Source organism: Ailuropoda melanoleuca, chromosome 3 (assembly GCF_002007445.2).
Source record: "Ailuropoda melanoleuca isolate Jingjing chromosome 3, ASM200744v2, whole genome shotgun sequence".
In the NCBI taxonomy this organism is placed as follows: domain Eukaryota; kingdom Metazoa; phylum Chordata; class Mammalia; order Carnivora; family Ursidae; genus Ailuropoda; species Ailuropoda melanoleuca.
In genome coordinates, this window is record NC_048220.1 from 96,385,846 (window position 1) to 96,630,259 (window position 244,414).

The 244,414-nt window shown below is 36.5% G+C and overlaps 1 protein-coding gene across 5 annotated transcripts; it reads left to right on the top strand.

The window, feature by feature from the left end:
• The first annotated feature begins 5,438 nt into the window (after positions 1 to 5,438).
• GABRB2 (gamma-aminobutyric acid type A receptor subunit beta2) lies at positions 5,439 to 242,816 on the top strand. 5 transcript variants are annotated; one of them, XM_034656770.1, is made up of 11 exons: positions 5,439 to 5,943; positions 7,034 to 7,266; positions 7,423 to 7,514; positions 8,525 to 8,592; positions 89,317 to 89,537; positions 121,292 to 121,374; positions 196,448 to 196,585; positions 198,330 to 198,482; positions 201,788 to 202,032; positions 206,594 to 206,707; positions 236,813 to 237,160. In XM_034656770.1, the coding sequence occupies exons 2-11, from the start codon at positions 7,190 to 7,192 to the stop codon at positions 237,158 to 237,160; spliced, it is 1,539 nt and encodes a 512-aa protein (XP_034512661.1). In that variant the 5' UTR covers positions 5,439 to 5,943; positions 7,034 to 7,189. The 5 variants fall into 5 exon arrangements, with proteins under 5 accessions (XP_034512661.1, XP_034512662.1, XP_034512663.1 ...); XM_034656771.1 differs by lacking the exon at positions 5,439 to 5,943 and adding an exon at positions 6,334 to 6,388; XM_034656772.1 differs by lacking the exon at positions 5,439 to 5,943 and adding an exon at positions 6,836 to 6,946.
• Positions 242,817 to 244,414: the final 1,598 nt, after the last annotated feature.

The following is a 244,414-nucleotide window of genomic DNA, read 5'->3' on the forward strand; positions in this document are numbered from 1 at the left end:
GGCACACTTTTTCTGTACTCTTGAAGGTCAATTAATTTGAGGTGGTGCTAAAAGGTATAAAGGACTAAAGAATATTAAAGATAAAAGGACTTTCAAAAAGTATCCAGTAACTCAAACCCAAAATTTCCTATTGGTCATTTGATTGTTAAATCAAATCTCCTTTAGATGCAGGGATCCTTCATTTAGGCTAAGATTTTATTTCTGTTATATTAACTCACTAGATGAGACAAGCTGAGAACTAACTGGAAAGCAGACAAATCCACAGAAGTTTTATTTATAAAGTCACATAGTTATTAGGAAGGTCTGAGTCCTTCAATATTTTCTTATAATCTGTATAATCTTATAGCACTTAATTTTTGCTTCTATTTCCTCATATAAGAAAAGTTTATAATAATATAGGCATATTATAAGGATTATTATTACATGTAGAGCATTCGAAACAGTATTTGATGCATTATTATTATTAAATGTTAATTTTTAGTTAAATAATTTAAATTGATTTTTATGTCATCAGGCTTACTATGGCCAAGAATTATATAGAAACCAGGTTTAATGTTAGTGTTAAACTGCTGAAGGAGAAACAGACAGGACTCAGTGAACACAGAATTTACATTTCTAATTCTTCAGAATAAGACAACAGTGAGCCATAAGCCCATAATTTGGAATTTAGGAGAAATTTTATTTTCCAGTGTCTATGAAAGCAAGGGTTGCCAGATAAATAAATAAAGGGCATTTTTGACTAGCATGAGGGAAAAAAAATTGATAAAATTTAAACCCTTCTAGGATCTTTTAACATATAAAAATAAATAAAGGTGTATTAATGTGTAAGACATATGGAGAGGTTATCTAAAAATGGTTCTTATTTGTATATTACAGTAGGTCCAGGAAGCCATATGCTTGGCAACATGTTATTAGTAATTGGGTGAATTTGTGCTGTTGTCTGTACTGAAAGTAATAAATGTATATTTTCTTCCTACATAGTATTTCTGACTTTCTCCTTACTCTTCAGCATTACTGAAATTTCTAAATATTATTTTAAAAGACCTCAATATTTAAGGCTAAGAGGTCCATTATTCATTTAAAAAAAAAATAACAGATTCAAATATTTAAATGATTTGGCAAAACAGGTAACCCATGTTCCATAAGACTTTCCCCAAAATCATCATCACTGATGCTCTGCCACCAGCAGCAGGTCAGTGAAAATGACCTGGCACCTGTGGGCAGATTTCATACGTGTTCATCATCAGATAAAAGGCTATGACATAGAATATCACATTATCACCTACCAACTGAATTGTGTTAGTTTGTAGGGAAGGAATCAGGGTGGCAGAAGGACAGAGTGAATTCCCTTTTGAATTTTATACCATAGGCACATAAAGTCTATTCCAAAATTAATAAAGAATTTAATACAGTTGAGCAGTCCTTCTTTATCAGAATATTCTCTTTCCTTGGCTTTTATCACCACAGTAGTTTTCCTCTTACCTTTTGGACCAGTCCTAATTTGACTCTTCTGATGACTGTAATAATCCTTCGCCAGAAAATTATCTTCTAGATCTTCTAGTCTTCTCATTCTGTTCATCTTCTTTTTTTTTTTTTTTTAAAGATTTTATTTATTTATTCGACAGAGATAGAGAGAGCCAGTGAGAGAGGGAACACAAGCAGGGAGTGGGAGAGGAAGAAGCAGGCTCACAGCGGAGGAGCCTTGATGTGGGGCTCGATCCCATAACGCCGGGATCACGCCCTGAGCCGAAGGCAGATGCTTAACCGCTGTGCCACCCAGATGCCCCTGTTCATCTTCTTGAGAAAAGTCTCATATGCTCCTATGATTTAAGTTATTTACACCCTCAGGATCTTCACATATACACTCATTCATTAAAACATGTATTAAGTGTCTACTACGGGCACGAGGTACTGCAATACAGTGGTGAATAAAGCAGACAAAAATCTCTGGGTTTTTTGAACTTTTATTCAATGCAGTAAGATAGAAATAAAATGGGTAATATATAATATGATAGTAATGTGTTCTGAAGAGACAAATCAAAGCAGAAAAGAGAAATAAAAGTATTAGAATGGAACATGGAAATTTTATCTTGGTCTACCTCACCCCTCACTTCTGAGCTGAAGCTGAAGCTCAGAAGTGCATGGATCGAAACATCCAGTGCACCTTGGATGGCTAGCAGGTATCTTAAACTTATCATGACCCAAACTGAGTATACTATCGCCAGCAACTGTCCTCTACCACCACTACTGAATTGCTCAAACAAGAAATGTATGAGTTATCTTTGGATACTTCTCTCTCATTCCCCATATTCTACCTGTCACAAAGTTCAGTCAGTTCTATCACGTAACTCTGGTCACTCCTTTCCATCTTCACTGTCACTATTCTAATTCAGGTCAACATCAACTCACATCTGGATTCCTGCAATAATAGATCTCCCTATAGCTACTACCATCTTCCTCCAGTGTCATTAAAACTCATCTTGTCTCTCCTTTACCTCCACAGATCAATGGTCCCAAACTGCTACTGTGAAGCTCTCCAACTGCATCACTCTGTGGGACACTTTTACTCTTCTCCCCTAGTCTTAATTTCTTTTTAAGATTTTATTTCTTTGAGAGAGAGAGAGAGAGAGAGTGAAAGAGAGAGTACAAGAAGGGGGAGGGTCAGAGGAGAGGCAGACTCCCCACTGAGCGGGGAGCCCAACTGTCAGGGCTTGATCCCAGGACTCCAGAATTATGACCTGAGCTGAAGGCAGAAGCTTAACTGACCAGAGCCACCCAGGCACCCCTCTTTTCCTCTAGTCTTACAGTTCTTCCTTCATTCTTCATTTATGCCATCCTTTCTTGCCCCAGGATATTTACACATACTATTCCTTCTTCCTGGAACACTCTTCCCCCAACTCTTCATCAGGCTAACCCATCTTTCAAATCTCAATTGAAGCATTAATTTATCTAGCGAATTTTATCCAAAACCTCAAGCTGATTATTACTTCTATAATGGCTCTACCCACACTGGAGTGTAAGCTCCAAAAGGATAAGGACCTCGTTTGTCTTTTCAACACATCATCACCAGTGTCTGTCAAATAATGTTTAACATAGAGTAGATGCCTAATACATATTTACTGAATAATGAAGGAATATTATAATAAAGACTAAGGAAGGGCAGATGGTTGGTGACTGGTTTTATCTGGAATTTATGTAATTCATACTCAGAGAAGATTTTGAATCATGATCTCTTAATAATACTTACATTTTTGCCTTCCAGTACATTTGGGATCATGGCAGATTCTCTCCAGCAACTGATACCTCTCCAGATTTCAGCAGTGCCCTCCCTTGCACATTATTGTTCCAATTTTCACATGCCCAGGCAGTGTTATCATTCTTCCAGAGAGAAGTTCTAGTGTTGATTCTGCTGTTCAATAAGACTCATTTTAGATATAAGTTGATCTCAGGTGTTATAAGTAGTAGAAATATCTCTTTGATTATGTTAGTAATATCTATTGGTAAGAGATATCCCTGCGATGTTACCACATAAAGAAAATATTCTTTTATCATTTCTTTTTGATTGCCTTTAATACATTGCTTCTTAACCTTATCTTAATTCCCTCCTCTCTTCTCAAGTCAGTCTGTGATAATTGCATTAAATTTATGTCCAGTCTTTATACATTAGCGTTATTAAACCTTGTTTTCCTGTCCACTCATTATGCTTTATTCATTAAAAATTGTTAGTATTTGTTAATTTCATACCAAATGGTACACATATATTTATATCATTCTATAATCAAATGGAGAAGGTACAAGTACCATTCTCATTTTTACAGGAGAGTGAGCTGCGGCTTAGACTTGTTTACTGAACTATCCAAGTTACAAAGATACTAAGTATTCAATATGGAATTTGAACCCAAAGTTCTGCCTCCAGTTCCTTTGAAACTCACAGTTTGCACTGTGCTATTGTTTTACTTGCTGAGATGCAAGTTACCTTTATTTTAACTCTTTGCCCTCCTCGCCCTTAATTTTCTGTATAAGGCAAGGCTTCCACAAGTACTTGTTTGACTGTTCACTGGGTTATTTTTATTACCGCTGGATGACAGTATTTGTGGTATCGTTCTGTTTACTGAATACTTTTCTTTCAACCCAAACTGAAGGTAGTCTTATGTAGGAGAGGCTAGCAGTGCAAAAAGTGCAACATGGATAACTAATGGTCAAAAGGAAAATGCTCTTTTAGGTTGTTTTCAAGAAAAAGACAAGTTTCCTGGGTTTTCACCAGTTAGTTAGCTGGGGTTCAAACTGATTAAGGAATCCCTATGGATATAATGCTAGTAACCTAAACTTTGTTTTCCCTTCAATATGTTAGCTTGTGTAAAGAATTCCCACTGTATATAAGTGTAAAAAGAGAGAAAAACTGGCAGTTTTCCTCTGCCATGGATCTATATTTTATCTTTGGAACTCTCAACCGGAATACTTACAGATGGGAGAGTTACGGATATCATCTTTCTCCTTCTCTCTCCTCGTCCGTCTGTCTCTCAACGGACTCCTACGAGCCCCGCAGAACGCCAGGCTGTAGAACTGCATGGTTTATGGCGTTGTTTTACCTGTCTCAAATTCAGAAACTCCCCTAGTGAAGGCACACAGCTCTCCCTTCCCGCTCGCGTTCCCTCCTAGGGGAGCTGACGGATTCCCGCCTCGAAGCCCTCCCGCCTCCACCCTCCCCTAGGAGTCATTTCCCGAGCCGCCCCAGGATGACCCTCTGACCCACTCGGGGTGAGGGGGAGGGAGGGAGGTGGTCAAGAGGTAAATGGGTCAGGAGCTTGGCTGGGACCAGGACCCTGAGGAGTCCCGGGTGCTGCGGAGGCTGCTAGCCTGCGGAGCACCGCCGGCCCACTGCAGCTGCTGCGCGCGGCGGGCGCCTCTCCTCCGTTCAGACTCGGGCCAGGCAAGCGTGGGACCGCGCGCTCCCGCTCCTCCCGCAGCCGCCGAGGGCTCCGCGGGCCCGGGGAGCTCTGCTGCAGTTGAGGGCCAGCAACCGTTATGGTCACGGACTTGGGGGCCAAGGGTGTCTAGTCTAATGGTTAGGGACACTGGCTTTGGAGTCCCATTCGGGTTCCACCTCTAGCCTCCTAGGTGACCTTGGGCAAGTTCCTTCGCTTCAGTGCGCCTGTTTCTAAATCCATGAAGGAACTGAGGTGATGGCTAAATCCTAGGACTGTTGTAAGAATTAATAAATAAAGCACTCCTAGCAAGTAGTAGGCGCTCAGTTAATGGTTAACAATGATCAGCGATAGGAGTTAGAAGCGAAAACTGCTCTCGGTCCAGAATGTAGGTTTGGGCTTTGCTTTTCCCGTTCTTCACCAAGGAGTGGGGGAAGGGGCAGCGGGAGCACCTGCCCTACACCCCCTCCTCCTTCCTCCCCCGCTCCAAAATAACTCGGGAGTACCGGGAGAGTCATTGGTCCTGGCCTCGGGCTCGGGCTCCTTCACACACCCAGACTCCCCAGCCTTGAAGCAGCTCCCGGCACCCGTGGCACGTCTCTTTCCCTCGAGCTGAGGAAACATTTCGGGCGTGAATTAAGTATCTCCCTCCCTCTCCAACCGCCGAGCTCACTCGCTGCCTTCTCCGGGGCTCGGCGGCCGTGGGGAGCCGGGCAAAGCCTCAGGCGGGAGGGAAGAGGCAGCCTCGGGGTCTGAGTGTCTCTCTGCCCTGGGAAGGGGAGCGAGGTCGAGGTGGAGCGGAGACAGAAGGAGAACGCCGGGCCCCCAGACGCCCCTAGGCCCCTTCCTCATTTTCCCACCTTCTGGGGACCGCTCCGGTTTTTCCCATCCCGAGCCACACTCAATCCCTGAACAGCCAGGTGTCCCTACCCGCCACTCGCCCTCTCCAGCTGGGACAGAGCTCCGGGGGCCCGGCTCCGCCCGCGGCAAGAGTGGGCGGCGAGCGCAGGCCCGGGAGGTAAGGAGCGGCGGGAGGCGGATTGGGAGAGTGCCTGCACGTGCGCGCGCTTGTGCGCGTGCTCCGAGGGTGTGTGTGTGGGGGGTGTCCGCCTGGGGCGCCCCCCCAGGGCCACCTGTCCCTGCTGCACCGTACCGCCGCTCCAACCCTCTTGCCCCCGGCACCCGGGGTCAGGCGCTAGCCACCCGCGTTCCCCAGGCTCGCATGTCCCATCACCCGCCTCATCCAAACCCCACCCTCCCCACTAATAATTTCCCAATGCAGAATCAGACAGAAACCTGGAGAGACAGCGTTGCCTTTCTGCTCCCCTCGCCCCCCCTCCACCTTCTATAAATAATCAGGACTAGCGGGTCAGGCACGTCACACGGCAAGAAACCGGGACCCCGAGGTTTTCTTCTCTGGGAATAGGGGGCAAAGGGTGAGGAGGAGGAGAAAGGAATCGCTCGTGAGTAGTGAAGAAAAGCTTGCTCCTTGACTCCTAGAAGAGACCAGGGATCATTTTATTCTTCCTTTCTTTTTCTTTCTTTTTTTATTTTTCCGTTTCTTTTTTATTCTTTACTCCCCTACACACCCCCCGCCCCAAATCCGACGGATTGCTCAGCACTTCTCCCATTGGTTTCTTTCTTCCCTCCCCCTTTGACTACTGCACCCACCGTCCCTTCCCCCATCCCCCACCGCACAACCCCCATCTCCAGCACACATCTCGCCCCACGTAGGGGGGAATGCTATTCGCCAGGAAATAAAGTTCAAACTCCTCTCCTCCTAGGCTTGCTGATACCAGAAGTGGGCTCCCAGCCACCCCTTTTCCACTAGCACTCCACACCTGGTATCTTTTAAATTCCCTATCTGGTTTTGCGTATTTAAGAGGAAACACACATACACGCCCCAAAAACCCGTGAGGTGCAAAACTGCCTCCCGGAACTACCAAAACTTACCAGACGCTCTAGTTGTTTTTGTCTTAACGAAAGGAAAACAAAGATTTTACTCTGGGTTCACCTGTGGGGTAACTTTCCTATATTATTCGAATATGTATATGTTATACATATATATGTTTTTCCTTTTTCCCCTTTAATTTTTTTTTTTTCCTTAGCGAGAAAATCTGCTCGGTCCCAGGCAGCCGCCGCTGCCCCTTTGATGTTTTGGTACACCGTGCGCATGCGCCTCACATTAGAATTACTGCACTGGGCAGACTAAGTTGGATCTCCTCTCTTCAGTGAAACCCTCAATCCCATCAAAAACTAAAGGGATGTGGAGAGTCCGGAAAAAGGGCTACTGTGGGATTTGGTCATTCCCCTTAATAATCGCCGCTGTCTGTGCGCAGAGGTAAGTGTGCCCAGCATTTCTCGTTTTCATTTCACTTTGAAGGGCTCTGTCTGCATACCTCTGTGATCAGGGATCTGTAGTGAGGATCAGATAGATGCTGAAGACGCTGTGCCTGCTGCCTTATTGATGCCTGTTTATTGTCTTTTCTTTCCTTAGTGTCAATGACCCTAGTAATATGTCGCTGGTTAAAGAGACAGTGGATAGACTCTTGAAAGGCTATGACATTCGTCTGAGACCAGATTTTGGAGGTAATGGGGTTGCCTTGGAAATAAGAAACAGCCCAGCTATAGCCTAAGCTGCCTTGTGAGCTTTGTGCGCGCCGTGTCTTCCCTTTCCCTCATTGTTGGCTGCACGTAGTATATCGAATGTGTCTCTGTGTTACCATATTGAGCAAGTGATCCAAACTTAAGCCGATTTGTTGCTATCCAGCACTTAGAGGGTCTTTCAATGAGACCCTCTTAGAGTGTATAGGTGACTGCTGTTCTTTAGCTCCACTGCTGAAATCCTTGGCTTCACTGTCTTTGATTCATTGAGATACAAACCTCTTAAGTTTAGTTAATGGTGTGCCCAGAGAACCTGGCTTTCTGGAGGCCATCGTGAACATTTTTGAGAACAAAATGTGCAGGCAATTGGTTGAAAAGTGACATTAATCCCCTGTGCCCGCCTACTTTGGAAGAGTTCTGGCAATGGTTTAAAGTGGCTGGTATCTGGATGTTTTCCAGTCCTGAAAGCCCCACTGCTTGGGGCGGTGGGAGGGAAGGGGTTGGGGAGGGCTAGAAGGTGGGGAGGGTGAGTGGGAGAAGGGCTAGGGACCTCTTGCTGCAGCCTTAGATACACTGACGTGCCCATTTAATTTTGGTTTAGACTCTTAGGAAGCTCAAAGAGTTAAAACCTGCTTTACGGAAGGGGGGTGGAAAGAAGGAGGAGGGGGTTTTAGTGCAATATATAAAAATTCCCTCGGGCTAGACTGGGCTTGTCGGGGCTTCTGTGAGTTGTGTGTTTCCGCATACTGAGACATCTACATATGTAGATAGAATTGGAATTCCTCTTCCACGAGGGCACGTGTGTACACGTTCCATAGAGCATTTCCTAGAGGAGTGCCAGGCACTCCTTTTAAAAAGGAGCAGAGAAGTGAAGAATGTAAGGGTGAGCAGCGGGGGAGGGATTTGAGGCAGAATACCCCATGCCCTGGGGACAACTCTTGCTGAGAATGAATGAAGTTCTGAGAAATCACGTGGCTGGCTATCTTGGTTCTCAGGTCCCCCTGTGGCCGTGGGAATGAACATTGACATCGCCAGCATTGATATGGTTTCCGAAGTCAATATGGTGAGTACTGAGATTTATAGTTGTGTCTCCTCAGACCTTCATTTGGGGACAGGAAGTAGAAAGGAGCCGGTTCGTGGGGGTGGTGTATGCATAAGTATGTGTATGAAGTGGGGCTGAGGGCTGGGATTTTGCTTTGGAGCCCCCTGTGTTTGAGGTTTCAAAGCCTTTGCTTTTGGTCCCTAACGATTTTTCCGACCTGGTTTGGATACTTGGGAATTGGCACAGAGAAAGTAAAATGCATCATAATTCACGTGCAAAACACAGCAACATGCAGAAGATCCCCTGCAGAAGCCACATGTCTTAAGGCTTAGTGGGAAACCAGATTCATCAAGCATTTTCTGAGTTTGGGGTGGGGTCAGGAAAAGAGGGAAACGTTTTGATTTGATATTTCACAGGGAATATAACTACAAACTAAACTGTCAAAGAAGCTGAATAAATGACCCTGGGATACTGATGTCCACTTGTTGCTTTCAGAGATGGCCTCTTTACAGCTGATGGCAATCACCTCCTCCCACAATTGTTCACCAGCTCTTTTAACGTGGGCTGCCCACCAAAATAAATAACAAAACTTGGTCACCCTATTTTCTAAAGGCAAGCTCAGACCATGCGCCCTAGCCAGTCACTTCTGCAGTGTTATTCACCTCATATTCTAAGCTTGTACAGTTTATGGACAACAGCACTCCTTATTGGCTACCTTGTTGGACTGGGGCAAATGCTAAGAGAAAAAGCCTCGGTGTTCCCGACCAGGAACACTTGTGGGGGGTTTGCTTCATGCAGGAGCGCCCCCTGCTGCCCTTGTTGGGGCACTGCAGACATACAAAACATTAAGTGTCCCAGATACCCCTCATTACTTGGGCTGCTTACCTGTTTCTCCAGTGACTTTTCTACTCTGTTTTTGAAGTTTTCTCCTTTGGAAAAGTCTCTCTAGAAAGGCCACCTTTGAATGTAAGTGTTACTTTCAATCCTGAAAGCACACAACACATTTCAGAAGATCGTGTCGTGGCATAGTTCTTCCTAGAAATGAAATGAACTATTTAAATAAGAGGATGTCCTGTGTGAAGTTTTATACAAAACACTTCTAAGCCAGCCATGGGGACTTGAAAGTTAGGACACTTATTAAGTAACTTAAGAGAGTCAAAGTACTAGGTAGTGGATATGCTCTCAACATTATGCAAATTTTCATATTCTCGGAATTCAAATAGAGACCAAGCTCAAGACCAGCCTTCTCCCTATACGCTCTCCAAAGACAGTTGATAATCCTGAGGCATCACAAGGTTATAAAACATCTCACGACTACTCCAGGGAATATTCAACAGTTTCAGCAATGTTTTAATGCCATGTGTATCTTCTTATATTCTAATTATTGGGGAGGTTTTCGATATATAGGATACACAGAATGAGACAATATTAGGTGATTCAGAACCACAGATTTCCCACATATTATGAAAATCCCCCGTAGTCTAGAGAATACGTCTTCCTTGGGAAACTAATTTCTCAGATACACAAATATTCACTTTTGTGGGATTATGGAGGTCTTTCATCAATTTAAATTTGGAATTTTACCATAACAATTTAAAAATGTCCTAATGTGGGTATCTCCCAAGTCCCAAACATATGAATCTAAATTGTGTTGCTAGAAACAAAGTTGTATAGAAATCAGGTGTGGTTCTGTGTGTCCTACGTGTGGTTAAATTAGATTCTCTTGCCTTTTGATTTATTTATGTTGCTTTTACATAACAACATCACAAAATGGTATTCTATAGAACAATTAGGAAATAGAGTCCAAACAGATGATGAGAGGGTTAGAAGTTGCTGTGAGAGGTCAGCTAAGAACTTAGATGTGTTATATCCCCCAGTTGTTTAGAGTAGTGTTTTTTTTTTTCCCCTGAAATGCATGCAGCATTTTGGGGAGGCACCTGAGCTGGACACAATGCCAAGACCTGCTAGTCAAAATATAGACACCAGCTAAGGCGAGGTGTCATGTCTTAAAGCTGTTTACTGTTGCTGAAAAATCATGGGATGTTGAAAGTGCAAAAACAAATGTCAGGTTGTAAATAGGCCAGTACTGTAGCATTAATGATTAGAACCAAGTGTTAAAAATCCCATGCCAGCTTCCTTTCTTAGCCTACTGCTAACACATGTGGACTTGTCCAGACACATTTTTACTTGTTGAAAAATTAACACTTATTTCAGCTAACGGAGTGACTTTAAATTAATCCTTCAAAGAAAAATTTTGCAATGTATGTTATTTTTAAGTATGCTTATTTGATTTGAAGCAACAGATGGGAAATTTCATCACTGGTGTGTGTAAAAAAAAAAAAAGGTGTTCATGGCATATTGCCCCCTGTATACAGGTCTAAAAGTGTTAGTATCTTTTGATTATTTTTAGTTCTGAAAGAATGATTGATTATTTAAATGAAACCTCAAAATTAATTAACATACATGTTTTTGTCTCATTATCTTTTGTGACCAGTGACCTCTGGTAATTGTAACTTTCTTTTACTATAGCAAATCTTCCTTTAAGGGATGGTAGACATCAGCCCATTTAGATTGTCAGTGACTCATTTGTACTGAAGGAAGAGACCTTTGTCAATTTGATGCTCCTGGTAAATGACAATAATAGAAATATCTAAACCAAGTCAAGAGTCTTGAATACTAGTTCTGCTTCTCGGTCATCCTGAGGGAATTCACAGACAGATGAGGCTCAGTATCCTCACCTGTTAAAGGGCAGGCACAGTCTCTTTTTACCTATCTCATGTGACTACTAGAATTAATAAAACAATAAATGTGAAACTATTGATATTCCATGAACATAGCTTATGTGGAAGACTGAGTAAAGGCTATCAGTCAAGAGACTCTATCTACGCCAGCTGTGCCCTAAATGTACTTGGGTCAGTAGTTGATATTACCAGGTCTCAGGGTATTTTTATGTTTGAAATGAGAGGGGACATGTTAAATTGATTTCCAACTCAGTTATATGTGTTGCTGGTTTGGTTCATTACAGTAGCTCTGTTGAGTACAAAGAAGTTCCGGGAAAACTTGGAAATCCAGCATAAATGTCAGGAAAATGCAGAATTCCTAAGTATCCTGTAGTCGTGAGTGTGATTCAGGAGGGTGAGGATGGTAGCTCATTCAGGTGACCACTGGCCCAATGCTAGAGATTTGCAAGAATGTGATTTCAATTAGAACGCTCCTGAGCGGAAAGCTTGGCTTTAGAATGAAATATTTTTAGATGTCTTGGTTACATTGGCAGGAATCTTTTTGTTAAGACTCTTTGATGAAAAGTGCATTTTAAGATCCAAAATTGGCTCTGAGAATTATGGACCGAAATAGCTTTCTCTTCATTTAAATCAGATACTTCTCCATCTTGAAACAACACATTTGCCAACCAAAGAGGGAAGCAATATTTCACTTTTGAGGAAATAGTTCTAGTAAACACACACACAAATTACCTTTTTATGGAATGGCGAAAGAGAAAAAGTGCTGCTTTTCTTTCTTTTTTTTTTTTAACAGATGTTTTCTTGCATCACCAGATGCAAAGTTTAAAATTCAATTCAACACAAATGCGTACTTAACAGCTACTATGATCCAGCCATGTTGTTAGGCCTTAGAGACAGAGCAATGAACAAGATTGATTTGTCTCCTGACCTGATGAAACTCAGCGTGTAGGTGTTCACTATTCTTAATTCTTCTGTAGTCTCTTACTATACTTATACTTCTCTTTTCTCTAAAACTTTTTTTATGAGCAGCCAATTGAGTACCTAGTGGTCTATATCTCCCATGGGTTCCTTTGTCACTTGTTGGTTTCACCATTCATTTGGTATTTGCCGCTTCAAATTGCTATATATGTTACATATTCATTCTAGCTTCCTGATTCCTGTTTATAAACTGCATGTAGGCAGAATTATAGTATATCCCCCCATGTGATTTTGCTCTATACGCAATGATTGGCTGGATGTTTGACTCCTTGTGAATGCTGCAAATATTGGGTGAACTGTTTGTTTTCATAGCAGCAGTTTGTTGTTATTCACTAGATACTGTACCATAAACGGGGAGAAACAGAGCATAGACTCATAGGCCTCAAATTCAAGGCATTCACTGTTTAACCAATGTAGAAAGAATCACAATGCAGGTTTATAAGTGCTTTGAAGGAGGAAATAAACAGGGTATATTGGGAATACAGAATACTGAGATATTACATAGAAATTACTAGGTGAAGATGGGGTTAGAGGGCTATGGATAGATGTTCCAAGCAGAAATAATGGCAAATAGAAGAAAAAAACCAGGAAAGATAAATGGGGTTAAGGATTTGCAAGTAGCATTAAATGGCTGGGGTTGGGAGTGGGAGTAAGGAGGTGGTAAGAGCTGGTATTGAGATCATAAGCAGTGATTAACCTATAAAGATCATTTTTGCAGCTTGCTGAAGAGTTTAAATTTTGTTTTGAAGACTGTAGAGACCCATGAAAGGATGTGACTAGGAGAATTGCATGAACAGATTCACACTTCAGGAAGATGCTTCTGAAATACAGAGTTAAGCAAAATCTAAAGGTGGGAGATAAGATGAAAACTCATTGCAAAAATCCAGGAAGAGTGATAAATTGAGGCAGGGATGTAAAAGAAAAGATGTAAAACAGGGGCATTTACAAGGTAGAAATACAAGGACTTGGTGAATCCCAGATTTCTGATGGCACCATTTATTGACATGGAGGACACAAAAAGGGCAGCCAAGTTGGAGGCGGGGTGGGGGATTAGGCATATGGACAGACAGTGAGCTCAGTTTGGGTATGTTGACTTTTCTAAAGACATGAAATCTCCCACTGGAGATTTGAAAATACAGGACTAGAGCTACGTAAAAAGTCGTGACTAGAGAGATGAACTTGGACATTGTCAGCATGTAAGTAGTACTTACAACAGTATGAATGGGTACAATTGAATAGGGAAAGTGACAAGACAGCTACAAATGGAGATCTGGTGAGCACTGTAATTTAAGCGGAGGAATATTGAAAAGGAGTCACAAAGATTAATAAATAGCTAAGTAGCAGAGGGTTAGAAAGAGAGCCTGAAGATTAGAATGTTTTGGAAGCTGAGGTACAAGAGAGTTTCAAAAAGAAGAAAGTGGAGGAGCGCCTGGGTGGTTCAGCCATTAAGCGTATGCCTTCGACTTAGGTCATGATCCAAGGGTGCTGGGATTGAGCCCCGCATCTGGCTCCCTGCCCAGGGGGAAGCCTGCTTCTCCCTCTCCCACTCCCCTTGCTTGTGTTTCCTCTCTTGCTGTCTCTCTCTGTCAAATAAATAAGTAAAATCTTAAAAAAAAAACAAAAACAAACCCTTTAAGAAAAAAAAGAAAGTGGAACACCTGGGAGGCTCAGTCAGTTAAGCCTCTGACTCTTGGTTTCGGCTCAGGTCATGTTCTCAGGGTTGTGGGATAGGACCACCTCATTTGCTTGTTTGGGAGTCTGCTTGAGATTCTCTCTCTCCTCCCTCTGCGCCTCCCCCTGCTCATGCTCCCTTTCTGTCTTTCTCTCACAAAAATAAATAAATCTTAAAAAAAAAAAAAAAAAGAGGAAGAAGAGAGTGGTTAGCAGTGTCGCATGCCACAATGATCAATTGAAATAAGCTCTCAGACTTAGCTCCCAAGTATAGTAGTAACAGGAGCTCTCCGGTAAACTTAGAGTGGTCTAGTAGTTCGAAACTATACTTTTGAAAAATTTGAATCTGAAGGGCAGTAGGGAAAGAGTAATTGCTAAAAGGGATGATATATAATTTGGAGAAATTTCCTTTAAAAGGGAGGAGGTTGCAGATACAATGCAAGGGATAGGTAGGGTGGCAGGACAGGAAGCTAAAGGCTTGCTTGATGGAAGACCTCTCTATTCTCTCTGACATGGGAGACCCTTTCTGTCGAAAGTAGAGGAGGTTAAAATTGGCTTCTGTGGAGAATGGGTAAGTGAGGTTACCTGGGACACTTAGAAGGATGGCTAGGAAGCATGAGGCATAGTGAAGGGTATGGGAACACTCACTGGCCACAGGCACACTTAATTCTAAATAAATTATGCTTAGAAGGAGGCCTCCTACCCAACTTTTAGCAAGCTGTCATATTCTCTCCTTTTTCTTCTTCTCCTTCCCACTCTCTTACCCCTTTCCCTCTCTTGTACGGTACCCAACATTTTTCATTGTCATCATAACACTAATGTAATAAAATAATTGCAGTTAATGCTTATTGAATTTTTAACTCATGTAAGTATCCTGTTGATTTACATTATCTCATCAAATCTTCCTATAAAAACAGTGAGATGGCTAGTATCAACCTACTTGCAAAAGAGGAACCTGAACCCCAGAGAGGTTAAGTGACTTGCTCAAGGTCACACAGCTAGCAAATGACTGATTTCACACCCCTTAATCTTAGCCATATGATTATACTGCAGTTTTAAACGTAGCAAGGCCTCATTTAAAAAAGAAAAATCATTTTCATCCCTTGAGGACCCCGTTTTGTTGTAGTGTTTGTTTTTATTCTATTTATTTGAAATAGTGGATAGACCAGAAAAACTAATCCTTCATAAGATGATATTCCTCACTCTTTACACCTTAAAAAAAATCTTAATTCATTAAAGTGATTCCAGGTAGCTACTTTATTCAGTGTATATTAAATGTAAGAAATGGTCCCCATCCTTGAGAAACTAATATGTTAAATTACATCTATTGAGCATAATTTAAACCATGTAATAAAGGAAGATTTACATAAGACCTTGACGAATTCAGGATATTTCTTGTGTCATAATTTCTTTCATTATGAATGGGTACTGAGAATAATTTTCTTGTTGCTCCAGAAGAATCTGTCAGATAACCATTAAGGCCAATAATTGTCAGAAAATACTGGCTGGTATATGTTTAAGAACCATAAACTCAGTGGTTATGGGCTGTGGGTGGACACTATGTTAAAAGACCACACCTTTTCCTTACTTTTTTTTATTATGAAGGCCGTTTTCAGTTGAACTTCTTTCCATTGAGAACACATTTTTCTGATTTCTGATAAATTGCTCTTGCAAATAATTCTCTTAAAGGTGGTTGAATTTTTTTTCTTTTCTTCCTGGATCTTTCCTTCCTCCATCCCACGTAGTGTAAATGAGACTCATTATAAAGATTACATGTCTAGAAGACTTACCTACTCTTTTTTTTTTTTTTTAAAGATTTTATTTATTTATTTGACAGAGATAGAGACAGCCAGCGAGAGAGGGAACACAAGCAGGGTGAGTGGGAGAGGAAGAAGCAGGCTCATAGCAGAGGAGCCTGATGTGGGGCTCGATCCCATAACGCCGGAATCACGCCCTGAGCCGAAGGCAGACGCTTAACCGCTGTGCCACCCAGGCGCCCCAAGACTTACCTACTCTTAAACATCTATGCCATTTGATATTACAGTTTATAAATCTATTTTTTTCTTGGTTAACTCTTAGAACAATTTTTTTTGCTGTTTCTTTATGGGTACCCTGAACAATGCTCTTGCTTAACTATGGCGTGAAATAAATACATGACTATGGGCTTACTCTGCAAGAGAAAGGAGGTTAAGGAAATATCTCAGGTTTCATATTGTAGCGTATCATGGGTACTTCTGTGCACTCCTCTCAACCCACTCAAATAATTAAATGGTTGTGGGAATTCCTTTAAGAATGGAAGTCAGATAAAGTGTTTTCCTTAGCTGTATGGGAGGGGCATGTGTATATGTTAATTTTTCGGGAAGGGCACTGATTTGTTTTCTGATCATTCTATAGCAAGATTTCTTACGCTCAGCATTATCGTCACTTTGGACCAGAAACTTCTTTGTTGTAAGGGGGCTGTCATGTGTGTTGTAAGATGTTTAACAGCATCCTCGCCTGTACCGACTAGCTGCCAGAAGTACTCCTGCTGTTGTGAAGATCAAAAATGTCTCCAGAAATTGTTAAATGTGTCATGTAGGGTAAGGGGATTGTCCTTGGTTGAGAACCGTTGGTGTAAAGAATGGTGTTGTGGTTTTATCTCCAACCAAAAAGAAAAGAGGAGATTTGTTGTTGAGACTTTTCTCAATAATCTTTTGCATAATCACGATTTTCATTTATGTTTGGTGGTACTTTGTGACAAAACCAATTTTAAAAATGCCAACAAACATCGAAAGCAAAAATTATCCACACCCCCATCACTTCATTAAAACTGTACTTTAATTGGTCTATATTACCTTCTAGTTCTCATCTATTTGTTTATTCATATTTGACACATTGCACTTATTTTGTAGAGAGAATTTTATAGTCTACATTTTCACTTAATGCACCATGAATATTTTTACAGAATTATGCTTTTTTTAAAAAAAAATACGCATCTCTACCTCCACTAATGTGAACCGATGTGTGTTTTTCTCTGATCTTACAAACATACACATGAGTATACCGACATTTTATTTTTTATTCACTCTGTATTTTTTCAAAAACAATTTAAAAATACATTTTATAGATTACTAGTCTTAATTCTAGCTATCAATTATTTGAACATAAACATATTTACTTTTACTTATGCATCATTAACAATAATATACAAATCATATACAAAATAGAGAACTGGATTTAAATAGCATATAAATGGAAATTTAAAAAAATTATAAATCAACTTGACTTATGTTTACACAGCTACTCTTTACTCTGTTTCTATTCTGATATTACTCAGTTTTTCCAAAATGAACTTACATTTTTCAGATGACAAAAATACTTAGAAACAGTTAAATGAGGAATAAGAGGAAGGATGGTTATGAGTTTTTAAAGGACACAAACACAAGATTTTATTTTAGTATTTATTTATTTTTGTGAGAGAGAAAGAGAGAGAGAGAAAGAACGAGCATATACAAGGGAGCAGAGGGAGAGGGAGAAGCAGGCTCCCTGATGAGCAAGGAGTCCAATGTGGGACCCGATCCCAGGACCACAGGATCATGACCCAAGCTGAAGGCAGAGGCTTAAACAACTGAGCCACCCAGGTGCCCACAAACGCAAGGTTTATATGTTGCTTCCAGTTGTACATTTTATTTGCAAAATGCATATTTTATTAAACAAGGAGGGAAATGGGTTTATATTATCCTGTCCCTATTTATATGGAAAAATATAGAAATGTCTTTAGTCCATTGGCTCTTGCTGGTGCTCGTTTTGTTAGCATTCTATCTGCATTTTTATGCCAAGTCTCATTTTTCCTTGTTGTATAATTTGGCACTTACTGCCCACTTACTTGCCAAGAGGTCTTAACTTAGAAGTAATTGGCAATTGAAGATAAAATAACTTCTCTCCTAACACAATAGCAACAATTAATGAAGTTTTAAAGGTGAATCTACATATATCTGAGAAAAGTGATACAGAAAAGTAAGTGATAGGAGAAGATCAGAGATGCATGGACAGTACCTACCACAATGCCTGACAATTAATAGGTGCTCGACAGGTATGGAATGGATGAATTTGTTGAATGGGTAGTTGAAGGACTCCAGGACATCAAGCTACAAGGAAATATTTATCAAGTGCTAACTTAAGCAGCACTATGCCAATTAAGCTAGATTGTGGAAGGATGTGAAATGGTTCTTACACAGGGGCTGAGTCTAGAATCAAGAAAGCTTAATCTTACTGCTGAAGAGGGAGGTGAGGGTAGATGGAGAGAAGAATATTTCAGATAGTGGGAGAGGTGAGTGGTGTGTCTTTCAGGTAGAAAAATCAAAATAAAAAATTGAGAACCAAATTTTTACAGTGATTCTCAGACTTCCCCTTACAGTAGAACCACCTGAGTCTAGTCTTAATATTCATATTTTAAGGTCCATATCCAGAGTCCAACTCAGTAGGTCTGGAATTGGGTTCAGGAATCTGCATGTTTAAAAGCTTTCTGCATGACTGACACGGGCACTATCTGAAGGCCACTGTTTGAGGAACAGTAATTATATAGTGAAGTTGGAAGCTAATACAATCACTAATAAAGGAATTTTACAGCAACTGACTGGCCTCTAGGTAAAATGTGGATTTTTGCAACAATAACAAGCTAAGTGGTCAGAGTGGGTGGATTTGTAGAAGACTTCATGAAAGAGAGTTGAGCCGAACAAACAGGACCAGTGCGATTTGAATAGGTGGGAAATAGCAGTTCTGTGGGAAAGGGCAGTGTGTAGACAACATGAAGAAAATCATTACATGTTAGCAATAATAATATTGCAAAAATATAAATTTATGGTGTGTATATCTCACTTAATATTCACAAAAACCCTATGAACTAGATAATAGTATTATCACTTTCTTTTACAAATGCAGCAACTAAGAACTAGACGGATTATATAATTTCTAAGATTTTACAGCTAATGTGAGTGTATTGGAATGGTAGGGTGCCTATGTAGGGTATGAATATGCAGGGTATGAATACGTAGCGTGAGCTTAATTGCACAGGACCTTGACAGTTGTGCAGAAGAGACTTTGGAGGGGCGCCTGGGTGTCTCAGTCATTAAATGTCTGCTTTCGGCTCAGGGCGTGATCCTGAGGTTCTGGGATTGAGCCCCACATCAGGCTCTTCCCCTGGGAGCCCGCTTCTTTCTCTCCCATTCCTCCTGCTTGTGTTCCCTCTCTCACTGGCTGTCTCTCTCTCTCTGTCAAATGAATAAATAAAATCTAAAAAAAAAAAAGTTATAAAAAAAAAAAAGAAGAGACTTTGGAAATTCTTGAGTGGATGCTCTGACATGATGAGGGGACCTGAAGCATCTTCACAGAGAGTAGAAGGCAGGTGACATTAGAGGAAGTATGAGGAAGTTGAAAAACATTTTCCAGCTCTGATTTTTATTTTTATAAAATGTGCTTTGGCGTCTCCACACCAATTTTATTGACACAGATGATGAAAATATTTAGAAAGAACAAAAGTTGAAACAGACTGTGAAATGGGGGAGGAATGAGCACCTAGCACAGTGTTTGATACTATGGATAAATTAATAATAGCCAAATCAATTATTTAGTTTTAAGTTGTCAGAAAAAAATCAGAAATACTGATATTTTAATATACATTTCAGGGTAATATGATTTGGCTATTCCTTATTTAGAAAGGTAGCTATTTGGTGGTTAGTAATAATAGTATCACACATTTACATATAGAGACAATGCCACTGAATAGCTTCCTATAAATTATTTATGGCTGCCTGATTATAATTCTGGAAGTATATGCTTAAACGTAAGGCCTCAGTGATTAAGCATCTTAAGATTGCTCCTCTAAAGATCAATAATTCAGTGCCTAATTGGTACAAGACCATCGAATCAAAAACATTTTTTAAAATGTTTATCTACAGACTTTTCCATGAAGTTTTTAAAAATTAAATAGGTAGTTTTTAAAAGCCATGCTTCATTCAGCTATTTTATTTTTTATTTTAGATAGAAATGGTAGTTGCATCATGAGAATTTAATCCATCTACTTGATTTGCTCAATTGATGTGTATTTATCTATGCACTAATATATAACGTACATTATCAAACATACTTGAAATATTTATTTATTTATTTATTTATTTATTTATTTATTTATTTTAGAGGGGGAGCAAAGGGGAAGGGAGAGGGAAGGGGAAGGAATCTCAAGCAGACTCTGTGCTGAGCACGGAAAGCCCGAAGCAGAACTCCATCCTCCCACCACCTAGAGATCATAACCTGAGCCGAAACCACAGAGTTGGACGCTTAACCCACTTAGCCACACATGCTCCTCAAAATAGAGATTTAAAGAGGATTTGATATATTTTTATCTCATGCTCATCTAACACTGGGTTAGGTTTTGCATTTCCCATGAAAATAGAGTGAATAATAATGGAAATTAAGGGCTGTTTTATTCTGCATTATTGTTCTGCTAAAGGAAAATACTGGATAGTATGGCTTGTAATATAGGTAATTCAAAGGTGACTGTTTTCTGTGGAAACAGTCCCATTTACTCCTACCTTCCAATTTCTAAAGCATCAACATCAGACATGTAGTATTTTAGAGAATGTGCTGTTCATCCCTTCCAAGATGGAGCCTTTGTTTTCAAACAATTATTGAATCTTCCTGTTTCTTATAAGTTGGATTTCACAAAGGACAGTATAGTAACATAGCCAGCTTTTAAACAATTCTGCAAGGGTAATCTTTAAAAATTGTCTGGTTTTGTGAGGGTGTTAACATTTCATCAACTGTAGATTTCTCAAGAAATACTTTTAACATTAATCTTTAAAGAAGTGATTTGTAGGCCATTTAAGGAATATCTCAAAATAAGCAGAGATGTCAAGAGTTTTAAATACAAGTGAGTAGGTGCCAATTATTGGGTTGTAAAGTCTAATCGCCAATCTGTAAACTTGACCACTGTTGAACATATTGTGCTCCAAAAAATAAAATTTAAGTACTTTTTCTGTATGCTTTCTTTGACCTACAGAGAAACTTCAAGGCTTATTTTGTAAATACATATTTCTATTTCTTTTTCCAAGTGAATGTTTGAGTTAATAGACTGAAGATCTCTCGAAGCATTCTCCCACCAGTCAGTTGTGTAAACCATTGCTCTTTCAAGCACTGTTAAGCCAACACTCTCTTTTGACACTGGTGGGGCTCATCTGCTAGGCTGTGTAAATTTGCATCTGGCTTATGTGTTGGAAGAATGCTTTTAAGTGTTTACTTGAATCACATTAGCATGCCTGTATGGCAAACCATTTTCCTAACTGAATTCATTAGCGAATGATACCTTTGTTCCTCTAAAAATCATAATACTTTAAGTACTTGCCAAATTTACAGGTGAAATATCTGTAGAATTACAGAGCATATGAAAAACACAACTTTCCTCATTTCCTTCAGATTTTTTGGATGCTTTATGTTAAACTTTAGGTGTTGGAGGCAAAGTTCTGTTCTATAACAAATCTGAATAAAAGCATTTTGCCAATTGCTTTTTTTTAACACTAAAAAGGTAGTATTTCCTGACAAATATATTATTTTCTGATTACTCAGAAAGATCAGCTCTCATTTTCATATCTTAATTGCATATTTTCTAACAGACCAGAAAATTCTTCCTATCCATTTAATGAACCAGCTTTGAGAGCCACATATTAAAATGCTTTATCTTATTAATTTACCGAACTGACGCTGATCGTCATCATCACCACTTAGGTGGAAATTTGTTTTTAATGGAACTTTCTTTACTTAGGTTACTTGAGTCCAAGTGGCAATGCTATAGATGTGTCCTAGTTTTAAAATTCCCAGGTTTGGACAAAATACCTCTTAATTAAAAAATAGCCACAATCCCGGAGCTCTGGGTTTCCCATTTTGTTGTTGCTGTTGTTGTGCCTACTGCAATTGTGGCAGGAATAAAACCTGATTAAATCAAATGCTACTTAGGTCTTTGAGCTTTAAAGAGAGAGAGGGAGAGACAAAGAGAGACCCAGAGAGGGAAAGAGAAAAAGGGAGAGATACATGTGCTTCCCTTCTTGAGGAATGTGTAATGTGTTTCAGTGGTTGAGAAATAGCACATGGCCTTTCTTACATAGTTGCTGGGTCCTATTTAGTATAAATGAATATTTATGTATGTAAAGTATGCAGCAAAGATTTACCATGTAAGAATGTATGTATAACTAAGGACTGTCTTTTTGAATTTACGCGATATGAAATCAACGATATCAAAGTGCATGTGGATTCTCTGTTCTTTTAAGCATTTGATAGCTAATAAATATTTTTAAAAAGGTCAATGAAAAATGGGAGTTGAAAAATTGCAGTATACCTTTGACGTATAACTGGGTCATATTTATTTTGATTAATGACACTGAAAGTCACTACCATTTTTTGAGAAACCTTAATTTTCAAAATTTCTATGAAATAAGAAGTATAATCACATTTTACAGATGGATAAACTGTGGGTTAGAAGATTTTTGTGAGTTAGAACCTATTAGAACTAAGACAATACAGCCCTCCTTATGTTATAGCTGGAAAACGCTGGAACTGGAATTTGAGCCTGATTTGTTCCCTATCCCATTTATTTTGTGTTTTTCTGAAGTTAAAGGAAAAGGAACTTGAAAAAATTGAGTGGACCTGCATCTATCATAATCTCCCAGGGTGATCATTAATAGTCCACATTCCAGATTCCCAGGTGACTTTTGGGAAACCTACAAAAATAAAATAAATAGAACAGAAGGAATAAAATCTGTAGTACACAAAAGTAGGCAGTCTAATTCATTGAGAGATCAATTAAATTAGTAATTTTCACTGTGTCAGCATCATTAGAGTTTGTGGGTAAATTGAAGATTATTATTTACTTTTTTCTTGGCTATTATAAATCATCTTTCATCACAGGAGAATAAATTCAATTCTTGCTTGAAACAAATCTACTCTGGAAAAAGGATATGGTACTCCTGAGAATTAAGAACAAAATATGATTTTGATTAAATTTTATGACTTTTAGAAACAAGAAAATATCAGCCCTTCATATCTTACTTGTTATTTTAACGATGTGGTACCTATCTCAGTATCTGAGCATCTCAGAATATTCAGTAAAATGATGATTAACATTTGTGTGAAATAATAATTGTGATGTATTTCAAGGTCAATCTAAAAGACTTCAGTTTGAATACATGTGCTCTTCAAGGCTGAGAAAAACATGTGGCTTAAAATGTTTCTAATTTCTTTTTTTCTACTTTATCAAATATACACCTAGTTTGATAAAAAATTAAGAATAAAATTAGAGTACATATATTTTATATATCTAATTTTATACACATATACATATATATGTAATTATTAAGTTCTAGATTTCTTTTGAATGTAAGCAATTCTTGGGCTAAAGTATGCTATTGCATTTTTTTTTAAGAAATTATTTCTATAGTTATTGTGAAAAACTCAGTACTTATATCAAAAGCAGGGACTGGGAAGTTCTGGATTTGTCCTGAATTTGTCACTGATGATAAAACCTCCTACAGAATTCTTGTTCAGAGTTTTCTATATTTGGAAATCAAGGAAATTAAATGAAAGATATAAGGTAACTTCCAGCTATTTTGTTTTTATTTTATTTTGTAAAGTGGGTTAATTTATGTTAAATAATTTTCTTAATATTCTCCCATTTTAAAAACTTCCATTTTTTAACTTGGATTGTTTTTGTTACTTGTTTCTGTCCATTATAGAACAATTAGTAAACTATAATTAAAAGTGAAGATGCCTATTAATGTCATCACCCAGATATAAATACTGTTAGCAAATTGTTAGTAAACCTCCAGACTTCTTGAGATGTATATGAAATAGAATCAGGTAGTATCAGACATCATGTTTTATGATTTCTGCTCTTAATATTTTGTGAACATCTTTTGATGACATCTAAAATTTTTCTACCACATAGTACCCAAGGGTTGCAGAGTTTCATTGATTTTATTAAATCAATCCTGTTGATAGACATTATGATTATTTTGGGGGTTTTTACTATCATAAATGAAACTGTATTAAACCATCATGTGTGGTCATATTTGATGCAATTGTAAAAGTATCTCCCTGGTAAATTCTTAGAAATGAGATCACTGGAAGCCAGAGCATGTGGATATTAGGTATTGATACATAAAACAAACCTGTGCTTCCTTTGGGTGCTAATTTATGTTCACACCACCAATGTATGAAGAGTTCCATGTGCACATACTTAGACCATTCCTGGGTCTCTCCCTCAGTGTGTTCATTCTTTCTACCTTTGCCAACCCAATAGGTGACATTGGTAATTTCCTCGATTGATTAAACTTTTTTATTGCAAGATAACTATCTCAAATACTGTTTTTGTTCATAGGACATTTGTATTTCTTCTCTCTGAATTGGCTTTTCCTGTCATTTATTGATATCTTTTTTTCTATTTAGAGAATTCATTTTTTCATATTGATTTGTTGGAACTTCTTATGTATTAAGGGTATTAACCCTTTAATATACATTAAAGACATATTTCCTCATGTAATAACTTTGTGAATAATATATTTTAGTATCCAGAAGATTTATATTTGTATTTACTAAGTATGTTATGGTTTTTTTCTTGGTTTTCAGACTTTGAAAAGTCTTGTTTACCCCAAGATTTGAAAATAATGTTCAAATGATCTTTCAGTATTTTGTGTGATCTTTCACTTCAATATTTTATGAAAATATTGACTACATTAGAAATGTGTTTTCGGGTAAGTTCTGAAATGGTACTATCCATAGGATAAATAGGTAGATAGCTGGATACATAGTTGTGACAGTAAGATTTAATGAAATAATCTGTTCTTGCCCTATAATTTGAAATGTCTTTATCATATATCACGTGTCCTTAGGTCTATGTTTTTACTTGGTAATTTGCCTCATTAATATTTTCCTCTATTTTTGTGCCAGCATTATGTGGTTTTCATTATTCTAATCTTAAATATCAAGGCAAATCTCCCCTAATTGTATTTCTGTTTATTTATACTTAAACACCGAGATAGTTATACTTTCATACAATCTTTATATTTTGGCAAGTTAAAAAAAATGCAACTAGTATTTTGGTTGTAATTGCTTTGCAATTTGGAAGAAAATTTACTTCTCAACAATATTGGTTCTTTCTATTGAAAAACATACTGTTTCACCATTTATACATATTCTATTTTGTCCTTCAGTAAAGTTTTACAGTTTTCTACATGTAAGTCTTGAACATTTCTTGTTAAATTTATTTCCATAGGCCTTACATAATTCTTGTTAAATTAATTCTTCAATACTTTACAGTTTTTATGGTTATTGTGAATAGGATTTTTATATCCAATGATTATTTTTGATCCTTGGCCAAAGGAATAAATGCCATATAACCATCTGAGAAGGATGTATTTTAGCTTTACAACTCAGAGTACCATTTCTATTTCAATTTATGCATGAGGTGCCTTAAGTGTCACTACCCTGTTTGAAATATATGTATATATTTCATATATATATGGGGGGGAGGGAGTAGGAGGGGGAAGGAGAGAGAAACATTATGCACTTTTTTTGCTGTCTATTATTCCTAACCAACTTAAACACTTAAAATGATTGTTTTATTTCAATTTCAATCTCCAACATAGGATTCACTTACTTGGCACCATAAAACCAAGATGAATTACCACTGAAGGCATAGTCTTAAAGATTCCTTCTATTCCTTTAACCTTATTGAGTAAAATTTCGATTTAAAGTAGAATATTCTGCTTAATATATCACATTTTTTCTTGCACATTATGAACCATATGGAAGTAAGAAAGCTTTTTTTGATGTAGTAAGCCAAATCATCATCACATGCTACATTTAAACTCTGGTATCCATCACTTGAAGTATGGATGATTTAATTACAAATAGTTGAAGAGGGTATATTTTATAACCAGAACAGTTACAACCAGAGAACAAAACAATGTAATTGACGCAGTATGTGAATATTGCTACAAATACCTGTTTCAGAGTGAAGACTTGTCTGGATTTAATACTAATCCTAATCATGACCTTTATCCACAGACTTGATCACCAAAAATTGGGAACCATAAAGGCTCCCCCATTATGGTAGTCTAAATTCATAAGTTATTTGACCAGTTTAAATACATTGACTTGTGAATGTATTTACTGAGTAGTTTACTGAACAGTTTTAGTTTTCATGATGAATCCTTCAGCTAAGAATGGTTTAGTTTTGCATGAAGTTTGAGATTTCTAGAAAATATCCCAATAGATGTTACAAAAGTTTAGGGAAAGCATAGCATACCATATACATTTTAGGGGATTTTAGTGAGTCCTTAGTTGAATTGTAACTTTTGTTTTGGCTAAGTCAGAAGTGCCTTAAAAACAAAAGCTCAGATGTAGGAGAAAAGGCTTTCTATAAACTAGTCCAGCATTGTCAGTAGCATATAGTATTTGGCCATCACACACAGACACACACACACACACACACACACACACACACACACACACACACATATATTTGAGTATAATTATATATATATATTTGAGTATAAATTCTTTTTCAAGGTAAAAACTTACTACTTTCTTGATGAATTATTTAATATTGGTAAACTTAAATTAGATGCATTAGTAGATGGGGATATATTATGAAATAATAATGCCACATGCATAAGGTGGAAAAGACGGTATATCCTTGGACAGGAAAATGTGTTTCTTGTAATTAAATAGCGGACTGAGAGTGGAATCCCATGCTGTTTTGCATGAGTTTAAATATATATTTTTACTTGCAAAATGTCTATACTGGATGAATGTTTTTTAATATTAAAGTATTAATGTGCTACACAATGAATTTATTTATTTTTCTTTATTTTATTTTTTAATGATTTTTTTATTATGTTAGTCACCATACAGTACATCCCCGGATTCCAATGTAAAGTTCGATGCTTCATTAGTTGCGTATAACACCCAGTGCACCATGCAATACGTGCCCTCCTTACTACCCATCACCAGTCTATCCTATTCCCCCAACCCCCTCCCCTCTGAAGTCTTCACTTTGTTTCTCATAGTCCATAGTTTCTCATGTTTCATTCCCCCTTCTGATTACCCCTCCTTTCTTTATCCCTTACTTCCCCTACCGATCATCCTAGTTCTTATGTTCCATAGATGAGACAAATCATATGATAATTGTCTTTCTTTGCTTGACTTATTTCACTTAGCATTATCTCCTCCAGCCGTCCATGTTGCAGCAAATGTTGAGAATTCGTTCTTTCTGATAGCTGAGTAATATTCCATTGTATATATGGACCACAGCTTCTTAATCCAGTCATCTGTTGAAGGGCATCTCGGCTCCTTCCATGATTTGGCTATTGTGGACAATGCAGCTATGAACATTGGGGTGCATATGGCCCTTCTCTTTACTACGTCTGTATCTTTGGGGTAAACACCCAGTAGTGCAATGGCTGGGTCATAGGGTAGTTCAATTTTTAACTTTTTAAGGGACCTCCACACTGTTTTCCAGAGTGGCTGTACCAACTTGCATTCCCACCAACAATGTAGGAGGGATCCCCTTTCTCCACATCCTCTCCAACAATTGTTGTTTCTTGCCTTGTCTATCTTTGCCATTCTAACTGGCGTAAGGTGGTATCTCAGTGTGGTTTTGATTTGAATTTCCCTGATGGCTAATGATTTTGAACATTTTTTCATGTGTCTGTTAGCCATTTGTATGTCTTCATTGGAAAAGTGTCTGTTCATATCTTCTGCCCATTTTATGATTTGTTTATTTGTTTCTCGTGTATTGAGTTTGAGAAGTTCTTTGTAGATCTTGGATACCAGTCCTTTATCTGTGGTGTCCTTTGCAAATATATTCTCCCATTCCGTGGGCTGTCTCTTAGTTTTTTTGACTGTTTCCTTGGCTGTGCAGAAGCTCTTTATCCTGATAAAGTCCCATAAGTTCATTTTATCTTTTATTTCTCTTGCCTTTGGAGATGTGTCGTGAAAAAGGTTGCTCTGGCCGATGTCATAGAAGTTGTTGCCTATGTTCTCCTCTAGAATTTTGATGGATTCCTGTCTCACATTGAGGTCTTTCATCCATTTGGAGTTTATTTTTGTGTATGGTGTGAGAGAGTGGTCAAGTTTCATTCTTTTGCATGTAGCTGTCCAATTTTCCCAGCACCATTTATTGAAGAGACTGTCTTTTTTCCACCGGATGTTTTTTCCTGCTTTATCAAAGATTAGTTGCCCAAAGAGCCGAGGGTCCATTTCTGGGTTCTCTATTCTGTTCCATTGGTCGATGTGTCTGTTTTTGTGCCAGTACCATGCTGTCTTTGTGATCACAGCTTTGTAGTACAGCTCGAAATCCGGCATTGTGATGCCCCCAGCTTTGTTTTTCCTTTTCAACAGTTCCTTGGAGATTCGGGGCCTTTTCTGGTTCCATACAAATTTAAGGACTATTTGTTCCAGTTCTTTGAAAAATGTCCTCGGTATTTTGATCGGGATAGCATTGAAAGTGTAGATTGCTCTGGGTAGTATGGACATTTTAACTATGTTAATTCTTCCAATCCATGAGCATGGAATATTTTTCCATCTTTTTATGTCTTCCTCAATATCTTTCAAAAGTGATCTATAGTTTCTAGGATATAGGTCCTTTACGTCTCTGGTTAAGTTAATTCCAAGGTAACGCATGGTTTTTGGTGTTATTGTAAATGGGATGGATTCCCTAATTTCTCTTTCTTCAGTCTCGTTATTCGTGTATAGAAATGCAACTGATTTCTGGGCATTGATTTTGTATCCTGCCACCTTACTGAATTGTTCTATAACTTCTAATAGTTTGGGAGTGGATTCCTTTGGGTTTTCCATATAGAGTATCATGTCATCTGCAAAGAGAGACAGTTTGACTTCTTCTTTGCCGATTTGGATACCTTTGATCCCTTTTTGTTGCCTGATTGCTGTTGCAAGGAACTTCTAGTACTATGTTGAATAATAGTGGCGAGAGTGGGCATCCTTGTCGTGTTCCTGATCTTAAGGGAAAGGCTTACACAATGAATTTAGACTTCTGACTGATGTATCAAGGAAGGCTTGATCTTTTGACAATTTGTTTTGGTTCTGTTTATTTTCATAAAAAATACAGTTACAGTACTATCATAAATAGAATCCTAACACAAAAGGAATTTGAAAAAAAGGGAATTTGATTCTTAATCTCTATAGATTTATCCTCCCTTCTAAAAGATAATTACAAAATTTATTTTCAAAGATATATTGTAGAATATTTTATTTTTTTACTGGATTTTAGTGAGACGTGGTTTTGACAGTCATGCTCATCTTTATTCAGCTAGTGTTGGCCAAAAGATTGTTGATATTTTAGAGCAAGGGTCAACCAAATATGGCCAATATTTGCCTATTATTATAAGTAAACTTTTATTGGAATGCACTGGAGTCCATTTGGTTACATATTATCCATATCTGTTTTTGCACTTCAAAGATAGAATTGAGCACTTACAATAAAGACCATATAGCCTACAAATTACAAAATATTTACTCTGTGGTCATTACAGAAGAAAGGTTTCTGACCTGTGTTTTAGAGCATTAAGTATGGAATGAATATAAAGTACTTGGATATATAAACCAATAGAAGAGGAAGCATGTGAAATTGCATATCATTGTTCTTCTTTATATATCTGCTTGGACTTCACTTGAATGAGAGGTGGTTCAAATTAAATAAGAATGTATTGAAAATGTGATTTCATGCAGAAGAACATTTTTGTTAATTAAAATTATGGAAAGCATAAAAAGGAAAATATCTTTAGTATTAAAGTTGGGAGAATTATAGAAAATAATGTGAAGCTCTTTGTCTCATATTAATTATTCTTAGATTTGCTCCGTAATTTCATAGATAGTTTTTAAAAAAGATAGTAACTTACATTCAGGTTTGCTCTATAGTAATTGTGAATTTATGTAACCTAAAATGTATGGATGCTTCTTTGAAGATTAACATATTAATATAAGAATTAGAATCAAGATCTTTACTCATAGTCCTTAACAGTTTCTCTCTACTGAGAAATAATCCCATAGCCCATTAAACTATGCTTCATGAAGTCGAGACCATTTCTGGTTTTTTGTTGTTTTTTTTTTTTACTATTTTAACTACTGCCAGATCTAGCTCAAAACCATCTGACTCATGGAAATTACGTAAGAAGTGAGTTAAATTGGTGGTAGAATAACATATAATCCCTTTTATTAGTGCTTCTTGATCTTAAGAGGTTATAGCACAACAAAATCTTAGTTTTGTTCAGAAGTTTTTATCATTGCTCACTTTCAATTTGCAATTTTTATTCAAGGATGTTTTGGTTGATTTTCAGAATTTGTTCTGGAAGTCATTGTACAGAGCTATCACAGTACTCCTACAGTTATGTAAGGATCTGCATATCAATGATGGTGACAGTAGAAGCCACAGAATTCAAATGGTTCCCAGCTTGACATCTTTAGGCAGTTCCATTCCTTTCTGAAGTTTGTGTACTAGAATTATGGATAGGATTAAAACTAAACCTAAGAGCAGAGCTAAACAGGAGTACCAGATTGTACATAAAAAGAGGTATAATTGTTGTGACTTAACAACTAATAAATATGCCATCATATTTCAGATGTAAGAAGAGCAGGGATTTCAACAATGAACTAATTTAGCCTACCATATAAATAATGCTTTAATCTCAGTCCTTGAAACTGTTTATTAATGCTGAATGTCTTTGAAATTGGTTGAAATGTATTTAAAGAACAGAATTAAGCAATCTGCTTTTTATTGCTTGATTAGAAACTCTTCTTACTAGCTGTGTAATGTCCAAATAACCTAATTTCATAAATCATCACTTTTCTCATCTATAGAATAGGAATAATGGTATCCAGCCTCAAAAGATAGTTCGAAAAATTAAATGATTTAATATACCTAGAGGGCTTAGTAATGTTCTTTGCACATAATAAATCTCAATAAATTATATCTATTAATAACATTACACACATACAAAATTAACTTTGTATGGTGTTACAAGACTTCTGACACATTCACGATCTCAGTTTATGCAGAATGGACACCAGATCAACGGTAATGATATATTGAAAAGAACATGATCATGTGATGGTCAAAGAAGCTTTGTGCTGGAAAAGAATCTTAGGACATCAGGCTAGTATTCAGGAGACCTAAATTCTAACTCCAATTCACTTACACACTAGCGTGTGATCTCAAGTATGTCATTTTTCCCCCCTCTCTGTACCATAGTTACATTTCTGTGTGTGGTATGGGGATAGGAGTGGGGATGAGGGCAGTGACTGGATTGATACAATCTTCTAGTTCTGAAATCCTGAAAATCTTTGAGTTAAAAAAGTAGCAATTTTTAAAAATTTTTTTCTAAATTGTTAAATTTGCAATCAAAGTTGGAAAGAACTAGGAAAAAATTAAAAAAGACAGTGTTGCTTATTAGGCCAGGAAAAAAGCTGGCAAATGGTAGTTGTGTTGTTTATCAGAAAGCGTGCTTCTTTCCAATGGAATATTTTGCAGCTCTTTTGCAGAATAAGCACTTTGCTAATTCTTTAGAGCTTTAGGGGTATAATCCTCTCAAGGTGTTCTGTCTGCAGGAGTCTGCTATGAAGTTGTTAGATGCTAATACTTCTGGATGCTAATATCTGTTCATATTTCTGAAAAGAATTTTATTGAGAAGCTAAAATGCAAGTAAGACACAACTCTACTCTCTTTCCAAAGGTAGTTTTCTTTCTGAGTCAAATGTGTCTAATCTTAAATGTGTGATAACAACTAGGGGGCTATTAATTGTATGAATGTAACAAGAGCTTTATGTTCAATGGAAAAAGATTCAAGGTTCATATGTAGAAAATGACACCCTTCTTATTGGATATAGCATGGGATTTCACCTTGGGAAATGCAGATGCCCTTCACCTTGGCTTTATAGGTACTATTTGCCTTCTGTGATGGAAGAAAATAAAGAAATGATTGTACAGTTTAGTAATGCTAGAAAGACAACTCTGTCTTCTCTGATTCATTTGGAAGTCATTGCCAGAGTCATTCTCAGAGAGTGAAAAGTCTTAAAATAAAATACAGATGTTCAGAATATAAGTCCCTTCCTACCTGCAAAGTTTGATTTACCTGCTTTGCCAAGACAGAAAACTGTGATTTGTCATCACACACTTGCTCAAATCGCAACCTCCATAGTTTGGTTTAGATATGGTCTTTCAACAGTGCATCATGGCCCATTATTTTTTTGAATTTTATTATGTGCTACCAAGGCTATTTCCTAGTTGAGTGTGAATACTTACAACAATGATAATACCAATACTAACATTTTTATCATATTTTAGGATTGTGGTTTAGTATAATCTACTTCATTTGATCTTGCCACCATTCCTGGGAGATAAATATAAGTTGTTTGCATTTTTTTCCTCTCTTCTTGCCTCCCTTCCTCCCTTCTTGTCTTCCTCTCTTCTTCCCTGCCTTCCCTCCTCTTCTCTGTCTTTTTCAAAAATAAAATTCAGCAACATTAAGTGACTTATTAATATCAGTCATATTATTAACTAAGTAGTAGAATTTGAACTAGAATCCTGGTTTTACAAATTCAAATCTGGTTCTGTTTACTAATTCAGGAAGCAAGTTATTGGAAGTATGATCGAGGAAGAGATTGTTAAAAATCTTAAGAAAGTGTGATAGAGGTTTTAGTGACCATGGATAAAGTACTTGAACAAGCACCAAATACATTCCTTTAAAGAGTCAATAAACCTAATAGTTAATCCAAAAGGAGCAGCTTGGATTTGCTAAGCATCATTTCATTTTAATGCCTTGGGTAATCTCAAACCACTAAAACCAATGTTCCTTCAGCTTGCCTGTCCCCGTGAGATTTGTCTACATTTGAAGGATTGGCACACTTAATCAAGCATCATAAATTATAGATGTTCCAAGTCACAGCCAACAAAGTAGACCTCCTGCAGAAAACCTCCCCAAATCAGTAAATATGATTTGTAATACCTGGTTTCTGAGGCGGTGTATTGTGGCAGCAATTGATTGTTTGGAAAGTTTTACTGATCATTGAGATCTAATGTGGCAGGCTGTGATGGGAAGTTTAGCCATGCTCCTTTTTTGTTCATTTTAGAAAGGCAAATATGCTTTTCTGTGGGCCTATGGCCCATACCAAAGCAACAGAGCTTCTCCTCTGGATGTCCAGGGTACCAACTGTTACAGGGTATATACTCTTGTGAACAGGTTTCACAGTACATGGTCTGGACACAGACAGACTGCATTAACATCTCAAGCATGTATGAATTAGGCAGGTTACTGAATTTCTAAGCCTCAATTTCTTCATCTGCCCAATGAAGTAAATCTCTTAGAGTTTATTGAAGATTAAATATGATACTTTCTTTAATGTTTTTAGGATACTTCCTGTGCAAAGAAAGCATTCATTAGAAATCAGCTTTGAGGGGTGCCTGAGTGGTGTAGCTGGTTAAGCGTCCAACTCTTGATTTTGGCTCAGGTCCTGATCTCAGTGTCATAAGATCAAGCCCCACATCAGGCTCCATGCTCAGCATGGAGTCCACTTGAGATTCTCTCTCCCTTTCCCTCTGCCCCTCCCACTAATGCTCTCTTTCTAATAAAGAAACAAATCTTTAAAAAAGAATCAGCTTTGTTGCATATGAATGTTGGCTATCACATTATGTATAATGGGATATTATTCCCAAAGAAGCTATGTAAGAGTTGAAATAGTTGGCAGCTGGGAACTGAATACTAAGAATTTTACGAGGTTAAAATAATAAAAGAATTTTTTCATTTTGTAACCATATAGTTTCATGGAGATTTGTTCTTTGATAAAGTCTAAAAATAAAAATTAGCAAGGCAGAAAGACATTTTGCAACTCATCAAATCCAAATCTATTTTATGATGAAAGAGCTGAGTATCAGGTCAGTATTCAAGGTTATAGATGACTTAAGATGACCATTCTGACATCTAGCTTTTATTTTAATTTTTATTTATTTTTAAAGATTTTATTTATTTATTTGAGAGAAAGAGAATAAGAGAGAGAGAGAGAGCATGAGCGGGGGGAGAGTCACAGGGAGAAGCAGACTCCCTGCTGAGCAGAGAGCCCAATGTGGGACTCCATCCTGGGACTCTAGGATCGTGACCTGAGCTGAAGGCAGTTGCTTAACCAACTGAGCCACCCAGGTACCCACCATCTAGCTTTTATAAGCCACTCCTCCCTACATACTAGAGGCAGCCACAGAAATATTTCCTAATTATACAACTCACATAACCTCATGGCCAGGTTATTTTTTAAAAAGTTGCTAAGAACTTTTACCTTTAATGCTCTCATAATTCACTTGGTGGTAAATTATCCTAAAAGCAAGTAGCTATGGTTCATTTTATGCTCCATTTTAATGCAAAATCTAATATCAACATTGGCTAAAGAGGGAAAAACAATATTGGAAATGAGAGCTATTAAAGAAAATATGATCATGGTGTTAGATGCCGTTTAAATAATCAAATGTATTTTCTATTATACCTTGACCTTGCTTTGCTTATTGAAAAGATTTCTTAGACATAACTTTTATATCCCAAGATTTATAGATTTTAAAACAAAAACTGCAGAATGACTTGCAGAATTTCATATTTCTTCACCTTCGTTCACTTTAAATTATTATTTTTTGTCTCATAAAATTGGGATATTATTTTTTATTTTAGTTTCTTTCTGCATTTTCTTAAGTAATTTCAAACCTTCTCTTGATAGTCTTTTGTTTTATTTCATTAACACCTCAATCTTTGATGAGACTTGCATGTCAAAGAGTCTTTAAAAATAGTCAATTTCTCTAACATGAAAACGTTTTTATTGTAACTACATTTGTTGAATCCTTAAGGTTTCATCATGAGGGTTCATTGATTTTTCCCTTCATCAGTGTAGATTGAGTGGCCACCTTTAGTGGTAGAATGATTCTCAAAAGGGTAGGTATCTAGAGGAGAGCTCCATAAGCCTCCTGTATAAATTAATGAGTGTGTTTCTGGAAAAACTACTCCTGTTCAAACAAGGGGTGATGCCTTAGTGTAGGCGAAATACAATCACTGTATCTGAAGCAAAACAGTTTTGAATTGCAAGATAATTGAAATGAACATATGGTGAGCCCGCTCTGAGTCTATATGTGTGCATGGATCAATTTCTAGTCTCTTTTCGAAATGTTACCAGTTCTGCTGTGGCTCATGGTCTCCAGAAGGGAACCTCTGACCTGCCTATTCATCTCTTTTCTGGTATGTGTTAAAGGGCATAGTGGTTTTCAAAATAACTTAACATCCAAACTTAACCTTTCTTTAGAGACTCTGAATGGCCGTCTGAACATGTTCATTATGACTTCATAAATTCTGCCCTGAAGCTACATACAGTTCTTTGTTAACCTTATAAAATTCAGAGGTAGTTGTTTTTAGGTTGGTGCCTAAGAAACTGCCACTACTGCTTTCCACAGTGATTTGTTTCAAGAGTTAGTAAATTCCTTTACAAACTAAAATCTGATCATGGAATTTAGGTCAAGAGCTTGTGTTATAGGTTGTACAAAGAATTCTGATTTCATTTACAAATTGTAGTTTGTAATATGTCTTTTTTTTTTACATTTGAAAATAATGTGTATGCTTTAAGATGTCTTCTGAAAATACCCCGTGACTTTATCTGTGTCCTTTTTATCAATACTTTGTATTAATCAGAGTATCTCTCTGTTATGTGGATATATTTCGAGCAAGTTTTAGAAATCTCTGGCTTCTGTGGGATGCAATGTTTATGAATGTTGTGCTCTCGATAGTCTAGAAGAATTTTATAGTCAAGTAGCATCTCATGGACTGTCTTATGGTGGGATCATAGATAGTATTAAATATATTTTCACTGTTTATAATCAAATGTACTTTTTACTATAAACTATTGCAAAAGTTAGGGAACCCCATGGGACTTTAACTGACCATTAAAGATATTTGTACTCTATTCCGACTACCTGTCCTTTGGCTAAGTTACAGTAATGGGATGGTAATGTCTACAGCTGCAGATGTCTGTATGAGATCCCCTTTCTAGAACAGATTAAGACTTGGTCTTGATTTTCCTTTTAGCTCATTGTTTACATCATTGGAATTTTTCTAGATCAAGAACTTGTTTTTTCAAAGGAATTCTTTCTGTTCATACTTTTTTATTTTGTATGGTATAGTTAGAAAATAATAAGCCTTTCCCATGTGGTGCAGAGGGGACGGTTGGCTAAACTCTTTACTTCAAATGTACCTCACTGTTCTCTCATGAACAAATCAGAACCTTTCAGTTTTATTTTATCATCTGTGGGTTATTTCTTTAATGACCTCACCATTTGCTGCACAAATTTATTCTCAGAAACTCAAATCTGAGTTAATCCCAGACACAAGGATCCAGTGTTATATATCCTGTTAGATTCAGGTCTTTGTGTTGCCTTTGGCAGACATGACCATATTTCTTCTCCCAGAATGATGTGAGATCTCTCGTCAGGGTCAATAATCTAACCCCAGGAGTGATGGAAGAAGGAAACTTTTATTCCTCTCAAGTACACTATAATGATAACTGCATATACCTGATACTGTTTATCTTGTCCAAATTCCACCTACATCCCAGCTGTCTTTGTGAAAAGTTTGGGCACGAACATCTAATAACATTTCATGTAATATCCCCCAACATGCCAGTTTCTGTCCTGTTAATTTATATATTTGTATCAGGAATTGTCCAACCCCTCAAATTCAGTTACAGAGCAGAAAAGAGCCTAGCAAGATATCTGAAAAAAAAAATGGTGCTGCTTTATACATAAAAAAGGTGAGACAAAAGTCTAAGTGAGATGAAGTGAAATGTTCCCTGAAGTCAAGTGTACCTTATTGCTAGAAAAAAAGAGTAGAGACATGTCAAAGACTGGGAACTAACAGCTGAGTGAAATGTTTCTCAGTTCTTTGGGTCAGAGCTTCATTTTTATTTTTGTTACCTCGGTTATTGGTGGCAGTCCATTGTACCTTTTTGTTTTGATTGTTTGAACATGATTAAACAAAAACAATTTTTAGAAGTTTGTAATTTCTTAGTAAGAATATTCCATAAAATGTGCTGGACATTATATAAAATCCATTGTGCTCAAATCTTCCTCAAAGACAAGAATCAAGTTTTCTCTTACTTTGCAAATCCTGAAGCACATATAATAGAAGACTGTGGTATATCAGAAACATCATTGCTCTTAAATAGAAATGAAATAGCTGAGTTCAGGTTTAGTTGGTCCCATATTAATTATATGTATGCATGGGGAGGCTTCATTGTATTTCTTCACTTTCCTCTTCCATAATATGGACACAGAAATGATTACCTCTGGTTGCTATGATGAAATCATGTATATCTTTCACAGAAACCATGGTATCCATAGTGGTTAAATGGGGGGCTTTGGAAGTTATGCAAAGCAAGGATAATAATATTTACTTCACAACGTTGTGAGGATTAAATGAAAGACTATATAAAGCCCTTAATACAGTTTCAGGCATATACTAAACACTCAATAAATATTAGCTAAAGTATTAAGCAATGGCAAAAGGAGATAAGATTAGTCAACAACAATAAAAGCTTTCTTTTTTTTTAATTTAAGTCTCATTATACACAAGTAATGCTAATAAGTACTTTTTTGCAGATGAGGAAAGTAAGAATGAAAGATAAAATACAACACACTCAACTAGCAAATGCTAGCATGGAGAGTCAAAGTCTTGCAAATGACATTCCATAGTCTGTGCTTGTTTTCTATAGCAGCTGCCTCTTGACAAACCATGAAGTAGCAGGCAGAAAAGTTACCATAGTATTGGGCCAATGCCAGGTTAGTTATACAGCTGACTTATACCTTTCCAGTGTGGCATGCTGTTTGTACTTATGTTCTATCTAAATTATAATGTCTGTTTTTGATACCTGTTGATTAGTCCATAAACTGAAGCTAAACGTGTTTTCTTGCCTATAAAACAAATATGCTGATGGGTTGTCCGAAGTTAATTGAAAATTACATTTTTAGTATATTGGAAATAATCTTAAAGAATTACAGCTACAGAGTAGGAATTCACAATTTTGTTGTTATTGTTATTAACAAGAAAGGGGGAAATTCTTTTATCAGCTCTCTAGCATGTGCTTCTAACCTTTAACTCTAAGAAGCTTAGTTAATGCATTTGCATGGTAATTAAAAATCAGTGACGTTTAAAGGAACTTAAACCTAGTGTGGAATTAATGGGATAGGCGAAGCATACCAGAACTTAAATATTTTGTTTGGGTAATTAAACTGCTTAAAAAAATAAAAAAGGAAACTCTCTAGTAAAATTGAGTTTCTCACAGCTATACTTGTATGCAGTTCATTCATTTTCCAAATTAAAAGATTTGTTTTGCAAATTGTCTCCTGGGTAGAGCGGTACATATTTTCCAATAATAGACTCATATTGCTGAAAACAAAAATTTCTTTTACTTTTTATTCTTTTTTGCATTTTAATTTCCTTTCCATTTACATTTAGTCAAAATGTTAAATACAGTTTCAGAGAAATGTTGAAGATTTTAGTGTAGAACTGATTATAGGGATTTTTTTTATAGGGATATTTTTAATGAAAAGAAATGATGACACTCAAAGAAGAGGTTGACTTTATAGACTAAGTTTATTTTGCCTAACATGGTCCTTTTCCTTATCTAAACCGTATGTCAAGTGAACTCAGTAGCTGTTAAAATTAACTGATCTGAATGAATAGACTATTATTACATACAGCAGCATCAACAAATAAGGATCAATAATATTGTAATGGTTAATTTTATGTGTCAACTTGACCCTAATACAGGTATTATAACTACTCCTTAATGAGCACTTGCTCTGGTAAGGCTTTTGGTTAACATATATTTTCTTAATAAAAGGTAATTAATGATTATGAGACTAAGGTATATTTAATGTGAAGCAAGTAGAGATTAGAAAGAATAAGCAATCTTCTAAACTCACACATATCATAAATGAAGAAACCCAGTTTGACTCAAAATTCAAGCTAAGGTTTGAGATGACTGGAATGCAGAGCGGTACGTGGACGTCAGTCTTGGCTGGGGAATCTGGGAGACCTTAGCACTATAGGATTGTCCCAAGGGCCATTATCCTACTGTGACTGGATCCACTGTGCATAACGTTCATAATCAGTGCACATCATTTCTCATGCCCACTGAGGACCATTTTGGGGCAGTTATAGCTTATACGAATGACTCGATTAAAAATGTATATACTTTATGGGGCACCTGCTGGCTCAGTCTGTTAGGTGTCTGCCTTCAGCTCAGATCATGATCTCAGGGTCCTGGGATCGAGCCCCTCCTCTGCCCGACTCCTTGCTCAGCAGAGAGTCTGCTTCTCCCTCTTCCTCTGTCCCTCATTCCCACTTGTGCATGCTCTCTCCCTCTCTCTCAAATAAATAAATAAAATCTAAAAAGATGTATATACTTAATGATAAAGAGAAGGCAAGAGAATTTACTTTCTTGTTTTCATTTATTCAACAAATATTCATTAAGTATTCACTGTAGGATAGACACTCTTCTATATGTTTCATATTAAGGAGATAAAAAGATGAATGAAACAGACCAGATCTTTCATCTGATGTGCTTCTTCTACAAGAGACAAACAATAATCAAGTGAACATGAATATAAGAATATTACACATTCTGTGCAGGAAATAAACAGAATATGGAAATGAAGGGTATGATGAGAGAGTAGCTTAGGGGTAGAAGGACTGTTTTAGAATAAGTGGTTGGATTTTTAAAAGAGGTTGCATTTAAGCTTGTGATGAAGGATGAGAGGAAGCCACCCTTGGGAAGAGTATCCAAAACTCTGGTTGGATAATCAGCAAACACATTTGCAACTGTTTAAGCAGAAGTGTCAGGTGATGAGCACATCACTGTGCTGTGGGGAGCTGTGATTATAAAGTTCTGGAATGAAATCACACTTGGCTAATATTTTTGGCATGGGAAGAGTATAACTATATGAAAAATATTTGCTTTCTTGCTCCAGATGAAGCGGAGCCAAAATTTTGTGACTTTAAAATGAATTTGTCTTTAAAAAAGCTATCAAATGATGGAGAAACCAGAATTTGGTAATGTATATAGGTCATCTCCAGCTTCATTGTAGTTAGGATTTCCAGTGTGATTTTTTTGTAGCAATTTCTTTCCATTGATAGTTTTAGTTGGGATCTATGGATACATGTTACAGATGAGTGTAGTAGAGATTTATCTAAACCCTAGTATGTTACTATAAAATCCTGCTTGAAATTTAATTTGTTTGGTTTGGTGATATTAATCATCAGTTTTTCAAAATAAGTATGTAAAAAACTTATGCTAAAATAGTGTTTGGGTGTATTTCTTATGCTAAAATATTACTATTTTGCATTTGTCCCTTTGTTTGAATCTCTCACTTTTTTTTTTTTAACTGAAGTGACAGCGAATTTGTTTGTTTTAATTAGTAACTTAGTAAGAATAGCTTGTGTAATATGTACCTGGGTAGTGAGCATTTCTATGAATGTTTCAATTTTGTATATTTCTCCCTATTTTTAAAGTTTTTTTCCAAAGACTGTGTATTCTACAGTCTGAAAAGGATATACTTTGGGATGTAAAATAAAATCGTTTCATACAATATATAATTCTTTTTGCATAAAAAAAGAGCAAGATTTTCCAAATGTATTGATTTGTCTTTCTAAGTTCTCTATACCGTCGGTTTTGAGATAGATTAGTACAGGAACCTCTGCCGTCAGACCAACTCTATTCAGGAGAAATAGCTCTATAATCACGTATTTAGTATGTATGTAAGGTTGCTACTTTCTCAGTCATTGTGGACTGGCCCTTTTGTCTTACTATGAAACTAACTATGGCATGGTAAAATAACATAGTCAAAATACTGATAGCATCATGATTGTTACCTTAACCTGATTATCATTATCCTGACTACGGCGGCGTGGAAAGAAAATGTGAGCTTCTAGCAGTTGTGGCTATGTCCTTAAAAGACCAAAGAAGTATAATAGAAGATGAAAAAAAAAAAAAAAACTTGGATATGTTCAAATCACCATAAAAAATGTATTTTTCTTCCTCCTTGCCTTCTTTCCATAATGTTTTTTTTCTTTTTCTTTTCTTTTTTAATGAAGTCTAAGTGGTAGACTTAACATGGGGTTATTTGGTACATTGACAGATATGCAAGAAAAAAAAACCCACGTTATCCCGTAGACTAGAGTAGAAATCTAGGCTTAAATAATTAAAATTCACAAATACTATGTGACAAAATAACTTTTTAAAGAGTTTAGTGAGAGAATTTTATTCTTTTCATTTAAGTTAAAAAAGAATTTTCTGAGGTGAAAGTTAAGCTAGATCTTAAGGAGTAAAAATAAATTAGCTTTATAAAAAAGATCATGCTGGTCAAAATGTGAAGGGAGGATTACAGGGAATGAAACTAGAGGCTGGAAGGTCTTTAGGAAGTAATGCAGAAGGCCAAGCAGAGGTGATGGCGGTCTTCTTTAGGACAGTGGCAGTGGGGTATAGAGGAAGGGTTTACATTCACCCACCAGAGCTGTTCTGGTTGAGTAATGTCAGTATTTGTTCTGATTGCTTAGCTTACATACCATACTGGGTATAATATCTTAACTGTGATGCGTGGGTGGAGGTGATATGAAGTGAGGATTGAGAAAGAGGAGTCAGTGTGAAAAGGATAGACATGTAAGCAAATAATGCAATTCAGTGCTATGAGAGCAGTAACTGACAAGGGTATATATAAGATGGAGCTGATTCTAAGGAGAGAGTGATTCACTCTCTGAGGATGTCAGAGAATACTTTAGAGAATGTGATGCTGAGCTGATTTCCTCATGCAAAAGAATGGGATAAAGGCTTTTCAGGCAAAAGAAACAGCATATGCCAAATTTTCAAAGTTGTAAAACTGAATATGATATTCAGGGACATATACATGGATTGATATTGCTAGACTGTAGTACACAAAATGAGAAGGCATGGTAGAAATATTACTGGAAAGCTATTTTATCCTGCAAGACATTGGAATGGATGGAAATCATTGAAGTTCACTCAGCAAGTCATATTTAATATATGCTTTGTATCTGATATTGTACTGGTTTTGGGGTCACTTTAATCAAAGAGTGAATTGTCCATGCTATGTTTTACATCTATTATTTTGAGACTAATGCAAAGCAAAGCAAATAGAGATCTAGTACCTCATTTATGTAGTGTTGCCTCATTTTGTTATATAGCTATCTGTAATGGAGTTAAGTATTTGCTAGTTCGAAAAGAAACCACAAAATCCTCTCCAAAGAGAATAGCTTAGAGGAAATTAGGTTGTTCTGGCAAATTAATTCTACCTTACTTACACAATGGTGGTTTACAGATATCCATGCCTTATTTTTATGATATTAGCAGAAAACGTGATGATACAGTAGTCAGGTACAAAGATGATCATAAATATGATGTGTGAAGCCAATTAAGAGTAAGAGATAGAATAATTTAGCCTACACTATCAGAAATCAGTGTCAGGGCAAGATATTGTGCACTTACCATTTTACCTACTAAGTACATCCTTCGGGTTTCTGCATAATTGCCTCCTTGTAGAAACCATAGTTCTAGTCTTATTTTCTCTTTAGAAACCTGGGCAGTCTATTTTCCTTATTATAAATTTAATTAAACATTACCTATCATAGTTCGTTTTAATGTCCCTCTGCTTGCTAAAGTGACAACAACTTGGAAGGAGGGGCGATGTCTTAAGAAACAGGGAGTATGGTGTGTTATTTGGTATGATAGTGTAGTAGTCAGGGAGTCTGCATTTTGGGTCAGAGAAATTGGATTCAGATCCCAGCCACCATCTCTCAAGCCTCATCTGTAAAGTGGGAACAATATTCTTACCCATCTTAATACAGTCTTTAATTATCAACTGTCTCCCCCTTGTAGAGTGTAAGCTTTAAGAGAACGAAGAACTTGAGGTGCCTGAGTGGCTCAGCCAGTTGAGTGACCGATTCTTGGTTTTGGCTCAGGTCATGATCTCGGGGTTGTGTGATCAAACCCTGTGTGGGGCTCCGCACTCAGCGGGGAGTCTTCTTGAGGTTCTGTCCCTCTCCCTTTGCCCCTCCCCCTGTTTGCATGCTCTCTCTCTCTCACTCTCTAAAAATAAGTAAATCTTTAAAAAAAAAATAAAAGAACAAAGTTTGTATGTCTCCAATGCCTAGAACATTGCTTTGTACAATATAGATTCTTAATGAATGTTTGTGGAATAATATGTATTAATAGACAACATATGTGGCTATAAAAGGTTTTTGTGAAGGTTACATAAGTTTGAATCTATAAAGTTTTTAGCATAGTACCTGTCACAGAATAGGCACTTAGAACATATATATATATTTTTTTTACTTAATAGCAAATATTAAAACAGTGCTTATCTTAAAACAGTATTTGAGGGGCGCCTGGGTGGCACAGCGGTTAAGCGTCTGCCTTCGGCTCAGGGCGTGATCCTGGCGTTATGGGATTGAGCCACATCAGGCTCTTCAGCTATGAGCCTGCTTCTTCCTCTCCCACTCCCCCTTGCTTGTGTTCCCTCTCTTGCTGGCTGTCTCTATCTCTGTCAAATAAATAAATAAATAAAATCTTTAAAAAAAAACAAAAACAGGGGCGCCTGGGTGGCACAGCGGTTGAGCGTCTGCCTTCGGCTCAGGGCGTGATCCCGGCATTCTGGGATCGAGCCCCACATCAGGCTCTTCTGCTATGAGCCTGCTTCTTCCTCTCCCACTCCCCCTGCTTGTGTTCCCTCTCTCGCTGGCTGTCTCTATCTCTGTCAAATAAATAAAAAAACTTAAAAAAAACACAGTATTTGAACATTGTTGTTCAAATCTTTTTGTATATGTGTGTTTCCATTTTTCTTGTATAAATACCCAATACTAAGTGGGATTAGTGGGATTAGGAAACTGCCCAACTCTTTTCCAAAGTGGTTATTTTATTTTGCACTTCCACCATCAGTGTACGAAAATTTGGGTTGCTCTAAATCCTTGCCAGTCGTTGGTGTTGTTCTTTATAAATTTAGCCATTCTAGTGGGGGTGTAGTGGTATCTAATTTGCATTTTCTCTGATGCCGTTGAGCAATTTTTCATAGGCTTATTGGCCAGTTTGCATATCTTCTTTTGTAAAATGTCTGTTTTAGTCTTGTTCATTTTTAGTTCGGTTGTTTGTCATTTTATTATTGAATTGTAGCACTTGTGTACACATTCTGGGTACAGTCCCTTACAAGATTATCTCTATCTCTGTCTCTATCTCTATCTCTATCCCTATCTCTATCTCTGCCTATCTCTCTATATATAGTTTTTCCTCCTGGCCTGTGGTTTGCCTATTCATTTTCATAACAACCTTTTTTTTTTCCCCTCAGTAATTTTATTTCAAAATAATTTTAGATTTACAGAGGAGTTGCAAAGATAGTACAGAGAGTTCCCAAATACCCTCCCCCTAGCTTTCTCTATTGTTAACATCTTATATAACATTTATCAAAACTAAGAAATTAACATTGGTAAGATACTATTAAATAACCTACAGACAACAGATTTTCCTAGTTTTTCCACTAATGTCCTTTTTCTGGTTCAGAATCCAATTCAGGATACCATATACATTTAGTTTTCATTTCTCCTCCAATCTGGACAGTTTTGTGGACTGGTCCTGTCTTTATGACCTTGAAAATCTTGAAAAGTCCAGTCATTTATTTTTTAGAATATGCCTCAGTTTGGGTTTAACAGTTTTTTGATGAGCAGAATGTTTAAAATTTTCTATGGCGTTGAGTATGTATCAATGTTTTCTTACCTAATTTATGCTTTCTTTATCCTATTCAAAAAATCTGAGTATCCAAGTTTACAAAGATATTCTATGTTTTCTTAGAAGTTTTATAGTTGTTGCTTTTGTGTTTTTGTTTTGTTTTGTTTTTGTTATTTAATTCAAAATATTTAAATATTCCTTATGATTGCTTAAGTCATTCATGAGTTACTTAAAATTATTTTGTTTAATTTCTAAACAACATTTCATCCAACTTAGTTTTTCTCTACGGATTGAAATCAAAGTTCATTTTTTTAATGAATAATTAATTAGTTTTTCAACATTGCCTATTTAAAAGTTTGACCCTTTTTCATTGTATTACTTTGATGCCATTGTCAAAAGTTAAAATATGCAGGTATGGTTCTATTGCTGGATTCTAGTCTGTTTCATTGCTCTGTTTGTCTCTTATGCCAATACTGTAGCTTTAGATCAGGGGCAGATAAACTTTTCCTTAAAGGGGCAAGTAGTGTTTTAGATTTGCAGGGCATAATTAATATCTCTCTTAAAATTACTCAGTTCTGTTGTAGCTTAGATAACATGCAAATAAATTGCTGTGGCTATGTTTCACTAAAATTTTATTTATAAAAAGAAGCCAGCCTGTGGTCAGTAGTTTGTTGATCCCTATTTCAGAGTAAGGCTCGAAATCAGGCAATGTAAGTCCTTCCAACTTGGTTTTTCTGTCCCTTAATTGTTGTGGTCATTCTGGACCCTTGTAGGTTTATGTAAATTGTGAAATAAGCAATTAATTTTGAAAACATTACCTGCTGAAGTACTTATTTTGATTACATTGAGTTTATAGATCAATTTAGGCAGAATTGATTTCTTTTTTAAAATTTATTTGAGAGCGAGAGCACCAGGTTGGTGGGGGGGGGGGTGTAGAAGGAGAGGGAGAAGTAGCCATGCAGGACTCCATCCCAGGACGCTGGGATCGTGAACTGAACTGAAGGCAGATGTTTAACTGACTGAGCCAGCCAGGCACCCTGAGAAGTGGCATCTTAACAATATTTTGTCTTCTAGTTCATGAGCATGACATATTTTTTTTCATTTATTTGGGTCTTCTCTAATTCATCTCATAAATGTTTGTGTAGAGATATTGTACGTGATTTGTTAAAATGTTTCCTAAGTATTTTGTGGTTTTGATGTTTTTATAAATGGTATGAATTAATTTATTTTGCAGTTTCACTATTGTTAACCTTGCATTCTGTGAGCTTCCTAAATTCCTTAGTAATCCTAGTACTTTTGTTTGTAGTTTCCTTAAAATTTTCTATGTACATAATCATCTCATCTGTGGATAAACACAATTATATGTCTTCCTTTCTAGTCTTTATGATTCTATTTACTTTACTTATTTATTATAGTGGCTTTGGTTTCCAATAAATTATTGAATGGAGGTAGACATGATGATACCAGAGAATCTAGCTTTGATTCTGATCTTAGGAGGAAATAAGTTTCTCAATATTAAGTATGATATTATTTGCAAATTCTTCAGAGACATCTTTTATTGGAGTAGGATGTTCCCTTCTGTTTCTAATTGCTGTGGGCTTTTAAAAAATCACGTGTGGGTATTGAATTTTGTCATACACTTTTTCTGAACCTAATAATATGATCAAATTATTTTTCTTTTATATTATGTCAATGAATAGGAGAAATATATTGATTTATTTAAAAATATTAACACATAGTTGACATGCCTAAGATAAACTCCACTTGATCATTCTGTATTATCTTTTTAATTTATTACAAGGTTTATTTGCTTTTTTTTTTTTAAGGATTTTGGTGTCTGTTCATGTGGAGTAGAAAATAGGTATATAATTTTCTTTTCTCATAATATCCTTTTGTTTAGGATCAAGGTTATGTTGGCTTCAGGACAAGACTTGGGAATATTGATCTTATCATTTTTTTAGTTGTTTGTGTAAAATTAGTGACATTTCTTCTTTAAATTTGATAGTACTCACTAGGGAAGCCATCAGGGGTTATAGGGCTTTTTCATATGCAAAAAATTTCATTATGAATTGTTTTTATTTTATAGTTACTGGGCAATTTATAGTTACTATTTCTTCTTGTGTCATTTTTGTGAATTGTCTCCATTAATGAATTTGCAATCTAATTTGGATAACGTGTGCACAGAAAGTTGTTCATCATATTTCATTTTTTTTTTCTTTTTAATGCCTTGAGGCTGTGTACTGATATTCCCTTTTGTATTTTATATATTGGTTTGTGTTCTCTTTGTATCTTTTTTTTCTCTCTCTCCCCCTCATTAATGTGGCTAAAAGTTTATCAATTCAATTGATGTTTTCAAAGAATCTGCTTTTGGTCTAATTACTTTTTCTGTTGTATTTATGAATTCTTTCCTTCTATTTTGTGCTTGATTCATACTTGTTTTTATAATTCCTTATAGTAAACCTTGCATTATTAAATTTAACTTTTCTTCTTTTTAAATATAAGCATATAAAGAGCTATGGCTTTCTCTATAAACACTATTTTGGCTACATCACACAAATTTTGAAATGCTTTGTTTTTGTTATTTAATTCAAAATATTTAAATATTCCTTATGATTGCTTAAGTCATTCATGAGTTACTTAAAATTATTTTAATTTCTAAATATTGTGTGGTTTCCATGGTTTTCTTTGTTGTGATTGTTACTGAAATCTAGATTGATTCTAGTGTTGTCAGAGAACATACTATACATATGACCTCGGTCCTTATAAATTTTTACCTATTGACTGTCCTGGCATATGATTTATCTTAGTGAACATTCCCCGTACTCTAGAAAATTATGTGTATTCTTCTGTCTGGATGTAGTGTTCTATAAATATTAACCGGGTTATTTGGTATGTAGAGTCAGTCACATCTTCAATGTCCTTCTTGATTTCTTGGTCTACTTTATCCATCAACTTGCGTAAGAGGGTTATTAAAATTTCCAACCATAGTTGTGGATTTAGTCTGTTTCTTTTTTTTTTTTTTTAAGATTTTATTTATTTATTTTGACAGAGAGACAGCCAGCGAGAGAGGGAATAGCCAGCGAGAGAGGGATAGTCTGTTTCTCCCATTAGGTCTGTCTGTTTTTGCTTCATGTTTTCAAAGCTCTGTAATGAGATGTATGTGCATTTTGTGTTATGTCTTTTGATGAATTTATGCTTTTATTATGACATTCCCTCTTGATAGTCATGCTCCTTGTCTAGAAGTCTTGTCTGTTTTTAGTGTTTCCACTCTAGTTTTCATATGATTAAGTTTATATGATTAAGTGTCTACTCCATTTATATCTTCATTTTATATACCTATTGAAATATTTGGGAGGTTAAATAAACCATATTGCTATTTCCATTCCATTTGTCTTATTTGTTTTTTTTTTGTTGTTGTTGTTGTTGTTGATTTTTTTCATTCTTTCCTGCCACATTTTGGATTTATTGAAGATTTTTTAGTTAAATTTTTTTTCTTCTCTTTTTCAATTCTAGGATCTTTATTTGATTTTTAAAAAAATAACTTCTATACCTCTGCTGACATTTCCTATGTTTCCTTATTGTAGACAGCTTTTCCTTTGAATCCATGAAAATATTTATAAAAGTTTATTTTTAATGTCCCTGTCTAAGAAAACCAAAACACTCCCCCCCACAAACAAACAAACAATAACAAATAAAAACAACCCTTGCTCTTCTTTTATTGACTATTTTCTCTCTTGTTTATTAGTCACATTTTCTTTTTTCTTTTAGTTTAGTAATTTTTGAACGTATGGTGAACTTTTTTTTTTTAATGCCACATTATCAAGTTTATTGTTTTCTTTGTTTAAAATTTGTTGAGTGTTGTGATGGGTAGTTAATTTACTAGTGGGTTAATTTGATCTTGTTAAGACTTGCTTTTAGGGGGCTCCTGAGTGGCTCAATCAGTTAAGTGTCTGCCTTCAGCTCAGGTCATGATCCTGGAGTCCTGGAATGGAGCCATGCATTGGGCTCCCTTCTCAGTGGAGAGCCTGCTTCTCCCTCTCCCACTGCCCCCCCACTACCCCTGCTCATGCTGTCTCTCCCAAATCAATAAATAAAATCTTAAAAAAAAAAAAAAAGACTTACTTTTAGGCTTTTTTCCCCCTTGGTACAGTAGCCTGACTCCTAAGAAATGGCCTTTTTGAGTCTCAACTGAATAACTGGAGTGTTTCTCTGAAGTCTTTGTTCTCTCGCTTGTTGGAAGTCCAGTGTCTGCAATCACTGTATGACCTGTAAAATTCCCAGATTCCCAGCTCACAGATCCCCATAAATTATTTTCTTCAGGGCCTTACAGAGTTTTGCCCTATTCTTACACTGCTTAGCATTTGGCCAACTCTCACTGGAAAACTCCTGTGGAGATTGCTCTAGTTTCTTCTCTGTGTAACTCTCTCCTCTCCAGTACTCTGCTTAGTACTTTGCCCCACAAATTCCAGCTGCTTTACCAGCCCCAAATCTTGATACCCATTTCTTCTACTTACCAGACTATTGCTCCCTATTTAAGATATACATCCTTCTGCTGTGCTTTGAACAGTGCTTCCAGGCAGGAGGTTGTGGTGCTTGTGAACCCCACTACCTGCGTTTCCTTTCTTCCAAGGGTCACAGCCCTCTGCTGTATTATGTTCAGTATTTGAACACAGTTGACATGGTTGATTTATATATTTTATCTGGTTTTAGAATTATTTACAGAAGGCTCTAAAGGGAGGAAGGACAAGAGTTATGGAAATGTAAGTCTAATATCCATCAGTCTTCATAGCTAGAACCAAAAGTTAGAAATAGGTTTTATTTTTTTATTTATTGTTTTTAATAATTTTTTTTATTATATTATGTCACCATACAGTACATCCCTAGTTTTTGATGTAAAGTTCCATGATTCATTACTTGCGTATAACACCCAGTGCACCATGCAATACCTGCCCTCCTTAATGCCCATCACCAACCTATCCCATTTCCCCACCCCACCTCCCCTCTGAAGCCCTCAGTTTATTTTCCAGAGTCCATAGTCTCTCATGGTTCATTCCCCCTTCTGATCTTATGTTGCTTATCAAGATAGTTTTTGATTTTTAGATTGTTTGGTTCATTCATTTGGATATACATGTATGCATTTCATGTCTATTCTAATAAACAACTTGTCTCTTTCATGATGACTTTATTAAGTAATGAAAATACTGATATTTTAAACAATCTAAATACTTTTGTTTATCATCATTTGCATTGGAATATATATATATATCTATAGTGTAGTAAAGTTTATTATACCAAAAATACTTTATTTTTTAGTCTGTTTTATATTCTTATTTAGATCATATTTTCTGCATCAGTATAATGAAATTATACTGAGGTTTCCATAACACAATGGAAATATAAATAATATTGCACATTATATAAAATATATTTTATTAAGTATGCAGACATATTTATGTATAAGAATAAAATAATAAAATATAAATATAAAATAACTAATTGTGATTATTTATATATAATCATTTATTATATATTGTAGACGTATTTTATGCACGTATATAAAATAAGTTTAACAATAGTATATTTAATTAAGGTGTTTTATATATGTTAATTATTTAACATGTCACTCCAGCTTTCTTTTTCTTCTTTTTTTAAAAATTTATTTATTTGAGAGAAAGCTTGAGCACAAATGGAGGAGGGGCAGAGAGCAAGAGAATAACCAAAGACACTCCTGCTGAGCACGGAGTCCCATATGGGGCTGGCTCTCACAACTGTTGAGATCAGGACCTAAGCTGAAACCAAGAGTCGGACACTTAACCAGGGACTGAGCCACTCACGCGCCACACTCCAGCATTTTTTTTAGTTGTAAAGAAGAAGAAACAGATAAATATCCAGATTTGAATACAGATATGTGCATAGACCATCTACAAGAAAATCAGGATCAATATCAAATAAATAAACTAGATTATTCTTGGAAAATACACTAGATATTGTAATATTGGAAAACTATAGCAGTAACTTAACACTAAATTCTTCAGTTTGGTATGTCTCTAAAACTGAGCTATTAACATTGAAAAATAAAATTATAATTAGGTCACTATCTTTTAAACTGTCAAAAGGGAAAGTGGAATGAACATTTTCTAAAATAAAGCACTCTAAAGCTACTGTGATTTAAAATGGATAATGGAAAAACCTGTCCATTTAAAGTTTTGTGGTTGAAAGGTATTTAATTCCACCTTGCTAGAGGCACATTATTTTCTCATTCTTTTACTACCACTCATGGCAATTTTATTCTTTTTCTTTTCTTTTTTTCTCTCTTTCTTTCTTTTTTTCTCTTTCTTTCTTTCTTTTTGTGACAAAGACTTGGCACAAAAAAGATTTTTTATAAGAAGTTTAGATTTCTTTGGGAGAGTAAATTTCATACACATGCATAGCTTTTTGTGTTTCCTTCTTGATTTCAAGATAGTTTTATAATTTTTGTCAATGAGCTTTCAATATATATTTTTTTCACAGGATCACTTATTCAAGAACTTTTAAGGGGTTTCACCAAGCACTGAAAATTCATTTATTATTTAAAACATTCCATGTACTGGATGATACATGCTCATTTTAAAATAAATATATCAGGAAAATTTTTATTAAACAATAATTTTAGATGAAAAGATTTGGAAAAATTATATTACCTTGCTTGATATGTTTGGAAACATTTTTAAATGACATAAAGCCTGAAGTAGAAATCACTGATTAATAATTTCCTTTGAATTAAATCAGATTTTTACTTTCACAAGATGAGTCTATAATTATTGAAGGCTTAAAGGAGATCCATGCTAATAGTTTGATATATCATTCAAAAGAGTTATGAAGTCAGAGAAGGGAAGGAAAAACAAATCAAGGACAACAATAGCAACAAAAAAAACAAGCAAAGCAAAAAGCCCATTCACCATCTGCCAATTAAGGATTACCCCAAATTATAGGCACTTTATATACATTTATCAGTTAATCCCCACAATAGTCCTAATATATCCATTTTACAAATGGAGTTCCATTTACCAGATCCCTATACCCATGTTCTTTCCATTACTTCACACTGACTTCAAGGTCATCTATTCCAGCCCCTTTGTTTTATATATGGAGGGGGAAAAAAAGGAAACAACCAACCAAACAGACAGACAACAGAAACTGAGTCCCCGAAAGATACTTAGTTTACTTAATTAAAGACAGACAGCAAGTAGTAGCATGGATATTCAGTCCCAAACCTTCCCAGTGCTTGTGTCTGTAGCCGATTCAACAATATTACCCTCAGAGTGATAAAACGCATCTTAGGAAGTGACTCCTAGGAGAACCTATATATTTAAATTTTTAAAAATCTGCCATTTTGCATCCACAAGATTCCCGTCTTTCAGTTTGTGGATTTGCACCACTTGCCTTGTTATATTGTTTGGAATGACTTATTTTTTTCATTGCTGTCCTAGCTAGAAGGCTTAGGATTTGAACCATGAAATCAATTTTCCTCATCATAGAGTATGAAGAACTACAGGACATAGTACTTTATTAAAAAATGTTTAATAGAGATAAGCAAAGCCATTTAGTAAGCTTTCATGTTCATTACGGTTTGTACTCCTTCCCTCTCTCCCACCCCAGAAGGAAGATAAAATACTTGGTCTGTTCATGCTTCTCTTTTATCCCACCTATCCAGTGGTCATTGTGGTAAAAAGATTGAAAATATCCCCCAGATAGTTCTCATATTAGTAAAAAAAAATATTTTTGTTATATTTCATATTTACCTAGTTGATTATTTTCAAAATGCTATGCAGTCATCAAAAGACATGGTATTGGCAATGCCTGAAGAGGGGCTGATAATTTCATTATTTAGAGATAGTTGCAATCTGTTTATTTTACTAATTTCAACTACCCAGTGAAATCATGAACTCTTAAATATTTGGAAGGAAGGCGATGAAGTTTCAAAGCTTATAAGGGCCCATACAAGATTAAGTAATTAATTTATTCCCCTTATATTACAGATGAAGAAATGCTGCATACTTTGAGGGCTCCTAACATAATTCAATTTCAGTAAGAAAAAAATTAATTTTTTAAATATTTTAATATGAGGTTCTGTTCTCCTCATGTTTGGCCACCTTTTATTGCTGGTAAAGTGGGCTTCAAGAAGTGGTACATGCTTTCTCTCTCAAATAAGAGAACTGATACTTCTTATTTTTGAAATTATTTTTGAATATCATTTTTGAATAATTTGAATAATTTTTGAATAATAGTAGAATTATTTTTGAAATATAGTGATTGATAGGGTATTACTGGAGAAAGATTAATGCATAAACTTTGAAAAAGGGTACCTGCAAGAAGAATCTGATAGATTACGGTCCTTGATTTGGTGAATGGAATTTAATAATTTTTTAACCAAAATTCAAGGTTACTGTAGCTCCAGAGTCAGATCGGATAGAAATACAGGAACATGATATTTTTGGTTCTTTATTTTTATTTTAATTCAGTGGCATTGGTGCTATTTAAGTATGATTAAGAGAAATGATGTAAAACTAAATAATTTTAACCTGTCCTCTAACTCTTTATGAAAGGAAGAACAGTGATTCCTCAAAGATCCCAAGGAGAGTCCCTGATACCAAGGAGAGTTAACTTAATATGCTTATGTAATGCACAGACTTTGCTATGTGAATACTTAAGAGGATCAATTATGATGTATTTTAAGGCATCCATTTCAGTCAGACTTCTATATTTGTATCCTTTGGGTCTGACTCATGGTGAAAACATGCTCAAAGATCCATGCAAAGCATTCTAAATTTCATAGTTAAATTAGTATTCCCCATATGCAATAAAGTAGTATTTTCATGACTGCACTACTTTGCAGTAGCTTTTCAAAGAAAATTAGGGGTGAAGCTATGTTTACCCTCTTTATTTCCAAAAGTTGATTATTATTTCCAAATGTTTCTCTAAGAAACATCTCTAAACATCCCCAAAATAAACATCCCAATATCTCATATTGCAAATAGGGAATCTTTAAATAATCTTGAATTTGACCAAGAGACCCACGTAAAGGAAATTTTCTCCCAAAGTGATATAGGCAGGGGATAGCTACACTCCAGGACAGAGGCAGAATCATTGGGGGCTTCCTGACTCAGGATCAGTGTGAGGACAGGCTAGCAGTTCAGCTGGAGAGGGAATAAAATACGTGATCTTTGTCAAGTAACTTGAAAGGTAGTTAGTTACAAAAGTCAGCTTGTGTGATGTGTAGAAGAAATTGAGCTGTCAGGGAACAAAGAGGTTTTGTAGAGAATGCTGTGCTGTATTATTGTCGTGATTATGGTATTGCATACTGCAGGCTTCCCAGGTCCTCTTCCCCATCACAGCCTGGCTGTCTTCCACCCAGGTTCACTGGGAAATTCTAGTTATTGTTCAAAATAGAAGAAGGCAGTAATTTAAACTTGACTTCCTATGAGATCACATGATTATGTGCTGCTGAGTTCAGATTAGTTTCTGCCTTTTAGATATAACACTTCAGCAATCTTAATGCCTCAGGACTCAGTGGTGCTTTCTACCTGGGCAATGCCAGTCACCATCACCTCACCTGGGGCTGTGTCCTTAGGTTTAGTCCTCTAGAAAGACTCAAGATCAAGGATTGGGAGAGGTTTGCCAGATGCTAAGTGAATTATTGCTAAGATTCTCTGTTGCCTTCTGTTTTTAAAGAAGTAATCATATTGAAAATCATTTTTGAGCTTGAAGCAATTTTTTTTATCTAAAGCATAATCAGAGGCTCATTGAATTAGAACTCATCTTGAGAGTTTCAATAACTTTGAGCTCGGTTTCTAAGCATTCCATATATAAGATTACTAACTTCTCTCTGAGGGGTATGTCCCCTCGAATGTTGGACATTATTGGGTTATTTACTTTTTGAATGGCAAAGGGCCTAAAGGCAACCCAAGAAGGTGTGTGTCTTATGGAGAATACAGCATTTATTATGTACTAGTTATATCAAATAATAATTAATAATAATAATAATAGATATGAACTATTTCCTAAAAAGATATTTTGCCAAGTGTATAAAACGAAATATTTAAGAGTACTCCTTACAAATTTATCAATTTCAGTAGGAAAAATGTACAGATTAAAAAACCCACATGAATCAATAAGAGAGTGTTGGTGGTATCTAAAATTGAGGAGACTTCTCTGAAGACGTTGAAGTGATGATATAGAAGATATCTAAGAGAGAGAGAGAGTTAGATAGATGATACTTGAAAGCGAGTAACAAAATAGCATCTATAATATGGTCATTTAAGTTTATATTTATATTTGTTTTCTGGAAGTTTATATGACAGTCTTAACAGTGGTTATTTTTAGTTGGTAGGTTATGCTTGATTATTTTCTCCTTTATTCCTTATTGTGACTTCTATTTTTTCTACAATTACTATAGATTGTTTTTATAAGAAAAAACAAATCTCTTCCCAGTTTGAGGAAAATAATCTTATCTGGATACAAAATAAATTGAAAAATTAATATGTAATGAGTAGTTAACTACATACTTTCTACTTCTTCGGGAATTTTAAATGATTATTTAATCCTTCCATAAATCCTCTACTAGAGGTATTACGGTCACTACTTTATAGGCAGGAAAAAAGAATCAGAGAAGTTACATAACTTGTCCAATGTCAAATTCCGTAGCTAGTAAGGAATAGAATCAGGGATCTTTACCAGGTTTCTCTAAATCTTTCTGCTGTGCCCACGTTGCTGTACTAACGGCGGTTTGGTGTCATGTTGTCAAAGACCTATCAATTTTGGAAAGGGAAAGGGAAGAGTGGTATGTGTTTGTCATCACTGCTAATAGTCCAACTTATCACCTCTGCTTTCCGGTGTGGGTTGTAGCAACATTTACAGTATTCAGTTAGGAATGGAAATCTGAAGAGCTGTTTGGTTACAGAAAGTCTAATGCGAAGATTTATAGTAGTAGATCAAAGGAGGCACACACAATTTATCTGCTTCAGCTTAATTTTTCCAACTTATTGCAGAAGACATAGGGGATAGACCTATGAAATCCCTTTCTCATGTGCTCCCTACTCATGAGGAGGTCTCACTCTGTCCTCTGTTTCAGAGAGGCATATTTCCTTGTGGAGTGTGTCCCTAACTTTATTTCTGGTTCAGCTAATAGCATGGTTGAAACCCTACTAATAATAGCAGGGAAATCTTCCATTTATGGCCACAACGTTAATCATTGAGCCTTGAATACCATTCCGCCTCTGGAGTATAGAATCCACTATTTTGAGATGTTGACATTTAATTTCTCAAGGGTACCTTGATAGAGTGGAAATTCAGGGTGATTCAGGGAAACCATCTTCAGATTTTTCTACAGGAGAATAAACTGAAAAAAAATTCTTTGAAATGAATGAAACAGAAACTCAAAAGGAAAAAAAGTCTGATGGCATTAAAGTACTTATTTGTTTTAAATGATTTTGTATGAATCAACTTGCCCTTATCCTATAGTATTTTGTTATGGATAATAATTTATATTTCTTTCCATATTATTTTGATTTTTTTTAAAGATTTTATTTATTTATTTGACGGAGATAGAGACAGCCAGTGAGAGAGGGAACACGAGCAGGGGGAGTGGGAGAGGAAGAAGCAGGCTCATAGCAGAGGAGCCTGATGTGGGGCTCGATCCCATAATGCTAGGATCATGCCCTGAGCTGAAGGCAGACGCTTAACGGCTGCGCCACCTAGGNAGTGGGAGAGGAAGAAGCAGGCTCATAGCAGAGGAGCCTGATGTGGGGCTCGATCCCATAATGCTAGGATCATGCCCTGAGCTGAAGGCAGACGCTTAACGGCTGCGCCACCTAGGCANCCAGACGCTTAACGGCTGCGCCACCCAGGCGCCCCATATTATTTTGATTTTTAATCAAACTTGTAGGAGTCAAACAACTATGAGTATCATTTGTAATAGATAACTGTCAGGAGCATATAAGGAAGAGTTTATTTAAGCAAATTTTCTCTATAATAACAGTGTTTAATCAATTTAACACTTAATCACACAAAACAGAGTAATACTTGTGAATTCAATTTTAAAGTATTCAAAACATGAGGATTATAACTTTAGGATTGGGGATATTAATTTATGACTTAATATGTGATTTTGGGCTTTACTGTAAAAAACAATAACAGTAATAACAACAACAACCACTTTAAACAGGGTATATTTTGTAAGCCAATTAAGATTGTAAAGGTCAAACTACTGGGAATGATAGAGTTAGGAAGCTAGAATCTATAAGGACTTTGTATAGACTAGTTGTCTAAATTTCTACTATTCGTATACATATAGGGTTGCTGAGTAATGAAATATACTCTATGAGAAAGCATTATGATAAATAACAGATTTTTGTTTACTGATTTGAATTTTTATTTAAATAGGATTTTAAAAGAAACCAAGACACCAGGGGTCATTTCAGATTTGAAAATGCACAATATTCCAGTAACTGGACATTATATGTTATCTGGAGAAATACCAAGTAGATTATGGGGTGCAAAATTTGGCTTTACATTTAATGCTTCTCCACACAGAAAAGTAAACTTACTCTATATATTTCAGGAGATACTGGAAAATGCTTTCAGTCTTCAATCATCCTGTATACACATTTACACACACATATACACAAGCACACACATACACAAACAAACATACATATCAATAAATATATCCCCACCCTTTTTGGATTGTTAAGGTGAATTTGTATGTCTAGTGATGGGTCAATTCATTTGGATAATATATTGTAAGACACCATAATTTGCATTCCATATTGGAACTAGGGAAGAAGAGGAGAAAGTAAATCAACTCTCACAATCTCTCCTCATCTATTATGTAATCCAGTAGGCAATTCCCAAATTCTTATTTTTTCATCATCAAACGTGGACAGTCTTAGCGTAGCATGTAACAATCTGGTGATTTATATAATTTTTTATTATGTGTTGATGATTAGATTATAAGCTCCTAGAGGGAAGAGATCATGTTTTATTCAATTCTGTCACCACCATAGTATCTAAAGTGATGTTTTATACACATAATAAACCAGTGGTCAATATATGGTTACTGAATGAATGAAAAACAGAGAACAGATAACTTTAGCACAAAAGAACACATACCAAGAGATACTGTTATCACTTATTTATTAATTCATTTTTTTAATTTGAAAGACATGTAATAAATGTGTGGGTTTTTTAAGCACAACATATCTATTTTTAGTTCATAACAGCCTAATTCTTTGCTAGTTTACACCACCTGCTGGGCTCTTACAGTCATTTGAGTTTGAGATCTTATTAGAGAGCATTACTTGTTGTAACTATAGATATATATTCAACAATATGTTTACAGAAGTATTTACCATATTAAGTAGTACTTGATGACACAAGAATCCTTCAACATTAACAAATATATTGGTGTAATAAACTATATTAATATATTATCATCTCCATGGAGGCTAAGATGGTCAGATACCATATAAATATACAAAAACTGGTGATTTTCCTTTCTTTCAGCAATCATCCATTAAAATGTGATGGAAATACATGTTGAAATATGCATAGTTGTTTATAAAAGGAAGAACAAACCTGAATTTGAATAATTTTACAAACACACATATTCAGTGTTATAAAAACCTCAGTTTTCTGAAATTGATCTGAAAATGCAATAGAATTTTCATCAAAATCTCAATTTTTTAAAGAGAGAATGGGAGTCTTTCATCTCAAAGAGTAAATTTGTGGATTAAATAAATTAATGGAAGTTAGTATATGAAAAGGTGACATTCTAAATCAGTGAGAAAAGGGTGAAATACCTAGAATGATTAATGGCTATGTGATAAAATATGGCATTATAAAATAGGAGATTTTTTTTCTCTACCCTTTTTGAGAATCAAGAGAGGATAAACCACTTAGGACAAAGTGTTATTATCTATAATATATAAGCATCTCATTTATATCAATAAGAAGCAAAAAATAGAAAAACGAGAAGAGACATTAATGACAGATTGCTATGTAAACTATTTCTCAGCTTCAGTAATAATTGAAAAAATGACAAAGTAATAAAGAGATACCACTTTATTTTTGACAGATGCTAAAATATTATTAGTACTCTCAACCATTCAAGACATTGTTGCTGGCTATTTAACAATATCTATCAAAATTAAAAATGCAGCTTGAAGCAACTTTCTTTTACTTGGTATATGTTACTGGATGTAGCTTTCTTTTAAGAATCTATAATTGAGAAATATTTGCATTAGTTGAAAAATATATGTTTGCAGTCATATTTATTTCAGCACTTTTGTAACAGAAAAAACAAACATTGAAAGCAACATAAAAGTATCTGAATGAGGAAATGAATGTATCAATTTTTATAAACCTCTACAACAAAGCACTAGATAGAAATAAAAATATTAAAGTAAGTTCATTTATACTTATTTGAAAAATGGGATGTATCATGAAGTACAAATACCTGTTGGAGATAAACATGTCTTGTGTGAACTCATTAGACCTATACCAAGCTATTTGCAGTGGCTACCTTTAGGATGTGGGTGTAAAATGATGAAAGAACATTTACTTTTCACATTTGTATTTTGTTTGAATGTATACACGTGTCTGTTACTTTTTAATTTAAAAATGAACAAACTCTAAAATAGGAAAAAGAAAGGAAATAAGTGTGAAATTATAGATCCTGGTAGCCGTGTGGAACATGCATGAATTGCAGGGAAATGGGATGAGTAGTAGGAATACCTTTTAGTTGCTCCTTGAATTAATCCAAGGAGTGGACAGACATTTAGGGATAGAGACTAAAATGAAGAGAGGAAACTGGGTTCTGTAGACATTTACAAGGTAGGATCAACATGATTGGTTACAGAGAGGAAGAGAGAAAGAAATGCAAACAGTAACATCTAATGATAACACCTTGACGCTAATGTTTTTAATTAATAAATTAAGACCCTTTGCCTGGATTATAGGTATGATGAAAGATATTTGTGGAGTCTAGCTACCTGATGTTAAAATTAAGAATAATCAAATTTCTCTTTTTTAAAGTTCTAAAATACTAGCGACTTGTATTTTCTGAGGTCTTGTACTGAAGACATAGGTTGTTAATAAGCAAGATTGAAATATGGGCCTGTAATCAGATACGTTTTTTCCTCTTGAGAACATAAATTTCATTTAATCTGTTTTCGTATCTAGGTTACAGGGAGTCACCCTCCCTAACATACCACTTTTTTTATTGGCCTTTTCACATGATGCTACTACATCATCAAAACTTGGTATGTCACTGCTTCGTGATACTCCTGGTTCTGTTGATGATGCTGAACGTATACCAAATGGTCAAACAGCTGCTCTATATTAGAAGAAATGCAATATGTATGCAATCAGAATGTCAATTTACTTAATTTGCTCCAAGACGTAATCTCATTCACATGTGGAATTTAAGAAATAAAAGAGAGGATCATAGGAGAAGGGAAGGAAAAAGAAAATAAGACAAATTTAAATTAAAAAATAAATTAAAAAAAAGACAATCTTCAGTAATATATGGAATAGATTCATCAAGTCAAGAATTTTCTAGGCAAACATCTTTTACCTTTAAAATGAACTTCTGGAGGACTAATCACTTTCCTTGGTTTTGAAGATTTTAAAAGGGATGCTGCCCACTACACCTTTGGGCAAAAAAGATGTCTTTCTTCTCATCTGGAACCAGAACTAATCTTATCAGAAGATCATAGGAATAATTGCTTTTATTTAATTACTTCAGTAGTCTCATTCACATAGTTCCTGTGAATTACATTTGCATCCAACAAGTTTTGCATTGAGGACATGATTTGTAAATAAAATCATTCATTTTTGAAGGAACACTAATTAATGACAAGTCATGAGTCATTGACTTAAATTTCATGGGAAAGAATTTTAGTGTTCCAACTATTATTCATTTTTCATTTTTATTGTACGTAGTAACAATTTTCTACTTGTAAATAATTTGCTGGGATAATCATACTTGAGAAACTTTTTCTCCTCATTTTCTTTATAACTATTACTACCACTACTACATTATTATTTTCCTGACCTTTTTCTGTGAATTACAAGGCCAGCAATTTTATCTTTTTTAAAATTGATTTTGTTATCATGAGTAATTTTAGTATGTATTACTTTCATTTTGTACTACTGGCTTTACCCCAGTAAAAGATTTCTCTTTTTTGAAAAAAAGATTTACTAATGGGGAAGGAGTTCGTGGCTTGTGATAGCATTAAGAACCCTCTCAAAACTGCAATGAAATTCTAGCTTATGGGGGAAAAGTTCTAAATCAGTTATTCTCGCTGCTATTTGGAGACAGACCTAGAAGAAATGATGTTTTAGAAATAACTTAGAAACCAGGATGCCTGGGTGGCTCAGTTGGTTGAATGACCCACTGTTGATTTCAGCTCAGGTCATGATCTCAGGGTCCTGGGATTGAGCCCTCATCTCGGGCTTCATGCTCCGCAGGGAGTCTGCTTGGAGATTCTCGATTTCCCTCTCCCTCTTCTCCTCCCCGCCCCGGGACATTCTCTCTTCATCTCTCTCTCTCTCTCTCTCTAAATAAATTTAAAAAAATAACTTAAGAACCATAAACATGTGAGAAAGGATGGTTTCTCTTGCCTCTAGAGGCATAGTATGAGAATATGTTAAAGAAAAAGTAATGTACTGGGAGGCAAATGTGTGCTTTAGGTTTTATTAGCTATTTATCAAAATTTGTTGTGAACTTATTATGTGAGAAATTCAGTATAAGGCCATGGTATCTCTATCAGTTTACTCATTAATTTTAGACTCATGTTGCCTCTTCTGTAAAGCTGAGATAAATTTTAATAGCCCAAAGCTTGGGGATTAGGCAGACAGTAATAATTTCTAGATGCTTATTGAACACTTACTGTGTGCTGAGTAATATCTTGAAAGCTTAATAAATAATATGTTGGGTAAGCCTCACAGTGGTTCTACAGGTAGAATTGATCATCCCCATCTTATAATCCATTGAAAGGGTTTAGGAGGTACTCATATAACTTATCCAAGTTCACATTATTAATAAACTGTAAGCCACTTTTGCGAGCCATGTTTGTCTCTAAACCAGAATTCTCAACCACTACACCAAAATGTTTCCACAGATGATTTCTCTAGACTTTTTATTTTGAAGATCTGTGTCTAATCTGTCTCCCAAAATGCTTAGCTTAGTGCTGAATGCACATACTGTTTATACTTTTTACAATTGCTTTCATCCATGGCATGTAGAATCCAAGACAATCTTAGAAAATTTATTTGTGAGATAGAAAGACTCCTATCCAGAGAGAGTAAGCATAGGTAAGTGGCCTAAATGGTTATACAAGTGAACATATTGCAACTTAGACAATCATATCCCTCCCCCCAAAACCACTGAAAGCATTTATTTGTGGTGAATTTTTTTTCCCTGAAGTCTAGCAATCACCTTTCATACTTAACGCACAAACATTGGATTTTCTGACCTCCTATGAAGACATGTTCTTGTCACTGCCCCATGATCCATGATTTGAGACCCATAGAATGCTTAAGGGAAATATTTGATTGAGTTTAAAATTTAAATCTATAAAAACGGTTCAATGTCATAAGGAGAAGGTGCTTGCAGTCTTACAGTCATAATGTAAAGAGCTTTTAATAAGCTTCAGGTGAAACATTTTGGGATAGTATTATATTTTTACTATTATTATTATTATTAGCTTTTCAAAAGGCTGCTCCTTGATTACATAAATCCTTCAGTACAGCTGGTCTAACTTGGTATGAAGAAAAAAACCTTGTATGGAAACTTCAGTATTTCCCAATCATATGGCCTGATATATTTTTCTCAGTGTTGTTTCTGTCAGCAGTTTCACTAAGATGCTGTATTGGTGAAAACTTCAGCTCAGTATTCAGACTGCCTGGATTTGAGTTCAGGTTCCCTCATTGACTATGTGTGACGGTGACACATTTACTTACCCTGTCCCCTCTTGGGTTTCCTCATACGTAAGAATGAGGATGGGGTAATACCTACCTCATAGGGTTGTTGTTTAATTAACTGAGGTAACTATGCAAATTGGCTGGCCCGTGATTTGTGCTTCGTGTTACCTGTTGTTATCTGCCTCATTTATGTTGTCTTTTCAACGGGTTTCTAAAAAATATTTGTACATAATTTTGAGGATCATTCTATCTTCTACTGTATTAATATTCTGAGATATAGCTTACTATAAAACTAGGCTGACCGTTTCTGCAGGGAAGAAACAGATTAGAAAGCCTATTTTCAACCTTGTTACTCATCAGCCATCTACCTTCAACACCAGTCATCTGTTCATTTGAAGAATGATGGTTGTTTCATTAGAGTCCAGGGTTCCAGCTAGCAAGTGATGATTAGTCTGAATTTCAGTATGTCTTGCATTTCTTTACAAGGCATATCTGCTCTGTAATCATACGTTAACCTCTTGACACATAATCGAAGTATAGGCACTTAACAAAATGTAAAACATAATTATCCTTTGCAACACAACCATGAACAGATTTCTGATTCATGAGTTTGCTAAGTGCTTTTTCCTAGCTGGGAATAATATCTGTGGCTTACTGTACAGCCATGATATCAATCTATACCCTTTGTAAATATTTTCTTCTGAAGAGAAACTGCAAAATTTGTAACAAAGCAACAGGTAAGCATGTTTTGCCTTAGGCCAGAGAAAAGCTTTTTTGGTGCCATGGGTACTGAATGGATTAAACAAGAATTTAGAAGAGAAATTAATTTCATCACTTGGGGATAATAAAAAGATAACTGCAATGTGAAAAAACCAGCTATTTTAACAACAAAGATTTCCTTAAAACATTCTGTAATCAAAAGCCAATAACCATAAAATAGTAAAAGGCAATAACTTTTTTCCCCACCTAAGGGTTTCATAAATATTTCTCTAGCCATAAAACCATATTTATACAGTCATTTCTCACCAAAACTGCATAAAGTAAGATAATGAGCCCTAAGTAAAGAAGAATAAAGACCAGAATAAGAAAAGGAGTACATGCTTCCTCAAGAGACGCTGAGAGACAAAACTCTCTGGCCCTAAAATCTTGTCCTATGACTGAACATCAGTCAGCATGTGACTTGAAGAGCATCTTGAAACTATTGGAATCTTAAAGTCTTAAAGTCTTCAGAAAAAAACCAGAAAAAAAAATCTAAGCCATTTGTGCTGAGCCAGTTTTTTCTGTTTCACTCTCTCAGGGCTCTCCACTTTTCATCCAAACCATATTGACCCTTGAACCATTATTTATATTAATAGAAAAAACCGTGGAGGAGGAACAATGATTAATTTGTTCCTCCTACTAAACCACTCAATTATTCTTGTGCATGAAGGTATATGGAAAATATTTCATACGCATTTTAATGGAGGTGGGCATACTCTGTGCTCTTCTAGTTCTTTTTTTTTCCGTGTTTTTACTTTTTTTTTTCCTTCTAGTTCCTAAGGATTTTTAATCCCATGCCACTAGATCATCTGGTTTCAGCCAATAGTTTTATAGGGTTAGGTGTAGTCAAACTTTCCTTTCAAATTTTGGGTATTAAAAACAACAAAACACAGGAATCTAATTAGTAGTAAAACCGTGAGAAAATTCTCTTTACTTATTTGTAATTCCCATCACTATAGCTACCATTTATTCAGTGCTTGCTATATAGCAGGCACTAGTTTACGTGTTTTTCACATGTTATTTTGTTTAGCCTTTGTGGCCACTCTGAATTGGGCATTCATCTTACAGGTAAGGAAACTGACAAAAGGATAGATGACCAGCCAAATTCACACAGCTGAGAAGGAGCAGAGCCAGGCCTGAGTTTCAAACACATGGATGTGCTGTATCTCTTGCTATGGCGCTTTCAACAATGGCCTATGGTCAACGGATAGAAGCATTTTCCTTGCATTTAAGGTCTTTTTCAAATCTTTCGCTTTGTCCCCATAAGCCAAAAATTTATTTGGAATTTTTCCTCTTTAAGTCCAAATTTTTGAATTCAAAAATTCAAGTCTAACAGCTTTCAACCCAAATAGTAATGCATTTACAATTTCACATGCATGGCTTTTTTTTTTTTTTTTAAACTGAGACTCTCTCCACAGATCTCACACATTACCAGCCTAAGTGTAATTTTTATCATTTTCTACCACTTTTGGGGAAAAATATATGGGAGAGCTCTGTGATTACTTATCTGGGAAAGCAACATTATTTTTCTATAATGAGTTAAAAACACCAAACCTTGAATTAATTGTTCATATTAGCTTGTCACTTAGAAGAAAACCATGGGCAAAGTGGTAATGGTTTTCACCAGGAAAATTGGGGGAGGAACATTTTCAGAATCTGTGTTGCTACTGAGTCAGGCAGACCTGGAAAAAATCTCAATCCCCTGGCTTTTAGGCAGCATGAGAACAGCTATAGAATGAGGTACTTGTAATCTTGAATTAGTCAAAAACTAAATTTATTCTTTCTTCTTGGTATATTTGGCAAAGATTCCTTGTCTATGGGTAACCAAAGCATATAGAAAAGCTAGGGTTCATGGATTATGTTCCATGATGTCCAAAGTTATTTATATGAGGCAGCTCATCACAGTGATCTCTCCAGCCTCTGGAAGACAGTAGATGGCCAGTGTTCAGCTGATGCCTTTCTGAAATGAATATTTATTATCTCCAGCTGCGGAGGAGGAGACTTAGAAAGATAAGACTGCATGGGAGGAAAAAGCTTATCAGTCTTTTTCAGGGTGGCATAAAGAAAGCCACCAAGTTAATATATAAATTTATATGTTACACAGCTGACTTAACATGTCACGAACTAATGAACTTAAAATTTATGCACCGTCCTTCCAGCCTAAGCAGTTGTGTGCTCAGCTTGAGACATCATGGTGTGCCCACATAAACCAGGCTGCAGCAAATCAGAGATGGATCAAAATCTTTCAGGGATATGTGAAGGAGATTATAATGTTATCCATCACTGTTGACAAAGTGTCTTCATGTCTGCATTTTACTGGAAGTTAGACTCAGTGGGCAATGTATTTAGTTCTGGAGATTATTTAGTTGAGGTAGATGAAACGTACAGACCAAACTCTGAGAACCTCGAGGGCAAGAACAGTGCCTTATTAGTTTTATAATTCCTGTTTCTAAGCAGGTGGTCTGGTACAGGGTGGCCATTTGATAATTATTTGTGTAACTAAAGAGGAAGACCTTTCCTCTTCTCTTTTCTTCAAAGAACTTCCTCAAAGTTCAGTGTGAACCCATTTGTCTGTAATTACCCTAACCATGAGTAGGTGTACCATATATTAGGTATGGTTCACTTAAATGGCCAATGACAGAGACAAAGCACAGACAGGCTTAAACAAAGAGGGAATGTATTATCTCCATAATAACAATGATGAGGGATCGTTCTAGTTTTAGACATGGCTGAGTCTAGGTGCTCATATAATATGATCAGGAAGTAACCTTTTTCCATCTCTTGGTTGTACTTTTCTTTATTCCCAAGCAAGTGCTTTCCAAATGGTGACCATCAAAGTTCCAGGGCACAAAGACAAATAGCTTCTTTTTTTCAAATTGCTGAAACAGAAGTCATGGATTGAGTCTCACTGATTCAGCTGTAGTCCCATGACCATCTATGAACCAACAGAATGAAATAATTTAGCCAGGTGTATCTCATCTCAAGAGTGGGAAGTCAATTTTATCCAAATTACATGGACACAGTGGGGAGAGGATTTTTTTCCTCGAAGAAGATGTTTAGGTTGCTATAACCAGAAGTTGAAGAAATGGAATTTGGGCAGGCAGAGGCAACAAATGGCAACTACTCTCATTTTAAACCCCAGTATTGGGCATTCTAGTCTCTGGACTTTAGGTTGTAGTTATGGTGGCTCTGGAAATAGATAGTCCTGAGTTTGAATCTTGCTCTGTCATCTAACTGTATTCCTTAAATAAGTAACTATATTCTCAATTTCCTAATTTTTAAAAAAATGAGAATGATACTTTAAAGTTACTGTGAAGATTATAAGAAATTTACGTAAAACATAAAACAGTGTGTTTTGCACGTATTAGGCCCTTAATACTGAGTGGTGCTGGTAGCAGTAGTAGTACTGGTAATAGTAGTAGTATAGTAGTAGTGATTCCTCACTCTTACTGTAATTATAATGAGCTATCTATTTAAAGTCTTCATCTGATATTTCTGTCTTCTCTACATCATTGATATCTACAATGACCCTCTGACAAGTGATTTTTTAAAATCTTACGTCTGCATTGTACTCACGCATGGCAAGCTATTCCTTTTGTTTCATAGCAGACATATATATCTTGATAGCTGTAATTTTTAGATAATTATATCTTTTGTAAAGTCTCCTTAAATTTCTACCTATCAGCCATGATTTCTAGCTCCAGAGTTATACATAAGTGGTCTCTTTTCCTTCTAGGTAATGGCTTTGTTATCATATGACCAAGTGAAGCCATGTGAACATTACTCCCTTTCCCCCAGGTATCTTCAACTATCTCCTTTAACTTGTTGTATTTGGAAGTGCTTTATCCATCCATCCATCCATGCGTTCAACAAATGTTTTTGAATTCCTCCTCTGTGCTAGTCATCAGTAGTGCTAAGGCTATAAAAATAAGTATAATGACCAGGACAGTGACAAGTTCAGGGTTTTATGTGTACAGGGATAGAGGACTGCAGTAGAGGTGGAGAATAAATCATTAGAAAAGAAATGGTATATATTTTAGGACCTGAAGGATTCATGGGAATTGCTCAAATGAAGAGGAAATGGCTAGGTAGGAGGGAAAAGGAAAAGTAATATAGGCAGAAGAAACAGCTTATACAAAGGTCTGGCTGTTGGGTAGCCTAGCAGATCCAGGACATTAAATAAGTTCAACGTTCTGAAGAATAACTTCTGAGCTTGGACATTACTGGAGATGAGGCTGGAAAAAAATGCAGGTCCTTATATGCTACATTGAGAAGTCTGAACTGTATATTGAGGACTATAGATCACTACTGAAAAAACTATAAGCAGGGTAATGACAAGATCAGAATTGCACTTTCAGAAGCTCTCTCTAGCAAAATGTGGAGAACACAAGTTAGAAGGAATGAGATTGGATGCAGAGAGACTAGTTTTAATAAAAAGTTGGGACAGTGGTAGCTTAAATATAGTCGGGAGTTGTGGGATGGAGATAAGTGGATACATTATGTACACTGTGTTTACATAAACTCCTCGCTATGGAATTTGGATTTTTTAAAAAATGTATTTGAGAGAGAGAGTGAGAGCACGAGCTCGGGAGAGGGGCAAAGGGAGAAGGAGAAAGAGACTTCCCACTGAGCAGGGAACCTGACACAGGGCTTGATCCCAGGACCCTGAGATCATGACCTGAGCTCAAGGCAGACGCTTAACTGACTGAGCTACTCAGGTGCCCCCGGATGTTTTTTTTAGGTATTTAGTTTTATACATAGCATAGTGTTTTGTAACATGAACAATAGAAACAGTGAGCATTACTTTTGGTTTCCTTTGGGTAGAAATGGGGTGGAAGAGGGAATTCATGGACCAGGAGCTGATTTGTTTGGAGGTCCTTCTTCCCAGGCTGACACTTTTTTTCTGTGTGATTGCCTCATCTCTGCTTCTCTGTTGTACTTTGAGAAATGAACCACTTATCAGTGGAGAAGTGTCCAGTTAATCACATGGTGGGAGAGGTAGGGCATACAGGGGTAGAGGAGTGCATAGATGTGGAGAATCAATCATTAGAAAAGAAATTGTGTATATTTTAGGGCCTAAAGAGTTCATAGGAATTGCTCAAATGAAGAGGAAATGGCTAGGTAGGAAGGAAAAGGAAGAATAACATAAGCAGAAGAAATAGCATAGTACATCTCTTACTGTGTAGGGCATAGTAAGAGAGTTCATGAAAAAGAAGAACTGAACACAAGTTGATGACTTCTTTTTACTCAAGAGTGGATGGTCACTACATGAGGATGTCTCTGGGAAATAAATATATCTCTCTAGACATGTTGGGCTGATGTTTTCAATCCAGGAATAGTTGTAAAGAACCATCTATTCAGGGGTGCCTGAGTAGCACAGTTGGTTAAGCTTCTGACTTGATTTTGGCTCAGGTTATGATCTCAGTGCTGTGAGATCAAGCTCTGTGTTGGCTCTGCACTCAGCGCAGAGTCTGCTTAAGACTCTTTCTTCCTGGGGCACCTGAGTGGCTCAGTTGGTTAAGTGTCTTCCTTTCGCTTTGGTCATGATTCCAGGCTCCGCCTTTTCAGCAGGGAGCCTGCTTCTCCCTCTCCCTCTGCTGTTCCCCCTGCTGTGTTCTCTGGCTCTCTCTCTGTGTCAAATAAATAAATAAAATCTTAAAAAAAAAGTCTCTTTCTTTCTTTCTGCTCCTCCCCCACTTGCTCATGCATGTTCTCTCTCTCACTCTCAAATAAATAAATGAATCTTAAAAGAAAAAGAAACCATCCATGCAAAAAATTGAAGACTGAATCAAATAAGATGGGCACAGTGATAACCAAGTGAATATGGAACATGCTTAAATGAAATAAAACTATGCTTTTTTTTTTTTTTTTGGTCATTCTCTCTGTCTTTTAGCCATAGTTTATGACCATTTCTCAAGCTATGTATCAGTTACATTTTTAAAGATAGAATCAGTTTTAGTATACTCTATGGGTGAAAGTCATAGGGAAGCACATTTCTTATAATTGTCATCATCTAAGAGTGCAATACCAGCCTTGCCAGGTAGATTTTTGTTACTGGACATATCCAAGCAGAATTTGGGTTACCATCTGTCAGGGATTTGGGAGAATGGATTCTTTCATTAAAGAGGAAGGTTGGAATCAGATAATAAAATCACAATAATCCCACCACTTTTAACACCTTACTGTATTTTCATCTAGATTTCTTTAGTCTAAATCATAAATATATACATTTATACTATTTTATGCCACATTTTGTAATAGCAACAACTTCTACCTTTCTATTTTAATATGTTTGCTTCTATAACATACTGTATTGATTTTTTCTCATGTTTTCCCTCTCAGTGAGCTTTTCTGAAGCAGAATTCTGAATCCAGGATTACAACATGTATCTGAGAGTTATTCATCTTAAATCTGTTTTAATCCACTTCAATCCCATTTTTTTAAACAGTACTGATTCAATAATGAGATGAGATAATAGTTTTGTAGAATACTTATCTGTTTTTTGTTTTTGTTTTCTTGGTTGTATCCAATTTTTATATAATGGAACCCTTCCACCCGTTCATTCAGAATTATTTTTGAGACATAACCATGTGTTTGATTCTATATTCATCCCTGGAATACAGCAGTAAACAAGATATAGGGTAACTTTTTCTTGGTATGGCTTACAGGCTAAGAAAGAAAGAAAAGTCAAGATGTCCTTCCTAAATAGCACAGAAATATCACATGTAAATGGGAATTCTGCTAGTTCCTATTTACTACATGGTCAATGAGTTTGAGAAATTCTGTAATGAATTAGGATAATAAGTTTCTTTACTATAGAACTTCTCAATAACAAGCAAATCCCTAAGAAAAAAATAGAATGCATGTAGTTTTCCTAACACAATTGACCATAGCACACTTCCCTTGAGAAACATCTTACTGGAATTATTGTTGTGTAGATCACATTTTGACCAGACTGATGATGTATATGAAAATTCATAGCACAACCAAGTAGGAAATACAATGAAATCTAGAGATTCTGAAGTCAAAAAGACTACTTGTCTACCTTTCAAAATTCTTCATAGGTGGCAATTAAAACATGGAACAAAATCTTCAACTCAAAATAATCTTCTCAAACTTCTGTGTTTAATAAGACACATTGGATCAATGGACTTTTATGCCAAAGAGGTATCTTTGAATATTTGTCACTGATCTACAAAGTATATTGTGAAGGAATTGATATGATCATGCTCATGCCTCTGAGGTACCACTTTTTAAAAAATTGAAATATAATTAACATCCAGTGCTATATTAGTTTCAGGCGTACGACACATTGATAAAAACAATTCTATACATTACTCAGTTCTCACCACATTGATAAAAACAATTTTGTACATTACTCAGTTCTTACCACAACAACATCTGTCACCAGACTACTTTGTTATAGTATTATTTACTATATTCTCTTTGGTGTACTTCTCATCTTGATGGGGTACCACCTTTTTAAGACTGGGATTGTAGGTTCCACATTATGTAGGGAAAGTTACTGTGCTATAAATAGATTTGACAGTGGCTCAAAGATCAGCTTAACTAGTATAGAGAAGGCAGTATCAGTATTAATGCACATTAAAGATGCCCCTTTCTGCCATGAGACAGCGTCTGAGAAAGTCTTGAGATTCTTGGGATTCTTAAGGAGCATTAAAGTGAGAAGGAATGATGCACTGTGCTGTGCCAAGTCCTTTCTGTCTATTAACATTAATTCTTCCTATGATTCTGCCAGTAGGCTTCTTCACCTGTATGGCCATATTTAATATGTGATTTTGTTCACCCAGTTGCCTTTAATTTGTTTTCAGGGAAAAACTAGGTTTAGTATATAAACTACCGTACTTGAAAACTGGACCTGTATATTACACTTGGCATTGTACTTAATACATGATGGGTAACCAAATATTTGGTTAAATGCATTTGTTGCTTAACTAGATGCATATTTATGTTAATATGTGTAAACCATTTAATGTTTGCTTTTCATCTCTTTAATATTTGTTTTTCATGCCTTATATCTCCTGGTGGGCAAGAATAGAAGTATACCTTTACTGTTGAAAACCCAAATTGATAATCCTTTAATTTAGTTGATAGAATGTTTTTTTCATCATCTTAAGTATGCTAAAATGAGAAGCATTATTATATTCATCATCAAACTGTAAACTTTCATGCATTTCTTAATGGATGAAAATAGCACTTTTTGTATTTTATAAAGTGCCCCAAAAGCCCTAAGTTGACCAAGTTTATACTTGAGTATATCTGATTTGCTTCAACACTGGTTCCTGACAAACATGTTGGTCCTCTCAAATCTTCTTAAGAAGTACATATGTTACAATATACAAAATGATAAAGAAATGACAAAAAACCCAATAGCTATCCTATTAAGAACAGTTATTATTTGTTTGATTTGCTTTCTTCAATAATCACTGCCAATACAGACCACTTACTTTGCACCAGGCACAGAAACACATGTACTCTTCAGTTCTTCCAAGAATCTTGCAAGATAGGCGCCATTCTCTCTAATATGCAGAGGAGACTGAAGGACTTCTCTTATTGGAGGCTGAATAGAAAGTAGGTAATCTAGTCACTGAAACTTCAGTTCTGTCATGATCCATGAACTTAATAGATGAACATCTATGCTCTCTGCAGCATTAGGCTAAAACCAGGTTTTGTAGCTAACTTAACATAATAGAAGTTTATTTCTCACTCATTGAACAGATGAGTGCAAGTGTTCCTTTTTTGAACAGGCAGCTTTCCTTTTTGCCGTGAACCAGGCACTCTGGTTCTTTCCATCTGGGGGCTCTGTCATTCCCCAGGGTCATGGAGGGATGAAAAAGGGACACTATGTTCAGGAAATGACACATTGTACAGGCTTGCATATGATAGCCTCAAAAAGACAATGAGGAGAGAGGAGGTGGGAGGACTGGGAAAAATAGTCCCAGGCTTAGCTTGATAAATTGTAAGGACTGTGAAGTGTGTGTGTGTGTGTGTGTGTGTGTGTGTGTGTGTGTGTATAGGATAAGACCATAAATTTGTAATACTTGGAGGACTGCATTGAGAAAATTACCTGAAGAAAAAGTCTGATGTGTTTGTGGTTACTCTGGATAGTGGTATTTTGAGCTGTTTAAATTCTTTTCATCCTAATATTTGCATAGTATTCGAATCTTCTATAATAAGGTTTATGATAAAAAAAAACCAATAAGCTATTTTTTAAAAAATCTGAGAAACATGCTTGTACAACATGCAGGGCCAGGACTAGAGTGGGGTGTTAGGATGCACACTTTAAAAAGAATTGTCAAGTTCTGACTCTATACTTGCAGAAGGCACATACGTAGGGGGTAGTCACACTCACAAGAAAGAAGGGGATGCCACTTCGACTTCAGAAATCCTGGGCTGTTGATGCACTCAGTGGCTATTAAGACTATCTGATGCAGACAGGGCAGTGGCAAAGTTCTGTGCTTAATGCCACTTTCATCTCAAAAAAATTTTTTAAAAAATTGGCTTTGCCTCCAAAAGTGATCGTATGCGTTTCTGTTTCATCTTAGCACATCAGGTATTCTCTTGGAAGCATTGACTAAGCATATTCTCTTTGTTCCATCCTGGGTCTGCAGACTGGCCTTCTCCGCTTCTACAAGCTTGTTAAAAGTATGAAAGCAGTGATGTGTACTTATTTTAAAATGTCTTTTCTCTTTAATACTGTCAGATCTCTTCAGAGGCTACTGCTTCAGAAAGAATGAGCTTATCTCATGCCTAGCAGAACAAAAATAAGCATCTAAAATATTGAAAAGGGTCTACATAGCACTTCTGTCTCTGTCATTTCCTTAGAGTTTTCTCTTTTCCTATAAAATCAACTGCTTAGAATGAAGGAAAAACTAAAATAGCCAAGTAAGACACGGTGAACTCTACCCATTGCAAGGATGCGTAAATAAGGTAAGACAAATGTATTTGAAAGGACACATAATATGATGTTGTATACATAATAGTCAGTCATGACAAATGCCCTTGGAAATCTGTGTGGGGTATTTGCTTGCCTAGTCCCTTCTCCCTAAAATCTCTTGCAAAGTTATTCTTTTGTAACTGACAGATTAATGCACCATGGTAGGAAACTCCACAGGAGATCAAAAAACACTGGAACTTGTAAATAATTTCATTTTGATGTACTTAATACTAATATGCACCACTGGCCAGTGTGCTGTAGGCTGAAAATGAACTCTTAAAACTTGATGAATTCAAAGATCACTTTTGAGACCAACCTTCAGATGTATCATATCTGGTGAAAGTAGTAATTTACATCAATGAGAGCTCAATGAATTTGATTTGAAAAAAGAATGACAATATGTATGTAACTTCTGTTAGTCAAGGTGAGTTTTAAAAAAATAACTTATGAATGTCATGTCAAGTAGCCATAAATGCAATTTTCCTTGGAGATTTTAAATATATCTATATATCCCAAGTAAAATTTTTCTTATCAACTTGATCAAACCAATCTTTCTGTATCCTATAGCAACAAAGACTTTGTAACATTACTTTTTTACTCAATGCATTTGTGCAAAAGGAGGGAGAAAGAATAGTCCTAGCTTTTCTTATATTTTTTACAAAATAATCATGTAAAAAGTAGAAGGTTTACTAAATAACTATATAAATCCAAAATTATAAAGCAAGTGATTGCTTTATAAAATGATTCTTTATTTTTCACACATGATAACTTAGCTGGTAAGTGTCCCTAATATATTTTGGGTAAGTGACCAGTTCAGCAGCATTAAGTATATTTATATTGTTGTGTCACCGGTCTCCAGAACTCTTCCCATCTTGCAAAACTAAAACTATACCATTAAACAACTCTACCTTTCTTTCTCCTCCGAGTGCCTGGAAAATACCATTATATTTTCTGTTTCTGTAAATTTGACCACTTTAGATATCTCGTAAGAACAGAGCCGTATATATTATCTGTCTCTTTGTGACTGCCTTGTTTCACTCAGCATAATATCTTCGTTTCATCCATTTTGTAGCATGTGACAGAATTTTCCTCCTTTGAAAGGTGGAAAAAATAATCTATTGTATATGCTACATTTTGTTTAACTATTCATCCATTAACGGATATTTGCGTTGCTTTCACCTCTTGGAGATTGTGAATAATGCTGCTATGAACATGCGTGTGCAAATATCTCTTTAAGATCCTGCTTTCAATTCTTTTTGGATATATACCCAGAAGTGGGATTGCTGAATCATACAGTAATTCTATTTTTAATATTTTGAAGAACTACCATACTGTTTTCTACAACACCTGTATCACTTTACATCTCCGCCAAGAGTGTACAAGGGTTCCTATTCTCCGCATCCTTGACAGTACTTACTATTTTCCCTCCCTTTCTTCCTTTCTTATCTAAGCTGAGCATGCTTTAGTTTGCTGAAAATAGTTTTCCAATTGAATTATTTGTGAGTAAGTGCATTACTACAGGTAGTACCCTACAGTCCCTCTGATTACCTTGGGCTTCTCAGTAGTAAGGTATACACTCTGCCAAAACCAAAGCTATTTTAATCATTCTGCATGGTCAAAGGGAGTTGATGCAATCATATGTGGTGTAAAATTGAGTCTCCATATGTTTATTCAGGGAGACGTGCATATATATACAACTTTAGTATTCAAATCCCAGAGAATTCTCAGGGATCAACATTTACCTTTTCCTCTCGAGAAATAACTTATGTATGCCCATGATTGTTCTAGTTTCTTTGTTCTTCTATGTAACTTTGTAGCTAGCTAGCTAGATAGATAGAAATATAATTTCCTCCCTCACTTTTTGGAGGGGGTGGAGTAGAACAGAAGCAGTGTTGGGAAGTGATGACTCAAAATCAAAACTGGCAGTAAGATCAGTGTTCTAGAGGCAGCTCATTATAGTACTAAAAAACATGGGCTCCATGGTCAGAGATTTCCCTAACCAAATCATAACTTAGAAAATTATTGACTGAGCGGCATTGGAAAAGTGACTCACATCTCCATGTTTCATTTTGTCTTTTCTAAGATTTTAAAATTATTTATTAGAGTGAGAGAGTGCATGAGCTGGGGAGAGGGGAGAACCAGAGTCCCCGCTGAGCAGGGAGCCCAATGCGGGGCTCCATCCTAGGACCCTGGGATCATGACCTAGGCCGAGAGCAGACACTTAACCAACCGACTGAGCCACCCAGGCACTCCTCACATCTCCATGTTTCAGATGTGTCACCTGGAAAATGGAGATAATGAAAACAATGATGATAACAGCAAACGTTTATAGAACACATAATCTGAGCCAGGCATTCTACTAATCACTTTCCTTGGGTGAACTTATTTGCTAATAGTGACTGTGATTTACTTTGTTTTACAGAGCATGATGTCTCAAGGAAGTTAGGTAGCGTGCCCAAAATCTCACAGCAGCTAATAAATAGTGAATCCATCCAATACATAACTTATAGGGCTGTTATGATGATTAATGAGATAATGCATGTAAAAAAATGTTAGCCTGGGGTCAATGTTCGGTATTAAAACGGGGGAAAGAATTTAAAGCAATTTGAGATAAACTTACTGGGTAAGAAAAAAGCACCAAATGATAGGGAACAAATCATACATACAAAGTGTAATTTTGACATTGATTATCTCAGGGTGAACTGAGTCCCCTGCTGAGAGTGCATTATATATTAAGAAAGGGACAGAGATAACCAGTTATACTGGCTCAGTTTTTTAGCCATCCTTGGAATTAGTCCCATCATCACTGCAAAGGTTAGTCTGTAATAAAATGCAAAGTGAACTAAGCAAAATAGTGCAAAAGCTCATTGTCTTTTTTTTAAATTTTATTTTATTATATTATGTTAATCACCATAGAGTACATCCCCAGATTCCGATGTAAAGTTTGATGTCATTAGTTGCGTATAACACCCAGTGCACCATGCAATACGTGCCCTCCTTACTACCCATCACCAGTCTATCCCATTCCCCCACCCCCTCCCCTCTGAAGTCTTCAGTTTGTTTCTCATAGTCCATAGTCTCTCATGTTTCATTCCCCCTTCTGATTACCCCCCTTTTCTTTATCCCTTTCTTCCCCTACCGATCATCCTAGTTCTTATGTTCCATAGATGAGAGAAATCATATGATAATTGTCTTTCTCTGCTTGACTTATTTCACTTAGCATTATCTCCTCCAGTGCCGTCCATGTTGCAGCAAATGTTGAGAATTCGTTCTTTCTGATAGCTGAGTAATATTCCATTGTATATATGGACCACAGCTTCTTAATCCAGTCATCTGTTGAAGGGCATCTCGGCTCCTTCCATGATTTGGCTATTGTGGACAATGCAGCTATGAACATTGGGGTGCATATGGCCCTTCTCTTTACTACGTCTGTATCTTTGGGGTAAACACCCAGTAGTGCAATGGCTGGGTCATAGGGTAGTTCAATTTTTAACTTTTTAAGGGACCTCCACACTGTTTTCCAGAGTGGCTGTACCAACTTGCATTCCCACCAACAATGTAGGAGGGATCCCCTTTCTCCACATCCTCTCCAACAATTGTTGTTTCTTGCCTTGTCTATCTTTGCCATTCTAACTGGCGTAAGGTGGTATCTCAGTGTGGTTTTGATTTGAATTTCCCTGATGGCTAATGATTTTGAACATTTTTTCATGTGTCTGTTAGCCATTTGTATGTCTTCATTGGAAAAGTGTCTGTTCATATCTTCTGCCCATTTTATGATTTGTTTATTTGTTTCTCGTGTATTGAGTTTGAGAAGTTCTTTGTAGATCTTGGATACCAGTCCTTTATCTGTGGTGTCCTTTGCAAATATATTCTCCCATTCCGTGGGCTGTCTCTTAGTTTTTTTGACTGTTTCCTTGGCTGTGCAGAAGCTCTTTATCCTGATAAAGTCCCATAAGTTCATTTTATCTTTTATTTCTCTTGCCTTTGGCGATGTGTCGTGAAAAAGGTTGCTCTGGCCGATGTCATAGAAGTTGTTGCCTATGTTCTCCTCTAGAATTTTGATGGATTCCTGTCTCACATTGAGGTCTTTCATCCATTTGGAGTTTATTTTTGTGTATGGTGTGAGAGAGTGGTCAAGTTTCATTCTTTTGCATGTAGCTGTCCAATTTTCCCAGCACCATTTATTGAAGAGACTGTCTTTTTTCCACCGGATGTTTTTTCCTGCTTTATCAAAGATTAGTTGCCCAAAGAGCCGAGGGTCCATTTCTGGGTTCTCTATTCTGTTCCATTGGTCGATGTGTCTGTTTTTGTGCCAGTACCATGCTGTCTTTGTGATCACAGCTTTGTAGTACAGCTCGAAATCCGGCATTGTGATGCCCCCAGCTTTGTTTTTCCTTTTCAACAGTTCCTTGGAGATTCGGGGCCTTTTCTGGTTCCATACAAATTTAAGGACTATTTGTTCCAGTTCTTTGAAAAATGTCCTCGGTATTTTGATCGGGATAGCATTGAAAGTGTAGATTGCTCTGGGTAGTATGGACATTTTAACTATGTTAATTCTTCCAATCCATGAGCATGGAATATTTTTCCATCTTTTTATGTCTTCCTCAATATCTTTCAAAAGTGATCTATAGTTTCTAGGATATAGGTCCTTTACGTCTCTGGTTAAGTTAATTCCAAGGTAACGTATGGTTTTTGGTGTTATTGTAAATGGGATGGATTCCCTAATTTCTCTTTCTTCAGTCTCGTTATTCGTGTATAGAAATGCAACTGATTTCTGGGCATTGATTTTGTATCCTGCCACCTTACTGAATTGTTCTATAACTTCTAATAGTTTGGGAGTGGATTCCTTTGGGTTTTCCATATAGAGTATCATGTCATCTGCAAAGAGAGACAGTTTGACTTCTTCTTTGCCGATTTGGATACCTTTGATCCCTTTTTGTCTTCTGATTGCTGTTGCAAGGACTTCTAGTACTATGTTGAATAATAGTGGCGAGAGTGGGCATCCTTGTCGTGTTCCTGATCTTAAGGGAAAGGCTTCCAGCTTTTCCCCATTGAGAATAATGCTTGCAGTAGGCTTTTCATAGATGGCTTTTATGAGATTGAGAAATGTACCCTCTATTCCTACACTCTGAAGGGTTTTAATCAGGAAAGGATGCTGTATTTTGTCAAATGCTTTTTCTGCATCAATTGAGAGGATCATATGGTTCTTGAGTCTTTTCTTGTTGATATGATGTATCACATTGATTGATTTGCGAGTGTTGAACCATGCTTGCATCCCAGGTATGAATCCCACTTGGTCATGATGGATAATCCTTTTAATGTACTGTTGGATTCTATTAGCAAGGATCTTGTTGAGGATTTTGGCATCCATATTCATTAGAGAAATCGGTCTGTAATTCTCCTTTTTGAGGGGGTCTTTGCCTGGTTTGGGGATCAAGGTAATATTAGCCTCATAGAATGAGTTTGGTAGCTTTCCTTCTGTTTCTATTTTTTGAAATAGCTTTAGGAGAATAGGTATTATTTCTTCTTTGAATGTTTGGTAGAATTCCCCAGGAAAACCGTCTGGGCCTGGAGTTTTATTATTTGGAAGGTTGTTTATCACTGACTCAATTTCTTCATAGTTAATTGGCCTATTTAAGAAATCTATTTCTTCCTGTTTCAGTCTTGGTAGTTTATAGGTTTCCAGGAAGGCCTCCATCTCTTCCAGATTGTTTAGTTTTTTGGCATATAGCTGTTGATAAAAGTTTCTAATAATCCTTGCAATTTCAATGGTGCTGGTCGTGACCTCTCCCTTTTCAGTCATAATTTTAATAATCTCAGTCCTTTCTCTTTGTTTTTGGACAAGTTTTGCCAGTGGTCTATCAATTTTATGGATTCTCTCAAAGAACCAGCTTCTAGTCCTGTTGATCTGCTCTACTGTGCTTCTGGTTTCTAATTCATTGATTTCTGCTCTAATCTTGGTCAACTCCTTCCTTGTCAGTGGGTTAGGCCTGTCCCTCTGTTGCTGTTCCAGTTTCTTGAGGTGAGAATATAGAAACTGCATTTTAGATTTTTCTATTCTTTTGAGTGAGGCTTGGATGGCTATGTATTTCCCCCTTAGGACTGCCTTTGCAGTATCCCATAGGTTTTGGACCGTTGTGTATTCATTCTCGTTGGTCTCCATAAATTGTTTAATTTGTTTTTTGATTTCCTGGTTTATCGAGTCATTCTTGAGCAGGATGGTTCTTAGCCTCCAAGTGTTTGAGTTTCTTCCAGGTTTTTCCTTGTGGTTGAGTTCCAATTTCAGAGCGTTGTGGTCTGAGAATATGCAGGGGATAATTTCAATCTTTTGGTATTGGCTGAGACCTGTTTTGTGTCCCAGAGCATGATCTATTCTTGAGAATGTTCCATGGGCATTTGAATAGAATGAGTATTCTTTGGTTCTGGGGTGTAGTGTTCTATATATATCTATGAGGTCCAACTCGTCGAGTATGGCATTCAAAGCCTTTGATTCTTTGCTTAGTTTTTGCCAGGGTGTTCTGTCTATTTCTGATAGTGGGGTGTTGAGGTCCCCTACTATTACTGTGTTCTTATCTATATGTCTCTTTATTTTGGTTAAGAGTTGGCTTGTGTATCTTGCTGCTCCCCTGTTGGGGGCATATATATTAATAATTGTCATATCCACTTGTTGAATACTTCCTTTAAGAATAATATAGTGCCCTTCTGTATCTCTCTCTATGGCCTCTAGTTTAAAATCCAGTCTATCTGATATGAGAATTGCTACTCCAGCTTTCTTTTGAGGTCCATTTGCGTGGAAGATGGTACTCCATCCCCTTACTCTAAGTCTGAATGCATCTTTGGGTTCAAAATGAGTCTCTTGTAGACAGCAAATGGATGGGTCATGTCTTTTTATCCAATCTGCAACCCTGTGGCGTTTTATGGGAGAGTTTAAGCCATTTAGATTGATAGAGATTATTGACAGATATGATTTTAATGATGCCATTTCTCTTTAAAGTCTTTGTATCGGTTGTGACTTGCTGCTCTGTATCACTCTTGGGGCCTTTTTACCTTTATAGAGCCCCCCTTAATATCTCCTGTAGGGCTGGTTTCGTGGTTACGAAATTGGTTAATGATTGGCGATTTTGGAACGTCTTTATTTCTCCATCAATTCTGAATGACAGCTTTGCTGGATAAAGGATCCTTGGCTGCATGTTTTTCTCTGAAAGAGCTTTAAAAATGCCCCCCCAAGCCTTTCTCTCATTCCAGGTCTCTGTAGACAGGTCTGACGTAATCCTGATACCTTTGCCTTGGTACGTGAGAAATTTCTTTGCCCTGGCCGAAAAGCTCATTGTCTTGTCCACGTGCATTTTAGTTTCACATACAAGAAGATAATCAGTCACCTCTGAACTTAGATTTCCCTTATGGGTGATCTTAGGTGCGGCTCTCATGTCCCCACTGTGTCTCTAGCAATTAGTCAGAGCTGCAGCCATGTGCTTCTTCTGAAATGCTGCAATGGAACATCTGGTGTGATGGCTTCTATTAAGTGGGGGCTGAGTTTTACTCCATTACATTCTAGTTTAGGAGGCTGCGAATATGGAAATATTGCCATGACCTATAATTGGATCACCAATTTGTGGGCTCAGATGTGGAAGACAGAGAGCATTTTAAAGAGCTAGGAATGCGGAAAAGGCTTTGTGGGAATTTTTGTACTTCTCTCTGAGTTCTTTCTGCTTTGGGTAGATAATTGTGTCCTTCAGAAATCCTCATTCTCAGCCCTGGGGACTTTGCTAGTAGAATTAGAGGAGCTATAAAAAACTTAAAAAAAAAACAAACCAGTAGCTCTAAGGGTATTGGAGACATGTGGGAAAGGAATAGAATGAAAACTCACTCTCGAATGCTAGTGGGTGGGAAGAACAAATTCCTTAGTGGGTTTAGGAGTAATGATTAGTAAGGGGGGGTTAAAGAATCAAAATTTGAAACCCATTAGGACAAGTGAAGAAGTGAGAACAAGCTTTATTTTAATGTGTCCATGGATAAATATTTATAAGGCATCAATTATGTGAAAGACAAGATGCTCAGGCACTGAAGAACACAGGGCAGTTTAGCTGGGGAGGTTACCCCTCTCCTCTAATTAACATCACATTAGGTACCAGTTCAATTCAAGGATGCTTAGGAGGCTACAAACCACTGCATTAAAGGATTCCGAGGATGAACATGGATGGTGACAGAGGGAGAAGAGGGAGAGTCCTCATAAATGCTTAGAGAATGGGTCGGTTTGCGGAAGGCAGACAAAGAAGTGTATGGGGAATAGAATAACAAAGTGGAAGGTAAAGATGGATTGGGGAGGTAGAAAAGTTTAGTTGAAACAAAAAATTTAGGAGAAGGATTAGTTGAAGAAAAATGGAGTGACACAGAATCCTAGAACATCTGAAACTCAAACTCTGAAAACCCTGAAGCTCTTAATTTCTGTTCATTCACTTTGGATGAGGAAACAGATTCAGAGAGATGAAGCGAGTAGAGCAGACTTTAAAGAAGAGTGGAATTTACAAACAATGGAGTCTCTCTGAAAGCTTTTTGGAAGAATCCATTGGCTCAAACTCCCATTGCAATATAGAGGGTGGTGTGGTGTGGGTGCGTGTGTGTGTGTGTGTGTGTGTGTGTGTGTGTGTGTTCATTTCCTCTGAGTATTAAACAAGGAACAGATATGAAGCCTTTACATTAGTAATAAAATGAAGTTTCCTAATGGTTACTATGAGGAAGATTGAAGTTAGTGTCAGAGGAAGAGTCTGGGATCTCCTCTTTTGATATTTAGGAGGAAAATTATGGATGTATTTTCACTTCTCAATAATGGCTTAACTGTGAATTTCCCTGGGATGGAAAAATGGTTTACCACTTAAAGGTCTTACTTCTTGTGTGATTTTAGATAAAATCCTTTGATCAATACAAAGGAGATGTGTGTTTTGTTAACAAGCCAAAAGGCTGAGAATTTTTCATTTATTACTATATTTCCTTTTCCTTTATGCTGAGCTCTAAAATATGCAAAAAGTAAAGACATTTTTAATATTAGATTCTATTTTTATAATTTAATTTGACAAGGAATTATTTATATAGTTTTTGTTGTAGGTATTATATACATAGGTATATATATAATATAATGTATATATATTGGTATATATATAATGATATATATATATATCATAGGTTACAAAAAGATTTAAAAATCTCCTGTCATCTCACCATACAGAGATACCACTGTTTATATTTTCTTTTAGACATTTTTTGCCAATATATATTTATATAACTCAAAACAGAATCATATTGTGCATATTGATTTGTAGTATTCTTTAAAAAACAATAATATATAACAATATGTTGAGAACATCTCTTCATGTCAGTAAATATCTTTACAATGTTATTTTTAATTCCAGCCTGTATTCCATTATGTATTTGTACTGTATTGTATTTACTCAGTTCCACACTGATGGTCTTTATTAATTTTTTTTTCCGCTAATATAGCAATAAGTATTTGGGGGAGATGAATGTCTGTGCATTGTCTTTCATTCAGATGGCAGAGTAAACACATGTGAAACCAGGACCCTACCCCACTATCTGTTCCCCCAAACAAAAAACTAAGAAAAAGGACATAAAGGGATGGACAATGATGTAATTACATTTATAATTTTTCTCACATACATAGCCATGCTCTGAAAGAAGAAAGGGAAAGCTCCATTGATTAGAAAGGGTGAGGTCTGCAGGGAACAAAAAAGCATATGGAAAACAGTGGAGATAAATGAGATAGAGAGAAGGCTGAAGGTTTGTGGTTGAGCAGCAAATCGGGCTCATGTATGAATATGGACCACAAAGTGCAATCTGCAGGCTTGAGATAGGATAAGATGCTGCGCCATACATCCAGAGGGAAGGTCTATAGCTGAGAGCAGGATCCACTCATTTGTGAAAGGAGGAGGTAGACAGAATGCTCCTCAAAAAGATAGTTCTCATTATTTAATAATAAAACACACGAAATGGCTTATGTTTGTATTTACTTCTTTTGGTTTGTCTTATTAATAGTTAAGCATTGTCAATGGATTGAATACATCAATTCAGGTTGAGGTGAATGAAGAGAAATAGAAATTTGGAAAGCATGCAAATGATTATAGTGATATTAGAAGTCAGCCTAATAATCTTACTGCTTTCACAGTTCTAAAGTGTCAACTCCAAGATATTTATTTATTACAAAGGAAAACATTAACTTCCCAGCGAAGAAGCCTGGCAGATACAACCTTAATCAACTGTTCAAGATTAATATTCGTGTACCCCTTATATAATGCTTCTTTGGTGATATTCTTGCCCAAACTGTATGAACAGTCTGATCAGACAAACTCAAACTGAGAGACATTCAACAAAATAAATGACCAGTATTCTTCGAAAGCATAAACATCATCAAAGAGAAACTGCCACAGATTGAAGGAGGCTAAGGAGCATAAAAACTAAGTGCAAGGTGATATCTTGGATTGGATCCTGCAACAGTAAAAGGACCTTAGTGAACAAATGGGTGGTGTTCTAATAATGTCTATAGTGTAGTTAATAGTGTCGCATTAATGTTACTATCCTGGTTTGATATTGTTCTGTGGTTTTGCAAAATGTTAATTTTAGAGGAAGCTGTGTGCAACTCTGTACTAATGTGTTCAAAATATAAGGTTAAGATAAATATAAAAAGAAATTTATAAGAAAATAGCAAAGTAAGAACGTTTTATCTGTATCTATGCCTGTATCATTTACCTATATTATATCTATATCTATCTATCTTGAAATACCCAATAGCAGGTGGTAAACACTCAAGCAGAAAAATGTTCAAAGAGCATGAATTAGGCAATTTGCAAAGTAATAAACTTAAAACAGTTAAGAAATACACACAGAAATTATTTCATAGTATACATTTTCTAGAAGACTAAGCCAAAGAAACAGGAAAAGTTTGAATCTTGGTATTAGAAAACAAATTACAAAGATAGCAAAAAACAAATATAAGAAATATTTTAGACATTTAGAAGATTTTAAAGTGACAACATGCATTTGAACACAAAGTCAGTAAAACGTTTCTTAGAATGGAATTATTTTATTCCTAGAAGCAGCCTTAAGGGCTGCCTATTTCAGCTGCCTCATCGTACCAATGAGGAATTGTGAAGTTATTACTGTTGAGTGGGAGTCTTTTCAGCCCATCCTGATGGGGCTGTTTGTCCCCCAGTATGCACAGAAGAGACTCATTTTATAGCATCAGTCTGCTTTTTCCCCCACAGATGTCAAAGCAGTTTTGTTTACCCCCAATTTCTAAGTTAATTAACTTTAGTTGTTCTTCTGAGTTGAAAACAAGTGCAGAAATATGAGAGGATTCACCCAAGGTCACAACAGAGGAACGTGAAAAGTTCTAGGATATGAACCTGGGTGTGTCTGACCCTATGGACTATGTTTTTTTTAAGCAGTTTTAAATTTTATTTTTTCTTTAAATTCAGTTATATAAAAGTGCATTCATTCTGGTATACCGTTCCATGAGTTTTGACAAATGCCTAGTCATGTAACAGCCACTGCAATTAGGATTCAGGACAATTTGTTTACCCCAAATCATTCCCTTATGCTGATCTTTTGTAGTCAGCCTTTTCCCTATCTTGAATCCCAGGGAACTACTAACCCTATAGTTTAACCTTTTGCAGAATGTGGTATAAATGGAGTCATATAATATGTATCCTTTTGAATCTGGCTTCTTTCACTTAATATTCTGTATTTGAAAAACATTGATGATGTTGCATATATTACGGTTTTGTTCTATCTTGTTGCTGAGTAGTATTCTGTTTCATGGATGTACCCGTTTGTTATCTCTTCATCTGCTGAAGATCACTCATCCAGATGGCTTCCTGCTTTGGCAATTAATAGAGAGCTGCTGTAAATATTTGCACACTGGAGTAAGATTACTGGGTCATTTGTCAGATGTATGTTAACTTTATAAGAAACCGTCCAACTCTTTTCTAAATGGCTAATAATTTATATTCTTACCTGCAACAGATAAGATTTTCAGTTGCTCTGCAGCCTCACCAGCACTTGGAATTGTCATTTGTTTTTAGAGGTTTTTGTTTGTTTGTTTGTTTGTTTTTTAGGAGAGGGAGGAGGTAAAGGGAGAAGGAAAAAGAGAATCTTAAGCGGGCTCTATGCCCAGGGCAGAGACCGATGCCAGGCTCAATTCACAGCCCTGAGATCATGACCTGAGCTGAAATCAAGAGTTGGATGCTTAACTGACTGAGCCACCCAGGCACCCCTTATTTTAGCTTTTCTAATGGGTGTGTAGTAGCATCTCATTTTAGTTTTTAATTTGATTCTCCATGATGAGTAATGATGTTTTGCATCGCTTCCTGTGCTTATTTATCATTTGTGTTTCTTCATTGGTTTAATTTTCATATAATTTGCCCATTTTTTATGGGGTTGTGTGTTGAGTTTTGAGAATTCTTTATACATTTATATATTCTGGATACCTGTCCATTGTCAGATACATGATTTGCAAATATTTTCTCACGGTCTGTGGTTTGTCTTTTTACTCTCCTCATAGTGTTTTTCATGGAGCAGAAGTTTTAAATTTTGTTGAGGTCCAATTTATCAGTATTTTGTTTTATTGCTTGTGCTTGTGGGCTTTTTTCAAAGTCTTTGCCTAACTCAAAGTCACAATTTCTCTTATGTTTTCTTCTCATAGTTTTATAGCTTTACGTTTAAGTCTGTGTAATTGAGTTAATTTTTTGTGTAAGGTATAAAGTATGGGTGAGGTTCTTATTTATTTATGGGTGTTCCTGTTGATCCAGACTCTTTGTTTAAAAGATTGTGCTTTCTCCAATCTATTGCCTTTGTATCCTTGTGAGAAATCATTGAGCATATTTGTGTGGGTTTGTTTTTAGATTCTTCTATTGATCTGTGTTTCTATCAGTACCACAGTACCACCCTGTCTTAGGTGTAGCTTAATAGTAAGTCTTGAAATCAGATAGTGAGTCCTCCAACTTTGCTCTTTCCTTTCAAAGTTGTTTGGTCTATTCTCTTTTTTTTTTTTTTCTTTTTGCTTTCTATATAAATTTTAGAATCAGCTTGTGCATATCTATAAAAAGTCCTGCTTGTGTATTGATTGGGATTGAATTTTATCTATAGATCAGTTTGGGGAAATTGACATCTTAACAATACTTTTCAAGGCCATGAACATGGTATAGCTCTCCATTTATTTGCTTTGGGCTTTGTGTGTGTTTGTGTTTAATGAGATTAAAAGAGGGAGAAAAAATAAACAATAAATTCACCCATGGAATGGTCTTTCTTCACATTTTGATTCCCTCTCCAATCTACATACTGTTCTTGCTTTGCATAGTCCTTAGGTAGGGTTTTTTTTCCTTTTTTTTTTTTTTAAATTATTTCCAGGATATTTAGTTGTAATTAGTGAGAGAGACAGCCTGTAGTGGGCTTACTGCATCTTAAACACCATTCAAAGTCAATTGGTTTTAGTTATGATTATCTAAGTTCTTGCATGGTGATGCCATGGATTGAGAAGCAGCCAGAAGTGGTTTACTTGGTTTTGTTGTTGTTGTTGTTGTTGTTGTTGTTGTTGTTTTCAGTTTGAATAAACCAATTGTGAGACAACTTCCAAAAGGTGGGGTTGTTAAAAGTAAAGGATATACTTTTTTATGTGAATGTTCAAGGGATTTATCTTGGGTGGATAGAGGCTTGGGAGAGAGGTTGGAACACAGAACCACTCTTTCTTCTTAAGTCCAATAACATTTATTTAGATTCAGGACTTTCTTCTACTCTCGACTGTGTCATTTCATGTATCATTTAAAAATAAATGAAATGAAAATTGATGTGACAGCAGCCTGACGAGGGTCTGTCTGGGTGCATTTCTTAGCAGGCTTTGCCTTGCTGACAAATAACAGGAAATAGCATATGGCACTGGTTATCACAGTGGTGCCATTTATTTAGCTCCGAAGAGAATACAGTTTCTGTGTTCAAACACATCTCAGCGGGCTGATAAACTCCAGCACCTTCCAAGCAGTATTATCTCCCCTAAATCTTAACAGGGCTTATGATCAAAGAAGCATAAATAGCTTTATCTTCTAATAGAGATAATAATCAAATTTTCAGTTTTATCTCCAAGAATTAGAAATTACAAAATGTATTCTCTTAAGTACCATATAAATTGCCTCTTTTGTTTATGTCTTACTTTTTAGGCTATAACATAGACACGTGTAAAAAATGTATCTGGTCCTTTTCCTGTTTTCTAGTTATGTAATTCATAAGTCTACAAGGTTGTTTTTACTATAAATCAAGATGCTACTCTAGAGATCCTCATCCTGTTTTTTTTATGAAAGCTGAGTATTGCAGAGCACTTCAGAACACTGACTAAACTGATCCACTAAAGGAAATTTCACCTACAATTATTTGATATAACTTGAGGATATTAATGAATCTTTTGTTAGAATAGAACTGTGATTCTATACTTCTCATTCAGAAGTCAGCCCTACCCTGACTTCTGAATGAGATCAAAATTTGCATATTTATGAAACAAGTGAAAATATTTGATTTTTTTGCAGAGGGATTTTATTTTTCCTATTAAAACTATTCAATGTTTTTAGCAGGTAATATATTATAAGTTACATTTTAAAATTATATAACCAAATTAGGATGTATAAATCTCAATAAGGGTTGGAAAAACTTAAGGACTTCACAGAGATTGAGTTGTGTATCTTATCTACAAAAGTATGCCAATATGTGCAGAAATCCAGTAGGTGTACCTTATTGGATATTCATTCATTCATTCATTCATTCACTGTTTGTGCCCTAGGACTATGCTGGCTCTCAGGTTGCAGAGGTGATTAATATATGATTCCAGTTTTTTCAAAAGCCCTTAAGTAGAACATTGTGAATTGATTTTAAAATAAAATGGTAATTATCTTTTGAAATGAATATTTGGTCTTTCATTAAGTTACTCAAATGCAGGTGAGAGAGCAATTGCATTGTACCCATAGGCCTCTAATGGATAAAACATGTCACAGTATATATGTAAATGCTTATTTATAGTATATAGCTTTTTGTAGTTTACAAATTGCATTTGAGTTATACATTTGTTATAACAATCTTCTGCTTAGATCAGGTACATATTGAAAGTCCCATTTATAGTTAATGGAACTTAAACAAAAGAAGTTTTATAAAATACATGCCATAAACAATTGAGAAATGCTGGATCTGGGACTCCAAGTTCAGTGCTCGCTTTATAACAACCCATTGTTTCTCAAAAGCTAAGAGAATCCTGAGATTAAAATTCTCATGAAATACTGACTGAGCTAATATTGTTTAGCCAAGAAGCTACGTTAAGTCTCAGTGTAAATGTCATCTCTCTTGGGAAATCCACCTTGATTAGATTGTTTAGGATTCTCATTGACAAACTCTTAAAATTACTACTGTAACAAATTAACCGCTTTTTTGCAATTGTATTTGTACCCCATCTAAAACACTTTTATGTACCCCACTTTGGGAAGGACGAGTTAATTCACTAATTATTCCTTACCATCTTTCTTCCTGGGTAACACATAATAAATTTCACCAGAATATGCTCTTCTCATTTCCATATTTACAGTGCCTGCCATGGTGCCTGACAGACACATAGTGGGTGTTCAGCAAGAAAGGGTTTAATAAATTAATATTTGCCTATATGTGAATAGTATGCGTTTCTAGTGTGTGGTCGTATATATTTTCTTTTCTTATGAATACTAAAGTGTTTGCCTATCTCCCAAGTCTGTTTGGGTACAAAATAACCATTTTTTTTTCACATTCACAGGATTATACCTTGACAATGTACTTCCAGCAAGCCTGGAGAGATAAGAGACTGTCCTATAATGTAATACCTTTAAACTTGACTCTGGACAACAGAGTGGCAGACCAGCTCTGGGTGCCTGATACCTACTTCCTGAATGATAAGAAGTCATTTGTACACGGAGTGACCGTCAAGAACCGCATGATCCGCCTGCATCCAGATGGGACGGTTCTTTACGGCCTCAGGTTTGTAGTGTCCATTTCAAAATTGAACTTTTCCTGAACGAAATAGTTATTGATTTTTATTGGAGGGGAGTATTTTGCTGTTTTCCTTATTCCTTCTTCAATTCTGTCAAAAGCAGTTAAATCCCCTATACAGTAGATATCTGAGAGCTTAGGGGAGCATGTTTACCAAGGGACTTAGCCCTAGCTAAGAATAAGTTTTTCTGAATTATCTTCTAATATCAGCTGCTGATCCTAAAGCTGCTTTCTTTAAGGAGTAAGGATAAACAATCAAAATAGCTGAGATATAGGGCTTCCTTAAAATGGAAAAAAATTTTGAATGCTGGATACTTGTTTGAGCATGGCAGATGCTTGGTTTCATAAATTGCTCCTAAGCTGCATGAATTGGGTCTGGTCCTCTGACTACAGGAAGGCTTTTTGTGCCTTCTTATCCTCCAAGGAGCAATCAGACTTGCAAATAAATAAAGTTGTTATCCCACGTTTATTTCTAATAAATTTACACTATTCAATGTACTTTTATGTCGGAAAGTAATTGTGATACTCTGCTGTTAAGGTGAGGATGAATTGTAAAATAAGACTGTTTCTTCTTTTAAAGTTTATATTGTATTAGAAGCAATAGATGGTTTCCTGAAAGAAAATGGAGAAAAAAAGATATCTATCTTCCTCTGAAAAATTACATTATTACAATATAAAGGATTCCTCTGTGTTATTGGGAAGAAACTCTAAATTCTGAAACATTCAAATGTCTCTGATCAATTCTGTTTTACACACGTGTGGTTACCTTATCATAATAATTATGGTAGTAACAATAGTATTATTCGTTTATTATGGGGTCAGATATTGCGTTTTTAACTCAATGCTTTCCATGCATTGTTATAATTAATCCTTACAACAACTTCATATGTTAGAAACTGTTATGATCTTTATTTTCAAATGAGGAAACTGAGGCTGACATCTAAAATCACAAAGCATGTTAGCAGCAAAGATGAGATTTGAACTCAGATCCAAGTTTAGAGCCACAGCTCTTAACCACTACGCTAGGATGCTTCCCACTACCACATTTTTTCTTATCTGTCATGTCTTGTTTTCATTATCTGATATAGTCAGTGTGTCTGACTGGCACATTGTCTTAGTGCTTATGAACCAGCTTCTTTGTTAATGGTATTTTCAGAGAGAGTGGCGTTTGGCTGCCAAGGGAGAGTGGGTGAGGGTGAGGCACGGAAAAAGCATGTGTGTCCTGTCAGCTACCGGAGGTGAGGAGATGGCTTGGATATGGGCAGGGCTCACATCCTTAGATGTCTTAGATGTCTTAGAAAATAGAGAAACAGCAGAGAGAGAAATTGACAATGTTGGCAAAGATTCCACCAAAGGTGTGGACTTTGAAGCACTAATGGAAAGAATTGTGTTAATGGATACATTGTGCTAAATTTACCACCTGGAATGAAACATTTAGAATCACAAAGACCTTGATGAGAGTGTGACCATGCAGGCTGTGGGGGAGACCAGGGCCGGGGTTCAAAGGAGACTGTAGTTCACACTTTTGAAGAGTTAAGCACAGAGAGTGGTCAGAATCCTGAAGAAGGCAGAAGGAAGCATGGAAATAACACCTACTTGGTGGTGAATGAGGGGGAGGACTGGCAAGTGGCAAGGTTTGGCTAAACACCAGACCCAGTGCTGGAGGCATTTGCTTAGCAAATCACTTAATCTGCACAGCAGTCATGCAGAAATTACCCTGAGCTCTTCCCATTTCTGTGGAACACCCACCTTGGAAACAGAGAACAAGTTGTATTCTCCTTGGTATACCCAGCAATGACAAAGCATCTACACCATAAATACGCTCAACAAAGTTTGTCGGTTCTGAATTTATATATGCAAAGTTGAATGGATGGGAAAATCAATGATCAGGATGTCTTTGGAATTGAGAAGGAAAAGAGAGGACCAATATAGATGACAAATATAGCTTGTTTTATCATTATATAATCAGACGAAAACATCAATGGCTGCTGCTTCTTATCATTAAGACCCACTATATGACACTGCTGTAACTCATACAACAATGAGAAATCATCACTCTCCCATCCCCTCTTTCAACAAAGGGTTTGAACACATCTGACATGTAGGAAATTAACACTACTAGACAGAGAAGGCACATGAATTATAATCATACTATCAGTTGTATTGTTAATTCTGACTTTGATAACAAAGTTTTACAGGAAATTTATAAGTATCTTATTCTAGTTTTTTACTGATAAACCGTAGAGTGATTTGTTTCATGGCTAGAAATTGAATACAGACCACATACTCTCTTATCAATTACAGAAGGTTCATTTGTAATGTGTAAGTAAAAGGAATTCAATTAAAATTACCATTGCTAGGATTTATTCCACATAATTTCTTTCCCTACTTACCCTTCAACTCCTCTCCCATTGAGATCCACACACATTGGCAGGGACAAGGGGGACAGAGAAGAGAACATTCAGAGGATCTAAGTAAGCTTCTTTTGTAGGGTTTACCTTAGTGAAATGTTCAGGTATTAAAGGAGAGGGAGAAAGTCGTATGCAAAATATTAATGCCTATTTAATTTTTCTTTTTGTTTTAGAAAGGCAGGAGGGGGGGATGGGCAGAGCAAGAGGGAGAGAGAGAATCTTAAGCAGGCTCTACACCCAGTGCAGAGCCCAACGCAGGGCTCGATCTCACAACTTTGAGATCATGACCTGAGATGAAAGCAAGAGTCAGACCCTTAACCTACTGAGCCACCCAGGCACCCCAATGCTTGTTTAATTTTGTCATTGGTATATAGGTATTCATGTACTTTTCTTTCAATTTGTCTGTAAGTTTGAAAATTTTTATGATAAAATTTAGAAAAGGAAAACTGTTATGTTTCAGAGACCTAGGAATATCTGATTTTATTATCCTGGAAATATCACTCAGGATTTAAAAGTCTGTAGCCAAGAAATGATATTTCTAATCTCTTGGAGGTAGAGAATCTTCTATACATAACATCTCCTTTCAGGAGCTGTGTCTGAAAAAGATATCACCTCATCTCAAAGGATGTGTGGCTTAGAGGGTGGGATCCATGACCATAGACCACCAGGCTAAGCCATAACCCAGGAAGGAGTGGTCAAAGCCCTTCAGTTAAAACCTTGATAACTTCCTTATGAAATCAGTTGTCCTCCTGCATGAGTAGCCCTATGTGTCTGATTGTACACAGCAGGAGCTCTGAGTACACTCATGCTGATATATTGTGTGGATAGCAGGAGTTTTGAGGATAGCAGAACAACCACTCAGCAAGCTTGCATTAAGGTACAGTGGCTTTGAGGAGCTCAGAAAATGGAGGTTGGAGATTGACATTCAGATATATGGAAAATATTTTAGGTGTTATGTCATAGGCTACGTTTCACCGGTTTTCATTCAGATTGGATTTATGTTTCCCCATCACGAAAAGCACAGATTAGCAGCTCACTCTCTGTTATCCCAGTGTTCTTCTGGTTGATAATTATATTAGAGGTTCAGAGAACAAAGTTTTAATGTTGTTCAGATACATAAATGGACACAAGTAGGCAATGCAACCAACTTCCTTAACAAAGCATAATGATAATGAAACTCAGGTTTTAGTTTGGACTTTTGTAACCTTGAGTGTCTTATCCAGGTTTTTAATTTCCTCGTTTATAAAACAGAGGAGTAAATTAGATGATACCAATGTTTTTACAACCCAGTCATCCTCTGGATCAATAATTAATGAATCTAAAAGAATATGTAATCTAACATCAGACTAGAAAATGAAATTATATATTTGGAGTAGCATAGTAATTGGTAGATAACAAGTGTTCAGTGTGTTCAGTGTTACTATTTAATGAATGAATGAATGTGGGGATATTTGAAGTCTGGCAAAGGGAAAGCTTCACATATCAAGGTAGCCATTTTATATTGCAGAATTTTACTTCAGTTATCTTTTCACAATTCAGCCAAGTAAGACACTGGGTCCATTGTGTAGAAACAGAAGCATGAGCAAGTGGATTGAAGAGAATGGGAAACGTCTAGCCCAGGCATATCTAGAGTGAAAAAAGGGAACCACTAAAAAAACGTATACTGGAGTCAGTTAACTCTAGCCACTGCATTTGGCAGCACACAATCTGGAGCAAGGAAAATGAATGCCTGGCTTCAGACCCAAGTGGCATGACCGCCTGTAAAAGCTGCCCTGTAGCCCAGCCCAGGGCCTCGCTTGTAGTATGCATGAAGTAATTATTTAATCCAGTATTGTGCAATTTCTTAAAAAGGCTTTCCATTTCCTCATCATGTTTCATCGTGTACCTAGTTTCTCAACTTATTCATAAGATCTATGGGATACAGGGGTGCCTGGGTGGCTCAGTCAGTTAAGTGTCTGCAGTTGGTTCAGATCCCAGGGTCCTGGAATTGAGCTCCACATTGGGAGGGAGACTGCTTCTCCCTCAAGCTGCCGCTGCCCCTGCTTATACTCTCACTCGCTCCCTGCTCTCTCTCGCTCTCTCTCTGGCAAATAAATAAATAAAATCTTTTAAAAAATCTATGGGATACAGGAATAACTAACCAAAGTTATGAATAATAACTTTTTGAAACTTAAATTTATAGTTTATGGCTAAAGAATAATGAAATCTTTGAATATAGATTCTCACCTTCATTGTTGACTGGTTGATAGCTCAATTACACCAGTTTGATCATAAAATCAAATATCTCTTGTCTTTAACAGTGCTATTTAGGGATTTCTGTCAGGAGCTATATCTGGAGGAGGAAGAATATTTTCTCAGGAGTAACCCAGATGGATAATTGGTGACAAAAGACTTTCCAGGTGACGAGGCAAGAAGAATTCCTAGCAATTTACAAAGGAAATATTTCAAACAGATTAACTATATATTATTCACAAATAAGATAGGCCCAGTCAAATCATGTTCAGAACACTTCAAGGGAAAATGATATGGAAAATGTATGATTTTTGTTAATGAATCGTGCTAAAACCCTAGCAGGTAAAAATCAGGTTTAATCTGATATTGACATTATAAAGAATGTTACATAGAATTTAGACTGTTATTTACTTTAAATAGGAGACACTTGTTAGATTTCAAAAGTAAATTAATAATTACAGTCGGCAGAAAATTAAAAGACCTTGTCTTACAATTAATAAGTCATATAATTACTCATTTAAGTGATTTCTAAATTTTTTTCTCTCTCGCCAAATCCCATAGTCCTATTATTTTGCTTATGTATGGCACATGTGTTTTTAAGCATATATACTCCCATCTCATTATGCATACAGCAGTATTTAACATGATATTTCAGTTATTTAGCAATTGTATTTATCTCCTTGAAAAAATCTGATTAAGAAAAGAAAAACAAAATCATTACATTTTGGTATACAAGAAAACCTGAATTATCAAATGATGACATCTTTTTTGAATATAACAATGTACATTCTGTTAACATTTAGAATCTGAATCCAAGTTGGACTGCATATTATTTATATCATAAGCATTTTATCACATATTAAAAACTCTTCAACAGACATCATTAAGACAAAAAACTTTTCCTATCAGGAGGTGATACACATTTATTTTTAAAAATTTAGAAAATGTAGTTATGAAAATAAAATTACTCTTAATTCTACTACCCAGAGATAACTACTACCTGTACCTTGCTTTATAGTCTTTCAGATACTTTTCTCATAAAAAAGCATATTGGAAGTTTTTTTATAAAAATAGATTTTCATTATAAATGCTATCTTGTGATTTGAATTTTTTTCTATAACAATGGATATATCATAAACATGTTTGCATGTCAACAAAACCCTCCTCCCCATCATTCTTTGGCCATTATGGGACATATTGGGGATATATTTCTTTATGCAATATAGGATGTGGTTTATAGTTTTGATATAAGGTGAGAAATATGTGGTTGTTGCTATCAAATACAGGACTACCATTTAAAATTTACTTAATATTTTAGTGACAGGCAAAGCTATTTGTGGCACAATTGATAACCTTATGGTTGTGCTGTTGTAATTTGGAGTCTCATTGTTTAAATAAATGGCTCTGGAGATGTACTGGTGCTGGTTTTATTAGGCTAGTTCTTATGGAAAGAATGGCTTAGTCTTTCCATAATAGCTGACCCATCTAAAAATAGCTGTTTGTCTTTTGATGTGAGGGGGAGGCCTTGACTTTATATGCCCATACACCTCCCATATGTAACATTAGATTAGAAACATGTCACTTCTGATTAAGGGTTCACATTCTTAAAGAAAAATTCAGCAGGAAGCAGAAGGCAATTCAGCCACCTCCTGCTATGTATGTTCTGTCATTGGGAAAATGGCAAAGGATAATGTTAGCTTCTAATGAATTTAGACAGGAAGGGTTTTATTAATTTTGCCGCCTTCTTCTGTTCCTAATGTTTTACCACAAGATATTAAACAAGTAAATAATCAAGTAACTATCCCTCACTGAAATGTAGTCTATCAAATAATAAAATATCAATTTTTACTCAGATTTCCTAATTGATTTACTCCATTTTCATAGATAGTGATTGCATTTTGTCAAGCAGAAAAACAGAAATTTTATTAACAATATCAGTCGTCATGGCCAGAGTATGAGACCCTGCTCTCTAGATTTTCTCAGTCTTCTAAGAAGGAAAATCACCTTCATCTACCTCTGTTGTGGGGCAAAAAATGCATACAATGATACTGTTTTATAGAATATATCCTCTCTAAAGAGCTGTAAATAATTTTTAAATAAATTTCTTGGGGCACCTCAGTCAGTTAAGCATCTGCCTTTGGCTCAGGTCATGATCCCAGAGTACTGAGATCAAGTCCCACATCAGGCTCCCTGCTCAGGAGGGAGTCTGCTTCTCCCTCTGCCCGTTCCCCCACTCATGCGCACGTGAGCACTCTCTCTCTCTCAAATAAATAAATAAAATCTTTAAAAAAATTTCTTGCTCATTATTTTTCCCCATTAGAGAAAATTATTTAGATTAAAAATATTTAGAAATAATTTCTGACACCTCCAAGTTTACCTCTTTTTTTAATGGATGAGAAGAGGGAGGCTCAGAGAAGAAAGAGATTGTGTCTAACATCACACAGTTAACAGTAAAGCACGGAGTAGAACCCCAAACTCCTAACTGCTAATCCAGGGCTTGCTATTGCTGCTGCTGCTGCTGCTGCTGCTGCAGCGATTCGGTTATTTGGAAATCATTGTCTGAATGACATCAGCAAGTAAGTCAAATCCAAATGTAAAACAGTAGAATTAGGATCACGCCATTCTTTGGACTTGAGAAATGGAGGCAATGTGTATTTAGCAGCCCTAGGAAATAATCCAAGGCTCTTTCTGTTGCCAGGTTTTGCTGAACTTTTAGATGAAAAACATATTTTTTAATATTCATCTATTTATTTGAGGAGAGAAAAAGAGAGCACGGGGTGGGGCAAAAGGAGAGGGAGAGAATCCTCAAGCAGACTCCACTGAGCACGGAGCTTGTTGAGGGGCTCCATCCCCGGACCCTGAAGTTATGACCTGAGCCAAAACCAAGTCCGACACTCAACTGACTGAGCCACCCACGTACCCCTAGATGAAAAACATTTAAAGAGGAGAAAGAAAGTCTGACCAACTTCTTTTTCTTAACCATTACTGACTCATAATGTTCCACTAGTCAGTGAGTTTCTTTCCATGCCAGCTAGATGGGTTCCTAGTTGTCCTCATGTTCTTTGATTTCAGTCAAATGATAGCTGGATGTGGCCGAACTGAAACCAAAGATGTCAACGGACTGCTGGGGAAAAGATGAATGGTCAGAGGCTCCAGGCGTTTCAAAGCAGGGAAGAAACCAGCTCTACTCCTAGTAAAGACATGGGTCTTGTATCGCAGGCCCCAAGAATGAGTACAATGGTGCCTTTGAATTGGGCCTTGTCTGCCAAGGGAAGAAGCATTAAAACTCACTGAAGACACATTATTCGTGGGCTCATGAGCGTAGCTATGTACAGCATTGTTATACGTAGCACATCTGGAGGTGCCACTTGTGTATTCCTGACTCCATTGGGAGTGAACTCTCTGGGTCAAGAATACTGTCATCGTGGAAAGAAGCCAGATCTTCACTTTTTAATTAATTTAAATTAAGTTATCCTATTTTATTTTATTTTAAGCGAAGTATTTCCTAGTGGATAATTAAAATTGTAGCTGTTGCATATATGTTTGTATATAGGTGTATATCTCCATTTATAGGTATAAATATGCATATGTATCAGTTTAGAGGTATATATATGTGTGTGTACGTATATGTATATGTGTATATATTTGGACATACATATTTCAGCAACATTTTTTTCTTCTGTTTGTCTTATGTTAAAACTAAAGAAAACAGAAGGGACTTCCATACATCTAACCTTCAAACAGTGCAGATTGTCCTCAGCATTAATTTAAAGATAAAGTTTTTTTCTAATTACATTTGGAGTAACTTTTGTAATGTTCCAATTTCATGAAATCAGTGAATTTTTTTTGCCAGCTTTTGCTGATAACTTGTTTGGCAAATAGGCAAAACGCAGTTTGGTTAGATAGTCTTTGTAAGGAGTTAACTCATGGCAGAGTTTTAATTAAACACCGACCTTTTCAAAGCAAATATAAATGAGCAGTTGTTTAATTGAGAGAGTTGTAGTATGGTAGCAGTAAGAGTAGTAGTATGTATCGAGTACTTTCTATACATCACATCCTGAATTACCTGGATTCAATAACCCTGTGAAGCAAGCTACTGTTATTTCCATTTTATAATTGAGAATACTGACGCTTTGGGGAAGTAGATAACTTGCTAGTTGGTTTTGGGCTCGAAGTTGAACTCAAAGCCCATGATCTCAGTCACCTCTCCAGAGTCTGAGGAAATGCAGTGTCCGCCCAGGTAGATGGGTGTAGAAGACGTTAGGGAAAGCACGTACTGGAAATCTAGATGGAAGAAGAATGGAGAGCCCAAATTTCCAAGGCTCCTGAAAGGAACTTCGAATAGTCATTTCTTTCCCCCTAGAGAAACTGTCATGGTCGCTGTTCATAAGTAAATGAGTATGACTTTCTCAGTCTTAAACAGGCTCCACAATGGGGATTTCTGCTCTGTTTTTGGCTAGCCTGTAGACGTTTCTATACATACAGCACATGTAATGCATCCTTCAGGTTTAAATTAATATCATCACCTCTATGTTCATTTATCCTTCAAGGATTTCCTACTTTACAATTTAGATGCCGAAAGTTGTTTTTGTTTCATGTTTTTGAAACCCCAATTTCAAGGAAAAGCAATATGCACTATAGTTTATAATTTGGGGTATAGGGATTTTTAAATTCTCTTCTTTTTCAGGATTATATAGCCATATTGTGGAGTTTGGTTGCAGACTAGGAAAAAAAAAACAACCACTGTAAGATTAGATTGTCAGTTAGCCAAAGATGTAATACCTTAATGGAAGTGAGGAGGCCACCTAGCTTCTATGGTTCCCAGAGACTGAAAGCCACCCTAGACTTACTCTGCCCATAGGCTTTTCTGCTGGATTGAAGAAGCTGAATTCTTCATGATCTGGGAAATGATTACCCCAGTAACCTGTACACTTTCATGTCAAGGATTCACAGGTATTCTTTCACTAAGATCCTTTACCCTAACTCTACCATTAACATTCATCCTGAAAGGGAAAACAGAGAAAGTACTGAGCCATTAGTTGTACCTCTGACTCTCAGATGATTAGAAAGTACCTTTGTCTATAAGACTGCTAGGGAAGATCCAGAGTACACTGAAGAAAATCTGTTATTTGTTTTGTGGCATAAGTTAAAAGAAAAAATTATTTCACTAAGGTATTTTTCAGCCTTATTCCCCATGGAGAGAAAAAAAAATAATAAAGGAGATAAAAAGTTATCCAATCTAAGGATATCAAATTTTTTTATTAAAGGACTTTTGGTAAAAGTTTTAATGCCTTGATTTGCTAAATGGTTAGTAAGAGAGGATTTCTAACCCATCCCTACCTTTTTTATTCTGTAGGTCACAAATAAAGCAAACCTTCCTTTTGGAAACCATGCCAGTATAATAGCTTAATGACTCAAATCACAGTCACCACATTATGAAATGCTCAAGCTTTTTCATTTCTCAGAAGCAGCTCATTATCTGCACTCTTATGGACAGAAAAAAAGGCAACAAAATGCTAACTGGCCATAAATCCTTGGAGGAAGAGATTAATTCCATGTTGGATTGTTCTCACTAGCCATAATAGAGGAAATAATTAGGACTTTTATTTTAGCAGCTGTAACAGTCTGACAACTAAGGGAAACTACTAAAAAGATCAGGATAAAGACCAGAGCTGCTTCTGGCATCAGCATAGCAGGAGGCATCTGTACTTTTTACACCACTGTATAGTGAGGTCACAGAGCGCAAAACCACCCGAGAAGCAGTGTTGCTGATATTGAGAGCATGGGTTTGGGATCTGACTGCCTTGTTTCAAGGACTACTTCTGTCACAAACTTGCTGTGCTCCATCTTTCTGAGGTTCAAGTCCCTTATCAGTGATATAGGGTGTTATAGTAACCACTTCATAGGATTACTGGGGAGATGAAGTGAACAAATACTTGTAAAGCACTTAGTAAAGTGTTCGGCACACACTCAGTTCTTTGTATAGATTACTTGCTATTGTATGATGGCTACATGTGTCTAACTTTGACCTCTCCTGCTGTTTCTATCATGATTAGTACTGGGTGATATTTGGCAGAAATGAGGGTGTTAAACCCTTATTATGTATCAACACTGTGCCAGGTGCTGGGGATGCATGAAGATGAATGAGGCAACCAAAGATTGAGACTCAAAACTTGGAGGTTAGTGGGATGAGAAAATATGTAATAGTAAGATGAAAAGAAATAAGATAGGATAGTAGGAGAGGGCCAGGTTCTAGAGTTTGTTTTTATACGTTTTGAGGTTTTTTAAAAAGTTACCTAACTACTTTAAACTGAAAATAATGATGTCATTTAACTTATAGGAATATGATCAAATTAAACAATGTAACTTATGTAAAGTAGCCATCATACAGTAGGTGCCCAGTAAATAATTGTTATGGCTTTATTTATTGTTGTAGTTACGCAGGTAACTATAACCATCAAAATCAAGTAGGTACATGCTATGTGTCATATACTGTGCATGTGTCGTATCTTCTGATCTCCAAATAATCCCATCTGGCAGATATTAATATCATTTCATTTTTACAGAAGAGGAAACTGAGGCCTAGACAAATCTAGTAACTTGTTCAAAGCAGCACAACTTCAAATGTCAAGGCTGGGAATAGAATTCGAGTCTGTTTGACTCTGAAGCCCATGTCCTTCATGTTTTAACAGATTTTAATGCAGAGCAATGACCCAGTGCATGGGCTGGAATGTGGCAGAGCAGACACAGACATACCGAGAAATTTCATTAGACTGACAAAAGCTGAATGCCGTTATTCATTCAACTACCTAATTAGGAGTGTCCGTGTAGTGCACCCAAAGCAAGCATGAGAAAATGCTAGTGTTTTAATTTATGTTTAATGAAACATGGCCGTTGTAGTCAAGTCAGTTTCTGAACCTTTAGTTCATTTATGCATCAAGCCACCCAATCAACGGCTGAGGGAACACTTCTTGTTGCTCTAGGTGGAGAATGGGGGTGCAAGAGTGAATAAACCAGACATTGTCCCTAACTCCAGAGGCTTGTACTTGGTAAAGGAAACATACAAACCACCGGGGAAGAGAAAAAAAAAAAAAAAAAAANTTAATGATAAACATGAGGCTTGCAAATTGTGACGAATTCCATGGGGAAAATTAAACAGCATGAATGATGTAATGTAGAGTGACTGGAGAAGAGGGGTGGAGTCCTACCTTAGGAATGACATCTGAACCAAGATGTTATTTATGAAGATCAATAAGCAGAGATCTGAGGCGTTAGTGTTCCAGTCAGAAAGAACAAAATCACAGTGGTCCTAAGGACAGAGCACACTCCTGTGCTCACAGGAGGAAAGTTAAGTAATGCTGCTTTACCCAGACTTTCTGTTTCCACTCTTTCACATTACTGCATGTTATGTTCTTTATAACTAAGTGCTTTATTCATTTGTTTACTATTCTTACTGGCCTCGCTCCACTAAACAATAAGGTCCATCAGAGCAGGGGCCTCTGTTCTTTTTTTCCCTGCTATATCCCAGCATCTTGAACGGTGCCTGTCTCAGAAGAGTCAATGAAAAACTACCTGTTGAGTAAATGTCTGCATGAATGAATAAGTAATAGCAATTTGTCCACAGCACTTCCTACTTTATCAGTGTAACTACCTGACTCTGTTTATCAGTTGGAAGGGATCTGTGGTCTCTGCAGGGCTTATCTCAAATTGATTTATCATTCTGTCTCAATGCAAGCGACTCCAGCAAAATGGCATCTAATGTTTTTAGACAATGGATTTGCATACCGAGGTAAATAAAGAGGAGAAAAAGAGAAGCATAAAATCAAAACAGTATCATGGAGAACCCAATTATCAAAGATTATTATGTTTTAGTAAGGTGGAAAAATCTGATTGTCCTACCTAGTAGACACTGTGTGCATTTCTATTAGTGGGGACGACTACATTAGCAGTGAGATGGTGCTTGAGGTGACATTTATCTAAGCAGATGATAAGAAAGCATTCTGAAAACAAAGACAGAATAAGCATTTGTCATCAATTCAGCTTTTCAAGTTGTGACTTAAATGCAAATATGAGTTGACTGTGTAGAAACTTCCCTTGGTGTGGTGTTTTCTTATGTTATCTTATTATTTGCTGTGCTGTATATTTTAAAAGATATACAGAGATGTGAAGGTGAAGAGAATTGTATGAATGTGGAATTTAGGTGACCCATATTAGCTTTCTACCACAGATTGAGTCAGTGAGAAAACACTTTCTAATGAGAGCTAGTGCTTTTCAGACACACACCTCAAAAAATTTATTATTATTTCAACTGTGTGTGTTTGCGTGGGCACCTACATGCACACTTGTATGTGTTCTGTGTTTGTGTGATAGGAAGCAAGGCAGGAAGTGGGGGGAGTGAGGGTTGACTACTGTGTGAAGAAAAGAAGCATTTACATTTGCTCAGAACAATATTTTTTTTGCAAATTGTAAGTATTTTAGCCCATTTGGCTGGAATCATGAGTTGATTTTTCCTTTTGGAAGTTATATATAAGGGACACAAGGGCATGGTCTTCATGGTCTTCTGCCCATGTAAAAGAGGTCTGTGGTGTGATAATGAGAAATTTTGCTCCCCACTCCCACCTGGCTCTTTCTTAGCCCATTTAGTATGTGACAAAATTGTAAGTATTTTATCCCATTTGGCTGGAATCATGACTTGATTTTTCCTTTTGGAAGTTATATATAAGGGACACAAGGGCATGGTCTTACATGGTCTTCTGCCCATGTAAAAGAGGTCTGTGGTGTGATAATGAGAAATGTTGCTCCCCACTCCCATCTGGCTCTTTCTTAGCCCATTTAGTATGTGACAAAATTGTACATCTCACTGCTTCACTAAACTTACTCACTAAGGGTTAGTTCATGGATCCTTGTTAAGTTACTTAATCTCTGCCCAATCAGTCATCACCCAGTGATGAAGGGATGAGACAAACCATAGGTCTGATCCTTATTTGTGGAAGGTGGACTTAACTCTAAAGGAGGAAAAGTCTGTCTACTACATGCGTGGCCAGGGGCTGGGTGGGGTTGAATGCTGAAAAGACAGAGGGGGAAATCAAGACAGGAGTGAAAATGCATTGCTAAAGTCTAGGCATAAGAAAAACAGTGTTTTACTCTGAGAGGCCAAGTTCCAAATAATATGAATTATCAGACATTCTAATTTGAGAATACTTAAGATTCTGAAATTGCCTTAGGGGCTGAATTTAGTCTGTGTCATTGGATAGGTTTTAGTTTTAGTGTTTATTTTATTATGAAAATCTTAGACATCTTATACAAGGAAGAGACTATATCCCAGGGTTACTTTTCCTTTATTTGTGATTTTGTTCATTTCAATTGAAGCTCAGGCTTTTGTTTTCTTCATCATGAGTGGGATGCTTGGCTCAATTTCATCTCTTGCAGTATTTTAAAATTGTGCAAAATCAATTACTATTGTTTAGTGACAACCTTCCTTCATTTCAAAAAGCTATTTTGTCCTTGCAAGTTTTCAGTTTTCATAGGCATGAATAGAAAAAAAGCACAAAATATACATGGAGCAAATTTCCATAGATCATTAGTGTAGTTGCTGACTGGTAAGGTCTGGTGGGGGTTAGGGGGCAGTGGGAGGTTTTATTCTATATTTCAGGGCTGTCAGCTATTGAAAACACAGTTTTATTCAGGAGAATGTCAGGGTAAGTGTTTACCTATGCAGACAGCATTCATTGCAAACCAGACACTGGACATGAGTATGAGCCATTACCTTTCTATGCTTATATGAGCATATTAGCCATTACCTTTCTATCTTTATATGAGCCATTACCTTTCTATGCTTTAAAATATGGTTTCAGGGGCACCTCTTGGTTTTGGCTCAGATCATGATTTCAGGGCTGTGGGATTGAGCCACATGTTGGGCTTTGTGCTCAGCACGGAGTCTGCTAGAGATCGTCTCTCTTCCTCTCCTCTGCTCCTCTCCCTGATCCCCTGCTCGTGCTCTCTCTCTCTGATAAATAAATAAAATCTTTTAAAGAAACAAATAAAATGTGCCTTCCAATTCCTTATTTATTTTCTCCGCTGCTCTGTGTTGAAGAGAACCAACTGAATCAGGAGGGATTTGGGGACACCAGACTTTTTTACTTCTCTGGATAGCACCATCTGCACGAACAGATGGGGAGACATGTCACAGGGCTAGAGGGGGACTCCAAGATCAAAAAAAGAGAAGAGCAATGAAAAAGAAATGCAATGGCAAGGTACAGCAGACAATTGCCAGTGGCTGGGAATTCTTTGCCATCTGACCCAGGTAATGGTCACTGAGTAGCTGCTACCCACAGAATCCAAAAGTCCCCAGAACAGTGACGCTATGCATGTGCTGTAGGCAGGTTGCTCAGCACTGGGAAGGAGCACACACACCCATTTCTCTGTGCTGGCAGGAGGAGAGCTCTGGTACTCTTAGTTAAAATTCTCCATAGCGGATAGCAAGGTTTAGTTTCCATGAAGCTTTCCATGGGGCCACTGGCCAGCAAACTGGCTACCTCCATGTGCTAGTTGAAGATTCTGCACAAGAGTAGATATATCATTTTAAATACATTCCCCAAATTGACACAAAACATATACTTTGTGCTCATGATGTTTTACTTATTTCCATGTTTCTTTATTTTTTCTATTCATTTATTGCTTATTCAAACATTCATTTTAATTCACATTTATTAGTAGTTATTTTGGGCCAGGCACACCATACTAAATGCTTTACATACTTTAACTCCAAGAAGTAGGTATTTTACACAAGAGGAAAGTGAAATTCCAAAAAAGTTAAATAAGTACCTAACATCACACACCTGGTGAGTGCAGAGCTGAATATTGGACCAAGTCTATCTGACGTCTGAAATTGTAACAGTTACTCTGTACTGCCCCTTTTACCTTTCTGTGAACACATAGGTTATTATAACTGACAAAAGTTAGCCTTCATATTTAAAGATACATAAATTGTGAATGATTTCCTTTCTTAGCTATAGCTCCTACATTATAGAGGAACAAATCTTATAAATTTAAATTCCAACCACATATTTTGTAGGTAAGAGATTTTGTTCATAGATTATTCAGTTTAAAACATCATTTTATATCTATATCCGTATCCATATCCATAGCTGTATCTATGTCTATCTGTATCTCTATCTGTATATATCATCCCATAGCTGCCCGTCTATAGACTATATCGGCTGATAGGATTTGCAGCATAATTTTTGGCATTATTGTAAAGTCATGTATCTGTAAAATGATGAGCCACTGGAGGTTTGAATAATTATTGAGTCCTCTGCCTACCATCTTATATGGAATTATTCAAGAGATGTCATTTCTTTCTTTCTTTCTCCCTTCCTTTTTCAGTAAGACTAAGAGTTAGTTTTCCAGTTACCTAAATAATAAATGTTGGTCATAGAAAATTTGGAAAGTATTTTATTTTATTTTATTTTATTTTATTTTATTTTATTTTATTTTATTTAAGATCTTATTTATTTATTTGAGAGAGAGACAAAGTGAGAGAGAGAGAGAGCAAGCACGAGCGGGGTAAGGGGCAGAGGAAGAAGCAAACTCCCTGCCGAGCAGGGAGCCTGAAGTGAGGCTCCATCCCAGGACCCCTGGATCATGACCTGAGCCAAAGACAGATGCTTAACCAACTGAGCCACACAGGCACCCCAGTAAAGTATTTTAAAAAATATCAAATTTTGAAGAAAAAAATACCTTCATGGTATCTATCATTGTCAGGTCAGGTAGAGTTCCGTTCTGTATTCTTTGAATATTTTTTTCACATAAAATCATGATTATGTTTTATGTCCATTTGATAATTTTCTTTATTCACTTAATATTGTTCCTTCGTTTTTCTGCAGTATGATTTTTGAAGCTACTTAATCTAGCATATTTGTGGGTAGTGCTGCACATTGCCAACCCTGTACTTTAGAATATTTAAGTGGTTTTCAACTTTTAACTACAGTCATATCTTGTTTTATTGTACTTCACAGATACAGATTAGAGGTTTGTAGCCACCCTGCAGCAAACAAGTCTATCAGCACCATTTTCCCCACAGCATTTGCTTACCTCATGTCTTTGTGTCACACTTTGGTAATTCTCACAATACCTCAACTTTTTCATTATTATTATATTTGTTACAGTGATCTGTGTTCAGTGATCTTTATTGCTACTATTTTAATTGTTTTGGGTCATCACAAACTGCACCCCATAAGATGGCAAACTTAACTGATAAATGTTGCGTGTGTTCTGACGGCTCCAAGTGACCATTCCCCTCATCTCTCTCCCTTGCCTCAAGCCCCCATGTTTCTTGAGACACATCATTTTTAAAATTAGGCCAGTTAATAATTCTACAATGACCTCTTAGTGTTCAAGTGAAAGGAAGACTCACACATCTGGCTTTCACTTTAAATCAAAAACTAGACATGATTTAGTTCAGGGAGAAGGCATGTCAAAAGCCGAGATAGGAGGGAAACTCAGCCTCTTATGCCAGCTGCCCAAGTTGTGAAAGCAAAGGAACGGTTCTTGAAGGAAATTGAAAGTGCTACTCTGGTGGACACATGAATGATAAGAAAGCAAAGCAGCCTTCTTGCTCATATGGAGAGAATTTTAGTGGACTGAATAGAAGATCGCATCAGCCACAACACTCCTTTCAGCCAAAGTCTACCTCAGGGCAGGGCCCTAACTCTCTTCAATAGATGAAGGTTGAGAGAGTGAGGAAGCTGCAGAAGAAAAGTTTGAAGCTAGTAGAGGTTGGTTCATGAGATTTAAGAAGGAAGTCGTTTCCATAACAGAACAGTGCGAGGTGAAACCGCAGGTGCTGACATAGAAGCTGCCGCAAGTTATTTAGAAGGTCTCGCTAAGGTAACTAATAAAGGTGACTACACTAAACAACAGATATTCCATGTAGACAAAACAGACTTCTGTTGAAAGAAAATACCTCCTAAGACTTTCATAGCTAGAGAGGAGAAGCCAGTGCCTGGCTTCAAAGCTTCAAAGGGTAGGCTGTCTAGCAAAATCTTATCTGTTCTCCATCACCTAGCTGATAACTCGTTTTCTCTGCAATGGATGTTTCAGCTTCCAGTCATCTTCCTTATTGGAGATCTTATAATACAATTTATTCATAATTAACACATATGCCTAATAATAATAACTATAAGTAAAAATAAATATAATTATTTTATATTTATACCTAAAGTTTGTAGGAATGCTTATTCCAGGCTAAACAATTTCTATGTATTGTTTCAGTTTTTTACATCCATACTAAGAGGCAGATGCCCTTATTGTTGCCATGCTATTATTATTATTATTGAGACTCAAAGAGGTTAAATAATTAATCCAAGGTTATACAGTTAATATCCTCCTAAATCAGTTCCTTCCTGGATCTTGTATCTGGGCTTTGATTTCAAGGCCTTAAGGCCAAAGACCACATCTTAATAGTTTTGTAAAATATTTTCTCCAGTTCTTAGAAGCACCATGCAAAATGTAGACTCACTATAGATAGATTAATATTGATCAATTCTTTATTGGCACTAAGGTCTATTATAATTCAGGAGCTTAAATCTTTCTCAAACTCATTTACCACATTATAACAAACTTGCAAATTTTAGGTTTTTAAATTGATACGTACCCAACCCAAAGTCCTTATACTCTCTTTAACTCCCTAATGACCAGTTAAGAATTAATAGATATTAGTTTGTTTCATTGTATTTCTCTCAGGGATGGTGTGCATTTGGCTAATATTAGTCTATTTTTTTTTCCTGTCAAGAAAAGGCAGTTGAATATGCTTTGGAGTGAGGGTGGGGGTGGGGTTTGGAGAAGACAAGAAGTCTAATGAGAAAGCAAATATAAAATTGGTTGTATCACAGTGATATAATACATCTTAATCAATTAAAAATAATTGCTTTAGATGTAATTACTCATTAGCAACATTGTAGTATTACACCACCACAAATGTGTTAACTAATGTGAACACTGAGCACAAAAATTATGACCAACATATAATGTTGCATCTCAGTGCTGTAAGGATAGTCCTGAATGGTTTTGTTAATAATTACTAGACAGAAATATATCTTTACCTAGCTCTTGTTGTCATTAAGCATGCATTGAAATACTTAACGTTTATAGGCTGTATTACAACTCTTTAGTTATTTAATTACATTTAGCAAGTCCTCAAGTTATTGTCTGTTTTATTTTTTTTTTATTTTTTTTTTTTTATTTTTTTTTAAATTTATTTGACAGAGATAGAGACAGCCAGCGAGAGAGGGAACACAAGCAGGGGGAGTGGGAGAGGAAGAAGCAGGCTCACAGCGGAGGAGCCTGATGTGGGGCTCGATCCCACAACGCCGGGATCACGCCCTGAGCCAAAGGCAGACACTTAACCGCTGTGCCACCCAGGCGCCCCTAATTGTCTGTTTTATTAAGCTAAAATCCATTACAAGCCAAATTAGCAAAGGTGTGCTGAGGCTGCAAAGGATTTGGGCATTTGCTTCGGTATCTAAAAATTAAAGATAGGTGCCACTTTAGTGAACCAGAAAGTACAGCCTGTCACTAAGACTCTCCTTGTGCCATGGTTAGCCCCCGCCTTCATCACGCTGACAGATGAGCCTGTCCTTTACACATCATCTTCAGAAAGGGAAATCTGCCATCTACCCTCGGGAGCCATTTCATTATTTTACAGCCCTCATGACCAGCCAAGTCATCTTTTTATTTAACCTAAATCTTCCACGTCCTTCATGATAGAATTTATGACCATAGCTTCCATTTGGTCCATAGGAGAAAATGGGAACAGCAGATCATCACTCCCTTGAGCCATCCATATAAATAGAGGCTGTTATTATATCTATCAGTCCACTCTCTCTTCTCCAGCTGGAACAGCAGAGCTCATCCAGCCATTTGCTAAACAATTAATTTTCAGGTTTTAATACCCCGTAACACTTCACTGGATTATGAAGCCATTTTGTCATATTCTTTTTTTTTTTTTTTCCTAGAAAGAGAACAGACAGAGAGACAGAGAGACCAGTACAGCAGTTTAGGCAAAATAGTAACACTGTGGGCATTCTTTAATTTAGTTGTCCATTCTCTCATTCTTCCAGCTCTGTTTCCCTCTCCCAGCTTTGATGAAATGAAATTGTTCATATAAAAATAGTGCTACACACCTTTCCCCTTCTGATACCTTGTTATCAGCTTTCATTTTTCATCCCAGAATTGGATGTGCTTGTTTTCATTCTCATCTTTTTGCAATGTGCTATAATAATATTTGAGTAATTTTTATTGTAAATTGTCATTTTTAATGCATTTATGCTTTCTTGTGAGACTTTCCTGTTTCTTTGAAAGCCTCCTTTAAAGTGACCCCATTTTTAAAACTATGAACCACTTTATTCTGCTTTAACTGTTTATTTTGTCAACTAAACTTGTTAAGAAAGTATGCCATTATTTAAGAAAGTATACCATTATTTGGGTATGATATTTTTTTTTCTTTTCCTCTTGTGTTTTCAAACAACCCCGCATTATAGATGTGTTTTAGTAGGAATTTTTCAAATACACTTTTTTTTTCCCAATTTAGCCTCTAATTTTTTTAATTTAAAGATTTTATTAATTTATTTGAGAAAGAGAGAGAGAGAAAGAGTACCTGGGAGCACACCAGCAGGGGGAGGGGCAGAGGGAGAGAGATAAGCAGACTCCCCCCTGAGCAGGGAACCTGATGCGGGACTGGATCCTAAGACTCTGAGATCATGACCTGAGCTGAAGTCAGATGCTTAACTGACTGAGCCACCGAGGCACCCCTCTTTGTTTTTGTTTTGGTTTTTTTTTTTAAGATTTTATTTATTTATTCATTTGACAGAGACAGAGACAGCCAGCGAGAGAGGGAACACAAGCAGGGGGAGTGGGAGAGGAAGAAGCAGGCTCTCAGCAGAGGAGCCTGATGTGGGGCTCGATCCCAGGACTCCAGGATCACGCCCTGAGCCGAAGGCAGACGCTTAACCGCTGTGCCACCCAGGCGCCCCTGTTTTGTTCTAATCAATCTTTAGTTGTATGGGGCTCTCTGAATTTCAGTTTTTAGTTGCTGTGACCTATATTCGTCACCCCCCACACTCATTTCAAAACTCCATCCTAAGTAACTAAACACCTCTGGATAAATAAAATGATTTCCACAAGTCAAAAGAAAGTTAGTCTTAATTGCTTTTTGGTGAGATTCTCAGGGTCATGCTTCCATAGAATTCTGACTAAATAACTGTCCAGAGTTCAGAAGGACCTTTTGCATTGTAGCAGTTCCTCTTCATATGTTGGCTCAAGGTCACACAGCAAGAGGCAGAATCAAGACCTGAGTTCCAGACTGCTCATTTCCAAGGCACCTATTCTTGATCTCTGTGTTTATGTGTATGAGAGTCTTATACTATCAGTTTACCAAACACTGTGTTCTCCGCTACTCACGACTATGTGTCATTCAAGGATGAGTATCCTTGTACATGTTTCTTTGTCCTCTTCTCTGTTTCCCCCAATAAATTTCCAAAAGTAAAACTACTGGCCAGTATGTGAAAGGTTCTGATAACCAAACTACCCTTTATAAAGGTTGAATCAATTTATATTTTTATCAATAATTATGAGAATCCCAGTTTATGCATATTCTCACCATTTATTACATTAAAAGTGATTATTTGCTAGTCAAAAAATCATAGCCCATTGTTTCCATGAAAGATGTTAGGTATGTCCTCAGTGCACACAGTATATCAATATCAATTCCAGATGGATTTAAGAATTACTATAAAATTTGAAACCATGCAACAGAAATATAGCAAAAACTTTATCTCATCTTAGGATGGACAGGGACTGTCTCGACATAAAGCAATTTAAGAAACAAAAATGTAAATGAGTTACAGCTTTGATGACAAAATAACATCAAAAACCCTAATTAATCATTAAGTAAAATAAAAACACTCCCTAGACAAAAAAACTGTGAAGTATATGGATAAACAATTTACAATTAAAGAAACTGAAACTTCTGGTAAATATAGAAGAACTTTCTGGTAATCATAGCTTTTCAAAGATGGAATAGGGTCCTTTCACACAGAGTGAGTTCCAAGTCACTGGAGAGGTTTGCGTTAGAACAATAATTGTAGAGGTCTTATGAGAGGAATTCACTCATCAGGTGATTTGTATGTCTGTATATCTGTACATCATTTAATCATCCTTTCTACCTTGAGAATCCATCATCAAATGTTGACATTTCTGCCAACATTTAATAGCATAGGAAATTTATTGAAGCACCAACATTTGACTCAATTAGCATGTGACCAATATTTCCAACCAGTGGAATCTAAGTATCCTGGGCATTTTCTAACATTCTCAATACAGAACAAATGCTGCTGCAAATAGAATAAGTGAATAATAATGAATAGTCTTGGTCAAGACTAAAGCAGACAGAAAAAATTACCTTAATAACATTTTTCAGAGAGAAAAGCAATATACATTCATCAGAAAAATGGTAAAACTACAGAAAATACGAGAAAACAAATACCAACTACATTTCCACTGTTTATTTTAGTATACTTTTGGTCATTTAATTGTGCACCAACATACCTCTTTAAATAAATATGAAATTGCACTACACTTCTTTCTAATGTTTTTCCTCTGAAAAAATCAAGAGCACTTTTCTATGTCCACACTCTTCTCAAAGTGCTTTTTATTGCATCATGTTACTAAATCAAAATGCATTTAACTATCCTTATAAGTTATCTTTTGTAAGTACAAAATGTTTCCATTTCTTCCCAGTTTAAAGTTGTACTTAACATCTTTGTATATAGTTTTACATAATTTTATTTTCACATTAATTTCTTAAAGTGGAATTTCAGGAACAGAGTTTGGTCATTTGGTGGGTTTTGATTAGTGTTGTTGAATTACCCTCCAGAAAGTTTATACTGATTTACACACAGATCTACGACCAGCGTAAGAGGGTGTGTTTCCCTGCAGAATCTGTAGTACTGAATATTACAATTCCTTTGCATTTTTGCTGATTAGATAAGCAATAATAATCATGGCTTAATTTGTATTTCTACAAATTTGTGGTTTCTAATGGTGTTAAGCATTTTTTCCAAATATCTGGTGCCTATTTTATGTAAAAGACTTAACTCTTAAATAGCAAAACTGCCATTTAGTTGGAAATCTTTACCATCAGAGATCAGAGTGGCAGAAAGTCCAGAGACTGCGATGTTTGTGGATTTTGTTGGAGCAGAAGTGCAAGGTGAGTTGCCAGTATGTGATAGGAGGCAGCTTTTTGTAATTCATTTTTCATGTTTAAAACAACAGCAGTTATAACTGTTACTGTTGCTGCAGTAAAGCCTATTTCCCTTTACTGGTTAATGTTATCACAGCTGCAACCATGTGCTGCAGGGAAAATATGTTGTGAGGTTATGTTAAAGGCTGGATCTACTACAAAAAAATGTTGCTCTGATCTTTTCATAGAGTATGTCTTTTCCTCAGATGTTGGATGCCGGTTGCTCAAAGAAGGAGTGTGTGTGTGTGTGTGTGTGTGTGTGTGTGTGTGTGTAGCAGTGGTGGAGGGGGCAGAGATGGTTTAAAGGCCATTTCAGGCTCATGTTAGTACTCTGATGGCAATATTCCCTCCAGAACTTCCATGTCATTGGGCCTGAATCCTGCGCTGACATGTTGTGTGTCCAAACCTGCTTCTTCTCCCTTTCTTTCATAGGTGATGATACTTGGTGAGCACCCTTCAGGGTCTACTGGAAAACCCTACTTCAGATAGACCCTGAGTCTCCTAGGGGCACAGAAAATAATGAACAAGCAAATGCATACACAGGATAATTTCAGATAGTAACAAGTATAATGAAAGAAGTAAAATGAGATATGACAGTGACCAGTGGGGAGGGGGGGTTAGGGCTACTTTAGCTAAGGTGGAGGGCTACCTAGGTGGGCTGGGATGAACTGAGACTGCTGTCGTAGAAGGAAGAAGTTCATTTAAGGTAGAGGGAACCTTCATCCGCTTATGCCTACAATCCCAAGACAAGGGATCCAGGAATGGAATGCTTCTAATTTTTTGACAGCCTAATTTTAAAAACCTCAGGTTTTAAATACATTTCTACAATATATTTTATCAGTCAAGGCCCCAACGGGAAACAGATGGCATACTGAAAATGGGATAATTTGCAGACAATGTATTAAAAGGGAAGTTTACGAAGAGAACAGCACTTCCTCCCTCCCAGAGATAGGATCAGGGGATTGCCCATCCACTCCCTGGTGTGCCAGACTTGAAGAGGGAGAACAAGGCCTGGTTGGGGGAACCTGGACACAAGTTCCACAGGAATGGAGCCTAGGAAACAGTTGCCCTGGTCTCAGCTCTCCTCCCTCCTCTAAACTCCTGGTCTGCTCCACATTGGCCAAATCCAATCTGAAGCCCGAGAATCAGGGAGACAGTTTATGAAGTCTGTGTAGTCTGTAAGGCCACCGAACATGGTGAATAAGGTTGGAGGGTAGAGCTGGAGAGATGATGGAAGACATCTAGCATGCGTAATTTATATTTTAAAATAATACTGGATGGGATTTGGAAGAAGTGGCAACAGACCCAGGTGAGGTTGTAACCTCAGCCTGTCACTGGCTAGCTATAAATCAACATCTATGAACCACTTACTTTGTTAAAATAAATAAACAAAAAAATTGCTAGTAAAACTGATTAACTTATTCTGAAATGGTATGACTCTAATGTGTTAAAAATCAAAATTAAATGTTTTAAGCATATTTTAATGAATGCAAAAAAGTTTCTGGCATACTTGGACATTGTTTTAAATTTCAAAGGCAAAACAAAACAAATATCTTTGCTGAGATAATCTGAGTCCCAGCTATATGTCTTTCCCCCAGTTGGTAAGTGACTCTGGTTCAGATAAATCCCTTACATTGATCTGAAATCAAATTTCAGTTGTTAGATTATGAGTCAAAAAATAGAATGATTACTTTTTCTCAGGGACTCAGACTTCCATTAAGACATAACTTAGAGAGAAGTGAGCATATTCTCATTCCTGAGATAAGCACACAGTTTGCATAGGAGAGACCATCAGGAATGCAATGTGGGAAATCTTGGTAAACAAGGGAGTGACTGCAGAAGAATAAAGGCTTAGACTGTATGTCCATATCGATTAATATTTTTGATTGAGTGGGATTTATATACTTGTAAAGTGAGATTTTGTTCAATACTGCTGTTTGGATGCTACAGGCATGTTATTTAAGAAAATGTCTTTGATAATAGCACCTGGATTTGTAGCAGAAACCATGTAGCCCTTACATGGTCACAGTTATCTTTACAGAGGATAAGATTCCAGAAAAGCAAAGAGTCACAGAAGGCCAAACAGCTGCAGAAGAGTACAAATAGCTCTAATCTCAAATGCACGATTTATGAAATGGGAACATGATTGCTAGCAATCTTACTTTTTTTGGTGATTACGAAGTTGAGCATACTAGTGCATGTGACTCTATATGAGGACTTGTAAAGAGCTTTTAAAAACAATTATGCATGAGTGTTGGAGATTTTAATTTAAACAGGACTCTGTGGAGGTAAATCAAGAGCATAGGCTGGAAGAAAAATGCTGAGGGAGACCTTCAATCAGGGGAGAATATTAAGTGGGACTCCTTGGGGAGAGGCCTGTATTTGCTTGTCTGGGGTAGGCTAATCTGCATAATTGACTAAAACAGAATGAACAGCTGTGAAATACAGCATTTGAATGTGTGGGTAAAACACAATTACAAAATATACAGGGTCACAGAACATGTAATGTATTTTCATAGGATTACAGAATTTCCAAGCTCATTTGGGATTTCAGAAATCGGCCAGTTCCCAAGAGAAGCTAAATGACTTTATCAAGGTCAACAAGCTAGTTAGTTATAGCATAGTAGTGAAGTATGGGCTCTGGAGTCAAACATCCTAAATTTAAATCTGACCTCCACCACTCACGCTGTGACTTTTGGAGAAAAACACTCTACCGTTCTGTGCCTCAATTTTCTTATCTATAAAAGGGGAATAATAGGACACTGATATTAAATGAGATGATACATTTAAGCAATACTAGGTGATGTCTGGAACTCAGTAAGTGATCAGTTAATACGAAGTATGTTTATTATCAGCAAAATGCAAAGCTGAAGTCATTTAAGGCTTGTATCAATGCTCTACCTACTCTACAAAATGCAAGAGCATATCACAAGAGGGATATTGTGAGAAATTAGTTTCCCAACAAAAGTGGTTGTGAGACACAAAATAATATCAAGTCTGCTTGAAGACACAGAAGCAAATCTTTTAAAGTACCTTTTGGGAAAGTGACTCAGATGAGCTCTTTAGAACTTTTCAAAATTTCAGTTTGTACCCTCATGCTTAAATTCAGTGTATTAATCTTCCCACACCACCACCTGAAGTCTTTAATTAGTTCAACAGCCAGAAAAAAAAAAAATCAATATATTTTTTGATAATTGTTTTTAACATCCTAATTTTTCTCTAGTGATGATGCCCACTCATGCTATAGGATTCCTTTATCCTTTGTAATTAGAGGAAGTTGTGCTTTTAAGTAAATGTACATTTCAAACAAAATGAAAGCATGCTGTGAATTAGAACAACATGTTTTGAATATAGTTGGAGATAGGCATCTGATTTTCTTAAAAAAATATAAAGATATTGAAAAAAAGAATTTTGTGTGCATAGAATAATTGGGTGGTTATCTAGATAAAGAAATCAAAGTAGAAGTCCACAGTCACTTTCTTATCATCTCTGATTGAAATCCTAACAAGCTTCTCGCCTGTTAAGGTACTTGTTTGACCGTATATCCAAGTGCCTGAAGCCATCCTGAGGACTCTGTTGAAGGGCATCTGAGTGTTGCAGTTGGTTAAGTATGGGACTCTTGGTTGGAGCTCAGGGTCATGAGATGGAGCCCTGCTTCAGGCTCCACGTTCAGCATGGAGTCTGCCTAAGACTCACTCTCCCTCTCCCTGTACCTCTCCCCCTCGCTCTCCCTCTCTCTTTCTCAAATAAATAAATAAATCTTTAAAAAAAAGAGTCTGTTGAAAGGGCCAAAACATGTCACATTGATTATGATTTTGAGTTATTACCTACCGGCTGAGAGGCAAAGACATTTATTATTACTTAATAATTACCTTTGATCATATTCAATCTCAGAATGATATGGTAGCATCATTAAATCTGAGGTAATGACACTGTAAAATATTTGTTATGGCTTTGTTGCAAAATTCTGGCATGACTATTGTATTTCCTGATTTTATAGGTGCCTTTAGTGACTGTTTTAAAGTATGTTTTCTTGTACTGTGTCAGAATTTCATGGTTGACAAGGTCCAATGGCTAAGGAATAAAAGATTTCTCTAAAGGTCTTTTAGCCCAGTCAGAATATTGACATTCCCCAAAGGTGGGTTTCATCATGCAATAGTATTCAACTCCAAAAAGGCATATTTCCACTTGTAACTGGAGAAAATTTGTGACATGTAAATGAGGTACATTCTGAAAGCATCATTGACCGTTTCCTGAGATTGAAGACAAAGCTATCTCTATATATTTCACAGTGGTCTTAAAATTTAATCAGGATACCTGCATAATGAGTTACTAGCTTCACTTCAAAGACTGCTAGTACTAGTGTTGAGTAATTTAAGGCCCATTAAGGATGTTTCTCAGGATTGAGGGAGGCATGTTCATGAAAACCCCATTAAATATATTTGTTGTATTGACATATTCCTAGAGAAACTTAGCACTGCTATAAATCATAACGTTCCAAAGAATAGATTTTGATGTTGATCATTAGACTTTTCTGAATAAGATTCATTTCTGAGTAGCTTCTTCTATAAATCTATTCTTTTAGAACTTTTTACATAAATTAAATGAGTCACTTAATATAGAGGACTGTTTCAAAATTCTCGGTTTGAGAATGCTTATGACGATTGCTTTCTTTTTTCTTCTCTTTATTTTATCAATATTACTGTTTTAATCTTGGATTAGTGATATGTGACAAGGACCTGTCAAAGTGCTTGAGATACAATAAGACAAAAACAGGTGTAGTTCCTAATTTGACACATCATGTGGAAAAGATGCAAGTTTGTTACACGTCTGTACCTTGTATTAAAATCTGTTAGATATAGTTCTATATACAATATGGAACAATTTTTTGCACATTAATGTGTCTGGGTGTGTTTGCTTTTAATATAGGTGTATGAGTATTCTACATTTCTTCATGTATACAAACATATACATATGCATATTTCCAAATAACAACCACTTGTCAAATGAGTTATCACTGTATCTGCTCATTAGCAGGTGGTCATAACAGAAGTTACAGAACATTTTATGAGACAGGTCTCTTCTTGCTTTTATCATCTCACAACCAATTAGGATGACAAGTTTTTTTTTTTAATTTATTTATTCGACAGAGATAGAGACAGCCAGTGAGAGAGGGAACACAAGCAGGGGGAGTGGGAGAGGAAGAAGCAGGCTCATAGCGGAGGAGCCTGATGTGGGGCTCGATCCCATAACACCGGGATCACGCCCTGAGCCGAAGCAGACGCCCAACCACTGTGCCACCCAGGCGCCCCTAGGATGACAAGTTTTTAATTCACGTGTTCAGGAGCATCCAAGTATTACGGGATCTAAGTGATTCATCCCAGCTCACTCATTCTGGTCTGTATGAACAGGACTCCAAATGGATTATTTTGTCTACAGAGTTTCTGCTTTCACCCAGTAGGAGACACAAATGTCTTATAAACATTGTCTAGAAAATATTTATACATTTTTGTTTTGTGAAGTATAGCATTAAAAAAGTAAAACACTGGTGTAAATACAAATGTTGATGTGACAAAACATTTTCATCTATTTTCTGTTTTAAATATGGGTAGAAACTCATTTCTTCTGCAATAGCATTAGTCAATTTATTTTTCTTGTTCACAGCACTCATGTTTACATCATTAGTTCACAGATGTTAGTTGCCATGAATATGTATCCGCAGAAGGCGAACCACAACCTTTATAGTAGCTATCGCAAGCTTCACCTCACTTACATAGTTGAGCATCTGTTTATGGCTCTTTTTTTATCATTTGTGTGTGCTTGTACCTTTAATGTCCTTTGTGTTCCTTCTGTCAGATGAAGTTAATTTTCTCTAGTTCCTGAAGATGGGGATTATTTCTGCTATTTTACAAAAGTAACATGGAAGTTTTGTTACGCCCATCATATACCTATTTCATTTTCGTTGACAATTTCTGTTCTACATAGCACAGTCTTCTGTATGTTAGTAGCAATTCAGATTGTAACTACATGTTATAAAAGAAAAAAAAACCAGAAAGGAAAGAAAACAAAAGAAAAGAGAAGAAAAGGAAAGGAAAAAAAAAGAGAAAGACCAGTGAGAAATTCAGTCAAGTATTTTCATAGCCAAAATAAGTTGTCATTTTTAAGCCCCGAGTAAATAATTAAATGTTAATGTTAATTTTTATATAATTTTAGAATTTATAAAATGCAAGTATTTGACAAGTCCCATTGAAAGCAGAAACAATCAGTTTGTTGATATGATAAAGTCTAGTACTATATACACAATGTTAATTAAATGGATTAAAATTTATTTACTGTTAAAAATATAAGAATACCTAAAACTTAAAGGACATTATAAAGTTGAAAAAGAGAAGAGAAATAATACAAAGCCCTCCAAATAAAAGATTTATAATCAGCAAAACGAACTGCTTGCTTCTTTATAATTCATGTTTTTGTTTAGCCAACAGATGTTTATTGGTTGTCTTACAGGGCCTCTAAACAGCTTACATTTAATTGAGAGAAATAGTACTTAAAAAAAAAGAAAGAAGCAGAAGTTTTTATTTCTTAATCCCCTTCACCCATCCCCCTAAACCCTGCCCTTTAGCAATCACCAGTTTGTTTCTCTCTCTTTGTTGTTGTTTGTTCGTTCATTTGCTTTGTTTATTATATTCCACATAGAAGTGAAATCATATGGTATTTGTCTTTATCTGTCTAGCTTACTTCACTTAGCATAATATCTGTCTGCATTGTCATGAATGACAAGATTTCATTCTTTTCTTATTGCTGAGTAATTGTTAAATCATTATGTTGTATACCTGAAACTAATTTAAATTTTTAAAAGGGAAAAAAAAAGCAAGATAATTTCAGACTTGATACTTGCCTGAAGGAAATGAACAGGTAAGATGCAGCATTAGTTAAGGCAGCCACTTTGGGTAGGCTGCTTGGGAAAAGCCTCTCAAAGGAGGTGATTTTTGACCTGAGGATCAGAAGAGAAGGACTTGTGAAGGTCAGGGAGACACATATTCTAGGCAGAAAGAAAAAATGTACAGACTGGAAGATAGTGAGTAAGGACTTGGTATGAGATAATATTGGGAAGGAAGAGGCAGATTATTCAGGGCACAGTAGGACACAGCCAAAACTTTGGATTTTGTTGGAAGAACCACTAAAACTTTTAAGCAGAGGAGGGATAAGATCTATGTTTTTAAAGATCTGATAGCTGTGTAGATAATGGATATTTGGGAGGCAGATGGAGAAGCCCAGAGACCAATCTACTGGAATAATATGAGGTGAGGCAGTGGGGCAGTAGATTTTAAGGGAGGCATTGGAGAAGAAAAGGAGCCAGGAGCCGAGGCAGAGTAGCTATCTCCTGGTGAAGGAAAGGAAGGAATCAGGGATGAATATTACCCTTGGATACTCACTTATTGTGAAAAAGAAAAACAAAAATTAACAGAGCACAAACCTTAATGAAGCAGTAATCAAACTAAAGAGGCATGAACTGCTTACATTAAGCTAATCAGTTATTTCCATTGTACAACTGAGGAGTGGGACTCTCACACCTAACTGAGGAATTTCATAAACTCTTGTCTGCTTAGATTACTTGTAAACTCTGACCAACCTTTCAGTGTAAAATGTCCATCTGGGGACTCTCTCCCAAGTTGGGGCCGTATCTTCTCTCTGTATTCCCAGTTTATAGTGAAGTGCCTTTCAGAGTAGAGGGAGCCAAAGTTGGTCAAATTCAATATCAATTTCTTCCCTTAGTTTTTTTCAGCAGATGTAAAGGACCTGCTATATATAAGTACTCTTTTATATTCTTTATATAAAGTATTAATTCTTATAGAAACCTTGTTATGTAATTATTATTGTTGTTAATAATATCCCCTTAGAGGTAAAGAAACTAAGGTAGGTTAAGAGATATTAACTGTGTTGATGTCAGTTAGTGAGACATAGAATTTATACCTATGTCCGTTGTATTCTAAAACTTGTGTTTTTTATGCCATTATGCTGCCTTATTGATCAGAAAATATATATTAACAAATCATTTAGTACTATACGCTTTTTGACTCCTTTTAGTAGATCCTCAATAAGAGATTACTGAAAAATGTTGATAGAGAAATATAAAGACATTAAAGGCACATATTCACATCTCTCTGATAAAATAAAAAAGGTACCAGGTGTTCTAAATAACTCTGCCAGCCCGTAGGAGAATGCTTTCTAACAGGTCATGAAAATATCAGATTACTCAGCATAGAGCAAATCAGGCAATAGATGAAAAGCTGATTGTGTGTTGTATTAAAGCAGTTGCAAAGGACTACACTATGCATAGAAATGTCAAATATGATGACTCAAAGCCAAGATTTAATGAAGATTAGATTTGAGGGGGAGGACACAAATGTGAGTGGAAGAGGAATTATCTATGCTGATATTCTTAATCACCTGTGATGCTTATAAAGAGCCCTGGGACCATCCCTCCCTACACCAAGACATTCTGAAGCATGGAAACTGCCTGTTTAACAAACACTCCCAGGTGATTTTGGTGTAAGTAGGTAATGGACCACAGTTTCAGAAAAACTGATTTAGTTCTTTTTTTTTTTTTTTTAATAAATCAGCCTGAGGCTTATAAAGGAAAATGGTTATCCAAAGCTGTAACACCCTTTTTTGCTAGAACTTTGGCTAAATCAGTCTCCTAGAGGCCCAGTTCTGCCATCTTTGATACTTGGATTTAATTTTTCCAACTCCAGCCATGGACCAGCTAACAGTATATATCGTCACTATTTCTCTTCTAGAATCACAACCACAGCTGCTTGCATGATGGACCTAAGGCGGTACCCACTGGATGAACAAAACTGCACTTTGGAAATTGAAAGCTGTAAGTTTTTCTAAGAATTCTGCTAGACTGAATTCTGCTTTAAGGTTATTCTGGTTCATGTTCAGACCACAGGTCCTGCAAAGGTCCTGCTACCACAGTAAATCTGGTGGAGGGAAATACAGTATCTTTCCTCAGTTATGCTACCAACCTCTTTGTCTCATCTCTAAATCCTTGGGAGAGATGTATAAGGGAGGGAAGACATGATCTAGCAATAAAAGGAAGATCCTAAGACCCTGGAAGGAGACCAAGCACTATTCCAGGCATTTAAAGTATGGAATTGGTGCATAAAGCTGCAACGGGATTGGGAAAATAGGTGGTGATGCCAGGCAGGGTGACACAGGAAATCCCAATTGTCTTTGCCTCTCATAAACATTATCTCTTTGCAATTGCAAAATCAATGTGGCCTTTAGATCAGTTAAAACATTCACAGACTGTGGATTGGTGGAATGCTTTTTGTTTCGAGGGACTGTTTTCAGTGTCTAAAATTTATTTTATATGCTTGCTGAAGGCCATATGATGAGCAAGATTGGTGTATATGTGCATGTTTATTTTCCTTCTTATGCTGACCTGTTCTGCAGTGTTGTTGCTTTTCTGGGCACAGTTTCAGCGTCCTTCTTGATGATTCAATCACATACCCTGTTGGGTGGGCAAAAACGTTGATTTCATAACCTGTCTCCTTTTTGGAGGTCACACACAGAGGTCATTTGAGATGGAATAGGATTTTGAATCTCTTTTCTTTGTCAGCTCTTTGCAATGTTTTTGTACCTCATCCCACCAAACATTTGGAAGCTGACGATTTTATATTCAGCATTCTAGATAATGAGTAACTTGACTGCTGTGCAGATAGGATACTCTCAGCTGTTATGAGGAACTCTAGCTGTGAAAAGCAGTCCAACTCTAAGTCACTGCTCTGAGCGGAAATACAAGCATTTATGGTGTATTGCTGATATTTTGCCCATTTAAAAAAAAAACAAAACTTCCAGGGATAATTAAATTTACATGCATTTTTTTAAGAAATTGATTTCATATTTATGTTCCCAAATCACCATTATTTTCACATTTGATCTTTACAATAAAGAACTATTTAATGAAATTGTTCTATAGGATTTTGATGGTTATTTTTATGTAAGTATTTTTGGGATAACTTTGCATTTTCATAACCTAGGATACAATTTAAATATAGAATGTTCTTCAAAGTCCAAATTCTTTGGTTGTTTCAAATTGTTGGTGTAAGGATGTGTGTGTGTGTGTCTTTTTTTAAGTAGGTTGTCATGTACTAATAATGAATTTTTATGGTAAGAGAATTTTTCATGATGAAATTTGAGTGGAATTTTAAATAACATAATTGTGCACATAGTTAAAGCACTTGCACTGATGTTATTTCACTTGAGCTGTTCACAACCCCCTCAGATAAGTAAACAAGGCCTTTTTATTTTAAAGAACTGATGCTTAAGGACACAGGCAACACCCAGGTGTTTAATGTAATTAATATAATTCTGACATGAATATTTTAAAATTAACATGACAATTCTTCAGACTTTTAGAAAGTTTAAGTTTGTTTGTTTTGTTTTTTTTAAGATTTTATTTATTTATCTGACAGAGACAGCCAGCGAGAGAGGGAACACAAGCAGGGGGAGTGGAAGAGGGAGAAGCAGGCTCCTAGTGGAGGAGCCTGATGTGGGGCTCAATCCCAGAACGCTGGGATCACGCCCTGAGCCAAAGGCAGACGCTTAATGACTGTGCCACCCAGGCACCCCTAGAAAGTTTAAGTTTTAATAAAAGGCCTTTTACATCTCTTACCTCAATTCACAATACCCTGTTAAATGGGGTAGACTTTTTCCCCCAGCTTTACTGAGATATAATTGATATATAACATTGTGTATGTTTAAGATGTACAATGCCATCTTAGTATATATTTGGTGAAATGATTACCACAGTAATGTTAGTGAACACATCCATTACCGCAAGTTACCTTGTGTGTGTGTGTGTGTGTGTGTTGAGAAATGATCTACTCTCTTAGCAACTTTCAAGTATACAATACAGAGTTGTTAACTATAGTCACCATTCTGTAGATACCCAGATCTTATTTATCTTTTAACTGAACATCTGTAACCCTTTAACCACCTTCAGCCATCTCCTCATACACCCACCCCTGGCATCCACCAAGTTACTCTTTGTTTCTATGACTTCAGTATTTATTTTTAGATTCCATAAATAAATAAGATCATACGCTATTGGTTTTTCTCTGTCTGACTTATTTCACTTAGTATAATTACCTTGAGTTTTTGAGGTGCCTGGGTGGCTTCATCAGTTGAGCAGCCAACTCTTGATTTTGGGTTAGATCATGACCTCAGGGTCTTGGGATCGACCCGCATCAGGGTTCATGCTCAGCACAGAGTCTGCTTGAGATTCTCCCTCTCCTTCTTCCTCTGCCCTTCCCACCCGCCATGCCCCCACTTCGCTCTCTCAAATAAATAAATAAATAAATCTTTAAAAAAATTTCCTCAAGTTTTATCTATGTTGTCAAAAATGACAGGATTTCCTTTTTTTTATGACTGAATATTCCATTGTATGCATATATCACATTTTTATTTATTTTTTTACCTATTCATCCATCAGTGGACCCTTAAGTTGTCTCTATGTCTTGGCTATTGTAAATAATTCTGCAACAAACATGGAAGAGCAGGTATCTCTTTGAGATAGAGATTTCATTTCTGTCACATATTTACCCAGAAGAAGGATTGCTGGATGATAGCTAGTTCTACTTTTAATTTTTTGAGAAATTTTCATGCCGTTTTCCATGGGTCTGTACCAATTTACATCCTTACCATCAGTGCACAAGTTTCCCTTTTCTTCACATCCTCACTACACTTGTTCTTTTGTCTTTTTGATAATAGCCATTCTAACAAGTGTGAAGCAATATCTCATTATAGTTTTGATTTGTATTTCCCTGATACAAATTCTTGTGCAAGTATATATCCAGTTTCCCCAACACCATTTGCTGAAGAAACTGTTTTTTTTCCCATTGAGTATTCTTGGCTTCCTTGTCAAGTTTGAGTTGACCGTATGTGTGAGAGTTTATTTCTGGGTGCTTGATTCTGTTCCATTGGTCAATGTGTCTGTTTTTATGCCAGTACTATACTGTTTTGATCACTATAGCTTTGCAGTGTAGTTTGAAATCAGGAAGTGTGATGCCTCCATCTTTGTTATTCTTGTTTAAGATTGCTTTAGCTATTGGGGCACCCAGGTGGCTCAGTCGGTTAAGCATCTGCCTTTGGCTCAGGTCATGATCCCATGGTCCTGGGATTGACCCCAACATTGGGGAGTCTGCTTCTTCCTCTCCCTCTGCCTCTCTCCCCAGCTTGTACTCTTTCTCTCAAACAAATAAATAAAATCATAAAAAAAAAGATTGCTTTAGCTATTCAAGGTCTTTTGTGATTCCATACAAATTTTAGGATTGTTTGTTGTTTTATCTATAAAAAATACATTGGAATTTAGATAGGGAATGCATTAAATCTGTGGGTGGCTTTGGGTAATACAGACACGTAAATAATATTAACTCTTCTGATCTGTGAACATAGGTTATCTTTCCATTGATTTATGTCTTCAGTTTCTTTCATCAATGTCTTATACTTTCCATTGTATAGATCTTTTACCTCCTCGGTTAAATTTATTCCTGACTATTTTATTGCTTTTGATGCTATTGTAAATGGAATTGTTTTCTTTATTTTGTTTTTAGAGTTCATTGTTTATGTAGAGAAATGCAACTGATTTTTGTATGTTTATTTTGTATCCTGCAACTTTACTGAATTTGTTTATTAGTTCTAACAGTTTTTTGGCAGTCTTTAGGGTTTTCTATATGTAAGATGATATCATCTGTAAACAGAAATAATTTTACTTCTTCCTTACCAATTTAGATATCTTTTATTTCTTTTTCTTGCCTGATTTTTCTGGGTAGGATTTTCAGTACTGTGCTGAACAGGAGTGCTGAGAGTGGGTACCCTTATCTTGTTTCTGATCTTAGGGGAAACCCTTTCAGTCATTCCCCATTGAGTATGATGTTAGCTATGGATTACGTTGAGGTACAGTCCTTCTATACCAAATTTGTCGAGTTTCTATCATGAAAGGATGTTAGATTTTGTCAAATGCTTTTTCTACATCTATTGAGATGATTTTTATCTTTCGTTTTATTAATTTAATGTATCACATTTCTTGATCTGCATATAGTGAACCATTCCTACATCCCAGGGACAAATCCCACTTCCTCATGGTATATGATTTTTTTAAATGTGCTGTTGAATTTGTTTTGCTAGTAGTTTGTTGAGACTGTTTGTATCTATATGTATCAGGGATATTAGCCTGTAATTTTCTTGCAGTATTCTTATCTGACTTTGGTGTCCGGGTAATACTGACCTTGTAAAGTGAGTTTGAGAACATTCCTTTCTCTTAAACTTTTTAAACGAGTTTGAGAAGGATTGATGTTAATTTTTATTTAAATGTTTGGAAATAAATAAATGTTTGGTAAAATTCATCAGTGAAAACACCTGGTTCTGGGCTTTTCTTTGTTGGGAAGTTTTTGAGAACTGATTCAATCTCCTTACTTGTTATTGGTCTGTTCATATTTTCTAGTTCTTCATGAATCAGTCTTCATAGATTGTATGCTCCTAGGAATTTACTAATTTCTTCTAGGTTGTTGAATTTATTGGCATATGATTCTTCATGGTAGTCACTTTGTTCCTTTGTATTTCCGTGGTATCAGTTGTAATGTCTCCTCTTTTGTTTATAATTTTATTTATTTGAGTTCACTTTTTTTTCTTGGTTAGTCTACCTAAAGATTCATCAATCTTGTTTATCTTTTTAGAGAATGAACTCTGAACTTCAGTTTTTTTCTTTTATACTTTTTTCTTTTCATTGCTTTTGTTTCTATTTCATTTATTTCTGCTGCTCTAATATTTATTGTTTCATTCTTTCTGCTAACTTTGGGCTTAGTTTGTTCTTTTCTTATTTCCTTGAGATATGTTAGGTTGTTTATCTGAGATCTTTCTTTTATCTTGATACATGTGTTTGTAACTATAAACTTTCCTCTCAGAACTGCTTTTTCTGCATCCCATGAGTTTTGATATTGTTTCTATTTCATTTGTCTTATTTCCCTTTTATTTCTTTTTTTAATCATTGGTGGTTCAGGATTGTTTTATTTCCATGTATTTGTGCATTTTCCAGCTTTCTTACTGTTATCGATTTTTAGTTTCATACCTTTGTGGTCAGAAAAGACCCTTGATATAATTTCTGTCTTTTTGAATTTTTGAGACTTATTTTGTGGTCTAACGTATGATCTATCCTAGAAAATGTTCTGTGCATGCTTGAGGAGAATATTTTTCCTGTTGCTGTTGGATAGAATGTTCTGCATGTCTGTTTGATCCGCTTGGTCTGTAGTGTTGTTCAAATATGCTGTTTCCTTATTGATTGTCTGTCTGGATGATCTAGCCATTGTTGAGAGTGGGTTATTAAAGTCCCCAACTCTTATTGTATTCCTGTTTATCTTTTCCTTTAGTTCCATTAGTAGTTTCTTTATATATTAAGGTGCTCCAATGTTGCATAAATGTTTATGTTTTTTATATCTTTTTGATGAATTTACCCCTTTATCATTATGTAATGACCTTCTTTGTCTTTTGTGAACACTTTTAGCTAAAAGTTTATAGGTAGATATTAATATTCCTGTCTTTACATCTAAAAGAAACAGACTCAAAGAGATAAAGTGATTTGCCCAAGATCATGCAGCCAGAGTGGAATAATGGCTCTGTGCTGATGTGGTAATTGATAGCTGGCTTAACTTTTAAAGTCACTGATTTTGTAGGGACCAGATTAATAGGAATATCCCTATTGCAGAAATCAAGAAAATATCCTTACTTACAAAAAATTGGAACTTATTCATATTTAGCCAGACAGCAAATCATTGCTATATGAATGAATATGAATGGTCATGAAATATGGTATTATATTAATAATATATATGATATGATCTTGCTGTTATAAGTAGGTAGCTAACTAACTAAACCTATTAAAATGAATTTAAGATCCTATTCTTTAAGCAAGTAGCTCTGAAGTTGATGTCTAACATATGACCTTATTTAACTATTTCTTTCTGTTAAGCAAACTTTAGACATTCATTTATTTTCCTTCTCCCTCTCCCTCACCTTTTCCCCTCCCTCTTTGCCTCTGACTTCTTTCTCCTTACTTTTCTTCTCTCTCTCTTTCCCCTTCTAACTGCCCTTCCCCCCTACCTTTCTCAAATGCAAATGGCCTTAGTAGTGGCATTACTAAGTCATTATTACCTTTTCTCTATGTCAGCAATTAGTATTTAATTTCAGAGAAAATAATATAACTTGATTCTGAGTGGGGGAATGTTAAGATTGAACTTATAGCAAGGGTATTTAATATGTTCCATCCAGAAATGAAAAATAGGGCATAGGGGGCAAGGGGAGTACTATAGATCTTTGAAATGGGAGTTGTTAGAAGGCTAATCCCTTATATTCTGAGCCAGATTAGCTGCCCATATCAATATCAGCTACATGACCTCTCTCCCCTCCTTAGAAGGGTAAGATTGCCATATACACTCTTAAACCCCATTTCTAGGTTTCCCACTTGGGGCACGTGAACCACTCACGTGAAAGGGAGTGTTGAATTCTCTGAACTAGATCCATTGACAGGCTGCACAAATTACTAAAAACCCTAAAGTTTCTCTTTTTTTCCTCATTTGTTTGTGTGCTTTTATCTGAGCCCATCTCTGGGTGACTTGAACTGGACAGGCTCAGTGTCTCAGAGAGCAAGGTTAATCCTCTTATTTTCAATATTGTTGGTTTTTCCATCAGTCTCAGCCTTGGTGCAATCAGCAGTAAATTAGAGAGTGTAGAACTTTCCCAGCAGCTCTTTCATAGACAATTTCACAGGGTTATGCTAAGTGTTCACTGGGATAGCCAGTCAGGCATTGTCTTTTAGGATCTCAAAAAAAAAAAAAAAAAAAAAAAAAAAAAACCCAAACAGTGCCCTTGAGGCAGCATCAGAAACCAGTTGTTGCTAGCTTCTCACAGTCACTGATTTCCTACGTTATATCAGGGAAGTCACCCAATTTATCTGAGTCTCGTTTCCTCATAGATAGTATGGGAATAATAACATCTACCACGTCAGGTTGTTTGAGGATTAAATGATCTAATGAAGATAAAGAATATAGCACTTTGCTTGGTACATGGTAGACATCTAATGAGTGGTAACTTTGGTAATTAATTATTATTATTATAGCACTGATTATATTTAAAGATTTCCATACTACCACAGATTTGACCTAATTATGAGATCTAGAAAATCCAGCCAAAGAGTGACTCAAAACATTGCCCTTCTCAACTTTTGCAGATCTTATTTCGGCTCTTGCTTTTACATTCTGAGTAAGTCTCATTCTCTGTAGGGCTGCCTACTTACTCATAGAATGTCTCAGCCAGCTGTGCCTACAGTATAAAATGCAAATTAATTTCTTCTACTTCTGTCACAGGGAAAAGAATTAATAGCTAGTTTTGAAATCCAGAGAGGGAGATTTAAAAACTCTTTGACGTCTGTACTTAGATGAAATGAAAGTGCAGTCCATTTAGAAATATAATTCATTTGTGATTTTGCTAATATTTTAAACTGACCAGAGAAGAAAGTCATCGCCTGCTGACCATTTAAAGTCTCTGCAATCAATGTAGCAAATGTGCCTGTGTGTGTGTGGGTTGGCACAGGTCTTTCTTCTTCCTAGAGATATTCACCATGCTTTAGGAAAGGAGGGAATAGAAATGTGCCTCTTGTTGTCTTACTGATTTCCAATTTGGATATTATATAAAACAACTTGCTGTTAGGTTATTGATGGGATAAAGGCTCTGTTTTCTTTCAACAACTTTATTTAAAATAATCCTTATTAAAGAGGTCAATGTAGATTGATACATTTAAACAGATTAAGGTATTGAATCCATATTTTCTATAGCATAGGTTAATATATTTTGGATATAGTTTATGCTATGTCCTGGTCAATATTTTAGTAAATATACGTATAGGATTTTTAAGAAGTTAGAGGAGAGGAGAAGTATTCTACCACTCCTAAAGTGAAAACTGATCTCACCTTAGAGTATGTTGTTAGATTTAAAATATCCATCACAGAGGAAGTAGTGATTGGATAGGTTTCTGAGTTAATGCATATAGTGGATGAGAGGACATTTATTGAATACAGGTAGCTTTCTGGTATTGATTTCTCAAGCTAACTAGACAGGTCACTTACCTTCTTCAAGCGATGGTTTCTCATCTCTACAATATTGCAATACTGTAAAAATAACGAGATAATCAGGACAGAGATCTTTGTGCTGTGCTTGGTACTGATATTTCCGTAGGTAGCAGCTGTTATCTTTATACCATTATTGTTACCATTATCAATTTCACCTGGAATATTGTGCTCAACTAGAGTCACAACATTTTAAGAGGGATATTTAACAGTCAGAACAAACAAAATATGAATGATAGGTAAACCGTGGAGCATGATGAACCAGTAGAAGAAATTTACAGGTACATTTACCTTGAGGAACAGAAACCCAGGGATAGTGGCAGTATTTGAATGGGATAGCTGTTTTCAAAAAACTACAGCATTTCCTATTAAGAAACCGACTGTGTCTGCTCTAAGGGCAAAACTAGGCTAATGACAAAAGATGCCAAAGCCAATTTTGGACTAAAATATTTAAAAAAAGAGAAAACCTCATAGCAGTTATAGCTGGTGAAAATCCAGCAGGTTGTTGAATGCTGTAAGACCATTTTCTGGGAAAAAGGGAATTCTTGCATTGGATAAGCGATGGGATTATATGATTTCTAAGGAGCTCTGGGTTGATGCTTATTTGGCACCAGCAAAAATATGTAGGACTTTAGTTAAAGGACAATTAGGCAAACATTGGTTTCTGTGAAGGTAGAGATCCCATATGCATATACATCTGGGAGCAGTGCTATTTAGGAAAAGGTGGAAATCGCATGCTGGCTAAGATTTTAAGTGGATGCTATGTGTGTTTTGCTGATGGTCTGTTATTTAGCTAGTAATCTTTGTTTTCTCAGATTTCCTCACAGGAATACCTCTTACCATTGAGTGTGTGAGGATTAAGACTAAGACCCCACATTTTCCTGCCTTTCTAAAAAAATTAGAACCTCCTTAAGGGTTTTGATCTCATTAAGGCTTTAAGAATCATCACGGCAGAAGAGAATGTATGTGGGCATGTGTCTGTGTGTGTGTGGGGGGGGTGGTAATGTTAAATCATGAAGCTACCAAGTATTTTAGGTGATCCTAGAATTATTCAAGTTAGAAAAATATTCCTGTGACATTCCAGTGCGACTTAGTCATAATTATTTATCTAGAGAAAATCAAAGGGCATTGCAAATGCTCTGTGGTGTTACTGCATACAAATTTAGTTTGCATCACTGTCCCATTTTGGTATTTTATTGAATTGTATCTAGCAGTGTGGAAGTGGAGGATTTGTCTTCCCCTCCTTGCTGTGTGATACTTGGTTGGAATATGATCACTGCTTAACCATTATAATTCCTTTGTCACAGTAAACAAGTGCCAGGATGTGTATTTAGAAACTCTGGCACCTTGTGAAGATGATATTTGTGATCTTGTGTATCTGGACTTTAGGAATTCTGTTCTTTCAATTCTGCCATTATAAGAAAGTGAAGCAGTGACTTAGATATAAAGGGTACACTCTAATATTGAGTATGAAAAATGAGAATATTGAACTCTTTCCATCTAAATAAAGCTTTTTGTTTCCCCCAAAGAGAAATCTTATTTTTTTATTCACATCTTTAATTTTCTCTTTCTGTAGTCTCTATTTTCTCCTTCTGGAATTCCCATAGATAGACCTAGGCTCTCACATTTATCTGCCATGGCTCTGAAATATAATTCGTAGATTTTTATCTTTCAGATTAATAATATTAATTTTATTCTAAAGAAATTATTTCTAGTAAGTATGCTATTTTGGCCATCCTGTTTTCAATTTCTAAGAATTCTTTCTTATTCTTTGATTACTCATTTTCCATAGTTGCTTGTTTTGTTATGGAATGTCCTTTTTATTTTAAGGATATCATTTTAAATTATTTTACAAGTTTTCTTCTCTCTTCATCTTTCCATTTCCTTTTGTGATGATGTATGTTCTTTTATTGCAGTCTTTCTTTTTTATGCTGATGGTTTTCCTTGTAAGTCCAATCTTGGTAGTCCATTCATATTTGTAAGTAAAGGGCTAGTTTGACCAACAAGGTACTGATAGAGGTTTTCTGAACTGATGTGGGTTTCCTTAGCACTTTTACATGGCTGTTTTCACAGTCAGCCTTTTCCCTAAATAAGGAGAATGGAGGCAAGAGGAGAACAGTGCATGCTGAGCAGGCAGCCTCCCCCTTTAGGAGAGTGGGCTAAGATTTTTCACAGAGAACCAAGGCTCATCTGAGGCTTAAGCACCTTTCATTCCTAGAAGGATCTGATGGAACAACAACTTATCTTTTTTTTTTTCCCCCTCCATGTGTAGCAGTACCCAGTGCTATCGGGGACTCTGTACTGAATCTCTCTTCAGCCCAATATCTAAACTAGGAACTCAGGCAGCCCCCACTTTGTTTAAGGAGCCTTTTTGCAGCATTATCTCAGGGACAGTCGCCACAGCCAGATGGAAGAGAAGCAAGGGGACTGGTCTGGTGATGGCATGGTGGCTCCTACCTGTGAACTTCCTGAGTCTGCAAATTCTCTAAGGCATAGGTTCTCAACGTTGCTGCACATCAGATCCCCTGGGGAGTTTTTAAAAATCCAAATGAACAGGCCACACCATGGACCTATTGAATCAGTCATTCTAAAAGCTCTGCAGGTGATGACAATGAACAAAGTTGGAAGATAGTCCTCCAGGGCATGGTTCTCACACTTGAGTGAGCCTGAGAATGTCCTGGAGACCTTGCTAAACCAGATTGCTGGGTCCCATCCCTGAGGTTTCTAACTAAAGTGGGTCTGAAGGGAGGCCCAAGACTGCATTTTTCGCATTTGCTGGTGATGCTAATGCTGCAGGAATAAAGACAACATTAGTCTCAGAAGTTAGTGGAAAGATTGGCCCTCTCCTTTGCACTTGTCATGGAAAACTTGTTCCTTTGGTTTTCTCTGTCTGCATAACCTCAGCTACATTCTAACTTGTACAGTTTTCAAAATTACTAGCCCATTGATGTAATACCTTTCTGTAATTTATAGTGCTATTATGGCTTTTTACCGTTTCTTCTTCTTACAGTTATTTCTATGAGATTCAAATAAGGCTGGAAAGGTAAATACGTCATCTTAAACTGGAATTCTCCTTTTTCATACACATATTCAATTTTTAACTATATATACAATTTTCAACCTCATTTTAAAAATGTAATAGTATATCACAAGTATCTTATTTTCTGAAATCCTTTCATAATTTCTCATCTGTCTAGTGTTCCACACATGGAAGAATCATAATTTATTTAACCAGTTCCCAATTGTAGAACACAAAATAATTCTACTGTGTTGCTATTTTTAATAATGTTTTAATTTGTTTTTGATTGAAACTATTTATCATTAAATACAATCATGATTTTATATATGTATCTATATATATGGCTCTTCTGTACAGTGTAATATGTAATGTTAAATTTAAATTAATTAAAATTTAAAAAAGACTAAAAATTCAGTTCCTCAGTCTCACTAGGCATATTTCATGTGCTCCATAGCCACGGGTGACTAGTTCCTGCCATATTGGACAGTGCAAGTATATAGAACATTTTCATTATTTCAAAAAGTCTGAGTAACAATAATTTAAAAGGCAAATTCATAGTTGAATAACTATATTATAGAAAATATGAAATTTAAAGTCTTTTGATATGGTTTTACATATATCCTGATTTCAAAAACACTTGATGTAAAAGGAAGCCAAAAGGCATTAGAAGTGAAGTTTATTTTCTTAATTGAAAAGGAAACCATTATTTTACGTTCCTAAGTGGGCAAACCGAAAGGAAGCACAATTCACGGTGTTATCAAATTAGCATCTCCCAATCTCACAGGTGAAAATCTGCCTGTTTTGTTCATTCCCCTTAAGGCACCATTAGGCTGTCCCTGACACGGTGTGCGAAGTGAAGCCGTTTATGAAGTGTGTATGTATACCTTCGTAAATGCTAGCCTGAAAGGTACAGTGTGGATAGACCATATTATCCTGGCAGTGATCAGGATTTCCACATGAATTGACAGGTAACTTTGGAATCTAGAGTTTTAGATACAGAGAATTTGGGGAGACATTTTTTAGCAGTAGACTCAGTCCCTTATCAAATTTTTGCCTTGTGTACATCAATATAAATACTATGCTAAACCCAGGTAAATTAAACACAAAGGCTTCCACCCCTCACCTGTATTAAACTGACTTGGTAACTCAATGAGTCCAGAGCTTAAGAGCTGCTCACCCATCTGACCATGTGGTAAGCACAGGTGTAAAGTTTAGGATGTGTTGGCATCAGCTTGCAACTCAAAGAACAGGCAACATCAGCTTGCAACTCAAGGCTCAGCTTGCAACTCAAAGAACAGCAAGGAGCAATTACAAGGAAACTGATTCCCATTATGGGTTCTTAAAGGTGGAGTGTTTTCTTAAAGGCTAAATGAATTCCTAAGTCTCTCAGGACAGAGTGTTGGATGGGGCTCAGCTCAAAATCCTGCCACCCGAGTATTTACCTTTCTGAAAGTGATGGCTACGTTCTTTTGTGTTTCTGACACTCTTCTTTTTTTCTTCTTACTTTGAAACTTCTCATTAAAACTAAAAATGTAGTTTAGGTGCTCATTGTTTTGTATATTATAAATTTTTCTATGGCAGATCTCATGGGGGAAGTGTGGTAGGTTACTAACTTGTTTACTTGGTTCTCCTTTAGGCTCAGGAAAGGTGCCAACAGTGCTGTCAGCAAAAATTGTCTCTTTTTGGCTGGTTTCATTTTATACTTGATCCTAATTAAGTGAAAATGCCATATTTGTGGCTTTCTTAGCATTTTTAGTGAAAGCTGGAGAGCACTTCATGAAACCTGATGTGAGCATCATAAGCCAGAGGCATAAATACACCCACAGACCTTCCCTGAAGCATTTCCAGAAGACTCATGTTTTGTGAGATAGTTGCAGCCCAATGAATTATAACTCTGACTTTTTTCAGATCCTAAATCTAGTTTCCTGTGTTACCACTTGAAGATATTTTCCTTTCAGTAGGTTTTCAATAATGTTGATTTGTTTTTGCAAATCTAATATCTTTTTCTTCATGATAGCTTCCAAAGTCTACCTTCTGTCCCTGCTCCCACCTCCGCTGTAGCCAGTACCATGATTATTACATTTATTGTGATCATGATCAACAGCATCAATAATATTAACTGCCATTTATTAAATGTTTACTTTGTATGAGACATGGTGCTATGTATATATGCACATAATCTCATCTAAATACCTTGTATGGCAGCTACTAATATTATTTCTTCTTTACAAATGAGGATGTGGTGCCTTAGAGGGGTTGTGTAACTTACAAAAGAACACACAGGTTAGCAGGTGAATGTCTAGTTGAAGAAAGGAGAATCCAGTGTAGCTAGTTTAAAAAGGAAGAGACTTTTTTGGCTTACTGAATTCTAGGGAAGACTGAAGAAACAGACTCTAGGCTGAGCTTTTATATATAATTCCTACAATCACAGCTGAGGCCTGTATTGGCAAGGCAGTCATTGTTCCTGCCAGAGTATTATGACTGCCTGCTGAAAAAAAGGGTCACTGTTCTAGTTGCTAGACCAAAACCACACTGCTTTTCAGGTAGTCTGTACTAATAAAAGAGGTGTTTTGTACTGTACCCGTCTCCCAAGTTCTGAATTCAGGGTTCCAACAAGTGTATCTGATTGTCAGAGCCTGGATCACATTTAGAATTATAAGCAAAAGTGAGGAATGTAGTCAGTTTCATCATTGAGTAGAGTGGCCAAGCTGAGATGTGAACTCAGATCAGTCTGATTTTAGAGCCCATGTCTAACTGGTATACATATTGTTTCTTTGTTTATATCCCGAACATAAAATTAATATATTCCTGTTAGTATTATAAATAGTTTATTTCTAAGCATTCTGTATTTGTTAAATTCTACCTGCTGAATTGTATGCTTTCAGGGGACTTTGTTATTTTTTTTGCCTGCCCATATCTGAACACTAGATTTGAAGAATCCCCTACTTTAGGAAACAGAGCCAACCTCCCATAACAGAAGCTGAAAAAGCCTCACACTCATTCTCTCAGCCTTACATGCAACTAGGAGGTGCGTGCAAGACCAAGGCACTACCAATCCTGTAACTTTGAATTGGAAATCTGTGCTGTGAGAACCAGCGACTGTGGGAAAACCCAGCCTAAGAAAGGTAGGAGCCACAGCAGTGGATCAGTGGAAATGTTCAGGGGCACAAGTCGCTGTAAGAACTGCAAAGAGAACTGCAGTACCTCTACCCAATGGAGGTGCCTTGATAACTTCACCACAACAGTTCTGCTCTATGATTGTAGGCATTGTTCCTGACTTCATAGCTTCCACATCTGGATCTCTGCCCTATTGTAAGCTGTTCAATATCAATTTAATAAATGCCTGTTCTATTTAGTTTAACCCAAGTCACTTTCTATTGTATGCAGCTAAGTACCCTGATTGCAATGTTTCTTGAAGGAAGAGTTATGTCTTATATTACCCTTTATCTCCTATATTGCTTGGCAAATGACAGGTAGGTAGTGAAGAAATTCTTCAACAATTTAATTGATTTCATCAAAGTTCAGTCTAGAACCAGGTCTTCCCCAATCAAAATAGTACAATTAGGAGTTCCCTAAATGTAAGCCCCTCCATTGGGATTTATCACCCTCCCTGCCCCCAAGCTATCTGGCAAGTGATTTCAGGCTATTTGCATGAAAATACTAGAGACTTAATGTTCATTTTTCTGTGGCCACGTTAGGTAGTTAGATAGAATTTATTGAGCACTTACTAAGTGCTAAGTGCCTTATATTCATTGTCTCATTTTATTCTATCAACCCCATGAGAATAGGAGATTAAATAAAGGTCCTACACTGAGGCGCACTCAGGATTCAGTCCCAGCCAGTCATGCTCAGGGACCTTGTTCTCAGTCAGTATACTACCTACTTTGAAAGTATACAAGGAAATGGGAGAGCCTGGGTGACTCCTGTTTTCAGCTCAGATACTTATCTCAGGGTCATGAGATCAAGCCCCACAAGGGGCTGAGTCTCAGTGCGTGCACTCTCTCTTTCTCTAAATTGGTTAATTAATTTCTTTTTTAAAAAAGTATACAAGGAAAGATGATGCTGAAGTCAAATAAAGAGTAATGGTGAAACTAGGCATTAAGTTTTTAAGCTATTTTAAGGTAGGAAATTGCTCTACTCCCATTTAGTCCCCATAATTAACGGAGTGTTTATACTGTTGGTATATGCATAGTAATCATAATATCCATAAATGTGTCAAGAATTTCTTAAACCATTGCTAGTCAATCACTTTTTCTCTCTTTCTGATAAACAGAAAACAAATATTTTTTTAAAGATTTTTATTTGAGAGAGAGAACATAAGCAGATGGGGGGGAGGGGCAGAGGGAGAAGCAGATGCAGGGCTCAATCCCAGGACCCTGGGATCATGACCTAAGCTGAAGGCAGACACTTAACCACGGAGCCACCCAGACATCCCCAGGGGGAAAAAAAAAAATTAAAGATTTATTTTTCACTAAAAGAAAGCCACTCATTGATAGATTAATTGATTTCAAATGGCCCTTTTTAAATCACCTTTAGAAATAAATATTTAGTATGGTTATATATTCTGAAGCATTTTTGTACTTAACCCCCGACATAAAGTACTACTTGAGTCTAAACTTAATCAAATTTACTGCCCAAAGTAGGCCTTGGTAGACAGACATGGAAAAAATACATTAAGGATGATCTGGCTTTGAGGTCAATAATTGTGGCTGTTCTGATTACAATTGTATCAAAATAATATATAAGCAGAAGACAGAGTATTATAAATTACTTTGATAAGCCCAAAAAAGTTACAATTCTACCTTCTCTTCTTAGAGCTTTGTAAATAAAGGTCATGCTAACTGGCTACAATTTTCTAGTTGTGAAGATACATTATTAGCCGAGTGGTCCTTAAAGTTTAATTAAAAGACCCTTTTAGGATTTGAAGAAGTATATTCAATGCAGTACTAACAATAGTTACCACTTGGAATGCCAATTTTGTGGTGAGCCCTTTACATTGAGAATCATTTAATCTTCACCAACAGCCTCTTGGGTAAGTACAATGTCATCACTATTTTACAGAGGGGGAAAATGAGGGTTAAGTAATTTAAAACACACATTTGGAAGTGGTGAGAATAGAATTCATTTAATCCCCAAAGTCTAATTACAGAATGATAATTTAACCATGTTGGTGATGCTTATTCATTGAGTTAATGAAAACAATACAGGCTTAAGAACAGAACTGGAAACTGTAGCTCATAGTCAATTAAACACATACTTACTGGTACCTTACTGGGTTTAGGAAACCATCAAAGGAATTGGGAGAAATTATGTAAAAAAGACTCATTCAAGAGCTGACAGAAGGATGTATTATATAAGCCAAAGGGGTTTGGGATTCTCATTTTAACCATCTCTCTCCTCTGGGAAATCTGAGACAATGAGAATGCTTTATCAGGTTTTCCAGAAAGAAGAAAACAGATAATCTGCCCTATTCTTCATTGCCAAGTAGGAGATGAGTGACATTCCTGGAGCCATGAGAAATCCTCAGTCCCTCTAATCACGCTGACATTTTACTGTCGCAGTGGGCCATAATGCCACTCCGGCACCTGGAGGAATGGATGGAATACACTTAGACTCAGCGTGGTCCTCCGCATCCTTATAGGGCTAGTCCAAAATCGTACTTTTCAAGACCTAGTTTCTGACATTTTAAGCTTCTTTGTTAACCATTATGTGCATCTATAACTCAAAAAGAAGACCAAAAATATATGAGAATAATTTCTGAAGCACAATATAGCATATAGAAAACTATTATCTAAAATTTTTACTCAAACAAAGAGAGTAAATTTTCCTCTTTTGTTTTGGCTATGGAAAGCAGAAAGAGAGAATCAGAGATTAGAGGCTTCTTTCCTGGACTTTCACAAGTTCCCCAAAGAAGATGTATTAAGGATTATTATATTCTTATAAATAGCCTTGAGTTGAACTGCCTCTTGATCACTGAAAGGCTTGGCTCTTCAGCCTAACCTTATTCTTTACCTAAAATCCAGAGAAACAAGTCACTGCACCTGTATCAGGAAAAAAAAATTTTTTTCCAGTAGCCTCATGGATTTCTACCTTGCTGTTCTCTTTGCCTACAATACTTTTTCCTCTCTTTGCCTAGCTCACTCCTACTCATCCTTCAAATCTAAAGCTAGAATTAATTTCGTAGCATTGCCTCTCCTAATTTCCCTCTCTCAAAGCACCTGTACCATTTCTTCATAGCAGTTGTTACAATTTTAATATTTGTTGGTTTTATTCTCGTATAATTAATGTCTGCCTTTCTTTCTTGACTGTAAACTCTACAAGATAAGTACAATGGCTATTTTTCATCATTCCATCCACAGTGCTGAATGCAAAGCATTATACAATTCAGAAGTATTTGTTGAATAATAAATAGATGAATGGATGGTTGGATGAATAAGGAATAGCCATCCCAACCCATTTTTGTTTACCATTTGCTATATTTAAGGAGCTCTTTTCAGTTTTACCATCAAACTCAGACTATCACTGCCTCCTCAAATTAGGGAGAAAAATAACAAGAAGGGAACATGAGACTACTGTGTTTTCATTAAGCGAACTCTCAGAACATAAAGGATATCTAGCTATCAGCTGCCTCCTCAACCTTACTAAAAATGGAGAATAAATAGCCCCTCAGTGTTTGATCACGTGGTTTTTCTTTGTCATTATGGTACTTTGGTGGATTATATTAATGGATTTTGAAGGATAAACCAATCTTAAATTCCTGGGATAAATCTTACTGGGTCATGGTGCATTGTCATTGTTACATGGTGTTGAGTATGATATTCTAAGATTTTGTTAAGGATTTTTGCATCATGAGAGGTAGTGAACTATAAATTTTCATTTTTGGCAGTGCCTTTTTTAGGATTTTGCATTAGAGTTATGAGGCCTTAAAAATGACTAAGCACAGTGGGCCTCCTCTATTTTCTGAAAGTGTATGTAAGCTTGGCGTTTTTGTTTTTCTTTCTTGAATGTTGATGGAAATCACAAGTGAAGCTATCTGGGCCTAGACGTTTTTTGTTTGTTTGTTTATTTTTGTTTGTTCGGTGGGGGGGTCTGATGAACGTGATGTCTTCAATAAATATAGAGTTGGTCAGATTTTCTTTCTTCTTGTGTCATTTTTGGTAATTCTATTTCTCCATAAATGTTTCTGTATCTTCTATGATGTTGAATTTTGGCCTAAGGTTGTTCATAGTAGTCTCATAATTCTTTTAATGCCTATAACATCTGTAGTGATAATAAATTTTGGTAAGTCAATTTTGATAGCATTTTCCAAAAATCAAGTATTGGCTCTGCTAGTTTTCTCTAGTTTCTATTTTGTACTTTATTGATTTCTGTTCTTTATTATCTTCTTCTTTTGCTTCTTTTATATTTACTTTACTCTTTTCTCTAGACTTTTTTTTAGATAAAACCTGGGGCTACTGATTCAAAATCTTTTACCTACTCTAATATGAGGATTTAAAGATGCAAGTTTCTCTCTGAGCCCTGATTTATTTGCTTTCCCAAAATTTTAATGTATTTTCATGATCATTCTTTTTAAAATATTTTCTAATTTCTCTTGTGATTTCCTCTGTCTTATGAATTATTTGAAATTGTGTTGTTTTACTCCCCATTAGAGTTTTTCTAGATATAGTATTATTAGTAATTTCTTTTTTTTTTTTTTTAGGTGCATTTATTTACTTTAGAGAGAGAGAGAGAGAATGGGTGAATTGGGGGGAGGGGCAGAGGGAAAGAGAGAATCTCAAGCAGACTCCCCACTGAGCGTGGAGCCCAACAAAGGCTCCATCTCATAACTCTGAGATCATGACCTGAGCTGAAATAAAAAATCGGATGCTTAACCAACTGAGTCACCCAGGCACACCAGTATTATTAGTAATTTCTATTCAATCCTGTTGTGGTCAGGGAATACCTTCTTTATAGTTTCTGTCATTTTAAAATTTATGGAGGGCTATCTGTCGTGGGTAAATATGCTGTATGCACTTAAAAAGAACAGGTATTCTGTACCTGATGCATACATTGTTCTATACATGACAGTTAGATCAAGATGCTTCATAGTATTATTTGTATGTTCCTTACCAATTTATTTTCTAGTCCTATCAAATCCTGGGAGGGGGTGTAAAAAAATTCCTGCTATATTTGTGTAATTTTTCTTTCTTTTATTCTGTAATATTTGCCTCATGCATCTTAAGACTATTATTTGTGACATACATGTTGATAGTTGTTATGTCTTCCTGATGAATTTTCCCTTTTATTATTATGAATTGCCATTCTTTATCTCTAGTAATATTCTTTATCTCTAGTAATATTCAAAGCATATTTTATTTTATATTAAAAGGGCCATCTGGCATTATTATGCTTGCTTTTTGCATGATTAATCTTTTTTATCCATTTATTGTCAGTGTATCTATGCCTTTATATTTAAAGTAGGACTCTTGTAGGTCTCATATAGTAGGGTCTTTTTATACACTTCGATAATCTCTGTTTTTCAATTGGATGAATATGTTTAGACCACAGTTTGGCAAACTGTGACCCATGGGCCAAATCTAGCCTATGTCCTTTTTTGTATGGCATATTGCTAAAAATGTTTTTTTATATTTTTAAAGAGGTCTGAAAAGAAATACACTGAGCAACCTTAGGCCTGGGTGCTTACTTGTGGTTGCACTATTGATTGACATTAAAATCTGACCTCTTTTTGCCCTTTCCTTCATTGGATACCCTATCCATACAGCTTAGAATTATACTTGCTTTCTGGAAAGTCACATTATCTTGTGATTCCATGTGGAGCTTCTGGTCAACTTTAAAGTCATATATCTTTGATATCTTTTTTCATAAAAATGAATCCAGGTCTCCCTGTGAAATATCATCTTGTTTACTTCAGTTCCTCCTGTCAGTCATTTCTGTATCCTAATACTTAAAAAAAAAAAAAAAATTCCCTCCCAGAATTGTTCCATTAACAAATTTAAAATCATATCACATACATTTTTATCTAAACCGTTAGTAAAAAGTTTGAATAATATACAAGAGTAGCTCTGCCATATACATATGAACTCATTAATAATTTGTTTTATAAAGTTACCCAATAGGCCGTAGATCCACTCTCTAATTTAGCTTACATTTCTCCTACTAACCAATACGGTTATCCACAGCTTGCCTCAAAAACAGTGTTTTTAGGGGTGAAGCATGAAATATTAATAGCTAACATTTATTTAACACTCTATACAATAACCAGTGTTTTGAATTACTTATAAGAAACACTGAATTTTGTGAACCTGGGTGGCTCAGTCAGTTAAGCATCTGCCTTCAGCTTAGTTCATGATCCCAGGGTCCTGGGCTTGAGCCCCACATCCGGCTCCCTGCTCATCCAGGAGTCTGCTTCCCTCTCCTTCTACCCCTCCCCCTGCCACTTGCTCTCTCTTGCTCTCATTCAAATAAATAAATAAAAATCTTAAAAAAAAAAGGGGCGCCTGGGTGGCACAGCGGTTAAGCGTCTGCCTTCGGCTCAGGGCGTGATCCTGGCTGTGGGATCGAGCCCCACGTCAGGCTCCTCTGCTATGAGCCTGCTTCTTCCTCTCCCCACTCCCCCTGCTTGTGTTCCCTCTCTCGCTGGCTGTCTCTATCTCTGTCGAATAAATAATAAAATCTTTAAAAAAATAAATAAATAAATAAATAAAGTTTAAAAAAAAATCTTAAAAAAAAAAAAAGAAACATTGAATTTAATCCTGTGAAGTACTCTTAGAATGCCCATTTTCTGATAAGGGAACTGAGGCACAGAGAAGTTAAGCAACTTGTCCAAGGTTTCACAGAGTAGTGGAACCAGAATTTGGGTCCAGACTATTTGGTTCCAGAGCCTGAGCCATTAACAACCACTCTTGCCTCACAGTGTTATTGAAAGAGCGTTGCATTTGGGGTCAGAAGACCCAAGTCAGAGCCATGGACTAGTGCCAGACATAAGTAAGTTCTCAGAGAGTGGAAGAGTTAGATCAGATTGTCACTAGGTGTTCTTTTAGTTCAAAATAGTATGATTATTCTTATTTACTTAGATGCCTGATCATTTCCGTATAAAGAAGAGGCAAGGATAATCATAAATATTATCACATGGGCCTTTTATCAAGGTCCTAGATGAATATTCTCTTGTCTGAGTACATGACAGAACTTAAGTTTGAGCACAGCTCTGTCTGCATCCAGAGTTTAACACCCATCAGAGTTGGCTTCATGGGCACAAGAACCTGGGCATGCAAACAAGGGCCCATCATTACAGGGTTCTCATGCTTGGTGTAGTTCTCTGCTATAGTCCTGAAATTTATGATAATTTGTCAGCAAGAGACTTCTCGTTTTAATATTGCACCCCACAATATTATGTCACCAGTCCTGCTTTCAGTCCATCTGCAGTAGTCTCGAGCTGCTGCTCAGATAGCAGAAGTTCACTTGGCGTGGGGGTCAAGCTTTGGAGATGCTTCCTAATATGGGAACATTGTCTGTGATCCAGCCCTTCTTAGAGACAACTAATAACTCATCGGTGAATGCTGAGTCTCTTGGTTTGATGGTCTCTGTTGTTTCTTGCCTTTTGGATTCTGGAAGAGCAGAATTTTTCATTACATCTTGTTAATATCTGCAGCCCTGTGGGTCAGTATCAGTTATCTTTCTAATTGGAGAGATAATGAAACATTTACATAGATCTCACATACACAAAGAGAGACAAAGAGATATTTCTCAATGTGTATTTCTGGTTTTCTCTCTAAGCATGATTCCTAATGCTAATATTATTCATTCTCTGTTGGCTATGATGTTACGTTTCCTATGCCATATGAGAATTCAAAATTTATATTTTAAATAGAACGAGGTTTTATTCTATCCTGTGAAACTACTTCATGTTCGGCTTACTCCCACCACTCTACCCCAGGAGAATATCTCAATGATTAAAGAAACTAAATGAAAGTTATTTTGCACAGATTATAGCCTACTAATGCTGCTTTGATATCACAGATTTTTAAAAATCTGTCTTGTTAAAGTGACCCACCAGTTTCTCTCCCTCTCTCTTTCTCTCTCTCCCTCATACACATGCACACACACACACACACAAGAGGGCATGGTTTGCCATTTTTAACATATGCTCCTGCTTTACAAACTTAGTTGAAGCAAACCTGTCAAATGCCGAAGTGTAGAGTATGAAAATTTCAACAAAATGTCAGGAGAAATGGGAAAACTAGTGAATTTAAGAAAATCTGTCATAAAGATTGCATTGCATGTTTCTTTCTGCCTAACTTTGGATGACATATGGAAGTTTAAAAATATAACTAATGATGTGCCTTTATGGCAAGAAGTTTATATAACCTAATTGCCACAAAACTGTCATTGCTGGTTAATTTATTAGAGTAATAAAAAGATGTTGTGCTCTTAGAACTTAGTGGGAATGAGTTCTGTCCAACAACACTGATGGCCCCTGAACCATAAATTTTCTATTTTTGATGCTTATTTGAAACCTGAGAAGATACTATTAACCATTTTTCTTGGAGCACTGGTGTGGATCCAAGAACATAGGTGAGTTAGGGGCAGTGCTGTGAGCCTCCTGTTTGGGGGGAAGCTGAGGTGTAAAGGATTGGGAGAAAGGAAATACAGACTAATATGAAAGCCTGATCATTTATGGGAAGTATTAGTCCTCAGACTCCACCCAAACTTTAGTTTTTTTAAATTTTTTTGAAGTAACTTTGGGTTCACAGAAAAAGTTGCAAAGATAGTAAGGAGAGTCCCTCAGGGATTCTTACCTAGCTTCCCCTAATGTTACCATTTTACATACCATGATGCGTTTCTCAAAACTAAGAAATTAACATTGGTAAAATCCTATTGAATAAACAAGTCTTCAATAAGATTTCATCATTTTTTTTATGGAGGACCTTTTTTTGTTCAAGAATCTAATCCAGATGTATTTAGTCATCATGCCTTGTTAGTCTCTTCTTGTGAGAGTTTCCCAGCTTTCCTTTTTGTTTCATAGTCGCAGCACTTTGAAGAGAACTGATCAAATATTTTTAGAATGTCCCTCCACTTGGGTTCATCTCATATTTCTCATGATTAAACTGATCCGCACAAATATTTAATCTACTTCCTTAAGAAACTATGTGAAATCCAGCAGAGCTGACTTGAAAGCAGGAAAGAGCAGGGCTACCCAGATCATGTTTGACCATGTAAAGGCCAACATGATCAACTGGACTAATGATAGTCTATTAGTTTAAACATTGGTTGAAAGTTTACTGTATGGAAATTTATTTCACAGAAGAAAATAATACCAATAATATGTCCTAGGCATTGTGCTTTATATACATTGCCTAATTTTACCGTCAAAACAACCTATGATTTAAGTTAGTATTATTATTACTGCTATTACAATCCTCGTCATCATCATCATCATCATCTTGGAGTTAAGGAAATGTAAGCTCATGAAAAGTTAAGTTCCCAGTAGCACAACTCATACTGTCTCTGGAGTGCATCCTTAAGCCTATGTCTCTCTAATTCCAAAGTCCATACTTATTCATTAAGCAATAAAAATGTGGGTCTTCTGTAATTTGTTGCTCCTTCTCTGAGAGAAGCCCATGTAAAATTTATAATAAAGGTGTATTCCAGAGGTTTTTAATTGAATTATTACAGCTTTGATACTATATTGGTGAAAATTTCTATGAACCTATTCCTTTTGTAGATATTGGTCAAAACATACTCTAAAACAATTCCTTAATCCCCTGTCTTCCTCAGTCTCTCTTCCTGTGTTTCTGTGTTTCTCCCATCTCTGTTTCTCTTTCTACATATAACACATACATGCACACACAGGCACATTATAGATATGTGTGCGTGTGTATAAGCATTTATCTATAATCTGTCTGCAAATGTAATACTGAATATGAGATGTATGAAAAATCATGCTTTCAAAACAAATATAATTAATTGGTGAAATTTCTTATGCTTCAATGCCAAGATGATATTAGTCAAAGTCCATTTTTTTCACACTTTTAACACAAGTCAGTAGAAATAAGGAATTTTAGGAGTATATTTTAGAAGTTTAATTATCTACAATTTTGACATGTTGCCTCCTACTAAATTGGATGATCTGGATGGTTACAAACTATTAAACTAAAACCATTAATGGTTTGTGTTTTAATTTGGATGCATCATATTCTGGCATTGTTCCCATTGTCTATTGTTATGACAGAGTGCACTGAATTGAGAGTTACGTATTGTCTAGTTCAATAATTCAATTTTACAGATAAGTAATCAATATTTTTTAAGGTCATTAATCTGGCTAATGACAGAATCATGGCTAGAATGTCTAGGTTATAAGTTTCTTCCTCCTTGACATTCTGTGATTCTGAGAAAACAAACTGACCTAAGGATTGATTAAAATAAAGTTTTCTAATTATATTTATTTTGCACATGTGATTATAAGAGAGGAATTGTCCAAGACCTATAGTATGCTTTGTGGGTATTATGTGTGATTTTATTTCCATTTTTACCAAAATTAAAGCAAAACTATATATTCTTTTTTTTAATGATTTTTTTATTATATTATGTTAGTCACCATACGGTACATCCCCGGTTTCCGATGTAAAGTTCGATGATTCATTCAAAACTATATATTCTTGATTAGAGTAATTAATCAATGTGTTGCCATTGAAGACAGATTGGAATTTAAGGATGGCTAAAAAGATTTGGTGATACATTAATCAGGAATAAAAAAATATTTTTAAAAATCTAACCACTATCTGATTTTATAGAGGATGTTGCTTAGCCTAAGAATGATTAAATGCATAATGGCCAATATATCTCATGTTATCTATCTTCTAGAGTTAAAATTGATAGAAAATATGTGCCAATAAAAATGTGGTTTGTATAATAAAAAACCAGCATCCCAAGCAAATTATACCTCTCAATTTGAAAAATGCTGATAGACTATAGATAATAAATTTGTGGAATAATGAATTTTTAAACAGTTATTTTAAATATATCAGTAGACTAATTTTTATAGATTTCCTCTATTGAGATCTTTGATGAATGATATCTTGAAAATCTTTTCTACTGATCTTTCTGAAATGCTTTTTTACAAGTTGGAATCAAAGGGAAGGCAACTCATCTATGTGACATCTATAGATACTTTGAACACCTCATAAAATCACTTTAGAGGAATATGTTTTGAAACAGAATTTCCCACTAAATCCTTTCACAGATTCTTAGGATTATGGCCAACATGTTTGCTCCTGGTGGAATAAGAGCAACTTTAAATTGAAAGATGTATATATTTAGTTTGTGATCCCAAATCATAGTTCAGTTGTTTGTGTTCTGACAAACCTACATTTTGAACTTTGTCTTTCTCAAAACCTGCTATTGGCTTTCTGTGCCAATTTTCTGAGATTTAGTTGAATTTAAATCCCTAAAGCTGTTAGGATTTGTGTATTAATATCTCCCTAGATTTAATTATGTATGGTTCATTTTTAAAAAAAAACATTGCATTTGAAAATCTCTATATGTGTTAAATCTTTAGTAGTTTAAATATTTACTTAAACTAATAGTTTCTTATATAGTGTTTCATTTGATTTTACACTTTTTAGGTTTAAGTATTTTAAATTATATAGTTCCTTCCTAAAGAAATAGTTGACATGAAAGATGAGGTTGTTCACATCTATCACATGGGATTTATTACCTATTTCAGCATGAAAATAGAAAAATGTGAGTTATTAACATTAGGTAATATATGGGTTCTCTGTGGTATAGATACTCTACATTCTCCACACGGCTAATTTGTACAAATGATTTTAATATATGTTCTTTGATTCTATGAAATCTCTCAGAGGACTGGTTTGACAAATAATTACTATTTTGACATAATCTTAGGAAAGTTCCAGTTTCTTCTGATAACCTCAAAGGATACATTCTCAACAGAGTGATTAGAACACGTCAGGCTGGGGAAGCTTTGAGTGAGTGCAGCCTCTCGGGTCTCCAGGAGATTTGGTGGTATTAGTACTTCACCTGTCTTCGGTGAGAGACTGTCAGGACACAGGAGCCCCATGTTGGGATGAACGCAGCTGTTATACCAAGAATTTCAACCTTGATGAACATACACTGCTAGAAGTACTGGTCTGCAATTATGTGCAGTCAGTAATTCACAAAGCTAAGGACTGGGGGAGCATGGCAGGCTCAGGTTGTGAATGCCACAGGATTAGAAAATGGACATTTCATTTATTTTAATTACACATATCACATTTGAATTTGATTATGATATATAAATATAAACATACAAAGTATAAAATTTCTTTATCATGCCTTGTACTCTCCAGAGATAACCAGCGTTAGTAGTTTGTGTAGCCAGAACTTTTTTCTATGAATGCTATTTTGTAACCCCTCCCCCCAGTACTGTATGCATCATGGGTATACTTCAGTGTCAATACTAATAGATATCATGAGTTTTTTTCAACACTTGCCTAGTATATAGATGTGCCATAAATTGTTTTTTGTTTTATTTTTTAAGATTTTATTTATCTATTTGAGAGAGAGACAGAGATAGCGACAGAGGTAGTGAGAGAGGGAAGGACAGGGAGATGTATATATTCTTTGGAGNATTATTTTTTAAGATTTTATTTATCTATTTGAGAGAGAGAGACAGAGATAGCGACAGAGGTAGTGAGAGAGGGAAGGACAGGGAGATGTATATATTCTTTGGAGAAATAATAAAGTCCTTTAACCATTTTTAAATTAGATTGTCTTTCTGTTGTTGAATTATAGGCATTCTTTATATATTCTGGTTATTAAACTGTTATTCTGTGTATGATTTATATTTTCTCCTCTTCTGTAGATTGTCTTTTCACTTTCTTTTTTTTTAGATTTTTTTATTTGTCAGAAAGAGAGAGAGAGCACACAAGCAGGGGGAGCAGCAGGCAGAGAGAGAAGCAGGCTCCACTCTGAGCAGGGAGCCTGATGTGGGGGCTCTATCCCAGGGCCCTGGGATCATGACCTGAGCTGAAGGCAGATGTTTAACTGACTGAGCCACCAAGGTGCCCCTATATGTGCCATAAATTGTTTAATCTTTACCCTATTGAAACTTCAGGCCTTCTGTGAGTTTTCAACTATGATATACAATGAAAGCAATGCAAAGCACTGTCTTTGTTCTCTTGTATTCTATAGGATACTAGATTAATAGGACTGGAAGTGTTGGTTGAAAGGGAAATTTCCATTTAAAATATTTATAAATAAATTGCAAACAGTATATTTTATCAATATTTAACATTTTTTTTGCAGTCTGATTGATAAAGACTTTTCTCTAATTAACCTGCATTTTTCTGTGACCACTAGTCAATTTGTACATCTCTTTAAATATTTATCAGACATTGATGTATTTCTTCTATCAATTTTTGGCTAATATTATGCTAATTTTTCTTTTCAAAATGTTTTATTCTTGTACTTGGGAAAGGGTGACCCTTTGTTTCACATTTATAAAGACTCTCAGTTCACCATTTGTCTTTTCATTTGGTTTATGATGAATTTCATCAGAGAGAAGTTGAATTTTTTATGTGGTCTAATCAACTGGTCTTTTGTTTTCTTCCCTTGGGTGTTGTTTTCTTCTTATAATATTTTGCTACCCCAGAATAATAAACATGTTCTTATATAATCTTATATATTCCTTCAATATATTGATATAACCCTATATCTCCATCACAAATTGAGCTCCTTAAATTCTTCAGCAGAATTATAAATGCTGGTCAGCTTCCTAAGATGTTTAAAGAATAGGTCAGGGGCACCTGGGTGGCTCAGTCCGTTAAGCATCTGGACCTAAGTCCAGTTCGGTTCAGGTCATGATCCCAGGGTCCTGAGATGGAGCCCTGCGTCGGGCTCCCTGCTCAGTGGGGAGCCTCCTTCTCCCTCTCCTCCCCACTTGTGCTCTCTGTCACTATCTCTGTCTCTGTCTCTCTCTCTTTCAAATAAATAAATTCTTAAAAAAAAAAAAAGAATAGGCCTATGTTTTCTCAGTCAGAGGAATGGAAGGATTTGGCAGTCCAAATTTTGCAAAAGTATACTGTATTGGGGTATCAAACTTCATATTTTAGTTTCTTGACTGTCTTTATTGTAGATTACATAATATTAAAAATTATTAAAGTTTTTCCTCTGGCATTAAATCAGAATAAGGTCCTTTAGGCCGGGAGATTTTGGGGGGGAAATCATGTCGCTATTTAAAATGTTAGTGGAGATCACAAGTTTAAATAAATCTATGACGGTCACTTAGGTTAAGTATAAACCTCAGATGGGTGAAAATAAGGATTGGGTAGATCCATAACATCAAACCACAGATTTTTTTTTCCTAGTGGTTATTTTAGAAGAATAATTTGGACATGAAGGGAGAACAGTTTGATCTGGGAGTGTTCAAGAAATAAATATCCAGTGAAATCCAGGGATCCACTCAACTTCTGGATATGTATTTCTGCATATTACATCCCAACACACACACACACACACACACACACACACACGCACACACACACACCAGGTAACAGCTATTAAAAGTTAATTATGTGACAGGCACGGTTCTAGATGTTCCACTTGATTATCTCCCTTGATCCTGAGAATAAGTGTATGAACGAGGGACTGTTCTTTTCCTTGCTTTCTGGGTAAGGAAAGGGAGGTGTAGACAAAGTAAATCACATATGTAAACTGGTGCAGGTAGAAGTGTGGAAGTGAGAGGGGCGCCTGGGTGGCACAGCGGTTAAGCGTCTGCCTTCGGCTCAGGGCGTGATCCCAGTGTTATGGGATCGAGCCCCACATCNAAGCCCCACATCAGGCTCCTCTGCTATGAGCCTGCTTCTTCTTCTCCCACTCCCCCTGCTTGTGTTCCCTCTCTCGCTGGCTGTCTCTCTCTCTGTCAAATAAATAAATAAAATCTTAAAAAAAAAAAAAAAAGAAGTGTAGAAGTGAGGGAGGCAGTTTGGACACTGGCATTTTGATTCTTCAGCCCAAGAGCACAGCCACTGCACAGGCTGTCACGCACCTCCCCACAACTCCACTCCAAAAAGAAAAAAATAAATAAATAAATAAAAATGACATAGGGGACATTTGTGTAACACATCATATCTTGCAAGATAATTTTACACTCTTAACACATTTAATTATCCCAGCCATCTGCTAAATTCTCCAAGGCTAACTTTATTATCCTGGTTATATAGACAGGGGAACTGAGGCACGGAATTTTTAAACAAGTTGTCAAAGGCCATACAAACGTTAATTCCAGACCTCAGGAAACGCAGAGCAAAACACACAGGTTTGGATCTTTCGAGGGTGATAATTCTACTCTCCCTCCTGATAACATCAAAGAGCACATTGGAATATCATGTTTAAAACATACCAAGACTTTTAAAATGTACCAATAGAAGCATCAGTGCAACAATGGACTTATACATTTTTTTTAAAGATTTTATTTATTTATTTGTCAGAGAGAGACAGCCAGCGAGAGAGGGAGCACAAGCAGAGGGAGTGGGAGAGGAAGAAGCAGGCTCCCATCGGAGGAGCCTGATGTGGGGCTCGATCCCAGAACACCAGGATCATGCCCTGAGCAGAAGGCAGACACTTAACGACTGAGCCACCCAGGCGCCCCCAGACTTATATTTTAAAGTGGGTTTTCTACAGTGTCTTTAGACTCACCTGTTATCTTACTAATTCCTCTGCCTTTTATTGGAAGCTAATATTGAAGAATTAAATATATACAAGAGTCAAAACTTACTTTATTTGAAAAAACTGCATAAAACGGAATGTGCTTCCAGCTTATCCCAGATTTGACAGAAAGAACACTTCATATTGAAAAATAGAGGCCCCTCTAATTGCCACATATTCTTCCATTCTCCCTGAGCTGCTCTTCAAACTGACTAACTCCTTTCTTCCTTATTGTTTCTTTGAATGTTTTTTTTTCCCCTCCTCCTGGGGTATACTTCCATAGCCAACTCTCTCAGCTTCACCTGACTAATTCCTTCCCACTTTTTTTGGGAGAAGGTTTCCCTCAGCAATCGAATCAACTAAGCCCCCTTATTTATTAAGGCTTTTAGTACCTAATACTTTTTCCTACTACATAGTTCTTCCTACAATACATAGTTACGTATTTACTCTGGTGCTCGTTTATTCAGTGTCTGTTTCCCCATTATTCTCCACTAGCGAAGGGGCCATGTTTATGTCACTCAATGTTCAATATCTAGCGGTTAGCACAGAGCATGCCACAGAGCAAACAATCAGGTGATATTTATTGACTTAACAAAATAATTTTGTTTTCAGATCTTGTGAGTGTAGGGATTCTTAAACTACTGGATACTAACAAGCTAACATGAATTTCCCTATCTCCTATTTTGGCACCAAAAATTTTTTTCTCCCCACCTAAAAAGGAAACAACCTTGAAGTACTAAGGAAAATGTGAAATGACTATTTCAGGCATCAATAACCAAGACTGTTTCCGTTTGTTTTATAAAGAATTTTCCAAATGAGAGGACCTCATTTCATCACTACTGAGAAAGAAATAAGGAGAGAGTAGTTTGCTGGAAAAAGTATTTACGGAGAAGTGTTCATGAACGATTTTGTACTGAAGACTTGAGAAATGATTGATGTACTAGAATCCAGCTGGGAGTATGTGCGGAGTGTGTAGAGATACAGAGGCAGTTGGTAGATGTTTGCATCTGGAGTGGAAGAGGGTATTCATCAGAGCTTTGTTGATGGGGACTCTTAGCTCGAGAAAGACTGGAGGAACTCAGAGACTTGGAACGTTCTGGAAAAGATCACAGGTGCTCAACGGGAAGACTCCAGCTGCGGCTGGGGTTGCTCATTCTCTGGTTAACTTAATGGGTGTCTAGACTGTGGTCCTTGGAGGAAGATCGTGCAAAGGGGCAATAGGTTAACTACCATTTTGAGAGTACAAAAGCAGAAACACAATTTAGACGATGAAAGAAGGGAAGTCACAGCAAATGTGAAATTATATAATCCCACCTTCTCTTACTTACTGCCTCAAACAGTATATATCGAGAGACAATCCTCTCCCCAACTCTCAGAATGGGGATGTTGGGTGGAATGCAAATGGAAAATATAATCTCTGTGAGGAAAAGACTGCATCTGTCTGGCTTACTCACTACAAGGCCTGGCTTGTATTAATTATTGGATAAATATTTGGAGTGGAATTGAGAAAACTCTTCTTTCACCTGTCCCTGGACTTTGGCACAGTTATCCTCAATGACGCTACCTGTCCCAAGAACCAAAGTTGCATTCCAGCTAGGGGTTTATTTAGAGCTCTGATCATCTCTCTCCCACCCCCTTTTATTTTTAAGATTTTATTTGTTTGTTTATTTGACAGAGAGCGAGCACAAACAGGGGGAGCAGCAGGCAGACGGAAAGGGAGAAGCAGGCTCCTCACTGAGCGGGGAGCCTGATGTGGGGCTCAGTCCCAGAGCCCTAGGATCATGACTTGAGCTGAAGGCAGCTGCTTAATGACTGAGCCACCCAGGCACCCCTAGAGCTGAGATCATCTCTTAACCATAATAAACCATGAACTTACATTACTGGCACATGGCTGGTGCTATTAGTAAATAGGTATTGGATGAATGAGTGGATGGATGGGGGATAAATGAATGAAGGTGAGCATTATAGTTACCACAAGAAAAGCCTAGGGCAAACTCCACTTTTCTAAGAAGTCTTAACCTAATTATATAAAAAACAAACTGAGAAGCATGTTCCCCTCTTCTCCATACCCAATTATACATTACTATATAACAGATGAAAACTCCAGACACCCATCTATATTTAATAGTTAAAAATAATGAAATGCATAGGGGCACCTGGGTGGCTCAGCCGTTAAGCATCTGCCTTCGGCTCGGGTCATGATCCTGGGGCCCTGGGATTGAGCCCTGCCTTGGGCTCCCTGCTCAGCGGGAAGCCTGCTTCTCCCTCTCACACTCTGCTTGCTTGTGTTCCCTCTCTCGCTGTCTCTGTCAAATAAATAAATAAAATCTTTTAAAAAATGATGAAATGTATAGAAAAATAAAGATGTCTCTAAGAATATATTCTTTATCTCACATTTATAAGGTCAGCTTTACAGTTGTATTAACAATTAAACTACTTCATCTCTGTAATTATCTAGCTGACCACATGTTTTTCTAAGGCAATGTTTCTTGAATTTGGAAAAACTGACCCTTATCAGAATTTTAGAACTACTACCATAAATCATCTCCTCAGAAAAAGGCATGTATATTCGTTAACAAAATTTGCTTATAACCTAAGAACTTTTGCTAAGNCCCAATTATACATTACTATATAACAGATGAAAACTCCAGACACCCATCTATATTTAATAGTTAAAAATAATGAAATGCATAGGGGCACCTGGGTGGCTCAGCCGTTAAGCATCTGCCTTCGGCTCGGGTCATGATCCTGGGGCCCTGGGATTGAGCCCTGCCTTGGGCTCCCTGCTCAGCGGGAAGCCTGCTTCTCCCTCTCACACTCTGCTTGCTTGTGTTCCCTCTCTCGCTGTCTCTGTCAAATAAATAAATAAAATCTTTTAAAAAATGATGAAATGTATAGAAAAATAAAGATGTCTCTAAGAATATATTCTTTATCTCACATTTATAAGGTCAGCTTTACAGTTGTATTAACAATTAAACTACTTCATCTCTGTAATTATCTAGCTGACCACATGTTTTTCTAAGGCAATGTTTCTTGAATTTGGAAAAACTGACCCTTATCAGAATTTTAGAACTACTACCATAAATCATCTCCTCAGAAAAAGGCATGTATATTCGTTAACAAAATTTGCTTATAACCTAAGAACTTTTGCTAAGCCCTTGAAGGCTCCTATATACCCCAGGTTAAGGAACTTTATTATAAGGTTGAAATTTTAGCACTGACTCCATATTTGATGTTATTGCATGTTATTGTTGTTATGTATTATTACAATATATATATTTATAATATTGTAACATATTGCTAATATATTGATGTTATGTTTAGATGACATGGTATTTGCTACAAAATACTCTGTGGTCAGGGTTGGATAGATTAGCACTGTCCAATAAAAAGTTCTATGAAGATGGAAGTGTTCACCCATTTTATAGAGTTGCAGTATGCAATGATAGTCACTTGCCACATGTGGCCGTTGATCCCTTGAAATGAGGCTCGTGTACATGAGGATCTGAACTTCTGTGTGTTTTTAACTTTGATGAATTAACAAGTGCAGGTGTTATTGTACTGAATAGTACAGGAAGAGACCAACATAGCTGTACATCTAGTGATGGTGCTTAAAGTTGAGTAATGGGAATATGACTGTTATTTAAACCATTTTCTTAATTATATATTTGGAATGGTCCATAATAAGGCAGTTACAGAAGGACAAGTACTGTATGATTCCACTTATACAGCGTATCTGAAATAGTCGAAGTCATATAAGTGGAGAGTAGAAAGGTGGTTGCCAGAGGCCATGGATTGGGGAAAATGGGGAGTTGATGTTCAACAGGTAAAATTTTTCAGTTTTGCAAGATGAGTAAGCTCTAGAGTTCTGCTGTGCAACACTGTGCCTATAATTAACAGTACTGTATGGTTTACTTAAAAATGTCTTGGAAGGGTAGATCTCATGTTAAACAGTCTTAGTACTATAAAGAAATAAAAAATAGTATGAATTTTCTAAAATTAAAAAAATAAAAATTAGGGGAAAAAAGCAACACTTGAATAGACAAAGGAAGAAGAAAAAATTAAGTCTTTAAAACCTAATTCTTTTGCTGTCCATCCGGAGTTTTCTTTGAAGGATGAAGTTTTCATTGTTGGATCTTGGCAGCCTTTCCTCAGGAGAGGTTGCCAAGAGACTGGCACAAGGGAATGCATGGCAGGACTAGAAGGCTCTGGGCATCCACAGAGCTGCTTGAGTGAAAAATGGAGCCTTGGTTTGTCAAAGTGAAGAATAGGCCTTTACGACTAGATTGTAGGATGAGATGAACCAGTGATTTAGAATTGAGCCATGGGGCTACCACGCCTGTTATGTGTAAGAGACAGAAACATAGCATGTCATAGAAGCCAGAAGATTCTAAACCAACGAGTAGAATTTAGATCCTTGGGAGACAAGTCATGTGACAATGACTCTGAGAAGGAGCAAGACCAGAGTGAAAGGTGAAGAAGGATAATATCCATTTGCCCAGCAAAGAAAGAGAGCAGCTGAGAATTAGCAGAAGTATAATTGCTAATCAGTCACTTACAAGACTAAAGACTATGACCCAGATAGAGGATTGTGAAAGTCCAAACTATGATCAGTAGACACAATAGAGATAAATGGATTTGTGCTGTGCTAGGAGATAGGGACCTTCAATTTTATACACCTTCAGTCTGAGTAAGTAATTTGGGTGAAGTCTCTGATGAAATACTTCCTTATGCCATTAAGAACCTACTATCCAGCTTTTTCAGGCCCGCTACAGAGGACAAAGCTCTTTCTGGCGGTGCAGGGGACTGAGCCAGTGGCCCTGACATTTGCTGTCATCTGCCACTGGAAATTTCTTCACCCTCCTTCTTCTCTGTCCCATCTTTTCAATGTCTTGGGTCAAGAATAGACAAAAGAAATACTTTCTAAAATCTGCATAGCAAGGCTTACATTAGATTGACTAAGCAGCACTTCACTCTATAACATGGCAATATCAAAAGGGGAATGAAGAAGCCCAACAGGCAGCCAGGTAATATATTTTATTAGTAATATTAAAGAGATTAAAGTGTGTTGAAAATATACTGCATATCCAGTACTGTACTGTTTGTTTATAACATTAGTTGATCCATACACCAGATATATGAAATAGATATTATTCTCATTTAATAGAAAAGAAAACTGAAGTAATTTTTGGTCTAACTTGCAAAGCTAAAGCTATTCAAATCAGACTGGACCTGAATCGGAATGTGATTCTCCAAAGCTCATGCCCTTAACCACTTCAGGATATTTTCTTATTTCACATTCAGCTTGGAAACTCCTAGAGGGCATTGCCTAACCTGTTTCCTCACCTGCCTCCAAGTGTCAGGGGACATGTTTTGTTTTGCTTTGTTTTCTTTTTGTAAAGAGCACACTGAATAACGGCTCGCCCCCTTCAGAATAAAGCCCATCCTCTCCCACAGGGATGAGCCTCATCTTCATCCTAAGACCTCAACCAGTCAGCCATCTCTTCATGTAATAAATGGATCATCCAAGTCATCTGTAGACTCCCTGTCCTCCCTAGTCCCAGACCCTGTGTACCTCTCTTGCCTTATGTCCAAAGGAGATCACAAGTTCACTTCACATCCTTTTCTTCATCCTCATTCTTTCTGAAGATAATGCTACTGTGGTAGTACTGTTGGTGGCAGCGGCTTCCATTTATTGAGTATCTCAGATACCCAAGGAGCTAGACTTGGTGCTTGACTCATTCATTGACAGCAGATCCAGTAGTAGATAATGTGATCTCCACTTTACAGTTGTAGAAACTGAGGCTCTAATAATTTAAGTGATCACCCAAGGTCACTCAAACTGATAAATGCAAATGCTAGGATTTGAATTCAGCATTGCCTGGTTCCAATGCCCACATTTCTTTTACTGAAAAAGCTTAAAGGGAAATAAGAATATCTGTGGGGAGGGTTGAAGGTCCCCTAAATCTGCCATTTGGGTACCAACACTTGTCTTTCAACATCTTCTCTTGTTCTGAAGTTTTGTGGTAGGGCCTTTGAAGTCAGGTAAAGATCTGTTTATTTTAGAACACATGGAATTTTTATATCTTCCCTCTGACCCCCTCTTACTCACCCTTAGACTCAATAAAGCCCATTTCTTTTTCCCCTTGTAAAGTCATGAAAACAATTGATCTCTTGTCACATCGTGTTGTATCAATACACAGTCATTTTGTTTCCACCTCATTATAGTCTGTCATTCTGGTTCCATGCGATAACTATGTGTTCCCCCTTAGGTTTATAGCATTCTGTTGTCAAAAGTCTCTGCATTCCCTAAAGCTTGATCTAATTCAGGTCTAGCCACTCTGTTTTCTAATTTTCAAAAGTCAGAATCCTTTTTCACAAGAGCATTGCATGTCCTGAACAGAAAGGTTACTGACTCAGCATTGCTCTTGAAACTTTGCACAGGAAGCTAATTCCCCCCGACAGTCGCAATGCAGCTCATTTCTTAACTCCCAAAGTCAGAAGTTGTTATTTGCAAATGCAGTTGGTAAAAAGCTGGTACACTTGGGTTCTAAATAGAATTTGAAGAACATTTGAGCATATCATTAAGAGAAAGAAAGGAATCTTTAAAGTCCAGAGTTTTGATAAGCTACAGTGAAAGTGATCTGGCCTTTCATAAAATAATAAAGTTGCTTTCCATTGCCCAGGGCATAATTTATACCCTCACTGGTAAAATAAGTTCCTGAAGAGGTATTATTTTGTGGGAAGAAGTTTGGGGGTTTTGTTTATTTTTATGTCTGTTTTTTTATTATAGAGTTGCAGAATAAGGCAGATCAGATTCCGATAATAATAGACTCTATTTCAGAGGGTATATTTGATAATGTGTGGTTATCAGAACACTTGCATCAAACTGACTTGGGATGTCTGCTTAAAATGTGGACTTCTGATAACTTATCTTGGTGAGCATTGAGTAATATGCAGAATATGTTGTATGCTTGAAACTAATACAGTGTTGCATATCAATTATTCTTCAGTAATAAATAAATAAAAATAGACTTCTAGATTCAGATTCTATAGACATATAGCCCCAACCAAAACATTTAAGGACAGAAATGCCATTTATAAGGTAATTAAATAAGATCAGCTCCATAGATTAGCAGGTATTGAGTTCTCAGTATTTCTTATCTATTACTGTAGTTAATTGTATCCTTTGCCTCCTGTTTGCATCTTGTACCTTTCCTCCTTCAGGCTTCTTTCAGTATTTTTTCATATTTGCTCTCTAGAAAGAATGCATTCAGCACTTTTACACTGTGGCATAAACAACTGACAATGCTTTCAAGAGTTATCCCTCTTAGGAGAAGCATATGCAATTTAACATATATTAAACCCTAAGTTTCATTTCAAACAAAGGAGTGAAATGCTAATAGTAGAGTTTGAGGTGAGTCAGGGAGAGGAGATAATTGGAAGTGGTGGGCAGTGAAGTCTTATTTTAATGGGTACTAGAAATAATGTATAAAAGTATGCTCTACGGTCAGAGAGTGTGGACTCATCATCCAAAATACTTAAGCACCTGGAAGGTGAGAACCAATGCAATAGGAATGGAAGGAAATTTGAGAATGTGTTATTTGAAATATTTTAATAGAGATCATCTTGTAGGTATATTGCTCTTTGACTGATGTATGAGTATTTTTCTTTTTGGCTTGAATATTTCAGTATTTACAAATACAAGCACATGTCTCAGGGGTAAAAGGGAAAAATCTTTAAAGCTCAGAAAATCCAAACACACACACACACACACACACACACCACAAATCCTGAAGTATTATTCTGGGGACATTAAGGACATATGTTTGAAGCTCCTTATAAGTTTCATAGCACCAAAAGGAGTATCAGGACCTGTGTTGTACATCATTTTGTTTTTGCTTTTGTTTTTGTGGGTGTTTAGCTTCACTCAATATGTGTTATTATATTACTTAGACAACTGTAATGGATTTATGTTTTAAATAACTGTCTTTCACTGAGCACAGGCTCCTGGAGACCTCACCTTTTTGTTTTATTCATTCTCTGTATGCCCAGCAACTACTTAGGGTTAAGCACATAAAGAGGACCGGGTACATGTCTCATGAAAGACTGAAAATATATATTATATGTTTAATTTAAAATGATAGATAATGTCGTTCCTAATGTGGTTTAAATCAGAAAGTAAGAGATTATGGTTAATGATGAGTAATGACAATGAGGAGATTAAATTTCTAGTCTAGTTGAATGATTTTAGAAAGCCACTTCTCTAGATTGTTTTATCTTCAAAATGAGACCATTCAGGTAGTTCTCCTGTGACCTGTGTCAGTGGACCCCTCTGCATCTTATGTGCAAAATTCCATCAGACACTCTGGCTTGAATTAAACTATAGCTGATTCTGTTTAATAGTTCTCAGTTTTGCTTCAAATTTTAAATATGTGCTTTTTAAGTGCACTACATGTTTTTGAGACTTATAAGTTTGAGGTATTTTATCATTATTGGCTGTACCTTTCAGAGCCATTATAATCAATTTATATCAAGTTTTATTTTTAGCAGAATAGGACTAGTTTAGGGAAATTCCTTTTACTCAGTCTCAGAAATTCTCATAACTGCCTTTCCACTTGTACCATCATTGCTATTAGCGTAAAGCCAGAAATGGTACCAGTTGGTGAAAACATGTGTTTGCCTCCAGAACTGTAAAAATATCACATGACCTCAATCCACTAGCCATTAGCTTGTTTTAAGGGCTAGAGTCAGTTCATTGGGAATATATTTAATTACAGGTATTGTAGGAAATTAAGGTTAATGTAGAAATAATGGCTTCTTCCCTCATGAAGTTCATATTTCAGTATAAGATTGAATATTTTTACTTTCATGTTTATCAATAACAACTGTTATTGAACATTCACTGTGTGTTACCTTACTTAAGACACACAACAACCTTTTATTAACTGTGATTATTCCTCCATTTTACAGATGAGGAAACACAGCTTCCAAAAGATTAAATAAATTTCGCAAAGGCATGAAGCTTGTAAGCCAGTTTTCTTAAATACTTAGTTTCACAGTTTTCAAAGTTTTCAATCTCAAAGAAATAGAATAGAAAAATTGAAATTGAAATCCTCAGAGAGAAATTCTCTCTCTCTCTCTCTTTTTTTAATGTCTGCAAAAAAGTGCTTTTGTTATAGCACTGGGACAGGATCCCTGGGCAGAAAGAGCTGCATTTGTGATTGTGAGGAAGGACTGATTATATACTTTAAGTTTTTTTTTGGGGGGGGAGGGGGGTTCAGGTAGGGATAATGTAAGTCTCTAAGAGATTTTTGCATGTTAAAGAAGAGTTATAGGATCCTGGATGTCTGGCTATTGTCAAGATAAGGTTGCTTTTAGTCTCTAGCAAAACGTATCATTAAGGCAGCCCTGAGTTCTTTGAGGAATGTCACACTTGCATGTCTAAGGTATTTATCAGGGGGCCGCACATTGTAAGGAGATTTAATTTTAGCTACATTTCTCTTGCCTTGGTTCTCCTCATCTATAAGCACTCATGAAATTCAGCCCCTCCAATTTTTAAGGCCAAAATGCCTGGAGATTTTTTTTCCCTTGCAGGCTCCCCAGTGTGCTAGTCTGCCTCTTGCCCCTCCCTCCAGTGTCAGACCTTTGGAGTCTAGGTTCCCACAGAGTCCTCACCCCTCCTACCCATTTCAGTACAGCCTCTTCTCTACATTTAGTTGTGCAATCCACTCGGCCAGTCCTTAGGTCCGTTTCTGGGCTATTTGCTTCAAAGTGCATATTACCTAGTTGTATCCATGGGACGAGACTAGTTCATGGTCTCAAGAGGGAAATTCTAACTGGATTTCCTATCTAAATAGCATTATATATGGTGGTTAAATACTTAGTATTAAGTCTAATACTATAATCAGACAAGTTATGAGTTCAAAGAAATTTTGTGAGCTGATCTGCAAATGTAGCCAATCTTTATATAGGAAAGTAAGTCCTGCTGCCAAGTAACTGGTTTCTAAATTTAATAAGGGTTTTCTGTTATGAGAAAAATAAGTGTTGAACTTGTTGGGTGCCTAGACAACTCATAACTTAGCTAAAACTAGTTGTTTAATAACACATTGAACGTTTATCTTGAGACATTGTGTAAATTATTTTCTACCTTAAAGTAGCCTTTGCAATCAGAACAATTATTGTTCCTTTTTTTTTTTTTTAGGAAGCATTGACACTCCATTTTGTTTAGTTTAGTTTTGTTTTTTATAGACTTCAAGTAGCTAATTGAAAAATTCTTGTCAGTCAGAAGGATTTCAACTGCATTTATTGCTGAGAATACATTTTTCTCAGTAACGTAGGTTTAATCACTCAGTAAGGATATCACGTATTATATTTCTCCCTCAGTAAACATTCTCTGTAAAAATGAAAAGTTTACTTCAGAGACTTATCACTAATTCCTGAAGAGGCGCCGCGATTAATATCCTTAGAGAACAAAGGATATGAGATATGGAGGCCCCATTCTTCTGCTGGAGTCTTCCATAATGCTGGTGGGCTACCAAGTCTTTTTCCGTGTGTCAACCCACACCCACGCTCGACCCTTCAGACACTCAAAACTCAAAAAACGATGTCTGTGCCTATATACATATTTTAAAGATTATTTACCAAAACGTCAAAGCTTGACAGTTATGACTAAAAATGAGGGGGAAAAAGGTATTTTAGATAGGGAAGAGAAATCGTCAAATAAAATATCCATTATTTTAGAAAAAGCTTTAAATGCTAGCAACAGCACAACCTGACGTAGTTGCCCTAGTTTCCACCCCTACTTTTTATTGCTTTATCTGTTTTTTTTCTCCTTCCTCCCTCCTCATTTATAATTTTCTCAAATTACATAAACTCTCCTTACTATATATAAGGCTACCTTTTTAAACATTTTAAAATGTTTATATATATATATATATATATATAAGGCTACCTTTTTAAACATTTTAAAATGTGCAGTAAATATTTTCCCTACTTTTTATTGCTTTATCTGTTTTTTTTCTCCTTCCTCCCTCCTCATTTATAATTTTCTCAAATTACATAAACTCTCCTTACTATATATAAGGCTACCTTTTTAAACATTTTAAAATGTGCAGTAAATATTTTCCCTCACATATATCACATGACCCACTTGCTCTGTCACCTGCAATGAAATTGACCATGGTTATAGCAGCAAGTAAAATGCATTGCCAGAAATGGGATATATAGCAGTTTATATATATTTTTAAGAACATTCAAGATATTGATAATATCCTTCTTATTGACAAATGTTAGGGCAATAAGTATTATGTTTTACCACAGATATGTTACATTTAGTTATAAATTTATATTTAATTAACCCATTGGTTAATTCCCTATAAAATCTAACAATACCGTAAGTATTCTTACATAAACAGCAGATGGGACCAAAAGTTTAAGGACTTCTGCAAATTCTCCCCCCAGATAACCTTTTTGAATATCTTCTTTTATTCTGGTTCTAAACAACTTACAACTCAGGAAAGAGTCATCCTTTCTCATCTTTTTACATACGGACTTGATTTCCCACATTTATGTATGTTGGACCTTATTACCCATGTCAAGTACTTACAGAGTTTAAATTCATGTATATCCTAGAATTCTCTTGACACTGTGGCTGGTTCAAGTCCGATTATCTCCATATATGGCAAGTTGGCTCCACCACCATCGTCTGTTATTAACATAAACTAAGGTTACTAAATGCTCTATGAGTTCATCACTTGTACCTGAAGGAGTCTTCCTCCTCACTTTTATTTTCTATTACTGCTGTGAAGATGTTTGAAGATATGTCTTTGTGATACCCAATAAATTACTTTAGATATTTAAATTTATTAATTTTTTAAAAAAATTATAAATGTAGGCCCACCTAATGACTAACTCCTATAAATGGGATGGAGGGGAAAAAAAAAAAGATGCATCTTTTTATCTGAGGGGATATTTCATCTTGACTATGTATTAAGTAGAAACTTCCACAAAAGATTATAATACCCAATGATATGGTTAATGATAGAACCTTAAACAATGATTGATTATATTTTCCATTGATAAGCCAAAAATAGTAGGATTTTTTTTTTTTTTTGGTTAGACAGAATTATCATTCTAATCATTATTGGTATCATTGCTAACTCATTGAGTATTTTTAAACGCCAGAATATTTAAGGACATTATCTTATTTAATCTTCAAAATGCCCTTGTATTGCTCCTGTTTTACAAATGAGAAACCTGAGATTTAAAGAATTTAAGTAAAAGTTTTCCTAACCCTGCAGCAAGAAATGGTGGGGCTAACATTGGAAGCCAAGTCTGTTTGATTCAAAACCCCTCACTTTTGTCCTTGCTATAATATTGTTTTTTCAGGAACCATTTTTAGTTAAGGAATCACAGGGATTGTCATCTGCACAAAGGCAGAATCGCAAAGACAAATTGCTATGGAGTTAGGTGGGCAGTGTCCAGGAGTGAAGCAGGCAATGCCGGAGCTATCTCATGTGCCCTTTCTAAAGCAAGGAACCACTGCCACCTCACTTCAACTCCAGCTGAGGGCTTGAGGAGAGAACAGCAAGCCACTATTGCTGATCTTCTGACTTTTCAAGAGAAACTACATACCTAATTTTTATATAAAATATTTTTTAAAGCAGTATTTGTTTATTACAATTTTAGTCCCCTCGCCAACAATTTATAACCTCTCTCCTAAAGATTTAAACTTGATCTCTTCCTTCTTGGTGTTTTGAAGTCGTTTGTTTGATAAGTAGTTGTTGGATACTGACTATGGACTATGATTTACGCTAGTGTCTGAGAACCAGTTCAACTCACGCATTCAAGTAGTTTCCTGAATAATGAAGGATGTGAGAAGCAAATAATCAGCTTCTAAATCTCCTTTTTGTGTTTCATACTGAGCTAGATACATAAGGGATAGTAAGACATAAAATATGGCATTTTGTCTACCAGGAGTATTCATTCATTTATCTATTCAGCAAATCTTTTAAGTGTTCACTATGTGCTAAGCACTCACCTTAGCACTGAAGTTAAGAAGTTAAAAAAAAACCAATCATGCCTTTGCAGAGATTAAATTCTACTGAAGGATACATATAACAAGCCAATAAATATCTAATGCGGGAAGCAGTATGTGCCATGAAGATCCTGACGTGAGGTAGAGAAGTCGAGGGAAGTGAGGAATCACTGTTTATTAAGTACTAATTTATATATGGTGATCATGGAAGGCCATCCCAATAAAGTGAGATTTGAGCAAAGACCTGAATTAAGTTAGGGATTGCGCCATTTGTATATTGAAGAAAGATTATCCCTAGGAAGAAAGTAAAGTAGGTGCAAAGGCCCTGGGGAAGCCAGTTTGAAGTTTCTTGCTGATAGCCCAGAGAAGAGATTTGATAGCTTGGACAGGGCGGAATTTATGAGAAATGATTAATCTTAGATATATTTAGAAGGAAATGCCAGTAGTGTATGCTGACGGCTGTTCAGAGAGAGAAGAAGTCAAGGATGACTTAGCAATTAGAAGAATCAGGTTTCATTTACTGAGATGGAGATTTGTGAGGAACAGGTTTGTTGTAGAAATCAAGATTTCTGTTTTGAAGATGTTAAATTTGAGATACCTCTATACATTCAAGTCTGGATGAAATGTCAAGAAGGCATTTGGCTCAGAGGGAAGAATGAGCTAGAGATGGCAACATAAAAAAAAGAGATAGAATAAAACACTCAAGCGAGTGGCACAGACTTGAAGTACCATGGGTGTTCAGAGAATGAAGGACTTGTGATCTGAAAAATTGGCAAACTGCTTAGTAAAGAGATGGATCTGGAAGAGAAGCTGTAAAATAAATGTAGCTTGAGGAAGCAAAGCTCTGGCAAGCGTGGAGGCTAAAGATGAGAATGAATGAGAGTCACAACACTCAAGTATCGTAACTTCTTTGCCCAGGACAGTTATGAAACTTTTGACACATTAGGATTCAATTTCAAAGGTGATCTATTGGAGGGAGAGATAGAGAGAGGGAAAGAGAAAGAGAGAGATGCCACATTATGAAAGTAGAAAAATTTAGTACACAATGGCTGTTAAAATGTGTTCCAGCAGTGGAACAATGGGTGAAAGGTACATTTTTTAAATGATGTTCTCATTGAGTGTGAGCCCCAAAAGAAGCACAGTTCCCAAATTAACATAGGTACCAGTGCTGTTAGGTATACCATTTGTACTATATTTTTCTTTATTTTGTGAGTGTACTGAGGTTGATTCTCTTGAAATGTATTGTCTTTTGAAATGCTTTTGTAAGTCACAGAATCGGTGGGAATCTGTGGGGAAATTTAGCCCAGAAAGGCAGAACTTGTTTGTCTGTGACTGGTATATGAGCTGAGAAGGGACTGTTACTTGGGTCTTTTTTATGATAATTTACCCATAGTTATTGCACTTGGATGCCCAAGGGATGTCCTTATGTAACACATATTTGCATATGGAATTCCAATTTACATTGGCACTTCCAAGAAGAAAAAAAAGAGTATAGGCATTTGCCTAAAGAAGTGTGTTAGTTTGGAATATTGATGCCCCGGCACTTCACAGTTTTGATTTTCCCCATAAATAAGTGTTCTGCGTTAGTGCTTTCTTTCTAAAGAGGCCAGAGCTGCTCGTTCCCTGAGTGGCGGGAACCCTGTTCCAATGATTTTAATGTAGTATAACTTTGTGTGTGCACCACAGCAGAATGGAACGTAGGGTCTGGGAACCACACTGACCATGTATAGATCTCCTACCACTGCATGTATAGTCCTTTAATTGTCTCATCTATAAAAGGGAGATTACAATATCGAATAGGAATTGACATAGACTTTAAATGAGTGAATGATTCATGCAAAAAGGTTAGGACAGTATCTGGAACAGAGTAAGCATTCAATAAATATTAAGCATATCTATAATTATGAATACTATCTACATTTTGTTGATGGAGGGAAGGCAGGTACAAGAATGTTTTCCTTGCAATGAAGAGAAGTATCTGAAAAGAGGGAGCCATGAAGATTATTATACTTTAGTGGATGTTAAGTTATTCTCACTCTAAGGGCACATGTAAATGAGTATGTTTCCCATACTTAAGGACATATTTTAGAAATGACCCAAAATAGGAATACAATCTCAAATGCCTGTGGAAGGTATGAAGGTAAAGAAAATAAGGGAAGATGGAGACTCTCTGGAGAATTAGAAGGGGGCATTTCCCTCTCCCCAGGAGAGGGCAGGCAGCATCAGCCACAGATGGTTGTGGCCACGCAAGGCTGTCCTGTACAGACGTGCAGTCCCAGTGGGGCCACATTCTCTGATTTTTCCAAAGAATTTCCAGATTCATTTGTGTGACATTAAGACATAAAATGTGTGGCAAGTAATTTTTTAAAAAATTGTAAAACACTGAGGGTGATCCAAAACAATACATGTGCAGATCAGGTTTGATCTGTCTGTCACTTCTGGGTAAAATGGCAATAACACATGTCCAACAGATAGAAAGAATTTAATCAATTAGCTAATGATTGAATTCATCTAAGTACAAAATATTTTTATGCACTGTGTATTTGACTCTCATTTGGGTCAAACAATAGGAATTTTGGAAACCTTTCCCATCCTTAGACTCAGCATTGATAGATAAGGTTCCTTCAAAATCCCATTTTAAAACTGTTACTTGGTCGTACCCTTGTCCTTGACAGCCAGCTCTGGAAGAAGGCTCTGCTGTGTAGGCTGATTGTGCTTCTGTGTACATCATCCCATCAGCGCTTTCTTTTCATAGAAATAAACCAATGGGCATTTTAAATTTCTAGTCCGCAGGATGCATTAAAGGCTATTAAAAGAGACTAGATTGTGCCTTGTCTTCTCTTTAGATACTTATTTTAGAAATTTAGATGTGGCCCAAGATAGACAGATAGATAATAGATATTGTTATTTTAAGACAATTCACGTATTTAAATAAATGGTCATTAATTTTACCGTTTTTTTTTTTTTAACTTTGAGGTCATTCTTAAAGTGTACTTCCAAAAAAGTTTCTGCCCAGATCATGACTAAGAAATGAAAAATTCTTTAATAATAAGAATATCCTGTCTTTTATATTCTGAAGATTGATTCTTGTCAGAGAGAGCTATGGAGACAAGAATATGGCTTAACACAGCTCCGGTACCCAGTCTGACCAGCACTTAGAGCTAAAAGGAGGAAGAGGTGAGAAGTGTAGGACTACCCAGCTCAGAGCTATTAAATAATAACACCACACTGCTACATCATTTTTCTGAAAACAAGGTTACAAACATTATTTCCTGCTCTTAGAAATCCATAGCACAATAGATACTGACTTTCCCAAAAGCTGAAGGCCGTTGTTTCTTATTCACATCAGTGGGTCTTCCACCAACTGGTCATCAAGGTGGCATCTTTAATGACCGTGTGGCTATTCTTCTAAGCCAGATTTTCCAGTAATTAATAAAGGTGGCTGCTGCCCTTGATTTCAGTTTCATTGTTACCTCCCTGTCCTGAAGATTCTTAAAGTGTGTGGACTACTAAATCATTACTTTATTTACAAGTAGCAAAAGATTTAATTCTCTGGCTAAAAGACTCTGAGTACCTAATCTTGCCAAAACACCAAATTGAATGCTGAAGGAGAAAAAGGAAAGATTTTTTTTTTGGATGATCCACAGCCGATGGGAAGTTATATAACACAATTTCCTCTAGGCAGAATGACAGATTTACAGAGTTTGGCTGCAAGGTTTCTGGCACATTTTGACAAATGGAGATGGTAGATCTGTTCACATTCCTCTTTCTAGATAGGCTATCCCAAGTCACGTATTCTTCTAAAATTATTTTCAACTCTGCTTCCACGCAGCTAGGTCTCTCAAAACCGAAGCTAAGTTCAGATTTATCAGCACTGTGATTCACAGATTGAGCTTAGCCTACCTACTGTTTAACAAAAGGACAAGACACCAAATACTCGCTCTAACACTGTATTTCCCCTTTATAGTAAATCATTCGTACACATAGCCATAAAAGTACATATGATCCTGTATGCCATCTGGTATTTTATTTTTCCTCTTCGTTTTTCAAAAGGAAAAATCTTCTTTATGAGAATGGATTCCATTGCCATGCACTACTAAAATAAGTCTCATCTTTATTTTTTCTTCTTAATTATTAGCCTTAAGAGTTTTAGTGCTGCTGAGTACTTCATTATATGGAGCTTTAGCTATCACTGAGTTGATAGGTTAAAAACTTACTGATTCTAGACATAAAGTGGCAAGCAGAAACAGTTTAATTTATTACAAAAGAAGAAATCTGAAGACACCAGTCAGGGAAACTTATTTGACATCACTAATTACCTTCTCAAGTTAGGTACACTTTAAGAAAGCTACCATTTAACATTAAACTCTGAGGAAAGACAAATAAGAAGACAAGCATTACTTAAAGTATTACTTTAAGGTGTACGACACAATGATTTGAGATATATATATATCTCTCAAAATGATTACCATAATAATTTTAGTTAACATCCACCATCTCATAGAGTTATATTTTTTCTTGTGATAAGAACTTTTAGGATCCACTGCCTTAGCAACTTTCAAATATATAACACAGTTTTGTTAACTATAGTCACCACGCTGTACATTACATCTCCAAGTTATTCATCTTGTAGCTGAAAGTTTGTACCTTTTGGCCCCCTTAACCCATTTCCCCACTCCCAGCCACCCATCCCTGGCAACCACCAACCCGTTCTCTGTTCATCACTCTGTTCCCTGACTCCAGATTTTTTAGATTCCACAAATAAGTGAGATCATACAGTATTTGTCTTTCTCTTCTAGTATGAACTTATGATCTTTTATTACATCCCCTCTCTCAATTTCTTTCCCTCAGAGATAAAGAGGCAGAGAGAAATCTCATTTTCCCCCATCATAAATTAGGTTTTTATTGCATGTTATTTCAGTGATCAGACTCAATCATTTATTCTTTCCAGTTTAAAGGAAAAGTTCAAATCAGTCTCGTATAAATGTTATCTTTATAAGAGAAGGGGAGGTTTTCACTCATGTGTATGAGAAATCTGCACTATGCATGCATATTTCAATGCATATTCTTATCTGCATTGTTTAAAAATGGAATTGCTATTTAAGATATTATTTTTAGGAAAAAAATGTTGCTCTTAAAACACCTTAGTTGGGAACAATTCAATGGTCTCTCAGCAGGAGCTGCCAGTTTCCCTGCAGGAAATCTATTTCACAGCATAGATTTGGGTATGCTAATATGTTCACAGCCACACAAGAGAAACTGGGAATTTTATCAGATTTTCTTAGGCAAGCTCCTCTAATAATAAAACCTAAAGAAATCTGAAGGCAGGCATCCCCAGGGTTAGAAGCTGTCCAATGTACACCTGCTGGTGCATCAAGGCTCCCAGGCATTATTTAGTTGTTAATGTTTAAAATTGGGGTGATTTCTGTGTTTTCTAGAAAAGAGATCTGAGGACACTGATTCTGTCATTAAAAATAAATTGGCTATACAAGCCCTACATTTTACTTTCAAACACATTTCTAAACATGAAAATTTTACCGCAAGAAGAGAGGGAATAAACAACCCTCTGTCCGTTCTGGAACTTGAAAGACATAACTGAAACGATGCCTCACTCTTTCCACTTAGTCTCTAATACGTTCTACAAGTCCTCCATCAAAACGTGTCTTAGCTTCTTCTCTTGTCCCTCTCCACAGATACCTCTCTAGTCTAACCCTTTATCATGTCTCTTTTGGATCACTAGGGCTGCTTATACAGACACTGAGATGTGAAATGCCTCCCCTAAAACCAGGTTGAAGGTATAAGTAAGTCGATCAGACCAGGTGGGAAGAGTACACAACATCTGTAGCGGCAGCTTCTCCTCAACTTCAGAAGATGGCCAGAGAGGGTTTTTTTATCCCCCCAAGAGAAATTAGAAATCTCCCATTTCTTAAGTGTTAGCCGTAAGTAATATCTGCAGGCCAAGCTGGATCTGAAGATCCATGGTTGGCAGTTTCTGACACTACAGCTCCCTGCTTTTAGGTTTTTCGGTTTTCCACTGTTATTTCTAAAATATTATTAGATCTTTCTAAAAATCATGCTTTCCTTTATACCTTGCTGCTCAAGAACATAAGATAATCTCCATGGCCAACAATATCAAAACAGAATTGCTCTTCCAGCACTCAAGATCTTAAGTGTCCAATTTTGATTTACAAATTATTTGAGGGTGCCTGGGTGGCTCAGTCAGTTAAGCATCCAACCCTTGATTTTGGCTCAGGTCACGATCTGAAGGTTATGAGATGGAGTCCTGCATTGGGCCCTGTGCTGGGCATGGAGCCTGCCTAAGATTCTCTCTCTCTTTCTCCCTCTGCCCCTCCTCTCTAAAAAATAAAATAAAATAACTTGAGATTTGTCCAATAAGTGATGGACAACCCATCAAAGGCTTTCAAAAAGGAAGTGTGACAAGGTCATTATTGCATGTGGGTAATTTACGTATGAGCTGTGCGGGATGGCTTTCAGACACTGGTTATGACACAGGATTGAGAATTAACTTTATCAGCACAGTCAAGGCAACTCTGATACAGGCAAGAAAAAATTGAACTGGTAGATTAGGAAGTTCAGGAGGAGTAGAAAATAAAACACAGTTGGAAAAGTATCCGTAAAGTTTAAGAAATAAAAGCAGTTTAGTTAGCAGAAGTATTAGTACTGGAGAAGGGTTTCGGAGACTATGGAGCAGACTGCTTTCTCTGCAGTCTGGCAGTTTATTCATTCAAAAGACAACTCATTTCACTTCATGCAAGCCATGGTGATACTAATGCTTTTCTATTTCACTTGCATTTTCTCATCTAAAATTTGTAGTAGCCTTGTGAAGTGAGGAGAGTAGTATGATCCCCGTTTCATTTACGAGGAAGGGCTATCTAAGAGAGACTGTGGCTTGTCTAAAGCCATGGGTTTGATCAGCAGTTGGACATGAGGTGATATACCTGTTTCCCAAATCTGAGTCTAATAAAGAAATTACTTCACCAATTCTATAAGGGCAGATGCTTTGGGCACCATAGGCATATACTGCATTTGTCATCCCATCCCCTAACCGGTAATGCTCAACACAGTGGCACAGAGGCCTCTAACCAAATCATTGGCCTAAAAGTAGCCATTCACTGTCACTTTAACTGACTTTCCTGCAGTTCATTCCATGAAAGTATTAGCACTTTGTCTAAAAGTTGTCCTAATTTTTCTCCCTTTCCAAATATTATTTTCTTTTCCTCTGTATTTTGTCTTTTAAATATTTTAGGAGATGAAATATGTGTGGGGAAGCTTGTGCATGTGAAAATCAGGTCATAAATTAAACAGGATATTTGTATGAAATGAGGTCACAGAATTAAAACACAATTTGGAGACAGGGAGCTTAGACTTCCCCATGCACATTAGACAGTAGATTTGGGATTTCTGCCTCAGGTACACTGTGTGCAGTGAAATGAGTCTCTGCTGAGTAGCCTGACTACAGATGGACTATGAAGTTTCATTCCAGATGAATCTTGAAAATTTCCCATTAAAATGCCTCCTTATCCTTGGTGGAGACATTTAATCCTGTGAAATTCTGTTATTTCCTGGTGTTAATGTTTTGAAGCTAAACTTGGTCTTTGAATGTATATGTGAATCCCACTGAACTTTGAAACATGCTGTAACATTTTCTGACACTCAAATGACATTTCTTGGGATGTTTTGAAGATAGGGGATAATTAGGCTTTAAATAATGCATCTGAGAAAGATGCCACCTATCATAAATTCTTGTGTACATATGAATTGTGCTGTAAGTAGAAACTGGGGCAGGGGTGGGATTGAATTAAATGCAACAAATAAACCAGAAATTGCAATGTATTAATTGGAGAAGACTGCAATAAGATGATAATTCCTAGTCACTGCTTTCGGAAAGAAAAAAAAAAAGTTAACTCATAGTATTTCAGCAAACTCTAAATATGTGGTTGGTTATTTTTAACATTTTAGTTGAATTTTCAACAACAAAAATAGTATCTAACATTGATTAAGCTCTTAACATGTGCCAGACCTCATGCCGATTGTCTTCATGTGGATGATCTCATTATGTCTTCACAACAACCCCATGTGCGTGAATTCAGTTATAGCATTTAAGTCTGTTTATAAATTCATCTACAGAAAATTTCACTCATGCTTACAATTTGAAATTTATAAATATCCTACATCATGAGGTTAAAAAATTCAAGAATAGAGAACTTAATATGGACTACTGATATCAAGAGATTCCTAATCAGATTCTTGAAAGATTAATACATTAGAAAATGTGTTTATCATTTTTCATAGATTTTTTCTCCTGATCAGTTGAACATATCTTGGAGCAATGTCTGAATTTCTAAGAGGGTACTTCAAACAATATTTTGGTCATCTTTATCAACAGCAGAGTGGATAATGACCATTTTATCCTAGTAACCATGCCCCAATTTTTCAATCAAAAGTGGGGCACCATTCATTCATCTATGTATGCATACATCTTTCAGTTAAGAATTAACTGATCACTTACCATGTGCTAAGTAGGACAATAATGAATGTTGTTCCTGCTCTTAAGTTACCCAGATGACTGGCATTTGAACAGAAATTTTTCTTTGGTTAAATTAGATCTCTGCTGATTTTGCTCAGATAATGTCAAATGATTGGTTCTAAATTTATAGTCCTTTGTGCACATTTACTTGAATGAGATTCAAGAATCCAAATGTGGAGAACAATCACTTGCCTATTTTATAGCTAAGAGCAATGGAAACATAGAAACCCTTGGATGATGGAGAGATAATAGATATTCTTTGGTCATTGCTTCATCAGCAGCATTCTGCCTTGGAGCTAACTGTGCCAGTCATATTTTTCATTTTAAATGCAGTTTTGAAAGAGATTCCCTTTCTATGACTGTCAGTTCCTTTCGAAATGGTTTATTGTATTCTTTAGAATCTAGGTTACTTTTTATAACATTGAGTCTCTGGGGAATTGAGCAGAACAAAACGCTCCCTGACATAAAAGGGCCAGCTTAGCTGGCTTTACAGAACTCATTCTAGATAAATTGAGAACTTTTAAGGCCAACTCATTGGACACCTGAAGTACCTAATATCTGCCAGGTGCAGGCAAAAGGCCCCCCTAAGCATAACTCCAGCTCTAAGGAGAGTCCCAAGTTTTCTAACATGGTCAGATTTCAGAGACAGAAAGAAGAGTCATTCACAAATCCCACCTTGCCACAAGAATAAAAATAAAACAATATCATTAATCCTCAACCTCTTCATTACTTTGCTATCTCAGAGGCTCATGTGCACCTTACTTAAACAAGAGAAAAAAGAGAAGCCCCAAAGCACAATGAAAAAGAAAACACTTTGGAGATGGACAAGCAAAGGATAGAATCCTGGTTCTACTACTTACTGGTTGATTAGAGCAGATATCTTAACCTTTCTGTATCCCTAATTCTTCATCTGTAAAATTGGGCATTTTTAATGTGCATAAAAATGCCTGGTTATTGAAAATGCCTCTAGGTTATTAAAACATGGTGGTAGCAGCCACAACAGTGAAGTATTGGATTAACGAGGTCATATTACATGTGTTATGAGTGATTCAGTCACATAACACTACCATATCAAAATGTATTTCAGAAAATAAGCCAAACAGGGCATGAAGCGATTGTCAAGCAAATTAAAATACTTTATAAAAATGTCAGATTTTATTTTCAAGTTATTCGGGATAGGGGAATTTAATATGGGCTAGAGAGATCAAGTCTTCCTGTAGAAGCCATTTAATCAGGTCCTGAAAAGCTTAATATGTGAGAAAAACACTTGTTGACGCTGACATTTTTTCCCCATATAAGTAATGTGTATTTTAGGGAGATATGAAATGAACCTTGGCTTTCTAATCCTACATCTGTGGTCAAGAGCATTGGCTTGTACTTCCTACTAACTCTCCTTGACACATAGCTTCCCTTTAGCTATCGCTCTGAGCTTTACTTAGAATCAGTAATTTGTCTTAACATGTCTAAACCCTTCTTGATCTGAAAAAGTATACATTTGTGATAACTACTATAGACCTGAAGAAATCCATGGGAATAACAGTGTATTGTGAAAGCACCTTCCAATAAAGAAGGTTTTGTGATCAAAGCATCTTTAAAAAATAGTTATTAAATTGTTCTGGTTAAGTCACTTTATCCTATAGAATAAATGTTCTTTATAGGATTTTAAACATTAAGCAGAATGGTATTTCTTAATAGATTTACTACACTTTTACTATCAAACTTGGGAATTGTATTAAAGGAAGAAACACATAAAAAATAGATTTTTTTTTTCCTGTAGGGTAAGAAGTTAAGTGCCTTATTATCAGTCTAGACAGCAGGATCTAATATAAATATTTAAGGCAAATCTGTGTCAAAAATTAATTTTCACTCATCTTAAGGTATTCTGTAAGTGTATCTATACATAGGAAAGTATAACCAAATATGAAGCAGGTAGATGAAGAAGATAAATTTCAAGGTCCTTTTATATCCAAAATTTTATATTTAAACATTCACTCTGTATATAAATATTTTGGAATGTCACCATTTCTAAATTCAGCATAGAGAATTCAGTGCCATTCATTCTGTTTTTATCAAGTACCTATACTTATGTCCCAGGTACCATTCCAGCAATTGGGATAATATGATGAACAAAACAAAGAAGAAAATAAACCGAAACTTATGTCATACAAAGTCTCATACTTAGTTATCATAATTTCCCAATTATTTTACTGTAGCACATAAGTTTTGAGAAAAGCCTTACAGATAATTAAAAATAAAACTATTATCAATAATACATGTGTATATATATATAAATATATATATATTTTCCTAGATTATATTTCCTAGATTTTATATATGCAGATAATCATAAAAGAATCATTGTTTTTGTGTATTTCCTACTAGTATACATACATGAAAACTGAAGTGGTGTGCACTATAAATAATGTAACTGGATAAATGTTATCCCACGATTACATACAAAATGAATGTTTAATGCATTGTATATATTTTTAAGTATGTGATTTTTATCAATTGAATTAACCTGAATAAAATGTGAAGCAGAGAAAAATGAGTATTACTAAAATAGTATAACATTATTCTCCTTCAACTTACTAAAACAAAACAAAACAAAAAGAACAAATAAACAAGTCATAGACCATTTACAAATAAGGCAAGACGATTCCAAGAACCTAGCTTTTACTTATAGTCCATCTTGTCTTATTTGGAAATATAGTTTGTCACTTTCCATAGAAAGGAAGAAAGATTACCTAATAGTTCAAAGCTTCGTATGCTATAGAAACAGTACGTGTTTCGGTGGTAACACCAAAGATAAGGACTATTTTTAAAACATAAATGAATACCATTATTATACCTAACAATTTACAACAATTTCTTCATATTAAAAATTCAGTATTCAAGTATATTTATTTCTTTTTTAAACAATTTGTTCAAATCTAGATCCATAAGAGGCCCATACAGTTTTCATTGTTTCAGTCTCTTAACTTTTAACCTATAATTTCTTGCCACCTTCATTTTTTTTTTTTTGGTTATAATTTTTATTGAAAAAACAGTCATATTTTCCTTCAGAGTTTCCCATAGTCTAAGATTGCTGATTGCATTATTATAGTGTCTTAACATATTCTTATCTATTATCTTTTTTCTATTTCTCATAGTTTGTTTTAATTAGATCTAAGGCTTAATCAAATTCAGTTTATTGTGTTTTTTGGCAAAATACTTCATAATGAAAATTGTCTGTCAGGAGATATATAACATTCGGGTGACTGTGATGTTAGCAGCCTAAATTATACTTCATTAAAACTAGAAGAATGGTCATATTCTTCTACCATTGTTTTATTTTAACTTATTAGCTGGAATATTTCTATAGAAAAATAATCCCTTTAATTAACTATTTGGTTACCTTGAGAATAGAAAAGGCAAAATAAATGCTTTGTTTTTCCTCTTTATTTACTAGTTTTCAAGATGAGTTGACTCCCTAATAACCTCCAGTGTTGACTACTGGAAGGGCTTGTGTGTGTGTGTGTGTATATGTGTGTGTGTGTGAACAACTCAGAGATTTATACATATTACAAGTACTTTGATCCGTTGCGGATACCCTCTTAGTTGACGTTCAAATCATCTAATTCTTTCTGCCAATGGGGGCCTCTTTAAATTGACACTTGAGCCTTTTTGATATACTCTAGTTTGGTTTGTTTGGTTCCTTCATTGGTTCCTTCCTTGCTTTCTAACATGACAAGATTGTCTAGGCTCATCTTGTACATTTCCTACCATTGGGAATCAGCTATTCTTCTGAATAGCTGTGGTTTCTTCTTCATGAGAAACGATAGTTAGAAGCTACAGTCTGGGCAACAGAGGTGCTCAGTGCTGCAGGGTGGGTCATTTCTGAGGCCTTCACTGTTAACAAATCTAAGAAATAAATATTCTTTTTTTTTTTTAACTTTCTTAAAGATAAAATACAGCATGAATCCCTACAGATTCAGGTCAGTGTTCTTTCATCTGTACCTCTTTTCTACTATAATGAAAATCCCTATTCTCAACATTTCTGATTGATTATAAACCAAAATGGGAGCAAAAATAACCCATTAATAGGATTATTGTAAGTATTAAGAGGTAATTTAAAGCATTCCATAGTGTTTGGCAGATGGAAATACATCAATAAATATACTGCTATCAGTTACCACTGTCGTCATCAAAATTCTAGTAGAGGCATATCTATCCTGTTGCCACCCTTATACGCTGAGAGAAATCATGTGTCTTCAGAAATGCTCTGTGTGTGTGTGTGTGTGTGTGTGTGTGTGTGTGTGTAGCATGCGTTAGTCCCTTCAGGCTGCTATAACAGAATACTACAGATTGTGTGGCTTGTAAACAACAGACTTCTATTTTTCATGGCTCAGCGCTATTTAAAACAATGAAACAAATTTGATATTTATAAAAGCTTATCAGTGTTGTTATGCAGAGATCCTAAAACTATGCACTATATTGTCAGCATTGCCTAATAGCAAAAGACTAGAAAATTACATTGGGGAGACAAAGTAGCAAATATTTCAAAAATTGTTATTGAATTTTGAATACATATATTTTTTTTCTAATACATCTAACTTGTGAGCCCTTAACAGTTTGGGCTAAGGGTGCTTAGATGCTAAGATGCTTAGATGAGTTAGGCTTTTTTTCCCTTTCCAATGCAAAAAAAAAAAAAAAAAGTAATGCATAATGGTGCCCTAGATTTTCATTACTAAAACATCAAAATAAAAAAAACTGCCACCCACAGATTTCCCAGGAGGCAAAACTGCTTCAATGTAATTCTATATTCTGGTCAAGGCTTTTTGGATACAAAGAAAAAGTCCACTTACACTAGCTCAAGTAAAGGACCTTTAAATTCATAACCACAGACTTCAAACTTTAATAATATACTGTTCTGGTCCATTCATTCTTCTCCTCTCCTAAATGACTGCTTCCTGTCTTCTTCCCTCTCTTCTTACTTTCTTGACACCTCCTGCCACATTCTTACTCTCAGCTAATGACTTTGCTTCCTACCTTACTATGAAACTAAATCATTATAAAAGAACTCAGAATATCCCCACCACTACATGATCCACCTACCAGCATCCACGCCCACACATCTGCCTTGCCCCTGCGGTTATCATGCTTCCATCTAAATATAATTTCATCTTGCCCACTTAAGAAGATGATTCTAGCAATCTACCCTCTCTTTCCGATATCATTAATATTTAGTTCTCTACTGATCACTCCCGTCAGTATTATAAATATGCTGTTGTTATTTCTTCCAACTTTAAAAAATTTCGTCTTCCTTCTTCCCAACAAACCCTGCTAGCTACCATGCCACTTCTTTTTTCCTTTTTGTAGCAAAATTCCTTTAGTAGTGTATTTTCTCATGTTATCATGAAACCATTCCAGTATGCCTTTCTCTTCCACCATGCCACCAAAATTGCATTTGTCATGGTTGACAATGCTCTTCACATTGTTAGCCTCAAATGGATATTTCTCAGCTTTCATCTTGTACAGTTTCCACAACCTGTTACACCGGGATTGTTTGTCACTGTTGATTACTCCCTTCTCCTTAATATATTTTCCTCCCCTGACTTCATTGACTGTATTCTCTCTAGGCTATCTTTTTACTTCTGATCTTTTTTTCTCAATCTCCTTTGTGGTTTCTTTCTCTTCATCCTGGGTTCTTAATACAAGAGTACACCAAGATTCATTGATTGGATTTCTTTCTGATCTACGTTCACTTCTTTGGGCTGTCTCATAAGGTTGCATTGCTTTACTTATCAGTATGCTGATTGCACCCAAATATTTGTCTCTAATTCAGACTTCTCTCCCAAACAAACCTCTTTCCCAGACTTTATATATTCAATTGTATGCCCAAAATGGAACTCCTTTTCTTCTCTTCAAAATCTGTAATATGTGCAGCCCTTCTTATCTCATCTAATGTCAACTCCATCTTTCCATTTGCTCAGGACAGAAACCTTGGGGGTATAACTGTCCACTCTCTTTTTTTCACATCTTACATAAAATCCTATTAGCTGGGACTACAAAATATTTCTAAAATTCCAGCACTTCTCACCACTTCTTTTGCTTCTACCGCCCTGTAAGGTACCATTCATTGTCTCTTACTTGTATTACTACAAGAGTCTTCTGACTGGTTTCCCTTCTTCAAACTTTATGTAACTCCATATCAATCATTCTCTACATAGAAGCTAGGATAATCTTTTTAATACACATGCCAGATCTTGTCATGTTCTTGCTTGAAGCCCTCACTCAGAGTTTGAAACCAAATTCCAAATAGTAGCTCACATGATTCTATATTATAAGACCCCCTTCCCCAGTGCCTCTCTGACCTCATCTCCTGTTTATTCACCTTGCTCATTCTGTTCCAGCTGCACTGGATTTCTTACTGTCCTTCCGGTACATCATGTATCATCCCAGCTTTGGGCCTTTGAACTATCTGTTTTCTCTGTCTGAAATACTCTTCCACCAATAGGCCTATGGCTAAGTCTTTGCTTATATTCAGCTTTCCAGTGAGGCCTGCACTAACTACCCTCTTTAATATTGCAACCTAAGTGCCCTCCCAAGACTCTACCTTGTTCTACTTTTTTATTGTCCGTAGTCAACATAAATCGTATCACTTTCTAGTATACTGTATAACTCACCTGTTCATTATGCCCACTACCATCCATCTCCCCCTGCTTGAATACATTCTCAGTAAGGGCAGCTGGGTTTTTTAATTTTTTTTTCTACCAATGTGCCATAAGTGCTGAGAACCATGCTTACACATAGTTGGCATTCAATAAATATCTATTGAATAAGAATACAACAAGCAATCTCAGAGACATCTCAGAAAAGAATGTTCAGGATTACTTGGGAATATCCAGAACTTCAAGATATCGTTGAGGCTTTGAGAACTAGAATACCTCTGTGTCCATGTGTCTGTCTGCCTCTCTCTGATTTTCTCAGGATCCCCATGTCCCTTATCCCATGGTGTCTGTGCCTCATTGTTCATTCTCTGCCTACTGACTTCCTCTACTTTCTTATAGCCGGTTATGACTCCTTTGTTCCTATTCTCCCCTCCCTTTCTAAATCATTACCTTTTCATATTTCACTGGTAAATATACTGATTCAATCTCTCAATATTTGGATTCCATATTCTTAGCAATGGAATATGCTTAAGCCAGCATAAAGTAGACATCCTTCATGTATAACCAGCCATGGCTATGATGAGGGTACAGTCCAGGTTCAGCAGGAGCTGTGGAGAGGAGAAGTTTCAACTGATGTTTGGCTTTTGGTGGGCAGCGAACCCTTAATTTATGTACTATAGTTATTCTCTTTAATATGCCGTGTCTCTAGCATAAATTGTGAAGATAGATATGAGCCGGATTCAGATTATATAAGCTCTTCTAGATCACATTACAATTTTTAAAAAGTCATAAAATTCCCTGGAGGTTTTTTGTTATGACAAATCTTAAAATACGATGTCCATTTGGTCTATTCAGGCATCTATTTGCTTAAATTTAGGTAGGCTTGCAAATTTGAAAAAGTGTAGCAAACCATCAATCTTCCTTTGTCTTCACCTGATCCTATTTTTTTGTATGCGTTTGGCTCTAAACTCTGGTTTTATTTTTTTTATTTATTTTTTATTTTTTTAAAGATTTTATTTATTTGACAGAGATGGAGACAGCCAGCGAGAGAGGGAACACAAGCAGGGGGAGTGGGAGAGGAAGAAGCAGGCTCATAGTGGAGGAGCCTGATGTGGGGCTCGATCCCATAACGCCGGGATCACACCCTGAGCCGAAGGCAGACGCTTAACCGCTGTGCCACCCAGGCGCCCCTAAACTCTGGTTTTAAATTTTACTTACTTCATTCTTGCCCCTTTTATTCGTTAAAACCATATATCCACCAGTGGGCCTTGTATTTTGGAGAAACTTAGTTGACAACAGAATAAGGAATAGGAACTAAAGTGGCATGTCAACAAATTAATAACAGAAGTCTATTTTTGAGGAACATACTTTTATGATATCAGTAAGACTCTTTATAAAAGTATCATCATTCCATAAAGCATGAACCAAGAAGACCTAATTCCTTTGTAATAAGAGTACTAAATAAGATTTCAAACACTCTTGTACATATTAAAAAATGGCAAAACTTCCATGTAAATAGATATCTTCCAATCTGTGTATTTATATATATTTGTTGTGATTTCAGTCCAATACTTCTTTTTAAAAGCCAGTTCTTAATCTGTTATATCTTAAACTATGTACCTACTGAAGATCTTTTTGGTTTATTTTTAATATATGCAGATGATGAGAACAATGTTATCTGTTATATAGATGTTAATCAACGGAGTTTACTTATTCTTTTAAAAACATTCATTTAGCACCTACCGCGTACCAAGCAATATCTTAGATGTTTTTATACCGCAGTGAACAAAATAGATACATTCCTGCCCTATAGGAATGCACATCATAGTACAGAGAGACACACAATGAATAGAGACAGACAGTGAATAGAGATTCATTCCTCAATGATCAAGTATAAAAAAATTAAACAAGGTAAAAATGTAGAGAACAACTATTTTGGGGAATCAAGGTGATGACTCAGAATAAGATAGAGAGGCCAACTTTCATTTGGAGGTCATTGAAGCTGAAATCTGAATGAGGAATAAGAAACATCCACGTGAAAAGCTACCTAAAGGGAGTGCAAGGCAAGTGCTAAGGCCTCAAGACCAGGAAGAAGCTTCCTGTGTTTAAAGAGCAGAGTAGTCCAGTATAGTTTGGCTGAAGGACCAAGGTAAAAGTAGTAGAAGTTGACTTCAAAGAGATAGGCAAGACTAGAGTCCGATCATGTGAGGGGGTTTGTTGTTTTATTTATAAGGTAAAATGAGAAGTACCCTAGAAGATTTTGAGCAGACTGACATCGTCAGGTTATTCTTTTAAAGCTCACTGCCTACTATATATTGTAGGGGAATACAAATGGAACCTGGGAAACCAGTTAGGCGGTGATAGCAGTTTTGCAGGCGTGAGATGATGTAGTCATAGTCTATGACACCAGTACTGGGAGATGGAGAGAATTCAGTGAATATATTTTGCAGGTAGAGCCCACAGCTAGAGTTTTATTTTGGACATATGGAAATAACAGATTTGCAGATATATACCCTGTAAGCCAGAGGAGAGTTTCATTATCTCATACGTAGACTCCAAGATTACAGAGTCCCTAGCTTCCAGGATATCCTACATCTAAGAACATATAAACATATTATGTCTTAGAACATTCCTGAATGTTTAAAGAATTTTTCAAACCCTATAGTTCATGCATCAGAATCTGCTGGTACATTTATTAATGTACTTATACAGTTAGCCTACACAATTAGATTCTATAGGTATGGCCCAGGAATAGGCATGTTTAACAGGTCCTGGAGGTGATTGTTGGCTAACTAAAATTTGAGGATACTGCTGAGGTGAATCACTCTTTAAGTCCTAGCGCTGTTATATTAAATGCCAATTTGCTATGTTGGTAATATTTGTTCTTTATTTTCTCCCTCATCAAGGAAACCATTTGTACTGTAAAACCATAGCTCTATAAAGATAATGTGGTTTGGAGAAAAGTGCCCCTTGAATTTGAAAATCAATTGAGTTTTTCCTCCAGTCAGAAAATTGCCCTATTACCTGCAATTGCACAATCCTTAGGAACTAAGGAAATAAATTTTAGTAGTTTGGTTTCTTTTTATTTTGCTTCATGAAATCTTTTTGGATAGTTTGCTTTAATGTCACATGCTAAAAAATATTAATAAAAAAGTTGATTTGGATTGGTAGGATCAGTACAAGGCATCATGTACATTGGACTTACCTGCTGCCAAATCAAAGATATTACCTTAGTTGTGTTTAGACATTTGGGCAACTTCCCTTAAACAAGCTGGGTTGCGAATATTCAAAGTACAAATGCTCGAGCTGCAATTCTGGAGGCTGGAAACAGCTTGCACAAATCACCTAAACACCTCACCATCTTGAAAATTATGTTTGCTTTTGGTGTTTATTGGTTTGAAATCACTGACCTAATTACTATTATGTTAGGAGAGGCACAGAGCTCCCGAGTCTGTTAATAACCAATGGTGGAAGAAAGGGGCTTCCACATTTCCAAACAAATTGGTTTAACCCAATTTAGAAAGCAAACTAGTAGCAGAGGTGACCACTGGGTCACTGTACAAGCATGGAAATGTGCTTCTGTGATTTTTTAGGATGGAAACTCATGGATTCAGATGACAGATATATTCAGAATATACTTTGTTTGTTTGTTTGCCAGCACAATGTCACTGTTTCTGGCATTAATACTTGAATTTGAATTATTTCAGGTACAGGAGCACATCCTCCAGCTCAGCACTGTCCTCAGGACTTATACATTACTCGTTTTGTTTGACCCCTGAAGCATTTGAGAATCTTAGCCCTTATTTGACTGCTGAATATTTTAAGCCAGGTACTGGTAGGATGAGACAGCCAATAAATCAGCTCCCTTCCTTTGCTACTCTATTCAGACCCTCCAAGAGAAGGAATATTACTCTATCACATTCTAAAGATCATGCCCATAATTTACTGAAAATAGACATTAAAATGATTTACCTGGTATTATTTATTGCTGGGTAACAAACTACCCTAAAGCTTGATACCTTGAAAGAGTAGACATTTATTATCTCATAGTTTCTGAGGGTCAGAAATCACAAGTCGGTTAGCTAAGTGATTCTGGCCCAGGATTTCTCATGAGGTGTGTCAAACATGTTGGTCAGGGCTGTGGTCTCATCTGAAGGCTCAGCTGGGCAAGGACCCATTTTTTTTTTTAAGCTCACTCACAGAGTTGTGGCAGGTCTCAGTTCCTCACAGTGTTCCTGTTAGACTGAGGGCCTCAGTTTCTCAGTCACCTGGGGGCCTAACTTTGTTCCTCACCAGGTGGGTCTCTCCACAGAGCAGCTCACAATGTAGTGGAACTTGAAGAAGTGAAGGAGGAAGAGAGAGACGGAGGGAGTACATTCAAAAGAAGCCTCAGTCTTTTTAAAACCTACGCTCAGAAGTGACATCTCATCACTTCTGCTGTATTCTGTATCACTAAACCCAGCCCACACTCCAGGAGACTGAAATTAAGCTTCACCATTTGTGGGTCAGCAATAGAAAAAAATTTGTGGACATTTTATTAAAATCACCATAGCAAGCTAGTTCTCTATTCAGATTGGAAAAACAAAACTATAGAGAGGTAAGGATGCTGCACTTAGCTTGGCTGAATTTGGGTCATAGCTTGATAATTATTTAGTTTTAAGCACCTTCCACATGTTCTATATTTTCATCTTTGGTGTCAGCATTTAAAAAATTATGTTTAAGGAATAATTTTATTCTGAAGCCAGGAATATAATCAATAGTTTAAAAAAGTGCAGATTTGCATCAACATTGCTCAAGGCTTTAGGCATTACTTTAGCTGTTTTCATCATAACTTTATTTTTTAAGATGAAAATGTTTATTCCATTTTAGAAGCTCCAAATGTTAACTGCTTGGCCTCCACTAATGATTTCACTTTCAGGGTCTTGTTTATATGAATTAATTTGCATAGGTATTTAGAGGCCAAACAAAGAGAATTGGCAGTTCACTGCATTCACATATGTACAACTTCCACCAAACCAGTAGTCTGATAGGGATGGACAACAGCTTCAATTGTATAAAAATACATTAACTTCCTTTGAAAAAAAAAAATAACGCAAGTATTTCACTGCACTGAAGAACCAAATGATTTACATTTAATTTCAAGAATTTCAGGGATGCCTGGGTGGCTCAGTCGGTTAAGTATCTGCCTTTGGCTCAGGTCATGAACCCAGGGTCCTGGGATCAAGTCCCACATCAGGCTCCTTGTTCAGCAGGGAGTCTGCTTCTCCCTTTTTTGCTGCTCCCCCTGCTCATGCTCTCTGTCTCTGACAAATAAATAAATAAAATCTTGAAAAAAAGAAAAAGAATTTCATACACACACACACACACACACTTAGTCTAAGAAATAAAAATGATTTTTCGAGGTCCCTTATTTTTATTTCTACTATAAAGGAAACAAAATTACTAGGTTTTGGTCATCTTAACAATTTAAATTAAAATGAATTATTTAGAGTTTTCCTTAAATGTAACCAAATTTCAGATTAGAGATCCTCTAAAATAGTGACTCAAAGTGTGATCTACAAGGCCACTGGGGGGTTGCTGAGACCCTTTCAGAGTGTCCTCAAGGTTAAAGCTCCTTTCATAGTAATACTAAGCCTTTATTTGCTTTTTTCACTTTCATTATTTCAAAATGTAGTCATGTTTTCCAAAGTCTCCATGAAACAAATTATCACAACCACTGAATGCAGAAGCAAATATGAGAATCCAGCTGTCTTTTGTTAAGCCAGCCATTAAAGAAATTTACAAAAATACAAAACAATGCCAGTCTTTTTTTGTGTGTGTTTTGTAAAATATAGCTACTATTCATAAAAATGTCATTTATATTAGCATGTAAATAGGATCATTATTATTACTTTAAATGAATTAATGAATAAATAGTTTTAAATATCTGTTTTAATTTCTAACATAGTATATATCAATAGGCATAATCCACATCAACAAAAGCTTTTGGGAGTTTGCAATAATTTTTTGAATATAAAGGGGTTCTAAGACCAAAAATTTGAGGATTGTTATTTAGATCAACTTTATTTTTTAGGTGTAGAAACTGAGTTCTATGATTTGCCCCAAATTCTACAGCCCGTATATAGCAGCACTGGGATAGGAACCTAGGTAGGTTTCCTGATTTGGGTTATGCCATATGGCTGAGCCCGTAGTATTTATAAAACTAGTTGGTGATTCTCTGAAGCAATGCTGTAGAATGGATTTTATCCTGGGATTTTATATTGGAAATGTAAGTGTGAGTATTTGTGAGTATGAATTTTATCATGGAAATGAAGGTGTATATACCATTCTATGAAGAAAAACGTTTGTATTTGTTTTCTACAGAACTGAATGTCCTCTATTAGCTTTTACTAATTTACAGTCTACCCCTAAACCTAGTGGATTCAAACAGAAACCATTTATTATTGCTTAGGAAGCTACAGGTAAGCTGGGAGGCTCTGAGCCAGGCTCACATATGCATGTGTGGTTCTCATGCAGACAGGCTTGGAGCTGGCTGACAGCTGTGAGGGGGGTGAGTAACCACATGTCCCTCCTCCTCCACAGGCCTATGCAAGGCCTTTCACAGAGTGGCAGCAGATTCCAAAAGAGAGGGAGGAGGAATTGCCAAACCTTCACTAGCCCCAGCTTAGAACCGACTGGATGTAACTTCTTTGATTAAAGTAAGTGTCAAGGGCAGCTCGGATTCAGGGTGTAGGGAAATCACTCTACCTCTTCTTGGGAGGAGCTGCAGAATCACATTGCAAAAAGGCATTGATACAGTGAGAGGGATGATTACAGACGTATTTCTGTGATATTACAGAATAGTTTGAAAATAGGGCTTCGAATAGCAGTGTCAGGTAGTACATAGAGTTACTGAGAAATTGGACCCTGGCGTTGAAGGGGATTTAGTTTAGTTCCCATTTCCGACATTTGAACAAGTCACTTAACCTCTTTAAATTGTAATTCCTTCAGCTGTAAACTGGGGATAACAGTTTTTGCATCAGAAGGATTAAATGAGATCATGCTTGTGAAGCACACGGCATCACACAGGAAATGATTTTAAAATGTTAGCTAGTCGCAACTTTAAAACTCCCTTGCATTAGATCACCTCATTGAATTCTGACTCCCCCAAACGAAACAGCGATGCCATGTTTGCAAGAGCAGCTGGCATGCAGGATCCCCGAAGGCCTCCCTCCTGCTGTTCACATAAGCCCTTCACCAAACACAATTCGGGTCCATCTTTGGCAAATGTACTAATAATCTGGTATTTACTACCTTTCCACTCCAAGCCATGGATACAAATTTGAAAAATATATGCTCACTGTTTAAATGAGAACTCATAATTGAGTATAGTGTATGGATTCCCTTACCAGATAATTTAAATTTATTTAGTGCTACTATAGGATATTATACAAGCATAGAAGAAGGGGGCTCACATCTGGAGTTTAAAAGCAGTACGAAGGGGTGCCTGGGTGGCTCAGTCAGTTAAGCTGCTCAGGTCATGATCTATGGAGCCCCTCCTCATTGGGCTCCCTGCTCAGCGGGGAGATTACTTCTCTCTGTCCAGCTCTCCTCCACTCCGCCTCATGTTCTCTCTTGCTGTCTCTCTCTCTCGAATAAATAAAATCTTAAAAAAAAATAAAAGCAGTGTGAAATTTTTTTCTTATTAGACAAGACACGTGCTAACAATCTGTTTCACAGACCAGCCAGTCATTCAGACGAAAAATTCCTCTGCAAGAATCTCCCTCCTGTTGTCCTTGAATGTGTGAGTCCCCAGCTGAGGCCTGTTACAGTGAAGGTGTGTGAGAGAAGGGGTGAAGACGGAGAGGCTCAGACCACTTCCACCATCAGCAAGCTGGTCTTCTCTTTCTCTGTCGCCCCTTATGAGAAAGCAGATGGGTTGGTGTAACACTTGATAGCGTTTTATTGCACAGCTGTGCATATCTCCTAGGCCGTTCAATTGGCCTTGTTAATTCTCTTGAGCTAACAAACTCTTCCATGTGACTAAAGCCCCTTGTCACCAGGGAGCACTATTCCATTTGTGCTGTAGGTATTGGCTGTCCTTGAGGCTATTGTGGCAGTTTGGTTTTCAAAATCTGTCAGTCCAGAGAAAGTCATTACCAGGGGCCCATGGCCACTCCAAGAAACTGTTCACCTAAGAATGATAATATATATTGAAAGTCAGCAACACCAGGAAGTTTCTTCTGACACATGGCCTTTGTTTCAACTTAGTGGCTGCCTCTTACGGACTGGCACCAATGGCACTGCCTTTCTTTTAGGGACCCTAAGGCTGGTGCATGGGAATTCCCATCCCAAGTCACTAATGATGCTCAGGTTTGCAGTTCCACCACCTTGCAGTTCAGCAAGTAGCATCTGTTCATCACTCCATTCTCAGGAGTGGGATCTGGTGAACCACAGCCAAAGGGTTAGTATGTTGACTGTTCAGTGCAGCAATCTTGTGTGAGTGCTTCCCTTAGTTAAGACCCTTATTATTTTTTTTAATAATGATTTTTTTTTATTATTATATTATGTTAGTCACCATACAGTACATCCCCGGATTCCGACGCAAAGTTCGATGCTTCATTAGTTGCATATAACACCCAGTGCACCATGCAATACATGCCCTCCTTACTACCCATCACCAGTCTATCCCATTCCCCCACCCCCCTCCCCTCTGAAGTCTTCAGTTTGTTTCTCATAGTCCATAGTCTCTCATGTTTCATTCCCCCTTCTGATTACCCCCCCCTTTAGTTAAGACCCTTATTAAGAGGACACAGACCACAGAGAAGTATCAGACTTGGTTCTCCACCCTCCAGGGTCGTCTAGTGGCTGAGACCAACACATCCACAAACCTTCTGATGCCANGTTAAGACCCTTATTAAGAGGACACAGACCACAGAGAAGTAGCAGACTTGGTTCTCCACCCTCCAGGGTCGTCTAGTGGCTGAGACCAACACATCCACAAACCTTCTGATGCCAAACTGGCTGTGACAACTCTATGAGTAGAAATTCAAGCAGAGTGCTGTGAAACATGAGGAAGGAAAGACAGAAGGATCTTGGGAAAGGTGGAAGTTGAGATGGGCCCTGAAATTGTACATAAATTTGATATGAGTGGGGAAAATATTTCAGTTAGCTAAAATAGCTTGGACCAAGTCCTGGAAGCCAAAGGATTGCAAAAAAGTGTGGGTGGAAGATGGGAGCTTTGGAAGGGGAAGACGCAAGGTAAATAGAAGCCCTGTGATAGAGTTATGAATGCCTGAATGAAGAATTTGCTTTTAAATCTGGACTTATTGAGAAGGCCATAAAGACATTTTCCCACATTTTTGTTTTCATTTTGTTATATGTTTTTTAAGGCACAGAAATGGCACATCAGCCTGTTTGTGAGTGAAGTATAACAGCAGCATGTGTAGCACAGGCTAAAAGAGGGGGGAAGCCTGAAGGCTGTTGAACAGTCTACTGAAGAATATAAACAAAAGACGCAGAGGTCTGACGCCACAGTGGACTATACTTCATCCTAAATATTCAAATAAAACTGATGTGAGTACAGACGTGCGGAAACCATTCAGACCTGGCTCCATCTCTCTGTTCTAATCTATTGGTGATTGTAGGCCATAGATTATTGAAGCGAACCAGACCGCTAGATAGAGACACCATCAGAAACATCTCCTCTTGTCTCTTACAAGAGAGACAGAGCTGGGAGAAAATATTTTAATCTTGGAGCTTCTAAGACCTTGGTTCAGAAGAAACATGGTTCATCTCTTGGTCAGGCTAGGTACCAGACATCCCTTGCCTGATGCCCATGGCAAGGTAAATGCCATCCACTCCGCAGCATTCTCCTAATCACTTGCTCTGCAGAGGTGAGTGCATGTGGTAAATACCATCTGCCTTGCCTGGAAGTTTATGACAACTACAGAAAGCCAGGCTCCACCCACTTCATCCTAGTTTGCTTGCATTTTAATAAGATTTCCAGATCATTTCTGTGCATGTTACATTGGAGAAGTACTGGCCCGTCCTTTCAGCCAAAAGTTCTCTGCCTCTTCTATGTTACTTCAGGACTTAAGGTTGATGCGTAAGGAAGAAACAGGGTTGAGTAGAGGGGAAGAATCCTGGTAAACATAACCCAGTCTAGTTTATGCTGTTCTAGACAGAACCATGTAGAGAGTTTAAGGCAGTGCCCAATACATAAGGGCTCTGTAATGGCAGTTGCTACTGTTGTTGTGACTATTTCTATTATAATAATAATAACTATTGTTATTATTATTAATGGTTTCTCTTACCTCGAGCATCAGCTTAATTGCTTGAGCTCTGCAAACATAAGGAAGCTTAAGAAACACATCATGGAGTTAAACTTATAGGAACAGTGCACCAGAGCACTCTGCTTCCATACAAAGACGACAAATACTGAGTTTTGCAATGAAATCCAAAAAAAAAGGAATTATCTTTAGAGCACAAAATCTGACATTTTACTTGATTATGATCGATTTCTTATCCTCTACAAAAGATTTTAATTTGAAAACGCTAATAACATAAAAAAAAAAATAGGTTATCTTTGATGTAGGGGTTGAACGCCAGGCCATGACTTGGTGTTCCTTACTAAGATGCCACTTGGTAATCAAGTCTGACCTACTCTAGGCCGATTATTTTGAGCTTCAAGGCTGAGAAATGATTTGATAGCAGAACATTTGTGTCTAGCAGTCCATCTAAAGAGGAGAGTAAAGAATAAGATGCAATTAAGGAGTCAGAGCAATCACTCAGAGTGTCTTTGGAAGACTTTCTTTGCTGAATTTAAAGAGTTGTAGCTGACAAGTGAGTTTCTCTCTCCCTTTTGAAAAATCCCCATAACTAATTGGCATTGACTGTATTCAGTGTTGCACCTTTGCACAACATACAGGACCCTGTGGAGGGGCTCAGTCCATTCTGACTCTGGACTGATGGATTTCTAATCGTGGTCACTGAGTTAGTCATGAGACAAAAGCTTGCTTTCTTGTTGCACATTTGGTCGTGCTAGTTCACTGAAATATTTGTTTGCCTTAAAAGGCAATTTGATCTTTGTTGTTATTGCAAATGTTTTTCTTCTCTTCTGGAAACTTCTGGAGGGAAAAAAAAAGTAATCCACCAAACAATAAGATATGACTCCAAGGGACTATATGCCTTCTCAACTACTTACCTGGTTTTTGGGAGATACATAACTAAAGCACCCTAAAATGTGTGAATAGCTCCAGCATTTTATGGAATCATTACACTGTGTGAATATTTTTTATATCCTGAAAAATCAGTGTGCCTGGTCAAATAGGTGTGGGAAATGCCAGGGGTAAGTAATATTAAGCAAATTCTTTATTGAGGACTACCCTAAACTGTACTGTGCTAATGTTTGTGATTACGAGAGGCTTCCCAAAATATGCAGAGACTCCTAAATACACTTGCTGTAGAACTCTTTTGCATAAAGCACATTACAGGATTAGTGTTCCCCAGAATGTAAATTTTTAAATTATAGTTACTTATATACTGATAACAGTAACCACATAAAATTTTAAATACTAATAGGAGAGTGACATGCTAAAATTTATACAATGAGGTGTCCAATTCAAAAAAGCTTGTAGAGTGCTGTGATAGTGGGCACCTTGGTGGCTCAGTCAGTTGAGTGTCTGCCTTCTGCTCAGTTCATGATCCCGGGGTCCTGGGCCAAAGCCCTGGATCGAGCTCTGTGCTCAGCAGGGCGTCTGCTTCTCCCTCTCCCTCTGCCACCCCCCACTCATACTCTCTCTCTCTCACTCACTCTTGCTCACACTCTTGCTGTATCTCAAATTGATGAATAAAATCTTTAAAAAAAAAAAAGTGCTGTGATAGATACATAAAAGGGCAGAAAATTTGAAATAAGATAGTTCTCAAAAAGTAAAACCATCCATGACTAGAGTGGTTTGTCCCAGTAATACTAGCCCATAATTCTCAAACATCACCAATTGGTTATGATGATTGAGAATTAACAGTTTAAAGCAACTACTGGGGTGCCTGGGAGACTCAGTGGGTTAAGCCTCCTACTCTCAGTTTTGGCTCAGGTCATGATCTCAGAGTCATGATCTCAGGGTCATGAGATCTAGACCCACGTTCCACTCCATGCTCAGAGCCAAGGCTGCTTGAGAATCCCTCTCCCTTTGCCCCTCCCCGTGCTCCCTCCACCCGGTGCGTGGGTGCGTGTTCACACCCTCACTCACGCTATCCCTCTCTCTCAAGTAAATAAATAAAATCTATAAAGCAACTACAGTGTTACTATTGCTACTTGGCTACAATGGGAGACAGAAAATAGATAATTACCCTAGAATGTTTAACAGTCCAATTGAGAAACAAAGTTTAAATAAATAATAAGAGAACAATAAGTCACTTTAATTTCTCACTAGGAAAAAAAATGATGGCATTGATAATTCATTTCTTCTAAATGTTCTCACCAGCCCCCACTGTTTAATATCTTAGTATAGGTTCATATTCCCTATACAGTAAAATCCTTCTAAAATGAAGTATTTACTTAGTAGATAATAAAATAGACAAGTAGACTGACACTAAAATGCCATGTTATGTAATAAGATAATGTCACAATTGTAAGAACATGTTCAGTTATTATGTGAATGTTTTTAAAATGGTATTTCTGCTTCTTAGATCTCATATAGTATATATTTTTATCAATATTTAAAAGAAAGCATATCTATCATTCATATCTTGTATAGATTTTTAAATTTACATATTTATCCATCCTGATCAAAAACTTTAACATTTTATACAGTTTTAATTCCTTCAGGTAAATTCCAATGAATTTATATTTTGGTTTATTCATAGGCCATCTGAATTTATGTAGGTTATGTTTTTAATGATAACAATATAATATAATTTAATGACGGTTTCTGGAATCCCATGAATAAAATATAAAAGATGAATTTAATTTACAAGACATTAATAAGAAGCTTCAGTGCATCTCCTCCTTCTGATATCTTTGAAAAGATATCTAATTATTTTTCACTCATTAGTATTATGAAAACTGTAAAAGTCAGGTCATATATATTTGCATATGTTTTATATTTTTAATCACTTTGAGAGACAAATATTTCTTCTGAGAAGATGAAGATGAAGAAGAAGAAGCAAAAGAGGAGGAGGAAGGGGAGAGGAAGAGGAGGAGGAAGGGGAGAGGAAGAGGAGGAGGAAGAGGAAGAGGAAGAAGAAAAACTAGGTCTGCTTTCAGTTTATCCTACACAGTCTATTGAGCTGGCCTGTGAACTTGACCACCCTGACACTATCATGGATCGCTGGTCTTTCATCTTCAGAAATCAGTGATGCCAGAGCATACGTTTGCTTTCCATTGGCAACATTCTACACTTGGTTAACCCCAAATGAAGTCAAGAAGATTGAGATTTTTAAGATCAGGAGTAACCAAGAAGTATTATAATGTGCTGCTCCATTATGTCAGATTCCAAAATCATAGACATCAAAATAAACTTCAAATGTTTCACTTTCAACTTCTAAACACATTGGAGGGTTCTGTGTCATTGAACACCCAGGTTTCTCATTGTGTAAATGCATTCATGTGTTCATGAAATAGAAGCAATGTGACATGCAACTAAATATGAGTTTTTAATTCATTTTAAACAATTTTTATTTGAAAAGAAAGTATCAGCTAACATTTTGAGCATTTTCTACCAAGTAGTGTTCTAAGGATTTTATAAGTAACAACTCATTTTTCCTGCAAAACAACTCTGAAGTATCTTTTATTATTATTGTTGTTGTTGTTGTCATTGTTATAATTTACAGATTAATAAAATGGAGGACAGAGAGAGGTTAAGCAACTTGCTGAACTACTACATAAAGATAAATACATAATAAAGAACCTTCGGATTTTTCTTAAGGGTTATGTTATTATTGGGTGACTTTTTTTTTATTCACTCAGAAGATATTTATTTAATACAAGTATGTGCCAGGTACTGTAGTAGGAGCAAGAGACAGAAGTATAAACATGATGAATACCTCCACAATGCCAAGCATGTGGATAAGCAACCATCACCCAAATCCACACATGTATTAAATAATTATTGTATTAATTCAACAGTATATCCCAAATGCCTCTCCTCTTCTAGGAATTACCTAGCAAACACTGTGTCAAATAGGTAGCATTTTGACAAAAGTCTGTATTCAATAATAATATTCTTACCTATTAAACAATTACTAGGCATCTCCCATACAACTGTATTGAAGTGCCATATATTCCCATGCCTCTGCCTAGAGAAAGCTTCTGTGATAGGGTTTGTAGCGATGGACAAGTGAAGTAAGAACTGAGTTAAGGAAGCTGGAGGACCAGAAACACATTCTTCACTAATTTAGACTTAGTTCTCTATTGAAAATGTAAGAGTTGACTTATTCTCATTGTCTTTTGAAGATGGCAGCATTCAACACTTTTTTTAAACTATGGACTTCTTGTTTCATAAATACTTTCTTTCATGTTTATATACCACAAATCCAATTTTACAATGCATTTCTAGCTAGCTAGCTTGATTCAAGAGCAAATTGCCCTTCTTTTATTATTTTAAACTTTTTTATCAAAGATGGGATTGTCATTGACTAAATAATTTCATAACTGAGAAATGTGTGCCAAAAAACGATGAGAAATGGGTTATGTTTGAGATGAAGTCCTGGATGGTAGAGATTCCCATGGCCATATTAAGAAAGTTGCAGTCACAGAAAACAACAGTTACTCTTTGGGACAGATCCCTTAGTTCTTAGGATTAGAGAGAGAATATTAATGGGGCAGACTAATGGAGAATGAGAAGAATCTGTTTACTGTGCCATTCACTTTATACCTGACTTTCCTTTAAAATTATGAATAATTTGCTTTTAAATCAAAGTTTCATATGAAGAAAGACATTGTCTAACAAAATGAATGACTCCAAATGAGATCATGCTAATAAAAATGTTGGTGGTATATAATCTATTAAATCCCCACAATTTTGATTATAACATAATTTATGATGTTTGCAAGTAAACAAGTCTTTTTAAAAATCATTAGCTATTATCTAAAAGACTATAGTTATGGAACCAGAAATTCAAGTTCTCAATAACTCTTCCAAAAATCTGTATTTCTGCATCAGATAAAGATGGTTGCTCTTATGAGTAAAGAGGAATGCAGATTTCTAGAAAAGTGAAGACATTGTCTAGCTCTGCTGTGGTTGATGTAGATTCTCAAATCAAGAGCACTGTAATTCTTTGAAAAATAATCCATTTCTACTTTTTTGAAGATTTGACTTGCTCTCTTTGGAAGAAATGTGATTTAATGAAAATTATAAGAGTTAAGAGTGAAAGGATTGATAGTCTAGTCCTGTATTACACTAACTCGTCACATGTCAAAAGGCAAAGAACTTAAGCAGTCTTAACTTGTTTGTTTTGTTTTGAACTGGGGAGCAGTATCTGTCCTGCCTACCTCCTAGACTTGTAAGAATTCAACAGTCCTTTGAAGAGATAAATATGATATACAACTATAATTTATGCTTTGCAGGGGGAACTTTGGGGTAGGTGTACTGTTATAAATATCAATGTTCACTGGATTTCATTGCGCGCTTCCCTGTATAGTTCTGTTTATAATCTTTTTTTTTTTTTTAGTTATGATATGTTAGTCACCATACAGTACATCATTAGTTTTTGATGTAGTGTTCCATGATTCATTGTTTGCGTATAACACCCACTGCTCCATGCAATACATACCCTCCCTAATACCCATCACTGGGCTAGCCCATCCCCCTCCCCCCCTCCCCTCTAAAACCCTCAGTTTGTTTCCCAGAGTCCATAGTCTCTCATGGTTCATTTCCCCCTCTGTTTACCCCCCCCTTCGTTTTTCTCTTCCTTCTCCTATCAGTCTCCCTGCTATTCCTTATGTTCCACAAATGAGTGAAACCTTATGATAATTGTTTATTATCTACTTTGTGCTTATTCATTGCATTTATATGTATGCTCAGTCATTAAGATATGTGTGCTTATTCTACTCTGTCTCATGGATCAACATAGGGCATGTTTTTATTTTGCCAAGTTCTATCCCCAGCAACTACACTGATGAACATAGTAAATGTTCAATAAGTAATTGTCGAATACGTGGAAACATGCCTCCCAAATGCAGTGTGCATGTATAGTACACACAATGCATTTGTATTTATTCCTTCAAACAATTAAAATTACTGCTGTTTTGGGTTATTTGTGGGCATTATTTTTTGGAATTTAGATCTGCAAAATCAAATTTGGACATCATGTCTATGAATATTTAAAAAATGATGACTCACTTCTTCATAATCACTACTCTTCTGACTTGAAACCAAATATATTGTAATTCAAAAATTTTAGTATGGGGGGGTTGATAGCATTCAATACTGCACTAATAAATGATATTTTTCTTTGCTTTTGTCTTCGCTTAGAGTACCATCCAGGGTCATGTAATAATATGATAATGTTTGAGAAAATGAGATTCATAATCAGATGAACTGACGTGAAGGTCCGGACTATATACTACTTCCTACTTGCAAGCTGTTAATTTCACTAAACCTTTGCAGCCTCCTGTGGGCCTAATTATACTCCTCATGAGCCTGTTAGGAAAACTAAATGTGGTGATATACTTCAGGTGCTTAGCGGGACGCCTAACACATAGTAGCCTTTAGCTGTGGCCGTTATCGTGAACATCGTTCATCTTTTAAACAAGCATTTTTTTCTGTTCTGTTTTGTTTTGTGTATCTGCATATGTGTGTGTATGTGTGTGTGCTTCCTTTCGCAGATGGATATACCACTGATGACATTGAGTTCTACTGGCGCGGGGATGATAACGCAGTAACAGGAGTGACAAAGATTGAACTTCCACAGTTCTCTATTGTGGATTACAAACTCATCACCAAGAAGGTTGTTTTTTCCACAGGTTTGTGTCAGGGAAGAGGGTTACGGGAAAAGGGGCTTCCGCATGTTTTGCAAAGGGTTCATTTATATCACTATTGGGTCCCAGGGAAAGGTGATGAAGATGGAGATCTGCTGAAAGCCTTCAGTTCCCCATCGAGCTCATTGCTCATTTGGGACCCATGCACTTATTTCCCAGGAGGCACCCCAACAAAGCTAAGAGGGTTAGTTCTACGCCTGTCATCTACCAAGAATGGACTAATGGGTAGAGACAGAATACAGAAGGAGAAAGGAAGACCTGGGTTAGAGTTGTTTCCCCAGTTTTATGCATCTTGCAGAATTCCTCATAATCCTTTGAAAAATACTGGGGAGAGCCAAGTCACAGTTCACTCAAGTCTGACCATGATGAAATTCTCTGGAGACAGTAGGGTAGGAGAATTCCACATTTTCCACAAAGGTTAAGAATTTCTTTATGTAGCCTTACCTCCTGTTTTGGAGCTAAAAGCCCTTCCAGTTGTTGAGATTATCCTGATGTTTTCTCCATTGTTGCTCTTCCAGCATTGAAGTTTTAGGTTGTCAAATTTGGTTTCATCAGCACAAAATTTAACAAAAAAGCTCAAGAAAGTAATGCTTTGCTACATAATCATTAAGGGGAAAAAAAGCAGTAAGCCCACAGGAATATTTCTTTTTATGTTTTTCTTATTGGAATGAATTCCCCAGGCACAGAAATAGCTAGTACTGTAACTATACATTTTTAATTGCCCTTCTGCTAAGGACTCAGGCACTTTCTTTCCCTGCAAACTACCTCAAGTAAGAGTTGTATGACTTCGTAAGAATACGAAGTCTCTGGCTTTAAAAAGCAAACAATAGAAACCTTTCCTAAATTTGAGGTCCTCTGAATCCCTGAGGCTATAGAAATGAGTTCATACTTAAAATATTCTTACTTCAGTATCATCATACTTAGTAGAGCCCTAGATGGCTAGACAGGCTTTCTTTCAATATTAGTAAGAATATCACCCCAACACACACTGTTTATCAATGTGACTTTTTTATGTTCTAAGACTGTTCAGTTACCTATCTTGTTTAAAGAGTAATTCTCCAGATCATCACAATCCAAGGACCTTGCTACAGGAATCTGATCCTTTAGTTTTGTCTCCCACAAATATTCTTTGAAACTAGTGATTCTCCACTGTGTGATGAGTCAGGAATCCCTTTAGAACTTTGATGGAATCAATGGAATTAGAAAAAAAAAATGTGGTCCATACATGTGCAAACCTTCACAGAACTTTAGGGAATTGCTGTATGCCTGAAGCCTTGTCATTGATTCCAGACTTAGAGTGAATCCTGGGGCTTGTGGAGAGATTTCTAAAATATGATCAGACTTCGCAGCCTTCGTCTTATATACAGAAACAAAAAAATCTTACAGGATAGTCTTGTTGAGAAACAGCTGAGGGGGAACAAAGGGGCTGTACAAAACTACCTTGTCTTCATAGTTGTAGAGAATGAGTATCTTTGATCCAGTGCTGGAGGCTGAGCAGGGAAGAGCTGGAATTCTTTTAATTACTCAGGAGTATGGGTGTACTCAACACTGAATGACTCTTGCTATTTAAAAGCCCGATGTTCTCAGACTATTTTGCAGGAGAAAATGCCCTTCACCAGGAGTTAAAAATGAATTTAAGAAAGATATGCAATCTACTTATGGGCCATAAAAGGAAAGTATCCTATAAATACTGATTGATAATGGTGATGTTCTAAAATTGTCTTTCTAGGTTCCTATCCCAGGTTGTCCCTCAGCTTTAAGCTTAAGAGAAACATTGGTTACTTTATTCTGCAAACATACATGCCTTCCATCCTGATCACTATCCTCTCCTGGGTTTCCTTCTGGATTAATTATGATGCATCAGCTGCGAGAGTGGCATTAGGTAGGCCATTTTCTAACTGCTTATGGAGCTTGACTCTGTGTGTGCACGTGTGTGTGCATGTGTGTGTGTGTATGCTCCATGCACGTCCACTCACATACTTCCTTTACCCTGGTATTTATGATGCATGACAAGACTGGACTATGCACATTACAAGAATTTGGCTGTGAGACTTTGGGTTACCTGATTCAGCATTAAATCAACTAAATACAAATTAAAACTCTTTCATGTCAAAATTAGTTAACCATATAGCAGTTGGTAATGAAATTAGTCCCATCAATTTGATAGTTTTATTGAAGCATAGTTCATGTAATATCACTTGATAATTGTTCAATTTGCATCGGTGCTTCCTTACCTAGAAAGAGCTCCCTTCCGTCTTTTTTTTTTCCTCTGAGCGGAAAACAAGGAAATGTATTATGTAACTAGCAGATAAGCAGAAAGACTTCTAAAGACTTATTAAGATTTTGGAGTAGCATGGTAGAGGGCAGAAGACAACAAAGTAAGATTGCTGGGAAATCATCCATAGCATCGCTTCTCTTATGCTTGATTTTTTTTCTACTATAACACCAGAGGAAGAGAATAAATTATATTTCATGAACATTTTCATGTTACTAACTCCAGATATAGTAAATTATGATCTTTTATGCAATTTTTATTTTTTTTATTTCTGACTAAGCCCTTTAAAATGTTGGGCTGTTAACTCCTCCACTGTGATATCTCAATTCAATCATCACTTCCTTAGAGAAGTCATTCATTTATTCATTCCACAAATATTTGTTGAACACCTACTATGTGCCAAACACACTAGGCATTAGAGATAAAGCAGTGCCCTTCTGGAAGATATACCAGCAGTAAAAAGACAATAAATTTATTTTGCTTATAACATGTGAGCTGTGTAATACAGTAAGTCTATAGAGGGAAATAAGCAAGGTGAGGGCAGTTGGGTATGCCAGAGGTACAGTTTAGAATAATCATTGTAAACTCCATTCAGAAATTATCGATGAAACAAAGATTTCAAGAAGACAGACTCACTTAAATGTCTGGATGGGAATATTCCAGCCTGCTACAAATGCCCTGAGGTAGGAAAGTGCCAAGGATATCAGCAAGGTGGCCAACGACGTGAATGCAAGAGGGAGTTCAGGGGTGAAGATAATGTTGGGGAGAGGGGACTACAAGATTATGAAGCAGTTCTGGGGCCACAGTAAAGGCTTTGCTTTTATTCTGAGTGAAATTAGGGAGTCACTGAGTAAAGACGTGGCATGATTTGATTTCAGATTGAAAGGGATAACTCTGGCTGCTGTGTTAAGATTAGATTGTTAGCAGTTCAAGAATGGAAAGGAGAAGTAATAACCTCCTGGACTAAGTCCAGTCCCCTGTGATAGATTGTCTTAAAAAACTAGAGAACTGCCCTTTGTAAACCAATTGCAGTTAATAATTTATATTTATTTGGTTTGTGATGTTCTTTTTCTTCATGGTACTGAAAGATACATTGAAGAAAGGTCCATATCCAATTTTCTTCCATTATATCTGTAATATCTCATACAATGAATGGTGTTCAGTAAATATTTGCTGAATAAAGAAATGAATGGAATTTGTAAATATCCTCTTATTCCAAAGTGAAAATCTACTGTCAATTTTATGTCTATTACAGGAATAATAAATAAATAATTTAGTTTTTAAAAGAAATTTGTAAAATGTCTTTTGATGTGAATAATTTATTACTTGGTCAGAAATATCTTAAAATGAGATTGAGATAAAAAGCAAAATCAGCATTGTCAGTTTTATAATATACACATTGAACAGGGTAATATACATTTGAAATAATGAAAAGATAAATGAAACTGGGAAATGTTTCAAAATGACTGATATAATAGAAAAGATACAAAAACTCTAAGACACGTAAAGCTAGAACAGAGTTTTTCTGGCCCTGCTCGGAATCAGATGTGCAAATTTATTTTTTCTATAGCTGTTTTATGAGCGTGTAGAAAAACAAGACAAAAATTGTCTTTTTAGAGAGATAAAATTAAATCAGAAAATTTACACTTCCAAAAAATCATAGAAATGAAACTTAACTCAGGTGTCTGAGTCAGAGAGACCCCCATTCAAATGTTGATTATACAATTTCCCATCTGTGTGATCTTGATCTCTGGGCTCTATTTTTACATCACTATTTTGCTACAAAACTGGACCTTGGCATACTCAGGACTCTGGACTCCTAGTGCTTTTACCCGGCACATCTCTGTCTCTTCACTGTTGGAGATGACCACTCAGAGGGATGAACAATTATAACCTGACCCAGTATGCCATTTTCCATAATCTTATAATGTTTCTATATTATTTATCTGTGCATTACATGCCTACTTGCCCAGTCCGGACACATGTGGGCTAGACACCTGCCTCTCTGTTACCCATCATATCCAGCTTCCAAGTTTTTATAGTCATTTGTCTCTATCATCTATATAATGCATTCACTGATTTCAATACTATTGTGAGTATTTTAATTTATTTTCTCTTTATTACTTAGATGATTCTGAAAAACTATTAGCTGGTATTCTTTCTTCCTGTCTTGTATGCTTTCCTTCTATCCTCCACACTAGTACCAGAGTGATTGTCGTAAACGTAATTTGTCCCTATGCTTCCCTGCTCAAAGCTGGTCAATGGCCTCACCTCGACTTTAGTTTTAAGTTCAGATTCTCCTTTAGGCTCTGTATATATGCTCTCCATTAGGAGCCGTACTTAATCTTCACTCCTCTCACCGTGCTTCCTGTCATATCCTATAACGTACCCCATTCACTTTCTTGAGATGCTTTTGATGGGCCATGTTCTTTTTCCCCCACACACAAAACACACCTTTATAAAAGCTCTCTCTACCACACCTTGAGCTCCAGTTCTTGGTTGCTTGGGTATCTCCCACTCATCCTTTAGGACTCAGCTCCAGAGTCTCCATTTCCTGACTTCTCTCCTGCGCATCACGAGGCTCATGTAGGGTCTTCTCGGTGTACTCAACGCTCGCCCTATACAGATGTCTGCCTTAGCATTTAATTCACACCACTAGCCCCTCACTAGATTTATAACTATAAATATAAAAATATAAATAAAGGAAAAGTTTCCAAATGATTAGTTTTACTGTAAATTAATGATTTAAATGTGTCTCCAGGGCCTATCACAGCACAGATATGTAAGCAGTACCCATTAAGTATTTTGTGGCGTATATGAATGAGTGAAAGAGTACAATTAACCTTTCCAACTATGATGAAGTCAGCAAGGACACAGGGACATTATTATTCTAACTCTGTCATTTTTTTCAGGAATTACAACTGTCCTTACAATGACCACGATCAATACCCACCTGCGGGAGACTCTCCCTAAAATTCCCTATGTGAAGGCCATTGACATGTACCTGATGGGGTGCTTTGTCTTTGTTTTCATGGCCCTTCTGGAATATGCTTTGGTCAACTACATCTTTTTTGGGAGGGGACCCCAACGCCAAAAGAAAGCAGCTGAGAAAGCTGCTAGTGCCAACAATGAGAAGATGCGCCTGGATGTCAACAAGGTAAGTTCAGAGGGCAAGCCCTCCTTGCTTCCTTGACTCATAGAAGAATGCCAGCGATATAGGTTAATGACCTTGATTATCAAATGAGGAAACCAAGGCCCAGGGAAGAGAATGGGTAGTGTTTCCAAAAGCATAAAGTTATTTAGTGATGGAGGCACAATTAGGGCCAAAACTCATGATACAACATTTGGTACCCCTTACCTTAACAGTAGGGTTGCCCAAACCATAGTCATCTGAGAACTACCCTTGTGAGTTTTTCCATATATGAGTATAATGTGTACTATTATTTACTTTATATTTATTTACATTTACTCACTTTAAATAATTAACAAAGGAAATTTTATAACACTTAAATCAGTATTACTTGCTGGAAGTTAATCTTAAGTGAGAAATATGAAGCTATGTTATTAAATTCTCGGCTATCCTAGATGAAGGCTCTGGGCCTGAGTCCATTGTCTGATTTAAAAGGGAGATAAACAAGTACAAAGATGTATTAAAGAGCCACCAGCAATGAATGAAGTCTTTCTCTTTGAAGTCATCAGGAGGATAGAAAGATAAGTGGATGGGAAAGAGAGTAATTTTCTCCTTCAGTGACAAATAATCACTTAATGCCTTGCGTACAGTACCACTTAAAATTGCTAGAGCACATGACTATAAGAGACTGCCATCTTGCTTAAGTTACACATAGTTAAAGAACAACTTGTTCTTTACAGTAGTAAACCCTGTTGAGTCTTTAAGGCAGTGGTTCTCAATCTTGGGTGCCCCATTGACTGACTGGAAGAGCATTAACAAATACTGAAGCCTGATTCCTTCCCCAGAAATTCTTATTTGAATGTACTAGAGTATGCCTGGGCATCATAATTTTTAAAAATTCTTCAAATGCTATTCTAATTTGCAGCCAAGATTTAGAATCTCCATTTGAGGTTTTTGACAGCAGTCCCAATGGATCCATCCCTTTTTACTACCCAAATGTGACTTCACCTGGCTTCCTCTATCAAACTTTCTGCACTAAACAGAATATTTATATATGTATTTTCCCATAGTCCAAATTTAAATCCTTCAAAATAGACAAAAAAAACAAGGTCTTATTTTAATATCTGCCATAAATAGTGCTTATAAAGTAGCACATAGTGTTAAATTTAATAAATAGTTCACTGTGATGAAACTAGGAAAACAGTAATACTTTTAAACCATCTGGAATTATTAACCATATCAATCATTATTTAATTGACATTTTAATATTTCTATCTTCATGTGATTTCCAAGGATAGCACACCATAAATAATCTCTATAGTTGAATTTTATTTGGAGCAAACCCAATGAAAGCTTCTAACTCACTAATGTTTTCACATATCTATAGGTCTCATTTTTCTTTTTTGAACTATTCTCTAAGAAAAGGCACTCGCTTCCTGAGAGATGATATTTGTAATGATGCAAATTTTAAGTATGACCCTTGAAAGCTAATGAACCACGGGTCTAGAAAATTGTCCATTTCTTTACAGTATCTGAGGTTTCGCTTATTAGAATCTGTTGCTAGGTTCCAACCTAGCATTATGGCTCTCTCAGGCTGTCAAGCGAAAGAATGCTTTTTAAATCCATTCTATGATTTTTCTGATATAGTGGTGTTAGATAAATAAATAAAAAAATAAATAAACAAACAAATAAACAAATAAATAAATAAAACTATCTCAGAGGACTGCAGTTTGAAATGAGTCTAAATCAATTGCCTAATGAAATGCTGACTTAATAAGATAACATCTGATCTCTTTTCACTTTCATCTACCCTATTTTTTTTTCATACCAATTTGCATTTAAATGATAAATTTAAGAGCCAGAGAGTGGCAGTTTTATAGCACACTGAGCCTGGAGAGCTTCAGAGTTTAACTTCAATATACTGAGACGGAGATAGAGAATGGTTCACCGTGCGAATACCCCACAGTGGTGAAAAGCCCATCCTCTTGGCTGAAGTTGGACCCACAAGTCAGAGCATAGAATATGAGAGAACAAAACAGATACCAGAGTTCTTCTCGTACAGTGGTTCTCAAAACACAGGCGATTTTTCTCCCAGAGGATCTTTGGCAATGTCTGTAGATATTCTGGGTTGTCAAAACTAGGAAGAGGGAACTGCTACCCATATCTAGTGAACAGAGGCCAAGGGTGCTGCAAACACCCATCTGTGCATTGAACGGCCTCCTCGTAACAAATAACCATCCAGCCCCAAATGTCGATAATGCTGAGGTTAAAAAACCCTGCAGGAATCCAATCCTCTAGTTTCAAACATAGGAAACTGAGGCCCAGGAAAATAGAAGGTGCTTGTCCTGTTCTTAAATCTCTTAAATACAGTGGTTTCTCCACTTTCTTCAATCAAGATGTATAATATCAAGACATCAGAAGTTTTAATTAGCACAACAGTTCTAAACAAGCATTTTGTAGTCAGTTCCAGCATTTACCATCCATTTACAGTTGTGTGACAATATGTAGTAAACAAATAAGCAAGCAGGCGAGCCTCTCTGACCCTTCGTTTCCTCCTCTGTAAAAACGGAGTTAATTCCTCTCTCATAAGTTATTATGAGATTCTTTGTGGTGATGTGTAGAGAGGATAACATAGTCCTCAATATGTGGTAAACACTCTGTAAGTGGTAAATAACTCATAATATATTAAAATATTATGATAGGAATTTCACTTTTTGTAAAATTTACAATCTCTAGACGTATTGCCAACGCTTGTTTATTTTACGCAGTAAATATATAGCATATAGGGTGCAATCCCATTCCTAAAAGAGAGTACTATCTGTAGAGGAATGTTTCACATTAGAAGTTTTAAAGTCAGTGCAAGAAAATCATTTTTCAACAGGTATTAGCTATAAAATCTATAGCAAACCAACTACAAACTTTATCATTTCTGAGGCCAGAATACTTAGAGCTATCTTGATTTGATTAAAACAAAAAGGTGACCATCTCACATTCCATACTCCTATGGTTTCTTTTTTAACCCAGCATGAAGGAGTAGAGATCTACATAGGGCTCTGATTGCACATCCCCTTCTTTTGTGTTGGCATCATGAATAATGCCACTCTATTTCTTATCAAGAATGTCCCTTCTTTTCAACTGTAATTCTAATTTTTGTCTTTTTTTTCCCCCCTAAAGCTGGGGCACGTATAATCAGCTAAGTATTGTTGGGTGCTCTGGAAAAATCAGTCACTAGGAGGATTGACCTTTTCAGTTTCCCTTGATGGTTTCCTAGAGACGCAAGCAGCATGTCATGTCATGTCATCTAAAGTGATTTTTAAACTGTTCTCTGTCCTGAGGTCAGGGAGGGATGAGGGAAGCCTAGCCAGGTGGGAGCCAACTGTTGCTCCAAGGGCATACTTCCACATTTTTCCAATTTTTCCAATCTCTTCTCTGTATTGGTTTCCTGTAAATTTTTAATTTAACAAGAGTGTATGCAGCTCTTAAAACAATTCTTATCTTGCCATTTAATTGATGCCAAAACTAAGGCTCTTAAGGCGAGTAAAATATCCAAGTTTGTATAACAAAATTAATGAAATTTCTGAGACTTGATCTGGATTTTCCAGTCTGTATCTGGTATACATTCTGCTATGCTAGCAAGTACAAAAATAATATAAAATTTAAAAGCTGATTCCGCATTAATCCATATATTCAATTCAGTTGACTTCACCTGAAAAAAAATCCATCTGACTCACGAGAGTCCATGGCTAACAAATAGTATCACATGTCTTCATGTAACAAATTAAGTTCTAAAATATTGAGAATTTTAAATAAACCTCAAACCAAAAAGAGGTCTACTGAATATTTTTTCCAAGTGTCTTCTGGAGTTGTTAATTCAAAACTATATATGTATATATATATATTTTTATATAAATGTAATCTCTATCTTAGTGTTAGGAGAGCCTTTCCTGTCATTCCTTGCATTCTTCTATTTGTGTGTGTGTGTGTGTGTGTGTGTGTGTGTGTGTGTGTCCTTATAGAATTTGCTCTTGATAAATTTCCCTGCCTTTTCCTGCTTATGCCTTCAAGTTTTCAACTCTCCTTTCTTTCTTTTAAGCTTTATGTTGTTCATTGTTTATTTTGCTGCCAATAACTAAGTATCTGTGTATTTGAGAATTTAGTTACTCCTGCCGTTCACCACCCTGACTCCTACATATCTGAAAAGCCTCCAATACCTTAATTGCATTGAGGGACCCATAACCACCAGTGTTCCAAATAAAGCTGTGCCAAAAAGTCTCCATTTGGGGAGCATTCTTTATTCTGCATTCCTAGGTGTTGTGAGTCTCTGTATTGCCTTTATCCATTGTGCCTAACTTTTTTGTTATGCAAAGCCACTAAAACCTTTTAAATCTATTTATTTTTAGTGTTTGGAATTAGATTTTTTTCAATGATACATTAAAAAAATACAGCTAATTCAAAAGCCTACTCTCTGTTAGCATCAGTCTTTCTAAAGAACAGTAGCATTTATCTATATCCAATTTACTTTAACCACACATCCTAATCTACTGGCATCAGTCGACTTAATTAGCACATTCTCTACTTTGTCTTCCAGATTTTTTATAAAGATATTAAACAAAATGGGACCCAATATCGATCCTTGTGGGACCCAACTGGAAACCTCTCCCCAACTAGACGGACTACCAATTACGATTTCTCTCTGTATACGGTTAGATAGCCAGTTTTTAATCCATTTATTTGTATTTCTGTTGGAGCCAATTTGTTTAGCTGTTCCCTGTAAAATAATGTATGGGGTCTTTGCAGATAACCTGTGGACTTATATCCACAGAAACTTGGAAATAACTTAAATGTTTTCATGAGACCCAAATGGGATTTTCCTGGTTTTTTTTTTTTTAATGTAGCTGTAATGAGCCTAAGCTTCACTGTTCCATTCAGTCATTATTATTGTGCTAGAGAAAGAAACCAAGTGCTTCATATTTTGAGATTCCTTTTCATTTGTATTGAGGGAATAGAATGTCATTATATATTGTGGCATTTCTTAGTTTTCTTGTGTTTCTTTTGGTTAGTGGAATAGGTAGAGAATTATACATCCTTTCTATTGGTTGGCTCAGAATTTAAGGACCTAAATTTTCTGTCCTAGATTATTAATTTATGTCTAGGAATGTTATGTTTGCATCAAGTCCTTGTTGCTTTATTGTTATATATTTTACAAATAACTGTTACCTTGGTGGACTCAGCACTATTGTAATGACAGGTAAAAGGCAATAATTGAGATTGTTCCTTGTTATAGCTCTTGACTTAAATGAATTCCAAAGACAACCCCCCCCTTTTTTTTTGCACTAATACTTACAGTTTAGTTTCTGAATCCTCATGTGTTTGCAATTCTTAATTGGCAAATTGTCATTCATATTGCCCTCCCATTGGAGGAGGAGAATTATCACCATTCTACCTTATCATCCGCTACTTATCCAACTACATTTTTTAAAATTTCTATTTCTTGGTGAGGCAGTGAATGATAGTGAATGCTTGTGAATCTTTCCTATGAGGACTTGATGCTTGATAAGCTGTTATTGTATCCTCTGAGTACCATGTTCTTCTCTAATTTTACTGTTCTGACCTAGGGTTCCTTAATTCCAAATTTTTATTGCCTTTGGGGTGGGAGAAAGGTATGGTTTATCTATTAAATTACTACTCTGTTTTGGTGTTTTAAGCGGCCTATTAACTTTATTACTTGTTCTGATATGCATAGTAACAGAGTCTGATAAATGGTATTAGGTAGATTCCAGAAGAGATGGTTGAAATTTTGCCATCACTAATTTAGTCCTAGTCCCCTAAACATCCAGCCCCCACTGTGTCTGTTCTTTTAGGCTATCTCATTTGTGTTGTTGCTGCTGTTCTCGTTTTTAACGCTAGGTACCCTTGTTGAAGTTGAAGTAGACTGATTTGGTTGGGTAGTATTCTGGGTAGAATGTTGATCATTTAGAAGAAAACATGTTTGACAGCTGGAATTTGGGTTTATGATGAAAACGATAGAAGAATCTTGTATTTTTCAAAAACAAAACCAAAGTATACTGCATGATTGTTCTAGTGACTGGGTAAAGTTACATGAAAATTTGGAAAATCCCCAGATTGTGAGAATATTTCAAAGACAATTTGCCCCTTTGGTATATTAGATTTTTCAACTAATGGCTTGAAAGAGTTAATGATACTCTCTAAAGATCCTAATTTGTTAAGAACTCTTTCCTTATTTCATTAAACATTATGTTAAAGAGAATGTTCAATAATTTACATTGAAATATGAATCTTATTGTCTTCTGCTTTTATGCTTTTTGTTGTTGTTGGGTATGTCTTTATTCTGTCCTTTGAGTTCTCTTTTAAGTGCAAATTTAGTGTGTGAAATAAGGACTGGTGTACAAAAGTTTGAATAATGAGCTATTAAATATATAACCTGTAAACGTCAAGATGTATGTGACATTCCTCAGAGGCAATAGGGTCCACTGGGAAAATGGTGGCTTTTAGAATCAGACTGAACTGGGTTTACATTCAGGCATGGTCTTTTATGAGCTATGTGACATTAGATATGTTTAACCTTTCCACGCTTCAGTTTCCTCAACTGAAAACTAAAACATTAATTTCTGCCTCATGGAGCTGTTGAGGGGTTTAAATGAGATAATTATGTTAAGGGCCGTATATGGTACCTGACAAAGGACACTCAATAATTTAGTTGCCATTATTCTGGAGATGGTAGCGGAGAATGTACATCTTCCTCATTTTTTGTCTTTTTTTCTTAGTTCTGTTACTATATTTCTAATTATAAAACTAAGTTATGATTTTTTTAATGTGTAAAAGGCATGAAAACTGTCTGTACCTCCACACTCAGGTATAATCATTGTTAACATTGCCTTTTATTCACATGACATGCTTCTATTTAAAGAATTATGTTCTGCAATTGTGCATACTGCTATTTTCCACTTCCCTTTTTGTACCTTTGAGTATAAATATACATCATTTCCAGTAGCTACAAGATATTTTATTGATATATGTATCATAATTTATGCAATGAATACCTAATGTTAGATATTTACGTTGTTTCCAGGTGGTTTTCCATTATAAACAACACTAAGCATTCCATTGCTGACACGTTTGTACAATATTGATTCCTGATATATTGCTTAAAATGGAATTTCTGGGTAAAAAACTACATGCCTTTAAAATGGTGATTGCCAAGTTGTTCCCTAGTAAGGTTCTGCTATAGTTTACATACTAGCACCATATGAGAGCATGGCGGTGTACACACACACACACACACAATGTCACCCAGCCTTTAAAAGAGAGACAGAAAACTGATGCCTGTGTCCAATTGAAAAAGTGTTAGAGAAATGAAGGTAGAAGAAACCAAAACCTGTGTCCTCTCCATTCAAAAGCCATAGAGAATAAAACAATAGAAAAACAAAAAAACAAAAAACCAATCAACACTCAAGTCAAACGGAAGCTCTACAGAGAGACAGAGACGCATAAGCAGGGCCGATATTCATGCAAGCAGAACCCAGACAAATCCACCCAAGCTGTATTTGAGCAAATGGGGAGACCCATTAGAAGCATCTAAGCAAAGAAATGGCATGGCAGCTCTGTAAGAAAACTATAAATGACTCTGTCTCTGTCTGTCTTCTCAGGTAGAGAGAGAAAGGAACTCAGGAGGCTAAAGACAGCTAACAACTCTTACTGGGGAAAAAAAAAACACTTCAGGATAAATTAAAATTTCCCTAATAAAAGCTTTTTCTCACCAAAAATTGAAAGAGAATATGAAACAAAAGATCAAGGATGGGATGATAAACAAGGTGCTAGGAGGTGATTAAGAAGACAAAAATGAAGACAAAGCAATCTCTGTAGAACCTAGTAACTGAATCTAAAACAGTAACAGAGCAAGCATGGCAAGAATCAATGCAGTCACACAGAGGTCAGCTTGTAGAAAATCGTGCCAAATGGAGAGAAGAGAGATGCAGAAAGAAACACCACTTAGAAAAAGACATAATAAATATGTAAAACAGGTACAGGAGATTAAACATGCAGAATCATGTTAGTATAGAATGGAACAAAATGGAATAGAAAAAATCTGATGTCAATTATAATAGTAATGAATACTTACTGAATGCCTTTTCTGTTTTTAGACACTTTACATATATTACGACATGACATAGTTCTTATTATTATCCTTTGTGGTAGTAATTATAATTTTACAGATGATGAACTGAGACCCAGAGAGTGTAATTAACTTGCTTAAGGTTAGACAGCTAAGAAATGGTTGAACAGAAGATATGATTACAGGCTACACTCTTAACTAATATGCTAGACATTATATATTTATACATACCTGCGATGAAAATTAATCAGTAAGCCAAAAGAATATACTGGGTTCCAAGGTAAAAATTAATATAATCTCATTACCACCTTATTATATCCTTGTGACTTTACTAAACTTCCAGTAAGAAATAGTGAATGATCTACAAGGAAGGGAAAAAAAAAGTTAGGACTCAAACTATTCCATAGCAATATTAAATTTTGTAAAATAATGGAAAAATGTTACAGGACTCTGAGGGAAAAAATGTAATCTAAAAATATTATTATTGATAGACAAAGGCAAAAGAAAGTAAACTAAGCTCAGTATCCAAGGTTTAACGAATAGAGCATCCATGAAATCTTATTTAAAAAGCTTCATAAAAAAGTCTAGCCCCAATTAAAGATAGTCAAAGTAAGGAATTTTAGAATAGGAAAGGCCAGTGTGCTAGCATTCAGAACTAAAGACAGCATGTCAATCTAAAACTATACAGTTCCAGAAATTAAAGTTACAGGATAAAAGATATTTCAATTATTTTTAAATACTAAATACTATATAAAAAGAATAAATCAGGATGTGTATTGTTGAAGAGGGAGAAAGTGTTGTTTCCTAATTCTTAGCAGGGACTTGACTTTTTATCTTTAGGGTTTATGAATCAAGAAGTTGAAGATTAAGGATATGTTTAAAAATTAACATAGATTACTACGACTTTGTTTCTTGAGGAGTGTACCCTAGACTGCCTACATTAGGATCATCTGGATTTCTCGCTTAAAATGTAGATTCCACCTGAGAAATCGTAAATCACAGTTTTTGGTGGGACAGCTGAGGAATCTGCATTTTATCTCCCAGATCTGTCGTATCCACTGAAACATGAAAGTTCAAGGGTCAGGATTGGTATGATGAACTGACAATTCATCGTATACAAAACTTCGATAATAAGAAGGAAATAGAGAAAGATGCAGATAAAACAGCTAAAACCAGAGGTTAGAAAAAAGGATAAGGACAATTTAAAAGCAAATTAAGAGCGTAAGTTAGGATGATAGACTTAAGACCAAACTTGTTTTAACAGCTGTAACTAGAGCACCTAATCAACTTACCTGTCAGAAGAAGAAGATTCTTAGATTAAATCAAGCAACTAAACCCAACAGAACGTTATTTATTAGAGACACCTCTAAAGTAAAAGTATTGAGAAATATTCTTTGTAAAGTCACAGGCAAAAACAATGAGGCAAATAAAAGTCTGAGGATAACTGAGGATTGGATATTATTACTTTTTAATAGTATTAATATCATGACTATAGTACATTATAAGGATGAATTGAAGGTAAAAAATACTGAGAAATATTTTATAATAATTGTAATCCAAAATAAAGGTGTTATCATTGATTAATAATTTTTATGTAATTCATAAAATTAAAATTGAAATAGCATCCAAATAAAATGATAGGAAATGAAAAGAGAAAATGACAGAAACATTAACTGAGTAATGTATTTAATAAAGTTGATAAGTTGTATAGCCCCATTTTTATAGAACTCATGGGACAAATAAATTTAATGGTACAATAAATTTAATTTGAAGAACATCTAGAAAATAATGTCAATTTAAAATACTATATAATTAATTCCAAGGAATGTGGTTAAAATAACAGTGGGAAAGTTATAGTTTCAAACACATTCCTAGCAAATAATTTTAAAAAGTGTATCAAATGTACAATTCGAAAAGTTAAAAAAAAGATCAACAATATATCTAAAAGAAGCAGAAGGTAATTAAGAAAAGTTGGTACACCTGGGTGGCTCAGTCAGTTAAGTGTCTGCCTTTAGCTTAGGTCATGATCTCAGGGTCCTGGGATCGAGTTCCGAGTCAGGCTCCTTGCTCAGTGGGGAGCCTGCTTCTCCCACTTTGTACTCTCTCTCACTCAAATAAATAAATAAATAAAATCTTTTTAAAAAAAAAAAGATCAATTAAGAGTTTTTTAAAAATAGAAAATCGAAATAAAATAATGCACAAATAAATCAGTTCTTTAAGGGATGCCGGGATGGCTTAGTCAGTTAAGCATCTGCCTTCATCTCAGGTCATGGTTGGGATCAAGTACCATGTCAGGCTTCTTGCTCAGCAGGGAGCCTGCTTCTCCCTCTGCCTCCTGCTCCCCCTGCTTGTGCTCTCTCTCTCTGACAAATAAATAAATAAGATTTAAAATAAATCATTTCTTTTTAAAAAATAAATAAAATAGGGAAATAATTGATCAAGGAAAAACTTACTAAAGAAGCAAAGAGGGAGCCAAAGTAGAAATTTTTTAAAAGCGTAATAATTGTTTTTCTAAAAGGTGAAATTAAAAGAAAATTATGCAAAGATCTCAGAAAATGTGGATAAAATATATGACATTCTTAGAAGATATAAATTAGCAAACTGAACCTAGAAGAAAGAGAAAACAGAAACAGAGCAATTACCAAAGACAAAACTAAGAAAACTGACAAAACGATGTAACCACACTCCAGCCCAGAAGGCTTCAGCAGTAAGTCTTGTCAAACATTATAAGCAAATACTTCCGGTGCCAAAACCATATCTGAAAAAAACAAAAGTATATGAAAAAAAAGCTATGGATCCACTTTATTTAAATGAATATTTCAGTGGAAGAAAAAAATCTTTAAATATCAAGTTTAATCCAGAAAATATTAAAAGCAAACTGCAACATAAGCACATACTGTCATTTCAAAATATGATTATAATATTATTTACCATATTAATACATTGAAAAGGTGAAAATTTTTTCATCCTTCGAGTAGATTACCAAGAGTTATTCAAAGGTATCTGTTGAATTCAGTTTTCATTTTTGGTTGTAAATTTAAAATCCCTTAAGGAATTGGGAAATGATGGATATTTTTCCTGCTGTTTCTTTACTTCTCTTCATCTAACCAAAAGCTCTCTCTTACATTTTGTCTTAGGGTGAAAAAGTAAAGGCAGGGACAAGAAATGGGTGCTTACTATCACACTATTATTTAATTTTGTAAAAATTATTAGCCATTGAAATTACATGAGAGAAAATAAGGAATGCTAGGAAAGGAGGAAAAAGGATTTCACTCTTAGCAAAACAAAACAAAAATTCTGGGAGAAACTTTTAGAAACCATATGAGAAAGGAGAAAGGGAAGTTTTCACAGCTTTTCTATATAAAGAGTATATAAATAATAATTAAAATATTTGAAGGAAAGAAAAGAGCCCTTTTACTACTAATAATAGGTTTTTGACGAAAGAAAACTTTGTTTAAAAAACTTATTTTGAGGCGCCTGGGGGCTCAGTCATTAAGCCTTCAACCCAGGGTGTGATCCCGGCATTCTGGGATGGAGCCCCGCATCAGGCTCCTCCGCTGGGAGTCTGCTTCTTCCTCTCCCACTCCCCCTGCTTGTGTCCCCTCTCTCGCTGGCTGTCTCTATCTCTGTTAAATAAATAAATAAAATCTTTAAAAAAAAAACCCAAACTTATTTTTTTAAAGGTAACATGTTAAGAGAATCAGTTTTTTTCTGAATTATTTTATGAGTTTAGTGTAATCTCATTGGATGACCAATGGCTTCCTTTGGAGTTTTGATCTTTAGTGGTTGGTTTTAGAAGTCTGACATAGTAATTCTAAAGTTTTTTTGGAAGAAAAAAAATACATGTGAAGAATCAGGAAGGTGAAAAAAAAAGAAAAAAGAAAGAAAAGACTAGCTCTACCAGAAGTTTAAATGAATTGTAAAACCAGAGTGATTAATGCAGTATAGTACTGAATCAGTGCTATAAAATAAAGAGCATAGGAATTGTCTTAGAAACATTAGAAAATTAAATTATTAATAAAAGTGTCATTTATTATCATTGGGAACATGGAAGTTATTTAATAAACAATGGTGAGTAATTAGATGGTCTGACCATTTGGGAATATTTAAATGTAATACCATACATCTAACCCACCCCTTCCTCCAGATTAAATTCTAGATAAATTATAGTGCTGGATATTTTTTAAAGACAAATGGATACATAAAAAGCAGAAAACCATGTATAAATATTTTAGTAAACATAAATTAGGTAAAACAAGACAGGAAATCTAGAATTCAGGAAAGAATAATATATTTGAGCTTTAAAAATGTTTGATTTCTGTATTTTTCTTTTTCTCTTATCATTCTTACCAGGTAAAGCTTTTCTTTCCACAAGGAACATAATTTATTGTCTTCTTTCTAATTACTAATTGCTTTTTAAAGCACATGGTTATTTTCATTTAATAATCCCACTTTTAAAGCCCACTTTTTGAGGATAAAAACAATCAAAATGTATTATAATTATTTTTTAAGGTTTTTTTTTTTTTTTTTGAGAGAGAGAGAGCACCAGCAGGGGGGAAGAGCAGAGGGGCAAGCAGACTCCCTGCTGAGCAGGGAGCCCAGCACGAGGCTGGATCCCAGGACCTCCGAGAACACCAGGATCATGACCTGAGGGAAGGCAGATGCTTAACTGACTGAGCCACCCAAGTGTCCCTATAATCATTTTTTTTTTCATGAATCTGTTACATCTGTTTATACTTTTACGTTAGCAGATTCTCTTTCTCATTTTCCCTTCAACAGTATTGATTATTGATTGCTCTTCACAATTTATTATGGGTATAATCTTATTTTAATTTGTATTTCCCACATTTCTTAAGCAATGTAATGACTTTTCATATATTTATGTGGTGGAATAAGCTTCCTGTGAATTGCCTATGATTACTGTTTTTTGGGTTTTTTTTTTAAGATTTTATTTATTTATTTGAGAGAGAGAGAGAGCATGGGGGGAGGGGCAGAGGGACTAGCAGACTCCCCACTGAGCAAGGAGCCCAACACAGAGCTTGATCCTAGGACCCTGAGATCATGACCTAAGCTCAAGACAGGCACTTAACCAACTGAGCCACCCAGAAACCCCTTGCCTATGGTTACTCTTATCCATTTCTCTTTTTTCAGTTTCAAGAGGTCCAAGTATAATAAATATACTAACCATTTATTAGTATGAGCATTGGAGATATTTTTCCCAAGCTTTCACTCATTCCATAACAAGTTTTCAATTTTTATATTGTCTAACTATTAATACTTTTGTAATTTCTGGGTTTCCTGGAATGGATAAAAATTCCTCTTGAAACTCTAGGTTAGGCATATAGTCTAATGAATTTTTCTAAAAGTTTTTTTTTTTCTTTTCATACTTAATTGATTATTTCATGTTTTACATTTAATCCATCTTAAATAATATATTATTGTTAGTGCAAGATAATGGTCAACTTTATATTTTTCTAGGTGTAAAACCAATAGCACAAGCATTATTGAATTATTGTATTTTAAAAATCCACTTTCCCAATGGTTACATTTGGAGAGTGGGATGGAATGATAAGACACTTCCATTTTTCATTTTATGTCTTTCTGTAGTGTTTGAACTGTTAAAATGAGCATATATTACTTTTAAAACTTAAGACAGTGTGTGAGTCTGTATATGTATACATATTCCCACTCAATTTGCCAGTATGATCCTGTGGTGCAGTTATTACATTCTCTCTTATACACAGAGACACACGCTTATTCACCATACCTACCACACCCATACAGACACAAACCACACACGGACACAATTCCTAGTTTTCCCAGTGCTTCATAGATCATTTAACCAGAATAACCCTATTACGTATAAATAACACACACTCATTTCTAATAATTATTGTGTATATTCTAATAATTATTGCTATCAGAAAGAAAAAGAAGGAAGGAAGGAAGAAGGGAGTAGGGAGAGGGAGCGAAGAAGACAGAAAGAGGGAGAGAATGGTGTGGGCTGAACAGTAACTGGTCTGCCTTGGGAACAGTCAAGCCCTTGCTGTCTGACTTTCTTGTCAATGTTGTCACCAGTGATACAGTTAGACAAAGAGAGCTTTACTGTTTGTTTTTTTTTAAGCTTGGACATACCTATAACAACACTGCCCATGGATCCCTGCAGATATAGTTCCCCATGAAAAAATTAATCTTCTAACTTGGTACAGCAAACTGAAATTCAGATGACTCGAGATTTAAGTTTTAATTCTGACACTTAAGCCATATTTCTAATATCCAAGAGGTCAACCTGTCCTGCAAAATAAGGATGTGATCTCTAAGATCTAATCCACCTTAAAAATTACATGGTTCTAGAATGTTTACTGAGCCTTCCCGCCTGAAATTCATTAGTTCCATAGCCTCCTTTTGATTAAACCGCCTATCACTTATTTCTACTACAAGCAGTTGTTTATTAATTTAAAATTTACAAACAGGTGTACAGAGTTAATATCATACTCTGTGGTTAAAAATCATTTTATTTAATAACTTTCCTATTGGAAAAATGTGGAAAAATGTCTATAGAGAGAAATATTGTAAAACAATTCCTGGGGTAGGAACAACTGAAGGTACAATGAATCCAACTCCTTTTCTAAAATTAACTCATCTAAATAAGGTACAGTTCTTACATGGGAAAAATTAGAATTGGATAAATTGAATAGTAAGCTGTAAAGAAGGTAGTAAGTAGCCAAGCAGGCAGGTCCATTAGACTATGATAATATTGTGCCCTGGTGTAGTATTTATACTTTCTCAATGTGCTTCAATTATCTCAAAAATAACCAGATCCATAGAGGATAAATATAATCCCCATTTTATAAATGAGTAAATGGAAAAGACACCTAGGCATTCATTACTGAAAACACATTTCCAGGACCAAAGCCCCTTGAATCTTACTGCCATGTTCTTATCCATTGCCTGGTCAGCTTCTCTGTTGAGTCCCTTCTTAATCAGAGAACCTGGTTATCTCCTGCCCTACAAGGAGGCCAACATTTACCAACTATGATTCATTTCCCTTCAATTAGGTTTTTTCCTAGAATGAGACCACAACCAAAGAGTTAAATTTTGAAAACATATTTGTTCTGTCAGAGGGCCCATGTTGCCAGTAAACAAAATTTAGCAAACAGAAAAGGTATATATGTAACACTTCGTGGTTTTTCAAAGCACTCGTAATACATCGCCTCTTCAGGTGCTCCATTCCATTCTAGAATTCGAAATACAATACCACTAATATGCTGCTACCGTGTTGTTAGATCAGTGCTGGAAGTCAAGCCCACCTTGTGGAATATTAACATAGTTTTTAAGGAAAGACATGCAATAGTTTTCAGTTTTAAGACAAAGCTTCACTTTTGAAGAGCTCCTTAAGTTAGTATGGTACTTACCTATACTGTAAACATGTAATTTCTTTCCTATTGTCCATTATAAAAACCCGCCAATAAATTAATGGTGTATTTTGCAGTTACTAAATTTCCTAAAATCAGATTTTAGGAAATGTGGTAACAGTCATAGTGTCATGAGTACAATTATTTCTGAGAAAACTCTGGAAAGATGAATTGTTGAAAAATAAAAAACTGTGTGTTCCTTGGGCAGCTTTGGGAATTAAGGACTGGCATTAAATTTTTATTAACCATCTTTCTATTAATATTAAATTGTTAAAAAGCAAAACAAAACAAGTAAAGTACCTCCAGCAAGTCTTGTGTTCCTAAAGAAATTAGGAATTTTTTATGGCCTCTGCTGAGAAGAGGTTTACAGAATTGCTGGATGCTTCTTTGATTTTGGCAAAGAGCACCAAGAGAGACATAATGAAAATGGAACCTGACATCATTTTGAAGTCTCCCTCAGCAATAAACAAGCTGTCTCTTTGCCTCTCAATACTACTACTAGCTTCTGCTGCAGAAAATTCCTGGAAGCTGGACCAGCTTCAAAGACCCCATAGCCAGTTTCTTCCACTGAGTCCCAGATACTGCTCTGACTCCCTACAGAGGGGTAAGCATCTCTGAATCCTGGAGCTCAAGCCTGCTAGCCCAGGTGCCATCCTGAGAGCGCACTGCAGTAAGAGTCCTCCACAGTGAATACTGCTTTCCGGGGCATTTCACATTTCTTCACCACGTCAGGGTTGTTTACTTCAGCAGCTGAGAGCATTGGTCCCCTGACGCCAACAACATGGGCCCTGTTCCTGTGAGAATCTTTCGGCTCCCGTCGTGGCAGCCAGCTGTAGGATAGCATTAAACTTTTCTCACAAGGGACGAGATTTAGAAGAAACATCACAGATGTGCTGATCATTCAGCAGGTTTATCAAATTATTGCTCTTGGAGAGTACCACAGCTGTTAAGAGCACAGGCACACCTAGCTTCATCAAACCTACTTGATTCCGAATTTGAGACGGTCCTGAGTTTAAGCCCTGTCATTCTCACTTGTTAGATATGTCAGCCTGAGAAAGCTCTCTGAGCCTCAGTTTCCGAATTTGTAAGATGGGGATGACTGTTCTACCCTTAAAAGATAGTTTTAAGGATTGCAGGAGGTAATTTGAGGAAGTACTTGGAAAGCAAGCATTTCTTAAGCGCTAACCTCAAAATTGATGTCTATCATGAAAAGGATTGCAAGGGCAGAACTCTTGACTTTCCCCATTTCTCAAGATTTGTTTCTAAATTCAGAAGCACTGTCTCTGTCAGTGGGATGAAACACTCCACTGCCTCTATAATATTCTTTCAAACTGTATGACAGAATCCGAATGAATAGTACATAGTACACATGATGCATGCTACTGAGTTTCTTGCTACTGAGGTGTTAACTTTAAATGCGTGTTCTGGAAAAGCTTCACAGAGTAAAAGGGATAGTCCATCTCAGGGACAAAAAAAAGAGGAAAGTGCTCTTCTGCCCTGCCGATATACATGGCTATGATAGAACAACAGTATTTTAACCCTTGAAAGAATGTGAGTTGATCTTCTCATTTTATAAATGAAGAAACTGATACCCAGAGAGGTAGATTGACTAGTCCGTGGACACACAGCTATTAAATAACAAAGACCCTAATTCTGTGTAACCTATGTTACACGGAATAACCTGTGTAACCTGCCGATTGTGCAGCAGTGCTTTTCACTTCTTGACTTGACAATATATAATAATTTGATCTGCACCCTTCCTCAATCCCTTGCTTTTTTCAACAAAGTACTCTGACAAATATTAGTAAACAGGAAACCATTCTGGTGCATTGGAAATTGTTCCATCCTGGCTCCTACCCAGTATGTAACATTGAACAAAATACTTCTGAACTACTAGTAATATATCTAAAAAACTAACATTTACCAAGAGTTTACAAGAGCTTTATTTGAATTTTTACCATCCACTGCCCTGCCCCATAGTAGCATTTTATAGGAGGCCATCCTCAGACCACAACATCAGAATCACCAATACTTTAAAAAATGCAGAACCCCAGCCCATTCCTGGATTTACTGAATCAGAATTTCTGATGACCCAAGAATTTAAATTTTAGCACATTCTCCAAGTAATTCTAATGCTCATGAAAGCTTGAAGCTTGTTGAGTTACTAGATACCCTTACAGTCCTCTAAAATTTTACCGATGACAAAAACTGAGGTCCAGAGAGAAATAACATATTAAGTCACACAGCTTAGTAAGTTGCAAACCTGGGATTTGAACTCAGGTCTTTTATTATTATTATTATTATTATTATAACTCAGGTCTTTTATCATTATCATTATGATTATTATTATCATCATCATCGTCATCATCTGAGGGCTTTCAATATTTAACACAGAGTCTAGCTGATATTTTGTTCTTTGGCAAAGCATTAGCTTAGATTTGATGTTCTTTCTTATCTCCCTAAATTCATAATTTTCTTCATTTCTTAATTCAACTTATAGGCTGCATTTTGTAAAGTTTGCCATCATCTGCAGATCTCAGAGCCAAGGGTCATTTGGTGTTAAAATGGAACAGAGAGAAGTTTGATAAGGCTGTGCCAGATTAATAGCAGTCTCCCAACAAGGGTTGTATTGTGAGAGTGGATGGTGCATTTGGCAAATTCTCACTGCAGTAATTCACCGTGGAATTGACTAAATGTACAGGACTGTTGGCCACCGTTGTACAGGGTTCCCTGATTGAAGTGGATTTAATCGCTCCCTCTCCAGTTCACTCTCCCCTGGGGTTTAGTTGGTGCCTTGATTGTGATTAATTCAGCATTCTGGAAAGGGAGAACAAAAAATTACCAACGAACTCCTCTACCCCTTTACCATATAGATGTTGAAGACCTACCCAAGATCCTTAAAAAATTCCTTTTGTTTTTTTTAATTCTACAGTCAGTGACTTTGGGAACTTTAAGGGATCTAAGAGATGATGCAACCCAGTACTTCTCAATCTTTAGTGTGCATAAAAGCTGTCTACATATCTTGCTAAAGTGCAGATTGTTATTCTGCAGGTGTAAGGTGAGGCCTGAGATTCCGCACTTCTAACAAACTTCCTGGTGATGCCAAAGCTGTTGGTCTCTGGACCACACTCAATAGCAAAGAGCTAGCCCAGGGAATGCAAATGAGTTCTTACCCTGAAGGAGTAGTGGTTGCTACTTTCAGAACTAGACTGAAGGTTCTGTAGTTGACTCAGGGACCAGCTGGTCCATTTGCCTGGTTTGTGCCTCTCTCAGGTATAAGGATAGGATACTTCACCTCAACATAAATTTTTGTTGTTTTTAATTAATGCTTCCTTTTACCTATAGTTTCATTTTTTATTTCCTTTTTTTTTAAAATTGAGGTATAATTGACCTAACATTATATTAGTTTCAGGTTTGCAACATGATTATTTGTGTGCGTATATGTGTGTGTGTGTGTGTGTATGTGTGTGTGTGTGTATCAAAATGATTGTCATGATAAGTTCAGTTAACACCCATCATTGTACATTTTTTTTTCTTGTGATGTCTCATTTTTACATGCAGACACGGAAACCCAAAAATGTCAGTAAATTCCTCAGGATCATATAAGCTAGTTAGTGGTAGAGCTGGGACTAACTGAAGCTGGAACTGAAACCTAGGTTTCTCTCTCTGAGTTGCACAATTTAATCACAGATTGCATGTGAAGCTGTTTTAAAATATCTTTCCTCAGTTCTGTCATTGGCAGAGCAAGCCACAGAGTGCAATTTGGATTCAAGAAGCCAAGACACTGAGTCGAATTCAGCCTTTGAAAAGTTCTGCAACTTTGGGAAAAGAATTTCTCTGTATCTTAGTTTTGTTAATCTGTAAGATGAGGCCTTCTCAGGCCTTTCGAATTCCTTCTGACATTGTAGAGGCAATGAAATAGAAGACATGAGAGCCATTTGATAAAGCATAAGTAGCTTAAATAAATCTAGGGGATTTTATTAAAATTACTGTAGGATCACTTTATTCTTACAGGATTATTGATTTTGGAAAACTGTCTCTATATTTCTATATACATATATATATTTTATATATATATGTATACTTACATATATAAAATATATATGAATAATACATGACCTTCCTATTATCATGGGTTGAATTTTATCTGAAATTATTGAAATTAGTATTTTGAATTTTACTAATGATACCTTTCTGATTTTCTACCCACCTTTAATGCATCTGGTCTGTGCAAAGCATGCATAGAGACATGGGAAGTGAGAAAGAGAGAGAGAGAGATGAAGCAAGCCAGCTTAAATCTTGTCAGTGATATCTTGTTCTGGGCTGCCAGCAGCAACAAGACTCCATGTTTCTTTATTCACATCCAGAAGGAAAGATGAGGACTTTTTTTTTTTTTTTAACCCAAAAGCCTCCAATAAACCTTCCCTTTCTTTTCATTGATTCAGTTGCCTTATGCCTTCCGATTCCTGAACCAATCCCTGGTAAGGGGCGGGGGGAATACTGAGACTGGTTTATAGCAATCAGGCCCACATCTGGCACAGAGAATCAGTCTTTCCCATTGTTACAACGGGTGGGATAGATTCAACCACAATCCGCTGCACAGGCTAATGGGGAAATACAAAGAATTCGTTTTACCTACCTATGTAAACCAGCGAATTTACATTTTCTTTCCCAGTTGAGCAATGTTAAAGTTGTAAGTATTGTAGGAGTGTTACCTTTTGTTACACACCTAATTGTGTGCCAGACATGATGGTAGGTTCCTTAAGTCTCTTGTCTCCAGCTTAAAACAAACCATCACATAGTGTGCTTTTATTTTAAAGATGAGGTGATATAACTTATTTTAAAGATGACCAACTAAAGAGGCTCAACTAAGCTATGGAACTTGACCAGGGGCACAGAACAGAAGCTAGAATACAAAGCTGATTTCAAAACTCATCCCTTTAAGCCTCAACTAACTATATATATGTTCTTATCTACAATTTAAATTTAAGATAGTGCTGCACAAAGATGATCTCCAAAATGTAATCTCATATCATCTCTACACTGTAATGAAACTCTCATTATAAATGCATTTAATTGGGGAAGTAAGAGAAGACAGAAATTAATCCAAAAACTTAGCTTTGCTGATGGGTGCAAGCCCTCCCTTCCCCCAAATTTTACCGATCCTGTTGGCAAACAACAAAATGGAACTCTTTGAGTCGCCCCTTGCCTCTGCCCACTATAAGGATGAAGAACCAAACAAAATTAAGCATTAGGAAGAAATATTATATGCAGTTTCTTTTAGCAGGCCTGTGAATAATGAGGTCTCAGCATTAGACACTTTCCAGACGACTGAAACTAGAAGATTCGCACAGCCCGAACCAACAGGAAGCTCCCTGCCCAAGGGCTGCCGCAGAGAGTGGCACAGGCGTCTTGCTGCGTTCATTCATTTCTTAAAGAGTAATTGAACAAGTGCTGTGTGTGGTCCTCTGCCACTACTTCCATGGCTGTTTTAATTCAAAAACTGGTTTACCGTCCCCAACCTCTCCTGTCCATGATGTGACACCAGTTCAATTCCTTTATTTCTATCTAATGTCTCACGAAGTCTTCCACATTATCTTTATTATGTGCTCTCCAGTGCCTCTGCCTCCCTCACCTGTCCCTGACTTAGAACTTTCTCCTCTCTAATTAAAGTGACCGTTCCGTGAGTTTATCATATAGGGCACTCTTTTAGGTACTTTATATGAATTCTCTCATTTAATCCTCATGACCACCCAGTAAGGCAGACACTGTTCTACCTATTTTACAGTTGAGAAAACTGCCCAAGATCACAGAGCTTTGTGACCTTTCCTTTAACCCAGTCTGCTTCTAACCCAAACAGTGCGGCTTCAGAGCCCATTGAGGCCTCAACCCAAGAGAAAGTGAATGCTTATAGGTTTACCCTGAGAGTTCCTACAGTCTACAGGTAAAGAGTTTGGATATTTGTACTAGCTTATTTAAATCTAACGTGAGTCCCTCTCATTTCACAAAGTGGCTCTTCCTAAATTGAAGTCAAATCAAAGTTAGCAGGAAAGGTCCAGAGGTAAAAAAGATCCCTCAAGCTGTCTAACTTGGTACTTACTGAATATAATGTTGTATAGACAAAGCCCCCCTACCTTCCCACTTTCTTTCTCTTCCCCTGCCTGATAAGCCTGACTCTCTCTTTATAAAGGCCCAGTGCCACATTTACCCCACCCCCACCCCTGGCCGCTCTGAGCTCAGGCCATAATCTCTTACTTGCCCACTGCCCTGCCCCATTGTTGTCACAGTTCCTTCAGCTGCACGGTGCATGCTCGTATTCCTAAATGTCTCCCCCTCAAAACAAGAGGGAATTTTACTGACTGAAGGGAACATGTAACTCCTGGTGTACCATCGATCTTCAGTGTGATGACTCTGAATGGGACTGTCTGGGTTCACATTTCAAATCGCTTATTTACTCACTCCGTTACTTTCTGCAATTGACTTAAATTTTTAGTCTCAGCAGGCTTATCTCAGAAATGAGAGTTGTTCCTAAGAGAACCTACCATAAAGGAGTGTGGTGAAGAATGCATGCCATAATCCACATAGCGTGCTTATAACTCCCTGGAATATAGTATATAAGCCCACTAAATGTAGACTGCAAGTATTACCTGCTAATTTAATTGATACTTCTTGAGTCCCTATCCAACGTGCTTCTTGCCCTCACAGGGACCACATCTTAAAGGGAGGATATACTTTGAACAAACGTCTATGGAAATAATACATAAGCAAAAATAAAGGCAGTGAGGGAAATGTCTTCATTGCTATGAGAACATATATCAAAGGACCTGACAGAGTGCGGTATGACCAAGGAACACTCCCAGTAGAAGGAACATTTTTGAACTGAGCTGTGAAAGATGCAAATACGTAGGAGTAAGGAAGGCTGAATATGGATCCCCTACTCCCTATTATCTAATGACACAAAGGTTAGAAATTCCATGGTCCTAAGAAAATGTGTGGAGTTTATAAATACTTTTGTTATAATTAGATATTTGCCATTCATATTTGTTATGAAGGTGTTGTTCTGTAATCATACTGCTCTTAGCATCAGTTATTTTGCTTTTGTTGTATACAGTGGGTGCACGCTTACAAGTACACACTTTATTTGGACTACATCACTTTTTAATTACTGCTGAGTCACTGTTCACTGGTGCATTTTTTTAAGCAGTTACTAGATCCAGTGCTCTTTACTGCTAAATATGTGTCTCAACTCCCACTCATAGGATTTGGTAACCAGTGTGAATCCATGTACCCTCCCCATCCAGCCCACCTCTGTTCTAGAGACCCATTTCAGCACCACTTTCATGCCCCCTGCCATTTAAGAACCAAACTAAACTCTAAATCCATAGAAGCAAAGGTCACTGACTGTGTTCCTGGCATCTCTGTGGAGCTGAATATGTTCCTTTCTGTTACCCTTTTGCTATATGTTCACTGGAATCCTGCCTATCTGGTCTGCATTAGATCAGCTTTCTGGCGTCTTAGCCAAATGAAATGAAAAACAATAGGAGGCAGTGGGTAATGTTCTGTAGAGGGAGAAAGTGTCTCTAATACATAAGAGTGGAGCAGATTATAGGCTAGCTGGTTTGTTTTTGTTTGTGGTTAGAGTAGACTAATTCTCTTTTTTTGAGTCAATATCTTGCAGGGGGAGGGAACTATCAGATTTTTAACTGCATTAAAACATTGGTGCCTTGACTAAGGAGGACAGAAACTAAAACTTGACTTCTTTTCTTCTAGATGACAGATAGAAGCAGATGGTAATTTCCCTCTAACACAGAAATGAAGAAATAGCAATGGGTGGTTCTGTATGACCAAACTCCTCCTCATAGCTTATGGGACAAGGTTGGGTTTCAAAACCCAGTAGCAAGAGAAAACCATGGGTGTCCCAATGACCTGGGATAATCATGGCTCACAACCTTTAAGCATATATAACCTACCAGTAAGTCTTGAAATTTGACCTGATTAATTGCCACATTTTTTATTCACTGTTCTGGGCTTTGGAAGCTAGAAAAGCCACCCCTTTTCCTCTTAGGAACATGCAGTGGTATCACCCTTGACAACATGTGTAAGCCCCAGAGGGAAAATGTAGATCCTCTTTTGCTGAAGTTTATCCATTTTTCTCCCTCTCCCTCTCCCTGTGCATTAGAAACACTTGACTCGTGTTTTTGCAGCGTTGCAGAAAGAAACCAAAACAAATGCCCTCTATGGTATTAGTTAAAAATGGATTGGGAAATTGTGAATTACTAGTTACATGGTGTGTCTAAAAATCTTGAGCAAGTCATCACCCGTAATGCTTTGAGTTGTATGAACCAGCTAATAAAAAGATTAGATCCATTGTTTCTCTCCAGCTCTGGACTTGAGTCAATTATTCAGGTGGTAATTGAACTGGAACAAACCTTTACCTCTCAGGACCCTCATGAGTTTCCAGGTGGTAAAATGTCTTTGAATTATCAGGATTGGGTGGGCAAGTTCTCACATCTACCTCTGAAATTTATCACAATAAGACTCGGGGCTTATGTAAGGTCATTTCAAACTTGGCTCCATTCCACACATCCTGAGGATCTATAGTAATTCAAGGCAAGTCCCTCCTTTGGATGGAACCAAAGTAAATTAAAATTAATAGATTGAGAATACAGTTTCCTTCACTTTTTCCAGCTTCAGGGAATTTTAATATGATTCCTATCTTTTATATTTTTTCCATACAATAAAAATGACTCCTGATATTCAGCTTTAGCTGAAACTAGTAGCTTTATTTATTAAATTAAGAAGAGGAACCCAGAGAGAGTTGTCAATCTTCCAAAAGAAATAAGCCAGTTCATCATATTTTTGATTAATTTTACTTTATTATTAAATGTAGCAATTTGAATGTAGTCTCATTTCCCCTAAACTTAGCATGCATCCTTCAATCTCAATCCAAATGCTATTTTTAAAAATACATGATCTGTCATTTACATATCATTCTTAATGAATTCCACATAAATTAACACATATATATAGAAAAGAACCATTTTCCAAGAGAAATAAATTTGATTCTGTGAAAGTAAAAGGCATGGAAGAGATTAAGCCACAAAAAATTAAGGAGGCTACTTAGAATGTTCAAGAACGGAGAGATACTGCAGAATTTTTCACAGCAGTATCCTACATGGGTAAGAAAACAAATATAATATTAGCACTGGATATAGATCACAGTTTTTGTTTTATTTTGTTTTTTCCATATATTTTTTCTTTTTCTTTTTTTTAAATTATGTTCAACTGTATTTCCTACAGTTTTGAAGGAAGCTCCAGGGCTATAGGATTTTTGCTAGACAGATTTTCCCTATGCATTATTCCTATGTTATGCTATGAATTTTTTAAAAAAGCAATAAAGCAGTTCATAATTATAGATTAAATGGAACTGAAAGGCAAAGTTTTTATAAATTATACCTACAATGACTGATGTAGCAGCCCCATGGGCTGAGCCCCTAGATGTGATTTTGATCACTATGGTGATGTTTAAAAATTTGGATTTAAATGTCCTTCAGGCAGGCCTGTATTTTTTAGTCTAGTTCACTACAGAGGCAACCTCTTCCTAGTCTCCATTACACCTGCTTCACATTCTTATATGATCTCCCTAGCCAGATTTGAATGTGTGATCCTAGACTTAGTCTAACCCTCTAGTAATTCCATTTAGCAAGTTTTATTTTGTTGTTTTTTTAAAGATTTTATTTATTTATTTGACAGAGAGAGATGCCAGCAAGAGAGGGAACACAAGCAGGGGAAGTGGGAGAGGAAGAAGCAGGCTCCTAGTGGAGGAGCCTGATGTGGAGCTCGATCCCAGAACGTTGGGATCATGCCCTGAGCCGAAGGCAGATGCTTAACGACTGAGCCACCCAGGTGCCCCTAGCAAGTTTTATTTTGAGTACTTACTTTATATTGACTCTAGTGGTCAGCATTAGGAATATATAAGCAGTACGATACAATCTCTGCTTACGTGTTTGCTATCATGGGTGAAACGAGGGCTCCGTTGGTAATAGAGGATTTAACCTGGTGGAGAGGGTTAGCAAAGGCTATCCTAGGTCTACCTAGACTTCCTAGAGCAAGAAAGAACACTGAGGCCCAGAACAAGCCAGGATTAGAACTGGCTCTCATTGCTGAAGTCAGTGTTCTTTCCAGTGTGCTTGTGGGTGATGAAAGGGGCATATGAGAAGCACCAAAAAGAGTAGAAGTCTCTTGGTGGCTCATGCTTGCTGAAGGTCTTCTCACTCGTGATCCTGTATTAATCACAATTTTTAGAAAAGCCTTATCTTCTGGGGTCCTTTACAGAAAAACATCATATTCTTCTCTTTCTGTTCCCGAGGTATACTTCTTATTTCCTTTAAAAACTGCAGTATCATTTGAAGTAATAGCTTAAAACCTCACTGAGCTCACTTGATTCACCCATTTGGCTCAATGGATTTGTGTGTGTGTGTCTGGAACAGAAACTTTCCACTTTGTGATGACTATAGAGTAGGATTTCCTTAACAGGGAATCAGTTGACTAAGCAAACCTTGAGATATGTGCTCATGTGATCTACCTATGAAAAATTAAGAATTGAAAAACTAAACAGCAATAACTAGACCTACCCATATCCTTTCCATAAATATTTCTCCTCATGTGAAACTATTTAGTAGAGAAAGCACAAGATTTGAATCTGCTAACATAAATTTAAATGATTGCTTAAATATAATAAACTTTGAGCTACCTGTGAACTTCTGGATTTTGATGGGAAGGGTTGTTTACAAAATGCTGATAGGACTAACTCTACCCTCCTAATGTGGTTGTGAGATTTCAAACATTTCCTATAGCATAACAGAATAAAAAAAAAGTAGAAATCTCAGTCCTTTTTTTTTTTTTCCCCTACAGTTTTTATTTAAAAACGACCACCCTCCTGCAACTTCCTGGGTAGTTCAGCAGTATTTTCCTATATTTATGTTCCAGATCTGAACTCCATATTTGGTTACTATTTCCCCATTTACTTTGGTGGAGGGATTCGACAAAGATATTAGCCTTTTCTTGCTCCCTTAGAATCTCTACTTCATATTCTAGTTGGGTGAACTTTCTTTCACCTCTTAGAATACCAAATGCGTGTTAGGTAGTTTCTGAGTGTTTTTCCTTTGGAAAGAGTGCTTTGGATATTCCCAGGGGGTTAACAGTTCATTGCCTTAGCATTTCAAGTTACTCAGGTCACAGTGTCATTTCATGGAAGATAAAACAAGATCTCCTACCCAACTAGTCACAGCAATTGGAAATTGCAGAGCTAGGATTTCTTGGAGTTCTGCAATTTCTCACTCTTCTCTATGATATGAGTGGTGAACTGAGATTTAAAATAGCCCCATTCTCACTTCCCAAGATAAGCATGCGATGCTGCTGGGCCGCTGAGGGATGTGATTTGTTTTTCTGTATAAGATTATAGGACAAGGACACTCTTCCAGCAGACACACCTGTCATTGGGAAAGGTGCAGAAAAGGGAGCAAGGAACGTGAAACTAGACCTGGAATTAACAAATTATATAAAAATAAGTTCTACTCGTCATTGTTTAATGTGGTATATTTTAAGCAAAATGCAACTCTGTTAACCAAAGCATGTTCTGTTACTTGATGGGGAAAAAAATGTTGGGATGAGGAATGGAAAGAAGGAAGAGAAAACCTCTGAATCCAAATGTTTAACATGAATTTACCCTTGTTGGAACCATCAGCACACCGGTCAGTCTAGGAAATAAGTCAGCAGAGAAGTCCAACCTTCTATCCAATAGAATGGCTGATTCAATCAGTATGCAAACTGCCTTATTCATAGAGGATCATTCATAGGAAGCTCTGGAATGCTGGAGTAAATAGTCTGTTTCCCAAAATTTCAGCACTTCCTTCTTGATTGATAAGCAAAATAACTCCCGGTAAAGCACAATTTTCAGATGGGTTGTTGAATGGGAAACAAGAGACTTTATTCACACTGGTTTGCTTAATAGGGCCTCTCCAAAAACCCTTGTTATCAGGAAGGGACGCTTGGGAGTTAAAGTTCAAGATGAGAAAGCAAATAGTGTAAATGCTTGGACTACAGCAAGGCCTCGGCATAGCTCTTGCAAAGGCAATTTATCGGCAAAGAATAACAGTCTGTTCACTAGTCTTTCTTCCCCTTCATTTACTTTTGCTTCCTTCTCTCTCTTGTTTTAACTGCTACCTACAAATTTCTCACAGCTTGAGTAAGTAAAAATGCCAAGACATGAAAATTTGATAAATATTTTGTTATGTTTTCCAGAGCAATAGAGATTGCTACATGATCTTTCTGGTTAAAGGGATGCTAGGTCTTGTTAATTTCCTAATCAGAAAAAGGACAGTTTAGTGTTTTCTCCTGGGTCTCACTACTGAAGTGAAGAAAAAGGCAATTAGGAAATCCACCTGGGCAAGCCTGGAAAGGTTGGTGTGGAGACCCAAATTCAAAGATTAGCTAAATCACGTGACAGTTGCTCTTCGTTCCATTTTCTGGAATGTCTGCACCTAATACACCCTGATACAGAGATGGCATTTCAAGACAGAACTCCTAATTGAAGAAAGTCTCAAGATATGTAATTGTATTGTTTGATCATTAGAAATAGGAACCTTGGAACAAATAGATGAAGTGCTAGTACATTCCATACCAGCTGTGCAACTCTGGTCAGATCACTAATTATCCAAAAATCTCAACCTCCTCATTTTCAAAATGAGAATATTAGAAATAACTTTCTCATAGGGATATTGTCCAAGGTGAAATATTACAACTGTGTAAAGCGTTTAATACAATGCCTACCTCCAGAAAATAGTAAATGGAAGTCACATCTGTTCTCTCTCTATAAAAGCTGCTTTTCAACATGGTGGTGTGTACTGTGGTCAGAACTTCAGCTTTTTCTTCATTTCTCAAGGCCTCTGCTGCCTCTTCCTTTAAAGTCATGCCCCTGTGCTACTTCCAACAGACTGATAGCTTTCCAGCTGTGAGTTCAGCCCAACAGCCTGGCATCACCTGTGAGCTTGTTAAAAATGCAGATTGTTGAGCCTTATTCCAGACGTACTGACTCAGGAACTCTGGGAGTGGGCCCAGAGACCTCTATGTTTTAATGGGCTTTCCGAGGGATTCTGATGCACATTCAAGTTTGGAAACCACTGAAACAGACTATGCCATCCACCAAACCGAAGAGATACTGAGAGTGGTGATTCCCAGACAGAAATTGTCACTGGTAGGGCTGGTGAATAGTCAAACCACAGATGTCTACTCTACCTCGGTGAAAGCATTGCAGTTAACAAGATTTTTACATCAGCTGTCATCTTTGTGACATATTTAAATGCAGACACTCTTGTTCATTCCTCATTAAGGAAAATTTTGCAAGCCTTCGGATGACTTACCCCTACCATGCACTGAGAGGGCCGGTCCTCTCTTATGAGCTATTGAGTGCACATGGGTTTGGGGCTTCTGCTGTGCCTCAGCATGACACAGTGACAAAGACCAGATTCTAATTCCTGCTCTAATTCACTGTGCGAACATGTGTTAGGTTTCTTAACTTCTCTGTGCTTTGTTTTCTGAGCATGAGATCAGTACCTGGCCCACAGGGCCACAGGGATAACTGAAAGAGGTCAATATGTAAAATGATTAGTCCGGCTTCTAGTGGCTACTCACTAAGCTCCCTTCTCTGGGGTAAGAATGAAGCATCCATTGTGTAAATGACCAGGGCACTATGGGAAATCTGCTTCCAGATTTCAGGCACCTGAACATGATGCCCCAGCAAGAGATCTATATAAATAGAGGGAGAAGCTATAGAGCAGGAAAGGAACTCAAGAGGTAGATCCGTGCAGTTCCAATCTTCAGACTGGTGTTGCAAAATTAAGTCCACTTTTTTAAAAGGATTATATTTATGTATGTACATATGTATGTGTGTGTGTATTTACTTACTTATTTAAGACCTAGCCAGTGAGAGAGAGAGCGTGCATGCACGGGAACAGGGGGAAGAGCAGAGGCAGGGGGAAGGGGTGGGGAGAAGGAGGGAGAAAGAATCTCAAGCAGACCCAGACCGGTGCTGAGCACCACGGAGACCCACATGGGGCTTGATCTCAGGACCCTGAGACCATGACCTGAGCTGAAACCAAGAGTCAGACGCTTAACCAACTGAGCCACCTGAGTACCCCAAAATCTACCTTATTGTTGACTCACAAAGGGATTGAGTTTCAAAGGGTCACAAAATTAATTCCACCCAGTCAGCATTATTTACTGAGCATGCTATGTGACAGGCACCATGTCAAGTGCTTTGGGGATATGACAGTGAAAGGACAGACCTTGTTTCTGCCTTTGCCAAGAGGTGTAGTCTGGCGGGGCAGACAAATATTAAACCGATGCGTAATGGTGAGCATATGGTGGAATGTTGAAGGGCCATGAGGAAAGACAAGCCATGCCCTTTCCCTGCTCTGCCACACCAGCAATGGAGACATTTCCCTCTTCGACGCTGGCCTCGGGGCTGTTTTCCTTGGTGGTCAGGAGGATGCTGATGAATCATGAACCCACAAACACTGTACTCCCTCTCTACCTATGAAATGGAAGGCAGCTGCTGCTCATCTCACTTCAACATTCACAAGTAACTCAGTCTAGACTTATTATATTTAATAGATGTATTATGTATTATAACAAAAACATATTTAGTGTTTACTTTGTACTAAGCATTGTTCTCAGCACTTTACACAAGCCACCAATCAAAGCAAAGTTAAATAATGTGATGAATTCAAAGCTCTGGTTTGTTCATACAGTCCATGGCATTTGAAAAAAAAAAAATGGCAATGGAAGTCAAATATATTCATTTAATGAATATTTATTGCTTTTTAAAAGCAAGATCAGTTATGATTTTTTGAGTGCTTACTATGTACAAAGCTGGGCTAAGTGGTTTGCATGTGCTGTCGTATTTAAGCCCCTCAAACAACAGGAGGAGACTGGTATTGGCATTTTCCCCCACTTTACCTATAAGAAAAATGAACTCAGAGAGGTTCAATAATTTGCCCGTAGTCTCAAAGCTGGTGAATGGCTCATTCCAGAATCAAAACCTGGATTGTGAGTTCAGAATTAGAACTTGGAAACACTGCACTGTATCTCCCCCCTTCTAATAGAAAACTGACACAGTTCCAGGTGATAATTAGGCCATGACTGCACACCTCAAAACAAAAACAAAAACAAAAAAATCCTCAGAACTGGTGACTCCAAAGCAAGTTGGGGAAACGGATTCTATGGTGTGGTGGCAGGGGAAGGATGCAGCTCATTTCTGAGGAGGCGAGTAAAAAGGTGGGCATTATCTGGAAGTCTTTAGATAGGACATGAGAATATGGTGAGAACATTGGTCTTTCAAAGAAGGACAAGGTGGGGTAATCAGAGCAGTGTCTCAGGGCTTAAGGCTGAGGTGCAGCCTGATAAACTACAACCTGCTTGAGCCGACTCCTCCATGTCGCTGTTAATTAGGAAATAAATTAGAAATGAAGGTGGCTATACTTTATACCTTTCCACCTTACAGCTCCATGGTAAAGGGGAAGGGTTTTCTGGAAAAGCATTGTTTTGTTTTTTAATTCAAGTTCATTTATTCCTAGACTGTTAATGACCTTACTTGAGACTATTCAAGCAGTCAGATTTTGAGGCTGAAGTATCCTGAGGTAGCAAACATGGAGGAGCAGCGCCTTAGAAACTGGTGCATATGTTCAGTGCACCTCACCCACCACCGTCACTCCCCACTTCAGCCTGAGCAGAGCTCCAGCAGGGCTGAGATGATTAGGCTTACCTACAGAAAGCTCATCACCTGTGTCTATTCCACATACACTGCAAGAGCAACATACTTTTTTTTAGGCATAGCTATTTACTATGTTTTCCCAGCCCACTAGCACCCGTGTGTATCCCCCTGCATTTGTAGCCTGTCATGACCCTCAGCCTGCGTAGCACTTGTGTTTCCCAAGTCCTTCCCACATACCTGTCTCAGTTAATCTCTCAAAACTCTACTCTTACAGTTGAAGAAAACTAGCTTCCAAGGGATTAAATCACTTTTCTGGGCCACCTGGGTGGCCCACTCAGTAAAGCATCTGACTCTTGGTTTAGACTCAAATGATGATCTCAGGGTCTTGGGATCCAGCCCCGCATTGGGCTCCACCCTCGGCCTGGCTCTGCTTGTCCCTCCCTCACTCTCTCTCTCTCAAATAAATAAGTAAAATATGAATGAATGAATGAATGAATGAATGAATGGACTTTTCCAAGGTGAAAAATAACAAACAGAGCAGCCAGAACTCAAATCTTTTGACTCCAAGTCCAGTATTCTTTCTGGAGACTGTGATGGCCACAGGGACCAGCAGCAATGCCATCTTCCTCACCACCATGGCTATGGTACTTGGCACAGTGCCAGGCACAGACTCATGTTCAATAGATATATTTTTTAAAGTTTTGATTAAAAAATAATAAAGCTTTAAGAATACTCTAATAAATCTTGAATTTCATAGATAACAAAACAGAAACCCACTAAAATCAGACGGATTATACAACTTAGAACAAGTTTCCATAATAAGAGTCCACTACTCTTGTTTGTTTGTTTGTTTGTTTAGGTGGGCAGCAAAGCAAATTTTATTGAGTGATAGTTAAGTGACAGTACAAAGCTCCTGAAGAGGGAGGGGATCCAAGAGGGTTGCCATGCTCCTGTTATTTTTATAATGCTTGTTATTATTGACCTGTATTTTTACTTCAGCCAAGTCTGATAGATATTCATAACTGTTCTCAATACAATGGCTGAGTAGAAAAGGAAATGTCCCAGTGCTTAGAGGGGGGGAGACTCCTGACTATTGTCATGCATAGTGGCCAAAGGAATGTTGCTAATCAGTTATTTTATAGGTAGTTAAAGTAAAAATTAACCCAGAGCAGAACAGAACATAGTGGAACAGAAAATAAGCACCCAGCCTAAAATAATGAGGGGTGCTAGTTTCCCCTTGTCTATCAGCTTCACTTTCCTTGAATGTTGTAAAGTCACACTTCTCTCCCCCAAGCTGTGTACTCTGATGAGCAGGGCTGAATTCCACCTCTACCATCTAGTAAATGTGTGAGTTTGTGAAATTGAGTGAACACCTTCACTGATAACCTAGGAAAGAATTGCTTTTCAAAAGCTGGTTGTGAGCCTTCAGCGAGACAGTTTCCACAAAGCCCTGGTGCATGGTACATGCCTTTGAATATTTGCTTTCTTCCCTGGGGCCATTGGATCCATTACTAAAGCCATTACCTGGCCTTTCCTTGACAGAAGTGTTTCAACATTTATTGGGTTTTATTTCCAAGTCTTATAAACTTTAAAAATTATTCTTAAGAATATATTTGTTTAATATGCCCACTAAGCAAAATACTGCCATAAACCAAACATACAAAACGTCTGATCAGTGGGCAGAGATTAATTGGTCAATTACTAGGTTCTAGCATATTTTATAGCTTCTATTTCTCAAAAGATTTTAGATTTGAATTTATAATGCAGGGTCATCAAACCACATTTGAAAGCTAATTGTTAGTATATAATCTTAGCAGCCTTCTTTTTGCCTTCTGCATAATTCATGAAGCTCAGACCATTTTATCTTCCAATTAAGTGTTTGGTTATATCCCTTGCTTCCATATATCACCAGTATCTACTATTGACCATTTTTCCTTTATTTTATATTTCAGAGATTTTACTGGCAATTGGCATATTCTGATTCTCCACTAAAATAAATGTACTGTTATTAATAATGTGTTGCATCTAGGTTTTATTATCTGTAGCAATTGAGGGCTCTTAAAAATAAAACAGAGAAGTCTCTCCTTCTTAACAAAACAAAACAAAACAAAAACATTACATGGTCATTTAATATTTAGGTATCACAATGTCAGTATTCATTCTTTACTTTTAGCTTTGCCAAGAAAAAATCATCCAAGAGAGGAAAGGGTCACCCTGACTACAGGCCACCTTAATTGTACTCCCTGGGCCCAGAATTCCTCTTAGTATAGCCAGCTTTGGACCGGTTCTCTTCTTGAATCCTGCCTCCTTCCTTCCCCTCTCAAGTCAATCCCTCACCCCACTCACCCCTCTGCCAGGCACAGTTTGTCCATCTGTTAATTTTCAAGTTTCTTATTGTTCTGTTATTGCTTTTTGGCATGTCACATGATGCCCAAATTTCTGTTGTTCAAAACTCTTCTTTTACCCTCTTTATATTGACATAGCAAATTTAAGGTGATATAACTGTGGGTGTTAAGAACCATAATCAAATGAAGTTACATGAAAATGTTTCTGGCATATATAGCAAGTGCTAAACAAATGTTATCTACTGTTTTTAGTTCTAGTTTTATCATGAACTCATCTGTAATTAGGCTGTTATTGTGACCACAGTCCAGTAATGAATCCCTTAATACTATTTCATACCTAGCACAGCTTAATTTTGTATGTATTCATATCAGAACTGTAAATTCCTTATAGAGTGTCATGTCTTCTATTTCTCTGTATGCCCCTAAGTAGAAACAATGAAAATGGTACTAGCAACAGTCTATTATATATCATGATGTCATTACAGAAATCCTCTAGGGTTGCATCGTCATACCATTTAATAGATGGAGAAACTGAAACTTGTGTAGCTTATAGTGATGGAGTGTCACCATTCAAATTAGGACTTCACCCAGTGTCATTTAGCTAGTAAGTGGTAGAACCAAGATTTACACCCAGGCACCTGGCTCCCAAAGCCACACACCCAGCCAGTATGCTCCGCTTCCTTCTTCATCTCTTGAATGGCCACTTTGAAACAACTTGGTAATTGCTAGGTTTTCTGAAAGAAGATCATTAGAATGGTGAATGTGAGAGTGCCTCTGATTTTTGAGCATCAAAATTATACCCATTAGGAAAAAAAATACACCCATTACCAGATATTTATGCGATAGTTAAATTGTGATACTCTAGCCTTGACCAAACTATATTCTCATCTCAGAACACAGCTTGATGATCCTCAGTGATCTCAAATGGCTCTAAATGATATGCTGATTTGGGGGCCATGCTGGTTGTCAAATGATGAGTCACATCTGTCTGTAATCCCTCTTAGATCATGTAACTTCAAAGCCAATACTCTCAGCGACTCTGATAAATACTACCTAAACCACGTATCATAGTGCCTTGCATAATTAGCACAAACAAAGGCTTCCCGTTTTGATCATCTTTTCTGATTCTTCTCCCTTGCAGATGGACCCACATGAAAACATCTTACTGAGCACTCTTGAGATAAAAAACGAAATGGCCACATCTGAGGCTGTAATGGGACTTGGAGACCCCAGGAGCACAATGCTGGCCTACGATGCCACCAGCATCCAGTACCGGAAAGCCGGCTTGCCCAGGCATAGTTTCGGCCGAAATGCCCTGGAACGACATGTGGCACAAAAGAAAAGCCGCCTGCGGAGACGCGCCTCCCAACTGAAAATCACCATCCCCGACTTGACTGATGTGAACGCCATAGATCGGTGGTCCCGCATATTTTTCCCAGTGGTTTTTTCCTTCTTCAACATCGTCTATTGGCTTTATTATGTGAACTAAAACATAGCCTCCCATGGGAAGCAAGGACTAGATTCCTCCTCAAACCAGTTGTACAGCCTGACGTAGGACTTGGAAAACACATCAATCCGGGACAAAAGTGATGCTAAAATACCTTAGTTGCTGGCCTATCCTTGTGGTCCATTTCATACCATTTGGGTTGATTCTGCTAAGTAATGAATACACTAAGGTCCTTGTGGTTTTCCAGTTAAAATGCAAGTGATTTGTACACATGTTGGCAAGACTGTGTCTCAGTGTTCTACTTTACCTGCTTAGTGTGCAGGCTATATAGAGGGAAATTATTTAGAAGATATTCTTAGAGGGCTCAGTAGCATTGCCACTCATTTCGCTGAGAAGTGGTCATATCCAGATACTCCCCATCTTCATTTCTAACGTTGGCATGCTGTTGAGATGGCACTGTGCTTATGAAACATTATCTCTAATGCCATGCAAACATGCTTACTGAAGATGGTCTATGCCTGTCTTATTAAGGTGATAATGGTGTCATGGGAAGGTAATTCCCACTGGATTCTAGAAGGTTCTCATGTGGTTCAAACAGGATAGGGAGAATGAAGACAGAGACTCGGTGACCAATTTGACCAGTCTCTGCTTGAGCATAGGAAGTCAACACTGACGTCTTCCATTTTGACATTTAGAAACTCGGGACTGCTGAACATTATCATGTATGGTGGCCAAGAATTATTTCTAAAAAGCTATTTCCTAGGTGGTTAAAATAAGAGTTAATAATCAGAGCAGAGTGAAAAATCCAGAAGTTACTGTTGTAACAAAATTACACAAAACAGCATGACCCTTATCAGCCCCACACAGCATCTAGTTTATACATATTTTGTATAATGGCAAAAGGTCCAGTGAGAGAGATTTTCTTCCCCAACTTCACAAGCTTTTGATAGCAGACCTAAAGAAGTTTTTAAGTTTATCTAATCAAAAGACAACCACAAAATAGAAAAGTTAGCAAAATTAGAAGTATCTTAGATGTAGGTTAGATTGGGATTCATTCAAATTACTAACATAGAGCACAGACAAAGCCAGCAAACAGGTTGATCTTCTCAGACAATGTCAGCTGTCTCTACAACATTTCCCTATAAGTTTATTTCTGAGTTTAATAGGGTATTTCAAAAGAAGGATTTGTTCATTTCTTTAAAGGATTAATGGTCCTTTCCAGCTTTTCTTGTTTCTGAAATCCTGATTATAGTCTTAGGAGACAGACAAAGTAAGGCTTTGAAGAGATTGATTGAACTACATTTCCTTATGTGCAGTGAAATTCACCTTTGTATTTTTCATAGCAAACAATACTTAAAGGATTATGTGCACAAGTAGAGTTAGTTTGTGGGTTTGTTGGGTTTGACTTTTTAAGGGTGCTTTCATTGTGTATGTTGCAATTGGCCTAATGAAAGAAAATTTGAAAAGTAGTGTATCATAGGATAACAACAAAGCCACATTAACATGATGAATTGTATGAGCCTCAGTTGATATTACAGAAAAATATATAACTGATAGGCAGGCATGATGTATTGTTTTTATTCAATTTTTGAATTATGCCAGTGTGCTTCTTTCTATACTAATTGGACATATGCATTCATATGTGAGACAGGAAAGAGAATAAGCTAATATATTTTATTTCTATCAATGTGAGGTTCATATTTTGCTTTTCTTGGAGAAAATAGTGAATTGCTAATTTCTTCTTAAAGTTTGATTTGATTGAATGTTTTCTTGGAGGATGACTTTGCTATTTCTATTTTAAAAACAAAAAAAAACCACTTATTTTTCAAAGTAACATCCCTAATTGTGCATAGTAGCCAAGGCCAGTATTTGCCTGTGGATTAAATGTATGGTTTTTTCCCCCTGATAATTCAGCATCTTGGAATATGATAGAGTCCTACTGCCCTCCTATTTCAGCTTTCAGAGAGAGGGGGGAAAGGGTTTAGCATTCAGCTTTCTAAAATTGCTCTAAGATGGGACCTATTTTTTTTTTCCTTCACCAGCAAAGGGAACTCTGGCCTTTATTTTTTGATTATACACTTGAACACCTCTGAGTATGGTCTTTGGGCAGAATCCAACCAAGTTTCTGCCCATGGGCTCAGAGTAGAAATTCCTCAAGTTTCTCCAGGGACACACTTTCTCCTAGGCAATCATTTTGGGGCATCACTCTAATAAAAGTGCCTGTCCCTTGTCGCCAGGGGCTAAAGTTTGAGTAGCATATATCAGGAAGGAGCATATCGATAACTCAGGTGCACAACTCCAAATTGCCATTCTGGGAAGGTTCTTCTAGAGACAACTCAGAGCCCAAGTCTAGAAGTGGGCTCTAATTTGCAATCATCATAAAAGCCATAAAAATCCTTGATATTATCATCTATGGTTACAACAAAATTTCGACGTCCAGGGAAGTCAACATAGTAATCTAGATAAAAGTGAAAAAAGAAACTTCGCAGCATGAGCCTCAAAAGCATATGACCAGGGATTCATTTCTGCTCACAGTGACAAGAAGAAACCAGAAAAAAGAGAAACATGGGAGCTTGAAACAGATGCCCTAGAGCGAAATCCACATATTGGCATTCAATAACCACGTAGGTAGAAACGACTGACTCATCCTGCCCAGAGATAACAGTAGATGTAGAATTTATTTTTAACTCTATTTTTACTGTAGTTGAGTTGGATTATAGTCACCAAATTGAGGGTGGGTCGGGGAGGGGTGCTAGATCTCATAAGTCTTTGAAGACCAGTCAGCTTGATATACAGTGGTTAAATTTAAGGACCACAAAAATGTGTTTTGGCAATTCTGATATGGTATTACTATCACTTTATACATATATATATATATGTATATAGTTTTCTTTTGATTATGAAACAGCCAGATAGCCAGCAATTAAGGTGTTTTTCATCTTTGAGAAATTCATAGGCAAATTCTGACTCTAAAATGCACAGTCTAAATGAAACCTTTGATCTCAATCTGTATATATATATTGTACATGACTGCTAGTAGGTATGAAATGCATTTTCAGAATTGAAAACTCATGCAACATAATCATGTGTTTGCATAAGGAATGTTACAATTCTTTCTACTGCAATTTAATAACAGGGGAAAATACTTAAGCAGTGCCATCTAGACCTTTTCTCTTCCATGTCTTCAAAAGCAGTGCTAAGTAAAAATAATAATAATAATAATAATAATGGTTTATGAACCAAAAGACTTTACATTCTAGCATTAGGAACACAAAAAGTCTGTCAGCTTATAAAAAAGCACAACACATAGAGAAAGTTCAGTGGAATGCAGTGGGAAAATGAATCATGTTCATTTTAAGCAAGACCTGCATTAAATTGGCAACTAACAATTTCCATTTTCCATAGGTAACTGTGTTCCAGTTTTATGATTAAATTCATACTCAACAACAAAAACAGCAAAACAATCAACAAACGACAGGTCTTACAACATATCTACATGTATATATGTGTATATATAGATTCATATAAACATACATACATATATATGCATTCATATGTTGGAAAACAAAAGGAATAAGCTAATATGTTTTATTTCCTCCGTTAAACCAGTGTATGAGTATTTTTAATTGGCAACCAACAAATCAATGTATTGAAACTAGTAATACAGGGTACTGAGCATTTCTCTATCAGCAGATCAATGCCTACAGTTCTTATGAACCATTGCACAGTTTGACACGACAATAGTACTGTACCTCAGAACATCGGGAATTAACTAGTTCTCACATTGCTTATCTACTTGCTCTCTTTTTCGAGGAAACAAATAACATTGTCTATTGGTGATTTAAAAACAAAGTCTTAAGAAAACAGAAAACGATAAAAAAAAAAATTCCTCCTTGAAGGAGGAAAAAAAAAATAACTAAACTCCACCATGTTGGTTAGGGCAAATACTCTCAACTGTAGCCATCATGCCATTTTGCTAAGTGTACAGAGTCCATGTAATGTGAGCCACCATAACTTTCACTGAGCGTGTGTAAATATTAAAACAGATTTCTTAAATATTTTTAACTTCTAATTTGTATTTTATGGTAAGGCAACGTGCTAATTCTGTTTATGGCTTAAGTTCATGTGTTATAATATTATGTAAATAATTCAACATGCTGTAAATGAATAGTCAATAGATACAAATAATTGTTAAATTTTTTTTCTTAATTTTTATTTATTTTTTACTAAGTACAGTTACTGCAGTGCCCCAGCAGAGTAATTTAAACACCCTTTTGCATAAATGGTTTGGGATCCCAGACAGAAGGGTTTCAATTTGCTATCACATACACAGTCACACACATGTACACATACATGCATGTACACACACATACACACATTCAAACACACATACTTTCACTTTCTGCTCACTCTCTCCTACTCTCATCCCCTTTATGGGAAATGCTGTAGTGTTTATGTAATAAATGTAACAACCGAGAGATAGCCTTAGAAATGGAAATGGGAAAAGCAGAAATGATCACTGATAACTTGTTAGAGTTTTTTTATATGTCAGAGTTCAAGAAACCAAAGGTTGTAACTTAAATCTCAATTTTAAAAGAGTTAAAGTTTATATTGATGGCACTACAGAAAATAAAAGTGCTTATTATGCGTACCTGTTCCAGAAATTTATTACACATAATACACACAAGACTTTTTTTTAAATAATAGCATTTTGTCCTTAGATAGTATTATTCCTTTTAACCAAAGACTCCAGAATTATTAAAAAACAAAAAAGGAAAGAAAAAAGGAAAAATGGGAGAAAAGAAAAAAAAAAAGACTGCTTTACACCAAAGGTTTAAAAAATATTTTCCAAATACACTAGGAACATTGTAAAAACTAGTAAAGAACCAACAGAACGTGAATTAAGATACTGCCCTAAAGAAATCCTTTAAGAAAAAAAAAAAAGCAGAAACACCCTAAAATAATCTGTTAGCTATTTGAAAATTAATGGAAAACATTTCTGTGGATACATGCAAAATTCTAACATCAGATTTTAATCTGCTTTGAAAAGTTCTTTTGTGATAAAGACAAATATGATCCAAAATAATGACAAACAAAACTTTATGTTTTTTAACTTTCAAAACCAACTGTCTCTCTCCTGTCAAATGTCTGCTAATCTGATGCCCATGTGTGTGTCCTTGTACCACCTGAAGCAAGTTGACAGTTCCATCAGCTTGTATCTCTTCCTTTTCAGTTGAGTTCAGCCATGGTCATTTTAAGCATAATTATTTCAAACATAGTTGCAAATGATTCAAATTCCATAACATTTTTAAAATTTTATTTGCATGGGGGTTTAAAGAGTTCTGTTATGAATATTGTCCCTGCACAGTTCTGAATTGTCCTTTTATAAAAAGTGATATTCTAGTTTCTTCACAATGTAGTGATTATCAGCCTTACTAATTACCTTGTAGCCTTTCTTAATATGCACATAACGCACATTTTCCAACGGCTAGAAAATGCAAAACACAAGTGAATACCATTGCATCTATTTTCATGTCCTAAAAACAGGACTACTAAAATCTCTGGGATACATGAGATAGTAACAAATGAGGATTATAAATGAGTAGCACATAAGAGTTATTTTCTTGAATTTAAACTTATTACAGCCAGTTTCAGCATGTAAATATATAATAATGTTGGCTAGTGTGTAATTCTTGAACTAAGAAATATAAATAAAACTTAAAAGAATGTGTGTGTGTAGTTTCATTGGGTTCATAATATATATATGTATATACACATATACATACATACGTATATAATCTATTAGTATGAGTTAGTTTGTAGAATCTTCGCTTTTGCGAAAAGCAATAGAAAGCTTCAGAACTTAAGATGTGCTGTTGGGCAGATTTGAGTTTGAGCTCAAACTTGTCACATATTAGGAATAGGACCGTGGAGCTACTTAACCCATCTAACTCTGTTTTCTTATCTGTAAAGCAAAGATACAATTGCGCCTCCCTCATAGGGCTGTTGTAAAGATGAAATGTAATAACCCACGAGAAGTCCTTTGCACCATACGAGATACATGGTAAGTGGTATGTAAACAGACGATACTACTGTTTTCGCTTCTGTTAATTACCATCATCACTAGAATAGTCAACATATCTATCTATCACAAATTCTATTATCTATAAAACTTGACAGTAATTATTAAATGTTCTCTTAGGTTAGGTATTTTATATGAAGGATAATTAATTTAAAAATTGGCCTTAATCATGAAACATAAACGTTATGTGCTCATTCATTTAACATTCACTATATATCTGCTGGAGACATTATGCTATGCTCTGTACAAATTTAATACTCATTTAATCCTTACATATTCCTCAAGTAAAAGAAAGTCAAGATCAGAAAGAGTAAGTTCATTGCCTGTGAGGGTGGAAGGACTTGGATGCCTACCCAGGCTGGCCTCATCCCCAAATCCTTGTAAGTTCTTTCTGCTTCATCATTAAACGTGGACAACCAGGCTTATTCACTTCTCATTCATTGTGGTCATTTCTCAAGAAGCGTTTGCTCCGAGCCTGCCGTCGGCAGGTCTCGTACTGGTACTGGAAACATAGAGGCTGAGCACACAAAGCCCCCACTCGGTTAGATTATGTGGCACCTCTCAAACGTGCGAGAACTCTCCCAAACCCAGCAAATCATTTGGTGACATACTTAGCGATCCTCACCTCTCGTGACTTTAGAACGTCCAAGCGGCACCCCATAGACACTACCTGTAAGGGAGGCAGCCTGTCAGGACACAATCGTCCGAGAAAGTCAGGATTAAAAGAAGCTATTGCTACCAAAGAATGAACACCACTGAAAAGACCCAATTATGGGATCAGCGAAGAACCAGTTCTTCTCAGCTTGTGCTGTAAGTTGCAAATTATGTAAATCTAGAAATGCAAAATATGTGCATTTGCGGTTGACACCCCTTATGCAAAGTTTCAGCATTCTGTCCAGCAGAGAGAACACAAGTATGCTCAAATACACGAACGTGTTCAAATAACTGGTGGTGTGTTTGTGTGTGTGTGTGTGTGTTGTGTGCACACACACATAAACTCTTGTAGGTAGGGGGATGGTCAGAGAGCCAATAGGAAATGATACTATAGGTGCAGCTCATGGTTTATGACTTACCTTGGGAAGGGAAAATCCCCAGACATCTCCCCAGAAGTGCTGATCAATTCATAATGAGTAAATTCCCCTACTCATATTCCAACTATTATGATTTCTTCTAAGGACCCTTCAGATATCCTGGCTGTCTTCTGAGACTTGTTC

Bases quoted from the DNA above. Each gene is read 5' to 3' on its own strand.
- GABRB2 (XM_034656770.1), top strand. From the start codon at position 7,190: ATGTGGAGAGTCCGGAAAAAGGGCTACTGTGGGATTTGGTCATTCCCC. The intron at 7,515-8,524 runs GTAATGGGGTTG...CTTGGTTCTCAG, and splicing joins TCTGAGACCAGATTTTGGAG to GTCCCCCTGTGGCCGTGGGA. The intron at 198,483-201,787 runs GTAGGCCATTTT...CATTTTTTTCAG, and splicing joins AGCTGCGAGAGTGGCATTAG to GAATTACAACTGTCCTTACA.